The sequence below is a fragment of the Rhinoraja longicauda genome, chromosome 2 (assembly GCF_053455715.1).
Source record: "Rhinoraja longicauda isolate Sanriku21f chromosome 2, sRhiLon1.1, whole genome shotgun sequence".
NCBI classification, from domain to species: Eukaryota; Metazoa; Chordata; class Chondrichthyes; order Rajiformes; family Arhynchobatidae; genus Rhinoraja; species Rhinoraja longicauda.
In genome coordinates this window covers 34996865-35252268 of record NC_135954.1, presented here as the reverse complement: position 1 = coordinate 35252268, position 255404 = coordinate 34996865, and the positions used below count along the sequence as shown (strand labels likewise).

Genomic DNA, 255404 nt, shown 5'->3' with positions numbered 1-255404 from the left:
AGTGTTATGAATGTAGACAAAGAGCTAAATATTCACACCAAAAAAACATCAGCTGGCCCCAAGCGGTTACATAAACATAAGATTTCATTAATTAAACATTACTTTGCCAATACTGAAAAAATAGAAGCAAAAAAAACACATTTATTTGATTAGAATGATGTTGTAAGGAACTGGTATTCTAATAGGAAAGGACTGCCAAACAGCGGCATCAGATATAAAACTATTCAAACATAGACAGAGATATATATTGCAAAGAATGGGAGAGATATTTTAAATAAATTGAAGCATGCTTTCTAGATCTCAGCATCAACAAAGTTCAACACAGACAGAGGCAGTTTCTAAATCAGTTATACAAAATCATTTGGCACAGGTAATGTAAGGGTCAGAGAATATGTATGAAGAAGATAGATCGATAATGTGAAACAGGTGATTGTGAGTCAGCAGCCTCTCCTGATTTTTTTTACAAGTCAATATCTGTCTAGTTGCAGTAATATTGAATGCAAGAATTCTACATATGATGAAACTGGACTACTGAGGTACGATTGCAAAACAGTAAAAACAATGAAGTAAAAAAGAAACATTCTGACAAGTGGTAAAGTAGGCGCCTCAAAAATTGGGCTGTCTTGTAAGGTAAGTAAAAGTGAGGAATGAATGTGCCAATTTAGGGCCAATATTATGGAAGCAGAAGAGTGCTTAGAAACAATAGAAAAGCAAAGCAGATGGAGCGGTACAGTGGCGCAGTGGTATAGTTGCTGCCTTACAGCACTTGCAGCGCCAGAGACCAGGGTTCGATCCCGACCACGGATGCTGTCTGTATGGAGTTTGTACATTCTCTCCATGACCACTTGTGGTTCGAGATCTTCGGTTTCCTCCCACACTCCAAAGATGTACAGGTTTGTAGGTAAAATTGGTTTGGTAAAATGCAAAAATTGTCCAGACCCGGTGGGCCAAAGGGCCTGTTTCCACGCTGTAACTCTAAACTAAATTAAACTAAAAGATAATAAAAAAATAAAGGATGCAATCAAGTCTAAATGAACTTTAAACACAACCCCTATAATTAAATGCGCAATCCCTATAATGCACAACCCCTATAATGCACGACCTCTATAATTCCTACCATTCTTCACGTCATGCTAATTATTGTGGACCCCTTCCTAAGTCACGGGGGTACAATGAGATCACAGCTCTTTTGAGAGGGCACGTCAGCATTGTTTTGGAAAGCAATTTGAGAAACAGCAGCTCTGTTTGCGGTCCCACTAGGCTCCCTAAAGTGCCATGTGGCCCCCAGGTAAAGAAGAGATCGATTGCCTTAGTCCTCCAACAGCCGGTGACAGCTTGCAGTTTAGTTTAGTTTAGTTTAGTTTAGTTTATTATTGTCGCATGTACCAAGATACAGTGAAAAGCTTTTATCAGCGTAAAGGACTATAAGTGATTATTATCAAGCCATCCACAATTTTCAACACCAAACTGCCATGAGATCAGCTGAAGTATTTTAAGGGCAAATGAGAAAGAATATTGCACAAAAGCTCAGGCAGGTCCTCAACCCAAAATAGGCTCTCGATGTGGAGTGGGTGGCTGGCAGTGGACCAGCTTTCCCACCCGATCCTACCCGAATGAAAAGGAAAGATCAATATAAGGCCATGGTTATGAGGCCACCAAGGACTGTTCTCGGATTGAGTGCCGTAAAGCTGTTAATTTGTGGGCTAGCTTCTGAAAAACATCCAGGATTTAGTGTTATTAGCCACAAGGAGAGGATGGAGAAACTTGGATAGTTTTCTCTGGAACCACAGAGATTGTGGGGAGACCTGATAAAATGATGTAAAATGTAGAGAGGCATAGATAGGGTGGCTGGTCGTAGCCTTTTCCTCAGTGTAAAAATGTCAAAGGCCTGAAGGCATGGCTTTCAGGTGAGAATGGCAAAGTTTAAATGAAATGTGAGGGGCAAGGTTTTTATATATTGTGTGTTGGGTGCCTGGAATGCACTGCCAGGGGTGGTAGTGGAGGCAGATAAGATAGCAGAATTTTAGAGGGCTTTCTCTAAGGCCCCCTTTGGTCATGGCTGACCATGGGTGATGCATCGCGGTTAGTGGCTGCTTGCTCCAAACCTCGGCTGGAGCAGCGTCGATGTGTGGTCGGATGCAAGCCTGGGCGATGTCATATGAAGGACAGGCTGTTGCCAATGCAGCACGTCCCCCCTCTACATGTCGCTGATCGATCCAAAGGAACAGCAGAGCCGTTACAGTTTGGCACCAGCGCCGTTGCAGGAGCTGCCAGAACAAGGTTGTAGACAACGACGAACTGCCTTAGGGACTCTGACTCCGGATTTTTCTTGAGGTTTACTCCTGGAGCCTTTTCCATGACTGAATATGGCCACAAGGCAGTGGAGGCTTTAGAACAGAGTTTTTCCTCTCTTACATGAACTGTCTTCCCAGGCTGATGAGCCTCATCTGCCCGAGACTCGTGGGGCGGGACAGTTTACCTTCCCGTCTATAGCACCTGCCCACTGCAGCCTTCATCCGCCTTCCCAGCCATTATAACGCTCCACTAAAGTCAGCCATCATCCTCGTCTTGTTTCACCGTTGAAGTCTTGGTTGGATTTGTCAGGGACATCCCCCTCGACCTTACCGCCATGGGTGACCCTACCACAAGCATAGCTCCAGACGGCATCGCTCTCAGGATCTCAGGACCACACAAGCTTCTCCACCACGACAATCCATGGAGAAGGGTTTTAGATAGGCACATTAATATGCAGGGAATGGAGCAATATGGATCATGTGCTGGCAGATGGTTTTAGTGTCTTGGTCTTGGTGTCATGTTTGGCACAGATGTTGTGGACTGAGGTGACTGTTCATGTGCTTGCTGTACTGTTCTATGTTCTGTGAAGCACATCTCTTGACATTTGTTGATATTGCCATGAATAGAGCCTGGACCAGTGCAGTCTATATTCCCTCCCTTCTCCTGTTATCTGGTTGCTTTACTCCAAGCAACAGGCTACTTGTATGATCCACATCTCGAGAATAACAATTGTTCAGAAAATACTGGATTCCACCTTTCACTGTCCCCAACCACAGCAATTTGGGAACGTGAACATCTACATCTCTTACAATAAAGCTGGAGGTACTTAGAGACAACACGGGCTAAATTGTGTGGCAGTGGGAAGGTATGAGGAATTAATCGCCAAAGACAGCTGTGGTAGCCAAGTCATTGGGTATTTTTTAAGCAGAGATTGCCAGGTACTTGATTAGTAAGATTGTCAAAGGTTACAGGGAGAAGGCAAGAGAATGAGGTTGAGAGGGAAAGATAGATCACACATGATTGAATGGCGGAGTAGGCCCGATGGGCCAAATGGTCTAATTCTGCTCCTATGACTTATGAACTTATGAACTTATGGAGGGCAGGATGACAAAGCATTAGATAAGTAGCCACTGGAATTTTGGCCTCCTGTTTCCAATCACAGTACCATTTTTATATAGGCAGATATCACAGAACCTCAATGTCTGGCAACTTCAGATATCTGAATAACATTGTGCTGCAACTATATAAATTAAATTGAACTAAATTGATCTTGTTTGAAAAATAGTTTGGCATTAAAGTATCCATGAATAGCATTTTAAACCCCGGCATCATTTACAATATGGTGTTTACAAGCAGAATTGCAGACTGAAGCTTATTTATCAGAGGGCCTCCAGCTGATTACGATGAAATGTTGCTTGAACAGACCAAGTTCACAATGCAGACTGAGCCAAGCGCTGAATGAAGAGCAATATATATCTGGCAACATTGGCAATCACAGGACTATTGCTACAATGCTACCCTGCAGTGTTAAGTATGGCATTTGCTTCTTGTTAGCTGAACACTGGATAGGATTAAGCATTTGGGAAAATTACATTCATTTTCTTTTTGATAATTGCAGTATGGAAAGTTCTGGAGTGGAAAGAAATTCATGTAATTATTACCACAACAATTATAGTGCCTCCTGGAACATAAAAATGATCACATTAACTAAAAAAAATAAATGAATGTTGGGCTTCTTTGCAAATTAGAGTGTCGAACAGCATGTCACTGAATTTTTAATTGTGACCTCATTGGACGGAGATTGACTGGAGTTGAGATGGAGTGAAGAGGTTCTAGTTTATTTGATGAGAGTAAATTTGCAATGACGGTAAACTGAGAAGGTTTTTTTTGGTTACTGTTTGTTAAATCTGCTTAGATTAAGACTTATTGCTCTAGCAGCCAAGAATAATGTACCAGGAGTTGGTTCAAGTGGTCTAATTATATCTGAGCCTGCAGCTCTTGTTACTACAGAATAGCCCAGATTCAAGGGGCTTGGTGGACATCAAGATATTTCTCAGTTTTTGCTGAAAGTGGGGAAACTGCCAAGGAAAATGTGACTCCGGTGGCTTTCTTAATGATGTAAAATAAAAGTGCTCTGAAATTTTTCATTCTTGGTTCTTTTGTTGGCAGAACCCATCCTTCCCACGTACTAACAGAAGAATGCAATGGATTTCATATCATTGCGAACGTGCTTATTTTTTTAAAGCTGCTAATCAGGCTTAGTTAGGAAATGATTATTTTCTTCTTGCAATTTTGATGATGGAATGAGATATGCATGGTAATTGCATAATGTAAATGAACACTAGATGGACCCCTGATGGGGAAGGCACATTGTAACAATTATGCTCCTCTAATATTGCTTGTGCTAATCTAGCGTGTCTGCAAATAAAATCAGCTAATTATTATGAGTGGTTATTTAGTGATAACTCGGCACTGATAATCTTACAAAGAGGTGGGGCACATTCCTACAAACTCTCTGGATTTACTCAGTAATCCATGAAAATGAACATGAATGTGGTGTTTTGAAGCAAACTGGAGGCAGAAGAACTCGCTTCCCAAAGTTATAAGAAAACACTCCATGCCAAGCCTCAGTGTTGGGCCTGTGTGAATACCAGTCTTTGGGCTTCAAAAGTCTCAGGGTCAGCTGACCAGATTGTTTTGCAAGAACATAATTTGTATCCTTTATCAACCAGCAACCACCTACCTTTTATTTTGTGTTGCCAACAAACCTAGAAATATCATATTTAGTATTCCTATCCAGGTAATTGATAAATGTTGTGAACAGCATGGTCCACCACCTGTCACTAAAAAGCACAAAGGCACTGAAGCAATCAAGGTGCTTGTGACTGCCTTCGACATTAAGGTAACATTGGATTGAGTGTGGCTTCAAGAAGTCATAGTCATATCGTGATACAACCAGAAACTGGATCTTTGGCTCATACTGTCCATGCCGATCATCACAAATAATAATCCTATTTGCCAGCACTTGATCCATAGCCTCTTATGCCTTCTGGGTGAAAAAAAAACTTCCTTCTATCCCCTCCAAACTTCTTGCTCCAAACATTAAACTCAAACCCTTGGGTTTGCAGACGCCTGCTATAATGATTGCTTACCACTTTCTACCCTATCATTACCTTCCATAATTTTGCAAACCTCTATGAGGTCTCCCTTCAGCCTTCTCTGCTCTGAGGAAAACAAACACAAGTTCTCTGAGACACTCCATCCCAGGCAACATCTGGGGAATCAACATCACCTAAGATAAAATGGGGTCATTGGTGGAAATAAAAATAGGAATCAAATCCTGGTAAACTGAAGGGACTGAGTGAAAAGTAGAGGAAGCAACCACAGCATGGGGATATGGAGGTTAAAGATAACTCAGGAGGAACAAAGGCAGTAGTAAAGGAAAAGTAAAGCTGTTGGAGAGTGGCAAGAAGATTAAGCCAGAGATTAAACAGGTGATCATCAAATGGAGGAGAGGAAGGGCACAATTAACTGGAAGGACAAAGAGATATAGAGCACTGTGTGAAGTAGATTGAATGATATGAAATGGGGCAGGGAGAAGTGGAGTACTGGACATGTTTTTTTCTCTCATTCACTCTCTTTCTGGAGCACTGATCCAGAAACATGAATTCAAACCCCACCAGGGCTGCTGTAGAAAGTTAATTTGGGTAATTCAATGCATCTAATTTTTTTTTAAGGGATTTCAAGAATTCTAACCATAGAACTACCAGACTGTGGTAACAGTTCAACTAGTTCAGGGAGGGAGCTCTGAAGCCTTTACTCAATTTAGCCTGCATGTGATTCCACACCAGTGATTTTTACTCTTAAGTACCTTCTCACCCCAGAGGCAATTGGGTTTGGAGAATAAATGCAGCATTGCAAAGAGACAGCACAGTGGTGCAGCGGTAGAGTTGCTGCCTTACAGCACCAGAGACCCGGATTTGATCCAGACTACAGGTCTAAATGACATCCATATCTCACAAATGAATAGATTCCAGCATCTGCAGTTCCTTGGGTCTACATTCAAAATATTTTTCTCCCTTTTTTACTCTATCCCACCCTTTAACCTTTCCGTATTTCCTCCTCCCTCTTTCATTTATCTTCTCTTAACCCACAATATGAAAAAAAAACCTTTACTGCTTCTTTTAATGTAACGCCATAGGAGATGGTACAGTAGTAAATTGATAGCAGAGTGGCACAGCGGCAGAGTTGCTGCCTTACAGCGCCAGAGACCCAGGTTCGATCCTGACTACAGGTGATGTCTGTAAGGAGTTTGTACGTTCTCTCTGTGACCACGTAGGTTTTCTCCAGGTGCTCCAGTTTCCTCCCACAGGTCAAAGCCTTGTAGGTTCATTCCCTTCTGTAAATTGTTCCTAGTGTATGTGGGATAAGTGCGGGTGATTGCTGGTCGGCACGGACTCGGTAGACCGGAGAGCCTTCTTTCCACACCATATCGTGAAACTAAACTAAACTAAAAATCATAAGCATAGTAAAATGAACTAGGGAAAAAAAACAATCAAAGCTGACACATAAGGTGCGTAGAATATAGACTGTGTTAAGAACAAGTCTAAATGGGACTTCAGCCAATTTACTGTCAAGAGACATTTCACATTATGAGAAAAACAAGTTCTTCAGTAATTCCAGATTTTATTCTTTAGTAACACTGAGATGATTAAGCATGGAGTTTAGTTAAGTTTCTACATTTAACAAGTCAATGTACATTTTCGCTTACATGACAAATGATTTTGGAATTAAGTTTGAAAGTTAATTTAAAATGTTGGAGCTATTAAACGGATTTGAGTTTCGACTGCAGAATCACCAACGAGGTCAAGGCAAGGGGAACAACTACACATAAAGAGGGATTTAATAGTGGAGTTAAGAGGGGAGAAATATAATTTGGCTTCAGTATGAACATGAAAATGTTATTTAACACTTGATTTCTCCATATCGCAATAATTCTTGTAATTTGTGAAGCCAAAATAAATTGAAATTTTATTGTTTCAACTGATTTTCTTGAAAAGCCCACCAAAGACTCATTAAACTTACAACTCCTGTATTAATACTGCATGTCTGAGAAACTGGTACTGATTCAGAAGAGGTGGGGGGAAAAAACATAAGCATGGCAAGATTTAATGTTTCACTTGCAAAGTCATGAGACCTGGGAAGAGAAACAAACAAGACTCAGCTACACTCTGAAGGAAAATTCAAGGCTTGGAGTAAACGCAAACAAATACAGCTAGCTTTATAACTAAAAATTGTCACTGGGTATCGTGAAAAGGAGCCATAGACTACACCTCCTTATATCGTGCCTTTTGTAAGTGTGTTTTTCCTTTCTCGCATTTTCTCCACTTCCACTGCATCAGTTCTCAACTTGAGGCCTTCCACTCAAGAACATCAGAGATGTTTTTTCTTCTTCAAGAGACGTGGCTCCCCCACCCTCCACCATTATGTTTGCATTTGCACCTTCTCCATTTCTTGCACTTCTATTCTCAACCTCCCCCTCACAGACAGAATGAGTCCCCATAGCCCTCACATTTACATACAGTAGTGGCATTTAAAAGGTTTTTAGATAGGCATATAGATATGCAGAGGATGGAGGGATATGGATCACATGCAGGCAGAAAAGAGTTGATCTTAGCATCATGTTCAGCACAGACATTGTGCTGTATAGTTCTCTGTTCATCCCATCAGTCTTCATATCCAGCACATCATTCTTTGACATTTCCACTAGAAACAACGTAATCCCACCATCTGTCATACCTTTCCTTCCCCACCCTTTCTATTTTCCACAGGGACCACTCTGTGATTATCTGCTTCGCCCAACCATCCCTTCCCCTCCCCAGGCATCTTCTACTGCAACCGTAGGAGGTATAACTCTCCCTATACCACTGCTCTCACCACCATCCAGGCACCCAAGCAGTCCTTCCGGGTGAAGCAAAGATTTGTAGGCACCACCACTAACTCGTCTTTTGCATAAAGTGCTCTCGATGTGACCTCCCCTACATCGCTGAGTCCAAGTGCGGACTAGGCAACTGCTTAACTGAGCACCTGTGCTCTGTCTGTCTTTTTTTTTTAAATCAAAAAATACTTTATTCCAGTAATAAACATTTACAAACCATTTTCTTTTCAAAAACTCCATCCGACATTCCCGGAGGTTATACATTCAATACAGATATTCATTGTCAGATTTACACAGAATCCCTTCCCTTATTTGGAGGGGCGTCTCCACCACACCCTGCCCCCCATGTCCAGCAGCGGAAGGACCCTAGACTGTGGTCCTCCCCCACAGAGTCTTGGCGTTGGCTGCACCAAGCTTCAGTGCGTCACTCAGCATGTACCCGAAATGTCGACTGTCCATTTCCCTCCACAGATGCTGCCTGACCTGCTGAATCCCTCCAACAAAACACAAAGTGCAGGAGTTACTCAGCGTGTCAGGCTGCATCTGTGGAGAGATTGGATAGATGATGATTCGGGTTGGGATAATACCTCAGAGCCCCTCTAGCAGTTTAATAATTTTCAGAGGAACTGTGAAGATGGAATAAGGACATTATGGGAGATCGCACTCAAAAAGCTTACATTTATTTAAGTCCTTACCTATCTATCCTTGATGTGCCCCAATGTACTTCACAGCCAATTCATTACTATGGGTTGTATGGGACATGTGTGCTGAGCCTTCAAGTGATTCACTATGACCCTGCAGGAAGTTTTAACCATGTGATCCAGATGAATAAAATCCTGATCATTTTATAGCACAGCAGGAGGTGATCGACTTATATTGCCCATGCTGGCTATCATAAATAATCATGCACTTTAAAAAATTCTTCTCCACTTTTCCCCATGTGTTGTCGCTATTTTTCAGATACTTACCCCACTCATGGGTTCTGCCAAGATATTGTCAGTGATATAAAATAAAACCATGAAGCATTTAAAAAAAAATCATTTTGATAATGATCTTAAGTTTATTTCTTCCAGTCATTTCTTGAATACTAGTAAAAGGTTAGGCTTAGTACCTAAAACCCAAAATGGAAAGATGTGGAATGAGCAATGCAATTAGAAAAACTATTGAAATGCTTTTTCTCAATTAGTTTAGCTTAGAAATACAGCAAAGAAACAGGCCCTTCAGCACATTGAGTCCATATTAACCATCGATCATCTGTTCTCACTAGTTCTATGTTATCTCACTTTCCATCCACACCCCGCACTCGAGGAATAATTTACAGAGGCCAATTAATCTACAACCCGCAAGCCGTTGGGATGTGGGAGGAAACTGGAGCACCCAGAGGAAATCCACACAAGGAGAACGTGCAAACTGCACGCAGAGAGCACCCAGGGTCAGGATCAAACCTGGGTCTTTGGCGCTGTGAGACAGCAGCTCTACAGATGCATTGCTGTGCTACTCGATGATGATCTATTCAGTTTAATTCAGCACTCGAACACAGTCAGCTCACCCAAATTATTCTAAATCAACGACCACCCAACCTCCCTGTGTAAATGACAAGTCGGTTTCATAAATTCAAACAATTATCAGAAATACATTGAAAATTGGGCTAAATCCCACTTGTAATTATTAATAACCGTTGTTTTTTAAGGAGCACTGACCTTGATGCTTTCTCTTTAACTCCGAATTCCCAAATAATGCAGATGCCTAAACATTTCCTGCTCATATGAGACATAATTTAAAATGTCATTTGGAAAAACAATACCTAAAATGAATATTTCCTGTTCCTGAAATTGTTATTTTCATTTGGATTTTAATATGTGAGGGAAAACCATTCATAATAGCTAACTGTTCTATGATGTATTTCGGAATTCTTACTACAAAGTAATTCCTTGCTAATATCTTTTGCATTTTCTTTATGTTAACATAAGCAACATAAGAAAAAAGTGCAGGAAATTCATAGAATATCTTCTACTTCAGCACATTTTCCTGCACTATCCCCACATTCTTTAATATCCGTCTCTATTCAGAAATCTAGCAATTTCTGTTGAAAAGAGTGTCATAAATTCATTTGGTGGATAAATGGCATTATTTAAAGTAAAGATTTTCCAGCCAAATTTACAAATCTGGACCCAAAGCCATGTATGAAACTTCTGATTTTGTTTTAACCAGCTTATTAAATTACCAAGAGAAAAAAATAACAAAGGCTTTGATAATATTCTTACAAATTATTTCAATGGGAAAATTGTGCCAGAGCAAACTTTCAGGCTTTGGCCCTGGGAGGCTTGCGATCAGTGCTGGGACCTTTGTTGTTTGTGCTAGATAAACAATTTGGACGAATTTGTAGTTGGCTGATTGGTAAGTTTGTAGGCAATACAAAAATTGGCAGAGTTGTGGAGGGTGAGGAAGGTTGACAAAGGATTCGGCAGGATACCGATCAGTTGTAAACGTGGACAGAAATATGGCAGATGGACTTTAATCCAAACAACCACCGTGTGTTGCACTTCAGGAGGTAAAATGTAAGGGGAAAATATACAGTAAATCGCAGAAACCTTTGGAGCATTGCTGTACAGTGAGAAATTGGGGTGCATGTCCATGGATCCTTAAATGTGGCAGCACAAGTAGATAGGGTGATAAAGAAGACCTAAGACATACGTGCCTTCATCCATTGGGGCACTGAGCATAAAAGTCAGCAAGTCACCTTGCAGCTCTACACTTTTCTCTTTCTTGACCTGTTCACAGATTCTCAGGGATTCCCTACAAACGCGGACACATGGGGCAAGTATAGATGGGAATCTTCATTGGCATGGATGAGTTGGGTCTAATGTCCCGTTTCTGTGTTATATGACCCTATGAATCTAAATTGTGTGGTAGCTGTCATGTTGAGACATTCACCTGATAACACTGAGGTACAGTGAAAAGCTTTTGTTGCATGCTGACCAGTCAGCGGAAAGACAATGCATGATTACAATTGAGCCATCCACAGTGTACAGATACAAGATAAAGGGAATAACATAAATAACGTTTAGTGCAAGATAAAGTCCAGTAAAGTCCAATTTAAGATAGTCCGAGAGTCTGCCATGATATAGAGAGTAACTCAGGACTGCTCCCTAGCTGTTGGTAGGATGGTTCAGTTACCTGATAACAGCTGAGGTGTGTGTGTATTTTTGCACTTCTGTACATCTTGCCTGATGGGACTGGGAAGAAGGGGGAGTGGCCAGAGAGAGACTCCTCCTTGATAATGCTGGTGGCCTTGCCGAGGCAACGTGAGGTGTAACTGGAGTTAATAGAAGGGAGGTTGGTTTGCGTAATGGTCTGGACTGCGTCCACAATTCTCTGCAATTTCTTGCAGTCCTTGATGGAGCTGTTCCTAAATCATGTTGTGATATATCCGGATAAAATGCTTTCTACGGCACATCTGAAGCGATTAGTGATAGTTGTTGAGGACACGCCAAGCTTCCTAAGTCTCCTAAGGTAGTAGAGGCGTTGGTGTGCTTTCTTGGCTGTCACTTCAATATGGGTGGTCCAAATTGCTGGTGATATTTACTCCTAGCAATTTGAAGTCTTCAACCATCTTTACTTCGGCGCCGTCAATGCATGTGCATATGTGTACCGCTTCGCTTGCTGAAGTCGATCACTATCTCCTTTGTCTTGCTGACGTTGAGAGAAAGGTTATTGTCTCGACACCAGGTCTCAAGGTTCTCAATCTCCTTCCTGTACTCCATCTCATCATTATTTGATATCCGGTCCATAACGGAGCTGTTGGCTGCAGAATTGGTAACTTGAATTGGATTTGTACATGGATGCACAGTTGTGGGTATACAAAGAGTAACAAAGGGGGCTGAGAACGAGAGAACATCATCTTCATGCCATTTCCTCCACAGACCCTTCCTTTTGTTCTCACCTGCTCTTCCCCCTATCTCTGCATCACAAATCGTGCTTTCCTTGTTCTGATGAAAGGATATCAACCTGAAACATTAACCGCACCTATGTCCCCAACCGTTGAGTATTTCCAGCATTTTCTGTTTTTATTTCCAGTAGTTGCAGTATTCTGCTTCTGAATGCCAAGAGTTCTGTCAGTGTTGTGATCCACAAGCCTCACTCATTCAATTGCAATATATCATTTGCACTAATTGGCTTTCCCATTTGGCTAATACAAAAAAAATGGCTGTCTTATTTGATGATGTTGTAACTGTCAGCAGCATTCTTGTCACTGAGTCAAAATACCATGAGTTCAAATTTCAAGAATCTCAACTCTTGTTCCAGTCTGGTATTCAGTGAGTGCTGTACAAGAGATAAATATCATCATTCAGACGAGATTTTGAAGAGAGGCCTCTTCTGCTCTCTCGGGCGAATGTAAAATATTGCACGGCACTATTTCAGTGAATGTTTCGGGGCTCTGGTGTCTGGTGTTTGGAAGTCCATAGCATGGCAAGTGATACTAATCCGCCGGCGAACATCATTAAAACAGATCATGTTATCATTTTGCAGCTTGTGGGATTCTATAGTGCACAAAATATCTTCTGTTCTTCCAAGGCTACACTGTAGTAACATTCTAACTGTACTGTCCACTGTCTAACTTTAATGGAGGCTACACTTCAAAAAGCATCTGACTCCCCACTTTTAAGGAAGTATGCACCTCTGCTGCTGCTGTATCCCAACCGCAGGCCTGGCTCACTCAGAGCGGGGAGGCAGCCGAGCCTGGCCCCTGTTAGCCCCATGGATCGGGAATCGGAGAGGAAGTGAAGTAAGAGGGAGGCGGATGCTAGACCAAGGACCCGGTGAGAAGAACAGGGGGTCAGTGAGGAAAGCTAATGGCATGTTGGCCTTCATAATGAGAGGATTTGTGTATAGGAGTAAAGAGGTCCTTCTGCAGGTGTGTGGGGCCCTGATGAGACCACATCTGGAGTATTGTGTGCAGTTTTGGTCTCCTAATTTGAGGAAGGACATCCTTGCAGTGTAGCATAGGTTCACAAGGTTAATCCCTGGGATGGTGGGACTGTCATATGAGGAAAGATTGGAAAGACTGGGTTAGTATTCACTGGACTTTAGAAGGATGAGAGGAGATCTTATAGAGATGTACAAAATTATAAAAGGACTGGACAAGCTAGATGCAGGAAAACTGTTCCCAATGTTGGGGGAGTCCAGAACCAGGGGCCACAGTCTAAGAATAAAGGGGAGGCCATTTAAAACTGAGGTGAGAAGAAACCTTTTCACCCAGAGAGTTGTGAATTTGTGGAATTCTCTGCCACAGAGGGCAGTGGAGGCCAATTCACTGGATGAATTGAAAAGAGAGTTAGATAGAGCTCTAGGGGCTAGTGGAATCAAGGGATATGGGGAGAAGGCAGGCACAGGTTACTGATTGTGGATGATCAGCCATGATCACAATGAATAGCAGTGCTGGCTCGAAGGGCCGAATGGCCTCCTCCTGCTCCTATTTTCTATGTTTCTATGTTTCTATGTCTTACCTTCTGCACCCTCGAGGTCAAAGACGGGAGGTGCCCCCCACAGAAGAACAAGGGCTGAAGAGGGCCGGGCGTGGAGTGGGATATTGGACCGCCCGACGGCCGGATTGGAGGCGACAGCTGCACAGGCCTTTGTGGCCAGTTGTAGCTGGGACTGCAAAATGGCACCAAAATTGCGCCTCTTGCATATGGACTCGGTGGGCTGTTCTGTACTGACTGGAGTGATTGTGCTTATGTATGGGGATAATCTTGCTAAGCTGTATGCAGAAAATGTATTTCACTGCACCTGGTCCACATGAAAATAAAGAAATCATTGACCATTCAACCATTGACCATTAATCCCAAATCTCTCTGTTCTTCAACACTCTCCAGGGCTCTACTATTTACTGAGTAGGAAATCAGAACGACAGTAAAACCACTAATCCAGCATACTTGGTATTTTGGAAATACCGGATTAGCAGATTTTCTGGAATGTTATTCCAATTAATACTCCAACATACATTGAATTCACTTATTTATAAATGTTATGCGGTAATATAATAAGTATGGTCTTTTCCACAAGCCAGGTGAATTCAAATGGAGCATGGAAATGGGACCTTGTGGAGTGTAAAGGAAGCGAGGAAATCAGGGGTCCCCTGTGCTAAAAGTAAAGAATCAGTTTCCCTCTTCCCTGACTCTCAGTCTGAAGAAGGGTCTCGAACTGAAAAGTCACCTGCTCCTTTTCTCCAGAGATGCTGCCTGACCTGCTGAGTTTCTCCAGCGTTTTGTGTCTATCATCAAGGAATCAGGGCCCTGCTGCTTCATAGAGACTGAGGAACTAGGTTCCATGAGTGTTAAAAAGATCACGGGGAAGTAGAGCCCTATGGTGTTAAAGAGTATGCTGGAACTAGAGTCCCAGGGTATTTATGGGAGTATGGGAACTGGAGTCACGGTATGTCAACGGGAGTGTGGGAATCAGCGCTCAGTGAACTAACTACCAATCCATCAGGATTTCGTTTAGTTTTAGTTTAGAGATACAACGCGGAAACAGGCCCTTCGGCCCACCGAGTCCGCGCCGACCAGCGATCCCCACACATTAACACAAGCCTACACACACTAGGGACAATTTACACTTATACCAAGTATACAAACCCAAGCCAATTAACCCACAAACCAGTAGGTCTTTGGAGTATGGGAGGAAACCGAAGATTTCGGAGAAAACCCATGAGGTCACGGGGAGAACGTACAAACTCCGTACAGACAGCACCCGTAGTCGGGATTGAACCAGCCTCTCTGGCACTGCAAGCGCTGTAAGGCAACAACTCTACCGCTGCGCCACCGTACCGCCCACTTCTGAACCATCGGATAATGGATTATCAGCGATTCACCGTACATGGTCTTGAAGGTGATTCAGTCCATTGAACCTCTTGCACCATTCAATCGGATAGTTGCAGTGCAACAAGTTCATGTTCTTTCGGTTCACGATTCCCCACAAGAATTTCTCATTTTTTAGCCAGTATGCTGTAGGGAAACATAACATTATAACGGAAAAAATATGGTCTTGTTATAATAACATTGAGCAAGATAATTAGTACACTAGTGAGTGAAAACAATCCCAACCAAAATACATAGATTGTTTGCTGTGCTTGGTCTGTTATTATTTATCTGAAGAGGAGGTCATAGAGGGAAAAGAGCCAAAAGTATAACATTGTGGAAATTACATGGGAGAGCTGTCATTACAATCATGGCTCATTATAACATTACTTCAGACCGCAGGGGGAGCACGTTATTAACTCAGGGTAATTACTGGAGAAAAATATCAATGATGCAGACGAGCTTTACCTAAGCAGGCAAGATCATACAACATAAAACACAGAATAGTACAGTAAGCTCATTTTTTGGGGGGCCAGTTAGCCCAATATGCCGATTTAGTCCGCATGGATAAGGCTGAATCTATGGCAGGCCCTTCTGCCTAGAGTAGCCATGCTGACCATGATTTGGCTGTGATCATGCTGACCAAGTCAGTGTACTGGGCTACACCCATTTGCCTGTATTTGGCCCATATCCCATTAAACCCTATCTATCCATATATCCGTCCAAATATCGTTTAAAGACATAATTATATCCACTTCTATAGTTTCCTCTGGCAGTTCTTTCTGGATACAGACCACCCGGGTGAAAAATTTGCCCTTGATATCCCTCTTAAATCTCACCCCTCTCACCGTAAGCCTCGGTACCTCTAGTTTCAGAATCTTCCACACTGGCAAAGGTATTGTGCGCGTTCACTTTTTCCGTGACCCCCATCTATACTTCAATAAGGCCACTCCTCAGCATACTACGCTCCAATGAAAAATGTCCCAGCCTATCTAACCTCTCCCTCTCACTCATGCCCGCAAGCCCAGGTAACATCCGAGTGAATCTCTTCTACACCCTGTCCAGCTTAATGGCATCTCTCAGCATTGTAGCACATTCTAGTGCACCAGTTTCTTAGGCAAAGACCAATGTCCCCAATGGGGTAGAGGTCCTGGCTTATGGAAGAACCATTCAGAAGTCTCATAATGGAAGGGAAGAAGTTGTTCATGAGGCTGGTGGTACTCAATTTCAATCTTCTGTATCTTCTGCCAGACATGGGCAGGGAAAAGAAGGTCTTTAATTATGTTGGGGGGGAAGAGAGTGGAAGTTTTGTTGCCCTCCATCACAGTGAGGGGGTGTTTGGAGTCACTGTGATGGATGTTGGTGTTGGGGTCGTGTGTCCTGTGTTCTTTTCTTTTTTGCTGTGTCTTGTGACTGCTGAAATTTCGTTCGGTATTTATACCGAATGACAATAAAGTTCTGTTATACTGTTATATACTGTTATACTTTTCCAAGGCAGCATGAAGTGTAGATGGAGTCAATCATTGGAAATCTGGTTTGTGTGTGATGGACTGTACTACATCTATAATTTCTTGCAGTCTTGGGCAAAGCCGTTCCCAAACCAAGCTGTGATCCAGCCCAACAGTATGCTTTCTATGGTGCATCTGTAGAAGTTTGTAATAGAACGTTTGTAAGAATCATTGGAGACATGCCACATTTCCTCAGTCCTCTCAGGAAGTAGAGATGCTGGTGTGCGTTTTTGGCTGTCTCATCAATGTGATTGATCCATGACAGATCATTGGTCATTTTAACGCCAAGAAATTGGAAATTCTCAACCATTTCCACTTCAGCACTATTGATGCGTATTGAAGCCTGTTTTACACCATGCTTCCTGAAGTCAATAAACAGCTACTAGCTCTTTCATCTTGCTGACATTGAGGGAGAGGTTATTGTTCTGACACCATGTCACAAAGATCTCCATCTCCTTCCTGTACTCCACCTCATCATTTTTCATGATTTGGCCCACCACAATGGTGTTGTTTGCAAACTTGTAGATGGAATTGGAGCCAAATTTGGCAGTATAGTTGTAAGTGTAAAGAGAGTATAGTTGGAGACATCCTTGCGTGGCACCGGTGTTGAGAGATTGTGGAGGAGGTGTTGTCACCTATTCTCACAGATCTGTGTACAGTTGAAGATTTCAATCTGAAGAAGATTTCCTCTGATCCAAAATAGTCTCCTGCAGTTCATTCTGAAGAATAGGTGGCATTTTCTCTCTTCCAGTAGACAGTATCTCTATCTATCTACCTATTCTTACTGATTGAGGTCTTCACCCAGCTGCCATAGCCTGTTCACATGCAAAATTATTCTATCAATAGTTGAAGGATATTGTGAGAATTAAGTTAAAAAATTCTATTTTGACCATTGTAACTGAAGACCAGCTCTTTTCTTTGAGAATCATAGCATAGAAACAGGCCCTTCGGCCCAACTCATCCTTGCCGACCCAGGTACCCTATCTAAGCTAGTCCTATTTGCCAGCATTTGTCACATGACCCTCTAAATCTTTCCGATCCATGTACTTACCCAATTTTGAGGAATCAGCCGTACTTGTTTTAATTGGCAATTCTGATAAAATGTCCCTGCTCATAATTTTTTTCAAGATGAATTGTTTTAATTGACATAAACTGTTTGCAGGAAACCAATGACATAAAGATTCTTGGCTGCAATGGAAATTACTGTGATATTTTCCAAATGTCTTTTACTGTTGAAGATTTCAATCAAAAGTTACCTTCTGACCCTAAATAGTCTTCTGTGGTTAATTCTGAATTTTCTTCCAGTAAACAGTATCGTCACCAAATAACCCAAGGGATTATCGTGCTTCAATTATAAATTCAGCCTTGCCAAAGGAAGGCATGGCCTAGTAGGTTAATTGGCTGGGCAAATGTAAAAATTGTCCCTAGTGGGTGTAGGATAGTGTTAGTGTGGGCGGGGATCGCTGGGCGGCGCGGACCCGGTGGGCCGATGGGCCTGTTTCTGCGCTGTATCTCTAAATCTAAATCTAAATTTCCTTTTGGATCGGAGATTTGCACATAACAGTCCCTCAGGCTTACATCGAAGTGCTACAGTGGTGCAGCTGGTGAGGCTCCTGCCTTGCTGTACCAGAGACCGGGTTTGATCCTGAATTTGGGTGCTGTCTGTGTGGAGTTTGCACGTTATCTCTGTGTCTGCGTGGGTTTCCTGTGGGTGCTCCGGTTTCCTCCCACATCCCAGAGAAGTGCAAGTTGTAGGTTAATTAGCCTCTGCGAATTGCCCCGAGTGTGTAGGGAGTGGATGAGCGAGTGGGGTAACATAGAATAGTGTGAATGGGTGATCAATGGCTGGACTGCATCTTCAAACAAAATTATATTAAACTGCTTATTGTTGTTTTCAATAGACAATAGACAATAGGTGCAGGAGTAGGCCATTCAGCCCTTCGAGCCAGCACCGCCATTCAATGCGATCATGGCTGATCACTCTCAATCAGTACCCCGTTCCTGCCTTCTCCCCATACCCCCTCACTCCGCTATCCTTAAGAGCTCTATCCAGCTCTCTCTTGAAAGCATCCAACGAACTGGCCTCCACTGCCTTCTGAGGCAGAGAATTCCACACCTTCACCACTCTCTGACTGAAAAAGTTATTCCTCATCTCCGTTCTAAATGGCCTACCACTTATTCTTAAACTGTGGCCCCTTGTTCTGGACTCCCCCAACATTGGGAACATGTTTCCTGCCTCTAATGTGTCCAATCCCCTAATTATCTTATATGTTTCAATAATATATGTCACATCATTGTGGCTCTGCTAATGGACCATTGCAATCCTTAGGTGTGTCCAGCTCCAACTGAAGAATAGAGGAAGTTGGACTTTAGTCCTGGAGTTCTTAGAGTTACCGAGTGATAGTGATACAGTGTGGAAACAGGCTCTTTGGCCCAACTCACCCACACCGGCCAACAACGTCCCAGCTACCCTAAGTCCCACTTGCCTGCGTTTGGTCCATAACCCTCCAAACTTGTCCTATCCATGTACCTGTCCATGTACCTGTCGCAGGCCTCCAGTCCGAGAAGCAACCTTCCACCATCACCCTCTGCTTCCTTCCATGGAGCCAATTTGCTATCCGTTCAGCTATCTCTCCTTGGATCCCATGAGATCTAAACTTCCAGAGCAGCCTAACATGCGGAACCTTGTCGAACGCCTTACTAAAGTCCATGTACACATCTACAGATCTGCCCTCATCAACCTTTTTGCTCACGTCTTCAAAAAAATCAATCAGATTTGTGAGACGCGACCTCCCACATACAAAACCATGCTGACTGCCCCTAATCAGCCCTTGCCCATCCAAATGCCTGTATATCCTTTCCCTCAGAATATTCTCCAGTAAACTTTCCAACTACAGATGTTAAGCTCACTGGCCTATAGTTCCCAGCATTTTCCCTGCAGCCTTCTTGAAAAGAGGCACATTTGCCACCCTCCAATCCTCTGGCACCTCTCCTGTATTTAAGGACGACTCATAAATTTAAACCAGGGCTCCCGCAATTTCCTCTCTTGACTCCAGGTCCCTGTGCTTCAGCTAAACCAAGATAAACTTCCTGCTGATATCCACTTAATGCCATACTTTAGGCTGAGTAAATTGGCTTGGTATAAGTGTAAATTGTCCCGAGTGTGTGTAGGGTAGCATTAGTGTGCGGGGGTCGCTGGTAAGTATGGACTCGGTGGGCCGAAGGCTGTTTCCGCCCTGTATCTCTAAACTAAACTAAACTAAACTAAGCTAAACTAAATGCCTTTGACATTAAGATACCATTTAAGTCTGACATTAAGGAGCCCTGGGGAACTCAGTGTGTTTGATGGAGAAACCTTCCTTGGTCAGAGTGAGGTGTGAGGAGAACTCCAACCTATTGGAGTTCTTTGAACACAAATAGGGCATTTTAGTCATCACGGATGAGTTGGGCAAAGGGGCTGTACCAACTCTATGAAGAAGTGATGAAAGGGAACTATCAGATGTGCCATTCTCAGATTCATTGACAATGCACCACACTAAAGGTTATTGCAGAATTTGAAAACTCAAGGCGTCCGAGGTAACCTGGATAGAATCTGACTCGTCAGGCGGCATGGTGGCACAGCGGTAGAGTTGCTGTTTTAAAGTGCCAGACACCGGGTTCGATCCTGACTATGGGTACTGTCTGTACGGAGTTTGTACGTTCTCCCTGTGACCGCATGATTTTCCTCTGGGTGCTCCAGTTTCCTCCCACACTCCAAAAGCATATAGGTTTGTAGGTTAATTCGCTTTGGTAAAAATTGCCCCTAGTGTGTGTAGGATAGTGTTAGCGTATGGGGTGATAGCTGGTTGGTGCAGATTCGGTGGGCCAAAGGGCCTGTTTCTGCACTGTATCACTAAAGTCTAAAAAGTAAGAATCAAAGAGGACGTTTTTCTGATTGGCAAGATGTGATACATGATGTGCCCACAGGGATCAGTGTTGGGCTCAACTTTTTACTATTTACATAGATGACTTGAGCGAAGGTATTGAAGGCACAGCTTGCTTACAACACAAATTTAAGTTGTGAGGGGGCAATTGGAGGCTGCAAAAGAACAGGTTAAGCGAGTAGATGTACAAATATATTGGTTTAGCAGTAGGAAAAGAGCAATCAAAAAGAGTACATAGAAACCAGTCTGATTGATCTTTCTTTATTGCACCACTGGGAAATCTTCTCAAAGTATGCCCACTTTGAAGAAGTTATCTCCCACCGTAGATGCTGACTGGCTCGTTGAGTTCCATCGGCACTTTGTGTTTTGCCACAGGCAGAAAAAAAGAGCGAGTTACCTGAAGTTGGAGAATTCATCGTTGAGTGCTTAGGGCTGCAATAAGCCCAGACTGAAGATGAGGGGTTGTTCCTCAAACTTGCATTGGGGCTCATTGTAACAGTGCAGGAGGACACAGATGAAACGGGCAGCGTGGGAGTGGGATGGTGAATTAAAGTGACATAAAGTGACAGCTCCGGTTATTGAGGGCGTGCAGCGTAGGTTTATTAGGTTAATTCCCGGGATGGCGGGACTGTCATATGTTGAAAGACTGGAGCGACTGGGCTTGTATACATTGGAATTTAGAAGGATGAGAGAGGATCTTATTGAAACATATAAGATTATTAAGGGATTGGACACGCTAGAGGCAGGAAACATGTTCCCGATGTTGGGGGAGTCCAGAACCAGGGGCCACAGTTTAAGAATAAGGGGTAGGCCATTTAGAACAGAGATGAGGAAAAACTTTTTCACCCAGAGAGTTGGGAATCTGTGGAATTCTCTGCCTCAGAAGGCAGTGGAGGCCAATTCTCTGGATGCTTTCAAGAGAGAGTTAGATAGAGCTCTTAAAGATAGCGGGATATGGGGAGAGGGCAAGAAGGAGGTACTGATTGTGGATGATCGACCATGATCACGGTGAATGGCGGTGCTGGCTCGAAGGGCCGAATGGCCTACTCCTGCACCTATTGTCTATTGTCACTCCTGCAAAATTGCACAGAGAACCAGGGACTGCCATTTAAAAACAAGTTACACGGTTTTTTCTTCTCTCAGATGGTAAAGTCTTCTCAAAGGGCAATGGAAATAAAATCTCAGACTATTTTTAAAAAAACAGTGGAAAGATTCTGGACAAGCAAAAGGGTGGCGGGAGAGAGGAATACAGAAATTACAATCAGATTGACCATGAGTCTATTACGTGGCAGAGCAGGGAGAGACGGGCCGAATGCCCTTCTGCTGCTCTTAATCCACCCGCTGCTCCTAATTCATGTTTGATTGTTGAAACATTTCATCTTAATCCTAAGGATCTCCAATAAGAGGAATCCCGAGGCTGAATCATCTCCAGCGGCCTCGGAAATCAGTTCAGATAATCTGATTTAACCTGCCACTTCAATTATGCATTTATCAATTGGTCCAACAATCTGCACATGGAACATTGTACAGAACACAGTCCAACACAGGAACGGGCCTTTCGGCCCACAATGTCCGTGCCGAACACGATGTCAAGATAAACTCATCTCATGTGCCTGCACATGATCCATATCAAACTTTGCCAAGTGTTTTCAGCATGTTTTAAAGAAAATACAAGATTTCTATTATCCATGTTTGTTAAAATCATTTTTCTAGCGTCTCAATAACTCATACTATACCTATCCAAAAGGAAGACTTCAATAACATATAGATTTTAGACGTGTCTAAATAAAAATAAAAGTTGCGAGAAGATGCAAGTGAGAATTTCGTTGTTTTGTTTCGGGATATATAGCAATGAAACACAATTGACTTTTGAAATACTCAGCGGGTCAGGCAGCACCTGTGGAAGAAATGGTTGATGCGTCAGGTCGCCGACCGTTCAACAGTTACTGATTCAATTCGCTGTGTTTTTTCAGCATGTTGCTTGTTTTTAAATCAGATTTCTATTATCCAAAAATAGACACAAAAAACTGAAGTAACGTTTCGGGTCGAGATCCTTCTTCAGACTCATTATCATTATCCAATTTTGTTAAAGTTATATTTTCTACTTCTGCTGCTCGCCCGTGCTAAGTGACGTCTATCTACTCCTAGGGCAGTACTTTGTGAACAACTAAAAGTGCGAAGGGTTCCTTGAATTGGACCTGATAGATAGAAGTGTGCAGGCATGAGAGAATTATTGCAGAGCTAATTCGCAAATCTCTTTTACGCCGATACAAATGCAGCTTTCGGTCTGAATTTGACTTTAGGAGTGAATTTGAGAAATCAGACGGTTATAAATCATTTCCAAAAAAAACACATTTTATTGGCTGGTTGGTGAAAAATGCGTTGAAACATGGCATGAAATGCAACGGTCTGGTTTACAAGGTAGGTGTTAATGGGCAAATCAGTCTGGACGCGAACCGAAACTGTGGACCAAAATGCATCGATGGGTTTTCGCATTCCTTCTTCCTTGTGCAGACTCAACAACAAAATCCTAACTTAATGTTGTAGTTTTTTGGGAAAATGACAGAATGAACCCCCTCCGCACAGCATTGCCCCGAGCTCCTTCATGCCAACTTTGAGTCAACCATCTGTGGGACATCCCGCTCGGAGGGTGGGCGATGCATTTAAGTGAAAGATTTGCCCGGGATTAGTGCGGCCACACTCGAGCCCGGGATCAGATTAGGGATTAGTCTTGTGGCTCTTCAGCACCATAAAAGGACAGCTTGTTATTGACGCGGGCGGCGCGGGGTAGCCTCCTCCTTCCCTTCCCGGTGGTGTCCAGATTAAGGAGGAGGGAGCCGAGAGGAAGGTCTGACTGCTCCCCCACCCACCCACCCACCCACGCCGCTGACAGCCCGGGCTTGCACACCTAGCTCAACCCCGGGGGTGGTGGACACCGAGCCTGCCGGCAGCTCTCGCCCGGACCGCGATGAGCGCTCGCCGCCGCCGCCGCCAGGAGGTCGTGGTCCGCAGCCAAGCGCTCTGCTCCTTGCTGCCGCCGCTGTTGCTCCTGCTCCTGCTCCCGGGATGTGCTGCATTCAACCTGGACGCTGAGCTGCCCGCTGTCTACAGCGGACCCCAGGGCAGCTACTTCGGCTACTCGCTGGATTTCTACTCGCCCGTTAAAAACACGTGAGCAGCGTTGCCCCCTCTTTGATATGTGCAACATGGCAAAACAAAAACTTTCAAGAGTTGCCAAACTCCACATCTTGCTGTTGCAAAGAATGTTGTATCCACCGCACCGCTTGCAACGATGAGTATAGACAATAGACAATAGGTGCAGGAGGAGGCCATTCAGCCCTTCGAGCCAGCACCACCATTCAATGCGATCATGGCTGATCATTCTCAATCAGTACCCCATTCCTGCCTTCTCCCCATACCCCCTGACTCCGCTATCCTTAAGAGCTCTATCCAGCTCTCTCTTGAATGCATTCAGAGAATTGGCCTCCACTGCCCTCTGAGGCAGAGAATTCCACAGATTCACAACTCTCTGACTGAAAAAGCTTTTCCTCATCTCCGTTCTAAATGACCTACCCCTTATTCTTAAACTGTGCCCCCTTGTTCTGGACTCCCCCAACATTGGGAACATGTTTCCTGCCTCTAACGTGTCCAACCCCTTAATAATCATATACGTTTCGATAAGATCCCCTCTCATCCTTCTAAATTCCAGTGTATAACCAGAGTAGTTTAATGAATGTTCAATAGTCACTGACAGATCTGCCCAGTTATTTTACTGGAGGGACAGTTGTTTGATTAACACTGATGTTATTAATAAGCTGTAATTTTAATTTTAGATCTGTGTTTTTGTTTTGTTTGGGGGTCATCTGCAGTGTCAGTGTGCTTGTAGGAGCTCCGAAAGCTAACACGACTCAGCCGGGAATAGTGGAAGCAGGAGCGGTGTACTTCTGCGGCTGGCCACCGGGAGGTGCTCCTTGCAGCCAGATCCCGTTCGACAGGAGCAGTAAGTGTGGAGTGCAGGCAGCAAGCCCTCGCCGCCGCTCACCATCCGACACTCTCTGACTTATCCCTTCCTCTCCCGCCGAGCTTCAAACGGACCCGCTGTCTGTACAAAAGCACCAGGAAAACCCCACTCGCCTGGTAGCACTTTACTTCTCCCTGCTAAGTTTTACTACGCAGAACTAGTACTAAAGATGTACAAGGAGATGCATGGTCCCCGCACGTACTACGATTTGGTTATTTTGGTATTATCTTAAGTAATCGTTCTGCATGCAGTTTTAATTGAATCTCTGCCTCGCAAACATGCAATTTAAATTCTATCTTTACCTCGCAAACATGCAGTTTAAATTCCATCTCCATCTTGCAAACATGCATTTATTACTTTCATTTCTACCGATAAATGTTGTGTAAAACATGTGCAGGGTTATGTCCACAATTCATTTCTTACCTTCAAGTCGCTTATGCATCAACTTTAATGCGAATTCAAATACGATAATTTGGCTGAAAATGATTCCAAAACTGATACCATTCATAACATCCATTATTTAAACGTTATATGTTTGCAGTAATGGCATTTAAAAAATGTATCACCTCAACGACATCTCACATTAGATTAAACAACATTGATTTTCTTATATAAAATGAGAATGGAAAAGCCATTCTTCTCATTGCCTGAAAATTAGAATAGAGATGTTTTTAAGTTATACCTATTTATTTTTGAGTTAAAATAGATAACAAGAATTTTTGTTAAAAAATATTTGTACAATTGCAACAAAGTGAAAGTAAGATAGAAAACTAAAATGAATTTCATACATGAATTTCAGTTACGTGAAACAACACTATAGAAATACTTAAATCCACCAAAAAACACTGATCAGTTAGTTGTGTATAAATCTTCAAGTATCTTGTAAAATGATCTGCAAGTCTTGCTGGCAGAGTATACTAAACAAAGCAATTTGTGCAAGACCAGGGTCAGTGGCTGAAGAATGATAGGTGGAGGAGGGATGGCAGATTGCTAAATATCTGATCACTGGGAAACAGAAGAAGCAGGCATGGTACTTAAATTGAATTTAACATCTGTTGACAACTTTTTTATTACGTGCTTGAGTTAATGCTGTACATGGACAGTCAGGCTCTCCTCCTGCTTAACAGTTCATAAGGAAGCTCACGGACGGGGAATGAAACTGGGGAAGGTGAACATGTGGAAAATCAGTTTGGTTCAAAAAGAGAGGGGCTGAGGAATTGTCTGCTTTTTATTAAAGACTGAAAAGCATCATAATTGGAGCTGATTTTTTAACCAGATGGTTCCTTTTATGTTGACATCTGCAAAGTATACGTTGAACAAAGTTGCAGAGATATCTTGGGGGTGTGTACATAGAATTAAATCACGAACAAGGATGTATTCTTGAAAAAGCAATGAGAGAAATCCATATTCTGTCAGCAAAAAAAGTAATGTTTTTGTATTTTAGCATGTAGCATTTAAATCATCTGAAAACATTGGAGCCTAAGAACATAAGGGATAGAAACAGGAACAGGTCATTTGTCCCTTATGCCTTCTCCCTGTTCATTGAGATCATGGCTAAATTTTTATCTTGGTGCCAAGATGGCGGCGCGCACGGACGCAGCGGCTCACAGCTCTCCCTTTCGGTGCGTTTTATGTGTGTTATCTGTGTTATGTCTGTTAGTCAATTTTAGTCATGCAAACCAGGAAAATCAGGCAAATCCTACCTACAACCGAAAGGATCTTCTGATCATAGGATTCCAGTGCAATCGGGACCTTGTGCGCGAATTTCCACACCCGCGAAATATACCGGAAGAGATAGCCAGGACACCGGGCGCTCCGTGGATAGTTGTCGGCGCGAACAGACGTCGCAGGCGGAGGAGAAACAGGAAGCAAAAGCGAGGATGCCGGTCCGGTATACTTGCCAAGCTAAAGAGACAGCCACACAAACCACCGCTACCCAGCATGTTTCTCACCAACGCCAGATCCATCATCAACAAAATGGACGAACTAAAACTACAGATATCAGCAAACAAACTCGTGGAGGACTGTTGCATTCTCTTAGTAACAGAGACATGGCTTCATCCACTTATCCCAGATGGAGCCATTGAGCTAGCCGGGCGTACAGCGTTTCGTTGGGACAGAAACATCGACTCCGGTAAGAGCAAGGGGGGGGGGGGGTTATGCATTTACGTGCACAACAGCTGGTGCACTAACATCCAAATCATAGATAGCCACTGTTCTCCTGATCTGGAGTCCCTAACAGTTAAATGCAGGCCTTTTTACCTTCCTCGCGAATTTACAGGGGTTATAGTAACAGCAGTCTACATCCCACCGAATGCTAACGCTAGCACAGCTTTAGGCTACCTGCTCGGTGCAATAAACTCACAACAGAGCACATATCCAGAAGCAGCCCACATCATAGCCAGGGACTTCAACCATGCAGACCTAAAGTCAGTTCTCCCGAAACTTGAACAACACATAAGATGTGCTACCAGGGGGAAAAACACACTAGACAAGGTTTACTCAAATATTAAGAAGGGTTTCAGGTCAGCACCACTACCACACCTGGGGCAGTCAGATCACCTGTCCATATTCCTAACTCCAGCATACACCCCACTCAGGAGGAAAGCTCCAGTCACCATAAAGACAGTTAAGACATGGCCTGAAGGAGCTTCCTCGCAGCTGCAGGATTGCTTCGAAAGGACCAACTGGGATATTTTTGAGGATCAGGACTTGGAGGAGTACACATCAACTGTATTTTGCTACATCCAAAACTGTGTTGACAATGTCACCGTCGACAAACGCATCCGGTTGTATCCCAATCAAAAACCCTGGATGACAAAGGATGTCAGGTCTCTCCTCAAGGACCGTAACACCGCCTTCAGGTCTAGTGATAGAGCTCTATACAGTGCTGCTAGAACCAACCCGAAGAGAGGCATCAAGGATGCCAAAGCGTCCTACAAAAGGAAGATTGAGGACCACTTTTCCAACAATGACCCACGGCGGGTATGGCAAGGCATCCAGCACATCACCAACTACAAGACCAGCAACCGCACGACTGCCGACGGCGACGCCTCGCTGGCAGAGGAACTTAACTGTTTCTTTGCTCGTTTCGAGGTGAAAGCTACAGTGGCAGACATAACACCCTCTCCAGCACCTGACAGCAACACCTTCACTGTGCAGGAGTATGATGTTAAGCGCGTGCTCAGAGCAGTGAATCCCAGGAAAGCTGCAGGCCCCGATGGTGTGACGGGCAGAGTGCTGAGGGAATGTGCAGACCAATTATCTGAGGTCTTCACAAAAATCTTCAACCTGTCCCTTTTAAAATCCACCATCCCTCCCTGCCTGAAGTCCGCCATAATCATCCCACTGCCGAAAAAGTCTGTCATCAGCGGTCTTAACGACTACCGTCCGGTAGCACTCACACCGGTCATCACAAAGTGCTTTGAGAGACTGGTCCTGCAGCACATCAAAGCCAGCCTCCCACCCACCTTCGACCCACACCAGTTTGCCTACAGAGCAAATAGGTCTACAGGGGATGCCATCGACACTGCTCTTCACACTGCACTGACCCACCTTGAACACCAGGGGAGCTATGTGAGGATGCTCTTCCTCGACTTCAGCTCTGCCTTTAACACGGTCATCCCGAGCAGACTGGTCACCAAACTTTCCGACCTTGGATTTTCCCAAACCATCTGCCAATGGATCAAGGACTTCCTGACCAACCGCCCCCAGACCGTCAAAATAGGCCCTCACCTCTCCTCCACCATTACACTGAGCACCGGCTCACCACAGGGCTGTGTGTTGAGCCCCATCCTTTACTCCCTCTACACTCACGACTGCGCCCCCACCCATCCCACCAACACCATCATCAAGTTCGCGGATGACACGACTGTGGTTGGACTCATCTCGGAAGGAGATGAGACAGCCTATAGGGATGAAATCCAAAGGCTGGCAGCATGGTGTTCAGTGAACAATCTGGTCCTGAACTCCTCCAAAACAAAGGAACTTATAATTGACTTTAGAAAAACCAGTGTAGATTACGACCCACTCTACATCAATGGGGTCTGTGTGGAAAGGGTACCAGCTTTCAGGTTCCTGGGTACGCACATCGCAGAGGATCTTACCTGGTCTACCAACACCATCACCACAGTAAAGAAGGCACAGCAGAGACTCCACTTCCTGAGGATCCTCAGGAAAACCAACCTGCAGGAGAAGCTCATGTTGTCCTTCTATCGCTGCTCCATCGAGAGTGTGCTGGCATACTGTATAACCACATGGTATGCCAGCTGCTCAGAAAAGGACAGGAAGGCCCTTCAGAGGGTCATCACGACGGCCCAGAAGATCATCGGCTGCTCACTGCCCTCCCTGGAGCACCTGTTCAGCCTACGCTGCCTCAGTAGAGCAGGCAAAATAATAAAAGATCCATCCCACCCCGGCCACCGTCTGTTTGTTCATCTGCCCTCTGGTCGACGTTTCAGGTCGATCAAATCCCGAACAAACAGACTTAAGAACAGTTTTTACCCCAGGGCCATACGAGAACTGAACACTACCTTTGCACTAGGCAACACTGTTAAAAAATCTTGTATTTAATATAATTGTATTTAATTGTATTTATGTATTTATTTGTTTTTGCATTTATTGCATATATGTTTGTACGCACCGTCAGGATTGGCTATTTTTTAATTTCGTTGTACTCGTTGCAATGACAATAAATGAATATTATTATAACATATAACATATAACATATAACAACTACAGCATGGAAACAGGCCTGTCCGGCCCTACCAGTCCACGCCGACCATTCTCCCTGACCTAGTCTCATCTACCTGCACTCAGACCATAACCCTCCAATCCCCTCCTATCCATATACGTATCCAATTTACTCTTAAATAATAAAATCGAGCCAGCCTCCACCACTTCCACCGGAAGCCCATTCCATACAGCCACAACCCTCTGAGTAAAGAAGTTCCCCCTCATGTTACCCCTAAACCTTTGTCCCTCAATTCTGAAGCTATGTCCCCTTGTTGGAATCTTCCCCACTCTCAAAGGGAAAAGCCTACCCACGTCAACTCTGTCCGTCCCTCTCAAAAATTTAAAAACCTCTATCAAGTCCCCCCTCAACCTTCTACGCTCCAAAGAATAAAGGCCCAACCTGTTCAACCTCTCTCTGTAGCCTAAGTGCTGAAACCCAGGCAACATTCTAGTAAATCTCCTCTGTACCCTCTCCATTTTGTCGACATCCTTCCTATAATTTGGCGACCAGAACTGCACACCATACTCCAGATTTGGCCTCACCAATGCCCTGTACAATTTCAACATTACATCCCAACTTCTATACTCGATGCTCTGATTTATAAAGGCAAGCATACCAAACGCCTTCTTCACCACCCTATCCACATGAGATTCCACCTTCAGGGAACAATGCACAGTTATTCCCAGATCCCTCTGTTCCACTGCATTCCTCAATTCCCTACCATTTACCCTGTACGTCCTATTTTGATTTGTCCTACCAAAATGCAGCACCTCACACTTATCAGCATTAAACTCCATCTGCCATCTTTCAGCCCACCCTTTCCAAAAGGCCCAAGTCTCTCTGTAGACTTTGAAAATCTACCTCACTATATTATTATTATTATTATTATATCACTGCAGCAACCCAACATCACCATGATTCCATTACCATCTACAAATCTGTCCATCGCGGTCTTGCAAATGCTCAGTAACTGAGCAGGCCGAGCCCAAAGATAGTCACAACGTGCTGGATTAAGGCGGCTTCTCTGGAGAAAAAGGATGGGTTTTGCGTCAGAACCCTTCTTCAGACTCGTCCTGGCTCTTTTGGGTAGTGAATTCCAGGGATCCACTACACTTTCAATAAATGATTCCTTCTCATCTCAGTCTTGGATGCCCAACTACTTATTTTGTGACTCCAGACAAGGCAAACATACACTCCACATTTCCTCCTTAACCTGTCAATCCCGATAAGAATTTTATTTGTTCAATTGAGATCTCAAAGAAATATTTGAAAGTATCATCCCAGCAGTGATACGTGGAAAAATCTATCATTTGTTTATTATAATTTGTAACTAACAAAACAGAGCTTTACATTTTTGATGTTAGCAAAATCTCTCATCGTAAAACTGACACAAAATACAAAATAATGTTCCTTGAGATTGATGATTCTCAATAGTACAGAAGAAATTGTGATTTTAAATGGTGAGATTGATTTAAAAATAGTGACAATGCAATTGTATACTTATGACGGGTGACGGAGAGGGTCTTGGACATGATACATTAGCTCTGTTTCTCTTTCCCCTTGACCTGCTGAGTGTTCTCATCTTGTTCTGTTTTTATACGTAATCAAATAATGTGCAAATTATCTCAGTGAAATAAAATAGTGTGAACGTTATAAATTTATTCTCATCTCAATGTTTTACTGCCTGTAAAAGAAAATCTTAACACACTTGAAGGCAAGCATAACATCTCTTTCAAATGTCAGGTAACAGAATCATCAGGATTAATGGCACAAGGGAACCTCTTGAATTCAAGTCCAATCAATGGTTTGGAGCAACAGTTCGGTCTCATAAAGAACGTGTGGTGGTAAGTCTTTGGAACTCTATGTCACTGCGTCGTGGATTAGTTGGAAGTGTGTTTTGATATTCTGTATTCGGAGTTGGCTATGTTACTGGTTCTTGCTACTGAAATTTGAGAATGGTAAATAAGATTGTATGTTACCTATTTCTTTAGGGTCACATTGTAAAAATGTTGTATGCGGCAGAAAAATGAATCACTGGAGTGTTGTAAAGTTCAGATCTGTTTTCCACCTTCTGGTTACCATTTGTTTTGTTTCATTTTTACAAAAGCAGAAACTATGAACCTCGTATTCATTGGACAGCTTTATGAATTGGCTGAATGAACAAATTAACAATTCTGCAGATGATAAAGCTCATATTCTCAAATAAGCTTCATTATCTACTAGTTGTTGATATTATGTCTGTATCTTCCCCATTATATTTTGTATTTTTTCTTTCAAATATATAAAAATGTAAAATGATATAAAGCTTGTGTAAGGAATATATAACTTACAATAACACATTTGCTGTTGAAGGACTTTGGTGATTTTTTAATTTTGGAAAAATGATTGAGTGAAGGGTCAATGGGGGAAGACAGCAATCTAGGGCCCTTCTACTGCTGGGCATAGTCTGGTGGGGACACCCCTCACACAAGGGAAAGGATATGAGCCCAGGGGGGCCACATGAATGGCAAAGGTGTTTTGAGTACTACTACTGAGTATGACATTAGCAATATTGAATATACAGACAGTATGGATGTCTTATTCACAAAATGCTGGAGTAACTCAGCAGGTCAGGCAGCATCTCAGGAGAGAAGGAATGGGTGACGTTTCGGGTCGAGACCCTTCTTCAGTCTGCCTGACCTGCTGAGTTACTCCAGCATTTTGTGAATAAATACCTTTGATTTGTACCAGCATCTGCAGTTATTTTCTTATACGTATGGATGTCTTAAGAGTTTTTGCATGTTTGTGATTTTGTGTGTATTTTTAATTACGAATAACGTTTATTTTTGAACTAAAAAAGAACTGGGCGAAATCGTAACAATGCAAGCACATTTGGGGTGGAACCTCACAGCACCGGAGATGGGGTTCGGTCTTGACCCCGGTGACTGTCTGCGCGGAGTTTGCATGTTGTCACTGTGACCATGTGAGTTTTCTCCAGCTGCTCCAATTTCCACCCACATTCCAAAGATGTGAAGGTTTGTTAGGTTAATTGGCTTCTGTAAACTGCCCCCCAGTGTGTTTTCATGCTGTATCGCTAAACTAAACTAAACATTATTCAACAACTCATGGTTATATAAACTTGCCAGGTCGAAAAGTAAAAGTGTTGGTGTTTGGTGAAAAACAAAATAATTGCTATTTCGCTTAACTGATTTTTCTTTTCATTTATAGGCTTGTGCCCCAATGTATAATTGGCGTGCCCTTAAATTGATTGAAGAGAAAGATCCAGTGGGCACCTGTTATGTGGCGATTCAAAATTTCAGTGCTTATGCAGAATATTCTCCATGTCGTTCTGGTAGGTCAAGATTAAGCACAGAATAAACACTTGTGTATAATTTTATCTCTTTTAAATATTCACTTTTTCTTCATCTGATGGTTAATTTTACCTACTTTTTATTATGGAGTAAATCTCGGTTGTCTATGTCTAATGATTTAAAAAAATTACTGATGATATTTATTCAAAATATTGACCTGAAATGTAGTGACTTGTGCTGTTGATTCAGATCAGAACTGCCGACATTCAACCACTGAAATGTGTTTTATTTATTCAATCGCGAGAATTGGACATCATTGGCAATCTGGCATTTATTGTTGAGACACAAGAAATTACAGATGCTGAAATCCTGAGCAAAACACAAAGTGCTGGAGTATCTCAGCATCTGTGGAGGGATTGGATAAATGACGTTTCTGATCGGCACACTTCTTCAGACTGAAGTTACTCCAGTACTTTGTGTTTTATGCGGCATTTATTGTTCATCTGTCATTGTCTCGAACTGAAGAGGCCGTTTAGGGTGAACCAAATAGGCTAGGCCAAGTGACTGAGGCCTACACTCGCTAGAGTGACTGAGGGGGAACCTCATTGAAACATACGGAATAGTGAAAGGCTTATATAGAGTGGATGTGGAGAGGATGTTTCCTCTAGCGGGAGGGTCTAGGACAAGAGGTCATAGAATTAAAGGATGTTCCTTTCGGAAGGAGATGAGGAGGAATTTCTTTAGTCAGAAGGTGATGAATCTGTGGAATTCTTTGCCACAGAAGCCTGTGGAGGCCAAGTCATTGGTGTTTTTAATGCAGAGATAGATAGATTCTTGATTAGTACAGGTGTCAGGGGTTATGGGGAGAAGGCAGGAGAATGGGGTTAGGAGGGAGAGATAGATCAGCAGTGATTGAATGGTGAAGACTTGATGGGCTGAATGGCCTAATTCTGTTCCTATCACTTATGACCTTATGGGTGTTGGTGAGGCCACACTTGGAGTGCAATGTTCAGTTTTGGTCAACTTTCTGTAGAAAGATAACATTAAGCTGGAAAAAGTGCAGACTAGATTTAGGAGGACGATGCCAGGATTGAGTTATAGGGAGAAGTTGGACAGAGTAGGACTTTATTCCTTGTAGCATAGAAGATTGAGGGGTGATATTTTAGAGGTGTATAAAATCATAGATAGGATGGATGTACACAGTCTTTTACCCAGGAAAGGGCAATCAAGAACAAGAGGGCACAGGTTAAAGGTGAGAGGGGGAAAACTTAATAGGGACCTGAGCTGCATGCTTTTTACACAAAGGGTGGTGGGCTTATGGAACTAGCTGCCAAATGAACATTAAGGCAGGTAGAATAAGATCAGTTGAGGGATATTTGGCCAGGTACACGGATAAGACAGATTTGGAGGCAAATAGAATCCTGGATGGACACTTGGTTGGCATGGAAGCATTGGACCAAGGGGCTTGTTTCTGTGTTCTATGACTATGTTTAAAATGGTTGGTGTGGAGCGCACATTGGCTACGCTGTGGAAGGATGGCAGATTCCTTTCTCTGTTGGACATTAGTGATCAAAATGGCTTTTTATGAATCCTGGTTATTTCATGCTTACTGTTATGGAAACCAGCAAAGGCTCCATGAAATTCAGAAACCCAACTTTCAGAATCTGTTATTTTATTTCATTACTGGACCAGACATAGAATTTGGCAGTTAAATGAGGTCTTGTTGGGAATTCCCGACAGTTACATGAGGGAGTTGCCTCCTTGGCACAGAATCTGAGACTTCGTTGGGGATTTTAGACAAAAGCTCGAGGAGGTATTTAAAGGCTATTAAAATCAATGACTACTGCCATCAAAGCCCTACCCCCAATTTTGCCCACTGTTAAAGGCTATCAGGGGTGTTTCTGATGTGTGGAGCCCTCACTACAATTTCTGAATCCCGGCCACTGTTGGAGCTTAATGCCCGGCTCCAGGCTACAGAAGATCAGCAAGACTACCCACCATGCATATGGCTGAGCCAAGCATAGTGTGAACAGACAGCAAATAGGACTCCTAGCAAAGGGACTGGTCCACAATAAGAAACAAAGTGCGGAAGTAACTCAGCGGGTCGTGCAACAGTTCGGATCAGGACCCTTATTCAGACTGATTGTAGTAAGGAGGAGAAAAATGGAAGAGAGGTGGAGGGAGCAAGAGGTAGGACAAAGCCTACCAAGTGATAGGTGGATACAGGTGAGGATGTTTGAACAACAGATAGTTGGATAAAGGCCAGAGATGAAAATACAAAATTAACTAATGAGATAAGGAGAGAGGTGTGGTTGGAGGTCAATTACTGACAATTGGAGAATTCAATGTTCATACAGTTTGATTTTATGCTGTTCATTAAATTCAGTAAAATTATGCAATTGTAAACATTTTCAGCTACATTCTTAAGGTTTTCAAAATATTGTCAAAGTGGTGGAATCTAAAGTATTTTTGAAAGAAGTATTTCACCTAATTGTACACGATCACATCTTCTTATTTTGTGCAAAGTTGACGAACATGCCTTTACATTTCCAGGTGGTTCATATAAACACAAAATAAATGCACCAGAGGAACAAATCTGTTTACTAGCACAATTCATGCTATTAAATTATACTGTCATATGCTGGTCAACAGATGGATTTTTTCATTGTAAATTGGTGACAGGAATGTAGTTGCATCCCTTATTACTAACGTTGTATCATTTTTGAAAAGCTGTTCCAAATAAACAAGATTTACTATGCTGTCAGAGACACAAAGTGTGCAAATAAAACCAGCATGTTTCCACAAAGTGATGCAAAAAGCAATGCTGTTTTCTTCACCAGAAAGAGATAATAATTTGTTGGGGTTTGACTCTTATCAATCTTAATCAAGAGGTTCCAATATTTTTCCAGTTTGAAAGTTACTCTGCTCTTTATCTTCACGATGCTCCCTAGATTCACACAATGGTCACACCACAAAGAGCCCATTAGTTCGTCAAAGCCATGGTGTCGATGTGCAAGGTTTCAGATAGAAACATAGAACATAGAAAAATAGGTGCAGGCGTAGGTCATTTGGCCCTTCGAGCCAGCACAGCCATTCAATATGATTATGGCTGATCATCTAAAATCAGTACCCCATTCCTGCCTTTTCCCCATATCCCTTGATTCCTTTAACCCTAAGAGCTAAATCTAGCTCTCTCTTGAAAACATCCAGTGAATTGGCCTCCACTGCCTTCTGTGGCAGGGAATTCCACAGATTCACAACTCTCTGGGTGAAAAAGTATTTCCTCATCTCAATCCTAAGTGGCCTACCCCTTATTCTTAAACTGTGACCCCTGGTTCTGGACTCCCCCAACATTGGGAACATTTTTCCTGCATCTAGCCTGTCCAATCCTTTAAGAATTTTCTATAGCTTTGTTGCCATGTCATCTCCCTAGGGTCCTGCAAATTCCTTCTTCCGAATACTTAACTATCTTCCGTTTCAATGTCACAATTGAGTTTGACTCCTCTATTCTTCCTCCATCTCCCAACCAAAGACATTTCTTACCATTTGCTGGATAATTGAGTTTTTCCTCATTTCTCTTTAGGTTGTTTTGCCAGTCACTTCATTCTGTGTCCTCTTGTTCTTTACTCTTATGCCATTGGGAATAATGTCTTTCGACTTACTTTTCCTATACTCGTGATGTTTTAAAATACCTCTGTCAGATCCTCTCACAACCCTCTCTCCTCAGCACCCGACAAATTCTTTCTTCCAAATACTTATCTCTAGCCACATATTAATCTACAACATTTTATTTCTTAAAGTTTACTTTGGTTTAGTTTGGAGATACAGTGTGGAAACAGACCCTTCAGCCCACCGATGCCGCGCCAACCAGCGATCCCCTAGCACTATCCTACCCACGAGGGACGATTTTCCAATTTTTACAGAAGGAAAATTAACTTACAATCATGTATGATTGTATACATGATTGTTTTTGGAGTGTGGGAGGAAACTTGCGCAGCTGGGGAAAACCTACATGGTCACGGGGAAAATGTGCAAACTCCATACAGACAGCACCCATAGTCAGGATGGAACCCGGGTCTCTGGTGCTGTAAGGCAGCAACTCTATCGCTGCTCCACTGTGCCAACCAAGATGTATGGTAACTCAGAGATTATTTCCTGTGCAGTCCTGCTTTTTAAACTCTTTCCTGCTCCCTTAACCAACTCCTGCAGGACCCCACTGTTGTTTCTACATATGTCATTGGTACTCACATGTACCTGAAAATCTGGCTCACTTCCCTGTCTTGCAGAACAACCTACACCTTCTCCAAGTTGTCCTTTACCTGGAACCAGATGGGAGTTATGGACATAGGTTGTAGTGCAGACACACTGGTCCTTTCCTCAGAACCTTGGAATCTCTGAGAATCTTAGCTGAAATATGTCAGCACTTGTTTGATGAAGGGAAGCATGTTAATTGTTAAATCAAAGCTAAGATTTAAATCCTTAGTCACTGCTACTTGGGGATCCAACACTTTGTTGCGTACAATTATTAATGATTTTGATTATATAGACCATGAAGTTGATTAATATAGGGGAATTATAGACCAGTTAGCCTGATAGACCAGTTAGCCTGATATCAGTGGTGGGGAAGATGCTGGAGTCAATTATTAAAGAAGTAATAACGGCGCATTTGTATAGCAGTAAAAGGATTGGTCCAAGCCAGCATGCATGTATGAAGGGGAAATGGGGGTAGGGAATTGACATGGATAGAGAATTGGTTGGCAGACAGGAAGCAAAGAGTAGGAATAAATGGGTCCTTTTCAGAATGGCAGGCAGTGGCGAGTGGAGTGCCGCAAGGCTCGTTGCTGGGGCCGCAATTATTTACAATATATATTAATGATTTGGATGATGGAATTAGAAGTGACACTAACAAGTTTGCAAATAACACCAAGCTGGGTGGCTGTGTGAACTGCGAAGAGAATGCTAGGAGGTTGCAGGATGACTTGGACAGGTTGAGTGAGTGGGCAGATGCATGGCAGACGCAGTGTAATGTGGATAAATGTGAGGTGATCCAAGGAGACAGATTATTATCTCAATGATGTCAGAATAGGTAAAGGGGAAGTGCAATGAGACCTGGGTGTCCTTGTATACCAGTCACTGAAAGTAAGTGTGCAGGTACAGCAGGCCTTCTTAATGAGAGGATTTGAGTATAGGAGTAAATAGGTCCTTCTGCAGTTGAATAGGGCCCTGGTGAGACCACATCTGCAGTATTGTGTGCAGTTTTGGTCTCCTAATTTGATGAAGGACGTCCTTGCTATTGAGGCAGTGCAGTTCATGAGGTTAATCCCCGGAATGGCCGGACTGTCATATGAGGAAAGATTGGAAAGACTGGGCTTGTATTCACTGGAGTTTAGGATGAGAGGGGATCTTGTCGAGACGTATAAAATGACGAAAGGACTGGACAAACTAGATGCAGGAAAAATGTTCCCAAAGTTGGGAGTCCAGAACCAGGGGCCACAGTCTAAGAATAAAGGGGTGGCCATTTAAAACTGAGGTGAGAAAAAACTTTTTCACCCAGAGAGTTGTGAATTTGTGGAATTATCAGCCACAGAAGGCTGTGGAGGCCAATTCGCTGGAAAAATTTAAAAGAGAGTTAGATAGAGTTCTAGGGACTAGTGGAATCAAGGGATATGGGAAGGTAGGTACAGGTTACTGATTGTGGATGATCAGCGATGATCACAATGAATGGCAGTGCTGGCTCGAAGGGCCAAATGGCCTCCTCCTGCACCTATTTTCTATGTTTCTATTATGAATCCAACTAGATAAAGATTTGAAGCTATTTCCAGGTAATTCTGGTCAGATGCCACTTGACCCATTGAGTTCCTCCTGCACGTGATCTTTGGCTCAAGATTCCAGCATCTGGATTTTCTTGTGTCTCCATTTGTAGTTAGTGTCTGCTTAGAGATATTTTTTTTAGCATTTTAAGTATAAAGGAGTCTCTACACCATGAATATAACACAAAGCTCTGAAGAACTCAGCATGCCAGGCAGCATCTCTGGAGCATGTGGACTGCCAATGTTTTGGATCAGGACTCTTTTTCAGACTGTTTGTAAGGAGGATTGAGAAAGCTGGAAAGGAGTTGGGGGCAGGACAAAATCTGGTAAATGATGGGTTATGACCCTCTCTTGCACCTCCTTCTCTGTGATTAGTAGAAACATAGAAAATAGGTGCAGAAGTAGCCCATTCGGCCCTTTGAGCCAACACTGCCATTCAATATGATCATGGCTGATCGTCCAAAATCAGTACCCCATTCCTGCTTTTTCTCTCCATATCCCTTAATTCCATTAGCCCTCTCCTGTTATCCACCCATCACTCACCAGAGTTTGGCCAACCCTCTTCTTTCCCCACTTTCTCCCCACACTACAATCCATCTGAAGAATGATGCTGACCCAAAAAGTCACCTGTCCATATCCTCCAGCAATGTTGCCTGACCCACTAAGTTACTCCAGCACTCTGTATTCTACATAGGATTTTAGAACCTGCAATTCCTTATGTCTCTATTCTACACCACAAACTTGTATTAAAATTAATACAGGATACACTTCATCATTTGGACATGAAAAGAACAACACTTAATTGATATTAAAGTGACAGTACACTGTAGATTATGTCATTTTCAAGCCCCAAGAATGAGTGGCTGAGTAGTTGGAACTAACGCCGACTGACTCTCATGAAACATTTTACAGCCATTGATGGAAAACTGTGCCGGAGATGAGAGTTCAGTCTTAAAGTATGCAAAATATATTGTTCCATCCTCTCAGCTGAATCACATGGTAGAATGTTTGAGCCAAACGCTAGTAAAAATAGAATTTATAATGGCTTGCTTATATCCTTTTTTAAAAAAAAGATCTCTTTCAAAGCTGTTAATGTCAGTTTGTTTGAGCAAAAGGTTAAAAGAATTTGCGATTTATGAAAGTAATGTGTGTTTTGTGCTCTTTGTAGATCAGCCAGATCCTGAGGGTCAAGGATTTTGTCAAGCAGGATTTAGTCTTGAATTTACCCAGGTAATCATGAAATTTATTTTATTTATATTGTACTTTACTATTTTTAAAAAAACTCAATTGATTTTATAAATGATATACCATCTGTCCATGGAGATAGAAGAAAAGGGACTCCAAGCACATAACTCATGAATTCCTGGTTTTGAGCAACATAAAGTGAAACATGGCAGTGTCTATGCTGGGAGGGGGATGATGTAATTTTAATACTTTCTGTCCAGTTTGAGTAGCACATTAGTAAAACAGTAACTATGCTTGGACATGAAACAGAGTTTGGCAGTGGATCTTAAGTACAGAAAGGAAGTATTATACAAGAAGGCAGCATTCCATAAATATTGTTGAAAGCATAATTTATTAATACCATTACACCACTTCAGAAATGTAGCGTAGTGTTTTAAGTAAATAGCATTTGATTAGAATAAGGGTCATAACATCACCTCTATAGATTCATTGCTGAGTAAACCCAATTTGCTTAAATTTGATGCCTTTTAGTGTAGCAATGCTGTTTTTACATTATACTTGAACATACGTTGAAAAGTATGTAAACGTTTCTGGCAGGCATTTAAAAATGAAAAAAAAAATATGGTAATCTGCAGTCTTCAAAACAACTTGTGCCAAATTTTCAATGAGGGGGGAAAAAATTTGAAGCGAGAGGCAACTTTAATTTCAGTACTGAAGTTCTACAGAGAACGAGTGTCTAGAATGAAGAGCTGTTTCTGTACTTTGGACATAAATATCTTAAACCGAGGATAACACAACAATTTATGAGATTGGTGGAGGTGCACCTGCCCACAGAGAATGAAGTGAGTAGAAAGAAAGTGAAATCACATGTTGTACATTTTCAGTCTCCATGAAACATGAAAATGTAAAATGTTGTAGCCAGTGGCATTTCCAGGCAGCTGAATAAAATTAAAAAAACACTCACTAACTCTGATACCCTGATCTTTTGGACTCAGTTAATTCACAGATTTTTTGCATCCTTTATGTACAGTCTGTCATGTATCATTTGCAGCATGCTGCCAATACAAACAGAGAGAAAAAAAACCATAATGCATAAACATTAAAAATGTGTAAATGCTTTCCTCACCCTGATGTGTCTGTAACATTTTTGATAACTCTGTAAATGATTATGTTCCTATTCATTTTTTTGTTGTTTATATTACATGCACACATGGTATTTCTCACTGAAACCACCAAGTAACCTTTCTGTAAAATGTTGCAATTATATAGAGAGTACCATTACATTAGTTACATGTTATGCTTCCAATGTCACTTTGTGTCATTTCTGATTTTGTTTAGGATGGGAACCTGGTGCTGGGTGGACCGGGCAGTTTTTACTGGCAAGGTAAATCATTAACTTTTTTTCCCCATCAGGGGAAGGAACACATTTGTGCATCAGAGTGCAATTGTAGAATCGCAGAGCTATCATGAGTTCAACACAGTTGTCAGTGTTCCAGATTTTATAGTTCTTAAAGGGCAATGTGATCGTTTATTGATGATATTTTGCTTAAAGTATTTTCTTTTAACTTTACACATGATGTCAGAACTAATAGCTTCTATGGTTCCTTTAATGTAGCAAAAGTTAATAGCAAAATTGATGGTAATAATCTGAAGTTAGGTTGGCCCTGCAACTAAGTTAATGGTGCCTCTTAATCATTGCTTATTATCATATCATATCATATATATACAGCCGGAAACAGGCCTTTTCGGCCCTCCAAGTCCGTGCCGCCCAGCGATCCCCGTACATTAACACTATCCTACACCCACTAGGGACAATTTTTACATTTACCCAGCCAATTAACCTACATACCTGCACGTCTTTGGAGTGTGGGAGGAAACCGAAGATCTCGGAGAAAACCCACGCAGGTCACGGGGAGAACGTACAAACTCCTTACAGTGCAGCACCCGTAGTCAGGATCGAACCTGAGTCTCCGGCGCTGCATTCGCTGTAAAGCAGCAACTCTGGGCGAGCAGTAGTTTTATAGTGAAGATAAACACAAAGTGCTGGAGTAACTCAGCAGGATAGGCAGCATCTCTGGAGAAAAATAATAGGTAATGTTTTGTGTTGAGGGTCAGGGAGGGAGCTAGAGATATGGGAAGGAATAGAATCAGGTTCAAAATATCTCATTCCAAAGAGACCTAAACTGAACTAGATCTCAGAAAAGCAAGAATGTGTGTATGATCATGGCCATATGCTTAAATTATTATTTTTTGGTAGAATGTTACTGGAATGGAAATGGTACTACCAAAATAGTTTTGATTTTGGATACATGTCTGGATGTATGATTCTGGTATGTGATTGGATAATTGGGGGCGATGTTAGGTCTCAGTTCTGCCATGTGATTAATTTCAGGATCTGGAATCTTGTAGGGACTTGACAGAATGCAATTTAAAATGCAATTCACACAGATGCAACATTTGTTTACTGCAGGTGAAGCTGTGACACTTCCTTACATTAGATAAAATATATGCAGATAGCAATGATTCTCATATTGTAATAACGAGGCACACAAGTGGAAAACTATTGCTCACCCAGTGGTAATAAGCAAGGATGGAAGAGCAAATGACTAGAAAAGGCAAGAAGCCACTGTGGTTAGTTTTTAATAATAATAATAATAATAATAATAATAATAATAATACATTACATTTGTATAGCGCTTTTCTGGAAACTCAAAGACGCTTTACAGGGTAAATAAAACATAAAAATAAATAAATAAACGAACAGAAAAGGAAGAATAAGGTGAAGCGACGGTCAGTGGTTGAAGGCAGTGTTGAACAGGTGAGACTTCAGTGATGTTTTGAATGTGGTGAGTGAGGAGGAGTCTCTGATGGTTTGAGGTAGTGAGTTCCAGAGGGTGGGAGCAGCGATGGAGAAAGCCCTGTCCCCCCAGGATCTGAGTTTGGTCCGGATGGGGGGGGGGGACAGGAGGTTAGCAGCAGCAGAGCGGAGGGTGCGGGTGGGAGTGTGTCTGTGGAGGAGGTCAGTCAAGTAGGATGGGGCCAGGTTATGGAGGGCTTTGTAGGTCATGAAGAGGATTTTGTACTGGATTCTCTGGGGGATGGGGAGCCAGTGGAGCTTGTAAAGGATGGGGGTGATATGGTCACGGGTCGGGGAGTGGGTGAGTAGACGGGCAGCGGAGTTCTGGATGTATTGGAGTTTATTGATGATTTTTGAGGGTGAACCATAGAGGAGGCTGTTACAGTAGTCCAGACGTTCCTTAAAGAACCAATGGCAAAGTCCTCTTTTCAAGTCAATCTGTGTCCCACCTGCTCACTGGGGCACTGCGGCATGGAGACCAGAGACTGGCTGGAGGTCAGGTGCTGGCACATTTGATCTCCTGGTCCACCAGTGGACCCACTAACCAGTAATCTGTTGTTAGCTGACCCCAGTCTATTTGAGCCTTTCTAAAAAGTTAAGTGGAAGTAAGTGGCTTGTTATTAACTTAATATTAATCACCAGAGGCACAACTGGCACAGCCAAATAAATAGTTTGGCCTCGTGAGCTGAATTTGAATTGACAGGTACTATCGGATTTAACACCCAGCCTTTTCCAAATGACAATTGATTGGCTGATCGAAATGTATGTACAGGAGAGAATTCCCACTTGATGTCATCAGGGATTCCAAATTGGAAGCCCCAGGAGTAATCCCAGTGGATAGATACAAACTTAGTGGGGCAAAGGAGGTGAGTAAAAGTGTAAGGAAATAGGTAATTCACCAAAACCCAGCTATTGCTATTGTCAAGATTAATTTCACTCCCTTGGAATCTAATATTGGATTTTTTTTTTAAAGGAATATATTTTAATGACAATAAAAGGTTGTACTTTAGTTGAAATTTGTACTTCAAATAGTGAAGGGCAGAGCTTTAAGATGAGAGGGGCAAAGTTTAAAGGTAATGTGCAGAGCAAATATTTCTACGTTGAGGGTGGTGACTGCCTGGAAGATGCTGCTGGGGGTGGTGGTTGAAGTAGTTACGATAGTGGCATTTGAAAGACTTTTGGATAGTCTATGGAATGCAGGGAATGGAGGGATATGGATTATATACAGTTAAATAAGAGAAGGTTATGGCATCATGTTTGGCACAGACATGGTGGACCGAAGGGCCTGTTCTTGCGCTGTACTGTTCCATGTTCTAAGTTTAAAACAATTGTAATTCGAACTAATGGTTAATGGGAGTGTAGGAAAAGCTGGGAACAGATACATTCATAGCTCATTGCGAGAGATTTCATTTAATCCAGTGCATTTACTTGCATTCCTGGGTCAGCAAGCTTTAAGAGTGTTTACTTTTGAAACTCCCGTCTGACGCGTTGTCTGAAGTGGAACTGATGTCTTGGATCCATGGTATTTAATTTGGACCTCTCTTCTCAAATATACAATGTACTCTAAATAACAAATAATTTCCACCACAGTTTACTTCACTTGGGCCAGTTTAAACAAGTAAAGTTTCCATGTAAACCAAGATTTTCAGGCTTAGCCTATTAAATACAATCTGTATGCTTTCTATATAATTTCAATTCATTTTTGTCCTTCATTTGAAACCAATCCAAACAAATAACTGATTATTTATCATGTTTACTAAATCTCCTTTGTGTGAAGATGGAAATCACATAGAATTTACTGTTTAAGGTCAGACAGAATCCTGAGATGACAGAGTTGCTGTCTACTCAGTGGAGATCTCCTTATTAGTGCATTTTCAGCATTGTTATTGTTGTCCCTTCCTCTGTTTCCCTAACACCCCCAGCATCCGTCCCCACCCCAACCTCTGCTGCTCCATTCACCCAAACATGGCTGTTGCCCGCTCAGAAAGCATCAACCGTTCGTGTCTGAGTTCAGACAGTGAGCTGTTTTATCCGGAGGATGTAAATGAGCTGCTCTCAGTTTTCCACATGTGCAAAAAAAATTTCAGTCAGAGTCGCTGAATAACAATCATGGAAGGTAATTGTGATTGATAGTCTTCCCCCAGGAGTGTTCCTCCTGACTCCCGGTTCAATTCAACGGTTGCTTCCGGCTGTCGCTTGCCTTCCCCAGCCAATCACTGCCCTCTCCCAGCATGGCTGCCATCCTCCCCGTCATTTACCAAGTGTCTACCTGTCCCTATCCTGGTTTGGTCATCTTCTTCCCCATTATTCATTTCCCATTCCAGCTGATATCCTGCTGTCTTCAAACTTTTTTTTCCTCTTTACTCCTGACTAGACACCAAGCTGACAAAAAATAAATGATTTTTGTTTTTGAATGGATCTAGACATGCAATATTTCACACATTCCAATAACTGTGATTTTCTGTTTATGACTTAGACTCATAGAGTGATACAGTGTGGAAATAGGCTCTTCAGTTCAACTTGTCCAGCCAACATGTCCCAGCTACACTAGTCCCACCTGCCAGCATTTGGTTCATATCCCTCCAAACCTCTCCTATCCATGTACCTGTGTAACTGCTTCTTAAATGTTGGGATAGTCCCAGCCTCAACTACCTCCTCTGGCAGCTTGTTCCATACACCCACCACTCTTTGTGTAAAATGGTTACCCCTCAGATTCCTATTAAATCTTTTCCCCTTCACCTTAAAACTATATCCTCTGGTCCTCGATTCACCTCCTCTGGGTGAGAGACTCTGTACATCTGCCCAGTCTATTCCTCTCATGATCTTATAAACCTCTATAAGATCACCCCTCATCCTCCCATGCTCCAAGAAATAGAGTCCCAGCCTACTCAACCTCGCCCTATAGCTCAAACCCTCCAGTCCTGGCAACATCCTCGTAAAATACAGTCTTGAATTTTATGAATGCAACTTATGAATTAAGATGTTAATACACTGCTGAAAACTGGAACAGTTTTTGCGTTGTTGGGAAATTACATACAGATGGGTTTCAATGGACTTCAATGGATAATGAGGATGGAGAATTTCCTTCAGAACTCTCCTGAGGTTTATTATTGTCACGTGTATTGAGGCACAGTGGAAAGCTTTTTTTTTTTGTTGCATGCTATCCAATCAATCAGATAGTGCTATACATGAATACAATCAAGCCAAACACCAGCACAAAAAGGTAGAGCGAAGAGAAAAATATCAAGTATGGAATATATCGTTTCTCAGCATTATCAGAGATTCATACGACAGGCCCTTTGGCCCACCATGTTCAAGCTGACCATTGAGTACTTTTCTGAACTATATTTCACATTTACAACAACTATAACACATTTACTACAACTGAGTCCATACCTACCATGCCTTGACTCATCCAGATGCCTCGTAACTGTTGAGAGAGTGCCTGCACCATCACTCTCTCAGGCAGTGTGTTCCAGATTCCTGCAAACCTTGTGTATTGAAAAATTCCTCCTCCCATACCTTCTTACCTCTCACTTTAAACGTATATCCTCTAGGCTTAAACACCCCTGGTTAGAGATAGTGTTTTCTATTATTTGTCCCATCTATGCGTTTCATAATTTTATATTACCTTTACCAGCAGTACCACACCTGCAACAACTGCCCCTGTCTTAGCTTCCTCTTTTCCAAAGACATCAAAGCCGGCATATCCAGTCTCTCTTCATGGCTGTAACGTTCCATCCCAGGCAACATCCTGCTTTGCCCCCTCTAGTACAGCCAAGCCATGGAAAGCATTTTATCAGGATGCATCACAGCATGGTTTGGGAATAGCTCCATCCAAGACTGCAAGAAATTGCAGAGAATTGTGAACACAGCCCAGACCTCCCTTCCATTGACTCCATCTATACCTCACACTGCCTCGGCAAGGCCAGCAGCATAATCAAGGACGAGTCGCACCCTGGCCACTTCTTCTTCTCTGTTCTTCCATTGGGCAAAGGTATAGAAGTGTGAAAAGGCACACCTCCGATTCAGGGACTGTTTCTTCCCAGTTGTTATCGGGCAATTGAACCATTCTACCAACAATTAGAGGGCAGTCCCGAGCTATTATCTACCTCATTGGAGAACCTCAGACTATCTTTGATCAGACTTTACTAGCTTTATCTTGCACTAAACGTTATTCCCTTTATTATGTATCTGTACACTGTGAATGGCTCAATTGTAAGCATGTATTTTCTTTCTGCTGACTTGTTAGCATGCAACAGAAGTTTTTCACTGTACCTCGGTACACGTGACAATAAACTAAACTCAAACTCTAGTTCGTCCTATGTTGTGACAACCAGAACTTCACACAATATCTGCAACTAACAGAGTAAATGTAGAAACTCTGGAGAAATGGAGTTCATGTTCTTCTCTGCTTCCCACATTGTTCTGCATATATTATAGACAATAGACAATAGACAATAGGTGCAGGAGGAGGCCATTCGGCCCTTCGAGCCAGCACCGCCATTCAATGTGATCATGGCTGATCATTCTCAATCAGTACCCCGTTCCTGCCTTCTCCCCGTACCCCCTGACTCCGCTATTCTTAAGAGCTCTATCCAGCTCTCTCTTGAATGCATTCAGAGAATTGGCCTCCACTGCCTTCTGAGGCAGAGAATTCCACAGATTCACAACTCTCTGACTGAAAAAGTTTTTCCTCATCTCAGTTCTAAATGGCCGATCCCTTATTCTTAAACTGTGGCCCCTTGTTCTGGACTCCCCCAACATTGGGAACATGTTTCCTGCCTCTAACGTGTCCAACCCCTTAATAATCTTATACGTTTCGATAAGATCTCCTCTCATCCTTCTAAATTCCAGTGTATACAAGCCTAGTCGCTCCTGTCTATGGTAGACAGACTTTGAATAAATTTTGTTCCCCTGATCTGTTGTGCTTATGTTACATTGAGCAGAACAGGAACAGGCTCTTTGGTCCAAAATGTCCGTGCCGAACATGATGCCATGTTAAACTAATCTCCTCTGTCTGCACATGATCCATATCCCTCCATTCCCTGCATGTTCCTGTTTAAAAGCCTCTGAGGTACCATTTTCATATCAACTTTCACCACCACACCTTACAGTGCATTCCATGCACCCACCACTCTCTAGAAAAAACCTTCTCCGCACATCTCCACTGAACGCGCCTCCTCTTACCATAAAGCTTACCATCTAGTCTGACATTTTCACTCTGGGGGAAAAAGGTTCAGGATATTCTACCCTCTCAACGTCTTTTATGGTTTTATAAACATCTATCACCCCTCAGCCTTCAATGCTCTGGAGAAAGCAGTCCAAGTTTATCCCTCTCCATATAGCCTATATCTTCTAATCTAGGCAGCATTCAGGTAAACCTCTTCTGCACCCTCTCCAAAGCCTCCACATCCTTCTTGTAATTGGAAGGCCAGAAATGCATATTATTGACCTGAACTGCACACAATCAACCAAAACGTCACACTGTCCACCAGAACTTCACACAAATATAATATTCAACATTTAGCGTTCAGTTAAACTTTGAAAGCTGGTTATGTTGCATTATTAATCCATCCATGAAACTGTTGAATCACAGACACTTTTAAAACAGCCTAGAATATTGAAGTTGCTCAAAAACAGCCCCCCTTCAATTTAAAGCAAATTGAAGCTGTTTTAACCCCAGTAATCTTAACCAATGGAGATTGTTTTCAAATGTTTCGTTTGTACTATGCAGAGATAAACTTTTACTTTCTAAAGAAGGAATTCTGTAATTTAGTGCAATCCGTAACTCCAATTTGTGGTTAATATCTTGCAATTATTATTTTACTATTAAAATAAGTTTGTGGTTCGACAAATAGTCCAAGGTTAGGCCAGATGTTAAGTATTTTGTGCAATTCTGGTCACTATTACAGGAAGGATGTGGAGGCTTTGGAGAGAAGTCTCAAGAAATTTACCAGAATTTTGTTGGGATTAGAGGGTATTAGCTATCAGGAGAGGTTGGACAAACTTGGAATGTTTTCTCTGGAGTGATGGAGATTGAGGAGAAACCTGATAGAAGTTTGTGAAAATATGGGAGGCATCGGTTGATAAGACAGTCAGAATCTTTTCCCCAGGGTGGAAATGTCAAAGACTAGAGGCGGAACTGAAAGACCAGTGAGGGAAGGTTTAAAGGAAAAAAAGAGAGAAAATGCTGGAGTAACTCAGTGGGTAAGACCGTATCTCTGGAGGACATGGATAGGTGATGTTTCAGGTCTGGATCTTTCTTCAGACTGATTGTAGTAGGGGGGAGAAGGATGGTAGAGAGGTGGGGGCAGGACAAAGCCTGGCAAGTGGGAGGAGTGTGCAAGCTAGGAGGGTCAGTTGATTGGCAGATGGCTGGACAAAACCAGAGATGAAAAGACAAAAGGCTGTATGATAAGGAAATAAGAGGGGAGAGAAGAGGGGTGAAATATGAAGCCAGAGGAAGGAATATAGGTGGAAGGGGACGGAGGGGTGGATGGGGGGTTGGGGAAAAGTGGTTGGGATTGTGGGAGTAATCGGTGAACATCTGGGTGTGGCACAGGGAAGAGGGAGGGGGAGTGTTTGGTCAATGTGCCCTCTTCTCTGGGCTAGCCAACAAACATCCCCTCCTTTTTCCCCTTTGCCCAACCATCTGCCAATCAAAGCCTGTATCCACCAATCACTTACCAGGCTATGTCCTACCCATCTGGCAGCTTTCTCCCCCTTGCCACAGTCAGTCTGAAGAAGTTGCCCCGACCCAAAGCTTCTCCTATCCATGTCTTTCAGAAATGCTGTCTGACCCAGTGGCTCCAGCACTTTGTGTCTTATTTGGTAAACTAGTGTCTGCAGTTCCTTGTTTCTATGAAAGTTGTGTACAGATGTTTTCACAGAGAACGATAAGTAATTAGAATTAGCTGCCAGTGGTGGTGATGGAAACAGATACGACAGTGGTGTTTAAGAGTTTTTAAGTTAAAAAAAAAAAAACCTGTTTAAAAAAAACCTAATTCTTGTCATTTTGATCGATGTAAAATCATTGACTGCTCATTTTGCACCAAAGTACATTTAGATTATCAGTATACTGTAGATACTGAATAAACATCATCCTGACTTATTTGATAAATATTTGGGAAAAAATAGGATTAATTGCCCATTCAGGTTAAAGTGATATATCTATAAATCACTTCTTTGATTTGCCTTGTTTCTGGAAGCTAAACAATCATGATGCCATCCAGAAGGTTGAAAATATATGGCAGAAGAATTTTAATGGGATCTCGAATATTCGAATACCAACGAATGCCCAATGAATTAATTGGCACCTCACCTAAATAATTTAGCTTTCCTTCCAAATGAAAAGGGTCCCAGCAGCAGGCTGCTTCCTGCCTGCCTCAGGCCTCTTCAGTAGGATCTCCTCGTTAGGCTCTTTTGGAGGAGATTTTGGCTCCGGCCTGCAGTGAACAGCTGAGCTCATTTGTGGGCAAAATCAGTTGACGTAGGTGGTCTTTATATCACACCATCCATCAGATTTTGTAAAAGGTCGATTTTAATTAATTTGAATTGTTTCTGTTCAAAATAATTGTGAGCGGCCTTCACTTACAGTGCCCTCCATAATGTTTTGGACAAACATTTGGGACAAAAGACCAATCATTTGTTTATTTGCCTCTGTACTCCACAATTTGAGATTTGTAATAGAAAAAAATCACATGTGGTTAAAGTACACATTGTCAGATTTTATTAAATGATATATTTATACATTTTGGTTTCACCATGTAGACATTACAGCAGTGTTTATTCATTGTCCCCCCATTTCAGGGCACCATAATGTTTGAGACACATGGCTTCACAGGTGTTTGTAATTGCTCAGGTGTGTTTAAATGCCTCCTTAATGCGGGTATAAGAGAGCTCTCAGCACCTAGTCATTCCATCACCTTTGGAAACTTTTATTGCTGTTTATCAACATGAGGACCAAAATTGTGCCAATGAAAGTCAAAGAAGCCATTATGAGACTGAGAAACAAGAACAAAATTGTTAGAGACATCAGCCAACCCTTAGGCTTACCAAAATCAACTGTTTGGAACATCATTAAGAAGAAAGATGAAAGAAAGCACTTGTGAGCTTACTAATCACAAAGGAACTGGCATGCCAAGGAAGAACTCCACAGCTGATGACAGAAGAATTCTCTCTATAATAAAGAAAAATCCCCAGGAGTTGGATGTGGATTTGTCAATGGCCACTGTCCGCAGAAGACTTCATGAACAGAAATACAGAGGCTACACTGCAATTTGCAAACCACTGGTTAGCCGCAAAAATAGGACGGCCAGGTTACAGTTTTCCAAGAAGTACTTAAAAGAGCAACCATGGTTCTGGAAAAAGGTCTTGTGGACAGTTGAGACGAAGATTAACTTGTATCAGAGTGATGGCAAGAGCAAAGTATGGAGGAGAGAAGGAACTGCCCAAGATCCAAAGCATACCACCTCATCTGTGAAACACGGTGGTGGGGGTGTTATGGCCTGCGTGTTGAAGATACTGGTTCACTTATTTTCATTGATGATACAATTGCTGATGGTCGTAGCATAATGAATTCTGAAGTGTATAGACACATCAAGTTCAATCAAATGCCTCAAAACTCACTGGGCGGCGGTTCATACTACAGCAAGACAATGCTCCCAAACACACTGCTAAAGCAACAAAGGAGTTTTTCAAAGCTAAAAAAATGTTCAATTCTTGAGTGGCCAATTCAATCACCCGATCTGAACCCAATTGAGCGTGCCTTTTATATGCTGAATAGAAAACTGAAGGGGACTAGCCCCCAAAACAAGCATAGGCTGAAGATGGCTGCAAAAATGACAGAGCATCACCAGAGAAGACACCCAGCAACTGGTGAGGGCCATGAATCGCAGACTTCAAGCAGTCATTGCATGCAAAGGATATGCAACAAAATACTAAACATGACTACATTCATTCACATGACATTACTGTGTCCCAAACATTATGGTGCCCTGAAATGGGGGGACTATGAATAAACACTGCTGTAATTTCTACATGGTGAAACCAAAATGTGTAAATATATCATTTAATAAAATCTGACAATGTGTACTTTAACCACTTGATTTTTTCTATTACAAATCTCAAATTGTGGAGTACAGAGGCAAATAAATAAATGATTGGTCTTTTGTCCCAAATGTTTGTCCAAAACATTATGGAGGGCACTGTAAGTGAAGGCCGCTCACAATTATTTTGAACAGAAACAATTCAAATTAATCTGGAAAAAAATCGCATCTCCGGCAAGGTAAGAGATTGGAAAAAAGTTTCCCCTGATCCCCTCCCCCACCCCCACATAAAACAAACCAGGGAACATTTAACGCATACTTTTAAAACACACTAAAAATAACAAAAAAGACAGACAGACCGTTGGCGAGGGTGCCATCGCTGATGGCACCACCCAGTCTACCTGTTCCAACTACCTCCTCTGGCTGATTATTCCATAAACCTGCCATCCTACAAACATATATAGTGCTGTTATTTTATATCTTATAGAGGTGTACAAAATCATGAGAGAAATTGATTGGGTAAATACAGGTCTTTAGCCCAGAGTAGGGGAATTGAGAACCAGAGGACATAGGTTCAATATTTTTGGAGTGGGGGGGAGATTTAATAGGAACCTGAGGGGTAACCTTTTTGCACAGAGGGTGGTGGTTATATGGGATGAACTGCCAGAGGAGGTGGTTGAGGCAGGTACTATCATAACATTTAAGAGGCATTTGGACAGGTACATGGATAGGATAGGTTTAAGACTTATGGGCGGAGTGTGGGCAGGTGGGACTATCGTGGTGCAGTGTAGATGGGGCATGTCGGTTGGCGTGAGCAGTTTTGGGCTGAAGGGCCTGTTTCCAGGCTGTATGACTCTATTTGATCCAGAGTGTTGTCCCAGTGATAATGAACACATAGCAATACATTTACAGGTTAGTATCTTCTGTGTGTTGGAGCAGGGCTTCAAGTGCTGGTCCATGATCCCATGTACACGATCCTCATTTATTCCAGATGGTAGTAGTTACTGGCTTGGGAAGAGGAAGTCACTGAGTTGTTGCAGTGCATCTCACATACTACAACAATATAATGCAAGCTGTGAATGAAATGAACTGGGATGAATAATAAATTCAGGCCTGCTAAAAATGTCTATATTCTGTGAATGAAATTTTTTGAAAAACCTTCTTTGTGTTGAATGTTATTTGCCACTACAACATAGGACTGAATGCTCTATAGATTCTTGCCCCATGTGAGAACAGAGTGATTCATTATTTGAGAAATTGCCTGTGGATATGAGAAAACTGCAAATATCAGCAGATATTTTGATCCTGTGATGAAGGAAGATGATTGATAAAGCAAATAAGTCCCATTGCCTGATCTCCTGAGTATTCCTGGGTTTATTTTTTAGTTGGTTCCAGCCTGATTCCAAATGGTTTAAATGTTACCAGTGCTTCTTGATGCCACACTCAATGAAATACTGCCTTGATGTCGACAATATTTATCTCACCTCATCTCTGTAAATTCTGTAAATCACTTTCTTTGTCTAAGTCTGAATCAAGACTATGACATGTCAGCAGCCATGTGCTTGCTGCAACCGGAACTGAGGATCAGTGAGCCAGTGTGTCGAAACAAGGAACTGCAGATGCTGATGAATGCAACAACAAAAAAAAGGACACAGTGCTGGAGTAACTCAGTGAGACAGGCAGCAGCATCTCTAGAGAACATGGATAGGTGATGTTTCAGGTCGAGACTCTTCTTAAGAGTGATTGTATGGAAACGGGGGGAGGTATAATTCGACAGATAAGATATGTTGCACTTTTGAGGATAGGATTATGAGACATAGGAGCAGAATTTGGCCATTCATCCCATCAAGTCTGCTCTGTCAGGCATGCATTTCCTCTGCATGCTCCAATTTCCTCCCACATCCCAAATATGTGTGTGGGCTTGGTGGTACATTGGCTGCTGTAAAAGTGTGTAGGGAAGTCGGGAATGGATGAGAAAGTGGGATAGCATAGAACTAGTGTGAATGGCTGATCAATGGTCGGTCTTGACTAGGTGGGCCGAAGGGCCTTTTTTCTATGATGTTTCTCTAAACTAGAAACTAAACTAAGAAAAGCACAAGCCAGATTAACAGCAAGAAGAGCACATGGTATTGGGGGTAGGGTGTTGACATGGATAGAGAAGAGTAGGAGTAAACAGGTCCTTTTCAGAATGGCAGGCAGAGGCGAGTGGAGTGCCGCAAGGCTCGGTGTTGGGGTCGCAACTGTTTACCATATATATTAATGATTTTGGCAAAGGAATTAGAAGTAACACTAGCAAGTTTGCAGATGACACAAAGCTGGGTGGCAGTGTGAACTGCGAAGAGGATGTTAGGAGGTTGCAGGGTGACCTGGACAGGTTGAGTGGGTGGGCAGATACCGTATAATATAGATAAATGTGAGGTTATCTACTTTGGCGGCTAAAACAAGGAGGCAGATTATCATCTCAATGGTGTCAGGTTAGGTAAGGGGGAAGTGCAGTGAGATCTGGGTGTCCTTGTACACCAGTCACTGAAAGTTGGCATGCAGGCACAGCAGGCAGTGAAGGAAGCTAATGGCATGTTGGCCTTCATAACGAGAGGATTTCAGTATAGGAGTAAAGAGGTTCTTCTGCAGTTGTATAGGGCCCTGGTAAGACCACATCTGGAGTATTGTGTACAGTTTTGGTCTCCTAATTTGAGGAAGGACATCCTTGTATTTGAGGCAGTGCAGCGTAGGTTCACGAGATTGATCCTTGGGATGGCGGGACTGTCGTATGAGGAAAGATTGTAGAGACTAGGCTTGTATTCACTGGAGTTTAGGATGAGAGGGGATCTTATAGAGACATATAAAATTATAAAAGGACTGGACAAGCTAGAGGCAGGAAAAATGTTCCCAACGTTGGGGGAGTCCAGAACCAGGGGCCACAGTCTTAGGATAAAGGGGAGGCCATTTAAAACTGAGGTGAGAAGGAACTGTTTCACCCAGAGAGGTGTGAATTTGTGGAATTCTCTGCCACAGAGGGCAGTGGAGGCCAAATCGCTGGATGAATTTAATAGAGAGAATTAGATAGAGCTCTGGGGGCTAGTGGAATCAAGGGATATGGGGAGAAGTTGGGCACAGGTTACTGATTGTGGATGATCAGCCATGATCACAATGAATGGCGGTTCTGGCTCAAAGAGCCGAATGGCCTCCTCCTGCACCTATTTTCTATGTTTCTAAGTTGTAAGGTTGATGTTGATAATATTTTAAATTTGAGTGATCCCTCAGGAAATCCACCTGTTGGATTTCTAAAATTTCTAATCGTAAAACAAAATCTATGGATGATTAAGACTTAGTAATTCTTTTAGCACCAAAACTCCCTTTGCTCATAATGAATATTACATTCTTGCATATTATAGTCATAGAATCATAGAGTCATACAGCACGGAAACAGGCACATCAGTCCAACTTGTCCATGCCACATCTACACGAGTTCCATTTGCCCTATACCTTACTAAACCTTTCCTATCCATGTACCTGTCCAAATGTCTTTTAAATGTTGTTATAGCACCTGCCTCAACTACCTCCTCTGGCAGCTTGTTCCATTTACCCACCACCCTCTGTATGAAAAATGTTGCCCATCAGGTTCCTATTAAATCTTTCCCCTCACATCTTATACCTATGTCCTCTGATCCTTAATTCCCCTACTCTGGGTAAAAGACTCCATTCTTTGGAGGAGAGGTCTATATCTCTCGTTTCCCTTTCCCCTGACTCTCAGTCTGAAGAAGGGTCTCGACCCAAAACATCACTATTCCTTTTCCCCTGAGATGCTGCTTGACCCGTTGGGTTGCTCCAGCATTTTATGTCTCTGTTAGGAGGAGAGGTCTCTCCTTTAGTCCTGGGAATGTCTGGGCCCCTGATCAGCTCACTAATGACCATTTGAGCAACCTGCCAAGCCTACCGTTTCCCTCAGGGTGCGAGTTATTTTCCCCACTCATATTACTGATGTGTTTAAACAAATGGAGGCATACGCACTCATGTTCAGTTCCCTGGGGATTGTCAAAATGATTTCAATAGATAAAGACGAGGTTGCACCTTGTTGTATGTTTCTAATAGCCTTCACTGAGGTTATGATGGCGGTCTGGGAGAACCCCACAAATAATTAAATATGAGCCTTTTCTGGGGATATTTTAATAAAGTCCATTGGCTGAAAAAATGTTTTTTTTTTGGGCAGCATCAACTAAATCTAATCCCTGAAATATGCATCTGTAGACATAAAGTTTTATGAAGGCCATTTCATTTTATTGTAACATTTTAATATAAATATGCCGAAAAACCTTTCAGCCTTAAGACCCTTGACAAAAGAATACTACTGCAGCCAAAACTGTAGGCTCACTGCGTGGTAAATCCTGTTGTAAACAATTGCTGTGCCGAATCCTATTATATAGTTTTTTTGTGCTGCAACATCTGATACATTTAGGTTAAACATTCCTTTTGTAATTTATTTGTAATTTATTTCGAAAAGACAAATTATCAAAATTATAACAATTTAAATATTTAAAAACATTATAATGCAGTATGGTGAAAATAATACATTTTAGAACTATGTTAGAACTATTTTAGAACTATTTTATAATTAGCAAATCGTTAGTGACTGTGATAAATGTATAATTTCCATGTTATACTAAATTAATAATTGACAACAAATCATTAGAGAACTCATTTGTAGGATAGACTTTGAATTACTTTGTGCTCAACAAATAGTCAGTGCTTGAGTCCCAGTCAACCCTTAAAACTAGTTGACTTTGTTTATATCTTTGTGTCAATGGCAAATTGTTGAGTAATTCATAAGTTCATAAGATATTGGTGCAGAATTAGGCCATTCGGCACATTGAGTGTGCTCTACCATTCGATTATGGCTGATCTATATTTCCCGCTCAACCTCATTCTCCTGCCTTCTCCCGTAACCTTTGACATCCTTACTAATCACACTTATTAGTATTAATATTAATATACAAGTTATTGGGCTTAGGTATAAATATAAGTAAATTAATACTTCACAAAATAATTGTTTTGTGAGATTCACATCAGATGCTGTGTTCCAACCCATCTGGAATTATTAAAAACACTTTCACACCCAATTTTTCTTCGGACATCAGCAAGTGACCCAAAAAGCAGGCTGCATTATCATGTGAATTGAGGAAATTACTGCTGCATATTATTTTGGAAATAATAGATTATAAGGATGTCTAATTATAAAGTGAGTTAAATGCCCTTTTGCTTCATTCAAGCCTTTTCTAAAACTTTTGAATGCAGGTCAGGTGATTACTGCCGATACCTTAGAAATTTTAAAAGGATACGACTTTAGAAACTTGCAACGGAGAGTGAATGGAGAACGACAAACTGGAGTGGCTCCTGCTGATTATGATGACAACTACTTAGGTGAGACTTGCTATATATACTTTACAAAAATGAACAATAAACTATTTCACCCACTTTCATTATTATTCCTCTGAAGGGTAACTTCAATGATTGTGCTGCCAGATTGTAACTCAGAAAAAGCTATCTTGCTCCTTAAACACACTCTGCTTAGTCACCATATTTTAATGTAACCTGCACCAGACCTATTACATTTCTGGATCAAACCTTATTTATTAGACAATTGCTCATCATTGAATTGATAGTATATTCAGAATCCATATTTGAATGCATCCACCTTTGTAGTAAAATGGAGTCACAAGAGATCGTTATGCTGGAATTGAGAGTATAAAACAAAGTGTTGGAGTAACACAATGGGTCGAAATCTGTGGAGGGAAAGGGATGTTTGATGTTTCGGGTCAAGACTGTGCAACCGCAGGGAAAGTGGAGAGAGAAATAGTCACCATGTAGAAATAAGGGGGCGGGTAGAGGTGGTGGGGTGGGGGAATGAGGCAGATGCATTTTTACTTTTTAATAGTGTTTGAGTGATTTTGAATGTCTTTGCAACATAGTTCCTCTTCCATGAACTGGGAGACAGCCTTTCAGTGGAAGACAGCAGAAATTCTACCTACTGTCAATATTTCTCCTTTAGATTTAATGAAATGTGTATTTTGCTCCAATAGTGCATTGTTCCACTGACATTTTTTTATGCAGTGGAGAAGACGTTGATGACTGTTAGATGCAGATAATTCAATGCTTCAATAGCCACAAGATAGTAATTATTCAGCACTCACTTTTAATGTTACTACTCTTGCATGTAATAAATGACATAAAATCAATGCAATATTAGAACATACAATAGTACAGTAAAAGAACAGGCCCCTTGCCCTACAATATCTGTGCCAAACATGAAGATAAAACTAACTCAGATAAACTAACAAAGATAAACTAATCTCATCTGCCTGCTCATGATTCATATCCCTCCATTCTTTTCATATCCATGTGGCTCTCTAAAAGCCTCTTAAACTCCTCTGATATTGAATGTCAGTGTTCTTTCCAGTCCAGATCTTGGTATAACTTCTTATATAGCTCAGTGAAACTATTGTTAGGCAAGCTCAGTTTATGAATGATAATGCTAAAAGTAATAGTTGGATCAGTGACAGCTATTCCAGCTGAACAATACATATTCATAACTTGTATTGCTTTCTGTTATGGAGATGTTTCAACATGGAATCAAGCTTTTATTATTACTCTGTCTATGGTGCAGGATCTTGTCAAATGCTTTCTAATGGAATAGATTTAAAAAACACAAAATACATTTCCTTTCATCGTCATCTTTTTATAAACAGTTTGTTTACGTGGCCCTCCAATTGTGAAACCTCAGTTTGGGGAGTATCAATCGCATCAGGATCTAAATAGATGCAACAAAATGAATGTGAAATTAAATAAACCAGGGACGGAATGTCATGATTTGCTGTGTGAAACTTTTGGGATATCATAAGACACATTATTGGCCACCAGATGTCCAATCTGTTAAAGATGTAAATCAAAGGAACACCACATTAAAACGATCTGCACTCTGAAACCAATGCAGTCAAAGGAACAGCTTTTATATTTACACAGCAAATTGACTGGCCTCAATGCAGCTAAACAGGCACAGCTGCTGCTTGTTGAATTGAATTAGATCATTGTCCTTATTGTGAGTTGACATTTACGAATAATGTTTTACTTTTAAGTGTTGAATTCAACTCGTTTAAGTAAGGTAATATAAGCTGATGCCCCCTTTTAGTTACAATAATCGCACTAGCGAAAAGGACAAACATTTAAGCAAAGGTTTACGTGTTGCCGCTGGAGAGCAGCTACACTTGTTTCAGAGATCGACACTCGGCCTTTTTCAAGTTGAAAGTCATTGGTAATCACAGGGATGGGAGAGAGTGTTTAGTCTTGGGGCAATCGTTGCAAGTGTAGGTAAGGCAAAAGAAAAAAAAGCAGAACACTGTAAATCTGAAATGAAACCATGAAATGAAACAAGGAACTGCAGATTCTGGTTTACATTTTTTTAAAAGACACAAAGTGCTGGAGTAACTCAGCAACTCAGGCTGCAACTCTCGGGAAGTCTGAATAAGGGTCCCAACCTGAAACACTTTGTGTCTTTTAATGATGTTAATATGTGGCAGGTTTTGTAGTACTCGTGAAGAGAGAATCTGATTCAATATTTCATGTCAGTGACCTTTCACCAGAATTCTTTCCACAGGTTGTTCCAGACACCGAACATTTCTAGTATTTTCCAATGTTTTTTATTAAATGTGTATTTAAATCAGTGACTGGTAACTGTCAACCTGATATCAAGACTAAGCAAGTTGTTGGAAAGTTTCTGGTAGACAGCATGAATTGGCATTCGGAGGGCCATGAGTTAATCAACAAAAGTTGGCAAGGATTTGTTAATGGTAGATCTTGGCTGATAATATATTAGAATTTTATGAAAAGGTTGTAGAGGGCACTGATGAGGACAGAATGTTAGATCATTGGATTTTAGTGAGGTGTGTGACAAAATCCCTCATGATCAAGTAAGTAAGCCTGAGCGAAGGTGGAAGGTTGGGTTAACTATTGGCCGCTTGAGAGAAAGGAAAGGTTATTGATTGATGAGAATTGCAGTGACTGGAAGCAGGAATCCCTGGGGCTAAATTATTATGGCCCTTGCTTTTTCATGGTGTATATAAATGACTTTTACATTAATGTAGGAGCCACAATTAAGAAGGTTTGTTGCTGAGATTAACATTGTTAATACATTTAAGAGTGGGGAAGAAAGCTCCAGGCCACAAAACAAAGGAGAAATCAACTGGAGACTTGGTAACTAGAGGAAACTTTATTTATTTACTATGGGGAAAAGAACCGGAGGCAACGTGAAAAAAGTTTTTTGTTGTGATCTGGAAAGCATTGCGATGCAGAATGAAGAAGACCATGAAGAAATTCATTATTTTCGTCTCGATTCCAATGAGCTGTCTGTTTCTCCTATAGGGATTCTCAAAGAATCCTACACTACAATTTGTGAAATGGGGTCATTGAGAGAATATTTCCAGATTCTCCACATTCATTTCAGACTGCCATAACATATCATATCATCATATCATATATATACAGCCGGAAACAGGCCTTTTCGGCCCACCAAGTCTGTGCCGCCCAGCGATCCCCGTATATTAACACTATCCTACACCCACTAGGGACAATTTTTACATTTACCCAGCCAATTAACCTACATACCTGTACGTCTTTGGAGTGTGGGAGGAAACCGAAGATCTCGGAGAAAACCCACGCAGGTCACGGGGAGAACGTACAAACTCCTTACAGTGCAGTACCCGTAGTCAGGATCGAACCTGAGTCTCCGGCGCTGCATTCGCTGTAAAGCAGCAACTCTACCGCTGCGCTACCGTGCCGCCCTGTGCATCTTGTGCATCTTGTTTTTATTTTCACGATTCTTACTTTGCTGTTGGTTAACTTTTGAAATAACAAGTTACCACATGGAGTCGGTGGGTTTTAGTTATTGAAGATGTATATTGTAAAAGTACATTTAATTAGTTTTAAATTATGCTAAAATTGGTAGAACAAAATTGAGTTTACCTATTATTTGGAAAGGCAGCCATTAAAATTTACAGTATATTGTATAGTTGTTATTTTTTGCCAAATGTAATTATATACACTGAAACACATATTTTATCTACATATTTAGAAGCGTGTCTAGACACTTATCTCCTCCTGCTTATTAAATAAGAAAAGTGTTGTGTTATGTTGGTGAAAATTAACAAAGGCTATTTTCAATGTCGACATTACAAAATGCATATTTACTCAAATTATTTAATTTTCAAATTGGCCCAAATAGATCATTGCTACGCAAGTTTAGATTTTTAAAAGTAAATATAATTTAAAACACACTGGAATTTCAAAGTGAGCACACTGTACATGCAGGCATTGATGAGGTTGGGTAAGAAGTGGCTGATGGGTAGTTGTGGAGGGAGGGGTGGGTGGGTGTGAGGGTAGTTATAACCACTCCTAACCCCAGTCACCCAGAGCAGCTGTCTGCTCCAAATGCATGGACTTAAGGTCCTCTATACAGTTTTCCATAGACATAAAACATAGCACAAAACATAGTACAACACAGAAATAGGCCCTTTGCTCCACAATGTCTGTTCCCAACATGATGCCCAGACCAACTCTTACCATCCTGCACATAATTCATATCCCTCCATTCCCTGCATATCCATATGCCTATCCAAAGGTCTCTTTAATGCCACTACTGTACATGCTTCCACCACTACCCCTGGCAAAGCATACAAGGCACTCACCACCCTCTGTGTGAACAAAAAACCTGCCCACACATCTCCTTTAATCTTTGCTCCTCTCACTTTACAGCTATGCCCTCCAGTATTTGATATTTCCATTCTTGGAAAAATGTTCTGACAGTCTACCCTATCTGTACCTCTCATAATTTTATACACTTCTATCAGGTCTCCCGCAGGTCTCTCTGGCATTCCAGAGAAATAATCCAAGTCTGTACAACCTCTCCCTGCAGCTAATACCCCTTAAACCTGGCATAATTCTGGCAATGCTCCCTTGCATCCTTTCCAAAGCCTCCACATCCTTCATCTAATAAGGTGGCCAGAACTGCATGCTATACTCCAAATGTGGCCTAACCAAAGCCCTATAAAACTGCAGCATGACTTCCTGACTCTTGTACTCAATGTTTAGTTTAGTTTAGAGATATAGCGCGGAAACAGGCCCACGGAATCTGCGCCGTTCACTAGCACTATCCTACATACGAGAGAAAATTTACAATCTTTAACTAAGCCAATTAATCTACAAACCGTATGGTCTTTGCAATGTGTGAGTAAACCAGAGCACCCAAGGAAAACCTATGCGGTCATGGGAAGAACGTACAAACTCCACACAGACAGCACCCTGGATCTGGAACATTCGATTCTAGATCAAACCCATGTGTCTGGCGCTGTAAGGCAGCAACTCTACCTCTGCCCCACTGTGCCTCGACTATATGTCTTGAGTATGCCTCAAGCATACTATATGCCTTCTTTACCATACTATCTACCTGTTCTGATTGCTTCTTCCCCAGTCTGAGTTGTTCCCGGATTCTCGGATGTCAGTGGGCAAATTGCATTTCTTTATGGTGGCTTTGAGCAGATCCCTGATTTTTTTTCCCATTGCTGTTCACTATACAACCTTTACCCATGAGAGAGAGCTTGGAACGGGCTGTCATTGCCTGTGTGGGTCTGGAGCCAGGCATGCACTTGACCTAGCCTGCCCAAAGCAGTCAAGAATAAACAGGGCCTCAGTGCTTTGGATATTGATTTGGAAGAATATATTGATGCTGCTTTTGGTATTCCTCCAGTGAATTTGGAGGATTTTGCAGAGACTTTTAATGATATTTTCCCAGTGCCTTAGGATAACTCTTAAAGGCAGTCCATGTCTCAGAAACATATATATGAGGGCAGCGTTTTGCACTAGAGATAAGGATTGTCAAACAAAATTTACTTCAATTGGCCAAAGTCTGTGCTGGCAAGTCGAAGGTGGCAGTGAATTTCATGGGAACTTTTCATATGCCTTCACCGAGGAACAGCTCACAAATATTTTTAAGGCAGAGATAGACAAATTCTTGATTAGAACAGGTGTCAAGGGTTATGGAGAGAAGGCAGTAAAATGGGATTAGGAGGCAGAGATCAGCCATGATTGTATGGCGGAGTGGACTCGATGGGCCAAATGGCCTAATTCTACTCCGATAACTTGTGAACTTGTGAAACTATAGGATGAAAATACACATGCGCGCAGATACACACATTGAATAGTTTTGCATCCATTCTGTAGCAATTAAATTGCAATATTAAATGTATATTACGAATGCTTACATAAGTTCTTAGTTCCTCACAAGTAAGAACTTGTGTAAGTATTTGTAATATACATTAACATTGTGATTTCAGTGCTGCAGTGTGCGTCTGAACTCAGTGGATGCGAAACTATTCAATTTTGCATACATTCTGCTTCTCTCCGGTGGAAATCTGCAAAGAAAAACACAATCAGTTGAAGGCTGTCAAGTAATAAAAATAAATAATTAAAAAGGGAGAGAGGGAAAAGAGTTGGCATTATTAACATTTTTTCCACCGAGCAGCCTCACACTTAAAAAAAGAACTCTCGGAGCATGAATGTGAGGTGCAACAGAAAGCTTATTTTATAGGGTTTTTATTTTACAATAATTTAATAAAATGATAAATGTAAAATGAAACTGAAGTGAATAATGTTGGCAAAATCCCCAAGGCCTGATAGTCTGTATCCCAGAGTACTTATGAAACTGGCCGTAGAAATGGTGGATGCATTGGTGGTCATTTTCCATCATTCCTCTGGAACAGTTCCAAACGATTGGAGGTAGTTAATATAATCCCAATATTTTTTTTAAAGTGGTAGAGAAAAAGTAGCCAATTATAGGCCTGTCACCACCGGTGGGGTAGATGCTACAGTTTATTATAAAGGTTGTAATGACAAATCTACTGGACTTTTTATGGATGTAAATCACAGAATAGATGAGGGAGAATCAGTGGATATTGTGTATTTAGATTTTCAGACAACTTTCAAGAAGGTCCCTCATAAAAGATTAACATATAAAATAAAAAGAAAAGATTAAATTGTGGGGTAAATGCTGATATGGATAGAGAAGTGGGTGAACACTAGGAATGAAACAATTGGAATAAACGGGGCTTTATATACAAGGCAGGTAGTGATAAGTGAATTACCACAGAGACTTCATCTCCCTTAGAGTGGAGTTCTTATGGAATTCAGTACCAACGAAATCAGTTGGAGTCAAATCTTTAAATGTATTTAAGAAGGAGTTGAATTTTGTTCTCGGGGCTGGAAGGGTCAAGGATGATGGGGAGAAAGCTGGAACAGAAGAGCCATTTGAATAATCAGCCATGGTCACGTTAATTGGTAGAAGGGCTGAATGGCCTTCTACTGCTTCTATATTATAGTATATAGTAAGCTTCCATCTTGCGGGACTTCTGTTGTACATCCGCCCAGATCATCTGAGGAACAATGAAAGCGAGAAATGTATACTTTGCTGCTGGCCTCTCGTGTAGGTTTTGGGGATGTTGCTTTAGATGGAACATGTATCTCCCCCCAAACATGTCCACTCTATATCCTGAGGGGCAGAGCTGAGAGGAAGGAATAACTGCCTTACACTTTGGGGTGGCAGCAGGCACCAGAGATTTCAGTCTGTGGGGGCTGCTGTGTCAGATGAAAGGTAACTTGGTGCAATCACTCTAAACCCACATTCGTTCTGTCAGGGTTAGCACCGCGGGACACTGGTGGCTGAGATCCCAACAAACTACCAGGATGGCACCCCTTTTAGCAGCTTTTCCATATGAATTATGTGCTTTGATGTTGTATTTACAACAATTTGACTAAATGAGGGTAATTTATCTTCTTAACAGGATACTCGGTTGCCGTAGGGGAATTCACAGGAGACTCTGAACAAGGTAAGTGGTCTAATTGATCACCGAAGGCATGTACTCATTCATTATGCCTTTATTAGCCATTTCCTCTTCCTTAAAATACAAAGACATATTTCTAACTAACCTAATAAAACCAACTCAAGTTTCCTGGCTTTTTCTTTTAACTAGAATTTGTCGCTGGAATTCCAAGGGGTGCTCAGTCAGTTGGATATGTACGTATTACTCTTTTGTCTACTTTTTATTCCCAAAAGCCATGAAGCTGTTTCATTTCTTTTTCATTTCACTCCTGTGCTGAATGGATATTTTAAAATATTTTATGCATTATTTTTTTCTTGCATCGTTGAGTGCTGCTGAATTAGTGAAAATGAGTCAAAATGGAGACTTTCATCAACTGTTTTAACATAAACCGGAAAAGGAGAATATTGTTGAAATGGTATTCGGGGGCGTGTGATTATATAGAAATTTAACAGCAAGTAATTAGGGAGGTAATGTTCCTTTTATTGCAAGAGGCAAAGAGTATAAAATTGCATAAAATGTTGGAAACACTCAGCAGATTAGGTAACATCTGCAGAAAGAGAAATAGTATCAGGTCCAAAACCCTTCATTACAACTAGGAAATAATGAAACAAGTATGTTTTCAGCAGCAGAGAAGTGGGGTGAGGGGTGGTGAATATCTCTGACAGGTTAAGACCAAATGAGTTATTCCGGCTGATAAAATCAGGTTATTCTACTTTATCTGTGTAATGTGTTGCTAATAACAATGTAAGGCATGCCCAACTGGCCAAATTATACTCATTGATAAAGAGAAACAGGACTAAAATGATGACACAGTGGTGGCACAGTAGCGCAGCAGGAAGGTTGCTGCCTTACAGCACCAGGGACACAGGTTCGAACCTGACCATGGGAGGTGTTGGTATGGCATTTGTACGTCCATGTGACTACATGGGTTTCCTCCGGGTACTCCAGTTTCCTCCCACACTCCAAAGACGTGCAGGTTTGTCGGGCTTCTGTAAATTTCCCTAGTGTAAAGGATAGAATTAACAAACGGGCGATTACTGGTCGATGCGGACTCGGTGGGCCAAAAGGCCTGTTTCCATGCTGTACCTCTAAAACTAAACTAAAACCATGCAGAAGTGGTCAATTCTGATATAGATTGAAAGAGGGTGAGTTACCTGAAGTGGGGAAGTCTTGCTCCAGGTGCACGAGGCGATGATGAGAACACATTTACAGTACTGCAAACACCAGGAACTGCAGGTGGTGCTTAGATTGTGCACTGCAGCAGCGCTGTGCCTAACAGAGTCCTGAGCAGCTAGCAATACTCTGTGGAGATAGCACTTTTTATCACCTCCAGAAAGAATATTATTAAATGTTGACAGTGTTCACATTTTTATTATTATGATCACATTGCCCAGAAAAGATGATCAATGCTGACACATTTCTTTTGTAGGTTGCTATTATAAATTCAACAGATATGACTTTCATTCTGAATTTTACTGGTGAAAAGGTAAGGCCTCTTTGCCTGTTTATTATTTAAAAAGCCTTGAAAACTTTCTCTTCTGGAGAACCTCGAAAAATGTATATTTTGTTGTAAAATAATAGTGACTTCAATTATGTTAGAAGTCTAAATAGTCAAAAAAAGTCAAAAGTAATGAAATGACTGCTGAGTCTCGGTAACAAAGTAGGTTATGCTGAGATGCACAAAATGGTCGAGGAACTAGACATAAAACTGAAATGTTCTTGCATTTGGCCGCAGGGACTGAAGCCAAAACGTGGATTTCCTTCATTGTTGCTGTAAAAAACAGTCACAATGGGTTTTCTCAATGTCACCAAAGCCACCAAAGATAAATTGCCGAACTGCAACATCGTGCATTAAGTGTTCTTGCGTCCAGAGCAGCCTGCAATACAACATGTTGATGATAGACAATAGACAATAGGTGCAGGAGTAGGCCATTCGGCCCTTCGAGCCAGCACCGCCATTCAATGTGATCATGGCTGATCATTCTCAATCAGTACCCGGTTCCTGCCTTCTCCCCATACCCCCTGACTCCGCTATCCTTAAGAGCTCTATCTAGCTCTCTCTTGAATGCATTCAGGTAGTCACTTATTCTGGTTCATTCTCTTTACAAAATGTTCAAAATTGATCTGTGCATTTCACACAAGTGGGAAATGATCTACTTCTGAGAACATAGAAGATTGAGAGATTCAGTGGTGCAGGAGGGAAGAACAGAGTAAGGATATGTGGGTGTCCCAGGGAAGTTCATCCTTCAGCATGCAGCGGATCATTCACACTCCATAGCTGTGAACTGCACTGATCTTCAATGGTAGGCAAAGGGTCACAGACTGAGACATCTGTGAACCGCAGATATCAGTCCACCAAGTCTTGTTGATGGATTAATGGTGGTAAAATGAAATTGATACCCTGCTTTCATTGTAGTGTACTCTGCAAGTTGATTACAAAGTCATGTCAGTGCCTTTTGATCTAATTTCTGTCAGTATCGCATTAATCAACATACACATGCACCATCATGTGCGCGAAACATGTTGAGGAAATGACATTGGTATTTGGGTGAATCGCAACAGGAAGTGCCTGGTCCAATTTCCTCATGTATGTGGAACATCCACAGCAAACATTTCAAAGGTTGCCCAACGTCACATTAAGGCACAATTTACTTATAATTTACTCAAAATATATCAGCCCAATTGTTTTGTCCTCAATCCAGTTCTAAGCCTGAAGATACTCTGTCACACTGAGATAACCAAGAGCTATTCTGATAAGGAACTGCAGATGCTGGTTTTATACTGAAGATCAACACAAAACGCTGGATTAAGTCAGCAGGTCAGGCAGCATCTCTGGAGAAAAGGAATAGGTGATGTATTGAGTCAAGACCCTTCATCAGAGAGTCAGGGAGGGGGAAACTAGAGGTATGGGAAGGTCCAGAAGCAATGCAGACCCGAAACATCACCTATCCCTTTTCCCCAGAGATGCTGCCTGGCCCACCGAGTTACTCCAGCTTTTTGTCTAGCTACTCTGTGTTATTCGATGTTCATTTCTTCAGTTCGAGGCATTCCTGCTGAGGCCAACATTTCTCACCGAGTTCAGATGCAGAAAATGCACCTTAAAAAGGTATTTTACATACCAGATGCATAAACCTATACTTGTTCTGCAATGTTTTCAAAGTGAGATTACATCAGGGTGCTATAGAAGCTATCACATATATTCAATGTATTATCTTCTGTGTCATAAGCAAGGAGATGTTAAATGTGAAGACTGATTTCCACAGTACTGTGGAATATACCCTGTGGCAAATAAGTTGGTTCCTGACCTTCTGCCATCTATCTATAAGGCACAAGTCAGGGATATGATGGAACATTCTCCACTTGACTGAATGAGTGCAGCCTCAACAACTCTCAAGATACTCAAAGCATTCGGGAAAAAACTGCCTGGATGATTTATTCCCACCACCATCGGTATACTGTATCTGCAATGTGTGCAGTGTATAACCTGCCTAGGCTCCCTCAGCAGCATTTATCAAACCTATGACTTCTACCATCTAAAAGGACAAGGTCAACAGATGTATGGGATACCACCACTTGCAAGTACTCCACCAAGTCATCACATATACTCGGCATGGAAATATAGTACCATTTCTCTGTAGGAGTCCAAACCCTGGAGTTCCTGATGCCTGATGTGACTACCATCAACATGGTGTATTGCAGGCTGCTCTGGACACAAGAACTCTCAAAGCAGGATGTTGCAGTTTGGCAATTTATCTTTGGTGGCTTAACATCTGACATTAAGACCAACCATAGTGACCCTTTTGTACAACAACAATGGAGGAAATCCACTTTTTGGGCACTGGGAGAATTTCTTCCCATCATGAAGTGCAAAGGTTCACCAACCCTTCTCAAGGGCAATTAGCTATTATCAATGAATATGTCCTTGCTGGTGAATTTTTAAAAAGAATGTCTGTCTGATGCTGCAATTGTCATCTAATAAAAATGTATCTTTGATGCAACTCTCCCCTCCTCCCCCACTAATTAATTTCTTAAATTAATTCACAGATGGCCTCTTACTTTGGATACACTGTGGCTGTCTCGGATATAAACAGTGATGGGTGAGTCTTACAAGTTCATAAATACTGTGCAGGAAATATAAATGTTGAATGAGGGTCCTATTCAGATCATACCTGTTCCAGCTCCCTGAAACATATACAGAAAATGCTAGAAATGCGCTTCTCGTCAGGTAGCATCTGTGTAAAGAGGAATAGACCCATAAACCAGGCGAGTGTTTCCAGCATTATCTGCTTTTGTTTCAGATTTCCAGAAATTATAGGTTTGTAAATTTTCATTCCCTGAAATAGTTATTGATCAGCTCCATTCATGGGTCTTTTCTCCACCATTGTAGAATATTTCCTTTCCAATACCCGTTTGATTCGCTTTTAAAAGCTGACTATGGATTCCATTAGATGCACAGAGTCTCTTGGCCAGAGTAGATGAATCGAGGACCAGTGGACATAGGTTTAAGGTGAAGGGGAAAAGATTTAAAGGAATTTCAGGGGTAACTCTTGCACACAAAGGGTGGTGGGTGTATGGAACAAGCTGCCAGAGGAGGTAGTTGAGGTTGGGACTATCCCAACGTTTAAGAAGCAGTTAGACAGGTACATTGGATAGGACAGGTTTGGAGGGATATGGACCAAACACAGACAGGTGGGACTAGTGTAGCTGGGACATGTTGGCCAGTGTGGGCAAGTTGGGCTGGAGGGCCTGTTTCCACACTGTATGACTCTATGACATTGCCACCGGATGTACACGTCCTAATGAGCCTCGGCATAAAGTCTGCTGAATTTGCACTACTATCGTTGGTTGCGATCTTAAATTTACAATTTCTAGTTTGCTCATTTCAAAGCAAATAACAAGGTTTAACATTATTTACTTTATCAAAATTCTTCATAATCTGATCACTTTAGTTACGTGTTCTTTAATCTTTCCTGTTTTAATGAAAACGAGACCCATGTCATCTGTTCAGATTGCCTGGTTAAATCTTCTCATCTCTCTATATATTTTGTTATCTATGTAATAAATTATCTTGGTGTCCCCAAATGTAAGCTGCTCATAATCCCAAGGAAATGAACTCCCCATTTCATTTTGCCAATACACTAGAAATCAAAATGAGCTGTCAGTTCAATTGCTGTAACTTTTTGAGAAAATTGAAAATTATGAAGATAAATTAGAAGTCAGTTAAACTCTGAATTCATGCTGGACAAAGTGAAGCTCATTGTCCACTATTTTGGTCAGTAGAAAATGGTTTGTTGAGAATGGGTTTGTTGATTAATTGGCCTTTGCAAATTGCCCTGAGTATCTAGGGAGTAGATGAGAGAGTGGGATAAAATAGTGAATGGATGGTCAATGGTGTGTGTGGACTCTGTGGGCTGGAGGCCCTGTCTCCATGCTGCATCCTTCAGTTCCATTCATTTCCTTGTGGTAAAGCATGATCTGTGGAAGGAGACGTCTGGAGGAATTCTAATATGGAGCACCTCCTTCTTCTTCTTGCGTTTGAGGCAGCAGAAATTATGTAACGGCCTCCAGGCACTGTAGCCAGTGCAATGCGCTGTTGTCGAGGGCCGTGAGGTCTACCCCTCCACCTGGGGGACGGAGGACAGTGCAGTCGAAAATGACGTGCTGCACTGTTTGCTGGTCTGCTCCACACACGCAGGCTGCTGATGAACGCAACCCCCAACGATGCATGTTGGTATTGAACCGGCCGACCTCTGTGCGGAGCCGGTTCAGGGTGACCCACTCTTTGCGGGGCATGTCCGAGCCGGGTGGGGCTATGGTGCTCAGTGCGACAGAGCACCTCCTTTGTCATGCCCTGCACATCGTCCCTGTTTCTTCACAGCACAAACAGAGAGAAGAAACATTAACCTATAATAACCTGGATCATATTACCTGGCTGGAACTCTTTTGCCTGAGATGATGTTTGAGGCAGGTACTCTCACAACATATAACAGCACTTGAATCACCTAACCATGGCAGGCTAGAGACCAAGTACTGGTAAATGGGATTGTTGTAGATAGGTGCTTGATGGTCAACATGGACAGAGTAAGTTGAAGGGCCTGTTTCTATGCTGCATGACTCTAGTGCTCTGTGATCATAACAAGGTGGCATATATTGTGGCAGTCTTTGCTGAACTGAAACTATAATCGCCTATTTGCATCGAAAATTTGAATACAATACCACTACCCCAAATCCCTACTAACATCTAAACCTGTGGCCGAGAAATTCTGCACAACTCTAGTAAAAGCTTCAGAATGATTAGAAATAGGCTTAAACCAGAGTGGACCAATTTGAAACATGTTCCTGGATAAATATGATATGCTTGCTTTCATTGATTGAGGAATTGAGTATAAGAGTCAGGAAGCCATGTTGCTGTTCTGGTTAGGCCGCATTTGGAGTATTGTGTTCTGGTCACCCCAATCCAGAAAGCATGAGATGCTTTGGAAAGAGTGCAGAGGAGGTTTACCAGAATAATTACCAAGACCTTCAGGAGAATTTGTGCTGACTGTTCAACCTAAAGAACGCCACCAGCTTCAGGTTTCTCACCTCTGTTTCTCCATCAGTTTGACCTGATGGTTGCATTTCCCATTCACTTTTCCCTCTGCTCATGACAAGTGTTCCTACGTCTGAACCTCTATCCACACAATACCCCACCACCTGGCTGCTAATCAGTTTCCCTTTCAAGCTCCTTTCCCTCCCAATGGTATTTTGTTTTCCAAAAAATCTTTCATTTTACGTTTTCCACCAAATTTTTATAAGAGGAGCAAACAACATCCTTTCCCTTGATTCATTTCCTTTCCAACTAATTATCCAGCGCTCTGTTAGCTGATTAGTTTCCACTTTGATTGTTGCTTCTGGTAAAGTTTTCAGCCCTCGTTGGGAGATTTTAGATGGAACTCTTCTGAATAATCCCTTCATCCTTCCATTGAAGCCTTGACACTATTTCACTTGTTATTGATTCAACGATCAGCACAAATAATTTAAGAGCATGTAACATTTCCTGATCTAAAAAAAAAAAGTTTGGGCCTCTTTGATGTCTTTGACTTGTTCACACTGCAAGGTTGCCCTGATAGATGCATGCTGTCAGGACCAATTTCGCAAGGTAAAAGGCTGTGAGCTGTCAAGTGCTTCTTCCTCTCTGGCGCCTTAACAAAACATCCTAAATCATCCCGTTTTTTCCATGTGAGAACATCGAGTGGGCGTCACGTATCCAGCTGGATAATAAACAGGAGTTTCAATAATTTTAATAAAGGAGAATATGTCAAGAATTCTATAAAAATAGCATTTCCCAGAACTCCCCCTTTTTAACCAACACTGCTTACTTAGCGAGAGGTAAGCATGAGATTAGATTATTATTCAGACCAATGGAAAGCGTTTCACAGATAGTTCCAGGATTTCCCCTGTGGTGGACCCAAGAGACTTTTCAATGTTATAAATGAAAGAAATTGTTGTTAATCCCCAAGTAATACCAAATTGTGCTTTTCCTTATTCTTTGGAGAAGGGATACAGCTGTTGGTGCAGATGTTTCCTATAAAGATGGAGGATAAAAATAGACCTAGAATTTTGTGATTGGTGTTATGGTTCTACATATATGTGAGAAATGTTCTGAAGGAAAATGTACACTTAATTCTTTGTTTCATAATGTTTGATTATCAGTTACCGTCAGCAAATATTTCATCTTCTATGTTTGAAATCTATCTTATCTATTATAATGTGTGGTGATTTTTTGACTTCATTATGTTCCCCTAACTTCCTCATCATTTAACTGCTCTATCCTTTCACCCTTGCCCCCACCCCACAATAAACCTTAGCCACCCCCTCCTTCCTTTTGTGATCTTGCAGCCTTTGGGGATTTAGTCAGCAAAAAGCCCACCATCTGAACAACCCTTAGCCCTAGCATGTATGTCTCCCATCTTCCTTCTCAGCATCTGCCCAGTATTTATCTGTTCTCTGACCATGGAAACAGAATGATCCAAAAGGATAAGCAGGAGGTGTTCCAGTAATCAACTGGCAGAACCAGGGGAAGTGAAATAGTCTCTTGAGCCATTCATGAGAGGAATAGGTCGGGTAGACACACAAAGTCTCTTGCCCAGAGTAGGTGAATCGAGGACCAGGGGACATAGGTTTAAGGTGAAGGAGAAAAGATTTGATTGGAATCTGAGGGCTGACCTTTTACACAAAGGGTGGTGGGTATATGGAACAAGCTGCCGGAGGAGGTAGTTGAGGCTGGGACTATCCCAACATTTAAGAAATAGTTAGACAGGTACATGGATGAGGTCAGGTTTGGAGGGATATGGACCAAACGCGGGCAGGTAGGGCTAGTATGGCTGGGACATGTTGGCCGATGTGGGCAAGTTGGACTGAAGGGCCTGTTTCCAAGCTGTATCACTCTATGACTATGACTCTAATATGAAATATCAGAAAAAACAATATCACAGTTATGTTAAAGTTATTTATATATTAGGATGCTTCATTGAGAGAATTATATTCAGCATAGGCCAGAGAGATTGCTAAATGGTCTGCCAAGAACAGGCTTATAACTGATATTCCTATACTTGATTCCACCACCAGCTCTGTCACTGTGTTCCACATATCAGCAACACTCAAAGTTTAAAAAAAACATTCACCTCAAATCCCCTTTAAAATGTCTCTCCCTCACTTCTTGCTTCTAATACTTCTCACATGGGAAAAAGATTTTGACTATCTGTCCTATATTACACCTCATGTAATTTAATACAGCTGCTTCAAGTCACCTCTCTGCCCCCTTCGCTCCAGGGCAATCAAGCCCATCTTATCCAATATCTCTCCATAACTGAAATCCTCCTTTAATCCAGGCAACACCCAAGTAAATCTTTATATTCTATATTTATATTTACACCAGCACAACCACATCCTTCCTGCAGTGTAGCCAACTAAACAGCCACCGTAATCCAAGTGCAGTCTGACCAGTTTTTGTAAATTTGCAACACAATTTCCCAACTGCAGTTCCACGTGTCTCCTCTTGGCCATTTGTGAGTCGGACTGGCATGATGCAGACTTGCATCAAGGATACTCACAAGGTTTCAGGATGCCAGTTGAATTTCCGAACAGCTTTTGACGTGGTGCCCCAGCTCCACATCAGGAAGGAACAGTCAGGGTGACATCCCACCTATTTGCACACTTCCTAGAAACGCTGATGTTATGGTAGGCAAGGAAACGGGGGATTCACACTCTTTGACTTGAAATTGACACAGGGTTTTGAGTTAAGAATTCAAATGTGAACAAAACAAACTACAGCAGATAGTCAAACTACACGGTTTATACATCCGCAGCGTGCCACGCCTGAGGTGCCTTGGTGTATTTATAACTGTTTCCTCAGAGGAATATCACAGAGGGTGAGCCAAAACCTTTCAAATGAACAATTTCCTCTGTAATTAGTCATTATTAAAGAATGAGGTGTAGCAGGACAGAACAAGGACCGCAAGTTGGAAAATCACAACGTATAATCTGTTTGGGAGGAACTCAGGAACCGCAAGATAGTTCTGCTACAATGCATGATTCATAACACAAACCGGGTAATAAAGTGGTGAATAAATTAGGGAGAATTATTTGCATTACATATGCCAAATTGGGCACAGTACAATTTTGATTGGGAACTAGAAAAACCACTCAAAAGTTATTTGGGACATTGGCAAGCAACAAAAAAAGTTGACGGGGAAAAATAGCAGCTAGGCAGGTTTCCATCAATGAATGCATCAGTCTTTTCTTGCGGCAGAGAGGCTGCCTGTCAGGGCTGGTGCTGGTTGGGCTGGGGTAATGGGTGCAGCCATACACTGCAGGGATATGGGGTTCAGGGCTGCATCCAGAGTGGGTACGAACATTGCAAGGGCTACTGCATGCGTTAACTGAACACCCAGCTCCTCCAATATCTCTCACCCCTCCAGTGCGATGTGACAGAAGCCGCTGGCTCCTTCTCCAAGCTGGGGGGGGGGGAGGAATCTCTGGGGTTGGGAGAATTAATGCAACAACTAAAGAGATGGTGAGATAGCAGCTTTCATCCTGTACAACAGGAGGTGATGAGAGAGATAGCGGAGGGTCTGGGTGGTGTGTCCACAGGTGGAGCAGGAGCCGCCAGTCCTCAGCATTGGCTGCCAGGTTGAGGAACTGAGCCCCGCTTCTCAGCACTGATTGTAACCCCACGGGACCCACTCCGGCAACAGGCTGCCTCTTCGCAATCAACTCGCTGGAATTTAGAAGATTGAGGGGGGATCTTATAGAAACATAAAATTCTTAAGGGGTTGGACAGGCTAGATGCAGGAAGATTATTCCCGACGTTGGGGAAGTCCAGAACAAGGGGTCACAGTTTAAGGGTAAGGGGGAAGTCTTTTAGGACCGAGATGAGAAAGTTTTTTTTCACACAGAGAGTGGTGAATCTGGAATTCTCTGCCACAGAAGGTAGTTGAGGCCAGTTCATTGGCTATATTTAAGAGGGAGTTAGATGGGGCCCTTGTGGCTAAAAGGATCAGGGGGTATGGAGAGAAGGCAGGTACAGGTTACTGAGTTGGATGATCAGCCATAATCATATTGAATGGCGGTGCAGGCTCGAAGGGCCGAATGGCCTACTCCTGCACCTATTTTCTATGTTTCTATGAACTGCGGGAGATTCTATGCTGAATTCCTACCGGCTTCATGGGCCCAAAAAAGCAGCAGTGAGGAGCGCAAGGGTTGTCCCAGGTTCCCAGCTGGGTTCCTGGATGTTGTGCTCCCGAGTTCTCCACAGATACTGCCTGACCCGCTGAGTTACTCCAGCACTTTGTGGATCCTGGATGCAGTGTTGCCTCTCTAAATATATTATAAAGCTTCCTCTTCCATCCTGATTCCGAGGACTGTATCTAGAGTGCCATACCCATTGTATGGCTAAATAGCTATAGTTTAGTTTTGTTTGGAGATACAGCATGGAAACAGCCCACTGAGTGCACGCTGACCAATGACCACCCGTACACTAGTTCTATCCTACACATTAGGGACAATTTGCAGAAGCCAATTAACCTACAAACTTGAATGTCTTTGGCATGTTCAAGGAGCTGTTTTTCATTCTACTCAGATACACAGGACTCACCACTTCGCACCTACTCACAGCCTGACTCCAGTCTGCAAAGACTGGACCCTCGTCCACTACCCACCCCTTCCTTGCTGCCCGACATCAATCTGGCCATCTCCAACAATAGAAATTGCGGAGGTGGAGGCTATTCAGGAGACAGAAAAGGCGGAAATCTCCAGGACCGGACAATGTTTCCCCTTCTACCCTCAAGCTCTGTGCCAAACAACTGGCACCGGTCTACCCAGACATTTTCAACCAGTCCCTGCAACCTGCACTGACCCGGCCTGCTTCAAAGTCTCCACTATTGTCCCTGTACCCCAAAAGACAAGGATCACTGGTCTTAATGACTACAGGCCTGTCGCACTGACCTCTGTAGTCATGAAGACCTTTGAAAGACTTGTGCTGGTCCAGCTGAAAAACATCACAAACCCCCTGCTGGACCCCCTGCAGTTTGCATACCGGGCCAATAGATCGGTGGATTACGCAGTCAACCTAGGCCTGCACTTCATCCTCCAGCACCTAGACCACAAGGGGACCTATGCAAAGATTTGTATGTGGACTTTAGCTCTGCATTTAACACCATTGTGCCAGAGCTACTACACTCCAAACTTTCCTAGTTGACTGTGCCTGAACCCCTCTGTCATTGGATCATCAACTTCCTGACAGACAGGAAGCAGCATGTGAGGCTGGAAAAGCACATCTCGGACCCACAGACCCTCAACATAGGAGCACCGCAAGGCTGCGTACTCTCCCCTCTCCTTTACTCTCTCTGCACCAACGACTGCATCTCCACAGACTCCTCTGTCAAGCTTCTCGTTTGCGGACGACACAACCCTGATTGGACTGGTCCAGGATGGGGAGGAATCTGCCGACAGACAGGAAGTGACACAGCTGATGTACTTGGAGCTCAAGGCTCTTAAGACAGTGGAACTGATTGTAGACTTTAGGAGAGCTCCCCCTCCCCTCCCCCCACTCACCATCAACAACACCGCAGTCACATCTGTGGAGTAATTTAAGTTTCATGGAACCATCATCTCCAAGGACCTTAAATGGGGGGCCACCATCGACTCCACAGTCAAAAAGACTCAACAGAGGATGTTCTTCCTGTGGCAGCTGAGGAAACACAATCTGCCACAGGCAACGATGGTCCAATTCTATACTGCCATCGTAGAGTCTGTCCTCACCTTCTTCGTCATGGTCTGGTTTGGCTCAGCCACCAAGCACGACATCCGGAGGCTGCTATGAATCGTTCGATCAGGGAGAAGGTTGTTGGCTGTAACCTTCCCCCCAATGTTGAACTGTAAACTGCAAAGGCCAGGAAGCGAGCGGGCAAGATCATCTCTGACCCCCCTCACCCTGGCCACAAACCTTTTGAAGCACATCCCTCTGGAAGGCGATTCCGGACTGTCAAAGCCGCCACAGCCAGACATAAAAACTTTTTTTTCCGCAAGTAGTAGCTCTACTCAATAACCAAAATTCTGTAGTCTCTTTTTGCACTGGTTTATTTCACTCACATGTTTAAACTGTAATGTTGTATTCTTAATGTTTTAATGTTTTGTGCTTTATTCTTAATTGTTTACCGTGTGCTCGTGTTGTTACTTGCGAGCGGAGCACCAAGGCACATTCCTTGTATGCGTACATACTTGGCCAATAAACTTATTCATTCATTCATTCATTCATTCATTCATTCATTCATTCATTCATTCATATTGAAATGCTTTCTTTCTGTGGCCATAATGTCATAGCAGTTCTTTTGTACGTCAAATGTTTTGCGACTGAAACACACAGAATTCTAACCCAGACCTCTCCCTGCCTTTGTGTGCTTCACAGACGGGACGATGTGCTTGTTGGTGCTCCTCTTTTCATGGACCAGGAGTCTGATGGGAAACTGAAGGAAGTTGGGCAGGTTTACTTGTACCTGCAGGAGGAAGATTTCCTCTTCAAGGATCCTCAGAAACTGTTGGGAACTGAAGTATTTGGAAGATTCGGCAGTGCCATAGCGTCTTTGGGGGATTTGAATCAAGATGGGTATAATGGTGTGTTTCAGTTGTCGTAATACACATGAAGATAACTAACCTCCAGCATACCAAATATGTCACTGGCAAACATTAAATGGCTTGATCTCTTATGCAATAGAATAATCATCTTTGGCCCTTGTACAGAACGTGCATTAGGCAATTTACTTTCCTGCTGTGAAAGAATTTCCAGCTCATTGTTCTTTCCAAACACCTGATGTAGATTATATTATGTGTGCCAAGACATCTATATATCTCCATGAAGGGAAATATCTTTTCTGTTTAATGAATAAATATACAATATTGTGGACTAGGAATCATACAACATTTGCATGCATACAACTAATTATCACGAGAGCGTGTAAGTTTAAAATTGAAGGGAAACAGGAAGGATCTAATGTGGGCATATGGGATTAGCGCACATGAGCATGAAGGTCAGTGTGGTGAGCTGAGGGTTGTTTCTGTGAGGTATGACTTTTTGGCTCCATGAGATTTTAAATCACTAGGAGGTGATATTAGACTGTTTTGAGGTAACACTATAGTACAGCCAGACTCTTTGCATTGAATAAAAGCAGTTTGTGTGATTCCTGGAGAACAAAGAACATTGAAAAGTATAGCACAGGAGCAGGCCATTCAGCCCATGTCTTTGTTAAACATGATGCCAAGATAAACTAATCTCATCTGTCTGCACATGATCCATATCCCTCCATTCCCAAAATATCCATATGCTTCACTATGTTCTATTTTATTTCAGGTTTCCCTTATTTCTGCTTCTTACAAATCCAGCATCTTTTTTTCCTCTCTGTTCTGTCCTCATTCATATTATCCATTTATATTTCTTCCAGAGAGAGTTAAACTGCAATTACCAAGATTATTCACTCTACCTCTTTCTTTGCAATTTTAATCGTGCTTATCTTCTAACTTTTCTTACATTTGATGAAAAGTCCTTGACATATAATTTTAATATATGTTAATAATGTTAAAATGAATGAGGGAAGAGCAGAGAAGAAAAAAAATGCAGGATTTGTACGAAACAGAAATAAAGGAAATCTGAAATAAAAGAGAACACTTTATATAAAAAGCAGGCCATGTAATCACTGTGGAGAAAGAAAAAAACATTGATTTTATAGCTTGCTGATTTTGTCTGAGAAGTGAACAGTAATGATATAATGCTAATTAATTTTCCCTCTACATTTGCTATCGGATCTGCTGAGTATTTTTTATTAAATTCAGTTTTTATTTCTAATGTGAAACAGTATTTTTAAAGACAAGTCCTTCTGTTTATATTTTTCTTATAATTTAATCAGCATTTGAATGCTGCCAGTGAATGTCTGAAGGAATTTAAATGCAAGGATAAGACATTTAAATGGTACATTTGAGGTTCTGTGGGGGGAAAACATCGATTAGCAAGCTCAGATTACTGGAGCTGTGACACTTGATACCACTTCAGAGGCAGAGATTTGGTAAAATCAAAGTTTATGAGAAGGTGAAAATGGGAAGCATCAAAATGATGGAGTGTACAAATGAATGAAGCATGATATAAGGATTTCAGCACGAAGGAAACATTTAGATAAAGTGATACTGCAACTGTGATATAACAATATCATAAATAATTTTAATAACAGAATTCATCCCAATATTTCATTTCATTTCATTTCATTTTATTTTATTTCGAACATGTTAAAAGACATCAATTAAAAAACAAAATAAACAAAAAAACAGAAGAAATACAAGGAATTTCATCCATTACTTAACATGTGCGAAAAGGAGTAGGAAGAAGTGTGAACTTATTTAATCCTACCCCCATTCCCTAATCAATATTTATCAAGTATCAGATATTAATACAAAATTACTCATACACCCTTGTATGTTCATATAGATATTTAAATAATGATGTGTTATTATATGTAGACCCCTGGTGACTGTTAATCTCCCTCCTCATTGTACCTAGAAAAAATCATGTGTTTATATTTGTTTTTAAACTGGATGATGTTTGAACATTGTTTTAATTCCAATTACCAATAGTGTTAAATATTAATTAAATTATACAAATTTAAAATATATCTGTGACATCACACAGAAACTGTAATTAGTAACTGGTATTAAAATCGTACAAGGACTTTTGGTGCATTGGTCTTCATCAGTCTGGGCATTAAAAACTGGAGTTGGGATGTTTTGTTGCAGTTTGTACAAGATGTTGGTGAGGCCGTACCTGGAACACATGTAGACTTTGGGTCATCCTGCTCTAGGGAAGGTGTCATTAAGCTGAAATAAGTGTAAAGAAGATTTAGAAAAATGTTGCCAGGACGCAAGGGTTTGAGTTATAGGGAGTAGTTGGACAGGCTCGGACTTTAATCTTAGAGCATAGGAAAATGTGTAGAGAGGTGCATAACGCCACAAAAGGTATGGATAGGTTGAAAGGATGCAGTCTTTTTTCCCCATAGTAGGGTAATCAAGTTCTAGAGGGCATGGGTTTAAGCTGAGAGGCCAAAGATTATTATCTGAATGGTGTCAAGTTAGGAGGAGGGGGAGTTCAACGAGATCTGGGTGTCCTAGTGCATCAGTCAATGAAAGGAAGCATGCAGGTACAGCAGGCAGTGAAGAAAGCCAATGGAATGTTGGCCTTCATAACAAGAGGAGTTGAGTATAGGAGCAAAGAGGTCCTTCTACAGTTGTACCGGGCCCTGGTGAGACCGCACCTGGAGTACTGTGTGCAGTTTTGGTCTCCAAATTTGAGGAAGGATATTCTTGCTATGGAGGGCGTGCAGCGTAGGTTCACTAGGTTAATTCCCGGAATGGCGGGACTGTCGTATGTTGAAAGGCTGGAGCGATTGGGCTTGTATACACTGGAATTTAGAAGGATGAGGGGGGATCTTATTGAAACATATAAGATAATTAGGGGATTGGACACATTAGAGGCAGGAAACATGTTCCCAATGTTGGGGGAGTCCAGAACAAGGGGCCACAGTTTAAGAATAAGTGGTAGGCCATTTAGAACGGAGATGAGGAATAACTTTTTCAGTCAGAGAGTGGTGAAGGTGTGGAATTCTCTGCCTCAGAAGGCAGTGGAGGCCAGTTCGTTGGATGCTTTCAAGAGAGAGCTGGATAGAGCTCTTAAGGATAGCGGAGTGAGGGGGTATGGGGAGAAGGCAGGAACGGGGTACTGATTGAGAGTGATCAGCCATGATCGCATTGAATGGCGGTGCTGGCTCGAAGGGCTGAATGGCCTACTCCTGCACCTATTGTCTATTGTCTATTGTCTATTTAATAGGAATTTGATGGACAACTTTTTCACACAGAGAGTGGTGGGTAGATGGGACAAGCTGCCAGAGGAAGCATTTATCAAGTATAATAACATTTAAAAGACATTGGACAGTGCATGTTTTCGTAAACATTTGGAGGGATGTGGGCCAAATGCGGATAAATGGGACTTGCTTAGATGGGACATCTTGGTAGGCATGGAAGAGTTGAGCCATAGAGCCTGTTTTCATACTGTTTTACTCTGACTGTCTAAGATTAGTGATGGTTCATACTTCATGTCAGTACTTTGAGGGGAATGCCTTTGAGTATTCTTGATGCATGGGATGTCAGGTGTCATTGTATTTACTGATAATTGTAGCATTCCCTTTCATTATTAATGCTATTTCCTTATTTATCTTACCAACATAGATATTGCAGTTGGCACACCTTTTGGAGGTGAGGACAGAAGAGGCAAAGTTCTGATCTACAATGGCCAAAGTACCGGGTTAAATACCAAGCCATCACAGATCCTGGAAGGCTTATGGACTTCTCAATCAATGCCTTCGGGATTTGGTTTTACTCTACGAGGAGGGTCAGACATAGACAATAATGAGTACCCTGGTAAGAATCACTTATATTTCAAATATTAATAACGTATTGTTTATCAGAGAGTAACATTAGCAAATTTGCAGACGACACAAAGCTGGGTGGCAGTGTGAACTGTGAGGTGGATGCTATGAGGGTGCAGGGTGACTTGGACAGGTTGTGTGAGTGGGCAGATGCATGGCAGATGCAGTTTAATGTGGATAAATGTGAGGTTATCCAGTTTGGTGGTAAGAACAGGAAGGCAGATTATTATCTGAATGGTGTCAAGTTAGGAAATGGGGAAGTACAAAGAGATCTGGGTGTCCTTGTTCATCAGTCACTGAAAGTAAGCATGCAGGTACAGCAGGCAGTGAAGAAAGCTAATGGCATGTTGGCCTTTATGACAAGAGGAGTTGAGTATAGGAGCAAAGAGGTCCTTCTGCAGTTGTATAGGGCCCTAGTGAGACCGCACCTGGAGTACTGTGTGCAGTTTTGGTCTTTAAATTTGAGGAAGGACATTCTTGCTATTGAGGGATTGCAGCGTAGGTTCACTAGGTTAATTCCCGGAATGGCGGGACTGTCATATATTGAAAGACTGTATACACTGTGTACACAGGAATTTAGAAGGATGAGAGGGGTTCTTATTGAAACATATAAGATTATTAAGAGATTGGACACACTAGAGGCAGGAAACATGTTCCCAATGTTGGGGGAGCCCAGAACCAGGGGCCACAGTTTAAGAATAAGGGGTAGGCCATTTAGAACGGAGATGATGAAAAACATTTTCACTCAGAGAGTTGTAAATCTGTGGAATTCTCTGCCTCAGAAGGCAGTGGAGGCCAATTCTCTGGATGCTTTCAAGAGAGAGTTAGATAGAGCTCTTAATGACAGTGGAGTCAGGGGGTATGGGGAGAGGGCAGGAATGGGGTACTGATTGTGAATGATCAGCCATGATCACATTGAATGGCGGTGCTGGCTCGAAGGGCCGAATGGCCTACTCCTGCATCTATTGTCTATTGTCTATTCCATTAATGTGTTGGGATATTGATGGCAATTTTGCATAACTGATAATATCTGGTAGAGGAGATTTACACCAAATATTGGACGGTATAGGTTCAGTCATCTTATCCGGAGTTGGTGATCAATGTCTGTTGTGCTGCTTGCTTAATGTTGAGAATATTTAGAGAACATTCTGCACAATCCCATTGTTCATAATGAAGGCCTTGAATATCTCATTTGCTTTTGGAGATTTTATTGGCAACCAAAACCCTTTGTCAGCACCCTATGTTGGGCTGAATGTCTGACGTTCGGGACACTGCCTTTGAGCACTTAGCAGCAATACTCCAAGGTATTATAACTGCATCAGATTGACAACATCACATTCCCAATAATTTATTTATATGCCGCTGGGCAAAGCAATCGAACAGACGTGTATGATGTCCATGACTTTTTTTCTAGGAATAGAACAAACTAATGAATTAATTAAATCCCATGACTTTATTCCAGTAGAGTTGTGAACAGTAAGACAGTAATATAAAAATAAAATCTCTTGTTTTTCCCTATGCTCTCTTTCCAGTATGTGTAACCTGCTTCACAGTGCTGGGGAGTGTCCAAATAACTTAACCATGAACACTGACCAAATTTGATTTGAACTGCAGTTGTTCAGCTCAAGAGAATCACTTTTATAGGGTCATAGAGTTGCACAGCAGAGAAATATGCCCTTTGGCCCACTGTGTCTATGCTGACGATCCTTTCCATACTATTCCCATTTGGCTAAATTAATTCCATGTCCTTCTATGCCTTGTTCATTCAAGTACTTGCTCAGATGTCTCTAAAATGTTGTTACTATTCATGCATCTTCCACCTCATCTGGAAATCTACCCCTTGTGCAAAGCATTTACCCCTCAGATTTCTTCTTCCTTTCTCCCTCTAACCTTAAACCTATATTCTCTGCTTTTATACAGCCCTAGCATGGGAAACAGACACTGGCTCTCTACTCTATCTTTGGCCCTAATAATTTTGTATACCTCTATCATGTTACTCCTCAGTCTTCTTTGCTCCAGAGAAAATAGACCCAGCCGGTCCAATCGTTCCTGATGATTCTAGCTCCCCAATCCTGGTAACATCCTCATAAATCTTTTCTGAAACCTCTAGCTTAATCACTACCTTCCAAAAGTGTGGTGACCAGAACTGCACACAATACCACAACTATAGTCTAACCAATCTTTCGTACGACGTTCTCTGACAACAGTACTGAAAGAGATCCTTTAATGTCAAGGTTTTGTCCAAACACATTTAAGAAGATTAATGGGAGGGAATGATACCTGCTAATATGGATACTATTGAACCATTTTATTTGGCTCGATTTTCTCAATTCAGGCATTATTTATCTTGTAACTAATACAAAACTCTATTTGGTGCATTAAAGCCTGAGATGCCTATTGATCTAACATGCCTTTAACATTCATAGCTTTAATATTCATGATTACATACAGTAGATACATGGATGCAAAGACAATAGGTGCAGGAGTAGGCCATTCGGCCCTTCGAGCCAGCAGGGCCATTCAATGTGATCATGGCTGATCATCCACAATCAGCACCCCGTTCCTGCCTTCTCCCCATGCCCCTTGATTCCGCTATCCCCAAGAGCTCTATCTAACTCTCTTTTGAATGCATCCAGTGAATCGGCCTCCATTGCCTTCTGAGGCAAAGAATTCCACAAATTCACAACTCTCTGTGAATTTTTTTTCTCATCTCAGTTCTAAATGGCCTACCCCTTATTCTTAAACTATGGCCCCTGGTTCTGGACTCGCCCAACATCGGGAACATGTTTCCTGCATCTAGCGTTTCCAATCCCTTAATAATTTTATATGTTTCAATAAGATCCCATCTCATCCTTCTACATTCCAGTGAACACAAGCCCAGTTGCTCCATTCTTTCATCATATGACAGTCCTGCCATCCCGGGAATTAACCTCATGAGCCTACGCTGCACTCCCTCAATAGCAAGAATGTCCTTGCATGTTACCTGTTATTTAATTTCTTTTGGAAACAAATTAGAGTGAAAACTGCTCAGATTAGAATATGATTAGAATCTGTCATTAGGTTTGACAACAGTGCTTGTGATTATTACAGCCACAACAAATCAGATGCGCAATGGGAAATTGAGTTCATGGTTTAATTCACGATGACTTGTATAGCAGAGAAACAGGACCTTCAGCCCAACTTGCCCATACCAACCAAGATGCCCATCTCTGCCTGCGTTTGGCCCATATCACTCTGAACCTTTCCTATCCAAATGTTAGGTGTTGTTATCATATCATATCATATATATATATACAGCCGGAAACAGGCCTTTTCGGCCCTCCAAGTCCGTGCCGCCCAGCGATCCCCGTACATTAACACTATCCTATAGTACCTGCCTCATGACTCGGAGAAATTTTGTAATTTTGTTGGCACCAGAAACATGACGACTCTTTGCGTACTTTGTGTATTGTATGGAAAGCAAAGAATTTCACTGTGTGGGAAGGAACTTCAGATCCTGGTTTATACTGAAGATAGACACAAAATGCTGAAGTAACTCAGCGTGCCAGGGGACTTGACCCAAAACGTCACCTATTCCTTTTCTCTAGAGATGCTGCCTAACCTGCTGAGTTACTCCAGCATTTTGTGTCTATCAAAGAATTTCATTATACCTAGGTGTATGTGACAATAAAATAGCAGTGATTGATCTCCATCCTATACTCTGACTCATCATTATCTGAAATTCATCCCATAACAGTAGTGTCGTCAGCGAATTTAAAGATGGAGTTGGAACTGTGTCCGGATACACGGTCATGCGTACAGAGTGAGTAGAGCAGGGGGCTGAACACACCGCCTTGAGGTGCTCCCGTACTGTTGGTTATCATGGAGGAAGTGTTGTTGCCAATTTGTACCGATTGTGTTCTGTTGATGAGGAAGTTGAGGATCCAGTTGCAAAGGGATGTGCAGAGACCCAGTTCTTTGAGCTTGGTAACAAGTTTGGAGGGGATGATGGTTTAGTTTAGAGATACAGCGTGGAAACAGGCCCTTCGGTCCACCAGGTCCGCACACTAGGGACAATTTTTACATTTACCAAGCCAATTTACCTACATACCTGTACATCTTTGGAGTGTGGGAGGAAACCAAAGATCTCGGAGAAAACCCACGCAGGTCACGGGGAGAACGTAGAAACTCCGTACAGACGCCTGGTCGGAATCGAACCTGGGTCTCCAACGCTGCCAGCTCTGTAAGGCAGCAACTCTACCGCTGCGCTACCGTGTCACCATGGTGTTAAACAGCAAACTGTAGTCAAGTCAAGTCGAGTCAAATTTATTTGTCACATACACATACTGTGCAGTGAAATGAAAGTGGCAATGCCTGCAGGTTGTGCACAAAAAATAATTACAGTTACAGCATATAAATAAAGTTAATAAGTTACTATTAGTGTCGACAAAAATGTAGTCTCTGGGGTTATAAAAGTTGACAGTCCTGATGGCCTGTGGGAAGAAGCTCCGTCTCATCCTCTCCGTTTTCGCAGCGTGACAGCGGAGGCGTTTGCCTGATCGTAGCATCTGGAACAGTCCGTTACTGGGGTGGCAGGGGTCCCTCATGATCTTGCTTGCTCTGGATCTGCACCTCCTGATGTATAGGTCCTGCAGAGGGATGAGTGTAGTTCCCATGGTGCGTTCTGCCGAACGCACTACTCTCTGCAGGGCCATCCTGTCCTGGGCAGAGCTGTTCCCAAACCAGACTGTAATGTTGCCGGACAGGATGCTCTCTACAGCCCCAGAGTAGAAGCAATGAAGGATCCTCAGAGACACTCTGAATTTCCTCAATTGTCTAAGGTGGTAAAGGCGCTGCTTAGCCTTACCCACCAGTGCGGCAATGTGCGTTGCCCACGTCAGATCCTCTGTGATGTGTCTATGAACAACAGCCTGACATATTGTTATTATTGTCCAAGTGGTTCAATGATGAGTGGAGAGCCAGCGAGATCGCATCCCCTTGAACCTGTTGCGGTGGTAGGCAAATTGTAGTGGTACTTGCAGAGGTAGGAATTGATATGCACTAACACCAACCTCTCAAGGCATTTCATCACCACCGATGTTTGTGTCACCAGTCGGTAGTCATTGAGACATGTCACCTTGCTCTTCCTGGGCAATGGTATTATTGGCGCAATTTAAAACAAGTGGGAACCTCTTCAATGTTTCCTTGAACGAGCACCACATCCCCACTGACTCGTGACATTGTAACCTCTGGCCCGTGCCTACCCAAAAGTTAAGAAGGATCATTTGGCATGGTAGTGAAAGGCTCAAGATGAGGCACCAAAGCACACATGGAGGCTCTGCAACTCACGGAGAACAGCACCTCACAAACCAGCCACCCGTCCACCCCTTGGGAGGGTATCTGTACACTGTGGACAGCTTGATTGTAGTCATGAATAGTCTTTCTGCTGACTGGATAGAATGCAACAAAAAGCTTTTCACTGCACCTTGGTGTACGTGAGAACAAACTAAACTAACTAACCCTTCAACCACCACCTGCTCCAACTGTGGAAGAGTCAATGGTTCCCACATTGCCCTCATCGGCCACCTCACAACAAACAAAACCAGAATGAGGGCATCATCCTCAAACCCAATGGACTACATATGGAGGAGAATCTGAAATGACACAGCAAGGGGCAATTAAGAGTGGACTATAAATGCCAGTGATGTTCACATGCTGTAAGTGAATTGAGAAAAAATATATATAATTCACAGGTAACTTTGTACATGCAATCAATTATGCTTCACACGTTCAGATTCCATGCTCAAAAAACCTTTGCAAAATAAATATTCTTGACCCTTCACCTCTCAGTGCCAACTTCACAATTATCTCATATTGAAAAGCTAAATCCTTTTTCTGCCGAAGTTTATAAATAATAGTATTAACATGAAAACAAGCATAAAGGGTTCCATAGTGCAATAGAGAATGAAAAAAAATTGGTTTAAACAAAGAATGAAAGGTAGATTTTCAAATTTAATCAACTAATCTTTTTAGCTAAACCTGCATTTTATAGAAACTGTTTGTAATGTATATGGCTTGGACAAAACTGCAGGTGGGCTGATGAGTGAATTTGCAGCTGACACACACTTGATGGAGTTATGGATAATAAGGATAGAGCTGGATATAGATCAGTTGGAAATTTGAGCTGAGAAATAGCAGATGGAGTTTAATCCAGACAAGTGTGAGAAGGTTCACTTTGGGAGGTCAAATGAAAGAGGTGCTTATTGGCAGGAATCTTGGGGACATTGATGTACAGAGGAATCTTCTGGTCCAAGTCCATAGTTCCCAGAATGCAGCAACACAAGTAGATAGTGCGGTAAAGGAGGCATATAGTTTCTTGCCTTCATTGATCGGGGCATTGTATAAAAGTCAGGAAGTCACATAGAGCTTGGATAACTGCATTTCAAGAAGGATGTAGAGACTTTGGAGTGGGTGCAGAAGAGTTTCCCTTCCTTTGTCCAGCCCCCCTGACATCAGTCTGAAGAAGGGTCTTGACCCGAAACTTCACCCATTCCTTCTCTCCTGAGATGCTGAGTTACTCCAACATTTTGTGAATAAATACCTTTGATTTGTACCAGCATCTGCAGTTATTTTCTTACACTACCTGTAGTTTCACCAGGATGTTACTTGGGTTAGAGATTATTAACTAGAAAGAGAAGTTGGATTGTTTTCTTCTGGAGTGTTGAAGGCTAAGGGACAACCTGATAGAAGTATATAAAATTATGGGAGACACACATAGTCAGAATTTTTTCCCCCCAGGAGGAAAATATCAAATATTAGAGGGCTCAGGTTGAAGGTGAGAGGGAAAACTTAAAGGAGATTTTTGAAGGAAGGTTTTTTAAACAGAGTGTGGTATTCACTGTCAGGGGAAGTTGTGGAAGCAGATACCATAGCAATATTTAATAGGCATTTAGGCTGGCACGTGAACAGACAGGTGGGATTAGTTTAATTTGGCATTTTGGTCAGCACAGACATTGTGGGGCAAAGGTCCTGTTCCTGTGTTGTGCTGTTCTATGTCTATGAAAGGAAAGTTTAAAAAAATTTCAATTGTGTATTCTGTGAAAATTTCTCATTTAGTTCCTGGCTCCCTTTTTTATGAAATTCAGTCCAGCAACAGCCTTCTTTCCAGCTGTGTCTAGGAAGAGAGTTACTAATCCGAAAAACACAAAAGTATTTTTCACTTTCATCTTTCCATATGTTCACATAAACACATCATGATTTGCAATTAAATTGGAATAAATGGTTCTAGCATAACTTTTAGCCCAATACAGGAAATTATACAAACTAGTCCCCAGAAATAGCCATAAAAGAGACTGTGAAATCTGCTTCACTCCAGTCTATAAATCCAGCGTGAATCAGAGTATTTGACGCCAGTGGTTTCCTTTCTTTAGCAAAGGTAACCATAATTATTTAATTTATTTTTATTGCCATTCAATCTAGTTTTCTCTACTGGAAAAAAGTTTATCCACGTTTCAAGAGGGACTGGGGTTCAAAAGTTATTAATTGGCTGCAAAGTGCTGTGGGATATCGTGAGGATGTGAGAAGTGTAATTTAAATGTGAAGATTTAAGTCTAAATATAGTCGTATAACTTTTTGCATTTTTCCCAACCTCTTGTAGGATTCTTAATCAGTAACACGTTCACAGTGCGTTTGTAATAGTCTTCAGTGATCATTGTCCGTCAGAGATAGATGGGGTTACATGTACCCAATTAAAGTAATAAATGCTCAGCAAGACTCTCACTTGCACCTTTCACTGTTTCTGGGTGTCCACAAGCCATTACAGTCAGTGAGGCACTTGTGAATTGAAGTCATGGTTGTAATGTTGGAAACCTGGCAGTGAAATCACTCGGATTGAAACAGAGAACTTTATGCACAGCGGGTTCCACAGAGAGTAATGTAAGAGTGAACTGATAATCCGCTTGTATGTGTCGGCTGAGGGATATGTATCATCGAAGAGAACTGCCCTGTCTTCTTTGAAGAACTGCCAGGGATACTTATGTCCAAGTTTGAGGGTTGGTGAGCATAATATTTTACCTGAAGGACAATATCTCTAATAAAGAAGTCTTCATAAGCATAAGTTCATAAGACATAGGAGCAGCATTAGGCCATTCGGCCCCTCGAGTATGTTCTGCCATTCAATCATGGCTGATCTATTTTCCCCCCTCAACCCCATTCTTCTGCCTTTGGTTTCTAAAGGAGAATGGTCCTAGCTTTCCTGCTCAGTATCCCAGATGGAAATATACAGATAAATAATAAATTTATATTTTTTCATTCATAAAATTATTTTTGAATGTTTGCACAATTAGGTCTTCAAAGTGTGGTAAATGATAGATTAGGTAATGTGGTCATTCTGCACAACTAACAGTGTACAGACAATGGGTGGGAACTTACTGGAAAATACTAGTAATCCATGCATAATCTCTGTCATTTCTCAGTGTCCAAAATGCACTGGTTGAATTTAACTAATAATTACTAATTTGTTATGTTACATTAGTACAAGACATTGGTGAGGCCGCATTTGAAGTATTGTGTTCAGATTTGGTCACCCTGCTAAAGGAAGGATGTCATTAAGCTGAAAAGAGTGCAGAGAAAATTTACGAGGATGTTGCCAGGAGCTGAGGGCCTGAGCTATAGAGAAAAGTTGGGCGGACTAGGACTTTATTCCTTGGAGCGCAGGAGGCTAAGAGGTGATACAAAATCACCCCTTAGAGGTGTATAAAATGATGAGGGGAATTGACAGGATGAATGCAGTGTCTTTTACCCAGGGTAGGGGAATCATGAACCAGAGGACATGGGTTTAAGGGGAATGGGGAAATATTTAATTGGAACCTGAGGGGCAACTTGTTTATTCAGAGGGTGGTGGGTATATGGAATGAACTACCAGAGGAGGTAGTAGAGGCACATGTAACAGCATTTAAAAGACACCAGGACATATTCATGGATAGGAAAGGTTTAGAAAGATATGGGGCAAATGTGGGCAAATGGGACTAGCTTAAATGGGGCTTCTTGATCGACATGAATGATTTGGTCTTTATCCGTGCTGAATGACCCGATGAATTTTATGAATCGCTATGAATCTAGTTTAAATAATGTTCTGGTGTTGGACTCTTACTGGAGTCTGGCAGTTACTTTGGGGAATCTTGCTGATTAGCCTAAGTCTGAAGAAGGGTCCTAACATGAAATGTCAGCTATCCATGTTCTCCAGAGATGCTGCCTGACCCGTTATGTTACCCCAGCACATTGTATCTTTCCTGTGTTAAGTGAAACCCTAGAGGAGCAGTGAGCCACTTAATTTGCGTCTAGCGAAGGAAGCACACTGTAAAGTATTTACTACAGCATTTAATAGTTGTCATTGGTTAAAAGCTAATTACTAAGAAAAGTAATAAATTAACTTATTTTATTCACAAGTTTGTATATGAATTGAATAACAGCACAGAAGTGGCATAGTGACACAGCTGGTACAGCTGCTGCCTCACAGCACCAGAGACCCAGGTTCAATCGCAGCCTCGGGTGCTGTCTGTATGCAGTTTCTACATTTTCCCATGGACCGTGTGGGTTTCGTCCGGGAGCTCCGGTTTCCTCCCATGTCCTAATGTTGTGTGGGTTTACAGGTTAATTGGTCTCTGCAAATTGCCCCTAGTGTCTATGGAGTGGATGCAAAAAGTGGAATAACATACAGCTATTATAAATGGGTGATCAATAGTTGGCATGGAATTGGTGAGTCTGTTTCCGTGCTGTATCTGTAAACTAAACTAAATTGAGCAGCGACATTCAGAAATATTGATAGTTGACAGTTTTGGCAGTTTTCTAAATCATGGAAAATAGCTTAGCTGGCTGTCAATATTTAACTATACCTTTCCATGGAGAGGGCTGCTTCTAGCAACCAGCAACACCTTCCTTTATGCTCCATGTGACAGCCTCGCTTCATGCAAGACCCTACCATTGTCTGCGGTCATCCATTTTGGATGGGGTGGCTTTATACATCAAGTCTGCCTCAGGGAATCTGGGACCGGTAAATTTGTGCAGAAGTCAGCAGTGAGTGAGGAGCCTTGTTGATGCCAGAAAGCTCTGTCCCTTTGCGATGAATGGTAAATTAATCTATTTTTGAAGCAGAATTGTTGACTATAATACTGGGCTGGCTACCAGTTCTATTTTGAATAGTGTACTGGGATCTATAACATCTACCTGAACCACTTGAACAGGCAGGCAGGAGCTTAGCTTTGCCGCTTGACTGAGGAATGATCAGTTTGAGTGTTATTACAGACCCCAACTAGTCATGGGATGATTGCTTCACTTAACCCTGTCCTCCGCTGTTTTGAATGAGGCTCTGGAGATTTCGCCTTTTTTGCAGTAAGTGGAGAAACTCCATCCCAAAAGAAAGGCTTCCATTTATCTTGTGCCTTCCGCATCTCCAGTAAGATATTCCATAACATTTTACGGCTCATGAAATAATGCTTTTGAAGTGCAGTCATAATTGCAGAGAGGCCAATTGCTTAAAGCATGAACAGCAGTGTGATGAGCACAAGATTATGAGCTAGAACCTCTTGTTTGCAGCACCGTTAATTGTCAGTGACACATGTATAAAGGTCAGCAATTTACAGACTGGAACAACTTGTAACCCTTCCAGGGTCAACTTGCACCACTCCAAACAATTCCAAATCTCAATTGCACTTGAGACGATGCATTTTCTGTCTCTAAAATGCAGTGATTGGACAGGCTGGATGCAGGAAAAATGTTCCTGATGTTGGGGGAGTCCAGAACCAGGGGTCACAGTTTAAGAATAAGGGGTAGGCCATTTAGGACTGAGATGAGGAAAAACTTCTTTCACCCAGAGAGTTGTGAATCTGTGGAATTCTCTGCCACAGAAGGTAGTGGAGGCCAATTCGCTGGATGTTTGCAAGAGAGGGTAAGATTTAGCTCTTAAGGCTAACGGAATCAAGGGAAATGGTGAAAAAGCAGGAACAGGATACTGATTTTGGATGATCGGCCATGATCACATTGAATGGGCCGAGTGGCCTACTCCTGCACATATTTTCTACTTTTCTATGTTTCTATGAACGGTGGCGCAGCGGTAGAGTTGCTGCCTTACAGCGAATGCAGCACCGGAGACAGGTTCGATCCTGACTACGGGCGCCGTCTGTACGGAGTTTGTACGTTCTCCCCGTGACCTGCGTGGGTTTTCTCCGAGATCTTCGGTTTCCTCCCACACTCCAAAGACATACAGGTATGTAGGTTAATTGGCTGGGCAAATGTAAAAATTGTCCCCAGTGGGTGTAGGATAGTGTTAATGTGCGGGGATCGCTGGGCGGCGCGGACCCGGTGGGCCGAAGGGCCTGTTTTTGCGCTGTATCTCTAAATCTAAATCTAAACTCCATAGTCACAAATAACAGAACATTCTGAACTAAGGGTGGCAGATTTTTTTCATTATTCCATGGATCTCGAAAAAAGAGCTGTTCCTGCATAATCTAAGGACCAATATATAGATTAATCATAGATCATACATTAATAGATTAAATGGTCCAAAAGAAAACAAAACAGTAATTTGCCAGCTGAGCTGAGTTCTGAGGAGCAGTCATTTCTGCACAGCATCCTTGTTCTTCTCTCTGCTGGCTGGTTACAGTCATCCTCTCATCAGTGAATAATGTGAGGGCAATTTTGCTTTGAACAGCAGAGAGCTCCATGGATCTGAGTAACAGCACCTCAATGCAGGAAACCTCACAAGCCCAGGAATTGTTCCAGGTAGTTCTGCTGCCATTAATAGAGACCAACACTGTTTGTGAAAGACACAGAAAGAGCAAAGCCCCCATCTGAGAGGGTCGCAGAGCAGTGGCATCAAGCTTCCCTGCATCATGTTGCACCGGACATTTTCATCATGGCGTCCCCAATTGATGTGATGCAAGTTATAACGCAGTTGTGTGATCATTGTGGCTGTCTCTTAAAAGGGACATGTCGCTACTCAGGAACACTCCCACCAACAGGGGAGTATTGCTGCTGAATGAGTAGCTGCTGCCCTGATGGTGGTGGAAGGGAGGTGGTGCGATAATGTTGAGAGTATCCACCCAGAGAGGGGAGGGGGTGGGTGTCAGAGACCTGGTTAAACTGGTGATCAGCAGTACCACAGCAGACATTGTTGGTGCATGGCAGCCAGTAGATCCTCCAGACTCACAGCCAAGTTTAGAAACATAGAAAATAGGTGCAGGAGGAGGCCATTTGGCCCTTCGAGCCAGCACCGCCATTCATTGTGATCATGGCTGATCATCCACAATCAGTAACCTGTGCCTGCCTTCTCCCCATATCCCTTGATTCCACTAGCCCATGGAGCTCTATCTAACTCTCTTTTAAGTTCATCCAGTGAATTGGCCTCCACAGGCCTTCCGTGGCAGAGAATTTCACAAATTCACAACTCTCTGGGTGAAAAGGTTTCTTCTCACCTCAGTTTTAAATGGCCTCCCCTTTAGTTTAGAGATACAGCGCGGAAACAGGCCCTTCGGCCCACAGAGTCCGTGCTGACCAGCGAACCCTTCACATTAACACTATCCTACACACACTAGGGACAATTTACAATTATACCAAGCCAATTAACCTACACACGTGTACGTCTTTGGAATGTAGGAGGAAACTGGAGATCCCAGAGAAAACCCACTCAGGTGACGGGGAGTATGCAAACTCCGTACAGAAAGCACCCGTAGTCAGGATTGAACCTGGGTCTCTGATACAGCACGGAAACACTCCCTTCGGCCGACCAAGTCCTCGCCGACCTGCAATCCCTGTGCACTAGCACGATCCTACACACTAGGGACAATTTACAATCTTTACCGAAGCCAATTAGCTGACGAACCTGTACGTCTTTGGAGAGTGGGAGGAAAACCGAGCACCCAGAGAAAACTCACGCAGGTCACGGGGAGAACGTACAAACTCCGTAAAGACAGTACCCATAGTCAGGATCTGACCCAGGTCTCTGGCACTGCAAGGCAGCAACTCTACCACTGCGCCATCATGCTGCTCTATTGTGCTACCCGATTGCCAACAGCACAGCAGCATTGTTTGGAATTTTTGATTGAATGTTTAGCCCATGAGCTTCAGAATTGGATTTCTTGACCCTTCACACGCTGCCTTCACCCTAATTTGCTCTAGGGTGAACATGTTAAAATATAAAGCAATGAAAGGATTAGCCAATCTGAAGACTTGTAATCCTTTAACCTCGCACCATCATACTCTGACCTAATAATTCTCTCATTCTCAAAGCTATACCGAGGTTTAGGTTTATTATTATCACGGGTACCAAGGTACAGTGGAAAGCTTTGTTTTGCATGCTGAGCAGTCAGATCGGATAATACTATATATGAATACAACCAAGTCAAACTCAAGTACAATAGTTAGAGCAAAGGGGAAGGTATGGAGCGCAGAATATAGTTCTCAGTATTGTAGCCATTCAATTCCATAGACAAAGTCCAATGACTGCATTGGGGTAGAGTTGAATTGGACAATACCCTAGCTTTTGGAAGGAATGTTCAGAAACCTGAAACTCTGTCCATCACTTCATACATGGAGTTAATGTCAACCATTCTAAACAGGATACACTAAATTGTAACCGCTGGAAACAACATCCAGTCCGTATTTAGTTTATTTGATACCTCCCGCCATGCAATCTATAATTTGATTATTGGCCAGTAATCTCCACAATTATTATCTCTTTGCACTCACCATAACATCTCTGAGATACTTACAAATGAGTCATAGTCATAGAGTCATATAGCGTGGAAACGCCCTTCGGCCCAACTTGCCCACACTGGCCAACAAGTCCCAGCTACACTAGTCCCACCTGCCAGCATTTGGTCCATATGCCTCCAAACCTGTCTTATCAATGTACCTGTCTAACTCCTTCTTAAATGTTGGGATAGTCCCTGCCTCAACTACCTCCTCTGGCAGCTTGTTCCATACACCCACCACCCCTTGTGTGAAAAAGTTATCCCTCAGGTTCCCATTAAATCTTTTTCCCTTCACCTTAAACCTATGTCCTCTGGTCCTCAATTTACCTACTCTGGGCAAGAGACTCTGTGCATCTACCCGATCTATTCCTCTCATGATCTTATATACCTCTATAAGATCACCCCTCATCCTGCGCTCCAAGGAGTAGAGTCCCAGCCTACTCAAACTCTCCCTATAGCTCAGACCCTCTCGTCCTGGCAACATCCTCGTAAATGTTCTCTGTACCCTTTCCAGCTTCACGACATCTTTCCTATAACACGGTGCCCAGAACTGAACACAATACTCTAAATGTGACCTCACCAACGAGTTATACAACTGCAACATGACCTCCCAACTTCTATACTCAATGAATACCGTATGCATTTCTTTCTCTACATGTTTTATGAAACCTTTATCGATCTATTTATTTTAGAAATGTCCGAGTTGATATTAACAAGAAGAGCAAGGCATAACATTTGTTTCTTCGTGTCCCATGGCTCAATTTCAAGACTGTAAAGTATAATTTATGTGGGGGAGGATGATCAGGATCGGTTGAAGTTTTCCTCGTTTTAATGCCTGTAAGTAACACAAAATCTGGAAATACACAGCAAATCATTCAGAAACGTTGACGGGGAAAACAGATGTGTAGTGTGTGCCTTTCTTAAAAAAAAAACTGAAGGTAAGCAAATATTTTTGCAGGATGGAAAGGAAGGAAAGGGAAGTACATGAATTTATGTGGCAACTTAGAACCCATAAAAAGGGTTTTCTGTTGTAGGAGAGAAACAACAGAGAGAAAAGTACAAAAGCTGATAACTGATATTCCAGTCGCCAAGATGTTAAATCTTTAATAGAGTAGCAAGAACCTAACTAAAAATATACATGTCACTGCGGGCTTATAGCAAATTTTTTTTAAAGCAGGTTTCTGCTGTTCTGCCAAGAAGTGGCATTAAAACCGGTAACTCCTCTGTGATTGAAATATCTTCCCCACTAACGTGATTTTTAATAATGTGAAGCCATTTGAAGGATAAATTAAAATGCAATAGCTTGGGGAAAACTAAAGGAAAACTTGGCAAAAGTCTGGACGGATAATTGGAAAATGTGTGCAAACAGAAGATCCACTGGTTTTGCAAAGAAAAATTAGTTTTAGGTTTAGAGATACAGCGCGGGAACAGGCCCTTCGGCCCATCGGGTCTGCACCGACCAGCGAACCTCGCACATTAACACTATTCTACACCAACTAGGGACAATTTTTACATTTGCCCAGCCAATTAACCTACAAACCTGTACGTCTTTGGAGTGCGGGAGGAAACCGAAGATCTCGGAGAAAACCAACGCAGGTCACGGGGAGAACGTACAAAATCCGTACAGATAGAACCTGTAGTCGGGATCGAACCCGGGACTCCGGCACAGCAACTCTACCGCTGTGCCACTGTGGCTGCACAACAGCTGAATATTCTGTGTTTGGATCTATGTATCTCTGCCCCCTGCCATCTCAACCCTCAACCCACCACTCTCCAAGTAAAGCTGCTCTCTCTGGATACAAACAAATCCCTGGAATTGACAGCTTCAGCCTGCTCTTAGTTAGTAAAGTGTAAAGAGTCAAAGCCTCAGAATTAAAGAGCATTTCTTTCGGAAGGAGATGAGGAGGAATTTCTTTGGTCAGAAGGTTATGAATCTGTGGAATTCATTGCCACAGAAGGCTGTGGAGGACTAGTCAATGGATATTTTTAAGGCAGAGTTAGATAGATTCTTGATTAGTACAAGTGTCCGAGGTTATGTGGAGAAGGCAGAAGGGGGTTAGGAGGGAGAGATAGATCAGCCATGGTTGAATGGCAGAGTAGACGATGGGCTGAATGGCAGAGTAGACGATGGGCTGAATGGCCTAATTCTGTTCCTATCACTTATGAACATGAACTTTTTCCATAGGAGTTAACTTATGGTAAATCATAGATCATACTAGAGGTATTGCAAAGATCTAGAAGAAACAAATGAAACATTGGATAGAGTTTCAGCATAAAGCTGCATGTTTGTATTGGAGTGTAGGCAACTATCTGTTAACATTGAAACATAGAAAATAGGTGCAGGAGAAGGCCATTCGGCCCTTCGAGCCCGCACCGTCATTCAATATGATCATGGCTGATCATCCAAAATCAGTACCCCGTTCCTGCTTTCTTCCCCATATCCCTTGATTTCATTAGCCCTGAGCTAAATCTACCTCTCTCCTGAAAACATCCAGTGAATTGGCATTCACTGCCTTCTGTGGCAGAGAATTCCACAGATTCACAACTCTCTGGGTGGAAGAAGTTTTTCCTCATCTCAGTCCTAAATGGCCTACCCCTTTTTCTTAAACTGTGACCCCTGGTTCTGGATTCCCCCAACACCGGGAACATTTTTCCTGCATCTAGCCTATCCAATCCCTTAAGAATTTTATATGTTTCCATAAGATCCCCTCTTATTCTTCTAAATTCCAGTGAATATAAGTCCAGTCGACCCATTCTTTCATTGTATGTCAGTCCATACCGGGAATTAACCTGGTGAACCTACGCTGCACTCCCTCAATAGCAAGAATGTTCTTCCTCTGCACACAATACTCCACTGGAATTTAGAAGGATGAGAGCGGATCTTATCGAAACGTATAAGATTATTAAGGGGTTGGACACATTAGAGGCAGGAAACATGTTCCCAATGTTGGGGGAGTCCAGAACCAGGGGCCACAGTTTAAGAATAAGGGGTAGGCCATTTAGAGCAGAGATGAGGAAAAACTTTTTCAGTCAGAGAGTTGTGAATCTGTGGAATTCTCTGCCTCAGAAGGCAGTGGAGGCCAAGTCTCTGAATACATTCAAGAGAGAGTTAGATAGAGCTCTTAAGGATAGCGGAGTCAGGGGGTATGGGGAGAAAGCAGGAACGGGGTACTGATTGAGAATGATCAGCCATGATCACATTGAATGGCGGTGCTGGCTCGAAGGGCCGAATGGCCTCCTCCTGCACCTATTGTCTATTGTCTATTGTCCAGGTATTAACAATTGGGGAGAGCAGCTTGACCTCCACTTTGATGAACTTTGATAGTTTAGTTTATTGTCACGTGTACCGAGGTACAGTGAAAAGTTTTGTTGTGTGTTATGCAGTCAGCGGATAGACAGTGCATGATTACAATTGAGCCATGCACAGTGTACAGATACATGATCAAGGGAATAATGTTTAGTGCAAGATAAAGTCCAGTAAAGTCTGATTAAAGATAGTCCGAGGGGTCTCTAAAGAGGTTGATAGTAGCTCGGGACTGCTCTCCAGTTGTTGATAGAATGGTTCAGTTGCCTGGTAACAGCTGGGAAGAATTCCGAAAAGAAACTGTCCATTGAATCTGGAGGTATGCATTTTCACACTTCTATACCTCTTGCCTGATGGGAGAGGTGAGAAGGGGAAGTAAGGCTTAGAAGCAAAGTTCATGCGGATTTGTCAAAGAGTTCACCCAGAGAAGTGTAGACGCCAATTAATGCTGCCCTGCTCTGAGTAGTAGGCTCAGATTAAAATTAAGATATAAGTGAGTGGCGCGTGTGCTGAGAATATGCAATCTTGGGCACAGAGCAACCTAAACCAGAAGTTCTTATTATTTGAAAAAAGTAGCCTAAAAATCTTTAACTTTTTATTTAGTTGCAGTTCTTCAACTCATGAAATAAACAATAGACAATAGACAATAGGTGCAGGAGGAGGCCATTTGGCCCTTCGAGCCAGCACCGCCATTCAATATGATCATGGCTGATCATTCTCAATTAGTACCCCGTTCCTGCCTTCTCCCCATAGCCCGGCGTGGTGTGCCAACAGGCTGGAGGAGAGGGCAAAGGCCTTGCCACACAGCGGGCAGGTGAAGGGGCGCTCGCCGCTGTGGGTACGCCGGTGCTGCCACAGGCTGGACATGCAGGAGAAACCACTACCACACTCAGCGCAGTCAAAGGGTCTTTTTCACACAAAGGGTGGTGGGTGACTGGAACGAGCTGCTGGAGGAGATTGTTGAGGCAGGTACTATCGCAACATTTACGAAACATTTAGATAGGTGCATGGATAGGACAGGTTTAGAGGGATATGGGCCAAACGTAGCCAGGTGGGACTAGTGTAGATGGGACATGTTGGCCGCTGTGGGCAAATTGTGTCGAAGGACCTGTTTCCATACTGTAAGACTCTATGACTATGTGTGGGTTTATAGGTTACTTGGCTTCTGTAAAATTGTCCTTGTAGGGAATCGATGAGAAAGTGGGATAACGTAGAACTGGTATGGTTGGGTGATCGTGTAGGAAGGAACTGCAGATGCTGGTTTAAATCGAAGGTAGACACAAAATGCTGGAGTAACTCAGCGGGTCAGGCTGCATCTCTGGAGAGAAGGAATGAGTGATGTTTCGGGTCGAGACCCTTCTTCAGTGATCGATGGCCAGCCCGGACTTGGCAGGCTGAAAGGACTGCCTCTTGCTGTATCTCTAAACTAAACCAATACACATGTATGGCTTCTGCTGCAACACGTCTAAACTCTATGCAGCAAACAGTTTGCCCTCTTCTATGTGCTAAGCTGCAGTATATCGCCTGCGTGATACCTGGAGCCACTGGCCACATTTACCTGAGACTTAAGCCCAAACTACACTGGGGTGTTATGGTAGCACAAATGATGAGATCTGTTGTTCCACTGACTTGGTGTTCATTCTGAATAATTCCAAATATCTCAGCTGGTGTTTCTGAAGCTTGCTTGGAGTTCAGTGAGACCACTGTAGGAAGCCAGCATAGAGAGGTTAGAATGGGAGGGGAATTAAAGTGGATGAGGCATACTGAATGAATAAGAAAAATATGGTACGTAGTTCTGTTCACCTTATTATAGGTAGGATATGATCAAGCTAGAGCAGGATTGATTCACAAGGATGGTGCATGCCCTGTGATGGCCTGAATTAAAAGTAGAGACTTAAAAAGCTGGGTATGTTTTCCCTGGAGTGAAGGGGGCTGAGGAGATCTTATGGAGGTTTACAGCATCATGAGGGGCATGGATAAGGTGAAAGGTCACAGTCTTTTCCCCAGGATAGGGGAGTCTAAAAGTAGAGGGCTTAGGTTTAATGTGAGAGAGAAAAGATTTGAAGGGGGCCTGAGGGCAAAGCTTTTTCCACACTGAAGATGTTAGAGGTGGGAACAATTATAATGTTCAGAAGATATTTGGACAGGCATATTGGCAGGGAAAGGTTTATAGGGATATGCGCCAAAACCAAGCAAATGGGATGAGACCAGGTAGGCACCTTGGTCAGCGTGGCTGAGTTGGGTCGAAGGGCCTGTCTCTGTGATGTACAACTTCGTGATATTATGTTGGGTGTGTAAATTGATACCCAGCAAATCAAAGATATTAAGATAAAGAACAAAACTATCAACAGGTGCCCTAAAGTACATTGGAAGTAGAAGTTCCTTTGAAACAATTTAATATGGTGTGACCTATTATGGACCAATCCTGATTGAAACTCTTATCACACCACATCAGTTTTGTTGCCTTTAAACAAAAGACATCATTTGATAAACAAAATGCATCTTCATGCAATAGAAAAAATGTTACAACTCGGTAAGACGATATGTTAGTATCTACAACCAGCTTTAGAGTTTTAAAATAACTGATCCTTGTGTTTGTGAAATGAGATTTTTATTAAGTTTGAGTGCTTATATTCTGAATTTGTTGGTAAAATGGTAATGTAGGATGACTTCAGCTCTTCAAAATTTATTCAGGTCAAGTTGTGCTATTTTTGAGACATGGAAGTGAGAACTTAAACATTAGACTCATGAGAAGTCATTATGGAATAGAAAGATGAGATTGCATTTAGGCACAGCAGATCACTTTTACAGACTTCCACTAGTAACTGAGTACTCTACTCAAATTAGATGTATTGTCTTTGTCCTGATGTCTCCCTCTCCCTCCCTGCTGTAAAAATCTCACTTAACAGGAGTAATTCTGTTACAAAAAATGCCTTAAGGGGTTTTACTTAATTCTTTTAGTCTCTTATTAGCAGATTTTCATGACATTGTAACGGAAGAACAGATGCAAGAACCAGGCACGGCTCTGTAGAATTAAATTATCCAGGTCCATTCCTGTTAAAATGTGATTTGAAGAATGGATGGTTAACTAGATTGTCATCTGTGGTGAAAAGAGTTAAGTTTCTGCTTTATAACTGAGCATCACTCAGACAAAAAAAGGCAAAGAGGTATCCTATTAAAGCTGAATTGGCCTCAAAGAAACCTCACTATTGCCTTGTCCACTGCAGATATTTATATTCAGGTTTTGGAACATAAAATGATTTAAGGAAATGCTGAATTCAGATGTCAAAGTCACACGTGGGCTCAACGTCACTAATCCAAGAAATGCTGGTACCTCTCAGGAATATTAGTTCCCAGTTCTATTCTGCTGCTATATTTGGTAGGTTGCTTTTGCCAGGTTGATAAGATTCTGAGAATTTGAAAGATATGATTCTGTCACTGTAAGTCCATTTTCTGATGGAATGGCATTTAAAAGGCATATGGACAGGTACTAAAATAAGAAAAGTATAGAGAGATGTGGGCCTAATGCAGGCAAATGGAATTGGCATAGCTAGGCATTATGGGCGGCATAGACTAGGTGAGCCAAACGGTTCTGTTTCTGTATAATTTTATGATTTATGAATGATTAGGTATGTTTTGTATATCCAAATCGAGTACCTATGTTCTTGCTAGGTTGACCACTTAGTAAGAACATTGCGCTGTGCATTGCTTTGATGCTACTGGATTGCTTACACGCTTGCTTGGTTATGTAGGGAGGTTACCAGTAATCCAAATTGCTACAAGTCTCAAGTCACACATAAACCAAGCAGGTAACGATGGTAGATTTCCTTCCCTAAACAATCCTGTGGTTTCACAGTCATTATTATTGAGCTGCGATTCTTATTCCAGTTTTAATTGAATTGAATTAAAATTCCCAAGTTGCCGTACTGGCTCAATGGAGTTTCACATTATTTATCAAGATCATTAACCTGCACCTGGATTACCCATTCAGTAATAAACCATTAAATTTCCATTTCCTTATATATTATAGGTGGTTTCTAATTTTGCAACGCAGCTAAATGTACTGAATAGGTTGCTACTGCAAAATATAATGATCTCATGTTTGATCCAATATGAGTCTGAATAATCCAACTCCTACCACCTTCCCACACTGAAGTGGCCATAACTAAAGTCATAAAAGTGCCCACCAGTATACAATTAAGACATGAGGCATTGCCAAACCATGACTAGTAAGCACAGATGCAAGTTCAAAATGACTATCAACGTTTTGGACGAGCTCAAGTTTAATTGATCAGGAGGCCAATTGATATGATTGCTGAACTTTGAGTAACCAAAGGAGCAGGGAAAAGAATCAGTGACATAAAAGGTGAAGCAAAAGGGTTAAGAAGGGAACCAGGGATAAATAATCACCTTGTTCATTCTTAGGCCAAGCCTGGGGACAAGAATGGAGTTAGTCATTGGAGAAACAAATCTATAGTAGAGTCCAAAGACAATAGATTCAGCCACGTCTACTGCAAATATTTGGTGGTGGAAATGCTATTTTACCAATACATGTTCAGAAGTTCTTGGAGCAGAATTAGGCCATTCAGCCCATCAAGTCTACTCTGCCATTCAATCATGGCTGATCTATCTTTCCCTCTCAACCCCATTCTCCTACCTTATCCCCATAACACCTGGCATTCTTACTAATCACAAACCTATCAGTCCAGTGTAGAATGTTGGACATGTAATATGATAGTAGAAGCAGTGGAAGGACGTGCCGAGAAATGTAGGGTAAGTGGATGTGGTCGATAGTGTTGCTAAGTGGTGGCATGTAATGAAGACCAGGAAATTGTTAAAACAGAGAGAAGAGAATGTGGGAGGCAGAGAAGCCAGTGTGAATGCCTCTCTGGCAATAACTGGATATATGGGCACAGAACCAAATGAAGGCACTCCCACATGGCTAGGTGTCAGAGAATAAATGTCACAGAGGCTGCGGCCCTCAGCCGTCAGAGGGCACAAGCTAGTTGAGGAAATGGAAGCCTTTGTCCCACAAATGTGTGGCCATGGGTGACCCCGGGTAACAGAAATTCACCCTTTCTCCCTTACAGTATTTTAAAACCAATCTCCAAAGACCTGATATACAGAACACAATTCGCTCTTACAAAATTTATGTGAAGAAAAAATAAATAAACAATTGTATTCACCTGGCATTTCTTGATACATGCGCAGATGACATGGCTTCACGTTACATATAATCATGAGGCGGACCATTTTCTAGGCGCGCAACCCTTCCTCCCCCACCCGCATCATGTATGATAAAATCCATTTAATTGTACATTAAAATATGCCATGCGATAGACTCTTTGTCCCAATGGTCAATGCTGAAGTTAATCATCCACTTCAGCAATCTACCTGTTCCTCTATTCTCCCGAACGCTTCCAATTTAAGCAGCTGTCTTTAATATCTAACCTTTAATATCAGCATAGTTTCTGCTTCAACCACTAGCTCTGGCAAGTTATTTCACAAGCTCACAATTATTTATGGAATCTTGTCTTCATCTCTATTTATATAAGAATACAAGAACTGTTGCAGTTCAAGTTAAGCTGCCTTAGCCTGCATTTCCTGGCATTTGACACCAACCCAGAGAATGTGATTTTTTAATTCCCCAATTCCATCTGTTAGTTTTTAGCCTTTTTCACTCATTTTTAAAATTATGATTTTGCATTTCACGTTAATCTCCTTGGGCATGAACAGGCTGCTGTTATCTCCAAATTTCATCAACATTCCCTATAGATTTATAACCAAATCATTGACACACTTAGTCGTTGTCAATACCTTAGAAATGGATCCTGGGGGAAACCAATGTCTGCTGAAAAACTCTTTTCTCTGCTTTCTCCCTTCCAATAACTCTTTAATTCAGTTAATTACCCTTCTCTCAATTCGGTACCTTTTCATCTTCTTTCATGTCTCTTTCCTTTTCTGTTAAATGCTTTCCCACGATCCATGTGCCTTACATTAAATGCATTTCCCTTATTTGTACCTTTGTCTGACAAATGCAACTCTGACTGGTAGGGCTAATACCCTCAAAAGCACTCTCTTTTGAAATCCACGCCAAATCTTTCTAGCTATTTTCTCTTTAAAAGCTCATAGAAAACTTTTTCTTTCTAGTTTCTGTTTCTAGCTCTGTGTACAAATCCAAGTGTTAATAGTTCTATAATTGTTCTGAATGTTATCTAGCTGAAGGTTACCTGGATTAACATGTATCCCTTTATAAATATGATCAATCTCTAAACCTTTGGCACATATCGATATTCGATCGTGCTCTACATTATAATTGCGAGGGCCTCAGTAATTTCCTTCCATTTCCTTTCGGATTCTTGCCTTGTCCTTTGAGGCCTTTTGCTTTAACATCCATCAGTTTCACCAACTTCTCAAATCCATCAGAATATTGGCCCTGTCAACCACTACAGGATTTATTGCCTCACTGGTAATATTTCTTTTTCAGATGGTATCTCTGCAAATAGTTATTAAAGGGACCTTCTATATTTTGTTTATGATCACAACCCCACAAAAAGACAATCCTTTTATTTTATGGATCAAAATTCACTCCATAAATGTTCTTCATAAATGTTACATTCAATGTTTTCTTTTAAAATGTTGTAATACTTCCTCTTGGCATTTTTTTATCTGATTTGTCCACGTTCACATTGAACATAGAACATACATGCCAGTACAGCACAGGATCAGACCCTTCGCCCACAATGTCCGTGCCGAACAAGATGCCAGGTTAAATAATCTCCCCCATTTGCATGCGATCCAAATCCCTCCATTCCCACCAAATCCATGTACCTATCTAAAAGCCACTTAAACGTAACTATCGTATCTGCCTTCGCCACAACCCCTGGCCGCACGTTCCAGAAACTTATCACTATCTGTGCAAAAAACAATTACCGCACATATCTCCTTTCAACTTTCACCTTCACACCTTAAAGCTGTACCCTCTAGTCTTTGACATTTCTACTCTGGGAACCTGCTCGCTGCCAGGAAGTTAAGATCTCTCGGGGTTCACTATGTTGATGTCGGGTGATTCTGCACCTCTCTTGTATCCTTCTTCCCCTCAGGTCTCATAGTTGCCAAACTGGTTAATACTTGCTCACTTTTGGGCTCTTTTACTTATATTATTGAATTGAATTGAATTGAATTGAATTGAATTGAATAGAATAAATCTATTAGCCAAGTATGTAAACATACAAGGAATTTGCCTTGGTGCTTTGCTCACAAGTAACAACACCGATATACAGTAAACAATTAGTGAATGAAACATTACAATTTAAACATGTGAAGAATGAAATAAAATACCAGAGCAAAAGGAGTCTACAGACTTTTGGTTGTTGAGTAGAGCTACTGCTCGTGGAAAAAAGCTGTTTTTATGTCTGGCTGTGGCGGCTTTGACAGTCCGGAGTCGCCTTCCAGAGGGAAGTGCTTCAAAGAGTTTGTGGCCAGAGTGAGAGGGGTCAGAGATGATCTTTCCCGCTTTCTTCCTGGCCCTTGCAGTGTACAGTTCGTCGATGGGGGAAAGGTTGCAGCCAACAACCTTCTCGGCTGATCGAACGATGCGCTGCAGCCTCCGGATGTCGTGCTTGGTGGCTGAGCCAAACCAGACCATGATGGAGAAGATGAGGACAGATTCTATGATGGTAGTATAGAACTGGACCATCATTGTCTGTGGCAGACTGTGCTTTCTCAGCTGCCGCAGGAAGTACATCCTCTGTTGGGCCTTTTTGACTGTGGAGTCGATGGTGGCTTCCCATTTAAGGTCCCTGGAGATGATGGTTCCAAGGAACTTAAATGACTTCACAGATGTGACTGTAGTGTTGTTGATGGTGAGTGGGAGGAGGGGAGGAGGAACTCTCCAAAAGTCTACAATCAATTCCACCATCATAAGTGCATTGAGCTCCAGGTTGTTGCAAAGGTACCAGGATGCCAGCTGTGTCACTTCCTGTCTGTAGGCAGATTCCTCCCCATCCTGGATCAGGTTGTGTCATCCGCAAACATAAGAAGCTTGACAGAGTCCGTGGAGGTGCTGTCGTTGGTGTAGAGAGAGAACAGGTATAAAGTATAAAGTATAAAGTATTATACTTTAATAAAAGTATAATAATTTATACTTTGGATCAGCCAACCATAAGGGCATAAGGAACTGCAAATGCTGGTTTACTTAAAAAAAATACAAAGTGATGTAATAACAAAGTGGGTCAGGCAGCATCTCTGGAGGACATGGATAGGTGACGTTTCTGGTCGCAACAGCCAAATTATTGCCTATCCATGTTCTCCAGAGATGCTGCCTGCCCCTCTAAGTTACTCCCGGACTTTATGTTTATTTTACTGTGAAAGACTATTGAATGTCCGTAAGGGACATTACTGTTACTATTGCTAATAATACTAAAGTATTATCTGTTTACAGATTTGATAGTTGGCGCCTTTGGAGCAAGTAAAGTTGCAGTTTACAGGTACATGACCAAAATTTATTCATGCTGCAGATTTGCCAGATTCAGCATTTAACAGTGAAATTACTGCTAAATCTGTTTTAACTTCATGCTTGCTTGCTGTACATTTACATTTTGAAAACCTTCCTAAAATAGGAACATTAATTTCTGCCTTGCAGTTATTTGTTGAGTAATGATGTATAAAAAAAAAAAGTGGTACTGTTCATAGTCTGCTGTCATTTAATATGGTGAAATTGCTGGTACAAAATTCCCTTTAGATGGCTGTACTTTCCAGTCTCCATGTGCAACACTGCAGCCCAAATTGCCTTACAACCAACACTTCATGGTGGCAATATTTTAAAGTGAAAGTAGTATTAGCATCAAATATATTTCTGAACAGTCTATAATTCAGTTTAACTTGCAACAGGATATGCACTCAACAACAGGACATAGGTTGAATGAATGGGTACAACTTGACAAATAGTATTTAATATGGGAAAGTGTGAGGTTATGCACTTCAGTAAGTGGAATACAAAGGCAATTGACCAAATGACTCAGACGTAAATGTAGATGGCTTGATTAATAAGTTTTCAGATGATAACAAGATTGCTGGATTTGTGGACAATGAGGAAGGCTGTCATAGTATACAGTGGGAACTAGATCAGCTACAGAAATGGGCAGAGAAATGGCAGGTGGAGTTTAATCTGCGCCATTGTGAGATATTGCTCTTTGGAAGGTTGAATGTAAGGGTAAGATAGGTGGTTGGTGGAAGATCCTTAACACCATTGGTGTACAGAGGGATCTTGCGGTCAAGGTCTACAGCTAAAGTAACAATGCAAGTAGATAGAATGGTAAACAAGGCATATATATGTATGCACACATTCTTTGGTCGGGAAATTGAGTTTAAGAGTCAGGAAGACATGATGCATTATTATACTGGTGAGGCCGCATTTGGAGTATTGCATGTAGTTTTGGTCACTGCATTACTGGAAGCTTTCGAGGGGGTGCAGAGGAGGTTTTCAGGAATGTTGTCTGGATTAGGTTGTATAGCTAGAGGTTGGACAAACTTGGATTGTTTTCTCTGGAGCATTGGAGGTTGAGTGGAAAATGGATAGAATACATCATATTATGAGAGGTATAATAGATGGGGTGGATAGTCCGAACCTTTTTCCCAGGGTGTAAATGTCAAAGACTAGGGGACATAGCATTAAAGTCAGAGGGGCAAAGTTTAAAGGAAATGTGTGGGGGCGAGTAGTGCCTGGAATGTTCACCAGGCATGGTGGTGGAGGCAGACCTGATAGTGACATTTGAGCCTTTTGGACAGGCACAGAGATATGCAGGGATTGAAATGATATGGATCATGCGTAGGCAGATGGAAATTAGTTTATCTTGGCATCATGTTCAGCACAGACACTGTGGACCCAGGGCCTGTTCCTGTGCTGTACTTTGTGAAGTTGTATGTTCAATATGTGAAGCACATTACAGCAAGTTAGCAGCCAAGCGCAGCTAATCGTTAGGAAGGGAAATGGCTTATTGGGGTTTAGTGAAATGAAGTTGGAGTTTAAAAATAGAGAAACATTCAACCAGCCAAAGTGCAACACCTCAGACTTGCTCGGATTATACTCCATCGGCCATTTCTCCACGCATATCTGTAACTAATATATATATATATATTAGTATGTATATATAATATATACACAAGCCAATGGAATGTTGGCCTTCATAACAAGAGGAGTTGAGTATAGGAGCAAAGAGGTCCTTCTGCAGTTGTACAGGGCCCTAGTGAGACCGCACCTAGAGTACTGTGTGCAGTTTTGGTCTCCAAATTTGAGGAAGGATATTCTTGCTATTGAGGGCGTGCAGCGTAGGTTTACTAGGTTAATTCCCAGAATGGCGGGACTGTTGTATGTTGAAAGACTGGAGCGACTAGGCTTGTATACACTGGAATTTAGAAGGATGAGAGGGGATCTTATCGAAACATATAAGATTATTAAGGGGTTGGACACGTTAGAGGCAGGAAATATGTTCCCAATGTTGGGGGAGTCCAGAACCAGGGGCCACAGTTTAAGAATAAGGGGTAGGCCATGTAGAACGGAGATAAGGAAAAACATTTTCAGTCAGAGAATTGTAAATCTGTGGAATTCTCTGCCTCAGAAGGCAGTGGAGGCCAATTCTCTGAATGCATTCAAGAGAGAGCTAGATAGAGCTCTTAAGGATAGTGGAGTCAGGGGGTATGGGGAGAAGGCAGGAATGGGGTACTGATTGAGAATGATCAGCCATGATCACATTGAATGGTGGTGCTGTCTTGAAGGGCTGAATGGCCTACTCCTGCACCTATTGTCTATTGTATATACACTGCTGTATATATTGACAACCACCATCACAGTCCGCAACTCCACCAATTCTGGTGTTGCCCGCAAACTTGCTAGCGAACACATCTACGTTTATGTCCAAGTTGTTTGTACATATCACAAACATCAGAGGTCCCAGTGCAGATCCCCGCGGAACTCCACTGGTCATACACCTCCAGCCAGATTAATGTCCTTCCACTCCAACCCTCTGTCTTCCATGGCTAAGCCAGTTCTCAACCTTAATGGTGACGTCATCTTCACTAGATATTGCAGCTATTTGAGAATTGAGGCTTTTGGGAACTGGCACAGAAGAGGAAATGAGACCAAGGGAAGATCAGCCCTAATCACGTTAAATTGCCGGGCAGGCTTGAGAAGACCGGTGATCTACCCCTATTTCTAATTACTTATGTTGCAGACGGCAGAGGAGGAGGCAATAGCAATAATAAAGTGTAGCATGTGGCAATAATAAGGAAGAATGAAAATTGATTCCATTTTTGTGAAACAAGATGTACTTGTTTCAATAATACACGTCATCTCATACCAAAGTAATCAACCGTCTGTCTCAGTTTCCCATTAATTAGAGCCCATGAATTAAACAACGGAAACCAAATGTGAAAAGTGACAGCATAAAAATGATTCAAAGATAATTTAAGGGCAAAAGATTCTCACCAGACAGGTATGTTACTGTGGCCACGCACTGTTGCCTTTCATCTAAGAAGTGGAATAATGAAGTTTATTTTTGCCCTTGCATGACTACATGACCACTAATGCAATGAATTCATTTATAACCTGTCATTGCTGACAAAGCCCATAAAAATCTTTATACTTCACTTGCAGAGCTCGGCCGGTTGTGACAGTGGAAGCACAACTGCTCCTGAACCCATCAATCATTAACCCAGAGAATAAAAGTTGCCAGCTGCCTGGTTCGGAGATGTTGGTGTCATGGTAAGGAAGTGGTAATGATGTAGGGATGGGACCGACACTGTGTGATTTGCTCTGCCATTTGACACTTGCCCTGGGGATCTTGCTATTCAGTGTAAGGTCAGGACTTTAAGGCTACACCAAGTTGTTTAAGGTCAGGAATGAAGTGTTGGATGACAGAACAGTAAAGCACTGTATATCTCCACTCGAGAATCTGAGATTTATAGCTATCCAGCGTAATATAGTAAGTACTTCCTATTAGTTCAAAGATGATTTTTCTTGAAGCAAACATAAACACCAAACATTGTACATAAAATTAAAATCTCCATCTTAAACCATGGACAGAACCAGAAATTGAAGTAAATGCACTCTATCCCATTTCTATTTAGAAATAGCATCTTATGTATTCTGTGAAGGGCACTGTGGAACAGATGAGAATGATTAGTAAAAAATGTACAAAAGCGAGTACTTTTCTGATCTTCTAAGATAAATCACAACATCTCTGGGGCCACAAGGGCCTTATGCAGGGAGTCTGTTGATGCGCACTTTGGGATTTGTGGAATGGGCAGAAGGAATTTTCTTGATTGAGTGCCCAGACTAGAAGAGACAGGCAGTGGTTTTCTCTGAGATGGAGATAAGCCGAGATTTGGTTGTGCACTTTGGGGAAAAAAAGCTGAGAATACCCAGTGCAGTTTTAGTAGTTGAGAACGGGAAGTTTAATTGGGGTTGGGCAGGAGTTGAGTACTTTGAAACAAATTCTCATCGACTATATTACTTACAGATTTAAAAATACTGTCCATTTGCACAATCATGGACTAAAAATGCCAGTGGTGGCTGCAGCCAAGCTGTGGGCCACTGTTTCAGTCCTTGGCCCTCGACTGAAAGCTTTCATTTTGCCTAAAGCCTCCAATGAGGCAGATGGGACATTGACCACTTTCAGCACAGTGTTAGTGGGTTCAGCAGCCAATGGCACACGTAGACTGCACTTTGGCCAGATCAGGAGACACCAGAGGTAGGCGGTTTGGGAAAAAACACACTGGTACAGCTTGTAGAGCTGCTGCCTTACCGCATCAGTGTCAGGGGTTCAGTATTGATCTCAGTTGATGGCTGTGAGGATTTTGCACATTCTTCCTGTGACTGCCTGGGTTTCCTCATGGATGCACGTTAAGTTGCCCTCATTTATTCTGTTTATTTAGATTTTTTTGTTTTGCCAATATCAGACAGCGTCTGACCTTCTTGGTGCGATGTCACAAGGGTAAAATGTTACTTGCTTCTGGTATATCAGCATTTTTTTGGAGTGCTTTCAGGAGAATGAATTGGGTCAGTACTCATAATTGTCTCGAGGGAGACCAGACTATGTACTGTGAACAGCCCCTGGTGAGCCTTTTAAACTTTTGTGGGTTAACCGTCTGCTGCTGTCTGCTGTAAATTGCCCCTAAAGTGTAGGGTGTGGATGCAAAAGTGGAATAATAAAATGAGTGTGAATGGGTGGTTGATGGTCGGCATATACTCAATGGGTCGAAGGGCTGTTTCCATGCTACATCTTTCAATCAATCAGTCAAATGAATTGGGAGTGGGAGAAAGAGAGTGAAGGTACTGAGAACAATATGGAAGTGCAAGGGGAAATCAAGAATTGATTCAGCATTTTGGATGTTGTGGGCAGTAGAGCATTGGGAAGCTGTGGGATCAACAGGTGGTGGAGTTTGGGAGGGCCGGGGGCTGGGGTGATCCAAGGGCCCAGGTTCAAAGGCATGATTGCGAGAGGTGGAAGGATGATGCAAAGCAGAGCTGGGCTCAGAAGATGAGGGAAGAAATTCCCTCGCCTCACAGTGTTCTGGTCCAGTGCTGCCATTATAAGGGGGGCACCCAATGACAGGGCGCAGGTCCCCCTGTGGTTCACTCTAAAAATAAACCTGTTGCAGTGGGAATGACAATTACAGTGCATTATCAGGTCTTGAGAATGATGCACTTAACTTTGGGAGAAGAAACAGCTTTCAATGGCACAGCACTGAAAACAATTCTAGGTGTACATCCTTTATTGTTAAGAGGTTCACTTACATTGAAGCCTTGTGCTCAGATCTTCAAACCATATGTGGATTATTGATGCTATCCAAGCATTGTGAATGTGCTGTTATGTTTTATTATGTATTGAGTCCTTGATTAGCACGGATGTCAGTGGTTATGTGGAGAAGGCAGGAGAATGGGGTTGAGAGGGAAAGATAGATCAGCCATGATTGAATGGCGGAGCAGGGTCGAGTGGCCTAATTCTGCTCCTAGAACTTATGAACTTATGAACGTATGCGTAAAACCAACCCCTATGTGGGTTAACGTTATTATTGGTATATGTTCAGCACGTTAAGTTGCCCTCATTTATTCTGTTTATTTAGATTTTTTTGTTTTGCCAATATCAGACAGCGTCTGACCTTCTTGGTGCGATGTCACAAGGGTAAAATGTTACTTGCTTCTGGTATATCAGCATTTTTTTGGAGTGCTTTCAGGAGAATGAATTGGGTCAGTACTCATAATTGTCTCGAGGGAGACCAGACTATGTACTGTGAACAGCCCCTGGTGAGCCTTTTAAACTTTTGTAAATGGAAAGTAACAAACAGTTTCCTCTGAAGGGAAGTGATTGATGAAGGTCAGAAGTCAGTGCAGACACTGTGTGGGTTCCAGCTGAGATAATTTTCTGTCTTATATATATTGTACACAAGAAAATGGTCACAGTGTATCTGATTAAAGGCTTTACCACTGGGAATAATTCTTATCTGATTTTGCCAAACTGGGAAATTTGGATTGGCAAGATATTTGCTCATTAGATTGCATCTGGGTGGATTCGGTATTTGGAGAATAATATTTGTTATGTAGAATTTTGCAAAATGTTTCTCACTTACAATGTTAAAGGCAAAGGCTAACTGAACAATAGTGTGTGCATGCAAGGTAGACAATATCTCCGCTCATTTTCATAGTCAATAATTCTTCATCTCTACACTTGCACAACACTCTGAGATGGTGAAGGTTGGACATGAGAGAAACCTTTGGCCAATTTGGAAAATAAATCTCTGGAAAATTCCTCTGATCCTTGAAGGCCTACAGAGGTTTGGGTTTGTTTGAGGTTTGTTTGCATCTTTGTGAACTCTATCTTCCTTTCTGCTCCCACTACTAGTCCCATTCACTCATTAACCAGATAACCTCAGTTATCCTCGTGGCCATCCCGGTTTTACCCCATCAGAAACATCCCGCTGCTCCCACCCTTCCTGCAGCTTAACAAGCTTTTATTGTCTCCTTCCCGCTTCTGATGAAGGGTCTTTGACCTGAAATATCATCGCTATTTGTGCTGCGTATTTCCAGCACGTTCTACTGGAAATTTCAGACTTTGGGACGTGTGCTTCCAAAATATAGAGCGTGCTTTCTGGAGTGAAAGTGTTTCTTAATGGGCGATGCAGTACAATAAGGACAAGAAAGGATAAGGAAATGGTTAAGAATATGGATAGGAAAGGTTTAGGGGGAAATGGGCCAAATGCAGGCAAATGGGGCATCTTGGTGGGCATGGACGAGTTGGGTTGTTGCTGTGCTGCATGACTCCAAGACTCTTTGATAATTAGTATACTTAGCATTGTAACAGTATGGATCCCTATTAATTTTTGCAATAACATTACTTTTTCTTAAAACTTTTTAACACTTCTGTGATTAGTCATTTTTCTTAAAACCTATTCACAATGCTTCGCAGTGGTATGATGTGGCCCCAATTTATACATATTGTTCATATATTTTGCAATAAACTGCTCCATTATATTGGCAGTGTGGTCCATCTAATGCTCACGCTGTAGATGTTATACACTGTTGCTGCTCATAGTAATGCTACTCTGTGTTTTATCGGTTTTGGTGTGAGTAGCAGAGCCATACAGCACGAAAACAGGCCCTTTGGCCCAGTTCTATGCCAACCAAGATGCTCCATCTAAGCTAATGCAACTTGCCCATCGTTTGACCCATATCCCTCTAAAGCATTCCTACCTATACACACATCCAAGTGTCTTTTAAATGGTGTTATGATACCTGCCTCAACTACCTCTTCTGGCAGCTCGTTCCATATAGCCACCACCCTCTGTGCTGGAGATAGATTCTGTTCCACCGCTTCCGCTGACCTCTCAGTCTTAGCGATGCAACTTTAGCTGCATTCCAGATTTTTGTAAATAAATTCTCTGCATTGTCGTCTCAACCACGCTATTGATTCAACATGTTTTTTGTAACTCAGCTTCCTTTTACTTTGCTTCAAACAATTGTTGTCCTACTTCTTGGTCTCAATTAGCTAACAATTTCCCTGTCATTTTTAAAAGGTGCAGCTTAATGTGAGGCAAAATTTGGCTTTCCCTATTGAGTCTCTAAGTTTAATTTGAGTCTTCTTGACCTCCTGCACAAATCTCTTGTTTAAGATCATATCTCAGATAAATGCATATATATCCAGTAAGTAAAAAGACCCTTTAGCCCAACTCATCCATGCTGACCAAGGAATTGACCTGAAGTGGTCCCAGTTACCAGCATTTGACCTATATCCCTCTAAACTATTGGTATCCGTGTATCTATCCAAATGTCTTTTAAATGTTGTAATTGTGCCTGCCTTAATGACTTCCTCTTGCAGATTGTTCCATATACTACAAACTTGTTCGGGGCTCAGCATACCCAATTGCTCAGAATGCCTTAATTGAGAAGGAAGACCTCAGCATTATATGGGCTTCAGCTGCAGCCCAGAGCACAGGAAGCCTATGTGAAAAACCTGCCCCTCAGGTCCCCTTTAAATCTTTGTCCTCTTCGTCCTCTCATCTTAAATCTATGCTCTCTTTTCTTTGATACCCTTATCATGGGTAAAATATTGTGACTATCTACCCTATCTATGCCTTTCATAACTTTGTATACCTCTATGAGATCGCCCTTTAGCCTCTTCAGAGAAGACAAGCCCAGCCCATCCCATCGTTCCCCATAACTAAAGCCCTCCAATCCAGGTAACACCCTGATGAATCTCCTCTGCGCCCTTCTCCAGGGCTATCGCATCCTTCCTATATTGTGGTGATATTGTTTTCTGTTTCTCCTATCACTCGCACTTTGGCATTTCCTCATTGCGCTTTAGGTATTTCCTTTATATGTCTTTTTCTTTTGAGTTGCATCTCTTGTTGAGCTTGCCATGCAATCTGCAGCTTGAACTGCATTCAGGGCATTTTTTCTGCGAATTCATGTAGTCATCTGCAGCTTTCTTTCAGTCTGGTTTACATTATTTTGGTTCTGTTGCCTAATTGCGCCAGTCTTGTTTGGACTGATCTGGAGGCCAGCTGTTTGAGTTGTCAGTGTCTTCCTGTGCTCTGGACTGCAGCTGAAGCCCGTGATGTGGTGAGGTTTTCCTTCTCAATCAAGGCTTTCTAAGCATTCGGGTATGCTGAGCCCCGAACATCAATTGCATATCCTGTCAAACAACTGGCCTAGATGGGAGACAAACCAGGTTTCTCTAGAACTTATTTGTCTTGAATCTAATGACTCATTTTGGCTTGGGGAGGGTGCTGAATCTTTCAAAGATCTTACTGTGAGCTTTCTTCCCTGACTCACTGAGAACCCATTTGTGGCCAAGGACTAATCCATTCTCTCCCATTCTACGAGTGTAGCTGTCATTCGCGGCATCCCTCATGCCTTTCAGAATGGGAAAGACACTCGAGTTGAGTGCCATTTTAGTTTAGTTTAGTTTAGTGATATCGTGCAGAAATAGGCCCTTTGGCCCACCGACCATTGATCACCCTTTACACTAGTTCTATGTCCTACATTCTAGGGGCAATTTTTACAGAAGCCAATTAACCTACAACCCTTCACGTCTTTGGAATGTGGGAGAAAAACGGGGTTCCCGGAGAAAACTCACAAAGTCACAGGGAGAATATGCAAACGATCCACGGACGGCACCCGTAGTCAGGATTGAACTCGCGTCTCTGGGACTTTCACTGTACCGCCCTCATTGTTTACATTGTTGGCTACGGAGAGAATTCGAATAACTTTACCACGCAGAAGGTGTTTGATGGGTGCAGATGCTCTCACAGCATTCTAGCGGAATTCAGATGAACACCTGAAAGGCCATGGTATCGAAGGCCCCAGGCCTAGTGCTGGGAAGTAGGATTACTTTAGATAGGTGTTCCATGCCACATAACTCTACATCTGTAATGCTGGAAGTTCACGCTGGATGTGTGAAATCATCACAGCAAATTGTTATACTTTCAGTGCACGCATTCAACACAGTTTAGTGCTACATTTATTTAAAGAGTTAAGTTCAGCATACACTTCATTCATGTGGTATGTAATGCTACTCACCAGATTCACTGTCACCATGTTATGTCTTGTTCACAGATTTCCATTTTTTAATTCGCCTCATATCTGTGGTTTATATCATCTTTATTTTTAGACTCCATGCCATATGCCACCAATTAATACACTGAGTACTTTCTGTACAAAATATTGTTCACTAAAGAGTGACACTGCACATTACATGCGCAGATAATAAAAGGGAGCCAACTTCCACTGCCCTGCCCTCATCAATACACTTGGTGAAATCTTCAAAAAACTCTTGTCAGGTTTGTGAGACACTATTTCCCACACACAGCAATGCTGACCATCGCTAATCAGTCCATGTGCAGCCAAATGCGAGACGATCCTGAACCCTAAGAGTCTCCTCCAACAACTTTCCCACCTATGACATCAGGCTCACTGGCCTGTAGTTCCCTGGCTTGTCCTTGCTGTTCTTCTTAAATAATGGTACAACATTAGCCACCCTCCAGTCTTCCAGAACTTCACCGGTGGCTAAATATGAGACAAATATCTCTGCAACGGTCTCCACAATTTCTTCCCTCGCTTCCCGCAATGCCCGAGAATGCACTTGGTCAGGCTTTGGGATTTATTCATCTTAATGCGCTTAAAAATCACCAATATCTTCTCTCTGGTAATTCATATATAATCAACTTCATTTGTATGTGATCAACCACCAATTCCTTTGCATCCATGAAATTCTCAGTAAAGATTTATGAGAAATATTCATGTAATACTTCACACATCTCTTGTGGTCTATACAAAGATGGCAATGCTGAACTTTAGGGGGCCTATTCTTTTTCTAGCCACCCATTTAACCTTAACATGCCTGCAGAATGTCTTGGGATTTTCCTTTATCTTGTTTGCCAGTTCTTTTTGCCCTCCTGATTGTCCTAAAGGACATACTTCTTATTTTGAGACTGTGGCACCCTAGTTCTTAGCCCCTGAACTGGGGGAAACATCCTGTCTGAAACTGCCCTATTGAGCACTTCAATGTTTAGGACATTGCAATAAATTCAAACTATAAGAAGTACAGGTATGTAGGTTAATTGGCTGGGTAAATGTAAAAATTGTCCCTAGTGGGTGTAGGATAGTGTTAATGTACGGGGATCGCTGGGCGGCACGGACTTGGAGGGCCGAAAAAAGGCCTGTTTCCGGCTGTATATATATGATATGATATGATATGATATGATATAACTTCCCCTCTTACAGTGCATTAATCAAGAAATAACAATGGCTTGTAAGAAGGTTTGCAAAATAATTGCGGGCAATTTTAATTATCATCTGGATTGGATAAAATCAAAGTGGCAAGAATGGCCTTGAGGATAAATTTGCAGAATGTATTCAGAGTAAGATGTTGAGGAATCAATCCGAAGATAGCGTTTTACATCTGGCATTAGGTAATGCGAGGATTAACTAATGATATCATAGTAAAGAATCCCATTTAAATAATGATCATCACATGGTAGAATTCCAAATTCAGTTTGAGGAACAGAAACTTGCATCTGAGGCTGGTTTCATAAATTTAGATAAAACCAATTACAACAATATGACGACAGAGCGGGCTAAAGTGGATTTGGAAAGCAGATTAAAGCATTAGATGGTAGATCAGCTGTGGTAGATGTATAAAGAGCTTTTCATCAATCTCTGCAAAGCTAGAGATTGGTGAGAAAGAAGGGCTCTTCCAGAAGACACAGCATCTGTGTAAACCAAGATACCGAAAAATGAAAGAAAGGCAATCCAATATTGAGAAGATTAATGGTAGATCAGAGGATTGGGGATTTTGTTTACAAACTGGCAAAGGATGACTAAAAAAAGTCATAAAGCAGAATAAGATGAGTATTAGCGTAAACTAGCAGATAATATAAAGACAAATAATGAGAGCTTTTTGATGAGATATAAAAATGAAGAGAATAGTTTAAATTAATTTTGGTACCTCACAAAGATGAGATTGGGGAAATGATAATGGGTGTTAGAAAAATGGGTGTTAGAAAAATTTCCAGATGCTTATTTTGTGTCAGTCTTCACTGCAGAAGACATGAAAAACATCACAAGGTGCCAGATAATCAAACTGCTATGGGGTGGGCTGAAAGCAATCTTTATCACTAGAAATAAAACTACTGGACAGATTGATGTGTCAAAAGGCTAAAGGGATCCCTGGACCTGATGGTCTGCATCCTATAGACTGAAAGGAAGCGGTTGCAAATGCTTTGATTCTAATCTACCAAAATTCCTTGGTTTGAGGAGAAGTCCCAAAAGGATAGAAAAGATGCAAATGTAATGCTACTCTTTCAAATTAAAGTGGGAAACTATAGACCAGTTAGTCAGCCACTGTCAGTGGGGAAACTTCTGGAATTCATTGTTAAGGAGATAATAACAGAACAATTAAACAGAGTCAACCTCGTTTTATGAAAGGAAAGTTGTGTTTGACAAACTTACCATAGTTCTTTGAGGCTGAGTAATGTGTTCAATAAAAAGGAACCAATTGATGTAGTGTTTTGGGATTTCAGAAGACATTAGACGAGGTGCTACATAAAAGCTTACCATACATAATAAGAGTGCATGGGGTTGGAGGTAATGGCACTTCCCAGTTAGGAAAGTGGCTAACTAATAGAAAATAGAATCAGGATAAAGGGATTATGTTCAGATTGCCACAAGGATCAATGCAATTCAGAGTGTGCTTTAGCCAAATTTGTTGATGATACAAAGGCAGATGAATTACTGATTGCAAAATTGTAAAGTGAAAGGGTGAGATAGTGGCAGATGGAGCATAATGGAGTAAAACATGAGGTATTTATTTGGAAGAAAACATGGAAAAGCACATTATTATTTAAATGTAGTGAGACGATAAGTGGTGTAGAAAAAACCCCCTGCAGATGCTGGTTTAAATCGAAGGTAGATACAAAATGCTGGAGTAACTCAGTGGGTCAGGCAACATCTCGGGAGAGAAGGAATGGGTGACGTTTCGGTTCGAGACCCTTAGTATAAGTGGTTGTAATTCAAAAAGATGTGGTGGTCCTAACACATGAAACACCAAAAGTTACGATGCAGGTACAACATGGGGTTTTGCAGTATAAAAGGAGAAAAGTTACGATGCAAGTTTATAGTGTGCTAGTGAGACCACAACTGGAGAAGTCCCTTGGTCTCTATATTGAAGGAAGGAGGTGCTTACATGTGTGTCAATGCAGAGAAGATTCACTAGTTTGATTCTTGGAGTAAATGGATTGACGTATGAAAAACGATTGATGAGGTTGAGCTCATACTAATTGCATTACAACAGAATGAGAAGTGAATTTATTAGAGTCCTAGAGTCATAAGGCTATCTAGCATGTGTACACATCCCTTGATGAAGCTCGTCTACGTCGCATCTAAGCTAGTCCAAAGGCAGTGGAGGCCAATTCTCTGAATGCATTCAAGAGAGAGCTGGGTAGAGCTCTTAAGGATAGCGGAGTCAGGGGGTATGGGGAGAAGGCAGGAAAGGGGTACTGATTGAGAATGATCAGCCATGATCACATTGAATGGCGGTGCTGGCTCGAAGGGCCGAATGGCCTCCTCCTGCACCTATTGTCTATTGTCCCATTTGCCCACATTTGGCCCATATCCCTTGAAACCTTTCCTATCCATGTACCTGTCCAAGTGTCTTTTAAATGCTCTTGTATTATCTGCCTCAACTACCTCAACTGGCAGCTCATTCCGTATACCCACCATCCTCCAAGTTGTCCCTCAGGTTCCTATTAAATCTTTCCCCTCTCATCTTACTCTATGTATTCACCCTACCAAATCCCCAATTTTATACACCGATGAGCCAAAGCATTATGACCACTGACAGGTGAAGTGAATAACATTGATTATCTTATTACAATGGCACCTGCTAAGGGGTGGGATATATTAGGCAGCAAGTGAACAGTCAGTTCTTGAAGTTGATGTGTTGGATGCAGAAGAAATGGGTAGGAGTAAAGACCTGAGCGACTTTGACAAGGGCCAAATTGTTATGGCCAGGCGACTGGGTCAGAGCATTTCTGAAACGGCAAGGCTTGTGGGGTGCTCCCGGTCAGCAGTGGTGAGTACCTACCGACAGTGGTCCGAGGAGGGACAAACCACAAACCGGCGATGGTGTTGGGCACTCAAGGCTCATCGATGCATGAGGGCAACGAAGGCTATCCCGTCTGGTCCGAACCAACAGAAGGTCTACTGTGGCACAAGACACAGAAAATTTTAATGGTGGCCACAGGAGGAATGTGTCACAATACACAGTGCATCGCACCCTGCTGCATATGGGGCTGCACATGGAGGACCAACAGCATATTAGGTAGATGGTCGTAATGTTTTGGCTTATCAGGTCATAATGTTTTGGCTCATCAGTGTACACCTTACAATCATAAGGGGCATAGATTAAGGTGCATGGACACAGTTTATATTGACAGTGTAGAGGAGTTGAAAAATAGACAGTATTGGTTTAGGGTGAGATTGAAAAGATTTAAAGGGGACCAGAAGGATACGTTTTACACACTGAGAGTGCATGGAACAAGCTGTCTGTAGGTAGAGACGTATACGATCACAATGTTTATGACAGGTTATAGGGATAGGCATATTTTAGGATACAGGAAAATGAGACTAGCTCAAGAAGGCATTTTGGTTGGCATGAACAAATTGTTGTAAGAAGGACCTGTTACTGTGCTGTGCAGCTCTGTGAATCTGTGACTAATATATTTATAGAATGATTTAGGATTCTACTTTACTTTACCTAACAATGATATTTAATGATTATTGCTGTTCTACAGAGTTTTCTGAGTATATTTGCATCTAATTGTGTTATTTTAAAAAACTTAATAAAATCTACTCAAACTCGAAAGGTCCCACTCTCTTTAGTCAATTTTGGGAGCTGAGTTGAGCCTAAATTTGAGCCGTTTACAGGCTCACCATGTGAAGGGGTCAAAACTGGGTCTAGATAGGACCTTATATAAAGAAAGGGAAATATTTCTTCTTTTCAATTTATTTATTCTGGCAATACATCCAAGCACTTTGTTTGATCACAGGAATATTGTGATATTGGCATTGGGCCTTCACTGCAGAATGCACCATGACCCTTCCAAAATCCTTCTTTTCAACCTTGCTTAATAGTCCTGTACAGCACAGTTGGATTGCAATCGAGATCGGGGAGCTTGTGTGTCTCCGTGACCCCTAGAGCTATGCCAGCGGGAGATTTGTCTCCTGTTAGGGTTTCCCATGCTGGGCAGGTCGAAGGGTAGAGACGAGACGAAGAGCGATCCACTGGTCCTCCAGGTTGGGGGTTGAGCACAGGGCTAACAACCCTGCCTCGTAAAACGAATACGTTACGGAAACAACTGAAGGAATCAACACTACTGGGCGTGACGGACTTCCAGGGCTATCGACAGACGCTAGGTGAATGTCAATGGTGAAAGCCGAAAGGAAGCCACTGGCAGGAAGGTGGAAGTTAGCAGACAGCATCCCAAAAATAGCCCTGCACTGGACACCAGAAGGGAAAAGGAAAAGAGGGAGACCCAAAACCATATGGCGTCGAAGTGTAGAGGAGGAAATTAAAACTATGGAATTGACCTGGGGTAGTGTCCAGAAACTAGCCCAGAACAGACAGGAGTGGAGAACCTTCGTTGTTGCCCTACATGCCAGGAGGCATAATGGGCAGTAAGTAAGGTAATAGTCCTGTGCTTGGTATGGCCACCATCCAAGTGTTGGATTTTTCTTTACATGTTTCATTAACACTATTCTGTTCTCTCATTGCACACATTGGTTCATTATGGTATCATGTACCAGGATACAGTGAAAAACTTTGTTTTGCGTGCTATGCGGCCATATCATACCATAGATGAGTTCATTATGTAATGCATAAGAGAAAATAAACACAGTGCAGAATGTAGTGTTGCAACTACAGAGAAAGTGCAGATAAAAAAATGTACCTGGATCGCAACGAGGTAGATTGGAGTTCAGGAATTCATCCTACGTGCATGAGAGGTAAGTAGAAGAGTTTGATAATGGCGGGAGAGAAGGTGTTCGTGAATTCATAAGTACATAAGTGATTGGAGCAGAATTAAGCATTCGGCCCATCAAGTCCACTCCGCCATTCAATCATGGCTGATCTATCTTTCCCTCTTAATCCATTCTCCTGCCTTCTCCCCGTAACCCCCGACAGCCATATTAATCACGAATCTATGTATCCCTGCCGTAAAAATATCCATTCACGGCCTCCACAGCCTTCTATGGCAATTCATTCCACAGATTCGTCACCCTCTGACTAAAGAAATTCCTCCTCATCACCCTTCTAAAGGAACGTCCTTTAATTCTGAGGCTGTGACCTCTGGTCCTAAACTCTCCCACAAGTGAAACGTCCTCTCCACATCCATGGTGGGATGTGCTTGCAAGCTTTTGTATCTTCCGGTATCTTGTGCCAGATGGAAGAATGGTGTGAGACGTGCTTGATTATGTTGGCTGCTGCGCCAAATCAATGAGAATTGTGGATGGAGTTAATTGGAAGCGATGTGGGGATGGGGAGGTTGGTTTGCGTGATGGACTAAGCTGTGTTCACGACTCTCTACAATTTCTTGGGCAGAACAGTTACCATACCAATCTGAACCATTTGTTTAGGATGCATTCTGAGGTAATCTGTTGAAACTGATGAGTCATTTGGGGACATGCTGCATTTCCTTAGCTTTCTGAGGAAGTTGAGGCATTGGTGTGATTTCTTGGCTATAGCTTCAAGATGGTTGGCCCAGGACAAATTGTTGGCGATATTTTGCAGCAAGGAACTTGAAGCATCTCCAGTTCAGCGCCATGATAGTGATTGGGACATGTATGCCACTCCGTCCTGAAATCAATGACATTGAGGGAGATCTTGGTGTCATGACACCATGTTACAAAGCTCTCCATCTTCTTCCTGTTCTCCGTCTCATCATTGTTCGAGATCCACTGGTAAAATCGTGTCATCAGTAAATTTTAAATGGATTAGAGCATAATTTTGTTGGACTGTCTGAGTTCATAGGGAGTATAATAAGAGGCTGAGAATGCAGCCTTCCAGAGCACTGATGTTGACAGTAATCATGGAAAATGTTTAGAAGGATGAGAGGGGAACTTATAGAAACATATAAAATTCTTAAGTGATTGGATAGACTAGATGCAGGAAAGTTAGGAGGAGGGGGAGTCAAGTTAGGAGGAGGGGGAGTTCAACGAGATCTGGGTGTCCTAGTGCATCAGTCAATGAAAGGAAGCATGCAGGTACAGCAGGCAGTGAAGAAAGCCAATGGAATGTTGGCCTTCGTAACAAGAGGAGTTGAGTATAGGAGCAAAGAGGTCCTTCTACAGTTGTACCGGGCCCTGGTGAGACCGCACCTGGAGTACTGTGTGCAGTTTTGGTCTCCAAATTTGAGGAAGGATATTCTTGCTATGGAGGGCGTGCAGTGTAGGTTCACTAAGTTAATTCCCGGAATGGCGGGACTGTCGTATGTTGAAAGACTGGAGCGACTAGGCTTGTATACACTGGAATTTAGAAGGATGAGGGGGGATCTTATTGAAACATATAAGATAATTAGGGGATTGGACACATTAGAGGCAGGAAACATGTTCCCAATGTTGGGGGAGTCCAGAACAAGGGGCCACAGTTTAAGAATAAGGGGTAGGCCATTTAGAACGGAGATGAGGAAGAACTTTTTCAGTCAGAGAGTGGTGAAGGTGTGGAAATCTCTGCCTCAGAAGGCAGTGGAGGCCAGTTCGTTGGATGCTTTCAAGAGAGAGCTGGATAGAGCTCTTAAGGATAGCGGAGTGAGGGGGTATGGGGAGAAGGCAGGAACGGGGTACTGATTGAGAGTGATCAGCCATGATCGCATTGAATGGCGGTGCTGGCTCGAAGGGCTGAATGGCCTACTCCTGCACCTATTGTCTATTGTCTATTGTCTATTGTCATTTAGGACTGAGATAAGGAAGAACTTTTTCACCCAGAGAGTTGTGAATCTGTGGAATTCTCTGCCACAGAAGGCAGTGGAGGCCAATTCACCGGATGTTTTCAAGAGAGTTTTAGATATAGCTCTTAGGGCTAACAGAATCAAGGGATATGGGGAAAAAGCAGGAACGGAGTATTGATTTTGGATGATCAGCCATGATCATATTATAGTCAATAGACAATAGGTGCAGGAGTAGGCCATTCAGCCCTGTAGTCCACGTTCACTCCCCTTTGACACGGTCTCCCACCTTCGCTCGACCTGGACCCTTGGCGTGACAGCCTCACAGTAGGTCCTGTCCAGGAAACTCTCGCATTCCCGGATGGCCCTGAGGTCATCCAGCTGCTTTTCCAACTCCACAACACGTCCATTCAGGAGCTGCACCTGGACACAGTTCTTGCAGGTGTAGCTCCCAGAAGCTCCAGCGGTGTCCCTACCTTCCCACATCCTGCAGGGAACACACTGCACCAACTTATCTGCCATTACTTTAGTGTCAAAAAACAAATCAGGCTCAAAAACAAGTGTAACCTCCTCACCTCAGCCTCCTCGCCAAAGACTCGCAGCCAAAGACTCGCACTTTTCTCACAGGGCACTTCCCTCGACAGGGCCGCACCCAGACAGGGGTGCTGGCTCGAAGGGCCGAATGGCCTACTCCTGCACCTATTTTCTATGTTTCGATGTTTCTATACTTACTGATGATGTCTGTGACATCAATGGTGTGTTCATTTAGTTCTGGCCACTGAGTCCTTGAATACGGAGAGGGGAAGCATTTTGGCTGCACGCTGTTGAAGTTGGCCCAGTTGAAGTCCCCAGTTATGATGAACAAGGCCATGGGGTACTTTGTTTCAAGGCCAGATGGAAGAGTACAGTACATTGAGTGCAAGCTTCTCATCCGCATGGGTTGGGGAGTAAACCTCTTGTGCTGGGAATGGTGAAGGAATCAAAAGAGAGTTGAGTTTGAGGTTAGTCTATTGTCACGTATACCGAGGTACAGTGAATAGCTTTTGTTGCTTGCTAACCAGTTGATGAGCATGTGAGAGAAAATAAGTGATAGGCTGTGAGGAAGTATAGATGGGGGAGGGGGGGAGGAATAGGTCTGATGTGATTGCTCTACTGGGAGTTGGCATGCGATGAGTGGCCTCTCTCTGTGTTGTCACAAGCATGACATTATTACGAATCGTCAGTGTATGAATATTATCTTTTTAATTTACTGTGCCAGAAAGGTCTGAATTTATACCTACGATTTATCTCACTGTAGATTACCGATCTTGATCTGACTGCCAAGGAACAGGTTATCAGATGGAGAGTTGGCATTGACAGGAAGTCAAAATAGTTCAATTATCCTGGAGACATCCTGTCATTTAAATCATATGGGAACTGGATAAAAAATAACCTCACGCAGATATACAAACTGTTGGTGAAACTCTGTGGGTCAATAGACAATAGACAATAGGTGCAGGAGGAGGCCATTCGGCCCTTCGAGCCAGCACCGCTATTCAATGTGATCATGGCTGATCATTCTCAATCAGTACCCCGTTCCTGCTTTCTCCCCATACCCCCTGACTCCGCTATCCTTAAGAGCTCTATCTAGCTCTCTCTTGAATGTATTCAGAGAATTGGCCTCCACTGCCCTCTGAGGCAGAGAATTCCACAGATTCACAACTCTCTGACTGAAAAAGTTTTTCCTCATCTCTGTTCTAAATGGCCTACCCCTTATTCTTAAACTGTGGTCAAGCAGCATCTGTTGGGGTGAAAGGAACACACTCCTTGTTCCAAACATGCCCCAGCAACATTCTTCTTTTCTAATCGTGTTTTTGCACTAATATCTGTTTTTTTTGCAGTTTCTTTTCTTTTCTCTGCCTCAGATAATTTATGTTTTCGTGTGTTTGTCTCCGTCTATGTGCCTGAGATACTGCTGCAAGCAAGATTTACATTGTACCTGTACCTCACTGTACTTGTGCACATGACAATGAATACATCACTTGCTAGTGTCAAAGACTTGTTGAGGCTTGGATTGTGTAAAAGTAAACATGTTGTTTTTCAGTAATCAAATCTTATCGGGCTATTAATTATTCTTTTGTACCAGATTGAACTTTTCCTGGTTTGCTGAGTGGGGAACTGCTTCAAGCAGCTTAACCTTTGTGCAGTTACATGTTGTGCCTCTTGTTCAGATCATTAATTTGAAGCTTCTTGAGGAGCAAGGCACCGAAGACTAAATTTATTTTGATTTCCATGGTGGTGCCAGAAGCTGATTTTCTCCTTAATAACGGTGAACACTGATGGTCTGAATGTTATTTCTACCGCAAAATACAGGGCAATCTGTTCATTAGCCTGGGAGCTCCATTAATCATAGATATGTACAGCCTGTCCACAGAGCATTCAGAATAATTACACATATTGAAATTCTTACAGAGAGGGGTTATAATATGAGCAAAGAGGTATGTTGACCGTTACTCTCCCTCTCATTTTACAGTTTCACTGTGAAGGTTTCTGCAGCTGTGTCGGGCCATGGGATTCCAGATGTAATAGGTGAGCACTGAACAAAGCAGACACATCCTACCCGGACACCTCGTAAGTCGGTCTCAGTCAGGGCCATCTAATGGGTCAAAGCAAATCCGCTGGTGCTGCTATTTTGATCCGGCCTAAGCCCTGTGTTCGCCTGCTGTGGGGAGTCTGCAGTCAATCGCCTTCCATGACAGTGGCAGCCCCAGTGCACTGGAGACCTTTCTGCATGGCAGTCCCACTATGTGGGGCTATTGGTTGGTGGCGGTCAGACCTGAGGTGGCACAGACTGAGGTCTCGCCCGCAAACCTCTCTGATGGCCTCCGATAGCTCGTGCAGTCAAAGAGCTTTCTCACCACCTGTTAGTATCTCACCACCTGTAAGGCATTCAGAAACAGTCATAAGATCATATCATGTGATAGGAGTGGAATTAGGCCATTCGCCCCATCAAGTCTACTCTGCCATTCAATCATGGCTGATCTATCTTTCCCTCCAAACCCCATTCTCCTGCCTTCTCCCCATAACTCTTGACACCCGGACCCGTCATAATATATGTAAACAGCTTTCAAAAATGTGGACGTTTTTTGAATACTAGAAAATGTCCATTCATTGGAAATGAGATCAGAAACATTAATATCAAGTTGGAAAAGGGAATACGTGATGTGTAATTGGTGTCTCGGCTCAGTGTCAGGGTCCATTCCTGGACTCATTGTTGGGTGTGGGAGAGCCAGGGTCTGATCCTCAGCTCATTTTGTACGTCTATGTCGCGGTGAGCAGGTGTATAGGAGGCACAGTGGTGCAAAGGTAGAGTTGCAGCCTTCCTGCGCCAGAGGCCCGGGTTTGATCCTGACCACGGGTGCTGCCTGTACGTAGTTTGTACGTTCTCCCTGTGACCGCGTGGGTTTTCTCTGGATGCTACGGTTTCCACCCACACTCCAAAGACATACAAGTTTGCAGGTTAATTGGCTTCTATAAATTGTCCCTAGTGTACAGGATAGTGCTGGTGTGCAGGGGGATCGTTGGTTGGCGCAGTCTCAGTGGAATGAAGCGCCGGTTTCCACGCTGTGTCTTTAAAGCCTAAAGTCTAAAGGTTCTGAAGTCTGGAATATGCTGAAAAACACACTTCAGCAAACCAGCTGCTCAATGATTCAATGATACTTTATTATCACCTGTACCAGGCTACAGTGAAATGCTTTATTTTGCATACAACCTCCTAAAAGCATACAACAGATCTCACCTAGGCAGTACACAAGAATTGCGCGGACAAAGTTACAAATGTTTGCCGAACTGTCCTATCTTCTGTCTGCCACTGCACATGGCAGCAAGTGCCCCTCCCCCCCCCCCCCCCCCCCCCACCACTAGATGGCTGCCTGGTGGGTCTCCCTTCGTTCTCGACAGCCCCTTGCAGGGTCCCTCCTTCGTTCTCAGTGAACAAATGCAATTTCAGTAACTGCAGTGTACAGTGAGGCATTTAGACCATGTATTCTTACGATTTATGAACCCAGTTTGTCTCGACCCTTATCTGAGTCCTTCTACCTCCTTCTGTCCTTGCCTTTATGCCTCGTTGAATGGACCTGAACATATGCAACTAAAAGCTTTCTAAATACGTATCTGAATAATGAGAACATGGTTTTCTATGTGCAGCTTGTGATGCTAACTTACAAACATCCATTGTTTTCTTTCCCTAAGTTCTGAATGCAACACTTCAGCTGGACAAACTGAAGAAAAAAGGAGGAATTGAGAGAACGCTGTTCCTTAATTATCAGCGGCCACAACACACATTCCAATTCGTTCTGAGCAATTTGGAACGCTTGGCCCAACAAGAATTTGTTGTTTTTCTTACAGTAAGTGTCTACTTAAAAAGTCTACAACCAAAAGGTTTATTATAGTTCCTGCTTAGCTACACAGACTGTAGATGAGACATGAGTTGGTGTGAGCAAGTTAGGCCGAAGGGCTTGTCTCCACACTGTATGACTTCAATCAATCAATACTTTATTACAGACTCAAGGTCCAGATAAAAGCCAAGACAGAAGCACAATAAGTTACATACAAAAGCACAGTAAGTCACTAACAAATTACTAACAAAAGCACAATAAATTACATACAAGCACAATGCATAGTTTAAAGCATCAGCCATCAGTGATCAACAACGAGACAACTATACCAATGTCTCCTCAACTGTGATTGGTAGCATGTAGTACTAAACCTTATTAGTGATAATGCCAAGATGATCTCATTTTTGGAGTCATTAATTCGGCAAATAAATTTATACATTAAATTTCTTAGCATGGCTTGTAGGGTATTAATCCTGCAGCCACAAGCATTTCACTTGCACTACACCATCTAGGTCTCTTAAGTAATATCCTCATGGCATCATTAAAAGCTACCTGAAGACTCTGTAGCTAGATTTTGTATAGTTTGACCACAAGTGTGCAGTGTAGAGTGGTGTAAAATATGCTCTGAACAGAGACATCTTCACCCCATCTGTACATGCACCAAATGTGCGCAAGAGAATGTTTGCTTGTGCATACATCATGCGGCATTGCCTATAAATATCCTCATCATCTGTCATTTGTTCTGTAATAAAATGTCCAAGATATTTTACCTTATTACATACACTAAGATTATTATCAGTCAATTTAAAATCAGGAAATTTTAGACATTTATTCTCTTTGGTTCTACAGATCATAATAACACTCTTACTGGCATTATATTTGATATCATGGTCCACACCAAATACAGAACATATAGCAAGGAGCTGCTGTACACCAGCGCTAGATGGACTAAGGACCACAAGATCATCTGCATACATAATATGGTTCACTAAAGTGTTACCAACCATGCACCCAGTATTACAGGCTTTCAATTGCTTGGACAGATCATCAATATAGAGATTGAAGAGAACGGTGGACAAGATTCCCCCTTGTCTGACACCATTGCTTACCCCAAATGGGCCTGAGACCATATTACCCCATTTTACTTGCATAGTCTGGTGGGCAAAAATTCTGGTAAGCCAGAATTCTCACAATGTATTTGGGCACCCCCCTTTGACTCAATTTAACAAACAACTTTCTATGATTAACACGATCAAAGGCTTGATGACTACTCTAAAGTTTAAGGGATTTTTTTTAATTTAAGGACACTGATTACTTGCTAGGGTATATAATTGCCTGGTTTTGGTTACTGTGTGGCACCTGACAGTGGGCTTAGCTGCATGTACTTGAACCTATTCAACCAAAAGCTTTTTGAACATAATAATTTATGCATGGCTTGTCATGCTAAGTTTTTTATTTCCAATTTTCCATGCCCCGGAGCAGAGGTGTAACTGCAAAACATAGGTTTATGGCACAGAGTAAGCAGTTTAGAGGGGATGTAAGGAAGAGTTTTTTTTCATCCAGAGGGTGGCTGCCACTTGGAATGCATTGCCTGGGTAGGTGGTGGAGGCAGAGAAGTTCACTATGTTTAAGAAGTATCTAGTTGAGGACTTGGGGTATGTTGGTCGACATGGGCAAGTTAAGGCGAAGGGTCTGTTTTCATACTGTTTCACTATGTCTCTATGACTTAGAATGGAGATGAGAAGGAATTCATTGCCACAAATGGCTGTGGAGGTCGACATTCGGTATTTTTAAAGCAGAGACTGATAGGTTCTTGATTAGTAAGGATATGGTGACATGCAGGAGAATGGGGTAGAGAGGTTAAAAATAGATTAGCTATGATCAAATGGCAGAGTAGATTCAATGGGCTAAATGGCATAACTCTGCTCCTCTGACGATCTAATGGTCATATGGACTTGAATTGCCATGGCTCCAGACCAAGTATTGGTAAGTGTTAATAAATAGGCACTTGATGGTTAGCATGGACATGGCGGGCTGAAAGATCTGCTTCTATGCCATCTACAACTCCCTTTTCCAAAGTTTTGAATACTAATCTTAGAAACATTGAAAACAATAGACAACAGACAATAGGTGCAAGAGTAGGCCATTTGGTTCCTTGAGCCAGCACCACCATTCACTGTGATCATGGCTGATCATCCACAATCAGTACCCCGTTCCTACCTTCTCCCACTATCACTTGACTCCGCTATCTTTAAGAGCTCTATCTAACTCTCTCTTGAAAGCATCCAGAGAATTGGCCTTCACTGCCTTCTGAGGCAGAGAAATCCACAGATTCACAACTCTCCGGGTGAAAAAGTTTTACCTCATCTCCGTTCTAAATGGCCTACCTCTTATTCTTAAACTATGGGCCCTGGTTCTGGACTCCCCCAACATCGGGAACAAATTTCCAGCCTCTAACGTGCCCAATCTCTTAATAATCTTATTGAAGATCCCCTCGTCCTTCTAAATTCCAGTGTATACAAGCCCAGACACTCCATTCTTTTACCATACGACAGCCCCGCCATTCCTAGAATTAACCTCATGAACCTGCGCTGCACTCCCTCAATAGCAAGAATGTCCTTCCTCAAATGTGGAGACCAAAACTGCACACAATACTCCAGGTGTGGTCTCACCAGGGCCCTGTACAACTGCAGAAGGACCTCTTTGCTCCGATACTCAACTCCTCTTGTTATGAAGGCCAACATGCCATCAACTTTCTTCAATGCCTGCTGTACCTGCATGCTTACTTTCAGTGACTGATGAACAAGGACACCCAGATCTCATTGTACTTCCCCTTTTCCTAATTTGACACCATTCAGATAACAATCTGCCTTCCTGTTCTTACCACCAAAGTGGATAATCTCACATTTATCCACATTAAACTGCATCTGCCATGCATCTGCCCACTCACCCAACCTGTCCAAGTCACCCTGCATCCTCATAGCATCCTCCTCACAGTTCACACTGCCACCCAGCTTTGTGTCATCTGCAAATTTGCTAATGTAACTTTTAATCCCTTCAAAATCATTCATGTATATTGCAAATATAGAACATAGGTGCATTTGGCCCTTCGAGCCAGCTTCGTTATGATTCAATATGATCATGGCTGATCATCCAAAATCAGTACCCTGTTCCTGCTTTCCCCCCATATCTATCCCTTGATTCTGTTAGCTTCTTCAGCTATACAAACTGAAGCAGAAAGTAGGGCTCAAGAGAACATCGGCCATAATATGCGTTCCAATTAGCCTTTGGAAAGCCAAGCAGAGGCAATGTTGTATGAGAGACATTAATGCATGTGCAAATTTTGGCAATGCATCTCAATGGGTTTTACAAATCATGAGCCGCGCTGCAAGCTAGTTTGACCCCACGCAGTGGTACTGACATGCACCTGCAGCAACGGCCATTTTATTGCCATTTGATGTGGTGACCGTGACAGATTTTTACTTTCCTCTGGCCCTGTTCAGAGAGAGTGTAACTGAAAACCTTCTCGCCTGTATCAGATTTCCACAGTGTTGTGGGTAAGCGCCAAAACAATTGAGCCTGGTTTTGTTAAGTTGCAATGAAATGTACGAAGTGAAGTGGAAGTAAGAGAAGTAACAGAAAAAAACAGGGAGGTTTCCAACTGATTGGGTTTCAGTACAAAAACAGATCCATTTCTTGCAGTATATTTTGTAGTCTGAATATTTCCTGACCATTCTATCCTTGGTTGGTGGCTGGAGGGCTGAGACTGGACAAATCTAAAGAAAAATAAACTTTGAAAACATTTTATTCTTAATGCAGCTGATTGGAACTTTAAACGTAAAAGAGTACAGCACGGGAAAAGATTGATCCACAATGTCAGCGTCAACCATGATCTCAAATTAAACCAATCTCTTTCTGCCTGCACATGACCCATTTTCCTCTATTCCTTTTGTATTTCTATGTGCTTATCTAAAAGTCACGTCACATCTTTAAGGATGGCACAGTAACACAGCTGGTAGAGTTGCTGGCTCACAATGCCAGAGACCCAGGTTCGATTCTGACCTCAGGTGATATGTGGAGTTTGCATGTTCTCCCTGTGTCTGTGTAGGTTTCCACTGGGTACTCCAGTTTCCTCCTACATCCCAGAAGAGCGCCGTTTTTTAAAGTTAATTGGCCTCTTTAAATTGTCTATAGGGCGAGGGATTGAGAAGATGGGATAGCATTGAACTAGTGTGAATGAGTGATTGATGGTCGGCATGGAATCGGTGGGCTGAAGGACCTGTTTCCATGCTGTATCTCAAAAAACAACTATCATATCTGCCTCTATCACCATTGCTGGCAGTGTGTTACAGGCACCTATCATTCTTTGCATGAAAAACTTGCCCTGCACATCTCCTTTAAACTTTCTCCCTCTCACCTTAACGTTTTGTCTTGCAGTACTTGATATTTCCATCCTGAGAAAAAGATTCTGACCATCCACCCTATCTCTGCCTATCAGAATGAAAAAAAACTTCTACTTGGTCTCTCCTCAACCTCCAATGCTCCAGTGAAAACAAAACAAGTTTGTTCCACAGAAGATAGACACAAAATGCTGGAGCAACTCAGCAGGTTAGGCAGCATCTCTGGAGAAAAGGAATAGGTGATGTTTCAGGTCAAGACCCTTCTTCAGACCCTGACCTCAGCATTTTGTGTCTAGCTTCGGCGTAACCCAGCATCTGCTGTTCCTACATAAGTTTGTTTCACCTCTCCTTATGCCTAATACCTTTAATCCAGGTAGCATTCTGGTAAACCTCTTGTTCACTCTTCGCATCCTTTCTGTAATGAGGTGACCAGAATTGTATACAATACTCCAAATGTGACTGAAGAATAATTTTATAAAGCGGCAACATGACTTCTCGACTCGTGTACTCAAAGCCTCCATCAATGAAGGCAAGCATACCATATGCCTATCACTTTACCTACTTGTGTGGCTGATTGCAGGAAATGTGTTGCTACTTTCAGCGATTATTTGTGAGGGATCAGGAAATAAATAAATGCTACATGCCTTGACCTATCGAGAGAGAAATGGGATTCTCAGTGTGTAAATTTAGATGAAATCATGAAATGATCCAAAGCAACAATGAAGCAAATATTTGAATATGCTGCACCCAATTTTGCCAGGAAGTCACTTCTCATGGTATTTATACTGGAAATTAGCATGTCATTATGCAAGAATGTATTGGCAGGAAATAATTTGCTCAATTGCCGGCAAGGCCGAAAAGGACACGGCAAATGCTTGTAGTTATTTGTGTCTGTATCATGCAATGAATAGTTTTGCATCAATAATGATGGATTATAGACTATCTTCTGTGAGTAAGTAAGTATCATCAATTATGTACAAATGTAATTGCATGTAAAGATGAAATGAAGTTAAAATGAATGACAGCAGTCATTTTAATCTGTTTGTAGCAATGTGACAATGAGTGGATTAAAGTTACTTCTATGATCTTATATTATATTATAAAAGAGATGCTGCTGTTTTCTGCTGTGTATCATTCTGTTGTCGAGCAGGGGTGGAAAGAGAATGGGAATATTGTCCTGCCAGAACAAAACTTTTTTTTAAGAGCGAACATCAGAAATTCAGTTCCAATGAGGCATATCCTTTAATCTTATGTTATTTCCCATTCTTTCAGTGCATGGAATATACAGTGTGAAGAATTTGCTGTCTGCCTTTTGGATTGTGAACAAATTATTTTAGTTATTTCCTGACTGTTTTATTCATCTTGTGCTGAGGCACGCACACATGTTTATGCCTTGTTTTATTGGTGGGATTGGGGAGGAAGAACCTTTGCCATTTATCTTCCACTGATTTATCCCTGAAAATGAAGGGTTTGGAAGAAAAGGCGATGGATTTTCAGGTTGCTGTCACAGCCGAGCCATGGTGACGATTTGTCCATTGCCACCCGCTGTATAGAGATACTTGAAGGCTCTTCTTCAAGAAAACTGGAGCAACAGATCTAATGAGACCAGTTAGATAGGAGAATCCTTAATTAACCATAGCATTGCATTTATCCGTGCCATTTCATGGTGGATAGCAAACATCCTTTAGTGGCACTGCATGAAAGACCATGTGAGGGTCACCATCTAGTGATTGGCTGCATTTACCAAATACTTCACTGGATTTTAATTGTGGAGACTTGCCTTCACAGGATCCATGTTAGCACCGAGCCAGATGCAGTATAGTGCCATGGTGAAACCACTTCAGCAGCTCCCTTAGGTTCTGACTGGAGCATCCATCTGTTTCCTCCAACGTTGTCGATGTGGTGCAGTGCAGGCCTGCTGAAACACTGCTGCAGTGGGAACACCTCTGGCAGCAATTACCTCATGTTATGCTACCCCCATTTTTGCTTCTTCGTCATGAAGAGTGGGATTCTTGTCTACTCCATAGTACTGGCAGATTCATGCCTGTATCTTAGGCTTCACTTTCCTCATGTTTTTCTTTGTGAATATAGAACAGTGCAGCACAGGAACAGGCCACTCAATCCACTATCTCCATGCCTAATATAATGCAGTTAAACATCTACTTGGACTGCATGTGATCCATATCCCTCCATTCTCTGCATATCCATGTGCCTACCAAAAAGCCTCTTAAATGCTCCTATTGTATCTGCCTCCACCGCCAGCCCTGGCAGCATGTTCCAGGTACTCACCACTCTTTGTGTAAAAAGGTTGCCCTGCACATCTCCTTTAACCTTTGCCCCTCTCACCTCAAAGCTATGCCCTCCAACATTTGACATTTCCAAACTGGGAAAATGTTTCACACTGTCCACCCCATCCATGTCTCTCATAATTTTATAAACTTCCAATAGCAATTACCTTGTGTAATGCTGCCCCCATTCTAGCCTCCTTGTAACAGAGAGTGGGATGCTTGGCTGCTCCTCAGTGCTTGCATATTCATGCTTGTATCTCAGGTATTCCTTTCCTTGTGTTTTTGCTTGTGAATTGTCAGTACCCTTTCACTTAAAATGTTTCAAAAGCTATTGAAGCATTGAAATATCACAAAACTACCCAAGACCTTTCAGAAATGTTGTTACCCACTTGCAATACTCCCCTTTAATTGAATGCATCGTTTAAAATGCACCATTCATAAATATATTATTAATATGTTATATCTAAGTATGGAAAATTGTCTTCATAGGAACCATGCAAGTCAGTCAGATAAGCCCCAATAATAACCATTTGGGTCCAAACTATGTTTTGACCTGCTGTTGCTCACAAAGGACTAATGAAAATGTCAAATAATTCCATGCAACAGTATCCGTCAATGATCAATCTTCTTTTTATCACAATGTGCAGTTTGAAATGTATTTTAATGTTTAAATTCGGCATTGCTGTTTAAAAACAAGATAATTGAACGTCACCAAATTTTGTGAGAATTTATGCTAATTTAAGTGTTTTTATTTTTCTCTTTCAGGAAATATTTCGTGACAAATTAACACCAATTACTGTTAGTTTAAATTACAGTTTGGATGAATCTCATCCTTCAGGGGATCTTAAGCCAATAATGAACTATTACAGTGAAACGTTCCTTCAGAAAGCGGTGAGAACAAATATTTACCATTTAGTTCGATCTATTGTAAGATGTATTGTGGGTCATATTTAAAGCTGTGTGTTGATCATTTTTTCTCTGTTTTCATGATTGACCTGAGTCTTAAAATACATAGGTAAAATTGGAAAAAGTCACCTGCATAGGATTGTGAAGGTTTGATCAAGTGTAAATATGGTTTCATCCTGAGCATGAGAATGTAAATGAAACCTAAATGTGCAACAACAGTGTATGTTATTCCAGGAAGCTTAACGTCTACAGGTAAAAGAACTGTGTGTATGTGTCAATTATGTAGTGTGGAATGAGAAAATATGGCCCCAATCCCCCTCATTAACCCGATTTCTCCGAGCAGACCTTGTATTTTTTTAAATAGATAATTGCACTTAACAGATGCAATTAGTGACATGGTTGCATTGCATCCCTAATCCATCTAGAAGAATTATGGTTATTATTTTGCCAGGGTAAGTATGTGCCTTCAGCAAAGACTTTAAAATGAGTTGATTAACTAAATGTCATTAGTGATAATCCATTATATTTGTCTAAATCCAATCTAGATGGGAATTTGGGCAATGCTTACACCAATAAACACATTGCATCATTGTCAGTGAAGTGCTGTGTTCATAGATTTTGTCTGAAGTATAATTACCAAGAGGCAGAGGCCCAGCAACTCCACTTCCTGGAACTTGTCATTTGTGGCTCCACAGAGATTTGTGAATACCACCTATGCACCAATTTCTGCTGCTGTGCTTCCAAGTAAAGGCTAAATGCAATGTTCTGCTTAAATTCTACATGCAAAAATGTTACCACAAGCATGATGCTTGTGAAGTCTGCAATTGTAGCAAATCCTTTGGTATTATTAGCTACGGAACAATAATCAGCTGCATTGTGGTTCAATTAACAGAGGGAATCTAAAGTAATAATTGTGAACACATTATCTAAATTGTTTCTGTTGGGACATGTCATAGTATTGGATGGGGCCTTCAGTATTCGCTGTCATTTATTCCTTGTATTCATTCATTTATTTAAATGCCATGTGGTGTCTGGTACCCTTGTTATATCCAAAAGATTAACAAAAGAGTACAGGACAGTTTTTTTTGTGTAAGAAGGAACTGCAGATGCTGATTTAAACTGAAGATGGACACAAAAAGCTGGAGTAACTCAGCAGGACAGCATCCCTGGAGAGAAGGAATGGGTCTGAAGAAGGGTCTCGACTAGAAACGTCACCCGTTCCTTCTCTCCAACGATGCTGCTTGTCCCGCTAAATTGCTTCAGCTTTTTGTGTCTAGGACAGTTTTTTTGTTTGACAGCACCCCAATTTTGCAGGCCAGTCTTTATCGCCCAGAGTATGTTTCCCTCAAAAAAGATAGACACCAAGCGCTGGAGTAACCCAGCGGGTCAAGCAGCAGCTCTGAAGAAAAAGGATGGGTGATGTTTCAGGATGGGACCCTTCTTCAGAAGAAAGGTGCCGACTTGAAACGTCACCCATCCTTTTTATTCAGAAGAAGGGTCCCAACCCGAAACTTCTCCCATCCTTTTTCTCCAGAGATGCTGCCTGACGCGCTGCATTACTACAGCACTTTATGTCTATCTTCGGTGTGTACGAACATCTGTAATTCCTTTCTACACAGGATGTTTCCCTAAAATGGCCTTTATAGAAGCCTATCACTGCTTTTCGTTGCTATAAAATCAGAATTTAAAGAGATCAAGTGTCAGAAATATCAAACAAGACAATTACAGAAACATCCTTAAACGTCTCTCCGAAATTAAAATAGTTGGCTTATTTTACTTCAATGCAAGCTGTCTTATGGATTGGCATTAAGTGTGGTAAGTCTATGAAAAGAACATGTGCTGACACCACATGTCTTCTTATTTACACCTCGGAGATCACATTTCAAGAAATAATGCTATCATGGTGACCAATGTTGAAAAGTTATTTGGCGATAAACCTTCATGTCACCATGGTAATTTTGTCATGAGATATTGGAGTTTCTTCTCAACTCCCTTATCCTTGCAGGTCCTTAGAAATGGGAGTAGTTTAAAACATATATTTTTTTTTAGTTTGTTCAAGGCTATTTTCTGAAACAGTAGCTACATCCTGTAGCCGTGGATAGTTGTTTCAAGAGGAATTATTGGCTGTTAGTCACTGACACCCTCTTGCTCCTTCCTTAATCACCTCATTAACTTGGGCTTCATGTAGACAGACTTCAAAGAGTCCAGGGAAATCCCAAAGGCATGAACTAATTTTTTTGCCTGTTTTTCTCTCGACAGAGAAAGTTAAAATTGGATGGAAATTTCACTTTAGTCTGAATTCTGATTATTTGGTTTATTTGCCTTTTGATAACTGGATTAATAAAAAAATCAAACGTTGCATAACTCTTTTAAATATCACTCTGGTTTAAACAATTCATAACTAAACTGTTTGGCTTTGATTAAGAGAAAAATCCAAACTATCTCTTGCTGGAAACCATTCATCACACCCGCAGATTGGCGTGATAACACATCTTTTGATATGTTGGCATAAAATACCCGTTAACAGAAGATGCCAACCATTATAAAGCATTAAACACGGATCACTATGATCATTAGTAGCTTTGCTTCAAACCAATGTCCTTTAAAAGAGTAAACATCAAACTGCCTGGAGAATTCAGCGAGTCAAGCAGCATCTGTGGAAGCTAGGGGTGGTTGCAACATTACTGAGAATACAGAAATAAATTAGTATACAGAAGTGAGAGGGAGGGATGAGACTGGGCTTATATTCACTGGAATTTAGAAAGATGAGAGGGGATCTTATATAAAATTCTTACGGGTAGACAAAATGCTGGAGCAACTCAGCGGGCCTGGTAGCATCTTGGGAGAGAAGGAATGGGAGACCCTTCTTCAGACTGATGTCAGGGGAGGGGGCGGGACAAATATAGGATGTAGTCAGAGACGGGAAGAATGGTGGGAGAACTGGGAAGGGGGAGGGGATAGAGAGGGGAAGCAGGGACTAGCTAAAGTGGGAGAAGTCAATGTCCATTCCGCTGGGGTGTAAACTGCCCAAGCAAAATATGTGCTGTTCCTCCAATTTGCACTGGGCCTCACTCTGACAATGGAGGAGGCCCAGGACAGAAAGGTCAGATTGGGAATGGGAGGGGGGTTGAAGTGCTGAGCCACCGAGAGATCAGTTGGTTGAGTCGGACTGAGCGGAGGTGTTCAGCGAAACGATCGGCGAGCCTGTGCTTGGCCTCGCCGATGTAGAGAAGTTGACATCTGGAACAGCGGATACAATAGATGAGGTTGTAGGAGGTACAGGTGAACCTCTGCCTCACCTGGAAAGACAGTTTGGGTCCTTGGATGGAGTCGAGGGGAGAGGTAAAGGGACAGGTGTTGCATCTCCAGTGGTTGCAGGGGAATGTACCTGGGGAGGGGGCGGTTTGGGTGGGAAGGGACAAGTGGACCAGGGAGTTACGGAGGGAACGGTCTCTGCGGAAAGCAGAAAGGGATGGAGATGGGAAGATGTGGCCAGTAGTGGGATCCCGTTGGCGGTGGCGGAAATGTTGGAGGATGATTTGTTGTATGCGTCAAGAACCCAGAATTCTGAAGGGATTGGACAAGCTAGATGCAGGAAAAATGTTCCCGATATTGGGGGAGTCCAGAACCAGGGGTCACAGTTTAAGAATAAGGGGTAGGCCATTTAGGACTGAGATGAGGAAAAACGTCTTTCACCCAGAGAGTTGTGAATCTGTGGAATTCTCTGCCGCAGTGGGCAGTGGAGGCCAATTCACTGGATGTATTCCAGAGAGAGTCAAATAGAGCTCTTAGGGCTAACGGAATCAAGGGATATGTGGAAGAAAGCAGGAACGGGGTACTGATTTTGGATGAACAGCCGTAATCACATTGAATGGTGGTGGCGGCTCGAAGGGCCGAATGGCCTACTCCTGCATCTATTTTTAATGTTTCTATGTTTCTATACTTACTGATGATGTCTGTGACATCAATGGTGTGTTCATTTAGGTCTGGCCACTGAGTCTTGTTTCTGGCAGAGGTTCTTGACAGAGGTTGGTCGGTGAACCAAATGAGTGGGGAGATGTGTAGGAGGGAACTTCAGATGTTGGTTTAAACCGAAGATAGACACAAAAAGCTGGAGTAACCTCTGTCTCATAAAAACATAGAAACATAAAAAATAGGTGCAGGAGTAGGCAGCATCTCTGGAGAGAAGGAATGGGTGACGTTTCGCGTCGAGACCCTTCTTCAAAGTGGGGAGATGATGGACATATGATGCTGGGAGGGGAGGAAGGGGGGAGAGTATTGCAACAGAGTCGGGTTGATGATAGATGGAAGCAGAACAAGGGGGAAGAAAGAAGGAACAATTAAACAGATGGAATTGGGTGGGAGAAAGGAGGGAGGAAGAGCAGATAGAAAAGGGGTAGGGTTAAAAACAAAAAAATGACAGATTTGCTAAAACTGTATTTCCTTCCTGGCTGGGTTTTCCAGCATTTTCTGTTATATTTCACTTCTCCAACAATTAATGTACCACCCAATTTCCCCAATTATCCATGCTTCCTCCATTTCCCTTAACACCTTTACATAATAAATACTTGACTCTATTCTAAGCATTGCTGTTGATTTTAAATAACTTTTTTGGAACAGCATTTCTACAATTTCAAAATTGATCACATCATTCCCTGACTACTTGTCAGCATTCTTATTGTTTCAATCATGCCATAAAAGGATTTTTATCTTTTGGAATACTATTTGAGTTTATCCGGTCTGGACAGATAAATCGTCATGAGTTTCCTAGTTAATCATTCCTGAAATTTTTTCAAAGCCAGTATATCAGCTCTTATGTCCTACACCTCTCGTGACAATACTCAGTTCATCCACTTTATATAATAACGTATCGTTTATGCAACAAATATCAGTGATAACATTTCAGGTGACCATAGGCTTCTATTCCACTTCTGCTGCCTATTACGTATTTGCAGCATTTTTTATTTTTGTTGCTATCCAGAATCTCTTGCCTGAACTATATGAAGGGCCTCAGAAGAAGCACTTTTAAAAAACTCCCATTTATCACTTAAGTGAACTATTTCTCAGTAAATACCTCCACAAACTCACAAAATGTATCATGATTTGAATATTTTTCTTGCAAGTACCTCTGGGAAGATTATTCTGACACTACTCAGAACACAATGACTGGAGTTACTCAAAAGGTGATTGCAGCTTTTGTGGTGGATTCTTCTCAAGTTATCGCAGAGCATTCAGAGGTGCACGAAATTCTCAACACACACAGGCGTTTTCAAAACCCCGCGCCACATGGTCTTTATCAACAAGGATATGTTGTGGAACTTCCACTAACCATTGTTGACACTTTCAACTCTTTGCCATTTTCATTTCAGAAATTGTTTGTTCAATGCTACTCTGTGGCTGAATGCCTACTGCTAAATAAATTCCAAAAGGAATTTGAACCATTCCAAGTCCTTGGTGAGTTTTTCCCTTCTGCTCTTGGAATTCTGAGGTTTTGCTGGTGCTGCCCGTTTGGCATCACCCCTTGAACACATTTGGTTCTGTTTCTAAACGATGTTTCCTGCATTGTTTGTGACAATTTCGGAACAGTTTCTGGCAAAGACTATTTACAAAAGGACACAAAGTGCTGGAGTAACACAGCAGGTCAGGTAGCATCTCTGGAGAACTTGGATAGTTGACGTATCAGATCGAGACCCATCTCCAGAGATGCAGACTGACTTGCTGAGTTATTCCAGCACTTTGTGTCCTTTCGTGTATCAACCAGCAAGTGCAGTTCTTTGTTTCTACAAAGATTGTTTGCACATGTCCTGACAATCGATGTAGAAGATCAATTTCTGCCAGAGGGAAATATTTAGTGATTGAAATAATGTTTCGTTGTCAAAACCCAACAATTAATTTTATGGATGAGATCAGTGAAGACAAACATTACCGTCAGAAATTACGATGGGAACGAATAAATGCTGAACAATTAAACATGTAGTTTGGCTCTGTCTTCACAAGTAACCTTCCACATATGTTGGTGACCAAGGCCCTAGAGAGAAGTAATAACTGAAGGAAATCGCAATTGGTAAATAAATGGTGCCAAAGGCCGACACTCTTCTTCCTAGAGTACCAAACGAAATGGCCCCTGGAAGTATTGGATGCTCTACTGGTCGTCTTCCCTCAGATTAAGGTGCAGGTCCCAGATGTTGTAGGGTAGCAAGTATAACTTGTGTTTGGAAAACGAGGAGGATAAACAAAACAAGGAATGACATTTGAGAAGCATAAATATGGTGGACAGTCAGAACCTTTTTGCTGGGATGGACAAATATTAGAGGGCATAGATTTAAGATGGGAGGGGAAAATTTAAAGGAGAATGTACGGGACAAGTTTTTTTATACAGAAGGTGCTGAGTGCTGGGAACATGCTGCCAGGCATGGAGGTGAAGGCATTTAAGAGACTTTTGGATGGCAGATGAATATGCAGGGAATGGAGGGATATGGATCATGTCCAGGCAGATGAGATTATTTTATCTTGGCACCGTTTTTGGCACAGACATTGTTGGCCAAAAAGACAGTTCCTGTGTTGTGCTTTTATATGCTCCAGAACTGAGATCAGGAGAAATTTCTTCACCCAGAGAGTGATGAACCTGTGAATTCCCAACCACAAAACTATGTGGAGGCAAAGTTATGTTAGATAATACATTGAGTAGTTAAGCTAGCTTGAAGGGCTAAGTGGCCCATTCCTGCTCCTATTTTTTTTAATGTTTCTATGAGCTAGATAAAGCAGTGGTACAAGCCAGCACATGCAAGCTCAGAAACATCTAGAAAGAGGTGACTGAGATGAAATATCATGTGGCATTTCCACAGAGGAATGGGCCTTGACAATTTACCCTTAGCCCACTTGATAGAACATAGAACAGGACAGCACAGGAACAGGACCCTTGGCCCACAATGTCTTTGCCGAACCTGATGCTAAGTTAAACTATTCTCCTTTGCCTGCACGTGATCCATATCCCTCCATTCCCTCAATATCCATGTGCCTATCCAAAAGTCTCTTAAATGTCACCATCGTGTCTGCCTCCATCACCACCCCTGGCAGTGCATTCCAGGTGCTCACTATCCTCTGTGTAATTAAAAAAACTTGCCCCCGCACATCTCTTTTGAACATTGCCCCGTACCACCTTAAAGCTATGCCCTCTGGCCTTAGGCATTTCCACCCTGTGAAAAAGGTTCTGACTGTCTACCCTATCTAGGCCTCCCATCATTTTATATGCTTCTACGGGGTCCTCCTCCCCGAGTTCCAACATTCCAGAGAAAATGATTGATATAAATAATCATGCTTATATTGGAGTTATATGTAACTGTTCAAATATGTTTGTTCCAGCCAGTCAAACCGTGGTGTGTGTGTGTGTGTGTGTTCTAAATAGCTTCATCAAGTGTTGGGTTGATATGTGATATCTGAGATGTGGTGAAGAAACATGACTGCTGTCAGGATTTCAAAGCCCCCCTCTCCATCTTTGTCATGGCAAAGTGGTTGCAGTGAGATTTTTCTATTCTTCCTGGTGCAGTCCAAGACAGAGTTAAATAAATATAAGTGTGACATTTAAAAGCAAATTTGTACAAGTGCCAGCACACATTGTTCTGTTTATCGCAAGGAATTTCCTTGAATTGGGGGAAGAGGAGGAGGCAGGAGGGGATGGCAGCAGCAGGTGTGTTGGTTAGCTACATCAAATTCAGATGTGGACTTACCAATGTCTACACTGGTGGGATCCCTGAATTAACACATCTCAGAAAGATGGATTTCATTTTTTTGAAATGATTGGTATTTACTACGTTTAACATGGTAAGCAGAAGGCAGTTCACTTGCATTTTCTGATTCAGTCTATCATGAGAATTAAGTGATCTCCAGGTGAAATCTGGCCTTGTGGTTGGCATAGACACCATGGGTCGAAGTGTCCGTTCCTGTGCTGCATTGGGATGTCAAAGACAATTAAAATGTGAGTCGATGTTAGCAGGGAATTCTTTTCACTATTTTACTGCTCAGAATTAAAATTATCCTCTGCAGGTCTCTAAAATGTTAAATGTAGGGTAATAAATACACAGGTGTCTCTTGCCCTAATTACATACCTCCAGTTGTCCCCAACTTGTGTACCTCTGAACATCACTCTGCCATCACTTTCAGCATCTCTTCCTCCAACCAGCTTTCCACTTTCTTCCATGTTTTCCCATATTTATATGAAAAATAAATAAACTGCAGATTTAGTACATAAACAGTCTTTCCAGGATCTTCTGTTCTCCTATTTCAGATAATATATTGATACTTTTAATGCACAGTTAATGGTCACATTTTGCCTTAAATTTTGCCTTTATGATTTTTTGTACCACATTATTTCTAATGACTGTTTTATAGTAGATGTACTCTTGATCTACCTGCTATTGTTCTGGAAACCCCCTAAGGCAAAGTATCCACGTTTCATAGAGTGTAGAACAGTACAGCACAGGAATGGACTTTTGGCCCACAATTGACACTAAAAGCTGGAGTAACTCAGCGGAACAGGCAGCATCTCTGGAGAGAAGGAATAGGTGAGACCCTTCTTCAAGCTCGACCCGAAATGTCACCCATTCCTTCTCTCCAGAGATGCTGCCTGACCCGCTGAGTTACTCCAGCTTTTTGTGTCTAGCATTGGTTTAAACCAGCATTTGCAGCTCCTTCCTACACGTTTGGTTCACAATGTTTGTGTCGAACATGATGCCATGTTAAACTAAACTCATCTGCCTGTACATGATCCATATCCCTCTATTCATTGCACTTCCATTTGCCTATCTAAAGAAGCTTCCTAAATGCCACTATTGTATCTGCCTCGTAATGTATTCCAGGCCCCCACCCCACTCTGAGTAAAAAACCTGCCCTGTACATCTTCATTAAAATTTGAATACTTTATTGAATGGAAGACTTTATTGTCACATTACAGTGTGTTACATGTGAAATTCTTTGCTTGCATACCATGCTATGGTATGCAAATAGTTGCCTGTAAATGGGGTGCTCACAAAGTTACAAATCCCCCCCCTCCCCATGCCAGTTCCCCCTTGTTCTCCCCCCCCCCTCTCCCCCTCCCCTCCCTCATGGTGGTCCCCCCATGCCAGGTCCTCCATTGTCCATTGTTCTTCCCCCTCCCTCACGCCAGTCCCGCCATGCTGGGTTTTCCATTGTTCTTTCCACCCCCCCCTCCCTTACGGCAGTCCCCCCACGCCAGGTCCCCTTTGCTCTTCCCCCTCCCTCATGGCAGTCCCTGAAAGCCGTGTCCTCGTTGCTATTCCCCCTTCCTCATGGCGGTCCCAGAACACCGGGTCCTCCTTTGTTCCTCCCCTCGGCAGCGGCTTCCTCACTTCCACATGTCCTTCCTCGTCCGTCAGTCGGCACCATCGTCGGCCGCCACACCGGCCTCGCCACTAATGGTGCGGTGGGGGGGGGGGGGGGGGGGGCTCTCGCCTTATAGCTATGCCATCGGGACTTTTCCACCCTGGGAAAAAGGTTCTGCCTGTCTACCCTATCAATGGCTCTCATCATTTAATATACTTCTATCAAGATTCGCTTTAACCTTTCCTCTTGGTTTGATCCATCTGTGATGAACTTCATGGTCATCCTTTCACTTTTACACTACTCGGTTTATCAGCGCTCTGTCTTATTTCATACCCTGTTCATTGTTCCAGTTAACAAGATTTTCCATCACTCAACCCTTTAACTTAATTTTAACACTGCTGCCTCTTTGTTATATTTGTCAACAGCTTTCAAATCCCATTCACTGAATGCTCACAACCTCTAATACCCCTGTGGCAGAGTAAATAAAGCATTTCATCTGTGAGGAGAAAAACAAAGTTACATTTTCAGGATTGTGTCCTTTGTGTAGAACAGGAAGAAAGCTCGAGATGTAGAAAATAGATTTTGCCCTTCACAAATCCATGCCGGCTTTCTTGAATCAATTAAAACATTTTAAAGGTATTTAATCAATCCTATTATTCACAGACTCTGGTATTTACAGACATGAGGCTGGTAGGAACACAGAACAGTACAGCACAGGAACAGGCCCTTCGACCCACAATGTCTCTGCCGAACATGATGCCCATTTAAACTACACATCTGCCTGCTCATGGTCTATATCCCTTCGTTTCAATAGACAATAGGTGCAGGAGGAGGCCCTTCGGCCCTTCGAGCCAGCACCGCCATTCAATGTGATCATGGCTGATCATTCTCAATCAGTACCCTGCCAGTCCATGTGTCCAAATGTCTCTGAGGTGTTGCTGTCATATCTGCTTCCACCACTTACCCAGGCTCCTACCATTCATTGAATATAAATTTAATCTTGAGCAGTAAAACTATGAAATAAATTCCCTGCTAAATTTGAATCACAGTTTCATTTCCATTAACATCCAGCATTCTATGCCAATACATTTCTATGGAGATCACTTACTTCCCATGACAAATGAAGCTGTTCACGGTTTTCAGACTCTTACACCTTCTTCCTGGGGTGAAATGAGAGTGTGGCCAGGGTGGTGTGGGTCCTTGATGATACTGATTGTCTTTTTGAGGCAGCGTCTCGTATAGATCTGTCCGATGGTGAGGGGGTCAGTACCTGTGATGGACCGAGCAGTGTCCACCATTTCTTGGAATCTCCTTCATTCCTGGGCATTTGAGTTGTTGAACCAGACCTGCAACACCAAGGGGTTCTGTACAGGAAGGAACTGCAGATACTGGTTTACACCGAAGACAAATGCAAAATGCTGGAGTAACTCTGCGGGACAGGCAGCATCTCTGGAGAGAAGGAATGGGTTGAGATCCTTCTCCCAATACCTACCCAATAGCACTGCGGAAGTCGAGTTTAGAGTTTAATCTTATTGTCATGCGTACTGAGGTGACAAGCTTTTGTTTTCCTGCTATCCAGCCAGCGTAAAGACTATACATGATTACAATCAAGCCGTCCACAGTGTACAGAAACAGGATGATGGGTATAACATTTTGTGCAAGATGAAGTCCAGTAAAGTCCGATTAAAGATCATCCGAGGGTCTCCAATGAGGTAGTTGGTCGCTCAGGATCACTCTCTAGTTGATGATCAGATGGTTCAGTTGCCTGATAACAGCTGAAAGAAACTGTCCCTGAATCTGGAGGTGTACGTTTTCACACTTCTGTACCTCTTGCCTGATGGGAGAAGGGAGAAGGGGGAGTGACCGGGGTGAGACTCATCCTTGATTATGCTAGTGGCCTAGCCGTGGCAGTGTGAAGTGGAGATGGAGTCAATGGAAGAGAGATTGGTATGGTCGGGGCAACGTCCACAAATCTATGCAATTTCTTGTGGCCCACAGTCGTCTTGGTCGAAGCAAGGGCGGCACGGTAGCGCAGCGGTAGAGTTGCTGCTTTACAGCGAATGCAGCGCCGGAGACTCAGGTTCGATCCTGACTACGGGTGCTGCACTGTAAGGAGTTTGTACGTTCTCCCCGTAACCTGCGTGGGTTTTCTCCGAGATCTTCGATTTCCTCCCACACTCCAAAGACGTACAGGTATGTAGGTTAATTGGCTGGGTAAATGTAAAAATTGTCCCTAGTGGGTGTAGGATAGTGTTAATGAACGGGGATCACTGGGCGGCACGGACTTGGAGGGCCGAAAAGGCCTGTTTCCGGCTGTATATATATGATATGATGATATGATATGATGCATCCCGATAAAATGCTTTCCACAACGCATCTGTAGTTTCATTGTGTGGACTGCAATAGGAAGTTATCTACTCAGGACAACCTATTCAAATCCAGTTAGTGATAGCCAATAAATCCTGACCTTGTCAAACAAATCACATCCTGCGAATAAATATATTAAAAACCGGAGTTCATTTCTGCTGTTGTGGCATAACATTGGTACACAAAAGCACAGAGCAAAAAATTTGGGGAAAAATAAATTTATTTGTGATATTGCAAGAAGACTTTAATAATTCCCTTGGCTTATTATTAGCTCTCAGTCCTTTAGTTTTTGCTGATATTCCACTTAAGGTTCACAAATTAATTTGACTTAGTTACATTTGCTTATGATTTATTACCATTGTTAATATATACATCAGCATAGAACATGAGTTGGGTTTCTCACTGTTTAATAAATTTACTTAACATAATTACATCAGAGGATTGTTTCAAACAATGTTTTGGTGGACCTGTCAGAACGTTTAAAAGATTTATCTTACGCACCTTTCAGATTTACACCCCTTGCATGCAATATTTAGTTTTTCCAGCAGTTTCATTACTAAAGAGAGGCCTTCATGCATACTTTTCACTCTGCACTTTTGTTTAACCCTGGCTTCAGAAGTCAGATGTATAGTTCCACAGTTGTTACTGTTAGCATAATAATAAAATACCTTTAATTAAGACACGCAGTGCGAAAAGATGCAATCAAAAGTGATTAAAGAAAAGAGATTGTGCTTTAAAAAGAAACAAGCTGAGGGAAAGCTGTTATTGATTAAATGTTTATGCTGTTGGCACAGTTCAGATTTTGAAAGTACTTTGTTTAAATGTTTTACACCTTTCAGATGTAGCAATTGAGATGACCTAAATGCAATTATGAGTTCATATGTGAGAAATGGGTTTAATTAAAAAAGATTTCCAACATGAAACCAATTAAAATTTAGTCTAAATATCACTAGATGCATTAAAAAGAGAGTTAGATAGAGCTCTTAGGGCGAGCGGAATCAAGGGACATGGGGAGAAGGTAGGAACGGGGTACTGATTGTGGATGATCAGCCATGATCACATTGAATGACGGTGCTGGCTCGAAGGACCGAATGGCGAACTCCTACACCTATTTTCTACGAATCTATGTTATTAAAACTTCACGGGCGTAATATGGAGGTAAACTGTTGGGAGGATATTTCACTGAAACTATATTGATTCAATTTAAAATTTCAATTAAGAAAATTCACTGTGGATTAAAAGGATCTAAAGGTGGGAAAGGTTTTTTGGTTGCAGATTATATCACTTTCAAGGAAAGCGAACAGGAAATTTGCAATCACAAATCATAAAACACAGTGCAATTGAAAAGTTACCGTACCCTTGCACAGCTCCAGTTTTTACAGATTGAGCCTTTTTTACGGGAGGCATGAGACCCTCTGGGTAGTCATTCCAATAAGCCAGTCACTGGAAAGTAAATCCTAGAAGACTCTTTTGTTCTTTCCCAATTTTATTGGGCAGGCACAGTGTCGCAGCAGTAGAGTTGCTGCCTCACAGTGCCAGAGACCCGGGTTTAATCCCAACTATGGGTGCTGCCTCCACGGAGTTTCCATGTTCTCCCTGTGATCGCATGGGTTTTCTCCAGGTTGTCTGGTATCCTCCCACATTCTAAAGGCATGCAGGTTTATCGGTTAATTGGCTTCTATACAATTGCCCCTAGTGTGTAGGATGCAAAAGTGGGAGAACATAGAGCTGGTGTAAGGGTGATCGTTGGTCGGGCGCGGGCTTGGCGATCCTGTTTCCCCGCTGTCTCTCTAAACTAAACTAAACTTAACGCAGAAGCAGTATGTCAACATAAGCTGGCGCAAATCCCACAAATGATTTATTTTTGTGTTTGTTGTGAAATCTGTAACATTCTGCCAAACTATGTGGATGCATATCATTGTGGCCAAATTTGAGAGTTGTGTTTATACTATTCCCCATGATGGGTTTTATGACTCTAGCAAAATAAGTTGTTTTTGGACATGTGATATCCTTGAGTTGCTGTTCAAAAAGGTGGAATCTGGAGCAAGACCACGGCATATGTAAAAGTGTGCATTTTAGGAAGTAGCCCTTCCAATGTTTCTCTAATGAACGGGGCTGTAATTTATGGAATGTAATGTTTTTGTGGTATTTGAAACTCAGCGAGTGTTTCAATTTGGATCACTTTGGTTTCCTGTATTTTGCTACCCAGAACTCAGCAACATTTATTTTCAACTAATTCCCATTTCTGATTTAGGTAGGTGAGATCTTTCTTCCTGGTGAAAGCTTAGCTCTGGGGAGAAAAAGATTGATGAATGCTTGAGTTTTGTGCTTGTCAGCTATTAGCCAGTTTCCTAAAAAAAACTGCATATCATTTTAGGAGGGAAACTCCTGTGTTGGCTCATTCAATCAATTGTTCGCTTCATTGATGGGAGATAAGTAAAAGGTCATTGTGTGAATGTAACGAGGTTATGTGAGGAAAGAAGATTTACTGAAAGTAAACTTAAATGCCTTGGATTATAGACAGGCCAATAAATTGTTTAAGTTGAACTTATTCTAACTTTTGGCATTCGGCTGACTACCAAATGTTTGTGGAATTTTGTTAGTTCTATTTAATAGCAAAAATCAGAAAGCTTAATTCCTACAACATCGAGTCAAACTCCAATAGCTGAGTTTAAATAAACAATTGAAGCATAATTTCCAAGACCAATAATGGAGAGGATTTTCCCACCAGAACAAAAGAACGTTCCTTTAGTCAGAGGGTGGTGAATCTGTGAAATTCATTGCCACAGGCAGCTGTGGAGGCCAAGTGAAGAAATATTTTTAAGGCGGAGATTGACAGATTCTTGATTAGTAAGGGTGTCAGGGCTTATGGGGCGAAGGCAGGAGAATGGGGTTGAGAGGGAAAGATTGATCAGCCATGATTGAATGGCGGAGTGGACTTGATAGGCTGAATGGCCTAATTCTGCTCCTAAAACTTATGAACTTTGCATTGATCATTGTAGTTTCCATTTGAATAACAGTAAATGGTAGACTTTATCATTCCAACCATTATTTTATCACACAGGCACATATTCTCCTGGACTGTGGAGAAGACAATGTTTGCATCCCAGCACTTAAACTTTCAGTTGTCCCGTAAGTTGAAGTTGACAATTATGCGCGCTGTACATTTGCCTAAAGATCTCTGGTATTTAAATAGTTAAATACTTGGATTTTCATTGTGACTGTGTGGTGATGATAATTTTTATTTTCAATAAGAGTCCAAAGAAGTAATATCTTTATTATATGTGTAGTTTATTTGTGATTGTAAGTGCTGTGAATTTGATTGGAAGAAGGTAATGATTGAAACACACTGATGGTTCACTTTTTTTACATCTTCACAGTGATTCACATCAGGTAGTAATTGGAGATGAGAACCCTCTCACTCTAATCATAAATGCCAGGAATGAAGGAGAAGGAGCCTACGAAACAGAACTCAATGTCATCATACCATCAGAAGCAGATTACATTGGGGTTGTTCGCAACATGGAGGTAATTAAAGAGGAACAGTAACATAGCAGCTACATTACAGACTGGTAATCCAGAGCTTTGGACAAAAGGCCTGGAGACACGAGTTTCTCATATTAACACAAGGAAAATGTCAATTAATGGACCCCTCATTAAGAAAAGGTTACTTTTACCAATCATGATTGGGTTGTCCTGAAACTCATTTCCATCAGGAAAAGAAATCTACCGTCCTTACCTAGCCTAGCCTACATATAATCCCATGCCAGTTGTTTTATTTTGCTGCTCTCTGGAATAGTCAAGCAAGTCTCAGTTATAATTTCAAACCCTGAAGTACAGAGGCTTATGCAAGTAGATCATCATTATCAATTTTCCAAAAGCTCTTAGGAAATAGCTATAATATTCTGGAAATTTATGCCCACAAACTCTGAAAGAAAAAGATTATATTATAAGTGATATGTGCAGAATTAGGCCATTCAGCCCATCAAGTCTATTCCACCATTCAATCATGACTGATCTATCTCTCCCTCCTAACCCCATTCTCCTGCCTTCTCCCCATAACCTCTGACACCTGAACTAATCAGGAACCTATTTATCTCTGCCTTAAAGATATCCACTGGCTTGGCCTCCACAGCCGTCTGTGGCAAAGTATTCCACAGACTCACCATCCTCTGACTAAAGAAATTCCTCCTCATCTCCTTCCTAAATGAACGTCCTTTAATTCTGAGGCCATTGCCTCTAGTCCCAGACTCTCCCACTAGTGGAAACATGCTCTCCACATCCACTCTATCCAACCTTTTCATTATTCTGAATGTTTCAATGAGGTCCCCCTCTCTCTTCTAAACTCCAGTGCCGTCAAATGCTCATCATATGTTAAAAGAATAGAACTGAAGGCACAATGGCTGATTTGTCTGTGCAGGAACAACTTTTGTAGTTTGTTAAATAATAATTCTACATTGACATTGTTTCCAACCAAAGTCTTGTAAGGCCAGAGAGTGGTGAAGGTGTGGAATTCTCTGCCTCAGAAGGCAGTGGAGGCCAGTTCGTTGGATGCTTTCAAGAGAGAACTGGATAGAGCTCTTAAGGATAGCGGAGTGAGGGGGTATGGGGACAAGGCAGGAACGGGGTACTGATTGAGAGTGATCAGCCATGATCGCATTGAATGGCGGTGCTGGCTCGAAGGGCTGAATGGCCTACTCCTGCACCTATTGTCTATTGTCTATTGTCTATTGAGTCAGAAGATCAAACACTGTGGAAAATGCTCTTTGTTCCCAACCAGTCTAGGCTGAGTTTACTGTTAGAAATACAACATCCAAGCAATTATATACAAGTAATAGATAATAAAGAAATATGATGAAGGATGTAAAATTGAACTGAAGTGCACTTACTTTATGGAATTGTACCTTTTTATGTTCAGTGACCAAGTTTCAAAACTAATAGATAAATGGGACAATTATTTTCTGAAAGATCATTACTTTGCATCACCTTATATTGTTGGAGTATATAGAGAATCATAATTCTTTCACAATGAGGTTTGCTATCCAAATATAATTTAAACAACCGTACAGGCTAATGCTGTAAAATTTAATGATTACGATGTAGTTCTTTATTTTCCACCTTTAAAGGACTTTGATGCTTGCAAAGTTTCCTGTGGTGCCAAGTGTCCACACATCTGTTGTATTCCATGCTTGTTAACGTCCTGAAAACAATGCACATCAGAACCAGACCTCAGAATGCAGTTTGGGGACTTGAACAGTGCACCAGATACACAGAGTTCATGTAAAATGTATGTGGCTCATGAGGCCCCTTGCCTAGTACTGCGTTTTTGTTTGTAACATGGACCAATTTTTTTTTGGCCTGTTGGGAATAGCCTATGCTTTGGTTTCCACCTGTTTTATTGTACCTTTGGTGTTTCGTGGGAATTAAGTACAGAGTATTTCTTAGAATTACACCATCAACTGTACAAGTCTATTTACCAAGTAAGTTGTCATTGTGTGCCACCTAAACTGGAACTATGTCTGTCCAGAAAAAGTACATCTGAGTTTTTAATGCTGAAAAAATAAACCTTTCTGAAGTTGCACAAAGCTCATGGTTTTGGTCACCTTTTTCTTTGTCCCCCAGGCATTGAGCAAGCTAAGCTGTGCCTATAATGTAGAAAACTCAACTCAAATGCTTGTCTGTTATCTGGGAAATCCCATGGCAGCTGGAACCAATGTAAGTAAAAATAAAAGGCATTTAAAACTTATTCATCTTTTTGCACATGGTGAAAATGGCGGATAAAACGAGAAGCTATCACTGAACTGCATTTCCAAGTATTAATATTTAAGATGTTTTTAGGTTTGTAATTTTATTGTGTGTACTGAAATACCAGAGAGGAACTTCAGACAAGCGTTTGGAAAGCATTGGCTCTGAATTGCATTTGTGCATCATTTGAGCAGGTTTCACAAGCTGGCACATTGCTTCTCTTTTCCCATGCTATAAATTATTTGGCAAGCTTATTTTCACAAACTGTGCCCTTTATTAATGCAGCTATCATAACAGCATCTCTTGCGTTTGTGTCATATGAACCAGGTAAGCTTAATGTTCCCAGGCTGTGTATCCAAACAAAAAGTGTAACTCTTAAGTACTGTTTAATAACCTATTCACCCTTGTCCCCCTTTTGGTATATTGATGAGGCCGTTTGAACCTTGAATGGGATTACTGAAGGAAGGCTTCGCATCTAGCCAGATATAACCAAAATTAAATTTACGTGTTAAGAAACAAATATTTATAATTTACATATAATTAATATATATTATATATATATATTATGTAATATATATTATTTAGTATATAAATAACTATATAACAAATATATTTTTCTGAGCTTAAGTCTAAATTTAGACAATTGGTAAAGCAGACTGTGGCAGAAAGTAATAATTTCACCAGTTAAAGAACATAGTTGATAGCAAGAATGCATTGGATACGTTCTTTCAAGAGAATGTTATTGACCAAACTGTTTCCCTGTTCTTGCTTCGTAGTTGTAAATTACATTGGGTGCAGCAAGAAGTTAGGATAATGTTGTGTGGCAGGCACTTGTTTTGTACCAAAATTGTCAGATCTGAGCCTCAATCTATCCCCATGTTGATCTCTAAAAATAGACGTACAAACATTCATACTTGGATGTAAATTTATGTTCAGCAGTAATTTTAACATCTGATTCGAGTTAATTGGATCGTTAATTCATTACTAATAATAGAAATGTTAAAAGTGATGTTGCCAGGGCTCGGGGGCTTGAGCTATAGGAATAGACAATAGGCAATAGGTGCAGGAGTAGGCCATTCGGCCCTTTGAGCCAGCACCGCCATTCAATGTGATCATAGCTGATCATATAATGATACCAGGAAGAGGTTGGACAGGCTAGGACTTTATTTCTTGAAGTACAGGAGGCAGAGAGGTGATCTTACAGAGGTGTATAAAATCATGTGGGGAATAGATAGGGTGAATGCACTGAATCTTTTATCGTAGGTAGAGGAATTATGAACCAGAGGACATAGGTTTAAGGTGAGAGGGGAAAGAATGAATAGGAACCTGAGAGGCAATTTTTTGCTCATAGGGTGGTGGGTATATGGAACGAGCTGTCAGAGGAGGTAGTTAAGGCAGGTAATATGAAAGCATTTAAAAGATACATGGATAGGAAAGGTTTAGAGGGATGTTGGCCAATGGTCGGCAAATGGAGCTAGCTTAGATGGAGCACCTGTAGACGTTGTAAACGTGGATTTTAATAAGGCATTTGACAAGTTCCACATGGTAAGCTGTTGTGGAAGGTTAGATCACATGGGATCCAAGGAGAGATAACTGAATGGGTCAAAAATTGGCTTCATGGAAGAAAGCAGAGGGTGATGGTGGAAGGTTGCTTTTTGGACTGGAGGTCTGTGACTAATAGTGTACCTCAAGGTTAGGTGCTGGGGCCCATTGCTGCTTGTCATCTATATCAATGATTTGGATGAGAACCTCCATGCAAGTTTGCAGATGACACAAAAGTGGGTGGTATTGTAGATAATGATGATGGTTGTCAAAAATTGCAGCAGGATCTTGATTGGTTGGGCAGGTGGGCTGAGGAATGGTTGATGGAATTTAATATAGAGAAATGTGAAGTGTTGCATTTTGGGAGCACTAACACAGGCATAACCTACACAGTGAATGGCAGGGCTTTGGGGAGTGTTGTAGAGCAGAGGGATCTAGGAGTACAGGTACATAGTTAATTGAAAGTGCCGTCTCAGGTAGATAGGGTAGTCAAAAAGACTTTTCACACATTGGCCTTCATTAGTCAGTGCATTTAGTATAGGAGTTGGGAGGTCATGTTGCAGTTGTATGAGACGTTGGTGAGGCCGCGTTTAGAATATTGTGTTCAGTTTTGGGCACCATGTTATGAGATAGATATTGTGGTGGATTTAGTTTGTTTGGTGCCATTGTTTATTGCTGTGGTCCACAGCAGGAGTTGGACAGTAGCTCCAGCATTTGTTGATGGTGAATACCTTGATTTGTTTTCTTCTCTCTAGCTGTCAGTCGGGCTGCGTTTCTCGGTTCAACGCCTGGAGAAGGTAGATGTCAATCTCAGTTTTACCCTGCAGATCAAAAGGTGAGTCGCAAATCGGTCCCGTTGCCATCCATTGAAATAAAAATGAAAAAGGAGCAAAATGGCCTTCACTCAGTGAACTAGGATGAAATCTATCAATCTGCCTCAACTCAATTTGGACGACCTTCTGGAAGAATGCACTGTACCCCATTTATCATCGGCACGTAACAAACAATATGTATACGCAGCACGTTAAGCAAGCCAAAAGTACACAGAGCTGCTCATAAACTGCTCAAAGATAATGGCTTGCCGTTTCAAATACAGTAGCGTTTAGAATTTGTGTGAGCAATTAAGAAATAATCTTGCACCATTTTAGAAACTCTTTATCTCCCTCTCTATTTCTCTTTAACATTTTTACTATTCCGGTTTTTATTGTATGATTAGAATTGCCCATTGTAAACACTCTTATCATTTTTGCATTTCTCTGTAATCTCCCTTCTTATTTTCACCACTTTTGCTCCCACTACATAGTGCCTTATATAATTCACCGTGCCATGTAATGTTCCCTCTCCAGTTTGTTAGCTGTAAAAAACTCAATTCCTTCGTTGACTTCTCAAGAATTTTAATATTCTCCGTAAGGAACACCACTACTATTTCCTTCCCTATTCTTCCTGAACTCTTTGTTTCTGGGAATATCCTGCCACTTTTTGAGCCATGTTTCTCTCTTAGTCACCACATCAGGTTCCATGTCTGAAGAACGATGCTATTAGGTGATCTTTCGGGTCAGGACCTGTCTGAGGATGGGTCCCAACTCGAAATATCACCTATCCATGCTCTCCAGAAATGCTGCCTGACCCATTGAGTTACTCCAGCACTTTGTGTCCTTTTTTGATTAGCTTGGGCCTATTTTCACTGGAGTTTAGAAGAATGGGAAGTGGTTTTATTGGAGCATATTCTGAGGGGAAACAATGGAGTGCATATCAAGAGGATGTGTTCCCCAGAACACATCAGGAGATGGGGGCCACTGTTGCACAAAGAATGATCATTTGTTTCCAATGGGGATGAGGAGAGATCCCTCCATAAGGCAGTGAATCTTTGGAATTCTCTATTCCAGAGAACTGCAGAAACAGAGTACTAGAATATTTTCTGGATGGAAAATTCTCAGCATTTGAACTACAAGAAAATCATGTGAATGGAGAAAGAGCAGGAACTGTGTTTTCAAGATTCAAGATTCAAGATATCTTTATTTGTCATCCGAAAAAACATTTTTTTTTGGACGAAATTTAGTCACCCACAGTCCAATAATAAAAGCAACAAAACAAGCAAATTACACAACCCCAAACAACACACAAAAAAAAGAAACATCCATCACAGTGAGTCTCCTCCAGTCCCCTCCTCACTGTGATGGAAGGCCAGAATGTCTTTTCCCTTCCCCTGCCGTCTTCTCCCGCGGCCAGGCTGGTGTCGTTGCCACGTTCCAGGCCGCGCCAATCATGGATCAGCCATAATCTTATTGAATGGTGGAGCAGACATAAGGCTGTGATCGGTCACTTCTGCTGCTGTTTCTAATGTTTGTTCAGTAAATTTGTAAGATTAAGAAACATTTAGTCAGGTACATGGATGGGACAGATTTGGAGGGATATGGGCCAAACGCAGGCAGGTAGACTCATGTAGATGGGACATGTTGGGATGGTGTGGGCAAGTTGGGCCGAAGGGCCTGTTTCCAAGCTGTATGACTCTATGACTCAATTAACTGATAGAAGAATATAAAATTGTGAGAGGCATTGATAGCGTAGACAGTCAGAATCATTTTCCCAGGATGGAAAAAACAAATAGTAGGGGGCATGGCTTTAAATTGAGAGAGGTAAAGTTTAAAGGAGATGTGTGGGGAAAGTCTTTACACAGATGGTGGTCTGTGCCTGTAACCTGTGGTGGGGGTGGTGGTTGAGGTAGATATGTCAGTGGCATTTAAAATACTTTTATTAGGCACATAGATATGCAGGGAATGGAAGGATATGGGTTGTGTGCAGGTGGATAAGTAATATATTGGCATCATATTTGGCTGAAGGGCTTGTTCTGTTCTGCACGGTAGTGTTCTTTGTTCCATGTTCTAAATTTGGTTGCTATGTCGGGCAGCTTCTGTGCATTAAAAAAAAGCAAAATTTATCTATTGTCATTTCATATGCTGATCAGATGCTAAGGGTCATGTAATCCTCTACATTAGCCTAGTACATGATTTTTAAAGAAATGGTTTTACTTTTAATTAAACCACTTGAAAATGTAACTATGTAAAAATGTCTCTGATAAATAATTATCGAGCAAGCAAAGGCAAAAGCCAAAGCGGTTCCTTTTGCAGTTAAACCACTTCCTCTGAATATATTATCATAAATAAAATAAGAATAGAAAAACAAGGATGGGTCGAGAGGTAAATCGATGCAAAAACATCCGGATTTGAATGAATCTCTAAGCTGTTTGTTCATCATTCACACTCTCTGAGTATTGCAATTTTCAAAGTAAATGCACAAAATAATTTAAAAACCAGAGTAGTAAAATGTAGAATAAAGGAACAACAGATGAAGATTTACTTGCCAGGCTTTGTCCTGATTCCATCACTTTTCCAGCCATCTCCACCATCCCCTTCTCCCACTACAATCAGTCTGAAGAAGGGTCCCGACCCGAAATGTCATCTATCCATGTTCTCCAGAGATGCTGCCTAACCCGTCGAGTTACTCCAGCCCTTTGCTTTTTATGAAAAGGCCAGAGTGGCTGGATTGTTATGAAGTATCTTCATGAGTTCAATTGAAATCTGGATTTTGTATTCCCTTCCCTCAATAAACATGAATAAATTGCTTTTGTTATTTTGGCTCTCAAATCAATCTTTAACAAATTCTTTGACAAGCTTACAAAATATTTCATTTATAAGCTGTATTTGTGATTAAAAAATCTAGCACGGTATAATTCATCTAACATATGTTTTTAATATAATTTCTCGAATTTTGATTTCTGCATTGCAAAGGTGACAAATTGAATTTTCTCCTCATGCTTTTATCTGCTTTGCTTTTCAGTTCAAATAAGGACAATCCAAACAGCAACCTCGTCCAACTGCAGATCAATGTCAGTGCTGTCTCTCAGGTTGACCTTCGAGGGTGAGTGTACTGACACTGTCCTTCATTACTTTGAAACCGGTTCTGTAAACTGCAACAGTATTGTTTATTGCTGTGCATTCATGGTTACTCAGAATACTTTGATTAATCAAGAAAATGTGAACCTTGACGTTGGCCAGTGCCACAGTGGCATATTCCCCTCGAGTACTCCCTCTTTTCTCATGTTAAAATTCACCAGGTTTCAGAATCAGGACAATAATCCGACAATCCTGCTTTAAGAGTTGTGTGGGTTGCTGGCATGAGTCTCTTCTCTCTGGTATCTGCTGCCTGGGACTTCCTGCTTTTCACCTCCTCCTCCACTTCTGCTTTCTATCACTTTGATGACCTGTTTCGTGAACTCCTTCAGCAGTAAAGCACCCTCCGCACACAGCACAATGGAAACTGCCGTAAATAAGGACAAACGGCTGAGTGAGTTAAACCAGACTTTCAGTAAAAGCAGTGAAATTTGGAGAGTTTTATGTAACAGGCAGTCAGCCTGGTATTGACAGTTTTTAAACACATCCCAAGGTACAAAGTAATTGGCATTTGGTACAAAAAAAAGTAATCTGCACAATCATTTACAAAGGGGTGGCTTTTATGAATCAGTCCTTTCAATGTAACCGTGGCTCTGTGACCAGCCCTGTCTCCTGCAGGCCAAAAGGTTATGGGTTCAAACACTATCTATACTGGCAGTCAGTCTAGTGCATAATAGACAAATTATTTTGAGGGACAATTTTTTTTTCAGATGAAGTCTTGCCCCCACTCTCTCAGTTGGATAGGAAACATCCCATGGTCCTCTTTCAACAGAGTCTCCTGGTACATATTTATCTCACAAACCAACACTGATGAAGCTAATTATTTGTTCATTATGTAGGGAGCAATTTGTGTTTGTACTGGCTGCTGTTAGCTTATTATATTATTTTGTCTAAATATATCTTTAGATGAATATATATATATGGGCAAAATAGACTGGGAGGAGCCAGAACAAGGTGGTGTATATATATGGATATATGGATACAGGGACTGGGAGGAGTTAGACGCAGGGAGGGAGAGGATACAGTTCTTACCAGACCTGCGATGAGAGCTGTGAGCAGACGGGGGGGGGGCAGAGCAGCCGGCTACGACTTGTATGCGGAATAAGTACAGCCTGGTATGTTCATCTCCTTGTTTGTGGAACTACTTCAATAAACAACTAATTAAACTGGGAAAACGACTGGAAGATCTCTCTGTTGGGGCTTGCGTTAAGATCACTCCGACTCCCTGTAGAATAATGGCAATTAGAAAAGAGTTTACTGGAAAAGACTGAAAGTTGCCATTACACATTATTTATATTTCGGTTTTAGGTTTACTGCAATACCGAGGTACGTGAAAAGTTTTAGTTTCCATGCTATCCAATTAAATGAGATAATACTATACGTAAATACAAAAGATAGAACAAAATGAAAAATACCAAAACATGGAATGTAGTTTCTCAGCATCGTAGCATAATGGTTCCAGAGAAAAAATTCCAATGTCTGCAGTGAGGTAGGTTGGATAATCGGGACTGTACCCTAGCTTATGGAAGGACAGCTCGGAAGTTTGATAACAGAGGGGATAAAGTTTTACATAAGGAAATAGGCACTTCGGCCCACCGAATCCATGCAAACCAGTGATCAACCCATACAGTAGCACTATTCCACAAACTGGGGACAACGTACAATTTTACCGGTCAATTTACCTATAAACCTGTACGTCTTTGGAGTGTGGGAGGAAACTGGAGCACCCGGAGAAAACCCACATGGTCACAGGGAGAACGTACAAACTCCATACAGACAGTACCCTTAGTCAGAATCGAACTCAGGTCTCTGGCGCTGTAAGGCAGCAACTCTACCACTGCTCCGCTGTGCCGCCCACTACTTCTGTACAGTTGTTTGTGAGAACATGGTGTGGTTGTTGTGTTTCCTCCATTACAAATGGAGACTGAATAGTAGCCCTGCGTTCCTTGTGGCTCCAACAATCTTTTTTATATTACAATTATTTTACTTTTAATTGACAAAGCAAACAGAAACGGTAGAAGAGATCAATGCATTGGAGATGGTAAGCCTGGATATCAGGTGTATGAAAGGATGATATAAAGAACAGCTGGAGACAAGGGTCAGGTAGACTGAAAATTGCTAAACCTAGAAAACAAATGGTGGGAGTTTCTCATGTTGGTGGGATGTGTATAGGTGTCTGAGGCAGGATCATTGTTATTTTTTTTTTAAATCATGTATGATTTTGCCTTGGTGTTTGGAAATATGGTTACATTTACATGTGATCATAGAACATAAAACAGCACAGTACAGGCCAATCAACGATGTCTTTAATCAACATTTTGGCAAGTTAAAGTAATCTCTGCCTGCACATAATCCATTTTCTTCCATTACCTGCATATTCATCTGCCTATCCAAAAGTTTGTTAAATGTCACAGTTGCATTTGCCTCCACCACCACCCCTGGCAGAGTGTTCCAGATACCCACCACCCTCTGTGTAAAAAAAAGACTTAGATCTGCACATCTCCTTTAAACTTTGCCCCTCTCATCTTAAAACTATGCTGTCTGGTGTTTGACATTTCCACCCTGAGAAAAAGGTTCTGACTGTCTACCCTATTTATGCCTCTCATAATTTTATATACTTCTTTCAGATTTCTCCTCCGTCTCCAGTGCTCCAGAGAAAACAATACAAGTTTGTCCACCTCTCCTTATAGCTAATACCCTCTAAACCAGGCAGCATTTTGGTAAACCTGCACCCTCTCCAAAGCCTCCACATACTTTCTATGAAGGGGCAACCAGAACTGCACACTATGAATTATTGGGTACTGGCAATTTGGAAGACAACAACAACATTTAGGAATGCAGAAACTGATGTAACAAATGGGTTGATAAAAAGATGAATTAAATTCACCATAGTGAATGGTAAAGGGCTTGTCCCACTTAGGCGATTTTTTAGGCGACTACAGGTGACTAGGTTAGACAATAGGCAATAGACAATAGGTGCAGGAGGAGGCCATTCGGCCCTTTGAGCCAGCACCGCCATTCAATGTGATCATGGCTGATCATTCTCAATCAGTACCCCGTTCCTGCCTTCTTCCCTTACCCCCTGACTCCGCTATCCTTAAGAGCTCTATCTAGCTCTCTCTATCTAGGTTGTCGCCACACGATCGCCGGGGTGTCGCCTGTATGGTTGTGAGTAGTCTCCAAAGAGTCGTAGCGTTTTTCTGGTCACCGCTGGATTTTCAGAATGTTTAAATTTTTTGACACTGGGTTTGACGCCAATGACCGTAGCTTGACGTATCCTGACGTAGGTGCTGTCGTAGGCTGTCGCCAGGTGACGTAGATTGTCGCCGGTGCTGACTTCGGTGAATTCCATTGGTGACCACCTACGTCAGCCTACGTCAACCGGTGACAGTACCGGCGTCAAAACCGGAGGCGAAAATTATGTGAATTGTCTTCAGTTTTCGCAGACAGGGTCGTAGCTTTTCGTAGCTTGTCGCAGGTGGACGTAGGTTGACTTCGGTTGTCGTAGGTTGTCGCCTGTGTGGTCGTAGGTTGTCAGAGGACGTAGGACGCCCTACTCACGACGATTGGGTCGCCGGTTGTCGCTAGCTTGCCATAGCTTGAAGTCGACTTGGTGGTAGGTTGTCGTGGACATTGTTGTAGGGGGGGTCCAGTCGCTGGTTTTTCGGCGACCTTCTACGACTATGACAGTCGCCTAAAAAATTGCCTCAGTGGGACAGGTCCTTAAGGTTGTTATTTTCAGTAGCCGTAATAAAGACACATTATTTGGACAGGGAAAAAAAGTAAAAGGACAAGAGGAACCATGCTCTGGAAATAGACAAATAAATGACTAAGGAAAAATAACACAGTGATCACCGAGAGAAGCCAAAAGTAAAATTTTAAATTGTTGCTCAATTCCACACTTTTGATGCTAGTTTGAATGTGGTGATGAAATGGCCCACTGTCTCAAATGGACACACACACCCATGCAATATGCCACCATCAAAACTTTCACTGTGTGTAAGCAACAGTATTCTTCTAACATGTATAATTTTCCATTATGCAACTTATTCTTAGGATGAAGGGAATTAAAGCTCCCTATAGTTTTATGTGTGTTCATATTTTTGAGCTATTTTCTTGCCTTCACTTTTATCTTAATGGTATTTTTTAATGAACCCTTTTAAATGGCTGTTCAAATTCTACTGTGCATGTCTATTTTCAGTCTTCCAGGATATGTGCTGACCTGGATTCAACAATGAAGGGAATAGGGCTATTAAGTGAAGGAGCAGTGCGATGATTGATAGTACAGTGGTAGTGTGCCATTAATTTTCAATTTTCTTTTCCTTTATCTGATTGCAGCAATGCAAAATCACATACTTGGTTATTGCTCTCCAAGTTGTTTTAAACTAAATCATATAGAAACAACTGGCTTCCACCCAGTCTGGCCAATCTGTCTGTTTTCGTGCACCTTTTTAATTAATCACTTCGTAAAAGATATCCTATGTCTGTAGCATAGAAAATAGGACAATACGGCATGGGAACAGACACCTTGACCCACAATGTCCATGCTGAACATGATGCAAAGTTAAATCAATCTCTGTCTTGCTATTGAGGGCGTGCAGCGTAGGTTTACTAGGTTAATTCCCAGAATGGCGGGACTGTCATATGTTGAGCGACTAGGCTTGCATACACTGGAATTTAGAAGGATGAGAGGGGATCTTATTGAAACGTATAAAATTATTAAGGGGTTGGACACGTTAGAGGCAGGAAACATGTTCCCAATGTTGGGGGAGTCCAGAACCAGGGGCCACAGTTTAAGAATAAGGGGTAGGCCATTTAGAACAGAGATGAGGAAAAACTTTTTTAGTCAGAGTTGTGAATCAGTGGAATTCTCTGCCTCAGAGGGCAGTGGAGGCCAATTCTCTCAATACATTCAAGAGAGAGCTAGATAGAGCTCTTAAGGATAGCGGAGTCAGGGGGTATGGGGAGAAGGCAGGAACGGGGTACTGATTGAGAATGATCAGCCATGATCACTTTGAATGGCGGTGCTGGCTCGAAGGGCCGAATGGCCTACTCCTGCACCTATTGTCTATTGTCTGTCTGCTTGTGATCCATATCCCTCCGATCTCTGCATATTCTTTAGCTAGTGCCCCATGAAATAAAACAAACATGCATACACTAAACTATGGCAAAGCTTATACAAAACTACAGCAAAGCAAAGCAACACCAATCAATAACTGACATGAAGAAAATGATCAGTCTTTGTATTTAGGGTCTAAATACGTGTTTGCAGACACGTCCTGTGCATGTCCTGTGAACCCCCCCCCCCCCCCGCGGTATCCTTGACAGTATCTCAGCAGGACAGGCAGCATTTCTGGATAGAAGGAATGGGTGATGTTTTGAGTCGAGACCCTTCTTCAGACATTTCATGGCTGCTTGTGGTCCTTCTAATTCCCTGCTTTAGTTCCTTCCTGCTTGCTTTGTATTCCCCAAAGGTCCTGCCTGATTTCATGTTCCCAAACATTACATATGCTTCATTCTTTTTAACCAAATTTACAACCTCTCTGGTCATCCAAGGTTCCCTTATCTTCTATCCTTATCCCCCCTCCTTACTTGAACATGCCAGTCCAGAGCTCTAATGAATTATTCTTTAAACAACTCCTACTTGTCACATGTGGATGTACTCAATAACATATCTGAAAACTTTTAAAAGCCAAGTTATAAAGTGAATACAAATAACAATAGAGGATTTTTTTAAAACCCATTGTTCTTCCTCGCATTTTTATTATTCACCTTTATCCAGTTATATTTGGATTACTGGAGAGGGACAAAGTTCAAAGGTGGGTATGGGGAAAGTTTTTTACACAGAGTCGTGGGTGCTAGGAACGTGCTGCCAAGGCAGACACAACAGTGGTGCTGATGTGGCTTCAATAAAGGCTCTTGGCTTTGCAGGGATTGGAGGGTGAAAGATCACGTACAAGTGGAGGAGATTAGTTTAACTTGGCATCAGATTCAGTATGGACATTGTGGGCTGAAGTAGATGCAAAGTGCTGGACTAATTCAGCAGGTCAGGCAGCATCTCTGGAGGAAAAGGATTAGTGACATTTCGAGTTGGGACCCTTCTTCAGACACAATGAGCTTGTGGGCATGTGGCCTGAAGGGCCTGTTTCTGTGCTGCACTGTTCTTTTTTCAATGGATTAGAGTTCTCAGTGTTTTCCTCCATGCTTACTGACATTGCCAGCTAAACAATAGAGTCTACACATTCCTGTGATAGGCCTGTTCTGCAGTCTTAATGTGCTGATTGGTTGTTTTTGCAGCTTCTCCTCGTAGTTTCATAATTTTCTTCTTCCATTTTGAATCTGTAGACTTGTTTTCACGAGCCATGAAATCATTTGGGATGCAAAAGGCAACGGATAACTGCAAATTCTTGCCTTCTTCCTTTGAAGTTGCATTTCCAAGTTTTCTTTTTGATCTCGATTCAGCAAGCTATCCTTCCTGTAAATGCTGCTTGGGTTTATTTGATCAAATTACAGTACATTCAAAAATATTTGCAATGGCATTCTCAACAAACTTCTAGACATGTTGTGAAGCAAAGACTACATTTCTGGCACACAAATATATTTTGCTTGAGACTGCGTAGAAAATGCAGTGCAATTTTGTGCTGATTCTAATCATCAGCATAAAGTTTGTAAACCAGCTTCATTTCTTTCCGGTCATGTCCCTTTATTCTGGAATTTCTGATATTATCTTATCAGTAATTGTTTTTAGTAGCAGCACGCTGGGAGATAGGAATGTTAATTAAAATAGGGTTTTTTTCAAAAAGAATATGATATTTGATAAAGGATCCTTCCATGAACTTAAAGCATATAACTCTTATGATTTTCAACAGTTAGCCAATCACAAATCAGAATAAAATTAATAACAGAAAATGTTGGAAACACTCAGTAGGTCAGGAAGCATCTGTGGAGAAACTAAGTTAATTTTCATAGGAAAATAACTGCAGATGCTGGTACAAATCGAAGGTATCACAAAATGCTGGAGTAACTCAGCGGGTCAGGCAGCATCTCTGGAGAGAAGGAATGGGTGACGTTTTGGGTCGAGACCATTCTTCAGACTGATGTCAGGGGGGGCGGGACAAAGAAAGGATATAGGTGGAGACAGGAAGACAGTGGGAGAACTGGGATGGGGGAGGGGAAGAGAGGGACAGAGGAACTATCAAAAGTTAGAGAAGTCAATGTTTATACCGCTGGGTTAATGTTTCAGGTCAGAGGCCTTTCATCAGAACAGGAAAAGTAGGAAAGTATGTTACATTTGAGTTGCAGAGAAGTTAGGGAAGGGATAGAGAGGACAAGTGGACATACCTCTGGCATTTGGGTAGAAAGTAGCAATCAACAGATTGGGGAGGTAGGAGAGGCCACTCTCTGGCAGGAAGAGAGGTCTACTGGCTTCTTAACTTAGTCTTCCTCTAATTCTTAAGAATGAGAAATAAACAGGAGGGTGAACTGCTTACCATATCAGCAAAGTTAGGTTAACAGTTCAGTTCAAAAAGGATTAAGAGAATAGGAGGCGCGTCTCTTGGGCGGCACAGTGGTGCAAATGGTAGAGCTGTCTCACATTGGCAGAGACCCTAGTTCAACCCTGATCTCGAGTGCTGTCTGCACATTCTCCCGTGACTGCATGGCTTTCCTCTTGATGCTCCAGTTTCCTCCGACATTCCACAGATGTGAGAGTTTGTAGGTCACTTGGCCTCTGTAGTTAGCCCCTAGACTGCAGAGTGAATGGATGTACAAGTGGGATAACATAGAACTAATGTCAATGGGTGGACTCAGTGGGCTGAAGGGCCTGTTTCCAGACTGTATCTTTCTACCAATCAATTCAATCATTTAAAATGAGCATGGAGAGGGTGTAAAGGAATATCAGTGCAAACTTTCAAAATGCTTCAGTAATTAAGTATAGTGAGGGAAGAGGTAGAAATAGAAGAGGCAGCTAAATTCATGGTCTCAGATTTCAGGATAATGAGGTTTAAAGCTTGTTGCACACTATTGGAAGGGAGTATGAAGACAGGCTCGATAGGGTGCAAATTAGCAGTATTCAGTGCTCTCCTGAAACTCTCAAGAAATTGAATGTAATTTTCTCATTCAGAGTTTAGTTTAGAAATACAGCATAGAAACAGGCCTTTCGGCCCACCGAGTCCACACTGACCATCGATCACCCACTTTTGTATGCGCTCCCTACAAACCGGGGGTAATTTACAGCGACCGATTAACCTACAAACCCACACCTCTTTGCGATGTGGGAAGAAACCGGGGGGGAAAACACACATGGTCACAGGGAGAACTTTACTGGCTTTACCAAATACACCACTGTGCTGCTCCTGACACTCGATTGAATATCTATCCACCAAATAATTGCCACAATCTGCATCTGGTGTATGTAATGTCCACTGGGTGTATTTCACTAAATCTCCAACGTTATTTCAACAGCATTTTTCTTCCGGTGACATTTGTGACTGCCAATACCAGCGACCGTAGTATTGTAGGGCTGCCATCGCCTCAGGGTTTCTCTCCAATTCATGTCCCATGCTGGACATGAATTGGACACATAATCCCTTGATTGTTTCTGGGTTTAGTTTAGTTTAGTGACACAGCGTGGAAACAGGCCCTTCAGCCCATTGAGTCCACGCCGACCAACGTTCCCTCTTCACTAGCAAAGATACTAGAGGAACAAGATGGACCACTCCGTTGAAATCGCCTATACTGAAGTGTACTACGCATAGGAGCACAACGTCCACCATTTTAGTAGGCAAAACCCGCCATTCGCTATGCCTCTCGCAGTGTAATCAGTGTTTTGGGGGAACAGTATGTGTGATGATACCATTAAAATTCAGAATATATCTCATCTATCAATTCACAGATTTTTGTTATTTTTCTTTTAAAATGTTTCTGCACGTTTCTACCTACCAAAATGGCGCCATGACATACTACAGTTTTTAGGGTCGAGTGATCTATCTTGCTCCTCTAGTATCGTTGTTCACTCGCACTATCCTAGACACCAGGGACAATTTACAATTCTTACCGAAGCCAATTAACCTGCAAACTTGTACATCTTTGGAATGTGTGAGGAAACCGGAGTACCAGGAGAAAATCCATGCAGTCACGAGGAGAACGTAGAAACTCCATACAGATAGTACCCATAATCAAGATCGAACGTCGGTCTCTGGAGCTTGAAAGCCGCAACTCCACCAATGTGGCACCCAACGATTGGTATCATGAAATTGAATTGAATTGAAATATCAGGCATAGAAACAGTCCCTTAGGCCCACTGTCCACATTGTCCATTGATTATCTGTTCACACTAGTGTGTTATCCCACCTTCTCATCCACTCCCTACATATTAGCGGCAATTTATAGTGGCCAATTAGCCTACAAACCTAAATGTCATTGGGATGTGGGAGGAAAGCAGAGCACCTGGAGGAAATCCACGCGGTCAGGCGGGGAACAAGCAAACTCCAGACAAACAGCACCCGATGTCAGGATTGAGTCTGGTCTCTGTGGCAAAGTGTGGCATAAGAAAGCAAGCCTGCAACTCTCTACCTGTGTGAGCATCTCCATGGTAAAAGCTGCAGTTATCAATCTATGGTCTTAATCATATCATATCATCATATATATACAGCCGGAAACAGGCCTTTTCGGCCCTCCAAGTCCGTGCCGCCCAGCGATCCCCGTACATTAACACTATCCTACACCCACTAGGGCCAATTTTTTTTTTTTTAACATTTACCCAGCCAATTAACCTACATACCTGTACGTCTTTGGTGTGGGAGGAAACCGAAGATCTCGGAGAAAACCCACGCAGGTCACGGGGAGAACGTACAAACTCCTTACAGTGCAGCACCCGTAGTCAGGATCGAACCTGAGTCTCCGGCGCTGCATTCGCTGTAAAGCAGCAACTCTACCGCTGCGCTACCGTGCCGCCCAGAGTGTACCTTCCCAGAGTGGGAAATGGCCAGTAAACCACATCTTATGTCATTTTCTTTCAGAAGCATATTTAGTTTCAATAGCAAGGTGAGGACATCTTTTCAGAAAATGAAACATATTTGAATCTATGTTTTTTTTTCCTGTATTTTTTCTGATCAGCGGCTAATCTAATGGCTGTGATCAGAGAAACAGGGTGGGTGACGCTTCGGGTCGGGACCCTTCCTCTGACTGGAGAGGTGTCCCGATCTGAGTCATCACCCATCCTTTCACTCCAGCACGGTGGCGCAGCGGTAGAGGTGTTGCCTTACAGCGAATGCAGCGCCGGAGACTCAGGTTCGATCCTGACTACGGGCGGCGTCTGTATGGAGTTTGTACGTTCTCCCCGTGACCTGCATGGGTTTTCTCCAAGACCTTCGGTATCCTCCCACACTCCAAAGACGTACAGGTATGTAGGTTAATTGGCTGGGCAAATGTAAAAATTGTCCCTAGTGGGTGCAGGATAGTGTTAGCGGGGATCGCTGGGCGGTGTGGACCCGGTGGGCCGAAGGGCCTGTTTCTGCGCTGTATCTCTAAATCTAAATCTAAATCTAAAAAAAATCCAGAGATACTGTAACACTGAGTTACCCCAGCACTTTGTGTCTATCTTCACCAGCATCTGCAGTAACTTTCTACACTAATATGTGATGCTGGATGCTTTCTTCTTTATTTGAGATGAAAGAATGAAACTGGAAAAATAAATATTTCATGAAAAAAAATATCGAAGGCTTTAATAATAGTAGAAACCTCTGTTTTAAACATTGCATCTATTAGGAGCAGAGGTCGGCTCCAGAGATGATCTTGCTTTGTTGCTTTAATATCTCTTTCCCCACTTTTCTGTGTATGTTCTCAACTATGCGTTTTCACAGCCACATCAGTCCTCTGAGTGCCTCTTGAATGAGGCCGTTTCATTTTGCCTGGAAGCTTATTTCAAGTATTGATAATTGTTTTACTTTAAGAACTTCCCCTTGGTGATTATCCCAAACTTTTGTCTCAATGGTTCTAACATGTTTCTTTTTTAAATTGATTAGCAGTGCTGCAAATGCACGTCTATTAAAATCTTGTAAAAGTCCACTCTCACCTATCCCTGTCATCTGGTTTTCTGGTTAAGGAGAAACACCCCCCCCCTTGTGGACTTTGTACCCTTCTTTACACTTTGCTTTACTTTTGTCTCCAGGAAATCTGCTGACCAAAACATTAGACACACTGCAATCTGATATTCTTTGGCTCACTGCAAACTAACCCAGTAAAGGCAATGCAGGGAAACACTCTATTGCTTTTCACTGTATCCATTTTATTTGCAAACTGGCATTTACTCGGTGGAAGGATGAAAATTCTTACATATTTTCCCATCAGCTTAGAAATAATTTTATGACACAAAGAAATTAACACTCCAGAATGCAAAAGCAACAAATTCCAAAGAAGATGATCATTATAATATCACGTCTTAGATTCATAGGGCAACTGTTGGCTTTAAGTGAATGAAAGTATCTTACATTACCTGGAATTGTAGTGAATCATAAATGTGAGGAAAGAGGTCAACTAAAGATTAAGAAATTGCAAAGAAAAACAAACTTTGCTTCACGACATGACTGCAAACTGGGATGATTGGAGAGACTTCATATCACTTAAACAGGAAGGACATACCACAGGGATTACGCCCACACATACAACCAGAATGTGAAATAGCTGGTGTTTCAAAATGATCAGAAGTGCATAACAATGAAACTACAAAGAAAAATATAATTCACAACGGTATAGAAGTTCTGTTCAAACTATCCAGTAACAATGTGAGTGATTTAAAAAAAAAAGAATGGATTAAATATAGTTACGGCTATTATTTGAGAAGGAAAGAATACATTATTACTTTTGAGAAATTGTTTACTTTGCAGTTTGAAAATGGGAACAGGGATGGAAGGGAAATCTGTTTTTCTCTGTGTGGTTAGTCTGATTTTAATTAGTTGAATTGCCATGGAGAGAATAGGGAAAGCATTCCTTTAACAGACTTTTACCTTGTATCATTTGAGTCTGGATGAATGAAAACATGCTTTCTTTTTACTCTAACATTGCGTGTGATGTTGTCTTAACGGGTTTTTGTTGAGGCTTCTTTTTATTTGAAACAACTGCCTCGCCTTGTTTTCCTGTTTATTACATGCGTTATATTTTTCTCATGCTCATGAGAACGTTGTCTGCAGCTTGACCGCAAAGACTAAGCAATTGTGTTCTTGTGATAGGGTGTCCCATCCTGAGCAAATCTTCTTGCCCATCTCTGACTGGAAGGTTAAAGAAAAACCCAAGAAAGAGGAGCACATTGGACCACTAGTTCAGCATGTTTTTGAAGTGAGTTCTCTTTCTAATAAAACAAAAACGTCCTTACGATTATTTTGATGGATGCCTGAAGAGTAATTATGAAGTCATGAAATAGAATATCTGATGACAAAAGACTGGTTCATTCAGATTTAAATCAATACAATGCCATGAACATATGTATGACACATGTTAAATAATTCATTCCAGATTCTATACCATGACGGTTATTTTAAAAGTAAAATGGTGCTTTTGAAAGAAACTTCAATACCCCCTTTAAACTTCACAGTTACAAAATGATTTCATGGGCTTCATTTTTTAAAACATTTTAGTTCACCCTCCCCATTCATAGTTGAGACAATGTTGCTCTTCTTTTAATTGTGACACAGACATGAAAGAGATATTTTCTGATGATGTAAAAGGGCTAACTTGGCTTGACAAGCGATGTATATCGGAAAATTACTCTTCCCCCAGCCTCAAATTTGCCATCGTCATGTGCCGAGATGTTTTTCACCATTTTGCCAGAGTAAAGATTTTAAGGGATAAAAACTGATCGTACAAGGAATGGGTTCTTACCCACGAAGTATCTGAGTGCGAGTCTATTTGTTCAACAAAAAAAAGACGGTGAGAAAATAAGTGAATAAAATGCTAATGGACTTACTTTTGATGCTAATTCCCCATAAACCGCTAATGTTAAACAACCACTGCTAATTAATGAGCTCTGTACATCTGAGGTACATTATGTAGTGAAGTCTTTGGTTTCTTACTCTAGTAATAGGATGATAAAATGAAAAACACAAAGTGCTGCAGGGACTCAGCAGGTCGGGCAGCATCTGCGCAGGGAATGGACTGATGAAGTTTCGGGTCGGGACCCCACTTCCAACAAGTGCCCAACCCAAAATAATGTTTGTGCATTCCCCTCAGAGTTGTTGTCCGATCTGCTTAGTTCCTACAGCACCTCGTGTTTTGCTCAAAATTCCAGAATCTGCAGTTTTTGATTAAAAAAAAGAAATATGGCCAAGCATTTAGTTATTTTACACAGAATGCCACGGACACATTCTTTGCCCAGGCTCAAGAGTTTAAAGAATTTGAGAGTTATCATCAAAAGCACCATTTTACTTTTTTTTTTATTAACCCATCTACGCTTTCAAAAGCTTCTTGGGTGATATTTTCCTCAGCATTGTATTATGAGAAGCAGTTATGTTGGCCTTCTGCTATGTATACTATTGACATCCTGCTTTGAGTTATTAACAGGAAAGCATGCAATTATTCTCCAACATTTGTTCAGCTGCACAACAGTGGGCCGAGTGCAATCAACGCTGCGATCATGGAAGTGGGCTGGCCGACACGTTACCGGGGCGAGCATCTACTGTACATCTTACAGATGCAAACAGTTGGACCTATACACTGCCACATGAACGCCACAGTTAATCCACTGCAGCTAGAGGTAGGAATCACTTTACCATTTTCTATAAATGATTTATATATAGTAATTGATTCAACGTCTGTGGAGTAAAACCTGGGAAGGTATTAAGCACTCAGTGTCTTCTCAAGTGTCCAGGTCAAATGAATTTTGGAAAATGATCATTTATGTGATTTAACTATTCCAAACCATGATGGTTGCAGCTGATTGATGTGATTTATTTTTAAAGTGCACACTTGCTATGTGAAGTTAAGGAAAAATGATTTTACATCTGTAACGGCAGGTGTGCAGAAGTGTAGGTAATGCAGGATTGGGAAGGGTTCCTTATGCTCTGTTGTACAGTCAATGGATTCATATTTGAAACAAATCTAACACCACATAATTCAAGTTAAATTGATTGGACACTGTTCAGAACAGCATGGATCCTGCATACTTATCATATAACCCTATATTGGTTCAGTTTCAAACTTGGGTGATGATAAAACACGAGCGGCAACAAATGGCTTCCTGTCCAAGTTAAATACTGATACTGTTAATGCTAGTTACACTGATATTGTTTAATTTGATGGTCATAATCAAAACTTGATGTTTTGGTAATTTTTTTGTTCTTCAGTGTTAAAGTTAATGATTGGTGTGGACAATACATTCCAATTACAGAAAGATTTTGCTGAGGGAAAGATTAGGAAATATTGCTGTTCACAGGCACTTGGGCGCATTGCACCGAAAGCTAGTGAGCAGGTGTAGAAGGTATTTAGGAAAGCTAATGGTATGTCGGCCTTTATCACTGGAGGATCTGAGTGTAAGACTAAGGACGTGTTTCTACAGTTATTTCAGACTTTGGTGAGTCTACATCTGGAACATAGTGTACAGTTTTGATTGGCATAAACAAAGATATAGACAATAGACAATAAGTGCAGGAGTAGGCCATTCGGCCCTTCGAGCCACCACCACCATTCAATGTGATCATGGCTGATCATTCACAATCTGTACTCCGTTCCTGCCTTCTCCCCATACCTCCTGACTCCACTATCTTTAAGAGCTCTATCTAGCTCTCTCTTGAAAGCATCCAGAGAATTAGCCTCCACTGCCTTCTGAGGCAGAGAATTCCACAGATTTACAACTCTCTGACTGAAAAAGTTTTTGCTCATCTCCATTCTAAATGGCCTACCCCTTATTCTTAAACTGTGGCCCCTGGTTCTGGACTCCCCTGACATTGGGAACATGGTTCCTGCCTCTAACGTGTCCAATCCCTTCATAATCTTATATGTTTCAATAAGATCCCCTCTCATCCTTCGAAATTCTAGCGTATACAAGCCTAGTCGCTCCAGTCTTTCAACATACGACAGTCCTGCCATTCCGGGAATTAACTTAGTGAACCTACACTGCATGCCCTCAATAGCAAGAATATCCTTCTTCAAATTTGGAGACCAAAACTGCACACAGTATTCCAGGTGCGGTCTCACTAGGGCCCTGTACAACTGCAGAAGGACCTCTTAGTTCCTATACTCAACTCCTCTTGTCATAAAGGCCAACATTCCATTAGCTTTCTTCACTGCCTGCTGTACCTGCATGCTAACTTTAAGTAACTGATGAACAAGGACACCCAGATCTCTTTGTACTTCCCCATTTCCTAACTTGACACCATTCAGATAATAATCTGCCTTCCTGTTCTTATCACCAAAGTGGATAACCTCACACTTATCCACATTAAACTGCATCTGCCATGCACCTGCCCACTCACACAACTTGTCCAAGTCACCCTGCATCCTCATAGCATCCTCCTCACAGTTCACACTGCACCCAGCTTTGTGTCATCCGCAAATTTGCTAATGTTACTTTTAATCCCTTCATCAAAGTCCTCTTTGTAGAAAATGCACCATAATTATTCCTGGGATTGGGGGAATCTGTCAAATGAGGAAAGACTCCACAGGCTAAGCAGCCCTCTTTTCTCTCAGAGTTCAGACGAATGAGAGGTCACCTCACTGAAAATTACAGCATCCTGGAAGATTCAATATGGTAGATACAGTGAGGATGTTTTCCCTGGTAGGGTGTTTGGAAATACAGGTCACAGTTTCAAATTGAGGGATAGGCCATCTTAGATGGAAATAAGGAGATTCTTCATTCAAAGCAGAGGGAATCTTTGCAATTCTCCCCCTTTTCTGGAGGACTGTGATGGCTCAATTATTATGTTGAACACAGAATTCATTCTGGCTATTAAGAAACATTTAGACAGGTACATGGATAGGACAAGTTTAGAGGGATATGGGCCAAATGCAGGCAGGTGGGACTAGTGCAAATGGGACGTGTGGGCAAGTTGGGCCAAAGGGCCTGTTTCCACACTGTAGGACTCTATGACTCTATGACTAAATGAAGGGATATGGAGATGGGTCAAGAAAAAGTTATTGAGCTAGGAGATCAGCTGTATTATGACTGAGAGTGTAAAAGGTGAAAGGTGAAAGGAGCTAGCAAGCAATGGGTGATAATGGGTGATAAGCAAAAGAAAAAGGCGTATACTATCCTGCTCCTACTGCCTGAAGAAGGGTCCCGACCCAAAACGTCACCCATCTTTTTTGTCCAGACCTGACCCGCTGAGTTACTCCAGCACTTTATGTCTATCTTTGGTGTAAACTAGCATCTACAGCTCCTTGTTTCAGCTGCTCTCCTGTTGAATGGTGGAGTAAATTTGAGCACCAGGATGGTATATCCCACTACCTTTTCTTATCGCTTATCACCTATTGCTTGCTCACCTTATACACTCTCAATCGTTATGCAGGGTCTCCACCCAAAACGTCAACCATCCCTCTGCCTCCACAGAGTTCCTTCAGTAGTTTATAATTTGCTCCAGATTCCAACATCTGCACCCTCTCTTGTCTCCTTTTTCTTATGTTCTTCGTTAATAATGTGCAAATATATTATGAGATGAAAATATAAATATTCAAAAGAAATGAACATAAAATGTAAAGTGGAAATAAGAAATGTGGATGCATATCAGTTAGTTACGGGTGGAACACAGTAGATTTTTAAATCTTTATAATTTGGGTAGTAATTATCTTTGAAAAGAATGTCGAGAGGCCAATGGGACTGCATTTCAGTGTCCACATGGTAATCATGTCCCTGTCTTTCCCTGATAAAGTTTAGTATTACAGTGATAAAGACCAAAAATGAGCTCCAGGTTGGCCTGGTACAAATGTACAGAGAATATAGGTTTAGCTTTTCATTAACCAGCAGTGATATGAACATAGAACATAGAACACCACAGCACAGGAACAAGCCCTTCAGCCAACAAGATCTGTGCTGAATATAATGCCAAGACCATCTCCTATCTGCCTTGCAATGATCCACATCCCTCCATTCCTTGAATATCCGTGTTCCTATCCACAAGCTTCTTAAATGACACTATCATATCTACCACCATCACCACTCTTGCAGTGAGCTCCAGGCACTCACCATGTCCTGTAAAAAAAATTGCCCCACGCACCTCCTTTAAACTTTGCCCCTTTCACCTTAAAGCTATGCTCCCCTAATATTTGATATTTTTATTTTGGGGAAAAAGGTTGTCACTGTCTACCCTATTATGCCTCTCATAAATGTATATCCTTCTATCAGGTCTCCCCTCAGCCTTTAGCATTGCAGGGAAAACAATCTGAGACTGTCCAAACTCTCCCGAAAGCTAATATCCTTTAATCCAGGCATCATTCTGATAAACATCTTCTGCACCCTTCCAAATTCCTCGCATGCTTCCTGTATTGGGGCGACCAGAACGGCATGCAATAATCCAAATGCAGCCTAAACAAATTCATATAATGGGAAACATCTTCCATTGTGAATAAAGTATGTAGCACTTGTAGAGAATCACAAAGGTATGATCATGTTCGGCTTAACATCTGATGATACCATGAGAAATCTAAAAATGAAATGAAGCAAATGCGATTTCAAATAGTTTCAAATCATTCGCAATAAAAATGTGGAAATCCATTTAGATTATTTATTCAGAAAACACTTTCTTCTCTACATATTGTATAATAACCAACTACCTCTGAAATGATTTCAAGGTTTTAATTAAAACAATTGGGTGTCTGGGAGAAGACTGTTCCCAAGTTATTCTTGACTAATCTGAGCCTGTGATTTCATACCCTTATGACCAAGATTCATTGAAACACCAACCTGGATGCAAATTTTCCAATAATGGTTTAAAATGTTACAAGCAATTCTCTTTGTTGCTCATGGGTAAAAATCACACAGTTCTGAATGTTCTCAATTTTGTGTCATTACTCCAATGTAGCTTTGATGGAAATGTGATAGAATATTGCTTAATGAGGTTCGCTCAACATTTATGGAGGGTATAAAGTGCCGGAGAACTCTGGCACTTAGTGCCTTTTTTAAACAAGCACATCTAGTTGTTTGTGCCTACACTTATGAAGATATTACTGTCAAGAGTGTTTAATTGCCAAATGCACCAGGACCTAAACAATGTAATTCCTACTTGCTTCAGGTTTACAAGCACATTAAATACAATAACACAACAATAAGGATACAATGGATCAATTATCAGTGATTAATTATATTAACCAGTCGAACATTTTATACCTGTTTAAGAGGGGAATGTCCACAGGGGACACCTGCACTACTTATTTGCACTTATTGCCCTTCCTGGTGTTCACCCATGACCTTTTTTTCTATACCTGTATCATGACCTACTCGTTAGCATACAAGCTATGACATTTTCCACATTCTGGATGCTCCACAGCGAGTCTAACCACAGTTCCAGCTGCTCCCTGCAGTCAGGAGACGCTTCCCTCAGATGATGTCACTCGACACATTAGAAACATCCTCGGTCTCTCATGTACTATAGGAGGAGCATCCACTGTGCTAGACTCTATATCCTTCCACTAGGAAAAAGAAGAAAGAAACCTTACCAGATCACTACTCATGCTCCTTGCCATAGCCTATACACACCAAAGTCCAATGCTTGCCAAAGCCCACGGTCAGCAAAACCTGCGCTCACCAAAACTCATGCTCACCAGTCCACGTTCACCAAAACCCGTAGTCATCAAAACTCGCACTCTCGAAAGCTCACAATCACCAAAACCTGTGCTCACCAATACACGCTCACCAATACACGCTCACCAATACTTGCTCACCAGTACTCGCTCACCAATACTCACACACCGAAGGTATTTATTCACAAAATGCTGGAGTAACTCAGCAGGTCAGGCAGCATCTCAGGAGAGAAGGAATGGGTGACGTTTCGGGTCGAGACCCTTCTTCAGACTGATGTCAGGGGGGCGGGACAAAGGAAGGATATAGGTGGAGACAGGAAGATAGAGGGATATCTGGGAAGGGGAGGGGAAGAGAGGGACAGAGGAACTATCTAAATTTGGAGAAGTCGATGTTCATACCACTGGGCTGCAAGCCGCCCAGGCGAAATATGAGGTGCTGTTCCTCCAATTTCCGGTGGGCCTCACTATGGCACTGGAGGAGGCCCATGACAGAAAGGTCAGACTGGGAATGGGAGGGGGAGTTGAAGTGCTCAGCCACCGGGAGATTGGCAGAGTGCAAGGATCGCAATCACCAAAACTCGCGTTCGCCAAAACGCATAATCACAAAAGCCCGTTCGCCAAAACCTGCAATCGCCAAAACTCTCGCTCACCAAAACTCTCACTCACCAAAGCCTGACGCTCATCAAAGCCCCAATGCTTTTCTACATTGCTGCTGCCTCTTGGACTTGATTCTCTTTCCGCTCTATCCGGCATTCCTTTTATACAATATCCTGCGGAATTTTTTTCTCAGAGTCATAACTGTCTTGAAGTCTTTACTTTGGAGACTTATGGAGGTGCAGTCATTCAATATAATCAAGGCAGTGATGGACAGATATTGAACTACAAGAGATATGGAGGGGAGCATGGCAAAGTGGTGTTGAGTTCAACATTGGAGTCGCCATGATCTCACTGAATGGCAGAGCAGTTTAGTCCTGCTCCAGTTTCTTGTTTTTACGTAATCTGCCTCTGTGCCTTGCCCCCAGAGATCATTTGGAGATTGGCAGAGTGCAAGGATTGTGGTCAGCTGACAGTGCACCAGTTGACATTCTTTGGTTGACATTTCCATCATCTCATCAGTGCATGAGGCATTATGTTCCGAAGGCATTTAAAGGCTCATTTAAAAGTAAAATCAATGCAAGAGTGCATGCAGTGCCTGAGGGGTGTCCTGTGGTTGGTGTGGAAGGACTTGAATACAAGCTAGTTCATTATGAGTTGAAAGCAGCTCTTGGGGGTTCTGTGGAGTTGGAAGGAATATTTCTGTTCCTCCTGACTCATCAGATTTAAAAAGAACCTCAGCTATCAGATGGTGGCCTCTTGGTAGACTGCAAGTGACTGCCAACATTAACATAGCTGAGAGTCTAGCTGAGAAAAGCAAGAGAAAAAAAAACCTAAACTGCAGATGATGGAAGCTGAAACAAAAACAAATCTTCTGCAGTTGCAGGAGAAAGTTCCTGGGGAGGGGGTGGTTCGAGTGGGAAGGGATGAGTGAACCAAGGAGTTTGAGGGAGTGGTCTTTGCAGAAGGGGAAAAGGGATGGGGATGGAAAGATGTGACTGGTGGTGGGATCACATTGGAGGTGAAGGAAATGTTGGGGAATGGAATGATATGTTGGATGCGGGGGCTGCTGGGGTGAAAGATAAGTTCCAGGGGAAAGATACGTTCTGGGGGGGGGGAGGGGGAGGGAGTGCAAGATCAAACTCCGTCTGCAACCCCTTGGTTCACTCATCCCTTCCCACCCAAACCACCCCCTTACCACAGGAGATGTAACAGCTGTCCCTATACCTCCTCCCACCCCTCCTTCTAGGGACCCCAGCAGTATTTCCAGGTGAGACAGAGCTTCACATGCACCTCCTCTGACATCATCTACTACATCTGGTATTCCCGATGTGGCCTCCTGTACATCGGCTAGATCAAGCGTAGGTTTGGCAAATGTTTCGCTGAACACCTACGCTCGGTCTACCAAGTCCTATGCGATCTCCCAGTCGCTGACCATTTTAACTCCCCATTCCCTATCTTCCCTTTCTGTCCTGGGCATCCTCCATTGCCAGGGTGAGGCCACACACAAACTGCAGAAACAGCACCTCATATTCCACTTAGGTAGCTTGCAACCCAACGGTATGAGCACTGATTACTCCAATTTTAGGTTAATGACCTAAACTACCCTCCTTTCTTCCCCCCTCTTCCCTGTGCCCCACCTCGACTCGCACCAAATCTCCCACCCCCTTCCACCTACATTCCTTCCTCCAGCTTCATAATTCGCATCTCTTCAATCCTTTCGTCCCACTCCTCCCTTTTCATTTCTGGCCTTTGTCCAATCATCTGCCTTTCAAAACCACCCCTCACTATTAATTGCCTAGGTTTGTCCTGCCTCTCCTCCCTTCCAGCTTTCTCCCCCCTACCACACCCGGGTTCGATCCTGACTACGGGTGCTATCTGTACAGGGTTTATACGTTCTCACTGGGACCTCATGGGTTTTCTCCGGGAGCTCCGGTTTCCTCATACATTTGAAAAATGTACAGGTTTGTAGGTTAATTGGCTTCGGTAAAAATTGTAAATTGTCCCTAGTGTTTATGGTAGTGCTGGTGTATGGGGATTGCTGGTTGCCGGGGATTGCTGAAGGGCCAGTTTCCACGCTGCTTCTCTAAACTAAACTAAACTAAACTAACCACAAAAATACATGGAAAGATCCTGGGTATAATTAGAGAGGTGTTTACAAGTGAGTTTTTAAAGGGAACTGTGATTGAATGATAAAACAGTGAGCTGAAACTAGCTGGGGAAATGCTGGTAATTTAATCCAAAATTGCCGGTAATTCCCTTAATGGCAGGAAATTCAGGGCCCGTGCAGAAGTGCAGGGGGTACAACCTTTCTGGCTCAGTTTTGCTGGCATCGTCTGGCCTACATTGTCAAATTTGACTTAGCATCCAGTGGTGGGGTTTGACCTTTCTAACCCAGTAGCTACACTGGAGGCCTTGTCCGCTGAGACTGTGCTAAGCTAGACTTGGCAAAGGAAAACTAATGTACACCTCTGAGAAGAAGGTTTAAGTACAGGGAAACTTACATTTCCTTAAACTCAGTGATGTTCTGTTTTAATGCAAACAGAATGGTACAACACAGGAACTGGCTCTTCAGCCAAAGCAAGTTAGCCTTCCCAATCAGCACAAAGGGCGGCATGGTGGCACAGTGGTAGAGTTGTTGCCTTACAGCGCCAGAGACCCGGGTTCGATTCTAGACTTTGGGTGCTGCCGGTACGGAGTTTGTACATTCTCCCGGTGACCTGCATGGGTTTTCCCCGGGAGCTCTGGTTTCCTCCCACATTCCAAAGATGTACTAGTTTGTCAGTTAATTGGCTTGATACAATTGTCCCAAGTGTGTGTAGGATAATGTTAGTGTGAACGGATTGCTGGTTGGCACGGACTGGGTGGGCCGAATGGACTGTTTCCACTCTGTATCTCTAAACTAAACTAAAATTAAAATCTCCCAGCCATATCCTGGTGCAGAATTTGTTTCCCGTTCCACCCAGATTTTCTACCATATTTGAAACACATCTACATTTCTGATTAGATTGAGAAGATTCCTGGTTGAAGCAAAATGGAACAGTTTAAAATATTGGCTGTGTTTCCTATCAAACATAAACAGCCTGAATTGGTAGAGATAATGGTCTCTGAGTGTCCATTCATTGAATTCAGAGAGGATATTAAAAGTGGACAAAATAGGAAAGTATGTTCTTCAGAATTCCCAGCCACGAGCTCTGCTCAGTTATTGATGCTTCAGAAAGAAGGATCCCATTCTTTTAGTTTCTTCACAGAAGCTTCTTGGAGCTTTTGACGTGTTCAAAAATAATACTCACTATACTCCTTAAACACTCACGACTGTGCAACCATATTCAGTGCTAATTATATCTACAAGTTGACAGATAACACCACTGTGGTGGGTCGAATTATGGACAATGACAAGACGGAGTACAGAAAGGAGTCAGAGAAACTTGTGACTTGGTGTCAGGACAATAACCTTTCCCACAATGTCAGCAAGATGGAAGAGCTAGTTACTGACTCCTGGGAGCACGGTGGAGCATATGCCTCAATCAGCATGGTGCTGAAGTGGGAATGGGAATGAGAGCCCAGGTTCCTTGGTGTTAAAATGACCAACGATAAGTCATGGACCAATCACATTGATGTGACAGCCAAGGTGGCGCACCAACATCTCTACTTCCTGAGGAGACTGAAGAAATTTGGCATCACAAAATGCTGGAGTAATTTGGCATGTCACCAATGACTCTTGCAATTTATTACAGATGCACCATAGAAAGCGTACTGCCAGGTTGCATCACAGCTTGGTTTGGGAACAGCTCTGCCCAAGACCACAATAAATTGCAGAGTTGCAGATGTAGCCTAGTCCATCATACAGACCAGACTTCCCACTGTAGACTCCATCTGCACTTCATGCTGCCTCAGTAAAGCAGCAAACAAAATCAAAGATTTGTCTTATCCCAGTTATTTCTTCTTCCCCCTGCTATAATCAGACTTCTGAATGGTGCTTCCATAAGCTAGGCGACTGTCCAATTCATCCCCACCCCATTGTGGACATTGCACTTTGTCTATGGAACTGATGAGACACAATGCTTCACAATGCAGAGAACTATAGGGGGGTATATTCTGCACTCTGCATCTTTCCCTTTGCTCTATCTATTTGACTTGATTGTATTTATGTGTGGTATATCTGATCTGTTTGCATAGCATGCCAAAACAAAGCTTTTCACTGTAGACAATAGACAATAGACAATAGCTGCAGGAGTAGGCCATTTGGCCCCTTGAGCCAGCACCGCCATTCAATGTGATCATGGCAGATCATTCTCAATCAGTACCCCGTTCCTGCCTTCTCCCCATACCCCTTGACTCCGCTATCCTTAAGAGCTCTATCTAGCTCTCTCTTGAATGCATTCAGAGAATTGGCCTCCACTGCCTTCTGAGGCAGAGAATTCCACAGATTTACAACTCTCTGACTGAAAAACGTTTTCCTCATCTCCGTTCTAAATGGCCTACCCCTTATTCTTAAACTGTGGCTCCTGGTACCTTGGTAATTAGACAATAATAAACCTAAAATGGGAACGTTATCAAGGTCCTCCTCCTACAATTAATGTGAATCAAATTTAAAGCAGGATGGCAGGTAGAAATAGCATAGATGTGAGATAAAGCTTTGGTCCAGCATTTACTTTAACAGGATATCCATCAGTTTTGGCATGAATACTGCTAAAAGCGCAATTGATAAGAGCTCGGCAGAAGCAAGGGGCACTTGGCACCTGACAACACCTGCATTTTGCTCTTTCATTGGTCTAGGGATTACAAAATGAACAGAGGAAGGAATCTGATGAGGGAATTAAGGTGATTCAATGTCAACTCAAGTTTTGAAGCAAAAATAAAAATGTTGGAGGAAGGAATGCATATAAACATAGCACAAAAAGTAAGGAAATTTGTGTTTGGTAGATTATTTCTTTGTTGTAACAATGCTTCTTGGCAATAAATCTTATACCGTTGGAAAGCCTGTTTATTTCCCTTTTAAATGGTGCCACATTTGTAAGGAACATGCATTTGTGGGATGAGCAGCAGAGCTGAGTATATGGGTTGCGCCCATGAAAAATTTGCCAAATCTTCTCTGCCAATGCCAAACAGCTTATTCTGCAGTTGCTATTGACTCTTGTTTTGAGCTTCTGGTACCCCCAGGTGCTGACAAGAATGGGATGCCATCCCACAACAGTGTGTGACCAGGCTGGTGACCAGCATGAGGAGGAGGTGCCAGGCTGTTATGGCTGTGTATGGTTCTTCCACACGCTACTGTGGCTCCTGTTTATTAAATGAATAAATTGTTAAATTGCCAATATGTCTTGTTTCTTCAGACTTCAATCATCCAATCCACCAAACAACACCGAACAAGAGTCAATGGCAGAATAAGCTGTTTGGCATTGGCAGAGATTTGGCGAATTTTTCATGGGCGCAACCCATATACTCAGCTCTGCTGCTCATCCCACAAATGCATGTTCCTTCAAATGTGGCACCATTTAAAAGGGAAATAAACAAGCTTTCCAACGGTATAAGATTTATTGCCAAGAAGCATTGTTACAACAAAGAAATAATCTACCAAACACAAATTTCCTTACTTTTTGTGCTATGTTTATAAAGAGAGAAAAGATTCAAAGAGGAAATGTTAAGAAGTAATATATAAAACATGTATTTTTGAACCACAATCCTCTAAAGCCTGAAGTAAAGAGGAAATTAACTGGTAATATTTAATTGTCTATGTCAATGAGCATAATTGGTAGTTATTTTCACTTATTATATCTTTAAAGGGGTTCCTTTACTTCTAATGACAAGTTTAATTTATGAAAATTAGTTTAATGAGCAATTCATGAGTTATTATAACATGTACCTAAAGGAAAAGGTCAACACCAAGACCTCACAAAGGGATATCAACTCAAACAACATGCGTAGCATGTCCACTATGAATCTGCTCCTTGCCTGGAGATGGAACTGCTATTTAATCACAAGTAACTGAATACAATTCGGCACAGTGGCATAGTGGTAGAGTTGCTGCCTCACAATGCCAAGACCTGGGTTTGATCCTGACTATGAGATCTGTAGGTACAGAGTTTGTACGTTCTCCCTGTGACCGCGTGAAGTCTGAAGAAGGGTCTCGACCCGAAACGTCACCCATTCCTTCTCTCCTGAGATGCTGCCTGACCTGCTGAGTTACTCCAGCATTTTGTGAAATAAATACCTTCGATTTGTACCAGCATCTGCAGTTATTTTCTTACACTCCTTGTGACCGCGTGGGTTTGCTGCGGGTGCTCCGGTTTCCTCCCACATTCCAAAGATGTGCAGGTTTTTAGGTTAATTGGCTTCTGTAAATTGTTCCTAACGAGTAAGACAAGAACTAATGTTGGGGTGATCACTGGTCGGTGTTGACTCGGTGGGCCGAAGGGCTTGTTTCCACGCCGTATCTCTAAACTAAACTAATTGGGTTATTTTTACAGCAAATTCTGACCATATATTTGCTGAGGTGAAGCATTTTGCTCGAGCAGAACAGTATTATAAAAGATGTAAACATTTGGTATCACAGTTTTTTTGGCAGGAACCCAAAGGTAACCATACTATAATGCATTAATGTATTAAAGTGGATGATGGATAGCAGCAAGCTGTGCAATATGTTACTGGACTTTCAGACCACTGGACGAGGTTAACTGGTGTGACAGTTTCAGTCGACTGATTCAATTTACAGGAACAGAATGCTGCTAAATCTGAAGCGTGCCTACCAAAGAGGTAGAGTTTCATAGCTTTCCTGGTCATCGCTCAGGTTATTCTCAAGGTGTATCGTTTTTCTGATTGCAGACTGCTGGTCCGGCAGCTGTTGGGGAGCCTATCCCCTTGCGAGTCCCTTCTACACCTACACATCACATCACAAGGCGAGAAGTGAGGTTACCACAGCCGTTAAAGCATGATCGTGCACGAATTCTGGTAAGGAAAGAGCGTGACTAATGGTTCAAAAATCATTTACCTTCATTCATCCTTCTAGAAAATGCATTTTTCCTGTATCTATTCTGTACTCCCAACAGCAGTATATGGTAACCAAGTTGGAATCACTCTCCAGCCTAAGTAATGGTTTGATTCTGTTTACTACATTGTGCTGTTCTCAGCAGATCGTGGCAAACAATTCAGCCCTTGCTATTATGCTAATGGGATTTTTTTAAAGCTGCATAAATAACTTTAAATAGTTGGTACATGATAAATAAACTGTAGCTGACAGCTGGAGTTGGAACATTGTGTTATAATTGTACAAAATGTTGGTTAGGTCTCACTTGGAAAACTGCAGTTCTGGTCACCACCCTTGAGGAAGGATGAGATTAAGCTAGAGAGGGTGCAGAAAGTATTCATGAGAGTGCATGGACTAGAGGGTATGGGTTATCAGGAGAGATTGTATAGGCTGGGTCTGTTTCCCTGGAGTAAAGGAGGTCAAGATGAGGAAAAACCTTTTCACTCAGAGAGTTGTAAATCTGTGGAATTCTCTGCCTCAGAAGGCAGTGGAGGCCAATTCTTTGGATGCTGTCAAGCGAGAGTTAGATAGAGCTCTTAATGATAGTGGAGTCAAGGGATATGGGGAGAGGGCAGAAACGGGATACTGATTGTGGATGATCAGCCATGATCACATTGAATGGTGGTGCTGGCACAAAGGGCCGAATGGCCTACTCCTGCACCTATGGCGGCACGGTGGCGTAGCGGTAGAGTTGCTGCCTTACAGCGAATGCAGCGCCAGAGACTCAGGTTCGATCCTGACTACGGGCGGCGTCTGAACGGAGTTTGTACGTTCTCCCCGTGACCTGCGTGGGTTTTCTCCAAGCTCTTCGGTTTCCTCCCACACTCCAAAGACGTACAAGGTATGTAGGTTAATTGGCTGGGCAAATGTAAAAATTGTCCCTAGTGGGTGTAGGATAGTGTTAGTGTGCGGGGATCGCTGGGCGGTGTGGACCCGGTGGGCTGAAGGGCCTGTTTCTGCGCGGTATCTCTAAATCTAAAAAAATCTAAATCTATTGTCTACAAGATATGATATGATAGAGGTATATATAAATTGTGTGCAGTTCTGGTTGCTGCATCAAGGTAGGATGTGGAAGCTTTGGAGAGAGTGTCGAAGAGGTGTGGAAGGGCCTGTTACCTGGATCGGAGAGTATTGGCTATAATGAGGGGATGGACAAATTTGGATAGGTTTTCCTGGAGCATTGAAGGTTGAGGGGCGACCTGATAGGAATTTATAAAATTATCAGAGGCAAAGATAGTGTAGATAGTTAGAGTTGTTTTTTCCCAGACTGGAAATGTCAAGTAATAGAGGGCAAAACATTAAGAGGTGAGGGGGAAAGTTTAAAGATTTGCGAGACAAATTATTTTACACAGAGTGGTAAGTGTCTGGAAATGTTTTGCCAGGGGAGATGGTGGAAGCAGACGTGAGAGTGATGTCTAAGAGACATTTAGACAGGCATTTACAGTGCATTCAGAAAGTATTCAGACCCCTTCACTTTTTCCACATTTTGTTACGTTTTGTTGGAAGGTGAACCTCCGCCCCAGTCTCAGGTCCAGAACGCTCTGGAGCAGGTTTTCATCAAGGATCTCTGTGTACTTTGCTCCGTTCATCTTTCCCTTATTTTAAAATGGATTAAATTCTTTTTTTTTTAATCATCAATCTACATACAATACCCCATAATAAAAAAGCGAAAACAGGTGTTTAGAAATTTTTGCATAGTAATTAAAAAGAAATAACTGAAATATCACATTTACATAGGTATTCAGACCCTTTATCAGTACTTTGTTGAGGCACATTTGGCAGTGATTACAGCCTCAAGTCTTCTTGGGTATGACACCATAAGCTTGGCACACCTGTATTTGGGTCATTTCTCCCATTCTTCTCTGCAGATCCTCTCAAGCTCTGTCAGGTTGGATGGGGAACATCAATGCACAGCTATTTTCAGGTCCCTCCAGAGATGTTCGATCGGGTTCAAGTCCGGGCTGTGGCTGGGCCACTGAGGGACATTCACAGACTTGTCACAAAGCCATTCCTGCGTTGTCTTGGCAATGTGCTTAGGGTCGTTGTCCTGTTGGAAGGTGAACCTCCGCCCCAGTCTCGGGTCCAGAACGCTCTGGAGCAGGTTTTCATCAAGGATCTCTCTGTACTTTGCTCCGTTCATCTTTCCCTCAATCCTGACTAGTCTTCCAGTTCCTGCCGCTGAAAACCACCACAGCATGATGCTGCCACTGCCATGCTTCACCGTAGGTATGGTATTGGCCAGGTGATGAGCGGTGCCGCTTGGCATTCAGGCCAGCGTTAAATCTTGGTTTCATCAGACCAGATAATCTTGTTTCTCATGGTCTGAGAGTCCTTTAGATGCCTTTTGACAAACTCCAAGCGGGCTGTCATGTGCCTTTTATTGAGGAGTGCCTTCCGTCTGGCCACTCTACCCTAAAGGTCTGATTGATGGAATGCTGCAGATATAGTTTTCCTTCTGGAAGAGTCTCTCATCTTCACAGAGGAACTCTGGAGCTCTGTCAGAGTGACCATCGGGTTCTTGGTCACCACCCTAACCAAGGCCCTTCTCCCCTGATTACTCAGTTTGGCCAGATGGCCAGCTCTATGAAGAGTCCTGGTGGTTCCAAAGTTCTTCCATTTAAGAATGACGGAGGGCACTGTGCTTTTCGGGACCTGCAATGCTGCAGAAATAGTTTTATGCCCTTCCCCAGTTCTGTGTCTCAACACAATCCTGTCTCGGAGGTCTACGGACAATTCCATCATCTTCATGGCTTGGTTTTTGCTCTGATGTGCACTGTCAACTGTGGTACCTTATATAGACAGCTGTGAGCCTTTTCAAATCATGTCCAATCAATTTAATTTACCACTGGTGGACTCCAATCAAGTTGTAAAAACATCTCAAGGATAATCAACGGAAACAGGATGAACCTAAGCTCAATTTTGAGTGTCACAGCAAAGGGTCTGAATACTTATGTAAATGTGATATTTCAGGTATTTCTTTTTAATTAGTTTGCGAAAATTTCTAAACACCTGTATTCGCTTCTTCATTCTGGGGTATTGTGGGTAGATTGATGATAAAAAAAAAAGAATTTCATCCATTTTAAAATAAGGCTGTAACGTAACAAAATGTGGAAAAAGTGAAGGGGTCTGAATACTTTCTGAATGCACAGTATTAGGCAGGGAATATATGGATACAGACCATTTTTAGGTAATGAGATTAGTTTGATTGGCAACATGACCAATGCAGCTATTTTGGGGCAAAGGACCAGTGCCTGTATTGTTCTGTTCTATATTTTTTCCAAAATTAAAAGAGGCATAGATAAGATAGAAAGTCTGTTTGTTTCCACGGTAGGAATGTCCAAAGCTCGAGGGCATAGGTTTAAGGTGAGAGGGAGGAGGTATAATGGGGATCTGAGGGGGTAAATCTTTCACACAAAGAGTAGTTGGTATCCGGAATGAGCAGCTAGGAGAAGTGGTGGAGGCAGGAACAGTAAGAACATTAAAGAGGCATCTAGTACATGAATGAGCAAAGCAAAGATCGATACAGAATTAATGGAGGGAAGTGGGATTATAGATAGGCACAATAGTTAGATCGGACGTGGTGGCTGAAGGGCTTGTTTTTATGCTGCATAATCTCTGACCTCCTCATCAAGCAACCCACCAAATTTACTGAAAGTAATATGGACATGTGGCGGCACCCGTGGACTTTCACCGCGTACACGGACCACAAGCCCCTTACTTTCGCTTTCGCCAAGGTGTCCGACCCGTGGTCAGCTCGCCAGCAGCGGCAGCTGGCTTACATCTCGGAATTTACTACCTCCATCCGTTTCATCGGGGGTAAAGACAACCGGGTGGCCGACGCCTTGTCTCGACCCGCGGTCCACGCCGTCCTGCAAGTGGCTGATGGAATCGACTACTCAGCCCTGGCGGCGGCCCAGCTGTCCGATAACGAGATGTCCGCCTACCGTACCGCCGTTTCGGGCCTCAGGTTGGAGGACGTTCCCTGTGGCACTGGGGGCGCGACGCTGCTTTGCGATGTGTCCACCGGGCAGCCACGCCCAATCGTGCCTGTTGCCTGGCGACGCCGGGTGTTTGAGGTGCTCCACGGGCTGTCCCACCCTTCCATTCGGGCGACGACGACCCTCGTGGCTTCCCGTTTCGTTTGGCACGGGTTACGCAAGCAGGTTGGGCATTGGGTGCGCACCTGCATCCCGTGCCAAACCTCAAAGGTACAGCGGCATGTGCGTGCGCCGCTCCAGGAGTTCCCCGTCCCTCGCCACCGTTTTGACCACATCCATGTGGACATCGTGGGGCCGCTGCCGCCTTCTCGGGGTTTCACCTACCTCCTGACAATGGTGGACCGTTTCACGCGGTGGCCGGAGGCAGTTCCACTGCCGGACACGTGTGCCTCTACTTGTGCCCGTGCCTTGGCGGCAAATTGGATTGCCAGATTTGGGGTTCCGCTCGATATCACGTCCGACAGGGGGCCACAATTCACCTCCGAGCTGTGGTCATCCATGGCCCAACTGCTGGGGGTTAACCTGCACCGCACCACAGCGTACCATCCGCAGGCGAACGGCCTGGTGGAGCGTTTCCACCGCCAGCTCAAGGCCGCTCTGAAGGCCCGGCTCGTTGGCCCGGACTGGGTTGACGCGTTGCCGTGGGTTTTACTGGGTGTCCGCACCGCCCCCAAGGAGGACTTGGCCACCTCCTCGGTGGAATTGGTTTACGGGGCTCCGTTGACGGTGCCCGGAGAGTTCGTTCCCTCCGCCCAGGGTCAGGCAGAACAGCCCTCAGCCGCCCTGCAACGCCTTCGGGAGACGGTGGGCTCGCTGGCGCCAGTGCCGACGTCTCGCCACGGTTCGGTGCGGTCACATGTCCCTTCCGCCCTGCAGGACTGTCCTTTTGTGTTCCTGCGTCGGGATGCCCACCGGCCAACCCTTCAGCGGCCTTATGAGGGACCGTTCAAAGTGCTTGAGCGGGGCTCTGCCACCTTCGTGTTGGACATGGGGGGTCGTCCTGAGACGGTCTCTCTTTCACGGCTGAAGCCGGCGCATGTGGACATTAGCCAGCCGGTGCTACTGGCGCAGCCTCGCCCTCGGGGTCGTCCCGCGTCCCGGCCCTTACCCCCGAAGTTCCCGCGGGTGCCTTCCCCTGGCGGGGTGGTTCTGCTTCCTGCGCCCGCCGTGGCGCGCACACGGGCTGGCCGTTTCGTCCGTCCCCCTGTCCGTTTCGTGCCTTCGGTTCTTGGGGGGGGGGGTCCTGTGGTGGCACCCGGGGGCTAGGCCACTCCCTTGGTCATTCCACTCGGCACTCAGTGGACGGGAGGGATTAGGTCACTTCCTGGGTCAGTCCCCTTGGGTCAGGTGGTCTGGGACTATAAAGGGTTTGGGTGTGTCGACTCACGTTCTTCTTGAGTGCGGTGTTTGATACCACAAGTAATAAAGTTATTAATTACTCACCTGGCGTCTGGCCTGATTACTGCGGTGACCGCACCCACTACAGACACAACTAATGAAGATGTGTTGTGAAATGTTCAGTCAAATTGTATATTGCTTTAATTAATAGTTCAAACTTACAAAGTTTAGATTTGTAGGTGAGATTCTGTGGTTTGACCATAAAAGGCAGGCAAACTTTCTTTTGTTTTTGTTTGAAGACACTAGAGTTGCTGCCTTGCAATGCCAGAGACCCGGGTTCGATCCTGACTATGGGTGCTCTCTGTACGGAGTTTGCACGTTCTCCCTGTGTGTTTTATGGGTGCTCTAGTTTCCTCCCACACTCCAAAGACGTGAAGATTTGTAGGTTAATTGGCTTCTGTAAATTGTCCCTAGCGTGCAGGATAGAACTAGTGTACGGGTGATTGCTGGCCAGTGCGGACTCAGTGGACTGGAGGCCGGTTTCTGTGCCATACCTGTGCCAACCATGATGACAATGTAATTATTCCCATCTGCCTGCACATAGCCAATATCCCGTTATTTCCTGTTTGTTCATGTGTCTGTCTAAGGCCCCTTAAATATTGCTGTTGCAACAGCTTCTACCACCTCCTCTGGCAGCGTGTTCCAGGCACATACTGTTCTGTGTGTCAATAAAGTTGTCTCGCAAATCTTCTTTAAACATCTTCACCATAAACTTATAGCCTCTGGTATTCGACATTTCCACCCTGGGAAAAAGTCTTTGACTATCTGTCCTATCAATACCTCTCATAATTTTATACACTTTATCAAGTCACCTGGCACTGCAGCGAACAAGAATATCTGAGTTTGACTAACTTCTCCTTGCAGCTTGAAGCTTTCAGTAGTCTACATCTTAATATATCATTGAGTCTGAATTATACATTGTGGACCATCACACAAACCAACCTCCACGGCAAGGCCAGCAGCATAATCAAGGACAAATCGCAGCCCGGCCACTCCCTCTTCTCCCCTCTCCCATCAGGCAAAAGGTATAGAAGTATGTTAAAGCACACCATCAGAATCGGGGACAGTTTCTTCCCAGCTATTATCAGGTAACTGAATCATCCTACCACAACTAGAGAGCAGTGCTGAACTATTATCTACCTCTTTGATGACCCTCAGACTATCCTTGATCAGACCTTGTTGGCTTTACCGTGCACTAAACATTATTCCTTTATCATGTATCCTTTATCATAACGCTGTAAATGGATCGATTGTAGTCATGTATTGTCTTTCTGCTGACTGGGTAGCACGCAACAAAAGCTTTTTGCTGTGCTTTAGTACACATGACAATAAACTAAACTGAAACATCACAGGTACAGGCCCTTTGGCCCTTGTGACCAAATTGGTATTCTGGGCTATCCCATTTACCTGGTTTGGGGGCATTTGTGTATAATGCAGCACTCCTACTTCTCAGGTATGTCCTCAAGGCAACTGGTATAAACCTCCCCCTCCACTTGTACCATTTACAATGGATACACAATTTGCAACTATTCTATCCCCAGCTTTACAATTCACAACCCCTTATCCTTTCGGTTCACACCTGTCTCTTCATCTCTGCCCTTTGTCCAACAATCTGCAAATCAAATAACTCCCTCACCTGCATTCACCTATTACCGGCCATGCTCTGTCTTGCCCCTACTCTCTCCCAGCTTTCTTTCCCACCCATATCCCCCCGCCCCCCTCCCATCACCACACTAATGGTCTGAAGAAGGGTTCCGACCCAAAATGTTGCCTATTCATGCTCTCCAGGGTTGCTGCCTAACCCGTTTGAGTTACTCCAGCATTTCGTGTATAAAGCTTTGGTATAAAGCTTCAGTCAAAATGGTAGGGTTAATAGATAATGTGGCCAGCCATTGCCTGTCTCTTCTGATGTCTCGGCTGGATCTACGACAGGCATACTCAAAATCAACGAAAACATGATTTCTAAAGCAAACTGCAAATCCATTCAGTTGGTTCAACAGATTATTAACAGAGATTTCCTTCTGAAATAATTGCATGTATGAACTAGAAAGATTCAAAAGCCTTGTTCTTAACTTCATAAGTGATAGAAGCAGAATTAAGTCATTAGGCCCATCGAGTCGACTGCCATTGAATCATGGCTGAGCTATCTTTCCCTCTCAACCCCATTCTCCTGCATTCTCCTCATAACCCCTGATACTCTGTTGAATAATTTAACCTCTACATGCATTTGATTTATTTACCTTTTCATGATTGACAGTAAATTGTTATTTGTGAGTCTTTTCTGATGTGATCTAGTCTTATTTTTGTGTGAATGTACTTTCTGCAAGTAGTTGTTGAGGGTTTAAACAGACCTGTGTGTATTCAGCTTGATGAATGATCAATGAATAATTTAGTTATTTCTGGAAATGAGTTTCCTTAATAACCGTTTTCAATGGCAAATGCACTTTGCACACTGTTTGTGGTACATCCAGATTTATATGTTTAGGAATATTATGATCATAATCAATATTAATGTTTTAAAGCACAGAAGGTAGAGTTACAATGTAAGTAAATGAAACATAACAGCAATTCTATTACTTGATGAGTTGAGAATTTGAGATTTTATTAGATGTAGTTTCTCGAGGCTTGGTATAAATATATACAGTATATATGTTTATTCGATTCCTCATACCATCAGAAATCTGCTTTAAAAATTTAACAAATGCATTGCAGCCACCAACAAAAAAATGAAAAAGATTCTGCTGGTAAGTCAGTCATTCGTATATTTAATTAATGAAATAATGTTATTTCATTGATCATCCCCTCGGAAGAGGATCAATGAACATGGATCAGTACAGCGCAGGCATCCCTCCGCCCACCATGTTTGTGCTGAACTTGATGCCAAATTAATCTGATCTCATCTGGCTGTACATGGTCCCTCTATTCCTTGCTCTTCCAGGTGCCTGTCTAAAAACCTCAAACGCCACTATCATATCAGCCTTCAGCACCACCCATGGCATTGCGCTCCAATCTCCATTAAACTTTCCCCCTCGCCTCATAGCTACGCCCTCTAATGTTGGACATTTCCACCCTGGGAAAAAGATTCTGACTGAAAATGGAGTGGTATGGATGGTTATGGATCAAGTACAGGCAGAGGATATTAGTTTACCTTGACATCACTTTCTGCACAGACATTGCGGAATGAAGGGCCTGTTCCGGTGCTGTACTATTTTATGTCCTAAGAATATATTTAAGATTTGGTCTCCGCAGCTTTTTTTTGCAATGAGGAAAGATCTGTTCATGTGCTGTACTGTTCTATAATATAACAGAATTATTAAACCCCACCTGTCCAGATGGTGCTCCATCAGGCCCACTGTCCACATTCACTATTACTGTGACTGCATTTCCTTTGTGGATTTGCGGTTCTAGTTGACCTTCAGGCTGACAGCCACAGTCGTGACAATAGAAAGGAATTGTCCTCAAACAGCAACAAGGCCTCACTCAGGCAGTGCATCCTGAGGCTCCAACCCAGGAACACTCAGCACACTCTTTGATAGCTTGCCACAGTCAAAGACATCTAATCTGTTTTTTAATGTTTCTGGTAATTCGAGGCAGATGCGAACAGTTCACAGACATATAATTAAAAACATGAAATTATAACTAAATAATAAAACAATAGATGCAATTAAAAATACTCAGTACGCAAGTCAACAATAAAGCAACGCTAATGCCAAATAGCTTTGCCCATTCGAAATTAATCAAACCCACGAAATGAAACAAAGAAATAAAGGCAAATAGAAACATAGAAAATAGGTGCAGGAGGAGGCCATTTGGCCCTTTGAGCCAGCACCGCCATTCATTGTGATCATGGCTGATCATCCACAATCAGTAACCTGTGCCTGCCTTCTCCCCATATCCCTTGATTCCACTAGCCCCTCGAGCTCTAACTCTCTTTTAAATTCATCCAGTGAATTGGCCTCCACTGCCTTCTGTGGCAGAGAATTCCACAAAAATCACAACTCTGGGTGAAAAAGTTTTTTCTCACCTCAGTTCTAAATGGCCTCCCCTTTATTCTTAGACTGTGTCGCCTGGTTCTGGACTCCCCCAAAATTGGGAATATTTTTCCTGCATCTAGCTTGTCTAGTCCTTTTATAATTTTATACGTCCCTATAAGATCCCCTCTCATCCTTCTAAACTCCAATGAATACAAGCCTAGTCTTTCCAATCTTTCCTCATATGACAGTCCCTCCATCCCAGGGATCAACCTCGTGAACCTACGCTGCACTGCCTCTATAACAAGGACGTCCTTCCTCAAATTAGGAGACCAAATCACTTACCTTTTTAGGGAATGTTGGGTTAAGACCCAAAATATCACCTGTCCTGAGTTCCTCCAGCACTTTATGTTTTGCTTAGAATTTCAGCATCTGCAGCTTCTTTTGTCTCCTCTGAACCTTTTTTAACCAAGATCAATGACCTATTCATGTGAATGGAATGTGTTACTTACGCTGTCTGACATTAAGCTGAGAAGCCCAATGTCCAAGTGTACAGAGTTCCTCAGCTCTGTATTTCAGTGCTCTACCATTGGCTGTTGATGCTAGAGGGTAGTTGCACTGGCTTCCGATCTCCGGCTAATGTCCAACAACCAAGGTGTGCAGCAGTAGAGATGCTGCATTACAGCATCAGAGACCCGGGTTCGATCCTGACTACGGTTGCTTGTCTGTATGGAGTTTGTACGTTCTCCCCGTGACCTGCATGGCTTTTCTCCGATATCTTCGGCCTCCTCCCACACTCCAAACATGTCCAGGTTTGTAGGTTAATTGGCTTGGTATAAAAATGTAAATTGTCCCTAGTATGAGTAGAATAGTGTTAGTGTGCGGGGATCGCTGGTCAGTGCGGACTCAGTAGGCCGAAAGCCCTGTTTCTTCGCTGTCTCTCTAAACTAAACTAAACTAAACCACACTTCAGTGTGTGGGCACAAACATTAAAGACAAGCTAACCCACGAGTAGGATATCACAGGTGAGGACAGTTTGGCCCAAGATGTTGTGAAGATAAAGTACAAACAAGCGAACCACCAGGATGCTGTTGAGAACGGAGGGTTTTAGTTAAAAGGAGAGATTGGAAAAACTGGGATTAGGGTTCACACTGCATCAATAAAAGGCTGAAGGACGACTTTATAGATGTTTATAAAATTGAAGTGCATAGACAGAGTAGATAATCCCAATCCTTTTCCCATGGTAGTCTCGTCTAGAGGCATTGCTTTAAGGTGAGGAAAAATATGTGAACGAGATCTAAAGGGCAGGTTTTTCATCCAGAGGATGGTGGATATACGAAATGAGTTGCCAGAGGAGGTGGTAGAGAAAAGTACAATAACAAATTTTTTAAAAGTATTTGGACATTTACATGAATAGAAAAAGAATGGATAGATATAGGCAAAATGCAGCAAAACTTATACAGGCGTCTAGGTTGGCATGGATGAGTTGGGCTGAAGGGCCTGTTTCCCTGCCGTACAACTCTATGACTCTACACCAGTCAAATTAGCTAGTGATCATTTTATTTGAAAGGTGGAAGGATTATTCATTGAAGTTTAAATTCCCATCTCACCCCCGCATGATGTCCCTTCTTCCTGGTGCCATGCAAACAGGATAACAGAATGTTTTCAGGTTTCCACTAATTGGCAGCTCTTTTCAAAATAAGCCTTGAGATGATTTAGAAGCTTGTAGCACAAGAGTAATATTTTCATTTGTGAGTGAAGAGGCATTTCTAATCCATTGTGGGCTGCATGACATTGTACAGTATCAGAGATACCATAGACATCCCCCAATAAAAGTATTTACATTTGGAAGAATCCATAATATAGCTGCCATGGTTAATATCAGGATGACTGAGGTACTTCAGATCTTAGTCCTTTCAGGTTTAGTAAACCTGCCACAAATGTCTTACTCCTAATTTTATTGTGCTATGAGAGTCCCCTCAAATAACCATCCTTTCCTACCTGTTCGGTAAATGTCCACAGGAACCCAGAAAAAATTAAAGGTTCACGTGGGAGGATTGACACTAGATTGAAAACGCAAACAATACCCGTGGGGAAAAATTGAATTTGAAACACAATCTTAATCTTAAATAGAAACCATAATTTTACTTTCTGTGGCCAGGTCCTGTGGCTTTAAATATCCTCAGTTTTTATGGAGAAAATATCTTTGGAAGAATCTAGCCTGGAGACACACATTATTTTCATGGAACATTTTAAGCCTGTGATTTACAAATTGGAATGAAGCTCGACATAGTTTTAATCCTAAAATTAAACAGCAGAAATGGGGCAGCCTGTGAGTTGGTTACATGAGATCAGATCTCTTAGTTCCCAAGCCACACCCTATGTCAGCTGTGAGTTCTCACAAAAACTACCTTCTAACATTTTATCCAACTTTTTATATGATTGAAAATTTATTTTAAGCTTCAGAAAAATGATTTTCGCCATCAGTATTTGTACTTCTGTTGTTGCAAGACATTCACAGAAAATGGTGTGAAATGCAAATGTATTTTAAATTAGATATCAAACTGACACCGCCAAAAAGAGACACAAAGTGCTGGAGTAACTCAGCAGGTCAGGCAGCATCCTGGCCCACTGGGTTACTCCAGCACTTTGTGTTCTTTTTTGTAAACCAGCATCTGCAGTTCCTTGTTTCTATTTTAGCTTCAACACTAGAAGAACTGGTCTGATGCTGGACCTGATCTATGCAACATATTGGTTTGCAATCTTCTGTTGTTCTTTCTATCATCTTGAAACAGCATGGACTGCAATGTGTAATGAAGAATTTTGAAATACTAGTAAGGAAGCAAATATCTAAAGTTTGATAACTACTCAGACAGTGAGGCTTTAGGAGAAGGTCCAGGGAAACTATTACTGACATTACCTTGAGACTGCCTGGATTAGCTAGGGGGAGAATTTGGACAGATTTGCATTGCTTCCTGTGGAGCATCGGAGGCTGAAGGGAGACCTGATAGAAGTATATTAAATTATGGGAGGCATAGACAGTCACCTAATTTCTATGTATCTATGTAGAACCATTTTCCTAGGATGGAAAACGTAACTTAAAGGTGAGAGTGGCTCAGATTAAAACAGTGAAGCAGAGCAAATGTTTTACACAGAGAGTGGTCTGTGCCTGGAATATGTTGCCAGAGGCGGTGGTGGAGACTAATACGATACTGAATTTAAGAATGGGATTGTGGCTTTAGATGGGTACTGTTGTGCTGACCGTATAATAACAGAAGCTTTACACCTGGATAACGATCCAAAGACTTTATTAACTACATAGCAAGCACGACCTCACGCCTGCACGTTCCATTTACACTAACCCGAATCTCGCAAGCAGTGGTCACTCAAAAGCTAAAGGGTCTCCAAATGGAGGCATGGGTTCGTATCCCACTTCTGACACCATGTTGTGCTGACCGTATAATAACTGAAGCCTTACACCTGGATAACGATCCAAAGACTTTATTAACTACATAGCAAGCATGACCTCACGCCTGCACGTTCCACTAACCTGAATCTCGCAAGCAGTGGTCACTCAAAAGCTAAAGGGGCGTAACTACAAAAGCATGACACATAACATGAGTGACACCATTACACTAATCTACAGGTACATTGATGTGCAGGAAATGGAGGGATATGGATCACGTGGCGGCAGAGGAGAATAGGTTAATTTGGCATCCTGTTCGTCACGGACATTGTGGGCCAAAGAGGCTGTGCTGTACTGTTCTATTTTCTATGTTTTAATAATGAATGTAGCTGAAAAATATTATTTTTTTCAGTACCCCCTTTATTCGCACTGGCACAGCAGTCCAGGACAGAATGGCAAGACATGAAACTAGTTGGGGAGGGCAGTTACCGCAAAAATGTTTACAAGCTTTCTTTCCAATAATATAAATACATAAAAACACATTTTATAAGAGTTACATGCAATGGCCTGTTTTGAGTTTGTTTTTAAATTTATGATTGCCTGTAGCAAAAGGAAATCTTGGAATTATGTGAAACCGTCAAATTTCATTCCACAGTCAGTAGAATTTCTTATTAACTGTTTTGTTTTACAGAACTGCAGCAACATTGAATGTACAAAAATAGTCTGTCATGTTGATCATCTGCGGAGAGGACAGAGTGCAGTACTAAAGGTTCGATCTCGCATCTGGGTGCAGACCTTTCTAAAGGTAATATGTAAATTGGAGCCATAGAGTCACAGAGTTATGCAGCACAAAAAAAGGCCCTTCAGCCCACCTTGTCCATGCCAACCAGCTTGGCATACTGGGTAGTCCCCTTTGTCTGTATTTGACCCATAGCCCGCTAAACCCTTCCTATCCGTATGTCTGTCCAAATGTCCGTCTGAAGAAGAGTCTCTACCCGAAATGTCACCCATCCCCTTCTATCCAGAGATGCTGCCTGTCCAGCTGAGTTACTCCAGCATTTTGTGTCTATCTTCAAATGTCCTTTAAATTGTAATTGTATCACTTCTTTGCTTTCTCTGGCAGCACATTCCAGATACGGACTACTCTCTGAGTGACAAAGTAGCTGCTGAGGTCTCTCTTAAATCTTTCCACTCTCACCTTAAGCCTATACCCTAGTTTTAGAAAAAAAAATTTGAGCGTTCACTTTATCCATGCCCCTCATATTCATGCACCTTAATAAGGTCACCCCCTCAGCCTCCTAGGCCCCCAAAAAATTCCAGACTATCCAACCCCTCCCTATGACTCAATCCCATAAGCACAAGTATCATCCTGGTGAATCTCTTCTCAACCCTTTCCAACAATGACATCCTTCCTATAGCTGGGTCGACCAGAACTGTACACAGTCCATCAAGAGTGGTCTCATCAATGATTTGTAAAGCTGCACCATGAGATCCCAACGTTTGTGCTCAATGCCCTTCCTAATTAAGGCATGTGTGCCAAAGGCCTACTTTACCACACTGTCCATCTGACTGTCCACTTTCAGGGAACCAAGGCCCGAAACGCCCGGTTCTCTCTGTTCTTCAACACTCTCCAGCACTCTACCATTTACAGTGAATGTCCTGCCCTGGTTTGACATTCCAAAGTGCAACACCTCAAATTTATCAGAGTAAAACTCTATTCACCACTCCTTGGCCCACTTTCCCAATTTATCTGAATCCTGTTGTAAACTTCGATATCTTTCCTCACTATCCATTATACCACCAATTTTGAAGTCATCTGCAAATTTATGAAGAAAATTGTCATTCAAATTATGAGTTTTGTACGGTAACTTAAAAAGGAAAAAAACATTTTTGAATGAACATGCTTAAAATATCATTTACTTTAAAAGAATTATTTGATTGGATTAATTCGTTATCTCCCTTCATTTAGAAATTTGCCATTCAATCAGTTTAATGAGGCTCAGAGATTCCTCACTGCAGCACGAATTACTTGAAATTTCTATCTTGTCAATAAATTAATTATGCTCCACTTCTATTTTTAAATGCTGGCTCCCTTGTTGCTATTGAATCCCATGATTTGTTCACCTTTCAGTATGTTGTGGAACAATTGCTATGTGATTTGAAAATGGGCTGGTTCTTAATGTTACTAAATCAAACTGCTTTATATTTCATGTTGCTTGTTGCTGGGGTGTTGGATAAAACACTCTTTATCAAACATGTTCAATTTGGAATGCATGAATGTGGATGTGATACACAGTTAAAAGGCAGATCTCCACCAGTGTGGAAACTTTACAGTTCTGCATAAATAAAAACAAGTTAATTGTGCAATACTCAAGACTATAACAAAATCAGACAGTCATCTAAATATTCCAGAAAAATAATTGATTTGCAGTGAAAATCAAGAATGTTTAGTTACATTGCATGTTTGTGCCCAGTCTTGCAAGTATCATGTTCCTGCCTTACTTATTTAATTTTGGAAATTTGTACTCAAGAGCTCTATAATCCACAGCTGTAAAATGAGAAGCAGCCCCAGAACCAGCGTTTCCACTTTTCCCAACGGGAAAGCAAGTAAATTCTAAATTGTTAACATGCTGTTTGGGAGCAGTTGCAGCTAAAGAGCCATGACCTGCTATTTAATAATGCAATCATCTTCAACATTTTCCAGTTTCACATAGGCTCCATTATAAGGTCCAAGTCGCCTGTGTCTGGGGCACCTCAGGTCCCACCACTCACAGCGCCATCTGCACCTGAACCTCTGGACAATATCTTCAAGATTGGGGAGGAACGGGAGAGAGAAATAAAATGAAAGTAAATTCTAATTTGAAGTTTATAATCATGAACAGAATGTAATAGGGATCTTTCGTGAAACCTAAAGTCTATGGCAATTTTGGACAGGATGGTAGGAGACTTGGCCAATTATTTTTTGAAGTAGTTAAGCAACAATAGACAATAGGTGCAGGAGTAGGCCATTCAGCCCTTCGAGCCAGCACCGCCATTCAATGCGATCATGGCTGATCACTCTCAATCAGTACCCCGTTCCTGCCTTCTCCCCATACCCCCTCACTCCGCTATCCTTAAGAGCTCTTTCCAGCTCTCTCTTGAAAGCATCCAACGAACTGGCCTCCACTGCCTTCTGAGGCAGAGAATTCCACACCTTCACCACTCTCTGACTGAAAAAGTTCTTCCTCATCTCCGTTCTAAATGGCCTACCCCTTATTCTTAAACTGTGGCCCCTTGTTCTGGACTTCCCCCAACATTGGGAACATGTTTCCTGCCTCTAATGTGTCCAATCCCCTAATTATCTTATATGTTTCAATAAGATCCCCCCTCATCCTTCTAAATTCCAGTGTATACAAGCCCAATCGCTCCAGCCTTTCAACATACGACAGTCCCGCCATTCCGGGAATTAACCTAGTGAACCTACGCTGCACGCCCTCCATAGCAAGAATATCCTTCCTCAAATTTGGAGACCAAAACTGCACACAGTACTCCAGGTGCGGTCTCACCAGGGCCCGGTACAACTGTAGAAGGACCTCTTTGCTCCTATACTCAACTCCTCTTGTTACGAAGGCCAACATTCCATTGGCTTTCTTCACTGCCTGCTGTACCTGCATGCTTCCTTTCATTGACTGATGCACTAGGACACCCAGATCTCGTTGAACTCCCCCTCCTCCTAACTTGACACCATTCAGATAATAATCTGCCTTTCTATTCTTACTTCCAAAGTGAATAACCTCACACTTATCTACATTAAACTGCATCTGCCATGTATCCACCCACTCACACAACCTGTTCAAGTCACCCTGCAGCCTTATTGCATCTTCCTCACAATTCACACTACCCCCCAGCTTAGTATCATCTGCAAATTTGCTAATGGTACTTTTAATCCCTTCTTCTAAGTCATTAATGTATATTGTAAATAGCTGGGGTCCCAGCACCGAACCTTGCGGTACCCCACTGGTCACTGCCTCCCATTCCGAAAGGGACCCATTTATCCCCACTCTTTGCTTTCTGTCTGTCAACCAATTTTCTATCCATTTCAGTACCCTACCCCCAATACCATGTGCCCTAATTTTGCCCACTAATCTCCTGTGTGGGACCTTGTCGAAGGCTTTCTGAAAGTCGAGGTACACCACATCCACTGACTCTCCCCTGTCAATTTTCCTAGTTACATCCTCAAAAAATTCCAGTAGATTTGTCAAGCATGATTTCCCCTTCGTAAATCCATGCTGACTCGGAATGATCCCGTTACTGCTATCCAAATGCTCAGCAATTTCGTCTTTTATAATTGACTCCAGCATCTTCCCCACCACTGATGTCAGACTAACTGGTCTATAATTACCCGTTTTCTCTCTCCCTCCTTTCTTAAAAAGTGGGGTAACATTAGAGACCTATACAGACGAGATTTCCCTTTGAATTAATTTACATTGCTTAAATTAATATTTTTGTCAGCCTCTTGGTAGTTTTTATTTTCATCCAAAAGCCATTCAATTCCATGCGTGCATCATCAAACAATGTGCAGACCAAAACATGTCGCAGGGGGCTTTTTTGCACTGCAGTCGCAAGTCATTCTCATGTCACCAAGTCATCTTATGAATGACTGACCTGGGTATGGAGGTGAATTAAGGCCATCCAGTTGGTCCATTTATCTTCTGCCCCATGTCCCATACCAATCTCACCTGCAGCTGTTTGCACCAGTGGTTCTGACTACCCCTGTTAACACGTGGAAGCTCCTTCTCGCATTCTTCTGCAGTTGAGTGACCGTGTAGGGTCTACTGGCCTAATTCTACTCTTATGACATGTCTCATAGAGTCATAGAGTCTTACAGTGGGGAAACAGGCCCTTCAGCCCAACTTGCCCACACCGGCCAACATGTCCCATCTATACTAGTCCCAACTACCTGCCTTTGGCCCACATCCCTCTAAATCTGTCCTATCCATGTACCTGTCTAAATGTTTCTTAAACTTTGCGATGGTACCTGCTTCAACTACCTCCTCGGGCAGCTCGTTCCATACACCTCCCACCCTTTGCATGAAAAAGTTAAAAAGTTTCCCCTCAGATTCCTGTTAAATCTTTTCCCTTTCACTGTAAACCTATGTCCTCTTGTCCTTGATTCACCTACTCTGGGCAACTCTATGTAAAAAATGTCTCTGTTAGTTTTTATTTCCTTTCTCCTTGGTTGGACACAACCTTCTGGATGACCACTGGTGCTATTCATGGTGCTGTTGACATTTGTTGGCTTAAGGCAAATAGTGAGAAATCCTGACTGAAGAACCTGAATAATTTTCCTCTTTATTTCTCATTTTGTTTTGGTTTGGTAATTAATCAATGTTGTGCGACAGTTGCTTAGTCCAAGCTTGCTGGTTTTAGTATTAGCAAGCTTTTTAAAGATGGTTCATAAGTCTTTCCATGGTTTACAACAAAAGGTTGCACAACTTCCTGCAATCATTTCTCTTAATTATTTCCTTTATTTTTTTTAAAATAACCCTTTTACAATTATATATCCAGTTCCTGTCCTTTCGTAACAATCAAAAATAACTGCAGTGCAGCGCAAGTTCACGCGGTTAATCCTCGGGATGGTGGGACTGTCGTATGAGGAAAGATTAGAAAGACTGGACTTGTATTCAATAGACAATAGGTGCAGGAGTAGGCCATTCAGCCCTTCGAGCCAGCACCACCATTCAATGTGATCATGGCTGATCATTCTCAATCAGTACCCCGTTCCTGCCTTCTCTCCATACCCCCTGACTTCGCTATCTTTAAGAGCTCTATCTAGCTCTCTCTTGAATGCATTCAGAGAATTGGCCTCCACTGCCTTCTGAGGCAGAGAATTCCACAGATTTACAACTCTCTGACTGAGTTTGGAGTTTAGAAGGATGAGAGGGGATCTTATAGAGACGTATAAAATTATAAAAGGACTGGACAAGCTAGATGCAGGAAAAATGTTCCCAATTTTGGGGGAGTCCAGAACCAGGGGCCACAGTCTAAGAATAAAGGGGAGGCCATTTAGAACTGAGGTGAGAAAAAACTTTTTCACCCAGAGTTGTGATTTTTGTGGAATTCTCTGCCACAGAAGGCAGTGGAGGCCAATTCACTGGATGAATTTAAAAGAGAGTTAGAGCTCGAGGGGCTAGTGGAATCAAGGGATATGGGGAGAAGGCAGGCACAGGTTACTGAGCCAGCGCTGCCGTCGCAGCTGCGGCTTGCCTGCAGTCCGTCTGTCTTTTGTGTTTTTTGTTGTTTTTGTCTGAATTGTAGTTTAATATGATGTAGTGTTGTATGTTATGTTTTGGGGGGTGGGGGGTGGGAGGGAACGGGAACTGTAACATTCTCTCTCCAGAACGGAGACGTGACCTTTGTTCTGTGTCGTGTCTCCGTTCCCGTTGCGGCCTACCACCGGCCATGCACCTGGGAACACCTGGGGCTCTGGTTCGCAGAGCCCGCGGTCCGGACTCACCACCTGCGGCGCTGGCCGCCTGCGGATGTTGCGGGCGCGGCTGCGACTCGTCTCCGGAGGCTCCGGCGCGGGCCGCGTGGACGTCGGAAGCCCGCAGACCCCTGGATGGGGGCCGACATCGGGAGCTCCGGCAACGGCAGAGGCAGCGTGTTCGCCCGCCCCGAATCGCGGGGCTTGGGTCGGCCCGCCACGGACCTTTCACCGTCCGGCACGGCCTGGAATAGGCCGTGGACCTTTCACCGCCCAGCGGGGGCTTCAATATCGGGAGCCCCGACCGCCCCGACGTGGCAAATCCAACAGCCTGACCGCGGGACAAGACGGCAGGGAAGAGAAAAAGACATTTTGGCCTTCCATCACAGTGAGGAGGGACTGGAGGAGACTCACTGTGATGGATGTTTCTTTTTGTTTGGTGTTAGTTGTGATTGTATGTGTTATTGCATTTTTATTGATTAATCTTATTGGTCTTATTGTTCAACTGCGGGTAATGTTTCATTTTACTACACATTTATGTGTATGTGACAAATAAACGACTATTGACTATTGATATTGACTATTGATTGTGGATGATCAGCCATGATCACAATGAATGGCGGTGCTGGCTCAAAGGGCCAAATGGCCTCCTCCTGCACCTATTTTCTATGTTTCTATTTGCCTTTATTTCTTTGTTTCACTTCGTGGGTTTGATTAATTTCGAGTGGGCAAAGCTATTTGGCCTTAGCGTTGCTTTATTGTTGACTTGCGTACTGAGTATTTTTAATTGCATATATTGTTTTATTATTTAGTTATAATTTCATGTTTTTAATTATATGTCTGTGAACTGTTCGCATCTGCCTCGAATTACCAGAAACATTAAAAAAATAGATTAGATAGTGGAATCAAGGGATATAGGGAGAGGGCAGGCACAGGTTGCTAATTGTGGATGATCAGCCATGATCACAATGAATGGCGGTGCTGGCTTGAAGGGCCAAATGGCCTCCTCCTGCACCTATTTTCTATGTCTATGTCTATCTCTGTGTTAACTGCAGATGAAAACAAAAACTGGTAAAGCTGGAAATACTAAGCAGGTTAGGTCACATCTGTGGGAAGAGAAACAGTTAACATTTCAGTCAACCTTCATCACCCGCTGGGCATGTCTTCCCACTCGGCATTTTGCAACTCTCATACTCTTTTGTTGAAGGACCTGCAGATGCTGGAATCTTGAGCAAATCCCAAAAGTGCTGGAGTAACTCAGCAGGTGAGGCAGCATCCGTGGAGGGAATGGATAGGCAAAGATTTGAGTCTGAAGAAGGCTCCCAACCTGAAACATTGCCTACCCATTCCCTCCACAGATGCTGCCTGACCTGCTAAGTTAGTCCAGCACTTTGTATTTTGCCTTTTTGTCTATGTTCTCACCTCTAACTGCTCCAGTTCACTCATTGACCAGATAATCCTGTTTACAGCGCATCCTCATTATCCTATCAGAGACACCCTACCTCTCCCACCCTCCCTCCAGTTTCATCTTTTGTCTCCTTCCCAGGTTTGTCAAAAGGCCCTTGACCTGAAGCGTTAACTCAGTTTGTCCTCCCACAGATGTAGCCTGTCCCGCTGAGTATTTCATAGAAACATAGAAAATAGGTGCAGGAGTAGGCCATTCGGCCCTTCGAGCCAGCACCGCCATTCAATATGATCATGGCGAATCATCCAAAATCAGTACCCCGTTCCTGCTTTCTCCCCATATCCCGTGATTCCGTTAGCCCGAAGAGCTATATCTAACTCACTTGAATACAGCATCAAATTCCAGCATCTTCTGTTTTTATTCCATCCTTTGGTTTTATACTCCTCTCATTGAACTATTTATCATTTGTTGGCACCTCATTTTCCTGACATTTCTGTTCCCCTCAATGGAAAAATAAAGACAATGTTGGAACTATTCCATATGTCAGGCAGCATCTGTAGAAAGAGAATTGAAATATCATCTTAATGGCCTTTCATCATATTATTCGTTTATGAGGTATTCACAGTGTCTTCAGTTCATGTAGCCAATTTCCAGCATCAACTTTTAAAAATTTTTGGACAGGTACACGGATAGGAAGGTTTTAGAGGGATATGGGCTAAACGCAGGCAGGTGGGACTCGTGTTGATTGAACATCTTGGTCAATATGGGCAAGTTGTGCCTGTTTCCATGCTGTATGACTCTATGATTCCATTTTGCTTCTATTTACTTTTTTTTGGGTGATTGCAAATGACTCTGTTAAGATGAGCTTGGGGTAACTTATCTGATGCAACAGGTCAAGACGCAGCCATGCAGTTAACAACAAATTAGTTAAGTGTTACACATATAACAACTAGAACATTTAAGAGCATCTACTTATTTCGTGTGTCAACTACAACAATCAAAAGTGGCAATTGGTGCTTCAGACTACCATAGTTGATGCTTTGCTGCAAATTTTGCCAGTTCCGTAGAACTACCCAGGGTGGACGACGAGGACATAAAGCAGCTCCCACCCCATTTAAGAGCATGGGGAGGCAATTAGTTCCAACTAACTTGTCTCATAGATGCATGTTGAGCCAAATATCCAGTCGGAATGAAGATCTCCATAACAATAAAATGTAAGTAGCTCAGGTCAATGTCAAGATGCATGGTCTGTGAAGTGCATGTGTTCAATTGTATTAAAACAATTAATAAATTAGTTTAGAGGATGGCCTAAATATTTTTCTAAGTAGGTGCATATTCATTTTGACTATTTATTTATGGAAACAATATCAGCACCTTGTACATATAAAGCTCTTTGAGTATAGTGAAATATCCCAATTCATGTCACAGGAGCATTATTAGAGAACATTATTGGCCAAGCCATAAAAGGAGACATTAAGGCAGATATTGAGTGCCTTAAAATATAAGAGATATTGAGGTCCAAAGAGGGAATCAAGGGCCGAGGCAGCTGGAGGAACAGCTACCTGTGATGGAGTGGTAACAATTGGGAGTTTTGTACATCAGAATATTAACAAAACACTGCCTGTATTTCCTAAAAAAATGACACTCAGGCTTTAAGTGAAATGAGCTGTAAGAACTGGTTTGGTAAAGGATTGCATGCTTTGAGTGATTCCTACACTAATATTTGCAAAAACATAGCAGAACTTCAACATTCTTTTATCAAGCTATTGACTTTAGAAATGCTGCTTTGATGAGGGTGCAATGCAGAAAATAAGCTCGACGCAGCTCTTTTAACAGACCTATCTGCCAGTTGGAGGGTTGAGAAAGAAAAGGAAAAATGATTCTGGGCTAAGAGCGGTGTGAGCGGCTGGTCTGAGAGGTAGTTGGTACTGTGTGAGCTCCAAGTTTCTAGGTTTGCCAGAAGAAGCTGAGCAGTGAACAGCTTGCTTACATTTCCCAAACCCCCAATCTCACAGGTCAAACGCTGAGTTTCCCTGAGCTTCGTATAACCTATATCAAATTCCGGTGTCCTAATAAACCCATGGTATGATTCTGGGGAGAATTCATCAAGTAATAAATTCTTCTAAGGAGCATTAACCAAACTTACAAATCCTATGGCTATAAACCAACTCCTGGAGGAACTCACCAGGTCAGGCAGCATCTGTGGAGGCAAACAGATGTTCGATGTTTAGGATCAAGACCCTGCATCCGGCCTGATGCTGCTTGACCTACTGAGATTCTTCAGGAGTTCATTTTTGGCTCCAGTTTCCATCATTTACAGTCTCTCATGTCTCTTGCAAATCTTTTTAAAGTTTACTTTAGTTTCATTTAGTTACATAGAAACATAGAAAATAGGTGCAGGAGGAGGCCATTTGGCCCTTCGAGCCAGCACCACCATTCATTGTGATCAAGGCTGATCGTCCCCAATCAATAACCCGTGCCTGCCTTCTCCCCATATCCCTTGATTCCACTAGTCCCTAGAGTATCTAACTCTCTTAAATCCATCCAGTGATTTGGCTTCCACTGCCCTCTGTGGCAGAGAATTCCACAAATTCACAACTCTCTGGGTGAAAAAGTTTTTCTCACCTCAGTTTTAAATGGCCTCCCCTTTATTCTAAGACTGTGGCCCCTGGTTCTGGACTCGCCCAACATTGGGAACATTTTTCCTGCATCTAGGTTGTCCAGCCCTTTTATAATGTTATATGTTTCTATAAGATCCCCTCTCATCCTTCTAAACTCCGGTTAATACAAACCTAGTCAAAATTGATAAAGTGTTGAACTCACTTACTTGAGTCTGAAGAAGGGAGCCAACCCGAAACATTGCCTATCCATGATCTCCAGAGATGTTGCCTGACTGGCTAAGTTACTCCAGCACTGGTTTTATAAACCAGCATCCGCAGTTTCTGGTGTCCATGTTTATGAAGTCTGGACAGGCAGGCATTAGAATAGTTTTTTTTAAAAGACACAAACTGCTGGAGCAACTCTGGGTCTGGCAGTGCCTCTGGAGAACACGGATAGACGTCATTTCAGGTCGGGATCTTCTTCAGCCTGATTGTAGTGGGATGGAGGAAGAAAGCTAGAAGAGAGATGGGGATGGGATAAAGTCTGGCAAGTGATAGGTGGATACAGGTGAGGAGTGGTTTGATTGGACATAGGCCAGAGATAAAAAATACAAAAAGTGTGGGATAAGGATAAAAGAGGCACAAATTGTGATGTCAGAGGAAGGAATGTTGGTGGAAAAGGATGGGGGGAAAGGGAAAGAGAGAAATGGGTGCATACTCAGATGGGCCATAGAGAAGAGAGGTGAAAAAGGAAGGGGAAAGGGAGATGGTGTTTTCCTCCCCTCTTCCCTGTATCCCACCTGCAGGTGCACCCCTTTCTTCCTTTCCCCTTCCACCCATATTCCATCCCGTGCCTCTTTCACACTTATCTCCTTATCTCACACTTTTTGTTTTTTGTGTCTCTGGCCCCTGTCCAACTAACTGCCAATCAATCCCACCCCCCTCACCTGTACCCACAGTAGCCATACTTTGTCCCACCCCCATCACCCTCCAGCTTTCTTTCCCCCCCCCCCCCCCCCGGCCCAATGCAATCAATCTGAAGAAGGGGGTTGGGACATTGAGTTACTCCAGCAGTTTGTATGTTTTTTTTGGATAAACCAGCATCTGCAGTTCCTTGTGTCTACATGAGAATAATTGAGTCTGGATGTGGCAAAGCATGGATGAGGGATGTGGTTCCCTTGCTTGGATTTTCATGTTAACCTTTCACGGACGTGCTCTGTTCTCTCAGGTCATAACATAAGTTATTAATAGATTCTATCTTTTATATGTGTTTTGAAGTTAACTAGCAATATGCACCGTAAAGATTGGAAGGACACATTGGCAACTGCTCATCAAAACATTGTGTCCATCCTTGACAAAAGTTACTCCTCTTTCCCCTGGTCAACTATTTTAATTGCCATGGCATGTATAGACCTGATGACGGGGAAGTACTTGGATACCATCTATATATCGTCTGAAGAAGCGTCTAAACCCGAAACGTCACCTATTACTTTTCTCCAGAGATGTTGTCTGACCCACTGAGTTACTCCAGCTTTTTGTGTCTGTCTTCGGTTTGAACCAGCATCTTGCTTCTTACATACTGGGACGCCATACTGACTTAACAGTAGATGGCAATCGCATAGTTGATAGTTCCAAGTAGTATTTCAGTTTTATCTTGCAGGAATAGAACTTACAATGTTTGGCTCCGTGAATTGGATTTATCTCAAACAGGAAGCTGAAACCTCGGGCGTGCATTCCAACTTTAAAAAAAGACCTTGTTCTGGCTCCGACAGTGACATTATATCTGATGCCATATCCCAACCAAACTGCTATGTATTTGTATTGGCTCACGAACTTTGTTCAACAAAAACTATGTGATTGTAACTGCCATAACACAGAAATAGTTTGGGAAAATAAATGCTTTTCTATGTTTTAATCACTGGATTCAGTATGAAAAGAGCCTGACCTGATATGGCAAGATATTCTTTAGCATTAAAATGACATACTCCAACAGACTGAAAAGACAGTATTGGAGCCAGTAAACTGCTGTATTTCCCTGAAAGACAGTTAGATCACAAGCTTTTGGATGAAAGAGAAGATAAGCTGAACAGAAGATATTTTTTACAAAATTGCAACTTTAACTCTAAAGCTGACCTTCAAATTTCCACATCAAAGTTCAATAATTGAACCAGCTAAATCTAAAAGCACCTGTTTATGGTAAATGCACCTCCTTCCAAAAGGTACAACATCCATTTATTCTGAGGCTAGACTCTCACACCAGTGGAAACATCCTCTGCACATCCATTCTATCCAGGCCTTCTACTATTTGGCAAGTTTCAATGAGGTCTGCCCCTCAACCTTCTAAACAGGTGCTTTTACCAGATTTAGATTTAGCTGCTTGAATTATTAAATTTTGATGTGGATAGTTGAAGGTGAGCTTTAGAGTTAAAGTTGCAATTATGCAAAAAATATTTTCTGTTCAGCTTATCTTCTCTTTCATCCAAAAGCGTGTGATCTAACTGTCTTTTAGGGAAATGGATGTACCTTTAGGAAGGAGATGAAGAGGAACTACTTTTGTCAGAGGGTGGTGAATCTGTGGAATTCATTGCCAGAGAAGGCTTTGGAGGCCAAGTCAATAGATATTTTGACGGCAGAGATTGACAGATTCTTGATTAGTACGGGTATCAGGGGTTATGGGGAGGAGGCAGGAGAATGGGCTTGAGAGGGAAAGATAGATAGATCAGCCATGAATGAGAGGCGGAGTAGACTTGATTGGCTGAATGGCCTAATTCTGCTCCTAGAACTTATGACCTTATGAACAAAACCCTGTTCAGTTTGTTGATTCAATTGTCCTGGTGCTAAATATTTCAAACCAAATTGACGCAATTGCCTACTCAAGATTTTCCGCAAAGTTACTGTGAGAGAAAACTACAGAACTTTAGGCCTTCTGTGTTTCATCTTAGTAGCAAGAGGAATCTGTCTGTTGATAACGGTCAAGCAAAATCAGTCTTAATGTTATTAAAGCATTTCTGCTTTGTAAAGTAAAAGTGCTTGAAAACATTTTGATTTGGCAGTCATATCCAACTTATGTAGGAGTAAACAGTGATGAATAACATTTCTTCAAAGAGCATAAATTCTATTAGCTGTGGACAGTTAGTTGACCATATTCCCACAGACAGAGTGCAACTAAAGACAAAATAGCAGATGAAACTAAAACAGACACAAGGTGGAAAATTAGTAAGTTACCTTAACTTAGTCGGATGTTTTTTGAAACCATTTTGAAAGATCTTTAAATAGTTCCCAATGAATATTATCCAATAATATGAAAATATTCATCAATTTTGCATCAATAAGAATTTTCTATATTTTATTTGTAACATACATTCTGAATAATTCATTAATTCTTCCTCTTTCAAGGATATTTCTTCTTGTCCCAATATCATTTAAAAATAATTAGAATGGTAATATTTTCTTCATTTCATTGGGATAAGTGCTTGAAAAAAGCATTTTTATTTGATGTGTTGCTATTGATGCAAGGTGCTAACGCATATCCCTGACAATCTTTTTTGCCTCTACAGTACATTGACTTGTTTTCACCAGCAGTTTATTGTTTTACAACCTGAGAATGATCAATTTATTCACAATGCTTTCTGTCTGATAACCAACTTGCAATCATCGTTAGTGTAACTCTAGTTCCACGAGCTCTGTCTTTGTTGACCTGCTTCTGTGCGGGACTACCAGAATCCATCCAAAATTCCAAATATACCTACTGTTTACAGACACAAAATGTTGGAATAACTCAATGGGTTAGGCAGCATCACTGGAGAAAAGGAATGGGTGATTCCTTTTTAATTTTCCTATTCCTTTTTTGTGTTTTTTTGTATCGATCTTCAGTGTAAACTGGCATCTGCAGTTCCTACTCAACTACTGTTCAGTTTATTTTTAGTTTACTGAAATATCATGAAATCGGGTCCTTCAGCCCACCAAGTCCGTGCCAACCTATGATCACTGGTACACTGGTTCAATCCAATGCACTAGGGGCAATTTATGGAAGCCAATTAACCTACTCTTTGGAACATGGGTGGAAACCAGAGCCCCTGGAGAAAACCCACGGTGTCACAGGGAGAATGTACAAACTCTGCTCAGACCTCACCCATAGTCAGAATCGAACCCTCTGGTGCTGTGAGGCGGCAATCCTACCGTTGCCCCACTGTGCAACCCACTCTTTCAGCCTTATCCATTCGAGTTAATTGGCTTCAATAAATTGCCCCTAGTGTATTGGTTATCAATGCTGCTAGTTATATCCTCCACAAACACTATGATTTTTCCGCCATAAATGCTGTTTTTCTCATCAAGGTGTGCTTTGCTTTCATCCTTCAACTTTCCCCTATCACTGACATGCTAACTGGTCAGTGGTTTCCAGATTTCTCTCTCCAGAGAGTTTGCGATCATCCAATGCACAGTAACAATTCCAAAAAAGTTAGAAATTTGGAAGGTAATAATCAGAGCCTCAACTACCTCTAAAATCACCTAAAGTCCTGTTTTTTGTACCCACAAGCTGAGCCAACATTTAATTGCTCATCTGTAGCTGCCCTGAAGGAGGTGGTGGTGAGATGACTTCTTGTGCCACTGCCAAAGTTCCAAAGTTCATAAGTTCTAGGAGCAGAATTAGGCCATTCAGCCCATCAAGTCTACTCCGCCATTCAATCCTGACTGATCTATCTTTCTCTTTTGACCCCATTTTCCTGCCTTCCACCCATAACCTCTGTACTAACCCGTATCCATACCACAGTCCTTGAGGTGTGTGTATATTCACAATGTTGTTCAGGAAACATTTCCAGCTTCTTCACCCAATGATGGTGAAGGAATGGCAATATATTTCCAAGTTAGTATGATGTGTGGCTTGGTGGGCGACTTCCAGGTGACAGTGTTTCCATAGTTTTGCAACCTTGTCCTTTGAGCTGCTTCTTGTTGTGAGGTTGGAAGGTGTTGTCGAAGGAGTCTTGATCAGTTGCTGCATTACATCCTGTAGATAAGACATCCTGCTGCTTCTGTGATTTGGTGAGTGAATGGTTGTGGATGGGGCGGCCCATCAAATGGGCTGCTGTGCCCTGCATGATGTTGAGCATCTCAAATGATGAAACTTCACATCCTCAATGTTCTGCAATTTCTTGGATGGAGCTGTTCCCAAACCATGCTGTGATGCATCCCGATATGCCGCGGTCTTGCTGCATTTGTTTGTGGACTGTTTCATAACCTGAGGAGTTGTGATTGCTGCTGAACATTCCTACGTCTGATGGTGGCGCAGCGGTAGAGTTGCTGCCTTACAGCGAATGCAGCGCTGGAGACTCAGGTTCGATTCTGACTACAGGCGCCGTCTGTACGGTTTGTACGTTCTCCCTGTCACCTGCGTGGGTTTTCTCCGAGATCTTTGGTTTCCTCCCACACTCCAAAGACATACAGGTTTGTAGGTTAATTGACTGGGTAAATGTAAAAATTGTCCCTAGTGTGTGTAGGATATTGTTAGTGTGCGGGGATCGCTGGGCGGCACGGACTCGGTGGGCCGAAGGGCCTGTAGCCATTGGTGTATCAAATGCATTTAGCCATCTTTCAATATTACTTGGAGTTAATAGAATTGGCTGGAGTCTAGCAGCCAATATGCTGGGGACTTCTGGAGGATGCAGAGATGGGTCATCCACTCGGCACATCTAGCTGAAGATTTATGTTTTGCACCGACATGCTGGACTCCCCCATTTCTTGAGAATTAGGACATTTGTGGAGCCAGTGAGCTGTTGATGTTGTTTAGTTTGCAAATAGTCCTGTCATGTAGGTTCATCAGGTTGATCCCTCATTCTGACCGATGCCTAGTTCTGCCCTTTACATGCTCTCCTGCACCCTTCATCGAACCAGGGATGATCCTTTGGTTTGATGGTGATGGTGGATTGGGGGATATGAAGGTGGGCCATGAGTGCGGAAGAGGTTGAATTCTATTCTGTTGATGCTGATGGCCTGCAGCAGCACATGGATGCCCTATTTAGCATGGTGGTAGTGCCACACAACACGGTGAAGTATATTTTCACCATGAAGACGGGACATTGTTTTCGCAAAGACTGTGCAGTGGTCACTCCTACTTCAGTATAGTTTAGAGATACAGTGTGGAAACAGGCCCTTCGGCCCACCAAGTCCACGCCGACCAGCAATCCCCACACACTAACACTATCCTACACACACTATGGAGAATTTACAATAATACCGAGCCAATTGATCAACAAACTTGTATGTATTTGGGATGCGGGAGGAAACCAGAGATAGCAGAGAAAACCCACACAGATCACGGGGAGAAAGTACAAACTCGGTACAGACAGCACTCATAGTCAAGATCGAACCTGGGTCTCTGGCGGTGTAAGGCAGCAATTCTACTACTACGCCACCATGCCGCCTACTGATACTGTCATGAACAGATGCATCTGCAACTGGTAAATTGGTGAGGACAAGATGAAGTAGGTTTTTTTCCCTCTTGTTAATTTCTTTACATGCCTCCATAGACCCAGTCTGACTGTAATGTCCTTTAGCACTCAGCCAGCTTGGTCAGTAGTGGTGCCACTGGGCCATTCTTGGTGATGGATGTTAGTCTACTCCAACCATCCCGTCCCCCCAACCACCAACCCCTCCCCCTAAGGGTACATTCTACACCTTTGCCACTGTTTGTGCTTCCTTCAAATGATGTTCTACATCAAGTAGTGTTGATTCATCAGCCAAAGGGAGATGACAGATGGTAATCAGCATAAATTTAACTTGATGCCATTAGATTTCATCGAACCAAGAGTTGAGGATGTTGAGGTTCCCAGGGCAGTTCCTGCTGACATTTCCATTGTACTGCCACCTCTGCTGGATCTGTCTTGCTGGAGGGAAACCACAGGACAGGACAGACCCATGGATGGAGAGTGGTGATGACTGGGATAACTAAGGTATGATTCTGTGAGCATGACTTTGTCAGCATATTAAACTGGCGGAATAAGCCGTGCACCTGTAATTTGGTTTTGTAATAGTGCACTTTGAGCGCAAACTGGTGCAAACAGAACTCTATTGTGAAGTGGTATAATCAGAAGTGGAACACAAAATCGCAAATGATAGTAAACGGAACCTTTTTGGTCCAATCCCTAGATGATCCTGGGTGACCCATCCAGTCTTATTTGTTTGTGGCTTTCTAGCAGTTTATTACAATTAAGTGACTTGCTCAGCCATTTCAGAGGGCAGTTAAGGCTCATTCACATTGTTGTTGGTCTGAAGTTGCGCATAGACCAGACCTAATGAGGATGGAAGATTCCTTCTCAAATAGGACATTATAGTGAACGGGAAGGGTCTTTCCAAGAATTGACTATGGTTTTTATGGTCATTGTTAGACTTCTTAATTGCACAATTCAAATGCAAATTTATCACCATCTGCCCTGGTGGAATTTGAATCCATGTTCACAGGATCTTACCTTGGGCATCGAGATGATTAATTCAGAAACATCTCTTATACTAATTTTTCCCTAATATTTAGCTCCTTCATTTGATCATTCACAAATATATCTGGCAGGTTTTACGTGTCTTTTGTGAAGACAGATGCAAAGTAATTGTTTAATGGCTCTGCCATTTCCTTAATCCCCATTATAAATCATCCTGCCTCTATCTGTAAGGGGCCTGCAATTGGTCTTGCTAGTTTTTTTCGTTTTATATTACTATAAAAGCTCTTACAGTCTGTTTTATGTTTCTCCCATGTCTACTCTCATATTCTGTTTTGGCTGCCTTTGCAATTGTCTCGATCTCCCTTTGCTGAGTTCTAAATTGCTCCCAATCCTCAGGCCTGCTGCTATTTCTGCCAACTTTATAAACCACCTCTTTTGATTTAACACTGTATTTAACTTCACTTGTCAGGCGTGGATGAATCACTTTCTCTTTGTGGTTTTCTGTCTTAAATTTGTGTTCTTTGAAACTTTAGTGTTATTCCTTTATGCACTAACCATTTCCTATCCACCGTCAATATGTGCTTCCATTTACCATTGTTACGGGATTAGATCAATTGTTGTTAGTCTGTAACTAAAAAAACAACTGAAGGACATCAGGTGAAGGCAATGACAAATGCTGCTGGTTGCAAGCACCAGTTGGAAGATTTCCTGGGTTTCCCAAAGGTATTCTAGATTTCCAGGTCTAGCGAGTGTTATGCGTTTTGTAGACCATGCCTAAAATATTGATATGTATTACATCTGTAGATACCAATATGCCTGGACATAAATCCAGCCAGGCCACACAATCCACATGTGGCCAAAGATGAAAGTTTCTTACCCTTCCTTTACAGCTAATCATAATCCATCTCTGTCACATATTCTTCTGTCACTTTCGCTCTCACACACACTTGCTAACGTAACTCCTGTCCACCAGCTCGGCAATCTGAGAGTGGATGAATTCACTCTATTACTGATGAATCTGACATAACCTCATTATTTCAGTCATTTCTCCCTTTCAGTGTCATGTTGCTCCGAATAGCTTTTTGTCCAGTGTTTGCTGGCCTTTCTCAGGATACCCCAATTAGTATTGTTAATTATTTGCATCATAAAAGAAGAGCCAAATATTCAAGATGGCAATATAGGCTGGCAAGTCTGTTCAAAACAAATCAGATCCTTAGCTTTCTGGATAAAGACACGGAGTTCACTGAGTGAGCCTGGAGGATGCATATCCATGCTGGGTGTCGCAGACACTAGTCTGGCTGATGGCTAGAATACCAACAGACCAGACTTTCTTGACTGCAGAAAATTTAGTTTTGTAAAGGGCATTTCAACCATCCATAACACTCTTTGTTGATTTAAAGGGCCAGTTGCCTGTTATTATTTTTTGCTCTATTGCAGAAGACAGCACACTGTTGGAATGCAATTAGCTTATGTGTTTCATGCCATATTGGATGCATATCTCTTAATATAAACTTGGAAGATGACTGCAGGGCCCTCAGGCTTTGAACCATGGCACGGTGCTTCATCAAATGATATGAATGAGACCTTTGTGAATCGTGCACATGGAGACTGTTGATATTTATGTAGGAAGGGAGGTGTACATGTGAGTAGCACTAATATCTGTATGGACAGGGATAAAATGTGGCTAAACCTTTACCTTGTCAGTGTGAATTTTGAGAGGAACACATTTTGAACCTGGAAATGTTTGATAAATTGTGTTTAGATTTTTGCTTCCCCTTTTTGCGGTTTTGTAAAGCCTCGCAGCTCTTCACTGGTTTGACTGAGAGATGCAAGTGGCAGGAGCAATTTGAGTACCACTCAGGAAAACTGGGAGGATAGGCTTTCCCTTCTCAAATTGTATGCAGCTGGATGATTTGATGAAGGACGTCACTTGGTGCAAAGATATCTCAGGCTGAATGTGCCATTGCCCCAGCTTTGCCAAAGCCCAATCGATGGACTTGGCCAAGAACTGGGCAGCTCCTTTGCCGATAAAATTATCACCGCACTAACCTCTTAGAAAACAAGATGTGAGTTGCATCCTTTCCCATTCCTCCATCTCAGACGTATAATGCATTCTACCCTCATCAATGCATCATTGGAAGTCGTGTTTTTCGCTGCCCCAACCGTACTTTCGTAAACATCCCAACCTGATCAAATCTTCAACTTTGAAACCTATTCATACAATTTTGATTGTGTCATATATTACACCAAGCTCACCTTTGCTTCTGTTTTTGTATATTGATTTACTCCGTACATCCCGCCCGCACACAGTCATTGTAAAGTCATACGGCAAGGAAACAAACCCCCTAGGTCCAACATGTCTGGGCGGCACCGTGGAGCAGTGGTAGCGTTGCTGCCTTACAGCGCTTGCAGTGCCGGAGACCCAGGTTCGATCCCGACTACGGATGCTGTACTATATTGAGTTTGTACGTTATCCCCATGACCGCGTGGGTTTTCTCCGAGATCTTCGGTTTCCACCCACACTCCAAAGACGTACAGGTTTGTAGGTTAATTGGCTTGGTATAAATGTAAATTGTCCCTGGTGTGTGGGATAGTGTTAATGTGCAGGGATGGTTGGTCGGTGCGGACTCGGTGGGCCGAAGGGCCTATTTCCCCTCTGTATCTCTAAAACAAAAAAATATATTAAAAATGTCCATGCTGACCAAGTTTCAGTCAACTCGTCCCATTTCGTCTAGGGCTTTGGAATATTTATACCATTTAAAGCCCTATGTGAATGCAAATTGTTGATGGAAGTAGCACCACTATCAGTTAAAGCTTTACTAAAGACAAGATTGTGACTTGGCAAGTTGTTCATTATTCACAACTACATCTGCTGCCAATTCTCTAACAGCTTTGAAACATCAGGCAAAGGGGAAATAAATTATTTAATATGTTAATGAGTCGGCAAAAATCATTCATTTCCCTTACTTCCTTTCACTTCCTGCAAATTATGATCGGTCTGCTTCTTAGCATTCACAACAATTTTAAACAGTGCTGAAGTTCCTTTGGAGTGGAGTGGGGTGGGGTTGCGGCTAAGGTGGAGAATGGAGGCTAGTGCAGATGGTTGGTCAGTTTGTGAAGCTACAGAAATACTGTGATCTTGATCCGCTGGCTCCAAGAAACCTAGATATCTCTGGAACAACTGGAATAAGAGAGTGGCTCTTGAGAGATGTCATTTGAATGACACGGCTAGTTGAGCCATAGAGTGATACAGTGTAGAAACAGGCCCTTCGGCCCAACTCGCCCACACTGACCAACATGTCCCATCTACACTAGTCCCACTGCCCTCTATTTGGCCCATATCCCTCTAAACCTGTCCTATCCATGCTCATAGCAACAGCAACCAAAGTTTGAACCTAACATTGGATGCAGTCTGTGCATTTGTATATTCTCTCCATGGCTGTACGTTTTTTAAATTTGATCCAATCTTCAACATCCCTTGATACCCAGGATTCATGGAAATATTGGCCTTCCCTTTCATCTTTGCAGGAACATGTTGGCCCTGATGTCTCACTACGTAATCTTTGAATGACTCCCACTGCTCACATCTAGACTCGCCTGCAAATTGCTGCTCTACGTCCACTTTTAGCCAGGTCTTGCCTTTCAGTTTTCCCTAACATATTGGAATTGTCCTTCCTTGAGTTCAGAAACTTTGTTCTAAGTCCATCCTTTTCCTTCTCCGCAGCTCCTCAAGTTGGGCATAACAAGGAAGGTAACGTGACTGCCTATTATATTAGGTTTAGGTTGATTATGGTTGCATGTACTGAAGTACAGTGAAAGGTTTTGTTTTGCATTCTATCCAATCAAATCAGATAATACTATACATAAACACGATCAAGTCAAACTGAAGTACAATAGAGCAAAGGGGGAGGTACAGAATGCAGAACACAGTTCTCAGTGTTGAAGCAACAACATATCAGAGATATGTAGGATACTAGTTTGGTGATGGAGGATTGTTTTTCTGACTGGAGGGCTATAGTAAAGTAGTGGATCGGTCGGTGCTGGGTCGACTATGGTCTATTATTTATAATATCGATTCAGTTGAGCACAGGTGGCATGGTTAGTAAGTTTGTGGATGACACTAACATTTGTAGTAAAGAAGGTATTCCAAGAGGCGTAGATAGAGGCCAAGGATGTGTTGAGGTTGTTTCCAGTGGTGGGAGAGTCTAGGACCAGAGGGCACAGCCTCAGAATAAAAGGACACACCTTTAGAATGGAGATGAGGAGGAATTTCTTCAGCCAGAGGGTGGTGAATCTGTGGAATTCATTGCCACAGATGGCGGGGGAGGCCATGCTGAACCTGCATGAATGAATGAATACGTTTATTGGCCAAGTATGCAGATACAAGGAATGTGCCTTGGTGCTCCGCTCACAAATGACAACACAAACATACAGTTAATAATTAAGAATAAAGCATAAACACATCAAAACAATAAGGATACACCATTACGGTCTAAACATGTGGGTGAAAATAAACAAGAGCAAAAAAGAGACTACAGACTTTGGTTATTGAGTAGAATTATCACTCGTGGAAAAAAGCTGTTTTTATGTCTGGCTGTGGCTGCTTTGACAGTCCGGAGTCGCCTTCCAGAGGGAAGTGCTTCGAAGAGTTTGTGGCCAGGGTGAGAGGAGTCAGAGATGATCTTGCCCGCTCGCTTGCTGGCCCTTGCAGTGTACAGTTCGTCAATGGGGGGAAGGTTGTAGCCAACAACCTTTTCAGCTGTGCGAACGATCCGTTGCAGCCTCCGGATGTCGTGCTTGGTGGCTGAGCCAAACCAGACCATTATGAAGAATGTTGGGCCTTTTGGCTGTGGAGTCGATGGTGGCCCCCCATTTAAGGTCCCTGGAGATGATAGTTCCAAGGAACTTAAATGACTCCACAGATGTGACTATGGTATTGTTGATGGTGATTGAGGGGAGGGGAGAGGGATCTCTTCGAAAATCTACAATTAGTTCCACTGTCTTGAGAGCATTGAGCTCCAGGTTGTTGCGATGGCACCAGGACGCCAGCTGTGTCACTTCCCGTCTGTAGGCAGATTCCTCCCCACCCTGGATCAGTCCAATCAGGGTAGTATCATCCGCAAACTTGAGGAGCTTGACAGAGGAGTCTGTGGAGGTGCAGTCGTTGGTGTAGAGAGAGTAAAGGAGAGGGGAGAGTACGCAGCCTTGCAGTGAATGGTGAACAGCCTTGAACGTTGTCTCAGGCTCATATACCTTTTTCCTGATGGTCGGAGTGAAATGAGAGCATGGCCATGGTGTTGTGAGTCTCTGATGATGCTGACTGCCTTTTTGAGGCAGCGACTCTTGTGGATCCCCTCGATGGTGGGGAGGTCAATACCAGTGATGAACTGGGCAGCGTTCACCATTTTTTTAAATCTTCTGTGTTCCTGGGCTTTTGAGTTGGCAAGCCAGGCTGTGATGCAACCAGTCAATATGCTCTCTACTGTACACCTTGCCCATAATGGTTTCATGTTCCTCTCATCATTTTCCCTGCAATCTAACCTAAATCCATTAAGTGGTGTGCCTTCAACATCAGCATTTGATAATTTGCAACCCACTTACAAGTAGAACTATTCCTGTACCAGAGGTATTCAAGCCTTCAATATTTGCTTAATGTTGGGTATCAAAAAAATACAATGCCAATACATTAGTGTAAAGGGCTTATAAATAATTTTCGAACGTAAGAGGAAAACCATGTGAACTCACATATGTGTAAAAAGTGTAGAAAGGAACTGCAGATGATAGTATATACTGAAGATAGACACAGAGTGCTGAAGTAACTCAGCGAGTCAGGTAGCATCTCTGTCTGAAGAAGGGTCCTGACCTGAAATGTAACCCATCCTTTTACTCCAGAGATGCTGCCTGACCCACTGAGTTACTCCAGCGCTTCGTGTCTGTATAAAAAAGTGTTTCGTTAGTTGCAGTTTTGAGAATATTCATTGCTGATAGGTTAATTAATTTAAGTCTCCTTATTTCAGTGACCTTTATTATAAATGTCTTGTGCTCCTTTTCAGTTTCTGCAGTACTCCGGAAATAGGATGTGTCAAATTTCCTGACATCAATTATTTCCAGAGAGAAGCCCCGTTATCATGTGTCATGACTCCAAAAGCAGCTTTAGGGATTTCCTGTGGGAATTGCGATATTCTTAAAACCGTGTTGGGAAGTAAAGAGCCAAATCTTTTTTTAAATCCGCAATAAAAAAAGTCAATATGACTGGATTTCTCACATACATTGCCATAGTTAGTACACTTAGCTGGTGGACGTAAGCCAAAGTTTTAAATATAATTTTCCAATTTTAACAAAAACATGGAAATAAATTAAATAAAAAAACAAGAAAAATGATTTATATTTGACTCTTTTAAACCGATAAAATACTTTATATCCGTGTAGTACAACAACAAATATGATTAAAATGTTCGGGGCATCAGTACTTTAATCGAGCAATTTGAAATGCATTTACAGTTCTACTTCAGTGTCCTGAATATGAATTGTTTCCTTTCTTCAATGGCAATAAGCAATTACTCACTGTGATTATAGTCAATGATATTCTAATTATCCAAATTAAAGTTAAGCCTACTAAGTTCCAATCATTCTTCATCAGTAATTGTTAATTACAACGAGTGTCTCCCTGCTCTGCCCACAGAACTCCGAAGGCTGGACACAAATCTTGTTCAAATACATGATGAAACTTTCACAAAACTACTGCCAACCTTAGGGCAGCAAAGCAGTAGTAACACAGAACAGCACAGCACAGGAACAGGTCATTCAGCCCACAATGTCTGTGCTGAACATGATACCAAGAAGGACCCCTTCTTAAAATTCAAGAAGAGAGTTTTCTCACTGTTGAAAACAAGTTATGGTCAAATAAAAGGGACAAGAGTGGTGATACTCTTATTTGGTGATACAATTATTTTTTAGTGGCAAATTTTTGTGGGTCTTGGAATGCGAATCTTTTTTGTTAGACAAAAGAAACAAAGAGAAAACAAAACATGAGAGTTCTCTATTAAGTCCAGAAGTTTGTAACGTGCCCAGGCAGAAGATGAGGTGTTGGGAGTGCAGGACATGCCCAGCCTGACCAGTTGGGTATGTCATTCTGCATGGTGAATGGTAGAGCCTTGGGGATTCTTGTAGTTGTGATGTTGAAGAAGGGAGGAGGGAAACAGAGAACAGCCCTCAAGAACGTTCTCCACACACGCTCCTACCACAGTGCGGACTGCGACACAGACCACTCCTTGGTGTGTTGCAAGATCAGGCTGCAACCAAAGAGGTTCTACCATACCAAGAAGCAGGGGAAACCCCGCATCGATCTCAGCCCCATCCAGACCTCGTGCAACAGTTTGCAGAGGCTTTTGAGAGAGAACTTGGCACCTCGTGTCCTGGAGACTCTGCAACAGAGAAGTGGGGAACTCTGCGGGACACCATGCACTGCGCAGCCTTGGCTAGCTTTGGGAAGAATATCTCAAAGGCACACGACTGGTTTGAGGCCAAGTCGACCGAGATGACTCCTGTCATCGAAGCTAAGCACGCCGCCTGAGCCGAGTACAAGCGGTCAGCCAACGAGAAGAACCTGCAGATCCTCAGGGCTGCCAGGAGCAAGGCTCAGCAGACTGCCAGGCGTTGCGCCAATGAGTACTGGACACAGCTTAGTGAGGACATCCAGACGGCCGCCATAACGGGGAACATCAGGGGAATGTACAATGGCATTAAGAAGGCACAAGGATCAGTCAAGAGCAAGACAGCCCCCCTCAAATCCTCCACTGGAGAAGTAATCACAGACAAATGCCAGCAGATGGAGAGATGGGTGGAACACTACGACCTCTACTCGAGAGAGAACATTGTGTCCCCCTCAGCCGTTGATGCCATCGAGTGCCTGCCGACCATGGATGAGTTAGATGGAGAGCCGACGGTAGAAGAGCTCAGCAAGGCCATTGACAGCCTGGCCTCAGGCAAGGCCCCAGGCAGCGACGGGATTCCCCCTGACCTGATCAAGCACTGCAAGACTACCTTACTGCTTCCTTTGCATGAAGTCCTCTGCCAGTGCTGGCAAGAAGGAGCTGTACCGCAGGACATGAGGGATGCCACGATCATTACCCTCTACAAGAACAAGTGCGAGAGAAGCGACTGCAACAACTACAGAGGCATCTCCCCCCTCAACATCGTCGGTAAGGTCGTTGCTCGGGTCATCTTGATCCGCCTGCAGAAGCTGGCAGAACATGTCTCCCCAGTCACAGTGCGGACCCCACTTTTCAAAAAGGGAGGGAGAGAGAAAACGGGGAATTACAGACCAGTTAGTCTAACATCGGTAGTGGGGAAAATGCTAGAGTCAGTTATTAAAGATGGGATAGCAGCACATTTGGAAAGTGGTGAAATCATTGGACAAAGTCAGCATGGATTTATGAAAGGCAAATCATGTCTGACGAATCTTATAGAATTTTTCGAGGATGTAACTAGTAGAGTGGATAAGGGAGAACCAGTGGATGTGTTATATCTGGACTTCCAGAAGGCTTTCGACAAGGTCCCACATAAGAGATTAGTATGAAAACTTAAAGCACACGGTATTGTGGGTTCAGTATTGATGTAGATAGAGAACTGGCTGGCAGACAGGAAGCAAAGAGTAGGAATAAACTGGTCCTTTTCAGGATAGCAGGCAGTAACTAGTGGGGTACCGCAAGGCTCAGTGCTGGGACCCCAGCTATTTACAATATATATTAATGATTTGGACGAGGGAATTGAATGCAACATCTCCAGGTTTGTGGATGACACGAAGCTGGGGGGCAGTTTGCTGTGAGGAGGATGCTAGGAGGCTGCAAGGTGACATGGATAGGTTAGGTGAGTGGGCAAATGCATGTCAGATGAAGTATAATGTGGATAAATGTGAGGTTATCCACTTTGGTGGCAAGAACAGGAAAGCAGACTATTATCTGAATGGTGTCCGATTAGGAAAAGGGGAGATGCAACGAGACCTGGGTGTCGTGGTACACCAGTCATTGAAAGTAGGCATGCAGGTGCAGCAGGCAGTGAAGAAAGCGAATGGTATGTTTGCATTCATAGCGAGGAGATTTGAGTATAGGAGCAGGGAGGTTCTGCTGCAGTTGTACAGGGCATTGGTGAGACCACACCTGGAGTATTGCATACAGTTTTGGTCTCCTAATCTGAGGAAAGACATTCTTGCCATAGAGGGAGTACAGAGAAGGTTCACCAGATTGATTCCTGGGATGGCAGGACTTTCATATGAAGAAAGATTGGATAGACTCGGCTTGTACTCGCTGGAATTTAGAAGATTGAGGGGGGATCTTATAGAAACGTACAAAATTCTTAAGGAGTTGGACAGGCTAGATGCAGGAAGATTGTTCCCGATGTTGGGGAAGTCCAGAACAAGGGGTCACAGTTTAAGGATAAGGGGGAAGTCTTTTAGGACCGAGATGAGAACGGTTTTTTTCACACAGGGAGTGGTGACTCTGTGGAATTCTCTGCCACAGAGGGTAGTTGAGGCCAGTTCATTGGCTATATTTAAAGGGAGTTAGATGTGGCCCTTGTGGCTAAAGGGATCAGGGGGTATGGAGAGAAGGCAGGTACAGGATACTGAGTTGGATGATCAGCCATGATCATATTGAATGGCGGTGCAGGCTCGAAGGGCCGAATGGCCTACTCCTGCACCTATTTTCTATGTTTCTATGTCAACAGTAGACATGGTCTTCTCCCTTCGCCAGCTCTAGGAGAAGTGCAGAGAACAGCGGATGCCCCTGTATACTGCTTTCATTTACCTCACCAAGGCGTTTGACTTCGTCAGCAGAGATGGCTTATTCAAGGCTCTCCCAAAGATCGGCTGCCCACCAAAACTGCAGAGCATGATAGAATCCTTCCACATCAACAAGAAGGGGACAGTGCAGTTCAATGGCAGTTTCTCGGAGCCCTTCGACATCCGCAGTGGCGTCAAACAAGGTTGCAACCTCGCTCCCACACTCTTTGGGATTTTCTTCGCTCTGCTCCTGAAACAGTAGAGTATGTACACTCTACTCAGGCAGTGCAGGCTGCGGTGGCAGGGGCCATGTCCACCGCATGGAGGATGGCCGTATTCCAAAAGACATCCTCTATAGGGAGCTAACATCTGGGAGGAGAACCATCGGCCGCCCCCAGCTACGTTACAAGGATGTCTGCAAGAGAGATTAGAAGGTGCTTGACATCGATGTGGAGTCCTGGGAGAGCCTTGCAGCTGACCGTACAAGGTGGAGAGGTACCCTGAACCAACATCTCAAAACGGGGGAAGAGAAACTGATGAACGCAGCGGCATAAAAGCGGGCACGCGGAAAGGAGCGCAGCAACCTCAACAGACCAGAGACCACACACAAATGTGACCTTTGCGACAGAGACTGTCACTCTCGCTTTGGTCTCTTCAGCCACAAGCGACGCTGCTCTCGCCGAGGTGTGGAGCAAACAGCCAACTAGGATGCATCACCCATGGTCAGCCATGACCGAGGGGGCCTAAGAAGATGTTGGAGAAGGGAGGAGGAAAACAGAGAACAAAAGAAATGGATTGAAGGGTAGAAGACAGGGAAAAAAATGGTGCTGGAAAGTAAAAGTGGGTGAACATTGGCTGTTTGACTAGCTGCTGCTATTTAATCTGACACTTTAAAGTGGCTCGTAGGGAGAAACTACGCAGTTTTTTTGTTCAATAAATGGGTTAATGTAAAAATTTTGTGTTAACTCATCAATCAGCTACACGCTTGGATTCAGAACTCAATGCCACTTCACTAGCTTCAGAGAAAGCAAACTGATTTTGGAATGTTTACATAATCCATTGAAATAAATAAATTCCTGAGTAAACTGAGACTTGCATCCAATATTACTAAAGAGACATTCAGTGTTTCTCATACATTTGTTACAGGAAAGCTGTTTTATGTTAAATTGCCCAGCAAATACTGGATAATAAAATTATTTTGTTTTATTTCCTGCAGATGAAAGGTTTAGTGAATTAAGTACTGGAAATTGCATTTCTCTCTCACTTCTTCACTCTTTTTTTTACAGAGAAGGAACAACCATTATTCTCTGCAATCTCTGGTGTCATTTGTAGTGAAGGAAATGCCATACAAAATCCAGCCAGAGGAATTACCCAGTGCAAGTACTGTGGTAAGTGCCTTGAGGGGAAACACATTTTATAAACATGAGACTTGCTTAGATAACATTAACCGGATGTATACAGTCTTGGGATCCAGGAAGAAAAATTACAAGACACAACTTCCTTGTGCATAGGCTGCTGCCCATTCCCTGCCTGTGTACCGTGGTAGGTTTTTACATCATGTAGCAGAAACACAATGCACTCAGAGCAGCAGAGAGTGCAACCCTTACCAGCAAGAACTAACATTTACACAATCCCTTGCAGGCAATTCAAGATTTTCAAAATTTAATCCTGTAATTCATAGTGTTTTAGATTGAATCATTTGCAATATATATGAATGATATCCCAGTAGAACTGAGCATTTTTGTTAGTGTTTATTGTTTCCTGGAAAAAAAGTATAGGGCTTTGTTGCCTGGCTTCACGTCACAGATCTCATTTTCCACACGTGTAATTCTTTATAATGTTACTAAACTCTCCAGTTCCTGTTAAGTAATGTCAACTATTTTCTGCAAGTATTTTATTGTCATATGTCCCGAAACGGAACAATGAAATTCTTTGCCACTCAGCTTTTGTCACTTACTACATCCATCTGCCACTCACTACACCTCGGCACGGTAGCGCAGCGGTAGAGTTGCTGCTTTACAGCGAATGCAGTGCCGGCGACTCAGGTTCGATCCTGACTACGGGTGCTGTACTGTAAGGAGTTTGTACGTTCTCCCCGTGACCTGCGTGGGTTTTCTCCGAGATCTTCGGTTTCCTCCCACACTCCAAAGACGTACAGGTATGTAGGTTAATTGACTGGGTAAATGTAAAAATTGTCCCTAGTGTGTGTAGGATAGTGTTAGTGTGCGGGGATCACTGGGCGGTGTGGACTTGGTGGGCCGAAAAGGCCTGTTTCCGCACTGTATCTGAAATATGAAATATGAAATAAACACTCACCTGCATCCACCTATTACTTGCCAGGCTTTGCCCTGCCCCACCTCTATTTTTCAGCTCCCCCCCTTCACATCAGTCTACAAGGATAATCTAAAATGAATGAATAATAATGCAGATAGATCCAGAGTCAATGAGTTTATTAATACAGAAACACGTATAATAGCATCGCAGTAGTCAAGTCACTGATTGGGTTTTCTCGGACTTGACCAGTGGATCCAACCACATGAGGTGAAATCCTAGCTCAGTCGATGAGATACATTAGACTTTATAGAGGGTTTAGACTTTAGAGATTCAGTGCGGAAACAGGCCCTTCAGCCCACCATGTCCGTTCCGACCAACGTTCACCACCAACACTATCCTACACACTAGGAACATTTTTTACACAACTTACCGAAGTCAATTAACCTACAATCTTGTATGAAACCCGAGCACCCAGAGAAAACCTACACGGATACCGGGAGAACGTAGAAACACGGCACCTGTAGTCAGGATTGAACTTGGGTCTTTAGTGCTGTAAGGCAACAACTCTACCGCTGCACCACCGTGCCACCCTAAATGACATTGTTCCGCCCTAAATTCAAGTAAATCTGGTCTAAACATCGTGGCTTTGAAACATAACAACCTAACTAGTTTGCCATTTTCTTTCAGCGCAAGAAAATCTGCTGCGCTTCTCTATTCTGGCCTGTGCATGTGTTAGAAACACCAATGCGTTGAGTCTAAAGTGCCCCGTGAAGTGACCTCGAGAATTAGTGATGAGCAATAAATCCTGCCGTGTCTGTGATGTTCGTGTCTTGTAGATAAGTTAAAAAAGTAATTTGCAACGTTTTTCCTTGTCTAGATAAGAACATCAGTGATTTGGGCCACACCTAACGCTTCACTTGCGATTCCCCTGTGGGTCATAATTCTAGCTGTACTAGTCGGCTTGCTGGTTCTGGCTATTTTGATCTTAGTCATGTGGAAGGTATGTTTTCAATTTCATCTTTCTCTCTATTTGCAAAACATATTGTGCACTAAAACGTTAACCCATTGAGTATCCGGCTGAATTAATAACATAACATCCAAACCAATTATGTAATATACTGAATATAAAATGACAAAAGACTCTAAGTAGTCTATTAAGGGCAAGGGCAATTTTCAATTTTTTTTCTTACCAATTATTTAAAAATGCATTGAACACCCACATATTATTAGCTAACGGCAAAAATATCGAAGGGATGAATTTAGTTTGCCTGCTAATGCTGCCAAAGAATACATTCAGTTCCTTGTGTTCTGGTATCATTGATTTTGTAGCATTAATGGTGCCTCTGTTTGAATATGGACTCGTGCAAGGTGCACATTTGGCTGCACGTTCGAGAACACAGCTCTGGGTGCACTAGATGGACACAGCTACTGGACCACAACAACAATTGTTTCACCACTGAAAATGTCCCTCCATCTTCCCCACCCAGATCGGTTCAGGTCAGACAATGGCCATGGGCTAGTCTGGGGCTGCATTGTGACTGTGAATCATGGTGGGAGAGCTGAAATCAGACTGACAGTCTGGATGATTAGTGGAGAGCGGGGCTTCTTTAAATGGGACCAGAATCTTAGATAGAAATTGAGTTGTCATGGGGAACTAGCACAGAAGGGGCCAGGTTGATCAGTGAAGATCATACTGTTTAGCAGGGCAAGATTGAGGGGTCTGGTGGTCTACACTTGCACCAATTTTCATCTGATCTTGCTTTCTTGTTCTTATGTTTAGTGACAGAATGCTGAAATTGGAAATAAAAGTACTTAGAACAATACAGCACAAGAACAGCCCCTTCAGCCCACAATATCTGTGCCCAACATGATACCAAGACCAACTCCTATCTGCCCGCACCTAAACGATATCGCTCCATTCCCTGCATATCCATGTGCCTATCCAAAAGTCTCGTAAATGGTACTCTCATATCTGCCTCAACCTCTACCCCTGGCAGCACATTCCATGCATTCACCACCCTCTGTGTAAAAACAAAACATGCCCTGCGCATCTCTTTTAGGCTTTGCCCTTCTCACCTTAAAGCTATACCCTGGTATTTGAAAAAATTCCATCCTGTGAAAAAGGCTCTGACTGTCTCCCCTATCAATGCCTCTCATAATTTTGCATACTTCTACCAAGTCTCTTCACAACCTCTGGCATTCGAGAGAAGTTTGAGTGGTTGACAGAATGGTGTTTGTGGAGGGCAGGGGACTGGGGACTTTGGTGGGAACACAAAGGTGCAATCAGTTTGGATGGTGGTGATTGCAGAGGTTCGGAGAGGACAATTGAGGTGCAGTGGGGGGTGAGTACAGTGCTGGGAGGGTGGACTCAAAGGATGAAGACATGTCATTCACCTACCTGGCAGATGCCTAGTCCACTGCAGTGCATGGCAAGAAAATGGGTGTCCATGGAGTCCTTAGCTTTGGGTGTTCCTGGGACCTCATGGTCAAATTCTTCTGAAGAAGCATTGTATATGGGGTGTTTCATCACCTTTCACACCCCACATATGGAAGTCACATCAGGATTGCGAGAGTGGTACCCAGCTGGAAGGGCACTGATGAATTTCCAGAGGAGTTTCCAGTTCCATTAAAGTGGAGACACAGGTCGACAGTGGTGAAGAAGGTATATGGATCAGTCACTGAGTATAGAGGTTGGGACGGCATGTTACAGTAGTTCAAATCATAGATTCAGCCACAGTCTTAGTACTGGGTGCAGTTCTGGCCACCACCCTGTCGGAAAGATTTGATTAAGCTAAAGAGGGTGCAGAATAGATTAATGCGAAATGTTTCCTGGACTGGAGAGTTTGAGTTATAAGGAGGGAGTAGATAAAATGGGACTGTTTTCTTTGGAGCGATGTAACTCAGAGCTGAAATCCATCAGTTTTAATCCCAAAGAACACATATTTTATTAACCGGGAGAGTTCAAGCACATTTAGTGACAACTAATTTGTACTGAGTTGGTTAGAACAATTAATGGTTCAGAATTAGCTTCATTCTAGCTTTGATTTATAATAAAGCCTGTTTAAACAATCGTCAAACAATCTACAACCGCATTATTAAATAGTGCCCACATTATGCGGAGCAACACTGGCATTTAAATTAATATCTTTACTGAATAAGTATTTATAGGATTAGTAATTAATTCGTTAATTTCCTCTTTGGAATAAATTATCATGGCTTGACACATTTTATGACCATTAACAAAGAATTAAATAGATTCTCAATATTCAGAATCTAGCATTGTTATGGGAGTGAATGTTCAGATAGCACAACCTATGACTTTTGTGCCACCTAATGGTTGCAGCTGCAATTACAGGGCGGAAAAAAGTCAGCCTTTCCTCTAACCTGAGACCATTTTAACAAATCTATGATTGTGTTGGAGATATGGAGATTATAATCTTATGAAATGTCTGCTTTTATGTGAACATCTAGATAACTCAGCATACAAGAGAGGACTGCAAAAATATTAACGCTGTATTCAAATAAAATCATGTGACTAATGTTGACTTAAGAAACATTTAGACCTAGAAATTCATTCTCGTTGCACTCATAGAAAATCTCCATAAAATACTTTTACTTTCTTGTATCACTCATAAAAATGTAGAGGTCGAACCCACAGTCGAGCAAAATTGCAAACATTTCCCTTGCTTATCATGTAGGGGTACTTTTATCATATCATCATATCATATCATCATATCATATATATACAGCCGGAAACAGGCCTTTTCGGCCCACCAAGTCCGTGCCGCCCAGCGATCCCCGTACATTAACACTATCCTACACCCACTAGGGACAATTTATTTTATTTTATTTATTTATTTTTTTTAACATTTACCCAGCCAATTAACCTACATACCTGTACGTCTTAGCTTTATGTCAGAATTCCCAGCATTAAACGTCCCAAAGATACCAGCAATCATGTGGGGCTATTTTTAGCCTGTCAGTGTGATTTTTGGCATGATCTCTTCATCCAAAAAACAACAATCCTTGTTTCCCCACAGAACAACCAGCTTTTAAATACAAACACTATTTAAAGGGCCATTCTCACCATCTATAAAAAGGCCATCATCTTTTCCAGGCTGTTCAACAGCATTCTGCAACTTCCCTTCTTGCTTTGAACATTGTTCATGTTTAAGTCTCGGCCTTCTTTTGCATGTTACTGTGAATCCAATCAGCATTTGTCTGCACCCACCTTTTGCTTCTATTTCTTGGAAATGAAAAATAGAATTGGATGCATCACAGGCAGCCAATGGACACCTTGAGCCTGCTCCACCACCTAGTAAAATAAAGCTGATCCAATATTGGCCTCAACACCATTTTCCCATTCTCTCCCTGTACCTCTGGATTCCCCCACAGTTCGAATGTCTGTCAGTCTCCATCTTGAGTACATTAAATGATTCTGCTTCACAGCAGTATTTAGGATGCCACGGTGGCGCAGCGGTAGAGTTGCTGCCTTGCAGCGCTGGAGACCCAGGTTCAATCCTGAATATGGGTGCTGTCTCTACGGAATTTATACGTTCTCCCTGTGACTGCATGGGTTTTCTCCGTGTGCTCCGGTTTCCTCCAACACTCCAAAGATGTACAGGTTTGTAGGTTAATTGGCTTCAGTAAAATTGTAAATTTTCCCTTGTGTGTAGGATAGTGTTAGTGTACAGGGGGCTGTTGGTTGGCCTGTACTCGGTGGGCCAAATGGCCTGTTTCCACGCTGTATCTCTAAAGTCTAATGCTCTTTGGGGCAGAAATCCAAAGGTTCACAAACCCCTGAGTGAAGAAATCTCCCTCATCCTGATCTTAAATGGCTAGCCCTTCCTGTGAGACTATGCCCCGTTGTTCTAGATACCACCACCAGGGAAACATCCTCAACCTTGTCAACCTCCTCAGATTAGGGGGGTGATTAGCTACAAGGAAAAGTTGGACAAACTTGGATTGTTTTCTCCAAAATGCCAGAGATTGAGGGGAGACCTGAACAAAGTAGATAAAATTATGAGAAGTATAGATAGGGTGGACAATCAGAAACTTTTCCCCAGGGTGGAAATATCAAAGACTAGAGACATAGCTTTAAGGTAAGAGGGCCAAAGTTTAAAGGATGTCTGAAGGGCATTTTTTTTTTTTTAACATAGAAGAGTTTTTTTTAACATAGAAGAGAAAGGCTTAGCAACACTTATTGGGGCGTATTATAGACCGCCAAATGGGGAACGAGAATTGGAAGAGCAAATATGTAAGGAGATAGCAGATATTAGTAGTAAGCACAGAGTAGTGATTGTGGGTGATTTCAATTTTCCGCACATAGACTGAGAATCACATTCTGTAAAAGGGCTGGATGGTTTGGAGTTTGTAAAATGTGTGCAGGATAGTTTTTTGCAGCAATACGTAGAGGTACCTACCAGAGAAGGGGCAGTGTTGGACCTCCTGTTAGGAAATGAGACGGGTCAGGTGACGGAGGTATGTGTTGAGGAGCACTTTGGGTCCAGTGATCACAATGCCATTAGTTTCAATATAATTATGGAGAAGGTCAGAACTGGACCAAGGGTTGAGATTTTGGATTGGAGAAAGGCTAACTTTGAGGAGATGAGAAAGGATTTAAAAGGAGTGAAATGGGACATTTTGTTTTATGAGAAGGATATAATAGAGAAATGGAGGACATTTAAAGGTGAAATTTTGAGAGTACAGAGTCTTTATGTCCCTGTTCGGTGGAAAGGAAAGAATAATAAGTTGAAAGAGCCGTGGTTTTCTAGGGAAATTGGACACTTGGTTCGGAAAAAGAGGGAGATATACAATAAATATAAGCGGCAGGGAGTAAATAAGATTCTTGAGGAATATAAAGAATGTAAAAGGAATCTTAAGAAGGAAATTAGAAAAGCAAAAAAAAGATATGAGGTAGCTTTGGCAAGTAATGTAAAAGTAAACCCCAAGGGTTTCTACAGATATGTCAATAGCAAAAGGATAGCGAGGGACAAAATTGGTCCATTGGAGAGTCAGAGTGGACAGCTATGTGCTGAGCCGGAAGAAATGGGGGAGATATTAAACAATTTCTTTTCTTCGGTATTCACCAAGGAGAAGGATATTGAATTATGCGAGGTAAGCGAAACACGTAGAGTAGTGATGGAAACCATGAGGATCAAAGAAGAGGAGGTACGGACACTTTTAAAAAATATAAAAGTGGATAAGTCTCCAGGTCCTGACAGGATATTCCCTAGGACATTGAGGGAAGTTAGTGCAGAAATAGCAGGGGCTATGACGGAAATATTTCAAACGTCATTTGAAACGGGGATGGTGCCGGAAGATTGGCGCATTGCGCATGTTGTGCCCTTGTTTAAAAAAGGTTCTAAAAGTAAACCTAACAATTATAGACCTGTTAGTTTGACGTCTGTGGTGGGAAAATTAATGGAAAAGATACTTAGGGACAATATATATAAGCATATGGATAAACAAGGCCTGATTAGGAACAGTCAACATGCATTTGTGCCTGGATGGTCATGTTTGACTAATCTTCTTGAATTTTTTGAAGAGGTTACCAGGGAAATTGATGAGGGCAAGGCTGTGGATGTTGTCTATGTGGACTTCAGTAAGGCATTTGACAAAGTTCCACATGGAAGGTTGATTAAGTAGGTTAAATTGTTGGGTATTAATAGTGAAGTTGCAAGATGGATTCAACAATGGCTGAATGGGAGATACCAGAGGGTAATGGTTGACAACTGTATGTCAGGTTGGAGGCCAGTGTCTAGTGGAGTACCCCAAGGATCTGTGTTGGGTCCGCTGTTGTTTGTCATTTACATCAATGATCTGGATGATGGTGTGGCAAATTGGATTAGTAAGTATGCAGATGATACTAAGATGGGTGGTGTAGTTAATAATGAAGTAGATTTTCAAAGTCTACAGAGAGACTTGGGCCTTTTGGAAGGGTGGGCTGAAAGATGGCAGATGGAGTTTAATGCTGATAAGTGTGAGGACAAATCAAAATAGGACATACAGGGTAAATGGTAGGGAATTGAGGAATGCAGTGGAACAGAGGGATCTGGGAATAACTGTGCATTGTTCCCTGAAGGTGGAATCTCATGTGGATAGGGTGGTGAAGAAGGCGTTTGGTATGCTTGCCTTTATAAATCAGAGCATCGAATATAGAAGTTGGGACGTAATGTTAAAATTGTACAAGGCATTGGTGAGGCCGAATCTGGAATATGGTGTGCAGTTCTGGTCGCCAAATTATAGGAAGGATGTCAACAAAATAGAGAGAGTACAGAGGAGATTTACTAGAATGTTGCCTGGGTTTCAGCACTTAAGCTACAGAGAGAGATTGAACAGGTTGGGTCTTTATTCTTTGGAGCGCAGAAGGTTAAGGGGGGACTTGATAGAGGTTTTTTAAATTTTAAGAGGGACGGACAGAGTTGACGTGGGTAAGCTTTTCCCTTTGAGAGTGGGAAAGATTCAAACAAGGGGACATAACTTCAGAATTAAGGGACAAAAGTTTAGGGGTAACATGAGGGGTAACTTTTTTACTCAGAGGGTGGTGGCTGTATGGAATGAGCTTCCGGTGGAAGTGGTGGAGGCAGGCTTGATTTTATTATTTAAGAGTAAATTAGATAGGTATATGGATGGGAAGGGATTGGGGGGTTGGTCTGAGAGCAGGTAGATGGGACTAGGTCGGAGAAAGTGTTCGGCATGGACTAGAAGGGCCAAACTGGCCTGTTTCCGTGCTGTAATTGTTATATGGTTATATGGTAGGTTGGGTGCCTGGAACTTGCTGCCAGGGGTGGCAGTAGAGGCAGATACGATAGTGGTGTTTTAAGAGGCTTTTCGTTAGGCACATGGATATGCAGGAAATGATGGGATGTGCTTTATATGCCGGCAGAGAAGGTTAGTTTAACTTAACATCATGTTTGGCATGGACATTATGGACCTAAGGGGCTTTCCTGTGCTTTACTGTTCTTGGTTTAAGATCATCTTTCAGTCTTTGACAACCCAATAACTTTAAGATCAATCCTACTTTATATATCAACCCCTTTATCCAAACAATCAACCCACTGAACTTTCTTTGCACTGCCTCCAATGCAAGTATATCCTTCCTGAAATATGAAGACAAAAAACTGTGCACAGTACACTGAATTACAGGCATTAGTACAAACACACTAGTGCTTCTAATGTTGCACCAACATTTCCCTGTTGTGATACACCATACACAGGTCTCATTACTCAAAGTTATCCACCAAATCCAACTCATAACTCGGCCTTTTTTAAGCCGTGCATCAGAACAGCTGTTCCTATTATGATCCCAAATATAGGCTTACATTTATGCTTTGACTGTTCTCAAAGTCAAGATAACAGATACCCTTAACCTCCTAGGCTAAGACACATTGCAGACTGCTACAGCTGCTCCATGTCACATCTCAGAGACTGCAGCTCACTGCTGCACCAGGGAAATTATTGATGCTCCATACTCAAGAAGCGTTGAATTTATCTACTTTTCCTTCAACACACAGGCAAACCTTTGCAAACTTGAGGCACTCGTAGACTTAAGTCAAGTACGTTAATGGATATTTAGGTCTGGCAATATATAAAAAGCAAGGATATGCAAAGAGGTCAGAATCAAGGGTATTTCTATCTTAAATATCTTGTGTTTAAGAAGGATCTAGGGGTCCAAGTCCATAGCTCCCTGAAAGTGGCAACACAAGTAGTTAGAGTCATCTGATGTGCTTGCCTTCATTAGTCAGGATATTGAGTATAAGAGTCAGGTAGTCATGTTGCAGCTTTATAGGACTTTGACTAAGCCACATTTGGAATATTGTGTGCAGTTCTGATTGCCCATTACAGGAAGGACATGGAGGCTTTGAAGAGGGTGCAGGACAGGTTTCCCAGAATGCTGCTGAGATTAAAGGGTATTGAGGAGAGGTTGGACAAACTTGCAATATTTTCTTTGGCATGTTAGAGGTTGAGGGAAGACCTGATGGAAATATAAAATTACATGAGGCGTAGATAAGGTCAGTATCTTTTTTTCAGGGGAGGAATATCAAGACTAAAGGGCATTGCTTTAAGGTCAGAGGGGGCCAGTCTAAAGGAGATGTATGGGGAAGCTGACATCATACTGTCACTCAAAAGCAACATTAGAATTTTATTAGTATTTTAGAATGAGAATAGCTTCTTTAGTAATGAAACATAATAAACGTTTAAAACATCAGTATTAATTTAGTTTATTTATTGTCATGTGTAGTGAAAAGCTTTCGTTGCATGCTAACCAGTCAGTGGAAAGACTATAATTAAAATTGAGCCATTCACAGTGTAGAGATGTATGATAAAGGGAACATGAATAATGTTTAGTGCAAGATAAAGCCAGTAGTCTGATCACAGATAGTCTGAGAGCCTGCAATGAGGTAAATGGTAGTTCAGGACTGCTCTCTAGTAATGGTAGGATGGTTCAGTTGCCTGATAACAGGTAGTAAGAAACTGTCCCTGAATCTGGAGGTGATCGCGCTCACACTTCTCCACCTTTTGCCCGATGGGGATGGGGAGAAGAGGGAGTGGCCAGGGTGCGACTCGTCCTTGACAATGCTGCTGGCCTTGCAATGCAGTATTTGTCACCTCTTGCAAATACTAAACAATGATGCTACGCAAGAGGCCATTAGTAGCAGACTGTTATTGGCTGTGCCAATTGGCTTCTAATCCCCGACTCCTTGGTCATCTGTTGCCAGCCCTGCTTTGTTCTGGCCTTTTCTTAATTCCAATTCCCTCTACTTTCAGTCTAAAGAAGGGTCTCGACCCGAAATGTCACCCATCCTTTCTCTCCAGAGATGCTGCCTGACCCGCTAAGTTACTCCAACACTTTGTGTCTATCTTCGGTATATACCAGCATCTGCAGTTCATTTCCACACACTCTATAAACTAGTGTTGCTGACGTTATGTTGCCTTATGACAAGGCGAGATAGAACTGGCTTCATGCAATGCGACTCAATGTCTGACATTTTTAAATTCTATTTGAATTCATTTAAGGAATATACAATAATCATATGAAAATAGAAATATTTATTACAGTTGATGGCTATTGGATAGAAAATATATATCCATCTCCGTAAGCATTCATTGTGTGCTTTGCAGTCAAGTTTGCACAACCACACCCATGCAGTTAGCTGATTAACTAGGTTAAATACAACTCAGTATTAAAGGCATTAACACAATGTTCATTAAATTAAAATAGATTGTTTTATTCAGCGTTTTCTTCCTAAATAAAAGGGGGAAAGGTTTAATCTACTGTAAAATTATTTGATGGAGATAATCATCTACAGGATATAATAGCACACTTTATTCGGGACCCCATCCACAATCCTTCACCCGCTCCACTGCTGATTCACAGTTGCCCTGCAGTAACTCACCAATACTCCTCATACAGCACCTTCCATGACTACTAATTAGAAGGACAGGGGACAGCAAAAGCATAGTTTACACAAAATGCTGGAATAACTCAGCGGGACAGGCTGCATCGGCCTGGGGATAGAAGGAATGGGTGATATTTTGGATCGCGACTTCAATCCGAAACGTCACCCATTCCTTCTATCCAGAGTTGTTGCCTGTCCCGCTGAGTTACTCCAGCATGTTGTGTCTATCTTCGGTGTAAACCAGCATCTGCAGTTCCTTCCCACAAATATTTAGTTTTGTTTATTATTGTCATGTGTACTGAGTTACAGTGAAAAGCTTTTGTTTGCGTGATAGCCAAACAAAGAAAGACTATACATGAATACAATCAAGCTGTCCACAGTCCACAGATAAACTATAACTGGTACAAAATTTTGTGCAACATATAACACTGAAGTCCGATAAAGTCTGATTAAAGATAGTTCAAAGGTCTCCAATGAGGTAGATGGAAAGTCAGGGCTGCGCTCTAGCTGATGAGAGGATAGTTCAGTTGCCTAATAACAGCTGGGAAGAAACTGCTCCTAAATCTGAAGGTATGCATTTTCAAACTTCTGTACCTCCTGCCTGTGGGGGAGGGGAGTGACTGGCATGAGACTGGTCCTTAATTATGCTGTTGGCCTTGCCGAGGCTGCATGAAGTGTAGATGGAGTCAATGGATGAAGGGTTTCAACCTGAAATGTCACCCATTCCTTCTATCCAATGATGCTGCCTGGCCTGTTGAGTTACTCCAGCATTTTGCGACCATCTTTAATAGTGGGGTTGTTGGTTTGCATGGTGGTCTGGGCTACGCCCATAACTCTCTGCAATTTCTTGCGGTCTTGGATGGAGCTGTTCCCAAACCAGCCTGCAATGCCCAATGCCGTCCCTTTACCATTGCTGGTCGAAAATCCTGGAACACTCTCCCTCACATAACTGGATATACCCACACCTCAAGGACTGCAGGGGTTCAAGAAGGCAGCTCACCACCACCTCCTCAAGGGCAGTTAGGGATGGGCAATAAAATTTTGCCTCAGCCGGTGAAGCCCACATCTATATAATGAATATATATTTTTAACTCATTGCTAATCACTGTGAGTGATTCTTACTTAGACTAATAGAATCATGCAGCCAGAAACAGACCCTTCAGCCCAACTTGTCCATGCCAACCAAGATGCTCCATCTAAGCCAGTCCCATTTCCCTGCATAGGGGCCCATATCCCTCTTTGAGCGGTCATGGTGGCGCAGCGGTAGAGTTGCTACCTTACAGCAAATGCTGCGTAGGAGACTCAGGTTTGATCCCGACTACGGGTGCTGTCTGTACGGAGTTTGTATGTTCTCCCCATGACCTGCTTGGGTTTTCTCCGAGATAGAAACATAGAAAATAGGTGCAGGAGTATGCCATTCGGCCCTTCGAGCCTGCACCGCCATTCAATATGATCATGGCTGATCATCCAGCTCAGTAACCTGTACCTGCCTTCTCTCCACACCCCTTGATCCCTTTAGCCACAAGGGCCACATCTAACTCCCTCTTAAATATAGCCAATGAACTGGCCTCAACTACCTTCTGTGGCAGAGAATTCCACAGACTCACCACTCTCTGTGTGAAGAAATGTTTTATCATCTCGGTCCTGAAAGACTTCCCCCTTATCCTTAAGCTGTGTCCCCTGGTTCTGGACTTCCCCAACATCGGGAACAATCTTCCCGCATCTAGCCTCTCCAACCCCTTAAAATTTTTATATGTTTCTATAAGATCCCCCCTCAGTCTTCTAAATTCCAGCGAGTCTATCCAGTCTTTCTTCATATGAAAGTCCTGCCATCCCAGGGATCAATCTGGTGAACCTTCTCTGTACTCCCTCTAAGGCTAGAATGTCTTTCCTCAGATTAGGAGACCAAAACTGTACACAATACTCCAGGTGCGGTCTCACGCTTGCTTTCAATGACTGGTGCACCATGACACCCAGGGATCTTTAGTTTCCTCCCACACTCCAAAGACGTACAGGTTTGTAGGTTAATTGGCTTGGTAAATGTAAAAATTGTCCCTCGTGGGTGTAGGATAGTGTTAATGCGTGGGGATCGCTGGTCGGCGTGGACCTGGTGGGCCGAAGGGCCTGTTTCCACGCTGTATCTCTAAACTAAACTAAACTAAACGAAACCTTTCTTATCCGTGTACCAGTCCAAATATCTTCCAAATGCTGTTATAGTACCTGCCCCAACCATTGTTGGAACAGCCTGGTTTGGGAACAGCTCCGTCCAAGATCACAAGAAATTGCAAAGATTGGTGGATGTAGCCCAGACCATCAGGCAAACCAATCACCCTTCCATTGACTCCATCTACACTTCGCACTGCCTCGGCAAGGCCGCCAGCATAATCAAGGACCAGTCTCACTGTGGTCACTTCCTCTTTTCTCCTGTCCCATCGGGCAAGAGGTACAGAAGTTTGAAAACACACACACCTCCAGATTCAGGAACAGTTTCTTCCCAACTGTTATCAGGCAATTAAACAGTCCTCTCATCAGCTAGAGGGTTGGCCTGACCTCCCATCTACCTCATTGGAGACCTTTAAACTATCTTTAATCGGACTTTATTGTACTTTAATGTTATATCTAGCACTAAATGTTGTATCCATTATCCTTTATGTGTGCACTGTGGACAGCTTGATTGTGTTCATGTATAGTCTTGTATAGTACATGTATAGTACATGTATAGTCATGTATAGTCTTGTATAGTACATGTATAGTACATGTATAGTCATGTATAGTCTTTTCTTTGGCTGGATAACAAGCAAACAAAAGCTTTTTACTGTACCTTGGTACATGCTACAACAATAATAAACTAAATTAAACTGTTAAGGATCATTTCTGAAAACCTGTCAGCTCCCTCCCTCCAATCATTGTGTTTCTTAAAGAACCAGTGCCTCACTTAATCACAGCAGCGGCACTAGTGTTATGACTAATCCTTTGTGAGGAAAACACCTGATATAGCAGCTGCCTTTTTAAGTGCTGGTAGCTGCAAGATGTTAAAATGTCTCAATTGGTTAGCATACACTAATGCTGCAACCATGCATCCAGACGACAGGGGAATGTAACTACACCATTTGCCTATCAGTTACAATGGAAGTTCACAATCCCCTTTTTAGACCGAGACATTAAGAAAGATGCCTATTTAACTCCTAACTGATTGACATTTGCCAAAAATTGACCAAGATTCTACCCACCCTTGCTCTGAGAAAACCACAGGACGTTTTTAAAGCTATTGTCAGAAGAAGCCAGGCAGCAAGTTGAAAGAGTTGCAAGAAATGTTGTTCTCGTTCACAAACAAGATGATTCACAAGGATCTGAAGAAGGGTCACGACCCGAAACGTCACCTATCATGCTCTCCAAACCTGCTTGCCCGATCCTGCTGAGTTACTCCAGCACTTTGTGTCCTTTTGTGATTCACAAGGGCACGGTTTTCAATGAACTAATTGGATTAAGATGTGTGGAAGTGGAAGGAATGAAGTGTCATGGAGTTTACAACCACAATGGAAGGGGTTTACACCAATTAATTTTCAAAGACAGGATTCTTTTGTGTTATAAAAGAGAAGTTTGGGAACAAACTGGGGCAACTTGAAAAGAAGAGTACAGAGGTCCATCCATGCAGATGATGGTCGACTACATTGTTTGTGATATTCAGTTTTATTTTTACCCAATCACAGACACCACTGTTCTCCCTTCTCTACAACTTAATATATATTTGATTCCAAGTTCTGATGAAAGACTAACAACCTGAAACTTTAATATAATTAAAAGGAACTGCAAATGCTGGATTAACTCAGCAGGACAGGCAGCATCTCTGGAAAATATGGATAGGTGACGTGTCAAGTCAGGTCAGTAGAATGGTCCTGACCCGAAACGTCACCTATCCATTTTCTCCAGAGATGCTGCCTGACTCGCTGAGGTATCCCAGCATTTTGTGTCTAACCTGAAACTTAATCCCCATTCTCCATCCACAGATGCTGCCTGACTTGCTGAATATTTCCATCATTTTTGCTATCTCTATGAGCAATATTTAATTTGTTTTGATGCTAAGAAAAAGTATTTTGCTGCATCGAGGCATTTGATTAGAAACTAGAGCTTAGTGTTTGTATACTTTCAGTATAATCACTCTGTCGTGGTGCAATTAAAAAAAAATTAATCTGGCTCTGTTTCCATAGTTTGGCTTCTTTGATCGTGCTCGCCCACCACAAGATGATGTAACAGATCAAGAACAGCTTCACCCAGTAAAGGCTACAAATGCCTGAGGACTGATTACAGCTGCCTTAACCACCCCGCAGCGGATACTTAAAAATGTCTCTACACCATGTAAAAGACACTTCCATGTATTTGTTTTTGTTTGGCGTGTACAAGAAAACATCAGGAGGAAAGCAAATTTGAACAAAGGAAGTTAACTGAGAAAATCCTTTGTTCCCCAAGTAATTAAGCATATCAAATTGTTTTGCAGCCATCATTTTGCCTGGATAAAAGTAAATGGCCCTTGTTTCTGCAAAGGGGCTGTTGTGATTTTTCGGTTACATTAATTACTTTGAGGGTTTTTCAAGTGCAGGTGCTATGCACTTTGTAAATCAAATAAAATTGTGTCTTAGTCTGAACAAACAGTAGAGATCTACATAAAGTCAGAAATTTTCCATGTGTCATTTGTCTCATGAGTGCAGATTTTTCAATGTTCTACCACATTTCATGAACTCTGCATTGCTGCCCTAGTTGGGCAGCTCACCATCAATGTACTGGATGTAAGCAGCATAACATTTTGCAAAGCAATTGTGCGGTTTGCTTTGGAGAGTCAAGGAACTGCAGATGTGGAATCTTGAGCAAAACATGAAGTGCTGGAGGAACTCGGCGGGTCAGGCAGTGTCTGTGGAAAGAATGGATAGGTGACTTTTCGGGTTGGGACCCTTCTTCAGATTGATCCCGCCTTCTCCAGTGTGAGGAAGGGTCCTGACTTGAAAGATCGCCTGCCCCATCCCTCCACTGATGCTGCCTGACCTGCTGAATTCCTCCAGCACTTTGTGTTGTGCAGTTTACTTTACTTGTTTGTCTTGAATTATTGGTTAACAAAGAACACGGAACAGTACAGGACAGGAACAGGGCCTTCAGCCCACAATATCTCTGCTGAACATGATGCCAAATTGAACTAATCCCTTCTGCCTGCACGTGATTCATATCCGTCCATTTCCTGTATATCCGTGTACCCATCTAAAAGCCTCTTGGATGACACCTTTGATCTGCTTCCTCGACCACAACTGACAATGTGTTCCAGGCTCTTGCCACTCTTTGTGAAAAACACACCTCCTTTAAACTTTCCACCACTCACCTGGGTGCTATGCCCTCTAGTTGGCGATTTTTCCAAAAGATTTTGATTGTCTACCCTGTCTATGCCTTTCATAATTTTATATTCTTCCATCAGATCCCCCCTCAGCCTCTGATCGTCTAGACAATCCATGCTTGTCCAACCTCTCCTTTTGTGAAAACCCTCTAATCCATACCTCACAGCACCAGAGACCCAGGTACGATCCTGATCTCGGGTGCTGTCTATGTGCAGTTTGCACATTCCCCCAATTGATCACATGGATTTCCTCTAGGTGCTCCAGTTTCCTCCCACATCCCAAAGATGTGCGGGTTTGTTGGTTAATTTATTGGTAAATTGACCCGATGTGTAAAGAGTGGATGAGAAAGTGGGATAACATAGAGCTAGTGTGAATTGAATGCTCACTGGATTCAGTGGGCTGTGGGACCTATTTCCATGCGGTATCTGAAAACATCCCGTTAAATCTCCTCTGCACCCTTTCCAAAGCCTCCACTAGCTTCCTGTGATGGAGGTATTAAAGATAAGAAATTCTCACCATCTATGATTAAGGCTACATCTATGAACAGATTATTTTGTCTTTAGTAAATAGGAAGTAAAGGCAAATTAATTGGACTAGGAAGAAAGGAAGCAATTGCAACATAAATCATGAAACATGGTACTTCATTCTGTGGTTTTGTAAGAAATCTGCACTCATGATGTCTGGATATTTTCATGTGAAATAATTTGAAGTATGGTGTCATCCTACACTGGTAATGGGAATAACAGATTTTTGAACGTGCAATATTGTCTATATGTATTTATAAATTTCTGAAGCATGTTTACACTGGGATTTAGCCATATGTGAGCTTTACATTTAAGGTTTTCTAATAGTTTTACATATGTTTTATGGCAATAAAATTTTTTCATCTGAATTAAATATTGATGAACTCCATAACATCTATACAATCATAAGCAATTTTCAGATGTTTTTTTTCTAATTTACACGTGCTAAGTTACTGATATTTACAAAATTACACAGCTTCTGTGGAAAGTTATATTTATGGGTTCTGTATCATTTTGGAATATTTCTGATTTAAGTGCAAATTATCTACTCCAGCGTTGGATGCTGTTGTACTATAAATATAAATATAAATTGCAAATGCATTATCATACCTTTGTATGGCCAACAGTAAGGTGATTTCATTGGATTTAACAATGCAGGATCACTTGTAATTGAGAAGGTTGTAAATATTTTGACATTTGGAGCAAAGAATCCAATTCTCCTGATGTGACATTTTTTAAATTTACTGTATGTATATCTGATAAACCTATGTCATATACTTTGTAATTCATATCCAATAAAATGGAGCATTCAGACTGCTTTGTGCTTTTCATCTGCATTGCTAAACAAGCAGGTAACAGGAGAGTAGAGCGCTCTGCTCTATGAACTGTGGTCTGCCAGTGAACACTCTGGATCTTTCTTCTTTTTGTGGTATTCCCAAGAAATGTTATTGAATATTGGGTCTGTTTGCTATTGGGTCTTCTGGTTTCTAAGGATCTTTCAAATTGGGGAATCACTCCCAACCTTTCATTGCTGCTGTTATCCTTCTGCCTGTGCATGTTTTACTCCAGACCGTCATCTTATTAGTCAGAGGGTGGTGAATCTGCGGAATTCTTTGCCATAGAAGGCTGTGGAGGCCAAGTCAATGGATATTTTTAAGCGAGAGATAGATAAATTCTTGATTAGTACGGGTGTCAGCGGTTATGGGGAGAAGGTAGGAGAATGGGGTTAGGAGGGAGAGATAGATCAGCCATGATTGAATGGCGGAGTAGACTTGATGGGCCGAATTACCTAATTCTGCTCCTATCACTAATGATCGTATGACCTTATGAGTAGAGGTTGGCAGTTTGCATCAATGAATCTGAATGAGGGAAAGTGCAGGAATGGCCTCACCAGTTAAAAACCAGGGCACTGGGAGACTGCTGCCACTTCACATTGGCAACAGTCGCCTGGAAATCATGAGAAAAGTTTAGGATCAGTCAAGGGATGTTTTGATCCAAATGGCTTCGCCAGTTAAAAACTACAGCAATGGAAAAGTGCTGCCACTTCACATTGGCAACAGTGGCCTGGAAACGATACCATCACGAGAAAATTGCAGGATTGGTCAAGGAATGCTTTAATATGGAGATCTTTTGTGCTTGTCAAACCTGGCCTAATCGGAGTTGACCTAATGAATGTGAAAAATGCACAAGATCCAGTTGCATTTAAGACAGGTACACAAAACTCTGAGGGGCTTCAGGCATTGTAGATGATGTTTTAGTTTATAAGGTAAAGCTGATCTTGAGAATGCTGTAAGGAAAGATTAACAGTATGAAAGACTGAGATTAAATAAGAAATGTTGGGAGCTTACACAAACAAACCAAGGAGTTGAACCTTATTCACCAACATTCCCAACATTGAATTCACCCCCTGCCCAGGTATTTTCCCCTGCAAACACAGGAAATCTGTTGTTATACCTATTCCCTTACATCCATCTAGGGACCCTAGAAATCCTTCCAGGTGAGTTAGAGGTTCATGTGCACCTCCTCTCGCCTCATCTACTGCTTCCAGTGTTCCCGATGTGGCCTCCTTTTCATCGGTGAGACAAGCATAGACTCGGCGACTGTTTCACCGAACACGCTCAATCTCCCAAACCCACTGGATCTCCCCGTTGCCAACCATTTTATCTCCTCTTCCTCTTCCCATACTGACCTTTCTGTCCTGAGCCTCCTCAATTGCAGAGAGCGGCCGCGCAAGAAATCCTCATATTCACTTGGGTAGCTTACATCCTAATGGTATAACTTATAATAATAATAATACATTTTATTTATATAGCGCTTTTCATATACTCAAAAACGCTTTACAGAGATTTTGAGAACATAGGGAAATTAATAAATAGATAAATAAGTAAATAAATAAATGAACAGAGAAAGGAGACAGGCTTTGTCCTGCCGCTCCACTCATCTAGCTTTCTTCCTCAACCCCCCCACCCCGATCATAATCAGCCTGAAGAATGGTCCAGATCTGAAACATCACCTATCCATGTTCTCCAGAGATGATGCCTGATCTGCTGAGTTACTCCAGCGCTTTGTGTCATTTTTGTAAAACAGGATCTGCAATCCCTTGTTTCCCCACAAATTGAGCCTGAATTTGCTCACACCTTTGAAGTATATTAGACTGCAGATACTTTTGTCTTTCATTGTCAATGGAACCAAAATGTCCACTGTTAGCAGCAGATAGAAAAAACAATATTCTGTATTCTGATATTTTTCACTTCGCTCTACCTGTTGTACTTATGTTTGGGTTGATTGTACTCATGCATGGAATAATCTGATTTAATGGGATAGCACGCAAACAGATCTTCACTGTATCACAAGGTCACAAGTAAGAGGAGTAGAATTAGGCCATTCGTCCCATCAAGTCTACTCCACCATTCTATCATGGCTGGTCTATCTCTCCCTCCTAACCCCATTCTCCCACCTTCTCCCCATAACCCCTGACACCCATACTAATCTTAGTGCACGTGACAATCATAAACCCATACCAATTCTGATGCGGAAATCATGTAAATGAGTAGACAGCATAAAGACGCCATGAATCAAATAAGGGAGATTTATTCCATCTGCCGTTTTCAGTTAGCCTTAAATAAGGCTTCAATTTATTATTAATTAAGGTTTATTTTAATTCTATTCATGTAAACTGGACAGGCAGCAGCTAGAGGATTGTATTGTATATGTTAACAGTGAACATATACATCTGTATATGTTAACAGTTAAGTAGTTAGAAAATAAGGACAGCTAGATACTTTATTCGTTGGAAAACTGTAACAAATAGAGGAATGGAATTCTCTGGATTTAGTAAATGTTACAAACAATTATTCTTAAAATTTATATTTTTATTATAGTTGGTCAATATTTTCAAATCACATAAATATCCCTTTTCCACATAACGTTAACATAGCACGTATTTATATATTTTTCTTTGAACTAAAATAACCCTTCTTACTAAATCAAGAGAATTGACCGGGTTTCTTTCCTACCACATGCTGCCATTATAACTGAGCACTGTTTACTTAACTTCTTTTGTTTTTAAATAAACTAATTTTGAGAAAAATTGTTGGTTGTAAGCCAGTTGGATTTTAATCTTCATCAAAATATTTATCTGTGCCATATTGACATTTTTTTCTGATGTTTGTTAATATTCATACAAAATATTTTTTGTTGATTGATGCAGGAATAGAGGTCATCAGTAATGGAAAATAACCCTAACGTAATAAGATAGACAGTCAGAATCTTTTTCCCAGAGGGAAATATCAAAGACTAGTGTGCATAGCTTTCAGGGGTGAGAGGCAAAGTTTAAAGGAGATGTGTGGGGTAATTTGTTTTTACATGGAGCGTGGTGGATGCCTGGTACATGCTGCCAGCAGGGGCGTAGTGGAGACAGATACGATAGTGTAATTTAAGAGGCTTTTCGATAGGCACATGAATCTGTAGGGAATGCATGGATGTGGATCATGTGTGGGCAGAGGAGATTAATTTAACTTGACAGCACGGACATTGTGGGTTGAAAGGCCTGCTCCGATGCTATACTGTCAAGGGCGGCACGGTGGCACAGCGGTAGAGTTGCTGCATAACAGCACTAACAGCTCTGGAGACCCGGGTTCGATCCTGCCTCTGTATGGAATTTGTATGTTCTCCCCGTGACCGCGTAGATTTTCTCCGAAATCTTCGGTTTCCTCCCACGCGCCAAAGATGTACAGGTTCGTAGGTTAATTCGCTTGGTATAAATGTAAATTGTTCCTAGTGTGTGTAGGATAGTGTTAATATGCGGGGATCGCTGGTCGGTGTGGACTCAGTGGGCCGAAGGGCCTGTTTCCACACTATATCTCTAAACTAAATTAAGCTGCTCTGTTTAATGAACTTAAATGTTGGTAAAATGCCTTGGTATTTGGTGAGGTCATGAAAGATGCTATATCTGCACGGTGGCGCAGCGGTAGAGTTGCTGCCTTACAGCGAATGCAGCGCCGGAGACTCAGGTTCGATCCTGACTACGGGCGCCGTCTGTACGGAGTTTGTACGTTCTCCCCGTGACCTGCGTGCGTTTTCTCCAAGATCTTCGGTTTCCTCCAACACTCCAAAGACGTACAGGTATGTAGGTTAATTGACTGGGTAAATGTAAAAATTGTCCCTAGTGTGTGTAGGATAGTGTAATTGTGCGGGGATCGCTGGGCGGCGCGGACCCGGTGGGCCGAAGGGCCTGTTTCCGCGCTGTATCTCGAAAAAATTAATTAATTAATAAATACAAATATTTTACTTTAATAGCTGTGGCAGTTCTCCTCCTGGATCCATGAAACAGGTAGCTCAGGTGTGCAGCAGTGAGCACATGGCGAGTTGCAGGGACCAACCAGCCGTTGCCGTGGGTACAGTCTCAGCAGTAGGTGGGCGTTCTGTGACAATACATGGACAGCAGTTGCTGGAGATGAAGTAAATTATTAATTCATTCTTAAACTCCTAGTCAATAAAGCACAGGCAGTGGACCACATGATGATATGTTTTTGAATGCATGTAAAATCACAAAGTCATTATTGATAAGTAAGATCATTTGGCCATTTAAATTGATCTGTCAAAATCGCTGCACTCCCTCCATTGCAGCCTGTATATGCTCATTGAGAAAGCTAATTGAAATCAATCTCGATGTTCAGTTGCAGTGAAACTCCAATAATCTGCTCACAATTTGTTCCGATAGTTTAACATAGGCCTCACTGGGACCCCTTTACCCAAACTCTCTTTAAACTTACCGGGCCCATGTTTCCTGTTCTCCCTTTGAACTCAGCTGGGTCCCTTTTCCCATGCTCCCTTTAAACTCATCAATGCCCACTTTCCCACATTCCCTTTAAACCTAGCAGGTTTACTCAAAACGTTATGATATTACTTTGGAATACTGAAAATAAAATTGGATTAAAAGTGTGTTAGTATAGTGCTAGGAGTAATATCCAGCCATCTGGAATTCTGACAGTCCGGCACCACAGTCGGTGCAGGATTTCCACTGCATTTACTTGAACTGTAAGTTCTCTGCACCATTTCCACAATGTAAAGTCATTTTCACTAGCAAAATCTTATGTTTTTTGTCAATTCTTTTTTTATGTGGAAAGCAAACTTTACATTTGTAAGCATTCAATTTGATCTCCCACCTGGCTACTTAACTTGTAAAACATATAAAACATGTACTTAACTTGGAAAAATCACTGAAATGTGTTTGAAATCATCTTGAATCCCATTTTCTGTTACTAATTTCCAGAAGGCATTTACTCTTAAAAAGGGAAAATAAGCCAATCCACTGTTAAACTGGCATCACCTGTGCCTGCTCTAATTGCCCAAGAAATAAGGCAGCATTTTGTCATTTGCAATGATTCTTGAAAGAACAGAGGTAAGATTTAGAACAGTAAAAAGAAACAGATACAGGGAATCAGCAATAAAAATGCTGGAAAAGGCAAACATTTCAGGAAGCAGCTAAGCAGAGAGAAATACATTTAATGACCTTTCATCAAAAAGATTAGCTTTAATGGGTTAACTTGAAACAGTAACTCTGTGAACAGAGAATTAGTCACTGCTGACTAATTCTTAAATGGTTATTACAATGCAAATAATCCTTGAATCTTCTTATTGCTTAACAAGGGATGCAGCAGATAATCCAATTTAGCTGTTTGTTTATTTTATATTAACAACAGCTTTAATTTATATAGGGCCTTCAGCATCGCAAGCCAGTTCACATGGGCATTTGTGTGGCAGAAATTGGCATTGTGCCAACTGTAGATATATTACTGGTCACAGATGGAGGTCTGACGGAGCATCTTAAAGGAGGGAAGACAGTGAAGAGGAAAGTATAGCACTGAGCTGATGTGAATGCAGCTGCTGAAAACTTGAGGTATGAACTCAACGCTCTTCGTTGTGCTCAGGCCTGACCGACGTACACCTTGCGTACTGGGACTTCGAGTCCCACCTGACACCAGGCTGAAGTCCTCGAGTGCCACACAGTGCCCAACCCAGAACCACTCAATGGAGCATAGTGAACCAGGGACTGATGGGGGTTAGCTCTTGTTGTCAGAAACTGCACTTCCAAAAAAATATTTTCAGCAGGCCAGGCAGCATCTGTGGAGGGAAATAGATAGACAATGTTTCAGGTCGGGATTCTTCTCCAGTCTGGTATCAGGTGGATCCTAAAGACTCAGTGCACAGATGTACATTGGTTAGGCCCAAGGACAATGGAGAGAGGTTACATCTCACGTTTCCACACTACCTATGGTTGCTGAGTAACTGTGAAGAGGCATTGCAGGAAAATAGTTCAGGCAGCCATATCAAACTGTGCATATGGTTGGAAATTGAGGAGAAAAAGATTACGTTTATCATAATTAAATAATAACTTGTTAGATAAGAGCCCTTTCAGTTCTGTGCATGGATGAAAACTTGCCTGAAGGTATCAAACAAGGATCTCTGGATATGAAGGATGTGAACTTGGAAGCTCCAAATATTCAGGGATTTTGGGGGAGAGGGTGTTTGTGGATGACTGAGTGGTCCATCAGAATGAAGGAGTCAAAGCTCTGTCAAAGGGTTCAGGACCTGAAACAGTGGCTTTTTCTCTTTCCACAGAAGAGTTTAGTTTCGGTTATTATAACATAACATAACATAACAACACTTTATTGTCACTCGGCACAACACCGAGCAAAATTTCAGCAGTCACACAAAACACAGCAAAAAAGAAAAGAACACAGGACATCCGACCCCAACACAAACATCCATCACAGTGACTCCAAACACCCCCTCACTGTGATGGAGGCAACAAAACTTCCCCTCTCTTCCCCCCGCACCCACGGACAGGCAGCTCGACCCCTACCGAGGCAAACGACATGCACAGCCCCCGCAAGGGGATGGAAGGCCCCCCGGCCGAGACGCCCCGGGCACCGAAACGTCCCGCGGCCACACCGGGCAATGTTAAGTCCAGCGGCCGAGCCGCACCGGGCACTGAAACGTCCCGCGGCCGAGCCGCGCTGGCGATGTTAAGTCCAGCGGCCAAGCCGCACCGGGCACTGAAACGTCCCGCGGCCACACCGGGCGATGTTAAGTCCAGCGGCCGAGCCGCACCGGGCACTGAAACGTCCCGCGGCCGAGCCGCACTGGCGATGTTAAGTCCAGCGGCCAAGCCGCACTGGGCACTGAAACGTCCCGCGGCCGAGCCGCACCGGGCACTGAAACGTCCCGCGGCCACACCGGGCGATGTTAAATCCAGCGGCCGAGCCGCACCGGCCACTGAAACGTCCCGCGGCCGAGCCGCACCGGGCACTGAATGTCCCGCGGCCGAGCCGCGCTGGCGATGTTAAGTCCAGCGGCCAAGCCGCGCCGGGCACTGAAACGTCCCGCGGCCGCACCGGGCGATGTTAAGTCCAGAGGCCGAGCCGCACCGGGCACTGAAACGTCCTGCGGCCGAGCCGCGCCGGCGATGTTAAGGCCCGCAGCCGAGCCGCGCCGGGCGATGGTAGGCCCCGCGTGCGAGCTGCGCCCCGGGGAAGAGACCTAATAAAAGAAAGGTTTCCCCCCGCCCCCCCCCACCCCACACCCCCACCACACATACACAGCCAAAAACAGAAACAAAAACCATCCCAACACCGACACAAACAAAAAAAAAGAAAAAAAGGCAACAGACTGCCAGAGTGCCGCAGCCGTTAGGCGCAGCCAACTCCTCCAACTGAGGTACAGCACAAACAACAATAAAGCCTTTATGTTCTGTGCCATCCATTCAACTAAAAGACTACACATGACTATATTCCTCACCTGCTGAGCGTTTCCCAGTATTCCCTCAGTTTTTATTATCAAAGAAGTCAAAGGTTTATTTTGAGATTTGAATGAACATTACAAATTTGAAGAAGGGATAATACCTGAAAGAACTGTTAACAATATTAATTAAGGAAGGATGTGAATGACAATGTTACATGAAATCATTTTTTAAAATACTGCCTTTTTTTTACATGTATAAGTTCAGCTTAAGTCTGATTTTGGAAATGAAATTCATTTGTTTCTTGAAATGCATAGTGGGATTGTTGTTTCTTATGGGGTACCATGTTTACTGTTGTGCTGCTGCAAGTAAGAATTTCATTCTTCTGTTTCGGGACATTTGATAACAAAACATTGTTGATGCTTGATTCTTGATATCGTTTAAAGGCTCCTGCTATATGATGGATTGTGCAGTAAAGGGAAACTGAAGGGAGAATTTACCAGGGGCACTCGCACCTATCCAGGTAATTGTTCAGGTCAGAAAACAATGAAGTTGTGTGAAAGCAGGGCAGTCTGATCTGATGCTGGAAATGAACAGAAATGGGGGGAAAAAAAAGAAAGGTACAATTAAAAAGGTGAGAAATTTATACTTACATAAAAGAAAATAGGCAGAGCTAATAATCAGAAAGAAGGGCACCAACTCGTTCTATCTTTGCTGTGCATAACATATGTTTCCTGAGGAAGTACATGAAGGGAGGGATTTTAAACTGAGTGAAAACATAAAATAAAAGATAATTGGGCATTATCTCAATACAATTCTCTCTGTGAAGGAGGAAACGGATGTGGAAGAAATTCCTCAGCAAAACATTATGAATTGGAAAGTAGTAAAAGAAAACAAAATTGAGCTGAAGACAATCAGGAAGAAAGAGATCCTTTTCCAAATGATTATTTTCTGTTAGCCTGATGGTAATGACATGGTTTCTGTTGGTCTTCTCTAATGGGACATGGGGCGTGGGAAAGGGGAAGACAACATGATGGATTGATCCAGTGCATTCTTAAAGTTCTCAGTTCTTAAAGGGACAGATATTTGAACCCCCCCCCCCCCCATGGGAATTAAGCTTCAGATCATTAGTCATGCTGTGGTAAAGAGACCTTAATTCTCATTATCAGCAACTAATCTGTCCCATGCAGTTCTTCTGAACATAGCAAGCTTTCCTGTGACTTTATTTTCTAAAGTAGTAATTCATCACCTTGGGTGTTTTTTAATGGATCAAACCTTTGCAATTTAATTGAGGACAATTGTGCAAAATGTGTTCGGTCTTTGCATGTTTTGCCTGATCTCAATCTTGCCTTTGTCACTCAATTATAACAATTTTCTTTTGACAGGGGATTTATCCTAAACCATGTGTGCACCTCAGATTATCTATAATTCAATTATCTTTATCCAAGTCTGAACCAATGCCCATCACTCTCTCCTCACTTGACCAAAAACTCACAATCAAATTTAATATGTTCAGCAAAAGGACAAAGTGCTGGAGTAACTCAGCAGGTGAGGCAGCATCCCTGGGGAACATGGATAGGTGGCATTTCGGGTTGACACCCTTCTTCAGTCTTCTGAAGAAAGGTCTCAAACCAAAGCAGCACCTATCCATGTTCTCCAGGGATGCTGTCTGACCTGCTCAGTTACTCCAGCGCTTTGTGTCCTTTTGTGTATCAACCAACATCTTCAGTTCTTTGTTTCTACTTAAGGTATTCGGCCTTTTGTTTAAAGCCCTTTCAGTCCATAGCCCTCTGACTCGTTACTTCTTTCTCCTATATTAAGTCTTGACTTTTGGAAGTCCCCGTTGACTACGTTATGTAATCACATACTGGGGTCAGCAGGGAGCATGGCTGGAATATTTGTACAAAATTGGTCTCATAACTCCAGAAAGGATATACTTACAATGGACAGAGTCCAATAAAATGGGATTGGTATAGAAGGGAAAAAGTTTGGTACAGACTAGGCCAACTGGACCCATTGGGCCCAAACCTCTCCTGCATTGGTGCAGCACCCTACTACTCTCAAATAATTCACTCTGGCTCCGGAAACCCTAAAGCACTCTTCTCTACAATAAACAAACTCCTCAGCCCCCTGGACACTATCTCCCAGTCATTCACAGTCGACAAATGCACCTCTTTCCTTTCATTCTTCCAAAGCAAAATAGACAACATCTACAGCTCCTTAACCACCAATGCACCTGCCCCCCCTTATCCTGTCAACTCCTGTCTCAGTTCTCCCCAGTCTCCACCACCGACCTCTCTGACCTCTTCACAGGAATGAAAACTGCCACCTGCTCTCTTGACCCCATCCCCTCCAGCTTTGTCAAGGCCTGCCTTCCTGCTCTCTCTCAACAATAAACTCCTCCCTGTCCACTGGCATCGTCCCGCCATCCCTCAAAATCGCTGCTGTCACCCCTATTC

At 42.4% G+C, this 255404-nt stretch overlaps 1 protein-coding gene across 1 annotated transcript; it reads left to right on the top strand.

The window, feature by feature from the left end:
* Window positions 1-23477: 23477 nt before the first annotated feature.
* itga8 (integrin, alpha 8) lies at window positions 23478-245513 on the top strand. The gene is made up of 30 exons (XM_078417154.1): window positions 23478-23692; window positions 24391-24521; window positions 31021-31121; window positions 32485-32608; window positions 39546-39607; window positions 40901-40946; window positions 56762-56887; window positions 64351-64395; window positions 64540-64583; window positions 65819-65875; window positions 68434-68486; window positions 77336-77541; window positions 81190-81381; window positions 106864-106909; window positions 110074-110181; window positions 126928-126983; window positions 128646-128800; window positions 136245-136370; window positions 151156-151223; window positions 151472-151619; window positions 153714-153806; window positions 156134-156213; window positions 159216-159296; window positions 171556-171661; window positions 172917-173075; window positions 185471-185596; window positions 199137-199250; window positions 227411-227512; window positions 229276-229398; window positions 243010-245513. The coding sequence occupies exons 1-30, from the start codon at window positions 23490-23492 to the stop codon at window positions 243094-243096; spliced, it is 3168 nt and encodes a 1055-aa protein (XP_078273280.1). The 5' UTR covers window positions 23478-23489; the 3' UTR covers window positions 243097-245513.
* The last annotated feature ends 9891 nt before the right edge of the window (window positions 245514-255404 follow it).

Bases quoted from the DNA above. Each gene is read 5' to 3' on its own strand.
- itga8 (XM_078417154.1), top strand. From the start codon at position 23,490: ATGAGCGCTCGCCGCCGCCGCCGCCAGGAGGTCGTGGTCCGCAGCCAA. The intron at 24,522-31,020 runs GTAAGTGTGGAG...TTCAAATGTCAG, and splicing joins GATCCCGTTCGACAGGAGCA to GTAACAGAATCATCAGGATT. The intron at 68,487-77,335 runs GTGAGTCTTACA...TGTGCTTCACAG, and splicing joins TCGGATATAAACAGTGATGG to ACGGGACGATGTGCTTGTTG.